At 33.5% G+C, this 288,358-nt stretch overlaps 23 protein-coding genes, 1 long non-coding RNA gene, 1 other non-coding gene and 1 pseudogene across 55 annotated transcripts; 16 read left to right on the top strand and 10 right to left on the bottom strand.

Moving 5' to 3' along the window:
- Positions 1 to 59,762: 59,762 nt before the first annotated feature.
- On the bottom strand, positions 59,763 to 61,552 carry LOC105166070 (aldehyde oxidase GLOX). Its single transcript, XM_011085290.3, has one exon. The coding sequence runs from the start codon at positions 61,508 to 61,510 to the stop codon at positions 59,858 to 59,860; it is 1,653 nt and encodes a 550-aa protein (XP_011083592.1). The 5' UTR covers positions 61,511 to 61,552; the 3' UTR covers positions 59,763 to 59,857.
- A 15,429-nt stretch (positions 61,553 to 76,981) lies between these two features.
- LOC105166072 (uncharacterized) lies at positions 76,982 to 84,658 on the bottom strand. Of its 13 annotated transcripts, XR_016066401.1 has the most exons (5): positions 84,602 to 84,658; positions 84,387 to 84,459; positions 83,280 to 83,328; positions 77,339 to 81,167; positions 76,982 to 77,245 (listed from the first exon to the last, which is right to left on the bottom strand). It is a non-coding gene; the product is annotated as an uncharacterized LOC105166072 (long non-coding RNA). The 13 variants fall into 13 exon arrangements; XR_016066396.1 differs by having other exon boundaries at positions 77,339 to 83,328; XR_016066393.1 differs by having other exon boundaries at positions 77,339 to 83,386.
- LDL3 (LSD1-like 3) lies at positions 82,243 to 100,916 on the top strand. Of its 12 annotated transcripts, none has more exons than XM_088882636.1 (11): positions 82,243 to 82,294; positions 82,973 to 83,061; positions 87,903 to 88,000; positions 88,387 to 90,505; positions 91,514 to 91,655; positions 92,760 to 95,099; positions 95,210 to 95,303; positions 95,607 to 96,088; positions 96,958 to 97,674; positions 97,778 to 97,852; positions 98,590 to 100,916. In XM_088882636.1, the coding sequence occupies exons 4-11, from the start codon at positions 88,494 to 88,496 to the stop codon at positions 98,671 to 98,673; spliced, it is 5,946 nt and encodes a 1,981-aa protein (XP_088738762.1). In that variant the 5' UTR covers positions 82,243 to 82,294; positions 82,973 to 83,061; positions 87,903 to 88,000; positions 88,387 to 88,493; the 3' UTR covers positions 98,674 to 100,916. The 12 variants fall into 12 exon arrangements, 1 of the variants encoding a protein (XP_088738762.1); XR_016066388.1 differs by lacking the exons at positions 82,243 to 82,294; positions 82,973 to 83,061 and having other exon boundaries at positions 87,624 to 88,000; positions 98,590 to 99,928; positions 100,043 to 100,148; positions 100,485 to 100,916; XR_016066389.1 differs by lacking the exons at positions 82,243 to 82,294; positions 82,973 to 83,061 and having other exon boundaries at positions 87,624 to 88,000; positions 98,590 to 99,813; positions 100,043 to 100,148; positions 100,485 to 100,916.
- Positions 100,917 to 101,661: 745 nt separating this feature from the next.
- Positions 101,662 to 103,706, top strand: LOC105166075 (V-type proton ATPase 16 kDa proteolipid subunit). The gene is made up of 3 exons (XM_011085295.3): positions 101,662 to 101,830; positions 101,919 to 102,204; positions 103,250 to 103,706. Exons 1-3 carry the CDS (start codon positions 101,752 to 101,754, stop codon positions 103,380 to 103,382), a joined length of 498 nt encoding a protein of 165 aa, XP_011083597.2. The 5' UTR covers positions 101,662 to 101,751; the 3' UTR covers positions 103,383 to 103,706.
- A 9,391-nt stretch (positions 103,707 to 113,097) lies between these two features.
- Positions 113,098 to 117,801, top strand: LOC105166076 (putative 1-acylglycerol-3-phosphate O-acyltransferase). Its single transcript, XM_011085297.3, has 9 exons — positions 113,098 to 113,496; positions 113,567 to 113,803; positions 114,329 to 114,375; positions 114,555 to 114,673; positions 114,782 to 114,942; positions 116,143 to 116,252; positions 116,329 to 116,428; positions 117,200 to 117,323; positions 117,455 to 117,801. The coding sequence occupies exons 1-9, from the start codon at positions 113,294 to 113,296 to the stop codon at positions 117,578 to 117,580; spliced, it is 1,227 nt and encodes a 408-aa protein (XP_011083599.1). The 5' UTR covers positions 113,098 to 113,293; the 3' UTR covers positions 117,581 to 117,801.
- Positions 117,802 to 121,657: 3,856 nt separating this feature from the next.
- Positions 121,658 to 125,342, bottom strand: LOC105166077 (uncharacterized). Its single transcript, XM_011085298.3, has one exon. The coding sequence runs from the start codon at positions 125,201 to 125,203 to the stop codon at positions 121,766 to 121,768; it is 3,438 nt and encodes a 1,145-aa protein (XP_011083600.1). The 5' UTR covers positions 125,204 to 125,342; the 3' UTR covers positions 121,658 to 121,765.
- Positions 125,343 to 126,486: 1,144 nt separating this feature from the next.
- Positions 126,487 to 128,116, top strand: LOC105166276 (serine/threonine-protein phosphatase 7 long form homolog). Its single transcript, XM_088882389.1, has 3 exons — positions 126,487 to 127,368; positions 127,517 to 127,604; positions 127,697 to 128,116. The coding sequence occupies exons 1-3, from the start codon at positions 126,575 to 126,577 to the stop codon at positions 128,114 to 128,116; spliced, it is 1,302 nt and encodes a 433-aa protein (XP_088738515.1). The 5' UTR covers positions 126,487 to 126,574.
- A 10,577-nt stretch (positions 128,117 to 138,693) lies between these two features.
- ARC6 (Chaperone DnaJ-domain superfamily protein) lies at positions 138,694 to 142,828 on the top strand. 2 transcript variants are annotated; one of them, XR_016066359.1, is made up of 6 exons: positions 138,694 to 139,230; positions 139,821 to 140,045; positions 140,371 to 140,631; positions 140,726 to 141,676; positions 141,914 to 142,047; positions 142,438 to 142,576. XR_016066359.1 is itself a non-coding variant. In XM_011085585.3 (6 exons), exons 1-6 carry the CDS (start codon positions 138,739 to 138,741, stop codon positions 142,726 to 142,728), a joined length of 2,358 nt encoding a protein of 785 aa, XP_011083887.3. In that variant the 5' UTR covers positions 138,696 to 138,738; the 3' UTR covers positions 142,729 to 142,828. The 2 variants fall into 2 exon arrangements, 1 of the variants encoding a protein (XP_011083887.3); XM_011085585.3 differs by having other exon boundaries at positions 138,696 to 139,230; positions 140,726 to 141,680; positions 142,438 to 142,828.
- A 126-nt stretch (positions 142,829 to 142,954) lies between these two features.
- On the bottom strand, positions 142,955 to 149,026 carry LOC105166078 (kinesin-like protein KIN-7E). Its single transcript, XM_011085299.3, has 15 exons — positions 148,696 to 149,026; positions 147,768 to 148,169; positions 147,502 to 147,591; positions 147,317 to 147,417; positions 147,114 to 147,227; positions 146,954 to 147,035; positions 146,595 to 146,662; positions 146,441 to 146,506; positions 146,192 to 146,316; positions 145,667 to 146,000; positions 145,393 to 145,494; positions 144,912 to 145,302; positions 144,423 to 144,829; positions 143,787 to 144,100; positions 142,955 to 143,637 (listed from the first exon to the last, which is right to left on the bottom strand). Exons 2-15 carry the CDS (start codon positions 147,991 to 147,993, stop codon positions 143,316 to 143,318), a joined length of 2,742 nt encoding a protein of 913 aa, XP_011083601.1. The 5' UTR covers positions 147,994 to 148,169; positions 148,696 to 149,026; the 3' UTR covers positions 142,955 to 143,315.
- Positions 149,027 to 150,715: 1,689 nt separating this feature from the next.
- Positions 150,716 to 150,788, top strand: TRNAE-CUC (transfer RNA glutamic acid (anticodon CUC)). Its single transcript has one exon. It is a non-coding gene; the product is annotated as a tRNA-Glu (tRNA).
- A 107-nt stretch (positions 150,789 to 150,895) lies between these two features.
- Positions 150,896 to 154,729, top strand: LOC105166079 (Low temperature viability protein). 2 transcript variants are annotated; one of them, XR_002287439.2, is made up of 5 exons: positions 150,896 to 151,454; positions 151,747 to 152,139; positions 152,242 to 152,823; positions 152,991 to 153,180; positions 154,317 to 154,729. XR_002287439.2 is itself a non-coding variant. In XM_011085301.3 (5 exons), exons 1-4 carry the CDS (start codon positions 151,017 to 151,019, stop codon positions 153,157 to 153,159), a joined length of 1,545 nt encoding a protein of 514 aa, XP_011083603.1. In that variant the 5' UTR covers positions 150,898 to 151,016; the 3' UTR covers positions 153,160 to 153,180; positions 154,317 to 154,729. The 2 variants fall into 2 exon arrangements, 1 of the variants encoding a protein (XP_011083603.1); XM_011085301.3 differs by having other exon boundaries at positions 150,898 to 151,454; positions 153,028 to 153,180.
- A 1,993-nt stretch (positions 154,730 to 156,722) lies between these two features.
- On the top strand, positions 156,723 to 157,998 carry LOC105166279 (uncharacterized). The gene is made up of 2 exons (XM_011085586.3): positions 156,723 to 156,925; positions 157,108 to 157,998. Exon 2 carries the CDS (start codon positions 157,152 to 157,154, stop codon positions 157,641 to 157,643), a length of 492 nt encoding a protein of 163 aa, XP_011083888.1. The 5' UTR covers positions 156,723 to 156,925; positions 157,108 to 157,151; the 3' UTR covers positions 157,644 to 157,998.
- Positions 157,999 to 159,707: 1,709 nt separating this feature from the next.
- Positions 159,708 to 162,126, top strand: LOC105166080 (Tetratricopeptide repeat (TPR)-like superfamily protein). Its single transcript, XM_020695282.2, has 2 exons — positions 159,708 to 160,810; positions 160,929 to 162,126. Exons 1-2 carry the CDS (start codon positions 159,890 to 159,892, stop codon positions 161,970 to 161,972), a joined length of 1,965 nt encoding a protein of 654 aa, XP_020550941.1. The 5' UTR covers positions 159,708 to 159,889; the 3' UTR covers positions 161,973 to 162,126.
- A 2,459-nt stretch (positions 162,127 to 164,585) lies between these two features.
- LOC105166082 (B-box zinc finger protein 21) lies at positions 164,586 to 166,253 on the bottom strand. Its single transcript, XM_011085305.3, has 3 exons — positions 165,805 to 166,253; positions 165,270 to 165,716; positions 164,586 to 165,147 (listed from the first exon to the last, which is right to left on the bottom strand). The coding sequence occupies exons 1-3, from the start codon at positions 165,988 to 165,990 to the stop codon at positions 164,830 to 164,832; spliced, it is 951 nt and encodes a 316-aa protein (XP_011083607.1). The 5' UTR covers positions 165,991 to 166,253; the 3' UTR covers positions 164,586 to 164,829.
- A 9,993-nt stretch (positions 166,254 to 176,246) lies between these two features.
- LOC105166280 (uncharacterized) lies at positions 176,247 to 177,652 on the bottom strand (annotated as a pseudogene).
- A 3,382-nt stretch (positions 177,653 to 181,034) lies between these two features.
- On the top strand, positions 181,035 to 187,639 carry LOC105166083 (thioredoxin H-type). Its single transcript, XM_011085306.3, has 4 exons — positions 181,035 to 181,221; positions 182,005 to 182,106; positions 187,117 to 187,137; positions 187,284 to 187,639. The coding sequence occupies exons 1-4, from the start codon at positions 181,132 to 181,134 to the stop codon at positions 187,428 to 187,430; spliced, it is 360 nt and encodes a 119-aa protein (XP_011083608.1). The 5' UTR covers positions 181,035 to 181,131; the 3' UTR covers positions 187,431 to 187,639.
- Positions 187,640 to 188,495: 856 nt separating this feature from the next.
- On the bottom strand, positions 188,496 to 193,542 carry LOC105166084 (beta-galactosidase 3). The gene is made up of 19 exons (XM_011085307.3): positions 193,172 to 193,542; positions 192,957 to 193,052; positions 192,711 to 192,823; positions 192,487 to 192,553; positions 192,271 to 192,363; positions 192,011 to 192,154; positions 191,787 to 191,875; positions 191,595 to 191,700; positions 191,408 to 191,495; positions 191,184 to 191,302; positions 190,929 to 191,093; positions 190,673 to 190,851; positions 190,369 to 190,478; positions 190,090 to 190,199; positions 189,801 to 189,911; positions 189,604 to 189,717; positions 189,318 to 189,520; positions 188,875 to 189,211; positions 188,496 to 188,789 (listed from the first exon to the last, which is right to left on the bottom strand). Exons 1-19 carry the CDS (start codon positions 193,340 to 193,342, stop codon positions 188,667 to 188,669), a joined length of 2,538 nt encoding a protein of 845 aa, XP_011083609.1. The 5' UTR covers positions 193,343 to 193,542; the 3' UTR covers positions 188,496 to 188,666.
- Positions 193,543 to 213,499: 19,957 nt separating this feature from the next.
- On the top strand, positions 213,500 to 219,231 carry CKX5 (cytokinin oxidase 5). The gene is made up of 5 exons (XM_011085309.3): positions 213,500 to 214,520; positions 215,720 to 215,847; positions 216,610 to 216,879; positions 217,740 to 218,002; positions 218,555 to 219,231. Exons 1-5 carry the CDS (start codon positions 213,947 to 213,949, stop codon positions 218,886 to 218,888), a joined length of 1,569 nt encoding a protein of 522 aa, XP_011083611.3. The 5' UTR covers positions 213,500 to 213,946; the 3' UTR covers positions 218,889 to 219,231.
- Positions 219,232 to 223,283: 4,052 nt separating this feature from the next.
- Positions 223,284 to 226,367, top strand: LOC105166086 (putative ubiquitin-conjugating enzyme E2 18). Its single transcript, XM_011085310.3, has 6 exons — positions 223,284 to 223,442; positions 223,573 to 223,676; positions 223,836 to 223,938; positions 224,147 to 224,210; positions 225,862 to 225,950; positions 226,056 to 226,367. Exons 1-6 carry the CDS (start codon positions 223,413 to 223,415, stop codon positions 226,149 to 226,151), a joined length of 486 nt encoding a protein of 161 aa, XP_011083612.1. The 5' UTR covers positions 223,284 to 223,412; the 3' UTR covers positions 226,152 to 226,367.
- A 717-nt stretch (positions 226,368 to 227,084) lies between these two features.
- LOC105166281 (Tetrapyrrole (Corrin/Porphyrin) Methylase) lies at positions 227,085 to 232,654 on the top strand. Of its 2 annotated transcripts, none has more exons than XM_088882693.1 (10): positions 227,085 to 227,406; positions 227,829 to 227,896; positions 227,996 to 228,092; positions 228,207 to 228,335; positions 228,499 to 228,607; positions 228,682 to 228,826; positions 229,503 to 229,545; positions 230,118 to 230,291; positions 231,967 to 232,103; positions 232,190 to 232,654. In XM_088882693.1, the coding sequence occupies exons 1-9, from the start codon at positions 227,173 to 227,175 to the stop codon at positions 232,066 to 232,068; spliced, it is 1,101 nt and encodes a 366-aa protein (XP_088738819.1). In that variant the 5' UTR covers positions 227,085 to 227,172; the 3' UTR covers positions 232,069 to 232,103; positions 232,190 to 232,654. The 2 variants fall into 2 exon arrangements, with proteins under 2 accessions (XP_088738819.1, XP_020550914.2); XM_020695255.2 differs by having other exon boundaries at positions 227,086 to 227,406; positions 231,967 to 232,087.
- A 1,647-nt stretch (positions 232,655 to 234,301) lies between these two features.
- On the top strand, positions 234,302 to 238,566 carry LOC105166087 (BEL1-like homeodomain protein 7). 3 transcript variants are annotated; one of them, XM_011085314.3, is made up of 5 exons: positions 234,302 to 234,758; positions 235,447 to 236,413; positions 236,915 to 237,282; positions 237,376 to 237,436; positions 237,598 to 238,566. In XM_011085314.3, exons 2-5 carry the CDS (start codon positions 235,484 to 235,486, stop codon positions 238,210 to 238,212), a joined length of 1,974 nt encoding a protein of 657 aa, XP_011083616.1. In that variant the 5' UTR covers positions 234,302 to 234,758; positions 235,447 to 235,483; the 3' UTR covers positions 238,213 to 238,566. The 3 variants fall into 3 exon arrangements, with proteins under 3 accessions (XP_011083616.1, XP_011083614.1, XP_011083613.1); XM_011085312.3 differs by having other exon boundaries at positions 234,303 to 234,758; positions 235,372 to 236,413; XM_011085311.3 differs by lacking the exon at positions 234,302 to 234,758 and having other exon boundaries at positions 234,777 to 236,413.
- Positions 238,567 to 239,835: 1,269 nt separating this feature from the next.
- BLH11 (BEL1-like homeodomain 11) lies at positions 239,836 to 242,364 on the top strand. The gene is made up of 4 exons (XM_011085315.3): positions 239,836 to 241,223; positions 241,310 to 241,689; positions 241,780 to 241,840; positions 241,942 to 242,364. Exons 1-4 carry the CDS (start codon positions 240,453 to 240,455, stop codon positions 242,089 to 242,091), a joined length of 1,362 nt encoding a protein of 453 aa, XP_011083617.1. The 5' UTR covers positions 239,836 to 240,452; the 3' UTR covers positions 242,092 to 242,364.
- Positions 242,365 to 246,354: 3,990 nt separating this feature from the next.
- On the bottom strand, positions 246,355 to 248,691 carry LOC105166089 (uncharacterized). 2 transcript variants are annotated; one of them, XM_011085317.3, is made up of 5 exons: positions 248,402 to 248,691; positions 247,802 to 247,838; positions 247,560 to 247,669; positions 247,190 to 247,285; positions 246,355 to 246,642 (listed from the first exon to the last, which is right to left on the bottom strand). In XM_011085317.3, the coding sequence occupies exons 1-5, from the start codon at positions 248,618 to 248,620 to the stop codon at positions 246,502 to 246,504; spliced, it is 603 nt and encodes a 200-aa protein (XP_011083619.1). In that variant the 5' UTR covers positions 248,621 to 248,691; the 3' UTR covers positions 246,355 to 246,501. The 2 variants fall into 2 exon arrangements, with proteins under 2 accessions (XP_011083619.1, XP_011083618.1); XM_011085316.3 differs by having other exon boundaries at positions 247,560 to 247,679; positions 247,802 to 247,945; positions 248,402 to 248,687.
- Positions 248,692 to 254,526: 5,835 nt separating this feature from the next.
- LOC105166092 (bZIP transcription factor 44) lies at positions 254,527 to 255,923 on the bottom strand. Its single transcript, XM_011085319.3, has one exon. The coding sequence runs from the start codon at positions 255,312 to 255,314 to the stop codon at positions 254,820 to 254,822; it is 495 nt and encodes a 164-aa protein (XP_011083621.1). The 5' UTR covers positions 255,315 to 255,923; the 3' UTR covers positions 254,527 to 254,819.
- A 14,268-nt stretch (positions 255,924 to 270,191) lies between these two features.
- LOC105166093 (mitogen-activated protein kinase homolog NTF3) lies at positions 270,192 to 273,364 on the bottom strand. Of its 2 annotated transcripts, none has more exons than XM_011085322.3 (3): positions 272,960 to 273,364; positions 271,264 to 271,687; positions 270,192 to 271,185 (listed from the first exon to the last, which is right to left on the bottom strand). In XM_011085322.3, exons 2-3 carry the CDS (start codon positions 271,684 to 271,686, stop codon positions 270,490 to 270,492), a joined length of 1,119 nt encoding a protein of 372 aa, XP_011083624.1. In that variant the 5' UTR covers position 271,687; positions 272,960 to 273,364; the 3' UTR covers positions 270,192 to 270,489. The 2 variants fall into 2 exon arrangements, with proteins under 2 accessions (XP_011083624.1, XP_011083622.1); XM_011085320.3 differs by having other exon boundaries at positions 271,264 to 271,690; positions 272,960 to 273,363.
- Positions 273,365 to 284,866: 11,502 nt separating this feature from the next.
- LOC105166282 (HXXXD-type acyl-transferase family protein) lies at positions 284,867 to 287,869 on the top strand. Its single transcript, XM_020695283.2, has 2 exons — positions 284,867 to 285,480; positions 286,868 to 287,869. The coding sequence occupies exons 1-2, from the start codon at positions 285,049 to 285,051 to the stop codon at positions 287,813 to 287,815; spliced, it is 1,380 nt and encodes a 459-aa protein (XP_020550942.1). The 5' UTR covers positions 284,867 to 285,048; the 3' UTR covers positions 287,816 to 287,869.
- The last annotated feature ends 489 nt before the right edge of the window (positions 287,870 to 288,358 follow it).

Below are 288,358 nucleotides of genomic sequence, written 5' to 3' on the forward strand. Positions count from 1 at the left end.
ATTAGAGTTTTGAAATTAGTCCTTACAATAACAAAAATACTTACCCATTCTCATTTTTCGCGCATGGGGTGCACTTCTAGAGGGGAGGGGTAATTCGCACCTTTTTAAAATATACAAAGACTTATGTGATCTTTTTTTTTTCACAGGAGTCCATTTGAATATTTTGGATATCAAAGGGAGTAATATGGATTTTACCCTCAAAATAAAAGTAAATTTTAAATACTTCTATGTGTTTGGTACAAATCGAATAAATCACAAATGTAAGATTAATTTTTATAGTTTTACCAACTAAATATTTTTTTTCATTATTTTATATTAAAAATAAATAAGTTAATAGTAGAATATTTTAAACAAACCTAAAAACTTATGAATAAAAATATGCATCAAACAAAATAAGAAGGAAATTTTTGTTCTTTATGCCAATATCTTAAATGGAAGGAGTTATTTTTTTATAGTAAAATAATGTCTACATGTAATATAGTAAATAAAAAAATAGTTAAAGAAGCCTTATTTAATTAATAAGGTTGATGACTCCGACTAAAAAATTGTGGATTCGAATCCCACGAATATAGATGTATATCTATTGTTATAATAGTTTTTTATTTTTATCTCATTTTAATGTATTTATTTAAAATTATTAATATATTTAATTAGTTTTTAAACTTGAATATTGGATAATATAATGAATTGTATACTATCAAAAAATAAAAATAAAACTAAAATGAGATTTGAGTACTTTTTGCCTTTTTAGCCTTACATTTTTATCCACTTTTTTTTTTTTATATATATAGTTATTTTTAGAATAATTACATTCTTCTTAACGTTTGGTATAATTACACATAAAATTTCTATGATTTAAAAAGTTACATCTAGTACCCCTGAGGTTTGCATCCATTCATCAAATATGTCCCCCAATTAGTTAAATTTTACTGAATTTTTTTATATTAATAAAAAAAACTGATATATTTATCATTGATTGACTGATTATAGGTTAAACAAATTTTTTTCTAACAAACGACTCTTATAACAATGAAAATATACCTTCACACATGTATTAATGTGTGAAAATGTATAAGGGTAATTTGATCATAAAAAAAGTTTATATCGACCCGTAATAAATCAGTAATAAGTCGTTGGAGTAAATATGAAAAACTTTTATCCAATTTCTTTTATTAATATCAACAAATTCGATAAATTTTGATCAATAAAAAAACTTATTTGTTAACTAGAAATAAACTTTAAAAATATTAGATATAATTTTTTAAATTATAAAAAATTTATGTATAATTATAAAAAATATTAAGAAAAGTATAATTACCCTTTTATTTTTCGCTCGGACCAAACAAGTTCTGAGGATTAAAATCACGTAATAGGTAAATGGATAAGATTTTGGATGAGGCAGTGATCGCTCTAGGTAGGTTAGTTGGCAACAATTAATATATAGATGGTTGATGTTCGTATTGTGTTATCCATAGTCAAAACTACACATTTAAAATTAAAACAATTATATATGTGTATAGAATAGGGGTGAAAATAAGTCAAATTACTCAATCTAATTAAATTGATAAAAAAAATACATATTTGAAGTCTTTTGTTAAATTTAATTTATCAAGATTGAACATATTTTTGTTTGATAAGCTATCTGAGCTCGATTCGATTAATATAGAAATAATATAATATACTAAAAATATTAAATTACTTGAGCTCGACTCATGTTTGATCCAATTAAAATTCGTTTGAGCTCGATTAGATTAATAATCAAACTAAATTCAAATACAGATTTTCAAGCTCGATAATAATTCAAACAATTGTTTGAACTATGATATATTCAACTCGACTCGAATGATTTTCAACCCTACTCCCTTTATTAGGAGCAAATATTATCGAAAATTACGTATAAAGTATAATAGTAACACAATCTTAACCTTTTTTATTTCAAAAAAGGATTAAAAAAACAGGCTTAATGCAATATATCCTCATGTAATATAGCAAATGAGCAAATTATCCCTATATGAAAAAATAAATAGTAATTTATCCCCCTATATATTTTTTTTAAAATAATGCAATTTACCCCAATCTAAGGAGTTAAATTGTTTCGTTTTAAAAGACATAGGAGGATAAATTGATACATTTTAAAAAACACAGGTGGGTAATTGTTAATTTTTTTGTATACGGGATAATTTGGTCATTTTTTATATGGAGGTAAATGGCTTCATTTTAAAAAACACAAGGGGATAAATTGATGCATTTTAAAAAACACAGGTCAGTAAATTGCCAATTTCTTTTATACAAAGAAATTTGCTCATTTTTAATATTATATCGTTTCTTTGAAATTTTATAAAAGAAAACACACTTGATATAGGTATGAACTAACGAATGCAAAGATGTCAAAAATAGGAATCAAGATGAATTAATCACCATTTATAACATAGCAAATGCTGTCAAATCTACTTATCTACCTACTAAAACACACACCATTTCTTCAAATTAACGTGAGTGTGTTCACCTCCAAAGTTGGCTATTTAAGCAGCACTTGAATTGGCGGAAGGGACACACACATTGCCAACTCCATTTCATCCTTATTTAGTTACTAAGTCATAGAATACTCTGTCGGAGTAACTACGTACAATGGCCTCTCGACGCTCACTGTCGATGATGTTTCTACTGTTGAGTTTGATTGTTGCTGCTTGCAGATGTGATGCTCGTCAGCTTCAAGAAATTGAGAGTCCACTACCTATCCCCAGTACAGCTGATCATGCTTTTGGCCCAGACGATGTTCAAGCATCTGAGAAACTCAAGTCTCCTGATTCTGATGCTCTTTATTACGGTTACGGATATGGTTATCCTTTCCCGACAATACCAGTCCCGACAATACCGGTCCAGCCTGTCTCGATAATACCGGTCCAGCCTGTCTCGACAGTACCGGTGCAACCTGTCCCAACAGTCCCGTGATTATAGAAGCTTGTGATTGAGATCAGGTTCAGTCAAACCAAACTAATTATATGAAAAGTGTGAGAACTTTCCATAAAATTAGTGGGCACGGTCAAATTTGATCTGAACAAGACCTTTCCCAGAGTCATATAAGTATTCTAGCTAGTACATATATTGTTCATCTATATGTAATAACTGGGGGTTATCTACTACCACCCAGACAAAGATGTTTTAATAAATGTTTGATGAGGATGTATGTTTGGTAAATATGTTATGCTCATTAGTTTGTGTCTGAATAACTTCAATATGCGTGCCTGTTACCTTTATAAATCAGGCGGTGCATTTGTATTCATCCCTGCCAACAAGAACGACACAATAGGAAATGATAAATATTTCAAACAAAGATTATAGTGCAAAAAAAGGGATAGAAAACAATCAAACACGCTTGAATAATCACACAATCATCTAACGTCTTCTCCTTTTCATTTTCTTTTTCTCTCGATAGGGTGGGAATATTTAAATTATTTGACGCATTTATTACATCCATCATAAAAATACAATTTTATCCTCTAGCATGTAGTTATTATTTTATTGTATTGGGCAATTCGATAATTAACTTGGTGAATGCAAATATATGGTTTTCTTTGAATTTTACTTGATTGTGAAATGCCCATCTTGCTCTTGTGAATTCTTTTTTTCTCTCTCGATCCGGTTTGTACGTATTTATGGAGGTTTGAACTTGATGGTGGTGTAAATCATTTAATTGAGAAAAGGACCAAAATGTTCCTTTTATGAGCTAAAAATATTAAAAATGCCACAAGATTCGCGCATTTAAGATATCGAGTCGGGTCGAATCACCCGACCCACTCTGCTGACCTACCATTTGGACCCGGCCGACGTGGAAGTCATTCGTCCCACCATCTCTGACAACGAAGATATTAGGATGAAGTCATGTGGTCCATTTGGTGAAGTACATTTGGCCTATAAATACCATCCTTCCAGAGCAGTTATGGTATGACATATTTATTACTTTCTGCCACATTTATTATATGAAATTGCCTACTTTTCATCTTGAATTCGAAATAACTTGAGCATCGAATGATTTTAGTCGAGAACATACCCGACTAGCCTAATGTTCGTGTTTCTTCTCAAGGACCACTTTGATATTGGGAGGAGTAAAGCAAGCTCGAGATCTATTTCTTCTTAAAGAGATTGCATATTTTGATTCAGATCAGAACTCCACTAACGAATCTTTAAATTGATTAATTTATTACTCAATGACAATAATTACATTTTTCATTATAAAATTGTTATCAATTTATTAATAGTGATGACTTATACAAAATTTGTGTTATTCAAATTATATTATGGTCAAATGAAAATTATTTTTACTTAAAATATATTTTGGACATATCAATGGGTATGGGTTTACTGTGCCCATATTGAAAAAAAAATGGGTAAAATGCAAAAAATCTTTTTGTATTTTTGTGAAAAAGTATAAAGATTTCTATGATATGAAAATAGGCTAAACATTCCCACGTGTTTTGTAAAATATTACACACTCTTCTTTATTCATTAAATGACCTTAACACCACTAATTTTTGAGTGATTGACCATTATATCTTTACTTTTTATAATTGTTAAGTTTATATTGGACGAATAACGATTGTTGTAGAATAATATTTGTGTATATTTTTTTTATATTTTTTTCTATTGATTGATACTTTGACCAAAATTTCAGAATTTTTAATCTTTGTTTCAACTCGATTTTGTTAAGCTTGAGTAGGGTAGGAAATCGTAAATTTATTTGAACTCCAATTGTCAAAAAGTCATTAGACCGTAATTGAACGTTTAGACGGATAGGAAATTTAGACCAACAGTTTGATTTTTTTTTTAAATTTTATATTTAAGCCAAATTTATATATACCTTGATACTTATTTCACTTATTTTTATGAGTTCGTAAGTGCTCGTTCGTATTTTGAACTTCTCTCGATTTTATAATGAAATTAATATAGATCATCATTCATACAAAATTAAAATTATTCTCTGGATCTCAATGGTTTCTAATCTTCACATTTTAAAAGCTTAATTAAAATTTTATTTTATTGACCACACTATTAAAAAAAAGGATATTATTAACAAAAAAAAAAATGAGTAGGGACTATTGCAAGTTATGATGTACATTGGGTCAAGTCAGTCCAAATGAAGCATAGGCCAGATTAGAAAATCTTGGCCTAAGATCGATAAAATACTGTTCATGCTCGATCTTGTGCTGGTCATGAACCTTGAAATGAGTCGGTATTCATTTTTTTGGAACTAAGACCAGCCTACGGACCAGGACAAATCAAGGACCAGACTATGCCTATGTGTTTTTAAAAGAATAACTTGGGCTAAGCCCAAACAATTGAAAAAAAAAAAAGCTGCTAGCAATATGTATTATATGATTTTTATTTTTATTAATGTTCCACATATAAATATTTATATTCAAATTAATAAAATTGAAGTAACCTTTTGAACTTCTAATTACGTAAATTATTATTGTCTTCTAAAATTAATTATTTTATTTTTTAGTGAATCGATTACAATTATGTCATAAATTTTAATCATCAGCTATCATAGACTCGGACCTGTAACCTTTTGATTATGGGGCCTTAATTTTGTTAACTAAAATAGTCATCGCCAAAAATAAAAAATCCCATTCAGACAACTAGAAGTTTGTTCTGTGTTTTTGTTATCCCGTTTTCATTAAGATTTTAAGGAAAAAAATTGATATTTTCATTGCGGATGAAGTATAGAGGTCGTGGTAGAAAAACGGTGGGTAATTAAGGACATATAAAAAGATATTAAAAAAGGAATAAAATTAGAAATTTATATAATTTTTTTGCTAACGTCAACACTTTTTCGTCCAAATTTTATCGAAAGAGGGTCAGGTGTAAACAATAAATTCTTCCTAATGGGGGTTCAATATTTATTAATTACCAAACCTAAAACTTGCTCTACTCTTAAATCCCAAAAGCTATTCAACCTAAATAGCCTGAGTAAACATATTTATAATTAACTATTATGTATGGCACATTGTATGTATATGTATAATTTTTGTAAGATATTTAAAATAATTTTTTAAAATTATATTATTTACTTTTTATAGAGTTAAAAATCACCTAAATATATAAGATAAAAATGAATAAGAATAAAAGAATATCAAAAGGGCGTTATGAAAAATCATGATGAGCCAGGAAGTTAAAAGAATTATTCAATTTTAAAAAAATAAAAAATTAACATATCAATAAATTGAATACATCAATAAAATGCTTTTCAATTATAAATGTAATCAATCTCTACCTACCCAGATACTAAATCACACACCAAATTTTGAGTATTTCATCAAACATTTGAATATGCACTCTCTATTCATATACATTTAAAAAAATATTTAACTTTTGATTAAGCATATATATATTTGTCAATTTCTTTTAAAAGTCATATATCAGTTGTTGGTTATATTATATTTGTTGTGTATCTACTACATAAATTAATTTCTACCCCACTTTAACTTAAATTCTTTATTTATTAAAAAATAATTTGATAATAATTGAATGTACAAAATACTAAAGTATAATAAAAATAATATAATTGTTTAAGACATGAGAGATATTTTTGTCCAACTAAGGAGTCATTTGTTAATTTAACGGGTAAAAATTACATCAACAATTGTTCGAGGGGCAAGGTGTATTTTACCCGAAATTATATGACGAGTTTAAATAATAATTTAACTAATAATCTTGGAATAATAAACTTAGGGGGAAAAATAAAAATTAATTTACAATTCAATAGTATGATAATAAAGAATATCTACTAGTATTATAATACAATTATAAGAAGAAAATAAAAATTATATAATTTTGTCTCCTCTACAAAAAATCCTTCGTTAAGTACAATTATTTTTTTTAGTGAGTCAATTAAAATTATATAATGAATTTCAATCATAAAATATATATATATATATATATATATATATATACATCAGATCTAAAACCTGCTCTACGTAATCTTAAATCCCAAAAGCTATTTGATGAGTTATACATAAGCAGGTGATGAGGCCTCTTAATAAAAACAATTGTGAGTTCAAGGCTCACATATATGAACATATGTTTACTTCAATATGTTGTTTCTTTGTCTCGTTTGGACATGTGTATTGATTTAATTTATTGATACTCTGAATTAATTTTCTCCAAATCCTCCAAGTGGGTTACGAGAAGAAGAAAGATACATAGGTATAATTTCAATATGCACTCTCCACTAAGCATAAACTCCCAATACTGTAAGGGCCGCGAGAATTATTACAATATTAAGTCATGAAGGCTTCGTTTATTTTTTATTATTGGGATGTATAAGTAAAATAATACACGTGTTTCCAATGCATTAATAATGAGCCTCGTTGCCAATCTAAGAACCCCGGTATCGGTACTAATTATTGTAAATAGGAAGGTTAAGTTAATAAACTCAAACAGTCTAAATAAACATATTATAATTACTACAAAGTATTTTTATTGTTATCATGTCATTCAAATAACTCATATAGAAAAATAAACGGAGTCCATGTAAATATATAGCAGGAAAGATAAAAGTCCTATTCTCCCTATTTGTTGTACCAAATAATTACCATTTATACCTTAGAAATGCTATCAATCTCTACCTACCACCTACTAAATCACACAACAAATCTCGAGTATTCAATCAAACTAATCTGTATGTTGTCACCCCCAGTAATTGGCTATTTAAGCAGCACTTCAATTGGTGCTGGAAGAGACAACATTGGCAACTTCATTTTTGCTTCAACTATAGTAATGGCTTCTCGGAAATCTTTGTCAACTTTGTTTTTTCTGTTGGGTTTGATTATTGTTGCTAATAGATGTGATGCTCGTCATTTTGATGCACTTGAGGGTTTTAATAGAGACAACAAATTTGTGATTCCACTTCCGCAGCAGCAACCTAATGGAGGTAACAAATTTGTGATTCCACTTCCGCAGGAGCAACCTAATGGAGACAACAAATTTGTCATTCCACTTCCACAGGAGCAACCTAATGGAGACACCAAATTTGTCATTCCACTTCCACAGGAGCAATCTAATGGAGACAACAAATTTGTGATTCCACTTCCACAGCAACAACCTAATGGAGACAACAAATTTGTCATTCCACTTCCACAGGGGCAACGTAATGAAGACAACAAATTTGTGATTCCACTTCCACAGGAGCGACCTAATGGAGACAACAAATTTGTCATTCCACTTCCACAGGAGCAACCTAATGGAGACACCAAATTTGTCATTCCACTTCCACAGGAGCAACCTAATGGAGACAACAAATTTGTGATTCCACTTCCACAGCAACAACCTAATGGAGACAACAAATTTGTCATTCCACTTCCACAGGGGCAACGTAATGGAGACAACAAATTTGTGATTCCACTTCCACAGGAGCGACCTAATGGAGACAACAAATTTGTCATTCCACTTCCACAGGAGCGACCTAATGAAGACAACAAATTTGTGATTCCACTTCCACAGCAGCAACCTAATGGAGACACCAAATTTGTCATTCCACTTCCACAGGAGCAACCTAATGGAGACATCTTTGTGGTTCCACTTCCACAGCAGCAACCTAATGGAGACAACAAATTTGTCATTCCACTTTCACAGGGGCAACGTAATGGAGACAACAAATTTGTGATTCCACTTCCACATGAGCGACCTAATGGAGACAACAAATTTGTGATTCCACTTCCACAGGAGCGACCTAATTGAGACAACAAATTTGTGATTCCACTTCCACAGGAGCGACCTAATGGAGACAACAAATTTGTGATTCCACTTCCATAGGAGCAACCTAATGGAGACAACAAAATATTCATTCCACGTCCTAATGTTGACAACAAATAGTCATTCCACTTCCACATGAACATCCTGATGGAGACAATAAAGTGTTATTTCATAGAACTTTAATAATTGGAGATTATATAAATAACCCCCATAGAACTATGTCTCAAATAAATCTACATGAATAACACATTTGATAAATGTGTAGAATATGCTCCTTTCAGTATTTATGTGTCTCAAAAACCTTAATACTCTTTTCAGTATTTATGTGCCTCAAAAATCTCTATGTTTTTTTTCAATAATTAGGTATGTCAACAATCTAAATGTGCACAGGAGCGAGCATAAACAAGGCCCACAGGACTTAGCCTTGGGCTACCTTTTGGACTACATGTTCATTAGTTTTTCTTCTTTTTATATATATATAAACATACACATGTAAATTGGGCTTATTTGACATAGCTTACCCTAAGCTAAGCCCTTGAACTCTTTTTTTTTTTCTTTAAACCCATCGATTTTTGTTGGTTTTTTAGCCCATTAATTAATGTAAGCACAAAAAGATAAATTAAGAGGTAAAAGAGGAAGTACATGAGGAGAAAAACCAAATCAAATTTATTGTAGCCCAAGCCCATGTTTGTACAAGAAAATATAAATTGTACAAGCCCATGTTTTTATTGTTATCATGTCATTCAAATAACTCATATAGAAAAATAAACGGAGTCCATGTAAATATATAGCAGGAAAGATAAAAGTCCTATTCTCCCTATTTGTTGTACCAAATAATTGCCATTTATACCTTAGAAATTCTATCAATCTCTACCTACCACCTACTAAATCACACAACAAATCTCGAGTATTCAATCAAACTAATCTGTATGTTGTCACCCCCAGTAATTGGCTATTTAAGCAGCACTTCAATTGGTGCTCGAAGAGACAACATTGGCAACTTCATTTTTGCTTCAACTTTAGTAATGGCTTCTCGGAAATCTTTGTCAACTTTGTTTTTTCTGTTGGGTTTGATTATCGTTGCTAATAGATGTGATGCTCGTCATTTTGATGCACTTGAGGGTTTTAATAGAGACAACAAATTTGTGATTCTACTTCCACAGGAACAACCTAATGGAGACAACAATTTTGTGATTCCACTTCCACAGGAGCAACCTAATGGAGACAACAAATTTGTGATTCCATTTCCGCAGCAGCAACCTAATGGAGATAACAAATTTGTGATTCCACTTCCGCAGGAGCAACCTAATGGAGACAACAAATTTGTCATTCCACTTCCACAGAAGCAACCTAATGGAGAAAATAAATTTGTCATTCCACTTCCACAGGAGCAATCTAATGGAGACAACAAATTTGTGATTCCACTTCCACAGCAACAACCTAATGGAGACAACAAATTTGTCATTCCACTTCCACAAGGGCAACGTAATGAAGACAACAAATTTGTGATTCCACTTGCACAGGAGCGACCTAATGAAGACAACAAATTTGTTATTCCACTTCCACAGGAGCAATCTAATGGAGACAACAAATTTGTCATTCCACTTCCACAGGAACAACCTAATGGAGACACCAAATTTGTCATTCCACTTCCACAGGAGCAACCTAATGGAGACAACAAATTTGTGATTCCACTTCCACAGCAGCAACCTAATGGAGACAACAAATTTATCATTCCACTTCCACAGGGGCAACGTAATGGAGACAACCAATTTGTGATTCCACTTCCACAGGAGCGACCTAATGAAGATAACAAATTTGTCATTCCACTTTCACAGCAGCAACCGAATGGAGATACCAAATTTGTGATTCCACTTCCACAGCAGCAACTTAATGGAGACAACAAATTTGTCATTCCACTTCCACAGCAGCAACCTAATGGAGACAACAAATTTGTCATTCCACTTTCACAGGGGCAACGTAATGGAGACAACAAATTTGTGATTCCACTTCCACAGGAGCGACCTATTGGAGACAACAAACTTGTGATTCCACTTCCACAGGAGCGACCTAAAGGAGACAACAAATTTGTGATTCCACTTCCACAAGAGCAACCTAATGGAGACAACAAGTTTGTGATTCCACTTCCACAAGAGCAACCTAATGCAGACAACAAAATATTCATTCCACGTCCTAATGGTGACAACAAATAGTCATTTCACTTCCACATGAACATCCTGATGGAGACAATAAAGTGTTATTTCATAGAACTTTAATAATTGGGTATTATATAAATAACACCCATAGAACTATGTCTCAAATAAATCTACATGAATAACACATTTGATAAATGTGTAGAATATGCTCCTTTCAGTATTTCTGTGTCTCAAAAACCGTAATACTCTTTTCAGTATTTATGTGCCTCAAAAATCTTTATACTTTTTTCAATATTTATGTATCTCAACAATCTAAATGCGCACAGGAGCAAGCCCAAGCAAGGCCCACAGGGCTTGGCCTTGGGCTACCTTTTGGACTACATGTTCATTAGTTTTTCTTCTTTTTATATATATATAAACATACACATGTAAATTGGGCTTATTTGACATAGCTTACCCTAAGCTAAGCCCTTGAACTCTTTTTTTTTTTCTTTAAACCCATCGATTTTTGTTGGTTTTTTAGCCCATTAATTAATGTAAGCACAAAAAGATAAATTAAGAGGTAAAAGAGGAAGTACATGAGGAGAAAAATCAAATCAAATTTATTGTAGCCCAAGCCCATGTTTGTACAAGAAAATATAAATTGTCATCTAATCTTCCTCATCAATATAAATTGTCATCTAATCTTCCTCATCAAAACGCGAGCAGCTGTTGTATAAGGAAAAGAAAATCACAATTTCTCTTGTACAAGAAAAGTTTGTTCCATCTTGTGATTTTTTCAACATCAGATTGTAATTCTTCCCAAGATTTTTAATTTTTTTTATTTTATCTAAATATTTCATAATAAATAAACAAGTTTAGATATAAAAAAATATTTATGAAATTTATGATTATAATTTATATAAATATAGCTTTTGATTTTTCAATTTGCCCCTAGCTCTCGGAGTAATATTGATAAGAATTAGTTGTATTAATTCTCATAATATGTATTTAACTTGTAATGATAAATTATAATAATTTAATTTTTTGAATGAATTTGCAATAATTATAAAATTTTGACAGGGTCAAGCAAAAGTTCTGGCTTCGCCGCTGAATGTGCATGCTCAACTCATAAACTCTATGGTGTTGTTCTTCTGTTACAATTTTTTTTTTTCCTTTTTTAGTAAATTATGACCATTCTTCCTTAGATTTGGTAAAATTATAAATATTTTCGTCTTATTTGAAAAATTACAAATACTTCATTGATTTTAATATCCGTTTAACGATGAGCCCACACCATTAGCCTACATTAGGTTTTCACCCAATTTTTATGGTGAACTACCTAAAATATTAAGGGATAGTTACATTCTCCTACCCTAAAGTTTGGTGTAATTACACGTAGAGCTCTTATGGTTTGGAAAAATTACATTTACGTCCGTCAAACAAATAAGACACGCACTAGTCAAAATTCACTGAATTTGCTGATATTAACAACAAATTGAATAAAAATTAATATTTATCCTTGATTAATTTAAAATTCACTTATTCCAGATCAAATTATTTAATTGGACTAAACTACCCTTATAATTATGAAAATATAATTGTGTTCTTCTCTTTCCATGTTTTTCTCTAAAAATTGATGGTTATATTGGCAATTTAGTCAATATATTATTATTACAAGGACTTAAAAAAGCGCAAGTGAGTGTGTGAGAAAAGTGTCATGAACCCATGCGTCTCGGACAAGGAGAAAAGTAGTCAGGTTTTGGCCCACAAAGCTCTAAGTTACCTAAATCCAACTCAAATTAAGCCCATAGCTCTTAAACTGCAAACATTAGTTTTAACAAAATAAAATGGCTTCTCAAATTGATATAACATCTCTTATTACAATACATTTCATACATACATACAATCCCATGTACATGCAATCCCTATGGAAAGTCGCACTGTCTGTACGTGATATTATAATTGTCATTTAATTAGCTCATATTTGATTAGATCTAATTTGGGCTAAATTTTTTTTGAATACTCAATTAATCTGCTGATGTAGAAGTAGTAAAATGATATAGTTATTAGCTCATTGTTTTTTGTGCTCGAATTTTTACCATGCATATATGTATATATGTGGTTGTCAAGAAAATTAGTTTTGATATAATCATGGTATACATGAATCGTCGGAGGGTGTTTTGTCAATATTCAATGAATGAGGTAAATGTGACAAAGTAAGATGAACGCTGATTCAGGCTTTCTGATTATTGGACTTAATGCAATTTATAGCCCATGTGATATTGCAAATCAACAAATTATCCTTATATGATAAAAAATTAAAATTTTTTCATCATTTGTAAGTATAGAAATATATATATATATATGTATTAGTATAGATTAGTATTGATAACATAGGGGGATAAATTGATATATTTTAAAAAATACAGAGGGATAAATTGAAATATTTTAAAAAACACGGGTGGGTAAATTGCTAATATTGTTTTTATACAGGATAATTTGCTCATTTTATACGAACGTAAATTGATTCATTTTAGAAAATACAAGGGGATAAATTGATGCATTTTAAAAAACACAGGTGGGCAAATTGTCTATTTCTTTATACGAAGTAATTTGTTTTTTTGTAATATCACAGGGTTTGTTTGATTTTTTTTTAAAAGAAAACACACTTAATATAGGTATGAACTAATGAATGTAAAGATGTCAAAAATAGTAGTCAAGATCAATTAATCACCATTTATAACATAGCAAATGCTGTCAAATGTGTTCACCTCCAAAGTTGGCTATTTAAGCAGCTATTGAATTGGCGGAAGGGAGACACACATTGCCAACTTCATTTCATCCTTATTTAGTTACTAAGTCATAGAATGCTCTGTTGGAGTAACTACGTACAGTGGCTTCTCGACGCTCACTGTCCATGATATTTTCTGCCGTTGGGCTTGATCGTTGCTGCTTGCAGATGTGATGTTCATCAGTTTCAAGAAATTGAGAGTCCACTACCTATCCTTAGTACATCTGATCATGCTTCTAGCCCAGACAATGTTCAAGCACCTGAGAAAACTTAAGTCTCCTGATTCTGATGCTTTTTACATTATTGGATATGGTTATCCTTATCCGACGATACCGATTCAGTCTGTTTCAACAAACCGGTGCAGTCAATCCCAATAGTCCCGTGATTATAGAAACTTGCAGTTGAGATCAGGTTCAATCAAACCAAACTAATATATGAAAAGTGTGAGAACTTTCCATAAAATTAGTGGGCACGATCAAATTTGATCTGACAAGACCTTTCCTAGAGTCATATAAGTATTATAGTACATATATTGTTCATCTATATGTAATAACTGGGGGTTATCTACTACCATCTAGACAACTATGTTACAATAAATCTTGGACGAGGATGTTTGTTTGGTAAATATTTTATGCTCTTTAGTTGTGTCTGAGTAACTTCAATGTGCATGCATGTTACCTTTATAAATCAGGTGGTGCATTTATTTTCATCTCTGCCAACAAGAACCACACAAATGATAAATATTTCAAACAAACATGATAGTGCAAAAAAAGGGATAGGAAACGATCAAACACGCTTGAATAATCCCACAATCATCTAAAGTCTTCTCCTTTTTATTTTCCTTTTCTCTATACAGGGTGGGAGTATTATATTATTTGACGCATTTATTACGTCCATCGTAAAAGTATAATTTTATCCTCTAGCATGTAGTTATTGTTTTATTGTATTGGGAATCTGATAGTTGACTTGGTGAATGCAAATATATGATTTTCTTTGAATTTTACTTGATTGTGAAATGCCCATCTTGTCCTTGTGAATTCTTTTTATCCTCCCTCAATTCGGTTTGGTACGTACTTATGGAGGTTTGAACTTGATGGGGGTGTAAACCATTTAAGTGAGAAAAGGACCAAAATGCTCCTTTTATGAGCTAAAAATATTAAAAATGCCACAAGATTCGCGCATTTAAGATATCAGGTTGGATCGAATCACTCGACCCACTCTGCTAACCTACCATTTGGACCCAGGCGACGTTGAAGTTATTCGTCCCACCATCTCTGACAACGAAGATCTTAGGATGAAGCCACGTGGTCCATTTGGTGAATTACATTTGGGACTATGCATACCCTCCTTTCAGAGCATTTATGACATGACACCTTTATTACTTTATGCCATATTTATTGTTTGAAATTGCCTACTTTCCATCTTGAATTCGAATAACATGAACATTGAAGGATTTTAGTCGAGGACATCCTCGGCTAGCCTAATGTTCGTGTTGCTTCTCAAGGACCTTTTTGATATTTGCAAGGAGTAAAGCGAGCTCGAGATCTATCTTAAAGAGATCGTATATTTTGATTCGGATCAGAACTCCACTAGCGAATCTTTAAGTTGATTAATTTATTATTCAATGACAATAATTACATTTTTCACTATAAAATTGTTATCAATTTATTAATAGTGACAACTTATACAAAATTTGTGTTACTCAAATTATATTATGGTAAAATGAAAATTATTTTTACTTCAAATATATTTTGGACATATCAATGGGTATGGGTTTACTGTGCCCATATTGAAAAAAAAAAGGGGTAAAATGCAAAAAATCTTTTTGTATTTTCGTGAAAAAGTATAAAAATTCCTATGATATGAAAATAGGCTAAACATTCCCACGTGTTTTATAAAATATTACATACTCTTCTTTATTCATTAAATGACCTTAACACCACTAATTTTTGTGTGATTGGCCATTATATCTTTACTTTTTGTAATTGTTAAATTTATATTGGACGAATAACGATTGTTGTATAATCATATTAGTGTATATTTTGTTTATATTTTTTTATTATAGATTGATACTTCGATCAAAATATTAGAATTTTTAATCTCTGTTTTCAACTCCAGTTTGTTAAGCTTGAGTAAGATAGGAAATTTTAAATTTATTTGAACTCCAATTATCCAAAAGTCAATAGGCTGTAATTGAACGTTCAGACGGATAAGAAATTTAACTAGTGTTTCACTCATTTTTATGAGTTCGTAAGTGTTCCTTCTTATTTTGAACTTCTCTCGATTTTATAATGCATTAATACATTCTCTGGATCTCAATGGTTCCTAATCTTCACATTTTAAAAGCTTAATTAAAATTTTATTTTATTGACCACACTATTAAAAAAAGGATATTATTAACAAAAAAAAATGAAATAAAAATAACAAAATTATCTCATATTATTATGAGGTAGATAGGAGTAGGGACTATTGCAAGTTATGATGTACATTGGGTCAAGTCAGTCCAAATGAAGCATAGGCCAGATTAGAAAATCTTGGCCTAAGATCGATAAAATACTGTTCATGCTCGATCCTGTGCTGGTCATGAACCTTGAAATGAGTCGGTATTCATTTTTTTGGAACTAAGACCAGCCTACGGACCAGGACAAATCAAGGCCCAGACTATGCCTATGTGTTTTTAAAAGAATAACTTGGGCTAAGCCCAAACAATTGAAAAAAAAAAAAAAAGCTGCTAGCAATATGTAGTATATGATTTTTATTTTTATTAATGTTCCACATATAAATATTTATATTCAAATTCATAAAATTGAAGTAACCTTTTGAACTTCTAATTACGTAAATTATTATTGTCTTCTGAAATTAATTATTTTATTTTTAGTGAATCGATTACAATTATGTCATAAATTTTAATCATCAGCTATCATAGACTCGGACCTGTAACCTTTTGATTATGGGGCCTTAATTTTGTTAACTAAAATAGTCATCGCCAAAAATAAAAAATCCCATTCAGACAACTTGAAGTTTTTTCTGTGTTTTTGTTATCCCGTTCTCATTAAGATTTTAAGGAAAAAAATTGATATTTTCATTGCGGATGAAGTATAGAGGTCGTGGTAGAAAAACGGTGGGTAATTAAGGACATACAAAAAGATATTAAATAAGGAATAAAATTAGAAATTTATATAATTTTTTTGCTAACGTCAACACTTTTTCGTCCAAATTTTATCGAAAGAGGGTCAGGTGTAAACAATAAATTCTTCCTAATGGGGGTTCAATATTTATTAATTACCAAACCTAAAACTTGCTCTACTCTTAAATCCCAAAAGCTATTCAACCTAAATAGCCTGAGTAAACATATTTATAATTAACTATTATGTATGGCACATTGTATGTATATGTATAATTTTTGTAAGATATTTAAAATAATTTTTTAAAATTATATTATTTACTTTTTATAGAGTTAAAAATCACCTAAATATATAAGATAAAAATGAATAAGAATAAAAGAATATCAAAAGGGCGTTATGAAAAATCATGATGAGCCAGGAAGTTAAAAGAATTATTCAATTTTAAAAAAATAAAAAATTAACATATCAATAAATTGAATACATCAATAAAATGCTTTTCAATTATAAATGTAATCAATCTCTACCTACCCAGATACTAAATCACACACCAAATTTTGAGTATTTCATCAAACATTTGAATATGCACTCTCTATTCATATACATTTAAAAAAATATTTAACTTTTGATTAAGCATATATATATTTGTCAATTTCTTTTAAAAGTCATATATCAGTTGTTGGTTATATTATATTTGTTGTGTATCTACTACATAAATTAATTTCTACCCCACTTTAACTTAAATTCTTTATTTATTAAAAAATAATTTGATAATAATTGAATGTACAAAATACTAAAGTATAATAAAAATAATATAATTGTTTAAGACATGAGAGATATTTTTGTCCAACTAAGGAGTCATTTGTTAATTTAACGGGTAAAAATTACATCAACAATTGTTCGAGGGGCAAGGTGTATTTTACCCGAAATTATATGACGAGTTTAAATAATAATTTAACTAATAATCTTGGAATAATAAACTTAGGGGGAAAAATAAAAATTAATTTACAATTCAATAGTATGATAATAAAGAATATCTACTAGTATTATAATACAATTATAAGAAGAAAATAAAAATTATATAATTTTGTCTCCTCTACAAAAAATCCTTCGTTAAGTACAATTATTTTTTTTAGTGAGTCAATTAAAATTATATAATGAATTTCAATCATAAAATATATATATATATATATATATATATATATACATCAGATCTAAAACCTGCTCTACGTAATCTTAAATCCCAAAAGCTATTTGATGAGTTATACATAAGCAGGTGATGAGGCCTCTTAATAAAAACAATTGTGAGTTCAAGGCTCACATATATGAACATATGTTTACTTCAATATGTTGTTTCTTTGTCTCGTTTGGACATGTGTATTGATTTAATTTATTGATACTCTGAATTAATTTTCTCCAAATCCTCCAAGTGGGTTACGAGAAGAAGAAAGATACATAGGTATAATTTCAATATGCACTCTCCACTAAGCATAAACTCCCAATACTGTAAGGGCCGCGAGAATTATTACAATATTAAGTCATGAAGGCTTCGTTTATTTTTTATTATTGGGATGTATAAGTAAAATAATACACGTGTTTCCAATGCATTAATAATGAGCCTCGTTGCCAATCTAAGAACCCCGGTATCGGTACTAATTATTGTAAATAGGAAGGTTAAGTTAATAAACTCAAACAGTCTAAATAAACATATTATAATTACTACAAAGTATTTTTATTGTTATCATGTCATTCAAATAACTCATATAGAAAAATAAACGGAGTCCATGTAAATATATAGCAGGAAAGATAAAAGTCCTATTCTCCCTATTTGTTGTACCAAATAATTACCATTTATACCTTAGAAATGCTATCAATCTCTACCTACCACCTACTAAATCACACAACAAATCTCGAGTATTCAATCAAACTAATCTGTATGTTGTCACCCCCAGTAATTGGCTATTTAAGCAGCACTTCAATTGGTGCTGGAAGAGACAACATTGGCAACTTCATTTTTGCTTCAACTATAGTAATGGCTTCTCGGAAATCTTTGTCAACTTTGTTTTTTCTGTTGGGTTTGATTATTGTTGCTAATAGATGTGATGCTCGTCATTTTGATGCACTTGAGGGTTTTAATAGAGACAACAAATTTGTGATTCCACTTCCGCAGCAGCAACCTAATGGAGGTAACAAATTTGTGATTCCACTTCCGCAGGAGCAACCTAATGGAGACAACAAATTTGTCATTCCACTTCCACAGGAGCAACCTAATGGAGACACCAAATTTGTCATTCCACTTCCACAGGAGCAATCTAATGGAGACAACAAATTTGTGATTCCACTTCCACAGCAACAACCTAATGGAGACAACAAATTTGTCATTCCACTTCCACAGGGGCAACGTAATGAAGACAACAAATTTGTGATTCCACTTCCACAGGAGCGACCTAATGGAGACAACAAATTTGTCATTCCACTTCCACAGGAGCAACCTAATGGAGACACCAAATTTGTCATTCCACTTCCACAGGAGCAACCTAATGGAGACAACAAATTTGTGATTCCACTTCCACAGCAACAACCTAATGGAGACAACAAATTTGTCATTCCACTTCCACAGGGGCAACGTAATGGAGACAACAAATTTGTGATTCCACTTCCACAGGAGCGACCTAATGGAGACAACAAATTTGTCATTCCACTTCCACAGGAGCGACCTAATGAAGACAACAAATTTGTGATTCCACTTCCACAGCAGCAACCTAATGGAGACACCAAATTTGTCATTCCACTTCCACAGGAGCAACCTAATGGAGACATCTTTGTGGTTCCACTTCCACAGCAGCAACCTAATGGAGACAACAAATTTGTCATTCCACTTTCACAGGGGCAACGTAATGGAGACAACAAATTTGTGATTCCACTTCCACATGAGCGACCTAATGGAGACAACAAATTTGTGATTCCACTTCCACAGGAGCGACCTAATTGAGACAACAAATTTGTGATTCCACTTCCACAGGAGCGACCTAATGGAGACAACAAATTTGTGATTCCACTTCCATAGGAGCAACCTAATGGAGACAACAAAATATTCATTCCACGTCCTAATGTTGACAACAAATAGTCATTCCACTTCCACATGAACATCCTGATGGAGACAATAAAGTGTTATTTCATAGAACTTTAATAATTGGGGATTATATAAATAACCCCCATAGAACTATGTCTCAAATAAATCTACATGAATAACACACATTTGATAAATGTGTAGAATATGCTCCTTTCAGTATTTATGTGTCTCAAAAACCTTAATACTCTTTTCAGTATTTATGTGCCTCAAAAATCTCTATGTTTTTTTCAATAATTAGGTATGTCAACAATCTAAATGTGCACAGGAGCGAGCATAAACAAGGCCCACAGGACTTAGCCTTGGGCTACCTTTTGGACTACATGTTCATTAGTTTTTCTTCTTTTTATATATATATAAACATACACATGTAAATTGGGCTTATTTGACATAGCTTACCCTAAGCTAAGCCCTTGAACTCTTTTTTTTTTTCTTTAAACCCATCGATTTTTGTTGGTTTTTTAGCCCATTAATTAATGTAAGCACAAAAAGATAAATTAAGAGGTAAAAGAGGAAGTACATGAGGAGAAAAACCAAATCAAATTTATTGTAGCCCAAGCCCATGTTTGTACAAGAAAATATAAATTGTACAAGCCCATGTTTTTATTGTTATCATGTCATTCAAATAACTCATATAGAAAAATAAACGGAGTCCATGTAAATATATAGCAGGAAAGATAAAAGTCCTATTCTCCCTATTTGTTGTACCAAATAATTGCCATTTATACCTTAGAAATTCTATCAATCTCTACCTACCACCTACTAAATCACACAACAAATCTCGAGTATTCAATCAAACTAATCTGTATGTTGTCACCCCCAGTAATTGGCTATTTAAGCAGCACTTCAATTGGTGCTCGAAGAGACAACATTGGCAACTTCATTTTTGCTTCAACTTTAGTAATGGCTTCTCGGAAATCTTTGTCAACTTTGTTTTTTCTGTTGGGTTTGATTATCGTTGCTAATAGATGTGATGCTCGTCATTTTGATGCACTTGAGGGTTTTAATAGAGACAACAAATTTGTGATTCTACTTCCACAGGAACAACCTAATGGAGACAACAATTTTGTGATTCCACTTCCACAGGAGCAACCTAATGGAGACAACAAATTTGTGATTCCATTTCCGCAGCAGCAACCTAATGGAGATAACAAATTTGTGATTCCACTTCCGCAGGAGCAACCTAATGGAGACAACAAATTTGTCATTCCACTTCCACAGAAGCAACCTAATGGAGAAAATAAATTTGTCATTCCACTTCCACAGGAGCAATCTAATGGAGACAACAAATTTGTGATTCCACTTCCACAGCAACAACCTAATGGAGACAACAAATTTGTCATTCCACTTCCACAAGGGCAACGTAATGAAGACAACAAATTTGTGATTCCACTTGCACAGGAGCGACCTAATGAAGACAACAAATTTGTTATTCCACTTCCACAGGAGCAATCTAATGGAGACAACAAATTTGTCATTCCACTTCCACAGGAACAACCTAATGGAGACACCAAATTTGTTATTCCACTTCCACAGGAGCAACCTAATGGAGACAACAAATTTGTGATTCCACTTCCACAGCAGCAACCTAATGGAGACAACAAATTTATCATTCCACTTCCACAGGGGCAACGTAATGGAGACAACCAATTTGTGATTCCACTTCCACAGGAGCGACCTAATGAAGATAACAAATTTGTCATTCCACTTTCACAGCAGCAACCGAATGGAGATACCAAATTTGTGATTCCACTTCCACAGCAGCAACTTAATGGAGACAACAAATTTGTCATTCCACTTCCACAGCAGCAACCTAATGGAGACAACAAATTTGTCATTCCACTTTCACAGGGGCAACGTAATGGAGACAACAAATTTGTGATTCCACTTCCACAGGAGCGACCTATTGGAGACAACAAACTTGTGATTCCACTTCCACAGGAGCGACCTAAAGGAGACAACAAATTTGTGATTCCACTTCCACAAGAGCAACCTAATGGAGACAACAAGTTTGTGATTCCACTTCCACAAGAGCAACCTAATGCAGACAACAAAATATTCATTCCACGTCCTAATGGTGACAACAAATAGTCATTTCACTTCCACATGAACATCCTGATGGAGACAATAAAGTGTTATTTCATAGAACTTTAATAATTGGGTATTATATAAATAACACCCATAGAACTATGTCTCAAATAAATCTACATGAATAACACATTTGATAAATGTGTAGAATATGCTCCTTTCAGTATTTCTGTGTCTCAAAAACCGTAATACTCTTTTCAGTATTTATGTGCCTCAAAAATCTTTATACTTTTTTCAATATTTATGTATCTCAACAATCTAAATGCGCACAGGAGCAAGCCCAAGCAAGGCCCACAGGGCTTGGCCTTGGGCTACCTTTTGGACTACATGTTCATTAGTTTTTCTTCTTTTTATATATATATAAACATACACATGTAAATTGGGCTTATTTGACATAGCTTACCCTAAGCTAAGCCCTTGAACTCTTTTTTTTTTTCTTTAAACCCATCGATTTTTGTTGGTTTTTTAGCCCATTAATTAATGTAAGCACAAAAAGATAAATTAAGAGGTAAAAGAGGAAGTACATGAGGAGAAAAATCAAATCAAATTTATTGTAGCCCAAGCCCATGTTTGTACAAGAAAATATAAATTGTCATCTAATCTTCCTCATCAATATAAATTGTCATCTAATCTTCCTCATCAAAACGCGAGCAGCTGTTGTATAAGGAAAAGAAAATCACAATTTCTCTTGTACAAGAAAAGTTTGTTCCATCTTGTGATTTTTTCAACATCAGATTGTAATTCTTCCCAAGATTTTTAATTTTTTTTATTTTATCTAAATATTTCATAATAAATAAACAAGTTTAGATATAAAAAAATATTTATGAAATTTATGATTATAATTTATATAAATATAGCTTTTGATTTTTCAATTTGCCCCTAGCTCTCGGAGTAATATTGATAAGAATTAGTTGTATTAATTCTCATAATATGTATTTAACTTGTAATGATAAATTATAATAATTTAATTTTTTGAATGAATTTGCAATAATTATAAAATTTTGACAGGGTCAAGCAAAAGTTCTGGCTTCGCCGCTGAATGTGCATGCTCAACTCATAAACTCTATGGTGTTGTTCTTCTGTTACAATTTTTTTTTTCCTTTTTTAGTAAATTATGACCATTCTTCCTTAGATTTGGTAAAATTATAAATATTTTCGTCTTATTTGAAAAATTACAAATACTTCATTGATTTTAATATCCGTTTAACGATGAGCCCACACCATTAGCCTACATTAGGTTTTCACCCAATTTTTATGGTGAACTACCTAAAATATTAAGGGATAGTTACATTCTCCTACCCTAAAGTTTGGTGTAATTACACGTAGAGCTCTTATGGTTTGGAAAAATTACATTTACGTCCGTCAAACAAATAAGACACGCACTAGTCAAAATTCACTGAATTTGCTGATATTAACAACAAATTGAATAAAAATTAATATTTATCCTTGATTAATTTAAAATTCACTTATTCCAGATCAAATTATTTAATTGGACTAAACTACCCTTATAATTATGAAAATATAATTGTGTTCTTCTCTTTCCATGTTTTTCTCTAAAAATTGATGGTTATATTGGCAATTTAGTCAATATATTATTATTACAAGGACTTAAAAAAGCGCAAGTGAGTGTGTGAGAAAAGTGTCATGAACCCATGCGTCTCGGACAAGGAGAAAAGTAGTCAGGTTTTGGCCCACAAAGCTCTAAGTTACCTAAATCCAACTCAAATTAAGCCCATAGCTCTTAAACTGCAAACATTAGTTTTAACAAAATAAAATGGCTTCTCAAATTGATATAACATCTCTTATTACAATACATTTCATACATACATACAATCCCATGTACATGCAATCCCTATGGAAAGTCGCACTGTCTGTACGTGATATTATAATTGTCATTTAATTAGCTCATATTTGATTAGATCTAATTTGGGCTAAATTTTTTTTGAATACTCAATTAATCTGCTGATGTAGAAGTAGTAAAATGATATAGTTATTAGCTCATTGTTTTTTGTGCTCGAATTTTTACCATGCATATATGTATATATGTGGTTGTCAAGAAAATTAGTTTTGATATAATCATGGTATACATGAATCGTCGGAGGGTGTTTTGTCAATATTCAATGAATGAGGTAAATGTGACAAAGTAAGATGAACGCTGATTCAGGCTTTCTGATTATTGGACTTAATGCAATTTATAGCCCATGTGATATTGCAAATCAACAAATTATCCTTATATGATAAAAAATTAAAATTTTTTCATCATTTGTAAGTATAGAAATATATATATATATATGTATTAGTATAGATTAGTATTGATAACATAGGGGGATAAATTGATATATTTTAAAAAATACAGGGGGATAAATTGAAATATTTTAAAAAACACGGGTGGGTAAATTGCTAATATTTTTTTTATACAGGATAATTTGCTCATTTTATACGAAGGTAAATTGATTCATTTTAAAAAATACAAGGGGATAAATTGATGCATTTTAAAAAACACAGGTGGGTAAATTGTCAATTTCTTTATACGAAGTAATTTATTTTTTTGTAATATCACAGGGTTTGTTTGATTTTTTTTTAAAAGAAAACACACTTAATATAGGTATGAACTAATGAATGTAAAGATGTCAAAAATAGTAGTCAAGATCAATTAATCACCATTTATAACATAGCAAATGCTGTCAAATGTGTTCACCTCCAAAGTTGGCTATTTAAGCAGCTATTGAATTGGCGGAAGGGAGACACACATTGCCAACTTCATTTCATCCTTATTTAGTTACTAAGTCATAGAATGCTCTGTTGGAGTAACTACGTACAGTGGCTTCTCGACGCTCACTGTCCATGATATTTTCTGCCGTTGGGCTTGATCGTTGCTGCTTGCAGATGTGATGTTCATCAGTTTCAAGAAATTGAGAGTCCACTACCTATCCTTAGTACATCTGATCATGCTTCTAGTCCAGACAATGTTCAAGCACCTGAGAAAACTTAAGTCTCCTGATTCTGATGCTTTTTACTTTATTGGATATGGTTATCCTTATCCGACGATACCGATTCAGTCTGTCTCAACAAACCGGTGCAGTCAATCCCAATAGTCCCGTGATTATAGAAACTTGCAGTTGAGATCAGGTTCAATCAAACCAAACTAATATATGAAAAGTGTGAGAACTTTCCATAAAATTAGTGGGCACGATCAAATTTGATCTGACAAGACCTTTCCTAGAGTCATATAAGTATTATAGTACATATATTGTTCATCTATATGTAATAACTGGGGGTTATCTACTACCATCCAGACAACTATGTTACAATAAATCTTGGACGAGGATGTGTGTTTGGTAAATATTTTATGCTCTTTAGTTGTGTCTGAGTAACTTCAATGTGCATGCATGTTACCTTTATAAATCAAGTGGTGCATTTATTTTCATCTCTGCCAACAAGAACCACACAAATGATAAATATTTCAAACAAACATGATAGTGCAAAAAAAGGGATAGAAAACGATCAAACACGCTTGAATAATCCCACAATCATCTAAAGTCTTCTCCTTTTTATTTTCCTTTTCTCTATATAGGGTGGGAGTATTATATTATTTGACGCATTTATTACGTCCATCGTAAAAGTACAATTTTATCCTCTATCATGTAGTTATTGTTTTATTGTATTGGGAATCTGATAGTTGACTTGGTGAATGCAAATATATGATTTTCTTTGAATTTTACTTGATTGTGAAATGCCATCTTGTCCTTGTGAATTCTTTTTATCCTCCCTCAATTCGGTTTGGTACGTACTTATGGAGGTTTGAACTTGATGGGGGTGTAAACCATTTAAGTGAGAAAAGGACCAAAATGCTCCTTTTATGAGCTAAAAATATTAAAAATGCCATAAGATTCGCGCATTTAAGATATCGGGTTGGATCGAATCACTCGACCCACTCTGCTAACCTACCATTTGGACCCAGGCGACATGGAAGTTATTCGTCCCACCATCTCTGACTGCGAAGATCTTAGGATGAAGCCACGTGGTCCATTTGGTAAATTACATTTGGGACTATGCATACCCTCCTTTCAGAGCATTTATACATGACACATTTATTACTTTATGCCATATTTATTGTTTGAAATTGCCTACTTTCCATCTTGAATTCGAATAACATGAACATTGAAGGATTTTAGTCGAGGACATCCTCGGCTAGCCTAATGTTCGTGTTGCTTCTCAAGGACCTTTTTGATATTTGCAAGGAGTAAAGCGAGCTCGAAATCTATCTTAAAGAGATCGTATATTTTGATTCGGATCAGAACTCCACTAGCGAATCTTTAAGTTGATTAATTTATTATTCAATGACAATAATTACATTTTTCACTATAAAATTGTTATCAATTTATTAATAGTGACAACTTATACAAAATTTGTGTTACTCAAATTATATTATGGTAAAATGAAAGTTATTTTTACTTCAAATATATTTTGGACATATCAATGGGTATGGGTTTACTGTGCCCATATTGAAAAAAAAAAGGGGTAAAATGCAAAAAATCTTTTTGTATTTTCGTGAAAAAGTATAAAAATTCCTATGATATGAAAATAGGCTAAACATTCCCACGTGTTTTATAAAATATTACATACTCTTCTTTATTCATTAAATGACCTTAACACCACTAATTTTTGTGTGATTGGCCATTATATCTTTACTTTTTGTAATTGTTAAATTTATATTGGACGAATAACGATTTTTGTATAATCATATTAGTGTATATTTTGTTTATATTTTTTTATTATAGATTGATACTTCGATCAAAATTTTAGAATTTTTAATCTCTGTTTTCAATTCCAGTTTGTTAAGCTTGAGTAAGATAGGAAATTTTAAATTTATTTGAACTCCAATTATCCAAAAGTCAATAGACTGTAATTGAATGTTCAGACGGATAAGAAATTTAACTAGTGTTTCACTCATTTTTATGAGTTCGTAAGTGTTCCTTCTTATTTTGAACTTCTCTCGATTTTATAATGCATTAATACATTCTCTGGATCTCAATGGTTCCTAATCTTCACATTTTAAAAGCTTAATTAAAATTTTATTTTATTGACCACACTATTAAAAAAAGGATATTATTAACAAAAAAAAATAAAATAAAAATATCAAAATTATCTCATATTATTACGAGGTAGATTGGAGTAGGGACTATTGCAAGTTATGATGTACATTGGGTCAAGTCAGTCCAAATGCAGCATAGGCCAGATTAGAAAATCTTGGCCTAAGATCGATAAAATACTGTTCATGCTCGATCCTGTGCTGGTCATGAACCTTGAAATGAGTCGGTATTCATTTTTTTGGAACTAAGACCAGCCTACGGACCAGGACAAATCAAGGCCCAGACTATGCCTATGTGTTTTTAAAAGAATAACTTGGGCTAAGCCCAAACAATTGAAAAAAAAAAAAAAGCTGCTAGCAATATGTAGTATATGTTTTTTAGTTTTATTAATGTTCCACATATAAATATTTATATTCAAATTAATAAAATTGAAGTAACCTTTTGAACTTCTAATTACGTAAATTATTATTGTCTTCTGAAATTAATTATTTTATTTTTTAGTGAATCGATTACAATTATGTCATAAATTTTAATCATCAGCTATCATAGACTCGGACCTGTAACCTTTTGATTATGGGGCCTTAATTTTGTTAACTAAAATAGTCATCGCCAAAAATAAAAAATCCCATTCAGACAACTTGAAGTTTTTTCTGTGTTTTTGTTATCCCGTTCTCATTAAGATTTTAAGGAAAAAAATTGATATTTTCATTGCGGATGAAGTATAGAGGTCGTGGTAGAAAAACGGTGGGTAATTAAGGACATACAAAAAGATATTAAATAAGGAATAAAATTAGAAATTTATATAATTTTTTTGCTAACGTCAACACTTTTTCGTCCAAATTTTATCGAAAGAGGGTCAGGTGTAAACAATAAATTCTTCCTAATGGGGGTTCAATATTTATTAATTACCAAACCTAAAACTTGCTCTACTCTTAAATCCCAAAAGCTATTCAACCTAAATAGCCTGAGTAAACATATTTATAATTAACTATTATGTATGGCACATTGTATGTATATGTATAATTTTTGTAAAATATTTAAAATAATTTTTTAAAATTATATTATTTACTTTTTATAGAGTTAAAAATCACCTAAATATATAAGATAAAAATGAATAAGAATAAAAGAATATCAAAAGGGCGTTATGAAAAATCATGATGAGCCAGGAAGTTAAAAGAATTATTCAATTTTAAAAAAATAAAAAATTAACATATCAATAAATTGAATACATCAATAAAATGCTTTTCAATTATAAATGTAATCAATCTCTACCCACCCAGATACTAAATCACACACCAAATTTTGAGTATTTCATCAAACATTTGAATATGCACTCTCTATTCATATACATTTAAAAAAATATTTAACTTTTGATTAAGCATATATATATTTGTCAATTTCTTTTAAAAGTCATATATCAGTTGTTGGTTATATTATATTTGTTGTGTATCTACTACATAAATTAATTTCTACCCCACTTTAACTTAAATTCTTTATTTATTAAAAAAATTAATTAATACATAATTTGATAATAATTGAATGTACAAAATACTAAAGTATAATAAAAATAATATAATTGTTCAAGACATGAGAGATATTTTTGTCCAACTAAGGAGTCATTTGTTAATTTAACGGGTAAAAATTACATCAACAATTGTTCGAGGGGCAAGGTGTATTTTACCCGAAATTATATGACGAGTTTAAATAATAATTTAACTAATAATCTTGGAATAATAAACTTAGGGGGAAAAATAAAAATTAATTTACAATTCAATAGTATGATAATAAAGAATATCTACTAGTATTATAATACAATTATAAGAAGAAAATAAAAATTATATAATTTTGTCTCCTCTACAAAAAATCCTTCGTTAAGTACAATTATTTTTTTTAGTGAGTCAATTAAAATTATATAATGAATTTCAATAATTAAAAAAAATATATATATATATATATATACATCAGATCTAAAACCTGCTCTACGTAATCTTAAATCCCAAAAGCTATTTGATGAGTTATACATAAGCAGGTGATGAGGCCTCTTAATAAAAACAATTGTGAGTTCAAGGCTCACATATATGAACATATGTTTACTTCAATATGTTGTTTCTTTGTCTCGTTTGGACATGTGTATTGATTTAATTTATTGATACTCTGAATTAATTTTCTCCAAATCCTCCAAGTGGGTTGCGAGAAGAAGAAAGATATATAGGTATAATTTCAATATGCACTCTCCACTAAGCATAAACTCCCAATACTGTAAGGGCCGCGAGAATTATTACAATATTAAGTCATGAAGGCTTCGTTTATTTTTTATTATTGGGATGTATAAGTAAAATAATACACGTGTTTCCAATGCATTAATATAGAGCCTCGTTGCCAATCTAAGAACCCCGGTATCGGTACTAATTATTGTAAATAGGAAGGTTAAGTTAATAAACTCAAACAGTCTAAATAAACATATTATAATTACTACAAAGTATTTTTATTGTTATCATGTCATTCAAATAACTCATATAGAAAAATAAACGGAGTCCATGTAAATATATAGCAGGAAAGATAAAAGTCCTATTCTCCCTATTTGTTGTACCAAATAATTACCATTTATACCTTAGAAATGCTATCAATCTCTACCTACCACCTACTAAATCACACAACAAATCTCGAGTATTCAATCAAACTAATCTGTATGTTGTCACCCCCAGTAATTGGCTATTTAAGAAGCACTTCAATTGGTGCTGGAAGACACAACATTGGCAACTTCATTTTTGCTTCAACTATAGTAATGGCTTCTCAGATATCTTCGTCAACTTTGTTTTTTCTGTTGGGTTTGATTATTGTTGCTAATAGATGTGATGCTCGTCATTTTGATGCACTTGAGGGTTTTAATAAAGACAACAAATTTGTGATTCCACTTCCACAGGAGCAACCTAATGGAGACAACAAATTTGTGATTCCACTTCCGCAGGAGCAACCTAATGGAGACAACAAATTTGTGATTCCACTTCCGCAGCAGCAACCTAATGGAGGTAACAAATTTGTGATTCCACTTCCGCAGGAGCAACCTAATGGAGAAAACAAATTTGTCATTCCACTTCCACAGGAGCAACCTAATGGAGACACCAAATTTGTCATTCCACTTCCACAGGAGCAATCTAATGGAGACAACAAATTTGTGATTCCACTTCCACAACAACAACCTAATGGAGACAACAAATTTGTCATTCCACTTCCACAGGGGCAACGTAATGAAGACAACAAATTTGTGATTCCACTTCCACAGGAGCGACCTAATGGAGACAACAAATTTGTCATTCCACTTCCACAGGAGCAACCTAATGGAGACACCAAATTTGTCATTCCACTTCCACAGGAACAACCTAATGGAGACAACAAATTTGTGATTTCACTTTCACAGCAACAACCTAATGGAGACAACAAATTTGTGATTCCACTTCCACAGCAGCAACCTAATGGACACAACAAATTTGTCATTCCACTTCCACAGGGGCAACGTAATGGAGACAACCAATTTGTGATTCCACTTCCACAGGAGCGACCTAATGGAGACAAAAAATTTGTCATTCCACTTCCACAGGAGCGACCTAATGAAGACAACAAATTTGTGATTCCACTTTCACAGCAGCAACCGAATGGAGATACCAAATTTGTGATTCCACTTCCACAGCAGCAACTTAATGGAGACAATAAATTTGTCATTCCACTTCCACAGCAGCAACCTAATGGAGACAACAAATTTGTCATTCCACTTTCACAGGGGCAACGTAATGGAGACAACAAATTTGTGATTCCACTTCCACAGGAGCGACCTATTGGAGACAACAAACTTGTGATTCCACTTCCACAGGAGCGACCTAAAGGAGACAACAAATTTGTGATTCCACTTCCACAGCAACAACCTAATGGAGACAACAAATTTGTCATTCCACTTCCACAGGGGCAACGTAATGAAGACAACAAATTTGTGATTCCACTTCCACAGGAGCGACCTAATGGAGACAAAAAATTTGTCATTCCACTTCCACAGGAGCGACCTAATGAAGACAACAAATTTGTGATTCCACTTTCACAGCAGCAACCGAATGGAGATACCAAATTTGTGATTCCACTTCCACAGCAGCAACTTAATGGAGACAATAAATTTGTCATTCCACTTCCACAGCAGCAACCTAATGGAGACAACAAATTTGTCATTCCACTTTCACAGGGGCAACGTAATGGAGACAACAAATTTGTGATTCCACTTCCACAGGAGCGACCTATTGGAGACAACAAACTTGTGATTCCACTTCCACAGGAGCGACCTAAAGGAGACAACAAATTTGTGATTCCACTTCCACAAGAGCAACCTAATGGAGACAACAAATTTGTGATTCCACTTCCACAGGAGCAACCTAATGCAGACAACAAAATATTCATTCCACGTCCTAATGGTGACAACAAATAGTCATTTCACTTCCACATGAACATCCTGATGGAGACAATAAAGTGTTATTTCATAGAACTTTAATAATTGGGGATTATATAAATAACACCCATAGAACTATGTCTCAAATAAATCTACATGAATAACACATTTGATAAATGTGTAGAATATGCTCCTTTCAGTATTTCTGTGTCTCAAAAACCGTAATACTCTTTTCAGTATTTATGTGCCTCAAAAATCTTTATACTTTTTTCAATATTTATGTATCTCAACAATCTAAATGCGCACAGGAGCAAGCCCAAGCAAGGCCCACAGGACTTGGCCTTGGGCTACCTTTTGGACTACATGTTCATTAGTTTTTCTTCTTTTTATATATATATAAACATACACATGTAAATTGGGCTTATTTGACATAGCTTACCCTAAGTTAAGCCCTTGAACTCTTTTTTTTTTCTTTAAACCCATCAATTTTTGTTGGTTTTTAGCCCTTAGTTAATGTAAGCACAAAAAAATAAATTAAGAGGTAAAAAGCGGAAGTACATGAGGAGAAAAATCAAATCAAATTTATTGTAGCCCAAGCCCATGTTTGTACAAGAAAATATAAATTGTCATCTAATCTTCCTCATCAAAACGCGAGCAGCTGTTGTATGAGGAAAAGAAAATCACAATTTCTCTTGTACAAGAAAAGTTTGTTTCATCTTGTGATTTTTTCAACATCAGATTGTAATTCTTCCCAAGATTTTTAATTTTTTTTATTTTATCTAAATATTTCATAATAAATAAACAAGTTTAGATATAAAAAAAAAATATTTATGAAATTTATGATTATTTTGATTTTTCAATTTGCCCCTAGCTCTCGGAGTAATATTGATAAGAATTAGTTGTATTAATTCTCATAATATGTATTAAACTTGTAATGATAAATTATAATAATTTAATTTTTTGAATGAATTTGCAATAATTATAAAATTTTGACAGGGTCAAGCAAAAGTTCTGGCTTCGCCGCTGAATGTGCATGCTCAACTCATAAACTCTATGGTGTTGTTCTTCTGTTACAATTTTTTTTTTCCTTTTTTAGTAAATTATGACCATTCTTCCTTAGATTTGGTAAAATTATAAATATTTTCGTCTTATTTGAAAAATTACAAATACTTCATTGATTTTAATATCCGTTTAACGATGAGCCCACACCATTAGCCTACATTAGGTTTTCACCCAATTTTTATGGTGAACTACCTAAAATATTAAGGGATAGTTACATTCTCCTACCCTAAAGTTTGGTGTAATTACACGTAGAGCTCTTATGGTTTGGAAAAATTACATTTACGTCCGTCAAACAAATAAGACACGCACTAGTCAAAATTCACTGAATTTGCTGATATTAACAACAAATTGAATAAAAATTAATATTTATCCTTGATTAATTTAAAATTCACTTATTCCAGATCAAATTATTTAATTGGACTAAACCACCCTTATAATTATGAAAATATAATTGTGTTCTTCTCTTTCCATGTTTTTCTCTAAAAATTGATGGTTATATTGGCAATTTAGTCAATATATTATTATTACAAGGACTTAAAAAAGCGCAAGTGAGTGTGTGAGAAAAGTGTCATGAACCCATGCGTCTCGGACAAGGAGAAAAGTAGTCAGGTTTTGGCCCACAAAGCTCTAAGTTACCTAAATCCAACTCAAATTAAGCCCATAGCTCTTAAACTGCAAACATTAGTTTTAACAAAATAAAATGGCTTCTCAAATTGATATAACATCTCTTATTACAATACATTTCATACATACATACAATCCCATGTACATGCAATCCCTATGGAAAGTCGCACTGTCTGTACGTGATATTATAATTGTCATTTAATTAGCTCATATTTGATTAGATCTAATTTGGGCTAAATTTTTTTTGAATACTCAATTAATCTGCTGATGTAGAAGTAGTAAAATGATATAGTTATTAGCTCATTGTTTTTTGTGCTCGAATTTTTACCATGCATATATGTATATATGTGGTTGTCAAGAAAATTAGTTTTGATATAATCATGGTATACATGAATCGTCGGAGGGTGTTTTGTCAATATTCAATGAATGAGGTAAATGTGACAAAGTAAGATGAACGCTGATTCAGGCTTTCTGATTATTGGACTTAATGCAATTTATAGCCCATGTGATATTGCAAATCAACAAATTATCCTTATATGATAAAAAATTAAAATTTTTTCATCATTTGTAAGTATAGAAATATATATATATATGTATTAGTATAGATTAGTATTGATAACATAGGGGGATAAATTGATATATTTTAAAAAATACAGAGGGATAAATTGAAATATTTTAAAAAACACGGGTGGGTAAATTGCTAATATTGTTTTTATACAGGATAATTTGCTCATTTTATACGAAGGTAAATTGATTCATTTTAGAAAATACAAGGGGATAAATTGATGCATTTTAAAAAACACAGGTGGGCAAATTGTCTATTTCTTTATACGAAGTAATTTGTTTTTTTGTAATATCACAGGGTTTGTTTGATTTTTTTTTAAAAGAAAACACACTTAATATAGGTATGAACTAATGAATGTAAAGATGTCAAAAATAGTAGTCAAGATCAATTAATCACCATTTATAACATAGCAAATGCTGTCAAATGTGTTCACCTCCAAAGTTGGCTATTTAAGCAGCTATTGAATTGGCGGAAGGGAGACACACATTGCCAACTTCATTTCATCCTTATTTAGTTACTAAGTCATAGAATACTCTGTTGGAGTAACTACGTACAGTGGCTTCTCGACGCTCACTGTCCATGATATTTTCTGCCGTTGGGCTTGATCGTTGCTGCTTGCAGATGTGATGTTCATCAGTTTCAAGAAATTGAGAGTCCACTACCTATCCTTAGTACATCTGATCATGCTTCTAGCCCAGACAATGTTCAAGCACCTGAGAAAACTTAAGTCTCCTGATTCTGATGCTTTTTACTTTATTGGATATGGTTATCCTTATCCGACAATACCGATTCAGTCTGTCTCAACAAACCGGTGCAGTCAATCCCAATAGTCCCGTGATTATAGAAACTTGCAGTTGAGATCAGGTTCAATCAAACCAAACTAATATATGAAAAGTGTGAGAACTTTTCATAAAATTAGTGGGCACGATCAAATTTGATCTGACAAGACCTTTCCTAGAGTCATATAAGTATTATAGTACATATATTGTTCATCTATATGTAATAACTGGGGGTTATCTAGTACCATCCAGACAACTATGTTACAATAAATCTTGGACGACGATGTGTGTTTGGTAAATATTTTATGCTCTTTAGTTGTGTCTGAGTAACTTCAATGTGCATGCATGTTACCTTTATAAATCAAGTGGTGCATTTATTTTCATCTCTGCCAACAAGAACCACACAAATGATAAATATTTCAAACAAACATGATAGTGCAAAAAAAGGGATAGAAAACGATCAAACACGCTTGAATAATCCCACAATCATCTAAAGTCTTCTCCTTTTTATTTTCCTTTTCTCTATACAGGGTGGGAGTATTATATTATTTGACGCATTTATTACGTCCATCGTAAAAGTACAATTTTATCCTCTAGCACGTAGTTATTGTTTTATTGTATTGGGAATCTGATAGTTGACTTGGTGAATGCAAATATATGATTTTCTTTGAATTTTACTTGATTGTGAAATGCCCATCTTGTCCTTGTGAATTCTTTTTATCCTCCCTCAATTCGGTTTGGTACGTACTTATGGAGGTTTGAACTTGATGGGGGTGTAAACCATTTAAGTGAGAAAAGGACCAAAATGCTCCTTTTATGAGCTAAAAATATTAAAAATGCCACAAGATTCGCGCATTTAAGATATCGGGTTGGATCGAATCACTCGACCCACTCTGCTAACCTACCATTTGGACCCAGGCGACGTGGAAGTCATTCGTCCCACCATCTCTGACAGCGAAGATCTTAGGATGAAGCCACGTGGTCCATTTGGTAAATTACATTTGGGACTATGCATACCCTCCTTTCAGAGCATTTATACATGACACATTTATTACTTTATGCCATATTTATTGTTTGAAATTGCCTACTTTCCATCTTGAATTCGAATAACATGAACATTGAAGGATTTCAGTCGAGGACATCCTCGGCTAGCCTAATGTACGTGTTGCTTCTCAAGGACCTTTTTGATATTTGCAAGGAGTAAAGCGAGCTCAAGATCTATCTTAAAGAGATCGTATATTTTGATTCGGATCAGAACTCCACTAGCGAATCTTTAAGTTGATTAATTTATTATTCAATGACAATAATTACATTTTTCACTATAAAATTGTTATCAATTTATTAATAGTGACAACTTATACAAAATTTGTGTTACTCAAATTATATTATGGTAAAATGAAAATTATTTTTACTTCAAATATATTTTGGACATATCAATGGGTATGGGTTTACTATGCCCATATTGAAAAAAAAAAGGGGTAAAATGCAAAAAATCTTTTTGTATTTTCGTGAAAAAGTATAAAAATTCCTATGATATGAAAATAGGCTAAACATTCCCACGTGTTTTATAAAATATTACATACTCTTCTTTATTCATTAAATGACCTTAACACCACTAATTTTTGTGTGATTGGCCATTATATCTTTACTTTTTGTAATTGTTAAATTTATATTGGACGAATAACGATTGTTGTATAATCATATTAGTGTATATTTTGTTTATATTTTTTTATTATAGATTGATACTTCGATCAAAATTTTAGAATTTTTAATCTCTGTTTTCAACTCCAGTTTGTTAAGCTTGAGTAAGATAGGAAATTTTAAATTTATTTGAACTCCAATTATCCAAAAGTCAATAGACTGTAATTGAACGTTCAGACGGATAAGAAATTTAACTAGTGTTTCACTCATTTTTATGAGTTCGTAAGTGTTCCTTCTTATTTTGAACTTCTCTCGATTTTATAATGCATTAATACATTCTCTGGATCTCAATGGTTCCTAATCTTCACATTTTAAAAGCTTAATTAAAATTTTATTTTATTGACCACACTATTAAAAAAAGGATATTATTAACAAAAAAAAATGAAATAAAAATATCAAAATTATCTCATATTATTACGAGGTAGATAGGAGTAGGGACTATTGCAAGTTATGATGTACATTGGGTCAAGTCAGTCCAAATGAAGCATAGGCCAGATTAGAAAATCTTGGCCTAAGATCGATAAAATACTGTTCATGCTCGATCCTGTGCTGGTCATGAACCTTGAAATGAGTCGGTATTCATTTTTTTGGAACTAAGACCAGCCTACGGACCAGGACAAATCAAGGCCCAGACTATGCCTATGTGTTTTTAAAAGAATAACTTGGGCTAAGCCCAAACAATTGAAAAAAAAAAAAGCTGCTTGCAATATATAGTATATGATTTTTATTTTTATTAATGTTCCACATATAAATATTTATATTCAAATTAATAAAATTGAAGTAACCTTTTGAACTTCTAATTACGTAAATTATTATTGTCTTCTGAAATTAATTATTTTATTTTTTAGTGAATCGATTACAATTATGTCATAAATTTTAATCATCAGCTATCATAGACTCGGACCTGTAACCTTTTGATTATGGGGCCTTAATTTTGTTAACTAAAATAGTCATCGCCAAAAATAAAAAATCCCATTCAGACAACTTGAAGTTTGTTCTGTGTTTTTGTTATCCCGTTCTCATTAAGATTTTAAGGAAAAAAATTGATATTTTCATTGCGGATGAAGTATAGAGGTCGTGGTAGAAAAACGGTGGGTAATTAAGGATATACAAAAAGATATTAAATAAGGAATAAAATTAGAAATTTATATAATTTTTTTACTAACGTCAACACTTTTTCGTCCAAATTTTATCGAAAGAGGGTCAGGTGTAAACAATAAATTCTTCCTAATGGGGGTTCAATATTTATTAATTACCAAACCTAAAACTTGCTCTACTCTTAAATCCCAAAAGCTATTCAACCTAAATAGCCTGAGTAAACATATTTATAATTAACTATTATGTATGGCACATTGTATGTATATGTATAATTTTTGTAAAATATTTAAAATAATTTTTTAAAATTATATTATTTACTTTTTATAGAGTTAAAATTCACCTGAATATATAAGATAAAAATGAATAAGAATAAAAGAATATCAAAAGGGCGTTATGAAAAATCATGATGAGCCAGGAAGTTAAAAGAATTATTCAATTTTAAAAAAATAAAAAATTAACATATCAATAAATTGAATACATCAATAAAATGCTTTTCAATTATAAATGTAATCAATCTCTACCTTCCCAGATACTAAATCACACATCAAATTTTGAGTATTTCATCAAACATTTGAATATGCACTCTCTATTCATATATATTTAAAAAAATATTTAACTTTTGATTAAGCATATATATATTTGTCAATTTCTTTTAAAAGTCATATATCAGTTGTTGGTTATATTATATTTGTTGTGTATCTACTACATAAATTAATTTCTACCCCACTTTAACTTAAATTCTTTATTTATTAAAAAAATTAATTAATACATAATTTGATAATAATTGAATGTACAAAATACTAAAGTATAATAAAAATAATATAATTGTTCAAGACATGAGAGATATTTTTGTCCAACTAAGGAGTCATTTGTTAATTTAACGGGTAAAAATTACATCAACAATTGTTCGAGGGGCAAGGTGTATTTTACCCGAAATTATATGACGAGTTTAAATAATAATTTAACTAATAATCTTGGAATAATAAACTTAGGGGGAAAAATAAAAATTAATTTACAATTCAATAGTATGATAATAAAGAATATCTACTAGTATTATAATACAATTATAAGAAGAAAATAAAAATTATATAATTTTGTCTCCTCTACAAAAAATCCTTCGTTAAGTACAATTATTTTTTTTAGTGAGTCAATTAAAATTATATAATGAATTTCAATCATAAAATATATATATATATATATATACATCAGATCTAAAACCTGCTCTACGTAATCTTAAATCCCAAAAGCTATTTGATGAGTTATACATAAGCAGGTGATGAGGCCTCTTAATAAAAAAAATTGTGAGTTCAAGGCTCACATATATTAACATATGTTTACTTCAATATGTTGTTTCATTGTCTCGTTTGGACATGTGCATTGATTTAATTTATTGATACTCTGAATTAATTTTCTCCAAATCCTCCAAGTGGGTTGCGAGAAGAAGAAAGATACATAGGTATAATTTCAATATGCACTCTCCACTAAGCATAAACTCCCAATACTGTAAGGGCCGCGAGAATTATTACAATATTAAGTCATGAAGGCTTCGTTTATTTTTTATTATTGGGATGTATAAGTAAAATAATACACGTGTTTCCAATGCATTAATATAGAGCCTCGTTGCCAATCTAAGAACCCCGGTATCGGTACTAATTATTGTAAATAGGAAGGTTAAGTTAATAAACTCAAACAGTCTAAATAAACATATTATAAATACTACAAAGTATTTTTATTGTTATCATGTCATTCAAATAACTCATATAGAAAAATAAACGGAGTCCATGTAAATATATAGCAGGAAAGATAAAAGTCCTATTCTCCCTATTTGTTGTACCAAATAATTACCATTTATACCTTAGAAATGCTATCAATCTCTACCTACCACCTACTAAATCACACAACAAATCTCGAGTATTCAATCAAACTAATCTGTATGTTGTCACCCCCAGTAATTGGCTATTTAAGCAGCACTTGAATTGGTGCTGGAAGAGACAACATTGGCAACTTCATTTTTGCTTCAACTATAGTAATGGCTTCTCGGAAATCTTTGTCAACTTTGTTTTTTCTGTTGGGTTTGATTATTGTTGCTAATAGATGTGATGCTCGTCATTTTGATGCACTTGAGGGTTTTAATAGAGACAACAAATTTGTGATTCCACTTCCACAGGAGCAACCTAATGGAGACAACAAATTTGTGATTCCACTTCCGCAGCAGCAACCTAATGGAGGTAACAAATTTGTGATTCCACTTCCGCAGGAGCAACCTAATGGAGACAACAAATTTGACATTACACTTCCACAGGAGCAACCTAATGGAGACACCAAATTTGTCATTCCACTTCCACAGGAGCAATCTAATGGAGACAACAAATTTGTGATTCCACTTCCACAGCAACAACCTAATGGAGACAACAAATTTGTCATTCCACTTCCACAGGGGCAACGTAATGAAGACAACAAATTTGTGATTCCACTTCCACAGGAGCGACCTAATGGAGACAACAAATTTGTCATTCCACTTCCACAGGAGCAACCTAATGGAGACACCAAATTTGTCATTCCACTTCCACAGGATCAACCTAATGGAGACAATAAATTTGTGATTCCACTTCCACAGCAACAACCTAATGGAGACAACAAATTTGTCATTCCACTTCCACAGGGGCAACGTAATGGAGACAACAAATTTGTGATTCCACTTCCACAGGAGCGACCTAATGGAGACAACAAATTTGTCATTCCACTTCCACAGGAGTGACCTAATGAAGACAACAAATTTGTGATTCCACTTCCACAGCAGCAACCTAATGGAGACAACAAATTTGTCATTCCACTTTCACAGGGGCAACGTAATGGAGACAACAAATTTGTGATTCCACTTCCACAGGAGCAACCTAATGGAGACAACAAATTTGTGATTCCACTTCCACAGGAGCGACCTAATGGAGACAACAAATTTGTGATTCCACTTTCATAGGAGCAACCTAATGGAGACAACAAAATATTCATTCCACGTCCTAATGTTGACAACAAATAGTCATTCCACTTCCACATGAACATCCTGACGGAGACAATAAAGTGTTATTTCATAGAACTTTAATAATTGGGGATTATATAAATAACCCTCATAGAACTATGTCTCAAATAAATCTACATGAATAACACATTTGATAAATGTGTAGAATATGCTCCTTTCAGTATTTATGTGTTTCAAAAACCTTAATACTCTTTTCAGTATTTATGTGCCTCAAAAATCTTTATACTTTTTTCAATATTTATGTATCTCAACAATCTAAATGCGCACAGGAGCAAGCCCAAGCAAGGCCCACAGGGCTTGGCCTTGGGCCACCTTTTGGACTACATGTTCATTAGTTTTTCTTCTTTTTATATATATATAAACATACACATGTAAATTGGGCTTATTTGACATAGCTTACCCTAAGCTAAGCCCTTGAACTCTTTTTTTTTTTCTTTAAACCCATCGATTTTTGTTGGTTTTTTAGCCCATTAATTAATGTAAGCACAAAAAGATAAATTAAGAGGTAAAAGAGGAAGTACATGAGGAGAAAAATCAAATCAAATTTATTGTAGCCCAAGCCCATGTTTGTACAAGAAAATATAAATTGTCATCTAATCTTCCTCATCAATATAAATTGTCATCTAATCTTCCTCATCAAAACGCGAGCAGCTGTTGTATAAGGAAAAGAAAATCACAAGTTCTCTTGTACAAGAAAAGTTTGTTCCATCTTGTGATTTTTTCAACATCAGATTGTAATTCTTCCCAAGATTTTTAATTTTTTTTATTTTATCTAAATATTTCATAATAAATAAACAAGTTTAGACATAAAAAAATATTTATGAAATTTATGATTATAATTTATATAAATATAGCTTTTGATTTTTCAATTTGCCCCTAGCTCTCGGAGTAATATTGATAAGAATTAGTTGTATTAATTCTCATAATATGTATTTAACTTGTAATGATAAATTATAATAATTTAATTTTTTGAATGAATTTGCAATAATTATAAAATTTTGACAGGGTCAAGCAAAAGTTCTGGCTTCGCCGCTGAATGTGCATGCTCAACTCATAAACTCTATGGTGTTGTTCTTCTGTTACAATTTTTTTTTTCCTTTTTTAGTAAATTATGACCATTCTTCCTTAGATTTGGTAAAATTATAAATATTTTCGTCTTATTTGAAAAATTACAAATACTTCATTGATTTTAATATCCGTTTAACGATGAGCCCACACCATTAGCCTACATTAGGTTTTCACCCAATTTTTATGGTGAACTACCTAAAATATTAAGGGATAGTTACATTCTCCTACCCTAAAGTTTGGTGTAATTACACGTAGAGCTCTTATGGTTTGGAAAAATTACATTTACGTCCGTCAAACAAATAAGACACGCACTAGTCAAAATTCACTGAATTTGCTGATATTAACAACAAATTGAATAAAAATTAATATTTATCCTTGATTAATTTAAAATTCACTTATTCCAGATCAAATTATTTAATTGGACTAAACTACCCTTATAATTATGAAAATATAATTGTGTTCTTCTCTTTCCATGTTTTTCTCTAAAAATTGATGGTTATATTGGCAATTTAGTCAATATATTATTATTACAAGGACTTAAAAAAGCGCAAGTGAGTGTGTGAGAAAAGTGTCATGAACCCATGCGTCTCGGACAAGGAGAAAAGTAGTCAGGTTTTGGCCCACAAAGCTCTAAGTTACCTAAATCCAACTCAAATTAAGCCCATAGCTCTTAAACTGCAAACATTAGTTTTAACAAAATAAAATGGCTTCTCAAATTGATATAACATCTCTTATTACAATACATTTCATACATACATACAATCCCATGTACATGCAATCCCTATGGAAAGTCGCACTGTCTGTACGTGATATTATAATTGTCATTTAATTAGCTCATATTTGATTAGATCTAATTTGGGCTAAATTTTTTTTGAATACTCAATTAATCTGCTGATGTAGAAGTAGTAAAATGATATAGTTATTAGCTCATTGTTTTTTGTGCTCGAATTTTTACCATGCATATATGTATATATGTGGTTGTCAAGAAAATTAGTTTTGATATAATCATGGTATACATGAATCGTCGGAGGGTGTTTTGTCAATATTCAATGAATGAGGTAAATGTGACAAAGTAAGATGAACGCTGATTCAGGCTTTCTGATTATTGGACTTAATGCAATTTATAGCCCATGTGATATTGCAAATCAACAAATTATCCTTATATGATAAAAAATTAAAATTTTTTCATCATTTGTAAGTATAGAAATATATATATATATATGTATTAGTATAGATTAGTATTGATAACATAGGGGGATAAATTGATATATTTTAAAAAATACAGGGGGATAAATTGAAATATTTTAAAAAACACGGGTGGGTAAATTGCTAATATTTTTTTTATACAGGATAATTTGCTCATTTTATACGAAGGTAAATTGATTCATTTTAAAAAATACAAGGGGATAAATTGATGCATTTTAAAAAACACAGGTGGGTAAATTGTCAATTTCTTTATACGAAGTAATTTATTTTTTTGTAATATCACAGGGTTTGTTTGATTTTTTTTTAAAAGAAAACACACTTAATATAGGTATGAACTAATGAATGTAAAGATGTCAAAAATAGTAGTCAAGATCAATTAATCACCATTTATAACATAGCAAATGCTGTCAAATGTGTTCACCTCCAAAGTTGGCTATTTAAGCAGCTATTGAATTGGCGGAAGGGAGACACACATTGCCAACTTCATTTCATCCTTATTTAGTTACTAAGTCATAGAATGCTCTGTTGGAGTAACTACGTACAGTGGCTTCTCGACGCTCACTGTCCATGATATTTTCTGCCGTTGGGCTTGATCGTTGCTGCTTGCAGATGTGATGTTCATCAGTTTCAAGAAATTGAGAGTCCACTACCTATCCTTAGTACATCTGATCATGCTTCTAGTCCAGACAATGTTCAAGCACCTGAGAAAACTTAAGTCTCCTGATTCTGATGCTTTTTACTTTATTGGATATGGTTATCCTTATCCGACGATACCGATTCAGTCTGTCTCAACAAACCGGTGCAGTCAATCCCAATAGTCCCGTGATTATAGAAACTTGCAGTTGAGATCAGGTTCAATCAAACCAAACTAATATATGAAAAGTGTGAGAACTTTCCATAAAATTAGTGGGCACGATCAAATTTGATCTGACAAGACCTTTCCTAGAGTCATATAAGTATTATAGTACATATATTGTTCATCTATATGTAATAACTGGGGGTTATCTACTACCATCCAGACAACTATGTTACAATAAATCTTGGACGAGGATGTGTGTTTGGTAAATATTTTATGCTCTTTAGTTGTGTCTGAGTAACTTCAATGTGCATGCATGTTACCTTTATAAATCAAGTGGTGCATTTATTTTCATCTCTGCCAACAAGAACCACACAAATGATAAATATTTCAAACAAACATGATAGTGCAAAAAAAGGGATAGAAAACGATCAAACACGCTTGAATAATCCCACAATCATCTAAAGTCTTCTCCTTTTTATTTTCCTTTTCTCTATACAGGGTGGGAGTATTATATTATTTGACGCATTTATTACGTCCATCGTAAAAGTACAATTTTATCCTCTAGCATGTAGTTATTGTTTTATTGTATTGGGAATCTGATAGTTGACTTGGTGAATGCAAATATATGATTTTCTTTGAATTTTACTTGATTGTGAAATGCCCATCTTGTCCTTGTGAATTCTTTTATCCTCCCTCAATTCGGTTTGGTACGTACTTATGGAGGTTTGAACTTGATGGGGGTGTAAACCATTTAAGTGAGAAAAGGACCAAAATGCTCCTTTTATGAGCTAAAAATATTAAAAATGCCACAAGATTCGCGCATTTAAGATATTGGGTTGGATCGAATCACTCGACCCACTCTGCTAACCTACCATTTGGACCCAGGCGACGTGGAAGTCATTCGTCCCACCATCTCTGACAGCGAAGATCTTAGGATGAAGCCACGTGGTCCATTTGGTGAATTACATTTGGGACTATGCATACCCTCCTTTCAGAGCATTTATGACATGACACATTTATTACTTTATGCCATATTTATTGTTTGAAATTGCCTACTTTCCATCTTGAATTCGAATAACATGAACATTGAAGGATTTTAGTCGAGGACATCCTCGGCTAGCCTAATGTTCGTGTTGCTTCTCAAGGACCTTTTTGATATTTGCAAGGAGTAAAGCGAGCTCGAGATCTATCTTAAAGAGATCGTATATTTTGATTCGGATCAGAACTCCACTAGCGAATCTTTAAGTTGATTAATTTATTATTCAATGACAATAATTACATTTTTCACTATAAAATTGTTATCAATTTATTAATAGTGACAACTTATACAGAATTTGTGTTACTCAAATTATATTATGGTAAAATGAAAATTATTTTTACTTCAAATATATTTTGGACATATCAATGGGTATGGGTTTACTGTGCCCATATTGAAAAAAAAAGGGGTAAAATGCAAAAAATCTTTTTGTATTTTCGTGAAAAAGTATAAAAATTCCTATGATATGAAAATAGGCTAAACATTCCCACGTGTTTTATAAAATATTACATACTCTTCTTTATACATTAAATGACCTTAACACCACTAATTTTTGTGTGATTGGCCATTATATCTTTACTTTTTGTAATTGTTAAATTTATATTGGACGAATAACGATTGTTGTATAATCATATTAGTGTATATTTTGTTTATATTTTTTTATTATAGATTGATACTTCGATCAAAATTTTAGAATTTTTAATCTCTGTTTTCAACTCCAGTTTGTTAAGCTTGAGTAAGATAGGAAATTTTAAATTTATTTGAACTCCAATTATCCAAAAGTCAATAGATTGTAATTGAACGTTCAGACGGATAAGAAATTTAACTAGTGTTTCACTCATTTTTATGAGTTCGTAAGTGTTCCTTCTTATTTTGAACTTCTCTCGATTTTATAATACATTAATACATTCTCTGGATCTCAATGGTTCCTAATCTTCACATTTTAAAAGCTTAATTAAAATTTTATTTTATTGACCACACTATTAAAAAAAGGATATTATTAACAAAAAAAAATGAAATAAAAATATCAAAATTATCTCATATTATTACGAGGTAGATAGGAGTAGGTACTATTGCAAGTTATGATGTACATTGGGTCAAGTCAGTCCAAATGAAGCATAGGCCAGATTAGAAAATCTTGGCCTAAGATCGATAAAATACTGTTCATGCTCGATCATGTGCTGGCCATGAACCTTGAAATGAGTCGGTATTCATTTTTTTGGAACTAAGACCAGCCTACGGACCAGGACAAATCAAGGCCCAGACTATGCCTATGTGTTTTTAAAAGAATAACTTGGGCTAAGCCCAAACAATTGAAAAAAAAAAAAGCTGCTAGCAATATGTAGTATATGATTTTTATTTTTATTAATGTTCCACATATAAATATTTATATTCAAATTCATAAAATTGAAGTAACCTTTTGAACTTCTAATTGCGTAAATTATTATTGTCTTCTGAAATTAATTATTTTATTTTTTAGTGAATCGATTACAATTATGTCATAAATTTTAATCATCAGCTATCATAGACTCGGACCTGTAACCTTTTGATTATGGGGCCTTAATTTTGTTAACTAAAATAGTCATCGCCAAAAATAAAAAATCCCATTCAGACAACTTGAAGTTTGTTCTGTGTTTTTGTTATCCCGTTCTCATTAAGATTTTAAGGAAAAAAATTGATATTTTCATTGCGGATGAAGTATAGAGGTCGTGGTAGAAAAACGGTGGGTAATTAAGGACATACAAAAAGATATTAAATAAGGAATAAAATTAGAAATTTATATAATTTTTTTGCTAACGTCAACACTTTTTCGTCCAAATTTTATCGAAAGAGGGTCAGGTGTAAACAATAAATTCTTCCTAATGGGGGTTCAATATTTATTAATTACCAAACCTAAAACTTGCTCTACTCTTAAATCCCAAAAGCTATTCAACCTAAATAGCCTGAGTAAACATATTTATAATTAACTATTATGTATGGCACATTGTATGTATATGTATAATTTTTGTAAAATATTTAAAATAATTTTTTAAAATTATATTATTTACTTTTTATAGAGTTAAAAATCACCTAAATATATAAGATAAAAATGAATAAGAATAAAAGAATATCAAAAGGGCGTTATGAAAAATCATGATGAGCCAGGAAGTTAAAAGAATTATTCAATTTTAAAAAAATAAAAAATTAACATATCAATAAATTGAATACATCAATAAAATGCTTTTCAATTATAAATGTAATCAATCTCTACCCACCCAGATACTAAATCACACACCAAATTTTGAGTATTTCATCAAACATTTGAATATGCACTCTCTATTCATATATATTTAAAAAAATATTTAACTTTTGATTAAGCATATATATATTTGTCAATTTCTTTTAAAAGTCATATATCAGTTGTTGGTTATATTATATTTGTTGTGTATCTACTACATAAATTAATTTCTACCCCACTTTAACTTAAATTCTTTATTTATTAAAAAAATTAATTAATACATAATTTGATAATAATTGAATGTACAAAATACTAAAGTATAATAAAAATAATATAATTGTTCAAGACATGAAAGATATTTTTGTCCAACTAAGGAGTCATTTGTTAATTTAACGGGTAAAAATTACATCAACAATTGTTCGAGGGGCAAGGTGTATTTTACCCGAAATTATATGACGAGTTTAAATAATAATTTAACTAATAATCTTGGAATAATAAACTTAAGGGGAAAAATAAAAATTAATTTACAATTCAATAGTATGATAATAAAGAATATCTACTAGTATTATAATACAATTATAAGAAGAAAATAAAAATTATATAATTTTGTCTCCTCTACAAAAAATCCTTCGTTAAGTACAATTGTTTTTTTTAGTGAGTCAATTAAAATTATATAATGAATTTCAATCATAAAATATATATATATATATACATCAGATCTAAAACCTGCTCTACGTAATCTTAAATCCCAAAAGCTATTTGATGAGTTATACATAAGCAGGTGATGAGGCCTCTTAATAAAAAAAATTGTGAGTTCAAGGCTCACATATATTAACATATGTTTACTTCAATATGTTGTTTCATTGTCTCGTTTGGACATGTGCATTGATTTAATTTATTGATACTCTGAATTAATTTTCTCCAAATCCTCCAAGTGGGTTGCGAGAAGAAGAAAGATACATAGGTATAATTTCAATATGCACTCTCCACTAAGCATAAACTCCCAATATTGTAAGGGTCGCGAGAATTATTACAATATTAAGTCATGAAGGCTTCGTTTATTTTTTATTATTGGGATGTATAAGTAAAATAATACACGTGTTTCCATTGCATTAATATAGAGCCTCGTTGCTAATCAAGAACCCCGGTATCGGTACTAATTATTGTAAATAGGTAGGTTAAGTTAATAAACTCAAACAGTCTAAATAAACATATTATAATTACTACAAAGTATTTTTATTGTTATCATGTCATTCAAATAACTCATATAGAAAAATAAACGGAGTCCATGTAAATATATAGCAGGAAAGATAAAAGTCCTATTCTCCCTATTTGTTGTACCAAATAATTGCCATTTATACCTTAGAAATTCTATCAATCTCTACCTACCACCTACTAAATCACACAACAAATCTCGAGTATTCAATCAAACTAATCTGTATGTTGTCACCCCCAGTAATTGGCTATTTAAGCAGCACTTCAATTGGTGCTCGAAGAGACAACATTGGCAACTTCATTTTTGCTTCAACTTTAGTAATGGCTTCTCGGAAATCTTTGTCAACTTTGTTTTTTCTGTTGGGTTTGATTATCGTTGCTAATAGATGTGATGCTCGTCATTTTGATGCACTTGAGGGTTTTAATAGAGACAACAAATTTGTGATTCTACTTCCACAGGAACAACCTAATGGAGACAACAATTTTGTGATTCCACTTCCACAGGAGCAACCTAATGGAGACAACAAATTTGTGATTCCATTTCCGCAGCAGCAACCTAATGGAGATAACAAATTTGTGATTCCACTTCCGCAGGAGCAACCTAATGGAGACAACAAATTTGTCATTCCACTTCCACAGAAGCAACCTAATGGAGAAAATAAATTTGTCATTCCACTTCCACAGGAGCAATCTAATGGAGACAACAAATTTGTGATTCCACTTCCACAGCAACAACCTAATGGAGACAACAAATTTGTCATTCCACTTCCACAAGGGCAACGTAATGAAGACAACAAATTTGTGATTCCACTTGCACAGGAGCGACCTAATGAAGACAACAAATTTGTCATTCCACTTCCACAGGAGCAATCTAATGGAGACAACAAATTTGTCATTCCACTTCCACAGGAACAACCTAATGGAGACACCAAATTTGTCATTCCACTTCCACAGGAGCAACCTAATGGAGACAACAAATTTGTGATTCCACTTCCACAGCAGCAACCTAATGGAGACAACAAATTTATCATTCCACTTCCACAGGGGCAACGTAATGGAGACAACCAATTTGTGATTCCACTTCCACAGGAACGACCTAATGAAGATAACAAATTTGTCATTCCACTTTCACAGCAGCAACCGAATAGAGATACCAAATTTGTGATTCCACTTCCACAGCAGCAACTTAATGGAGACAACAAATTTGTCATTCCACTTCCACAGCAGCAACCTAATGGAGACAACAAATTTGTCATTCCACTTTCACAGGGGCAACGTAATGGAGACAACAAATTTGTGATTCCACTTCCACAGGAGCGACCTATTGGAGACAACAAACTTGTGATTCCACTTCCACAGGAGCGACCTAAAGGAGACAACAAATTTGTGATTCCACTTCCACAAGAGCAACCTAATGGAGACAACAAGTTTGTGATTCCACTTCCACAAGAGCAACCTAATGCAGACAACAAAATATTCATTCCACGTCCTAATGGTGACAACAAATAGTCATTTCACTTCCACATGAACATCCTGATGGAGACAATAAAGTGTTATTTCATAGAACTTTAATAATTGGGTATTATATAAATAACACCCATAGAACTATGTCTCAAATAAATCTACATGAATAACACATTTGATAAATGTGTAGAATATGCTCCTTTCAGTATTTCTGTGTCTCAAAAACCGTAATACTCTTTTCAGTATTTATGTGCCTCAAAAATCTTTATACTTTTTTCAATATTTATGTATCTCAACAATCTAAATGCGCACAGGAGCAAGCCCAAGCAAGGCCCACAGGGCTTGGCCTTGGGCTACCTTTTGGACTACATGTTCATTAGTTTTTCTTCTTTTTATATATATATAAACATACACATGTAAATTGGGCTTATTTGACATAGCTTACCCTAAGCTAAGCCCTTGAACTCTTTTTTTTTTTCTTTAAACCCATCGATTTTTGTTGGTTTTTTAGCCCATTAATTAATGTAAGCACAAAAAGATAAATTAAGAGGTAAAAGAGGAAGTACATGAGGAGAAAAATCAAATCAAATTTATTGTAGCCCAAGCCCATGTTTGTACAAGAAAATATAAATTGTCATCTAATCTTCCTCATCAAAACGCGAGCAGCTGTTGTATGAGGAAAAGAAAATCACAATTTCTCTTGTACAAGAAAAGTTTGTTTCATCTTGTGATTTTTTCAACATCAGATTGTAATTCTTCCCAAGATTTTTAATTTTTTTTATTTTATCTAAATATTTCATAATAAATAAACAAGTTTAGATATAAAAAAAAAATATTTATGAAATTTATGATTATTTTGATTTTTCAATTTGCCCCTAGCTCTCGGAGTAATATTGATAAGAATTAGTTGTATTAATTCTCATAATATGTATTAAACTTGTAATGATAAATTATAATAATTTAATTTTTTGAATGAATTTGCAATAATTATAAAATTTTGACAGGGTCAAGCAAAAGTTCTGGCTTCGCCGCTGAATGTGCATGCTCAACTCATAAACTCTATGGTGTTGTTCTTCTGTTACAATTTTTTTTTTCCTTTTTTAGTAAATTATGACCATTCTTCCTTAGATTTGGTAAAATTATAAATATTTTCGTCTTATTTGAAAAATTACAAATACTTCATTGATTTTAATATCCGTTTAACGATGAGCCCACACCATTAGCCTACATTAGGTTTTCACCCAATTTTTATGGTGAACTACCTAAAATATTAAGGGATAGTTACATTCTCCTACCCTAAAGTTTGGTGTAATTACACGTAGAGCTCTTATGGTTTGGAAAAATTACATTTACGTCCGTCAAACAAATAAGACACGCACTAGTCAAAATTCACTGAATTTGCTGATATTAACAACAAATTGAATAAAAATTAATATTTATCCTTGATTAATTTAAAATTCACTTATTCCAGATCAAATTATTTAATTGGACTAAACTACCCTTATAATTATGAAAATATAATTGTGTTCTTCTCTTTCCATGTTTTTCTCTAAAAATTGATGGTTATATTGGCAATTTAGTCAATATATTATTATTACAAGGACTTAAAAAAGCGCAAGTGAGTGTGTGAGAAAAGTGTCATGAACCCATGCGTCTCGGACAAGGAGAAAAGTAGTCAGGTTTTGGCCCACAAAGCTCTAAGTTACCTAAATCCAACTCAAATTAAGCCCATAGCTCTTAAACTGCAAACATTAGTTTTAACAAAATAAAATGGCTTCTCAAATTGATATAACATCTCTTATTACAATACATTTCATACATACATACAATCCCATGTACATGCAATCCCTATGGAAAGTCGCACTGTCTGTACGTGATATTATAATTGTCATTTAATTAGCTCATATTTGATTAGATCTAATTTGGGCTAAATTTTTTTTGAATACTCAATTAATCTGCTGATGTAGAAGTAGTAAAATGATATAGTTATTAGCTCATTGTTTTTTGTGCTCGAATTTTTACCATGCATATATGTATATATGTGGTTGTCAAGAAAATTAGTTTTGATATAATCATGGTATACATGAATCGTCGGAGGGTGTTTTGTCAATATTCAATGAATGAGGTAAATGTGACAAAGTAAGATGAACGCTGATTCAGGCTTTCTGATTATTGGACTTAATGCAATTTATAGCCCATGTGATATTGCAAATCAACAAATTATCCTTATATGATAAAAAATTAAAATTTTTTCATCATTTGTAAGTATAGAAATATATATATATATATATATGTATTAGTATAGATTAGTATTGATAACATAGGGGGATAAATTGATATATTTTAAAAAATACAGAGGGATAAATTGAAATATTTTAAAAAACACGGGTGGGTAAATTGCTAATATTTTTTTTATACGGGATAATTTGCTCATTTTATACGAAGATAAATTGATTCGTTTTAGAAAATACAAGGGGATAAATTGATGCATTTTAAAAAACACAGGTGGGTAAATTGTCTATTTCTTTATACGAAGTAATTTATTTTTTTGTAATATCACAGGATTTGTTTGATTTTTTTTTAAAAGAAAACACACTTAATATAGGTATGAACTAATGAATGTAAAGATGTCAAAAATAGTAGTCAAGATCAATTAATCACCATTTATAACATAGCAAATGCTGTCAAATGTGTTCACCTCCAAAGTTGGCTATTTAAGCAGCTATTGAATTGGCGGAAGGGAGACACACATTGCCAACTTCATTTCATCCTTATTTAGTTACTAAGTCATAGAATGCTCTGTTGGAGTAACTACGTACAGTGGCTTCTCGACGCTCACTGTCCATGATATTTTCTGCCGTTGGGCTTGATCGTTGCTGCTTGCAAATGTGATGTTCATCAGTTTCAAGAAATTGAGAGTCCACTACCTATCCTTAGTACATCTGATCATGCTTCTAGCCCAGACAATGTTCAAGCACCTGAGAAAACTTAAGTCTCCTGATTCTGATGCTTTTTATTTTATTGGATATGGTTATCCTTATCCGACAATACCGATTCAGTCTGTCTCAACAAACCGGTGCAGTCAATCCCAATAGTCCCGTGATTATAGAAACTTGCAGTTGACATACTTAATTTTACAAGCTAATGAGTCCTAGCTTAATTGACATAGTTGAGACTCTAAGGTTGTGAGTACGAACATTACCAACCTATAGGATGTTTCCACTTTAATAGTAGGTGTTGACTATATATAATTATCTAATATATACGAATTGTATATAATTGTCATTGTTGGTGGTAATTATTACACAGTGATATTTTATATTGGTGATTGTAATCGACTTATTTATTAAAAAAAAATTAATTTATTGATTTTATTTAAAAAGAAAAGTTAAATTTATGAGGTTTCGATCATAATTAAATTTAAAAAAAAAAAAAGAAAAAGAAAGGGAGAAAGAACAAAAAAGGTGGACCCTCCATCATGTGAAAGGCTAATATAAATTAGTGATTATCTTATGGGAACTTGGGAAGAATAATATCCCAAATTGACAACCAAAAATTATTGAAAAATATGGTCTAATTTGGTGATTGGTATGAGAGAGGAGATCTGATCTGAAGCAGCAGCAGACCCGTGAAAGGTTTTTAACTTAGCTACGACCCGTGAGTTGTGACTTCTCAATCCCTCCACTTTACTCTCCTCAATCCTGTCGTGATTTTCACCTCCACCTTTATTTGTTTATTTGTTTTCATAAATAACCATTTTTTTAAAATTTGATCAATTATAAATATTTTTTTATTGTTTAAAAAATTAACGACATTCTCTCAATTTTGACTGTTGTTCTTCCAACAACTAACACAATACGTTAGTTTTTGTTAGGTTTTCATTCATTTTTTAGGCGAAATGATCAAAATATTCTTGTGGGCTGTGCATTATAATTTAGCTTGTCTTTAAAATTTGTTTGCGGCTAAGTGGGTAATTAGTTTTATAATTTTTTTAATTTTTCCATCCACTTTGTCCCTATATTTTTTATTTTTTGAAAAAGAAAAAAATATGATAAGAAAAAAGTTAATAGTTTCAGGTCTCCAGATGGTATTGATAATTTTCAAACAATTAAGGTATTTGTAATAATGTCAAATTTCAGAAAACCTAGTTGTAACTAAACATTTTTGTTTAACAAAAAGTTAAGCCTTTATTTTATTTTTTTAAGACAAAGTTTTGATTTATTTGATTTTATTGATATCAAATGCCTTATTCCTCCTTGTTTATTTCTTTCTTATTTTGGAAGATTTTAAAGTCAAGTACATTGTATTTTTTTAAGCGCTAATTAAATAATTATATTAATAATTTAATAAATTAAATTATATATTAATATTCAATCAATCCATCTGCCATCACTATAATTAAGAACGATGACACAAATTACAATAAATTCATTACAGTGAGATAAATACCCACTCATCCAATAAACAAATAAATTAAAAAAAAAAAACACGAAAAAGCTTTTCATCGTGCCAAATATGACTGATGTTGTAATAACTTAAATATATGAAACATCATCTCATTTAAAAATTAAATTGTTAAAAAATATTTAATATTTAATACATCGTTTCATGTGAGTAGTGTTTTGTTTTTATTTAATATTTCTAATATATTCCCTTGAATGCAGACGATGTGATAAATACGAGACTCTTTTATGGTAAATAAGTGGACAGAAATTCGAATTCAAAATTTCTTATTAGGTCTGATTTCTATGCCATGTTAAATGATCATCTAATTGAAAATTTTAAATTGTTATTAAAGAAGAATCATTTAATATTGTGTAAAGTTACAACGAACTCTCCTGAAATTTGACATAACTACAAATACTCCCTTATTGTTTGAAAAGTTACCAATAGTCCTCTGACTTTAATAGCCCTCCAGCAACTATCTCAATTTGTTAGTCTCATTCCATCTATTTTTTGTAGTGAACGGACTAAAATATTATTGTAATTTATAAATTATAGTATTACTTATTTTTAAAAATTATTTAAGTTTTTTTGGACTAAGCAAATAGTTTTCTACAATTTTTATAACTTTTTCCATCCACCTCGTCTATTGTCTTTAGACAAAAATTTAACTTTTCAAAAAAAAAAAAAAATAGTATGATCAAAATTGACAATTTCAAGTCCCTATTTAAGGATTATACAATTCCATTAAACATCAAACACCATTGATAATTGACAACAAGCGAAGGGAGTATTCATAATTATGAAAAATTTTAAGAGTGCCTATTGTAATTATATTAAATATTTCTAGTAATTTATGGATGAATTAATTATTAATTAATATCTTAATATAATAATTTAATTATCGTTCAAATTAAAAAAATTACATAAATAATAATTCCAAGTTAGTAAGCACTCGTGCTTATATATATAAGTGACAAAAGAATTAATCTTTTGATGTGGACAAAATTAATTAAAAAATTGCGATGAAGGGAAAACAAAAAAAGATGGAAGCGTAGGCATAAAACACCCGCGACATAGACATCAACAACATTAATTATCTTATATATATGTCAGCAATCAAATCCAAATCGACAGCTGCAAAAATATGTGTAACAAACTTATAACATAGAATATGCCCGTTATTATTAATTTGCATGCACGTAGACAACATATATAAATCAAACAAAAGTAGATACAAACAACGTCCCTTTATTCATTTTTTGTTCGATTCCGTTAAAAGAGCGTCAATTATATTCAAATTCAAATATTAATCTAATATAACGATAATAGTAGTTATTCTGCTTTAATAGTAGTTATTGATTAAATATTAAGATATTTGATATTGATAATTAGTATATTAATTGTTATAATTGTCAGTGATTGAGACCATGTTATGATTGTAATCAATTTCTAAAAAAAAAAACATATTTTCTTTCATTAATCAATAAAAATATTTGATTTGAATCATAACTATTTCTTAAAAATTCTAGTTTATTTGGACTCAGTTCGGCCAAACTTGAACCACTCATACGGCAAGTGTAATATACTTGTCGTGGAATTAGTGTACAGTTTAGAAAAAATGACCAATTAATTATATTGCAAATGCGATACACTTACTGTGTGATAGATTTAATTTAGCCAAATTTGATCCGAACAAGAATTTTTTCTATTTTTTGGAAAAATTCTATCACCATAATTTCAGCCAAATAAGAAACAAACAAAAACAACACACACACAAACATTCATAACCACATAAAGAATCTCGTTAATGTCTGTGTTTCTTTTCATTGGATTTGGACAAATCCACACACGAGATCTCTCCCGCGCCTTTTCATCATGGTAAGCCGTTCAACTTACAACTAGTTACATTGTACAAAACCAAAAGTAACCAACCATCCGTGAACATCAGCAGAGCACGTTTGATTCGCGTCGAGGGTCGAGGTCGTCGATGATCTGAAATTGATCTAACAATAATTTGGTATAATTAAAATTTAGGACTAAAAATTTTATAAATTCTCTATATTTAAATTTATCCAAATAAATATACCCATGAATGTTATAACTTCATAGTTAAGATTGAGGTCTCATGAAGTATGAACAAGTTCGAGTTCATAATTTCAAGTTTTACGAATATACGAGTATTTATCTCATTTTATGCGAGTTTAATTTATTAATACAATAATATAATTATATAATTACCATTTGAAAAAAAAATATAAAAAAAAAAACTTTATATTAAGAAGTCAGAATCTGTAATTTTAAATACACGAGAATTTCGTCAACAAAGACAAAAGTAAACTACAAGGCTTGTTCCTGGGAAATGGAAATTCTTGATTGTTGGAAGAAGTTGAGGGGGCCATTTTATTGAACATGTCGGAATCAATGTGATCGAAGACGACTGTTTCTCGTGTCTGAAACTGAAGTCTGCCTTTTAGATTACAACTGGCTTAGGAAAATGACCTGACCAACTTACCTGCAATTTGTCACTCACACTAATTATGGCACTTAAACTACCCACAAATTTTAATGGAGAGAAATATAAAGATAAATATATTTATTTATTTTGTTGAAAATATTTAGAATGTTTATTATGTTACTGAGAGACGGAGAAAGATAAAGTAAAATGTCCTAAATTGTGTTTTTATTTATTTTTCAACAAAAACTTGGTAAAAAAATTATTTATAAATGGGTAGAAGGTCAGCCAAATCCCCCGTTTAAGTATAGGTGGGGCTTACACACACACACACACATATATATAAATATATATAATACACTTATAATACAAATTAGGCCATACGTTGGTACTTAGATATATGTAAAAACTGATCTCGCCTATTGAATTCATTGTTTTATCCGTCTTTTCTTTTTGAAAATTACAATAAGCTCCACTGAAATTTGGCATAATTACAAATACCCACTAGTTGTTTGAGAAAAAAATTTATATACTCCCTGATGTTTTATGAAATTATATAATCTTTGGATGGAGGTATAGAATTATCAACTTTACCCTTACTTTTTTTTTATTAAAAAAAAGAAAAAATAGACTAGATGGATGGAAAAAATTATAAAACAAAAGTATCACTTAGTCCATAAAAAACTTCAGAAAAAGAAAATATACAATGATATTTTGGTCAATTTACCATAAAAAATTAATGAAAGTCTAACAGGGACTAACAGATTGATCTAACTGTTAGACCGTTATTAAAATGAGAAGTTATAAGTAATTTCTCGAACAAAGATGGAGTATTTGTAATTATGTCAAACTTTAGTTGAGCATTTATAATTTACTTTTTTTTTTTTTTTTGCAATTATTTGTATGTAACATTTAGATGCAAAATTAAAGATTTATTTTGTAAAAAAATGCAGAATAATGTGGCCTTTTAAGTGTGTAGAAAGAAATAAAAGAAAGTTGCATAAAATTGTGTACACCAAAAAATAGAAAAAAATATAATTTAGCCCCTGTGATATTGTAAATGTGCAAATTATTTTTTATAAAAGAATTAGCAATTTGCTCCTCTATATTTTTTAAAATTAAGCAATTTACCCCCTAGATAAGGGGTAAATTGGTTTATTTTAAAAAATCCAAGAACAAATTACTAATTTTTTTAAAGGTGGTAATTTTCTCATTTACAATATGATTGAGGATAAATTACATGAAACCCCTAAAAAATACCAATATTTCTTTTACCCTAATTCTGAAAACAAAAATGGGTAGGAAGCAGTTGTCAAGATCAAGAGATAAAGTTGAGCATCCCCGACGCCGCGCTTGGTAAATAGCTTTTTTATATCTCAAAAACAAGATATCGCGTTTCCGAACATATAAAAGTTGCTACACCACCTTGCCATCTCAAATATGCTAATTTTAACACTATTATACCCTGAATACAAATAAATAATAGTTTCATCACATCATTACCTACATTATTTATTTATTTATTTATTTGATTTGGGTTGTAGGTGGTTAGTCAACTCACATCCTCTAAATGGTAGTGGACCTGAGAAAAGAGAGCAGATCATTAGACTCGCTGGGTGGTCCTCATCTAAAACCCTCTAATACTTAAGTTAATAATGTATTCGAGATTGGATAGATAATAGAAATGCGATTGAAGTAATCTAAAGTGAGTTATGGGTGCAATAAAACGTCTTACTATAAATGAACCATACATAGAGTATTGTAGTGCCTAGGTGGGTCCACTTACATGCTTGAGAGGTCCACTCATATTCTACCACGTGTTGTCGTTCTAGCCCATTGACGTCATATAAATCAATGGTCTACAAGTGCGGATCTTCAGGGTCGGATTGTGGACCTGGTTCGTGATTCGGACCCGACCCCAACTGTCAAAGTAAGCGACTTCTCCGGGTCGGGTTGTGGATCCAAGTCGCGACCCAACCCGATATTCTGACCTGCGGATCTTGGATTCTCCTGGTATTCTTGTAATATTGGTTTATCTCGAGGGCATTTCGACTTTTTACATGGTTGTTCTCTTAATCCCCCATCATTACTCCCTCAATTCTTCTTAGTGTATGAATGTATACTACGAGAATTTGAACAGTCATTTATTTTCAACCATTGGATTTGTCAGAGTCCTCTGCATCATGCCATCCGCTTTGCCACATCTTTTCATGATCCACCGCCTATATATATACGTGGGCCATTTGACTTATACTTCATTTCACTCTTACAAGCTGCTTTCATAGCCGCGATCTGCTTTCAAATATCCTTTCGCCAGGTGCCCTTTGCGATCTCCTTTTTAATTCTTATTACATCATGGCTGTAAAATTTATATGAAATGTATTGTAATTAAGTATCCGCAACGACTTTTTATTTATAATTATGATAATTAATCATAGTAAAAAGTCATATTTCCTCTGGTGTGGCTTATATATCTTAAACAAAATATTCTTTTATAACAGAAAACAGAATATTTATATATATATATATAAGAAAGCTGATTATTTCACTTGTGCATGTTACATATATAAAATATTTTTGAAATATACATATAACATAAATTTTATAATATATATAAATATATATACACACACACAATAAAGTACAGTATCCTGATGTGAACTGTATGAATAAAAATACGAGCTGAGTGAGCCAAATGTATAAATAAGGAAAAAAGATAGAAAAACTCCAAATAATTTATTGGTACGTGTGGCCAAGTGTGTCAAAAATTTTATACATCTCGCAATTGACCAGTCCAAAACAAAAAACATTAAAATATTTACGTAAATTTGATGTTTTAAATAATTAAACCTAATAAAACATTAATAATGAATTCTTACATTAAAGCCGTATTACTACATTTATTTCGATTTCAGTTTCAAACCTTAATTTTTGTTTTCGGGCATTAAACGAATTAAATTTTTAATTTTAAATCTTGTTACATATTTTATTTCAAATCTATCCTTAAATGAAATTAATGATGTAATTTTTGTACTTATGTATATTTTAATTAAAATAAAAGAATGCAACAAAATTTAAATTAGAAAACCGAATTTTCTGAGCAGATGTTCAATACAAAATCGGGAAACACTTGTAATTAGAAAAAAATAATTCTTACAACTTGATTCAGGACAACGTAAAGACAAATCCTTTATTCCCTACCTCTGCAATTTTTATATTATAATAATTGATAGGTAAAAAATTAAAATATATGTAATGCTTGAGAAAAATCTTGTCCAAAGCAGACTCGGTCGAGTTAAATCAATCATACAGTAAATGTGATATACTTAGTATGTGATTGATTATTTACCTTAAACTATATAGCAATCACATAACTAGTATATTACATTTACTATATAATTAGTTTAGCGCCGACCAAACCTGATCTAAATTAGTATTTTCCGATAATATTCTTATGTATAATATCAATCCTTTGTATACGAATCATGTGATATCTACAAAAGACCTAAAGCAAAACACATGTAGGTCAAAATCCAAATCATTCACCGGATCTGGACCCAAATACCCTCACTTGGAATATCTTGATGAACCACAAAGACAAGGTAGTATCCTGCTGGTGCAAGATTGCCCGACCCGGGTGTCCCGACCCGAACTTGGTATGTGGATTTTCCCACTGCTGTCACGTCCCCGTGGCTGAGAACCAATAGCCTTTGGTTCATCGAAAATGAGTGGGTATTAAATGATGGGGCAACCATCGTTACCATGACAGATGTGCTATTTAGCCTACCCGGAGGAATCGTGAACCGAATCGGTAGTTGTTGCCCGTACCTGATTTCAGATTGTGAAACGGGTGAAATAATCTTGGGTCGGAGGTACGAGAGTTTCGGATCCAAATACCGTGGAGAAAATGCTTGTAGAGTTAAATCTGTCGGGAATAGAACTCCTGTGAAGTTGTAGTAAGTATGAGGATTGCTCCCGCCTACAAGAACCCGACCGTCACGAAGTAACACTGCTGTCGAGTGGTACATACGAGGTGTGGAACTCGGATTCTGCACCTCGAATCTTGATCCTATCGGGTTGTCGGGTCTGTAGATGACCGGAGCCAGAACTGGGCTCCGACCCAATTCCCATCCAGCAGTGCCCGAGCCTGCCCCGTTGATTATCAAGACTTCACCATTTGGTAGCAACAACATGTCACTCATGACCCGACCCATGGGCATTGTCTCCATGACCCACTGAGGATTCAAGTCGTTTATTCGGATCCTCCCGCATGTGTTGAGGGCCCCCACAAAATCACCATTATTCGCTCTAACATAAGCACCTTTTGGCGCTCCACCACACACCAGAACTTCAGTTTCAGCATTGTTCTTCAGTGGAAGCAAAACTGCAGAGCCCGTGCTCGGGTAACTCCGTGGATCCCCACCCGGCATCGTCGGGTACGTTCTGACCACCGACCCGTTTAAGTAATTGAACAATATAGCTCGATTGTTGGCGAAAATGAATAGATTTCCATCCCCATTCAGAAAAACAAACGGGTATAAGTTGTTCTCTATCCTCGGATCATTGGTCTGAACAAGAAACGGCAGATTATACGACCCATCAGCCGATGACGTCTTCGGGTAGAACTCATAATTGAACTGCCGCCGTCCACCGACAACAATCTGCCTTCCGTCCGGCAGAATGTGATTGGTGGCGTACCAACGTCTCTGTGTGAGCCCACGGCTGATTTCTCGCCAGTCGCAAGTGCTATTCCTGCATGGTTCGTAAATTCTGATGGCGTGGTCTCCATCATTGAACCCTCCCGTTTGGACCAGAGTTCCATCCGGCATGACGGCGCCGGAGGAGCACCAGACGTCGGTGAGCACCATGAGTGGGCGGATGGAGTTCGAAGCTACATCGTACTCCACCGAGTGCGCTGTACAGTCGACCGGCAACACCGTGTCGTTAGGGTCCCTACGGCATTTCCCGTCTGGTAAGGATATGTTGGAGGGGCCGAAATCTGTGCGATCAAACATGACAACGCGGTCGGTGTGGAGGAGCTGCATGTGCATTGCTGATATGCCGATGTTGGATAGGAGCAAATCCCACCTGCCATCGGCGGCGCGTGTTAGAATATTCCGGTGTGTCAGGAAGAGAAGTAGGAGGAGGAGGAGATGACGGCGGAGGACGGTGGAAAGAACGAGTGTGTGAGCCATGTTCGGGGTGGGAGATCAGTGGTGAAATGGTAGCAAGGTCGATTGGGGGCTGCTTTAAATTGTTGAGGTTGGGATGCAGAGAGCTATAATGGGCGACCTCCACACGCAAGTAAAACGCGTGGAAATTAAATTTTTGGCGTTTTTTGTAATTTGTGTTTTCTGTTGAAAAAATAATTTCCCTATTTTCATTATATTTTGGTATTTTGGAGATTTTATGGATATTGTGTGTATGGTGGTGGGCAACATGGAAGCCATAACCATCGTCTTTGAGGTTGTGCCTCAAATCTAATATTATATCAAAACATTACATATTTTATATATTTACTTTTTTGTAGTATTATTTTTTAAAAAATCTAAATTTTATTATACACGTGTGACATATATCTATAAAGTAGAATAGAAACTAACATTAATTTGTAATTACATATTTGAATTGATTATGAATGGGAATAAGGTCCTCTCCAATGGCGAAAATTGTAATTTTAGTACTTAAATATGAAGGTGACAATTTTACGAATTCATTTTAGTATTTTTTTTTAATTTTAAAATATTTGCAAACATTAAAGATAAATAATCGAAATTGACTAAAATAATTGAAAAAGTACACCCAAATACATTGGTCATGTGCTCTCCTTCCCTTTTTAGTATATGACTAAAATTGCTGGCCCTTATACTTAATTATGGGACAAATTAAAGTCATAATTTTTCGTTTTCATCAATGTATAAATTTTATTTCAGAGTAAATTACAAGGGACTCTTATGAAATTTATCTTAATTATAAATACCTTTTTGTTATTTAAAAACTACAAACATTCTAATAAATATCCCTTTTCAATGAGTTATCACAAAGGGTATTTGTTAGGATATTTATAATTTTTCAAACAATGAGAAAATATATGCAACAAACCTCAAATAGTCCATTGTAATTTACCCTTATCCCTAATAAATAGAAGAGACTATTCTGACATTAAATTATCTAAATTATACCTTAGTCAACGTTCCGTTATGAAAAGTCAAAATTGAGGTTTCGTTTTTGAATAAGTGCGAAGGGAGGTTATATATAGAAGCTGAATAGCAGTCATTTGCAATGTTTCCAATTTGAGAAAGAATTAAAGGTCATAATCATAAGTACTGTAACGGTGTAAAATCAATTTATTGCAATTTTTTTTTAAAATAAGACTCGATTCAAGGCTATATTATTCACCAAATTCAAATTAAAAAACGAACTCAATAAATCAATATTTTAAATTAACTAAAATATTTAAAGTAAACAAAGAAACAAGACATTACTATACAAAAATATATTATATACCCACATCCGCAACACTCGAACTCACAACCTTTTAATTGTGAGGTCTCCACTGTATCGTTCAAATAAGGGTTTATTGACATTTATTGCAGAGTCTGACCACAAAAATTATGGTCAGGTGCCCATGAATGAGTCTGCTATTATACCTTATACTATGGCTCTAAATGTTTTTGACCTACCACTAATTAATTGATTAGCACAGACAACAACAGTTGTTTTTCCTAATTATTCAATAATATTATTTATTTGAGTTTATACTAAGATAATATAGTTTTTTATTATAATTAATTACCATAATGTAAATTAAAGAATTATGAAAAATATATACCAATTAACCATGTCTGCTCAGCAGCAATACGTAATTAGTCGTTCCCTTCTGTATGAGAAATCAAAAATATTAGTCATTGTTAAGAATCATGGCAAATATTTCGGTTATAAGTAAAACCATAACATATTTTGATTAATCATGGTCAGTACTTAAGTTTTTACATTAATTTTATTGATTGTGGTAGAAAATACTAATTTACTATAATTTTTATGTCGTGGTCATTTATGATGCAGCATGTAAGGAATAATCCATTCTCTTTGTAGTGTTTACAATATAAAGTTCATTTTCCTTTTTTATAATTTAAAAAAAAAAAAAAAAGAAGAACAAGAATGAATTATATTGATATCCATTGGAATTACATCTAATTGCATAAGTACTCTTTGTTCTTTTGCAAAATTACAACTACGCTCTCTCATGTTGTGTCGCTGTAACTTTTCTGTAATTTTTTGTTCTTGAGGAGTGAAGAGGTAAATTACAATTACGATTTCAGGAATGTTCTCATAACTTTGCAAAGAATATAGAATATTTGTGTATTAAATTTAAGGAATGTTTATATTTTTACCCCCTGATTTATGATTATTTATACAAACTATCCCTGTCTTTTATATAATCTATTCTTACTTTTCGACTCTCAGAAATAGTTTGTGTAAACAAATCATATACCAAGAAGTGTAAATATAATTATTTCTAAATTTAATTTCAAGAGTACAAATATAATTTACCAAAAGAAAGGAGAAGAAAATAGAATTGTTCGAAAGTGACAAAAAATGAAAAGCAGTGTGTTGTGATGTGATTGAAGAAATGGTCACGTGGAGATAGGTTGTTCCAGCAAGAATGTTGATTCTCTGACAACATATTATCACTGGATTATTCGTAGAATGTTTTGCTTCCTATCTAAATTTTTCATGAGGACAGGTCAAGAATGTTGTGCTTCATATCACTGGATTATTCGTAGGTTGTTCCTCTTTTGTGCGTGTATGGATTGATTGTGGGTAAATTATAGTATGAACTCGAACTAATATATTAATAAACTATGAATATTTTAAAAATTGTTTAACTAAATATTGTTAAAATAGGCATAGAATAATTTTGAAATAAATAAGAATAGGCATATCATAGAATTTAAACCTACATTTTTAGGTTTGTAAGAATTAATTAAAAGAAATAAAAAAAAAAGTGATGCGATTTTTTTTAGCAATACATCAATGTGATTAAGAACAGTAATAAATTATAATAACTAATATTAAGTGAAACAAATACCTACATGTCCGATGAGACTTGAACATATGGCTCGAATTTATTCATGGGACCTCAAACATAGTCTTAACCACTAAGCTAAGACATTGTTTGTGAGCGATGGAAAATTAAAGAGGGGAATAATTTCTATACCGACCAATTAATTCCATTAATATTGTATTTATATTAAAATATCTCATTTTGCTTAAATTGAAATGTTATTAATTTGGAAGTATTTATTCCCTTTTCTTTTGTGTCACTTTGATTAGATTCCTTTTATAAGGTGGTTGGCATTTCTTGTTATCTTTCTCAAACAATAATCACTTAATTGTAGCTGCCCTCTTCAATTTCCTTCTTTCTTTTACTTTATATGGATCAAATATAAAAATATCAAGCAATACCAATCAAAACATGTGACTTGCCACTCGATCGGTGCCCCGTTACGCGAGATATTATTAGCTCTGTCTTTCAATGAGCCTCACGAATTTATTCTGAAAATACTTCTCGCTAGAGAGAGGAGGTATCGGGTCTTATAAGCTCCTCGTCTACAACCAATATGGGACGCTTGCCCTTACCATAAAAAACATTAATTCATTTCAAAACTTATAAGATGCCGTAAAGTATTTGGTAACTTTTCTGCAAAATAATATTATAAGATAAAAAATAAAAAAAATATTAGGAGCTTATAATATCCATTAAAAAAAAGTAAGGATTTACCAACTTATTTTCATAATCTTAACGAACAGTTCGATTTTTTGTGAACGAATATGAATTTATCATCAGTAAAATGCATATACAAGTTTCATGATCTTATTTTATTTAAATGCTTCGACATATTTTTTTTAAAAATAAAATCTGACATTTTATAAGGTGGAAAAAAACATCAAATAAGCCAAACACCCTTTTAATGAATAGGTGGGAGGAGGAGAATCAAATATTTGGTCAAAAAATTGACATGTCTGTCCACAGTTACATGTGGAGCTAAACAGATCCCATCATTTTCTGTTTGCCTAATTTTCATAAGCATCAAAACTGAATATTTGTTACCTTGTCATTATAATCTACCCAACACAAGCGACACAGTTTCTGTTACATGTTCCATATATATATATGCAAATCAAAATTGTCTTACACAAGTCAATCAGATCTTGCTCGATTGATAAGTTTGTGGGTTCGAATTTTGCTAACGTGGATCTGTATCTCTACTTTTATAATAGTTTGTTGGTTTCTTTGTACGTATTTAATGATTTGAATTATTGGTGTATTGAATCAATTTTTAAATTTAAATATTTTAAATGATGTATAAATCGCATATTACAAAAAAGAATTTATTTACTTATGCAAACAATCTAATTTATTTAACTCCAATTGATGTAGACAATATTGGAATACCTACGCTAGCGAAAGCAAAAATCTACATAAAATTATATACAACATTTCTTGTTTAAGGCATTCGAGATAAACTATTTTATTTTATTTTATAGTTGCAATTTTGATATAATATTATATATATTATATTACTTCTGTTGCAAAAACTGACACAAATTTTGGTTGCTCGTTTTTCAATATCTCCCTGCATTGTGCTGTCATAACATTTTTCTCTTGACATTTTAAGAAAACGACAAACGGACATTCTAATGGCAGATATGATAAATTATCAACTATAATTTATATTTATCCCAAATTGACTTATTACTTATATATGATAGGTCAAATAAATCTTTTTATGGTCAAATTACCCTCATACTTTTTCCCACATTAATGAATGTGAGGAGGTATAATTCACTGTTAGTCTGTTATAAGAGTAGTTTAGTTGAAAACAAAAAGTTTGATATCCAATAAGTCCATTGAGACAAATATCAATATTTATTCAATTTTTTTATTAATATCAATAAATTTAGTGAACTTTTACTATCCAAGGGACATATTTGCTCAACAGAAGCAAACATAGCTCAAAGGTACTAAGTATAATTTTTCATACCACAGAATTTATGTATAATTACACCAAATTTAAAAAAAGATGAGTATAATTATCCCTAAATTAAATTAAATTAAAGGTTTTGAATTAATATTCGAAAACTAAAATATTCAAATCATGTCTAATCAAAGTCCGGCTTAATTGCACATGCTAATCAAATTTATGTTATCAGCTAAATTATTTTTAAATACCTTTTTCTTTCTTGAATGAACCGATTGCAGTTGCCCACGTTAAATATGAATACTAATCAATAACTATTATTACAGTACCCCAATTAGACCTAGATCAATTAGCAAAGTTGACCATGACTATAAAGTTATGATTTCAAACTCCATCAATGTATGAGATATTATTCTATTTTGATAATAGTTGTAGTTCTATTTTAATAATAATTATTGATTATATATAATTATCTTATATTAATAATTAGTATATAATTATTATAATTATCGTTTGTCGACAATTATTAGATATAAGCATGTGATATTGATGATTGTAATCCATAAAATAAAAATTCAAAACGTTCTCACTCAAAAAAAAAATTATTATTACAGTAGACTAGCAACTATTATTAAAATAAATTAATATTCACATATTAACGGGACACGAACACATGACCAAAAGTAAAATCTTAATTTCGCGAACTAAATTAAGCCTGATTGGCTTAACATACCTAATTACATGCACAAATAATTGGGAAGGGGGGGTGGGGGGGTCCATTAATTAATGCTAATTTGCTTGCCGTGTTATGATACTACACGAGTAGTATTTAAATATTGGAATATTGATACGTAGGAGATGTTTGGAGGGAGACCACCCGATATTCCCAAAAGAATGGATTGTCAATGAAGGAAAGGGTTGGGTTAGCTTGTTTGCCAAACATTCCTCTCTTTGATTGTCTTTTGTTAGTTCCAAGTGACACACTGGAAAAAAAGGAAAGAAACAGACAATCAGCTCTCTGTCACCTGAAACCACACCCATCTTTTGATTGTGTACACATTCAGCAGGAATATCTTTTTGACAAATGGACCACATCCGGATGAAAAATTCTAATTTAAATTGAATGTAGTTAAACTTAAAAAATTACATCATAGGAATGATATATTTACCATATGATTATTAATATATAGTTTTTAACGAGTGATTAATTACATGATAAGTGTATTGTAAAAATTGTGTGATTTATTTGGTACAAGTCAAATTTGATTTGGTAAAGAATTTTCTTAAATTGCTAATTGAATGGGATTAATGGGGATTATTAGGTTTAGTATATGATGATATCGTCACTATAAATTTAGTTGCATAGTGATGTGGTCCGAATCTCAAAGGTTGTAGGTCGCTCAACTCTTGGACTTAGATGGGAAGGGAACAAACTTTGGACCTGCACAAGGAGGAGGTGTCGGACTAGACCCCAGGTGAATACTCTGACGCTCAAATTAGATTTTATAAAGGACTAGCATAAGTCGATACCATATATAATATATGAGTTGATTTGTGAATATCTTGACTTTTATAAATGCTTGGAATATATACAGAAGACCACTTGTATGGATGACATCTATCCTCCCATTCGATGCGGACATGTGCTCCTCATTTAGCGTTTCCAGCCGACCTGTGTACTTTATGGGCTGCGAAGGGCCTCATTTATTCTTGGGTCCATACTGTTATTGGGATACTTTAGGCCCCTTTTAAATTTACTTTACCCCATGGGCTTTGCCTATTTTGACCATATCACATAGGATTCAAGATGACGGCATGAATAAACAAATATATTTGAATTTTCGTCGTCTGAAGTTTCTACTTGGATGAACTCGAATTCACAGTGCAAATTGATTTAGTATTGCTCAAATGACAAGATTGAAATATTGTACTTAAAAAGTTTTGGGCTTCATATGTCTTTTCTGTAGAGTAGTTTTTTCGGAATTGTGGGACCTTTTTTTGAGTGGACTTATATATGTATTAATAATTACAAATTAAAAGTTATTATTATCAAAATTGAAGCCATTTTAAGTGACGGTATATTGCATTTGAATTGATAAATTTAAAATTATAAATTTCAAATTCCTCAAAGTAAATTCTTTGAACTTGTTTGTGTTGAATTTGAATTTCAAAAGCTGAAAACACACAGATTTGTAACAGCAATTTGTAACAGCAACAGCATTGAATTCACTTTCAGTTTGGTTTAATCTGCATTTGATTGAGATGGAAAAACTGCCACCAAATTTTACTGTTGCTTCATTTCATTTGGACGGTTTCATGTGGGGAAATTATTGCCATTATGTCCTTCTTTATTGCTAAATTTTGGAAGCCTATATATAGACTTGTCCATTCTTCATTTGAGACACACCACAAATAACAAACTCCAATTCTTGAGTTTTCTCTAATTCCCTCTTTCGGCTTCTATATTGTGTCTAAGATTTGAGACTCTTGTTTCGATAACAAACTTTTGAGTGTTTAGTCGAGGTGTTCTTCGATATAGTGTTAAAATCGAAGAACTGTAACCGTCTTATCCTGGGAGAAATTACGTTGCACCCGGGGCACTGCTGATATGGGGCGTATATTTTCTTCAAGGCAAGCAGTAATTCTGCGATTCGGTTAAAAATTTACGACTTCAAATTGGACTGAGAATTGTTACGATACAATTCTCGTTGTAAGTTTTCGATTTAAATTTCTTGTCATAAATAGCATTTCTGATTGCTTTATGTTATCTGTTCCAACTTGGCTTTATTGCTTTTGATTTCTAAATCTGATTGAAATATTTCAAAACATTGTTTCAATTACTTGAAACCAAATTATTTTTCCAACAATCTTGAAGAAAATATACAGGTTTTGAAAAATCGGATTTTGTCGTTGGAACTGTTTTGGAAAATGCTATTTTCAATTTTTTTTTTATTTGAAACGTTACTTTTAGTTTCCTAAAATACTAAAGATGGCCGAGCCGATTTCTGTTGCAATTTCGGTCACACAAAAGGTCGACTTGACCGGTTTACCGGACAAGTTTTCGGGCCAATTTTTCAAATGCTGGCAACAACGAATGAAAATTTGGTTGACGATGAAAGGACTTTTGTCAGTGATTCAGGTGATCAGACCTGAACCTACTGATACCGATCCCTAAACTGTTGAGATAGCGCAGTGGACAGAAAGGGATCAAATAGGCAGAGGGGCGATTTTGTTAGCCTTGTCAAATACGCTCTTCGATGTCTATTGTTATGATTCTTACACTGCTAAGTCTCTGTGGGATGAGTTGGACCGAAAATATAATACTGAAGAGCAAGGGCTCGAAAAGTATTCTATTTCTAAGTTCATGAGGTATCAAATGGTTGAGAACCGGTCTGTAGCTGAATAGACTCATGAGATTATCAACCTTGAGCATGCTCTGGCTGATGCTGAGATGAAGCTTCCCGAGAAGTTTCTGGTCATGTCCATAGTGGACAAATTTCCCAAATCTTGAGAAAATTTTGGCATGACACTCAAGCATCAGAAAGGGAGATTGTCTCTGGATGATCTTATGATTGCTATCAGCATTGAGGAAGAACATAGAAATCAAACGCACAAGATGTCTGTTGAACATCAACCAAGGGCCAATCTTATAGTGGGGAAACAGAAAGTGAATAAGATTAACTCGAATTCGAAAGCCATCAATAAAAGCAAAGCCTCCAAAAATAAGAAACCAAAAGCAAACAAACCATGCTGGAATTGTGGGCAGGTTGGACACTGGGCCAAGCTTTGACCTAATAAAAAGGCCAAAACTAGGCAGGCAGTTGTCAACATGGTTGTGGGAGGTTCTAGCGGTGCTAGCACCTCAGGAGCAACTGATGGGTATGTATCTGTACAACCCGAACTCTTGAATATTTACGAACCGTATGATTGGTTGATTGACACTGGAGCGAATGTGCACGTTTGTGCTGATAAATCTCTCTTTGTGTCTTATCAGGCCATCAGTGGAAGGACAATAAGCATGGGGAACTCCAGTACAGCTGATGTACTTGGGATAGGAAGCGTGGACTTGAAGTTTCCTTCAGGGCGCATTCTGTCGCTAAAAAGAGTTCATCATGTACCCACTGTCAGAACAAACATCATTAGTGGTTCTGTAATAGTTAGGGAAGGATGTGAATTGGTTTTCAAATTTAATAAAGTTGTAATTCAACAATTTGGTATTTTTGTTGGTAAAGGCTATTTAGACGATGGCTTGTTCAAAGTTCGAGTTGATAATAATAAAATTGATGTTTCTGATTCTATTATATTGAATGTTGAATCTTCTACTCTGTGGCATAGTAGGTTAGGTCATTTAAATTTCAATTCGATCAAACGAATGATGAATTTGAATTTAATTCCTAGTCAAAATATTGAACGAAATCACAAATGCCAAGTTTGTGTAGAAGCTAAACAAGTTAGGAAACCCTATCAATCAATTGAAAGGGATTCAGAAATACTTGATTTAGTTCACACTGATATTTGTGAGTTCAATGGAGTTTTGACCAGGGACCACAAACGATATTTTATCACCTTTATAGATGATTGCAGTAGAAACTGTTATGTATTTCTCATGAAAAATAAGGATGAAGCCTTAGACAAATTTATTTTATTTAAAAATGAAGCAGAAACCCAGACTGGTAAGAAACTTAAAAGACTAAGGTCCGATAGAGGAGAAGAATATGAGTCGAGTAAGTTCAATGAATATTGTCAAACTTTTGGCATTATTCATGAAGAGACTCCTCCTTATTCCCCTTCGTCTAATGGAATGGCTGAACGAAAGAATAGAACATTCAAAGACATGATTAACAGTTTCCTACTAACCTCTGGGTTACCAAAGTATTTGTGGGAAGAGGCTTTGAATACGGTTTGCCATATTTTGAATAGAGTCCCTTTGAAACACAATACGAGTACTCCTTTCGAGTTGTGGAAAGGTAGGAAACTAAGCTTGAAATACTTTCGAGTGTGGGGGTGCCTAGCAAAAGTGCTAGTCCCAGAACACAAACGAAAGAAATTGGGTCCTAAGACTGTCGATGCTGTGTTCTTGGGCTATGTGGAGACAAGTTATGCCTTAAGATTTCTGGTTATTAAATCAGAAATTCCAGGCATTGAGGTCAACACAATAGTCGAATTTTGTGATGCTGTATTCCTAGAAGATGTATTTCCTTTAAAAACAAGAATACCTTCAAATGTTTCACTTGATGATTCACTTGCTTCCACATCTATTCTTGAACATGTGGAAAAGATGTCAAATGTGGGGGTTAGTTCTAGTAGTTCTAATCAGACTCATGAGGAGTCAGATGAACCTAGACGGAGTAAGAGAGCTAGGATCAGCCTGAGGGGTTTGTAGCTCATGGTAACGAGCATAAAGTTTGTAAACTTGTTAAGTCACTACATTGACTTAAACAAGCACCCAAACAGTGGCATGAAAAGTTTGATAAAACTATTCTTGTGTTCGGCTTCACGATAAATGAGAATGACAAATATATATACTGCAAGGTTAAAGGAGATAAAATGATAATTCTATGCCTGTATGTGGATGATATTTTGTTAATAGGATCATGTCTAGATATTATTACCGAAACCAAGTCATTTTTTAAAAATAAGTTTGAAATGAAGGATATGGGTGAGGCTAATGTGATTCTTGGCATCAAGTTGACTCGGTCAATTGATGGAATAGCCATTTCTCAAGCTCATTACGTTGAGAAGAATTGAGAAATTTGGTTATCAAAATAGTAGAATCGCTAAGACACCATATGATCCTTCTGTAGCTTTATTCAAAAATGAAAGTGGTGTTTCGGTTGCACAACTAAGGTATTCCCAAATTATTGGGAGCTTACGGTATCTGGCAAATGACACGAGACCAGATATATCTTTTTCTGTCTCTAAGCTGGTTAGATACACTAGTTGTCCTGACAAAACTCATTGGGGTGCTTTGGATAGAGTACTAAGGTACTTAAAGGGCTCGGTGTCACTGGCCATACATTATGGCAAATTCCCTGTTGTTCTTGAGGGATATAGTAATGCTAGCTGGATAGCCAAAAACTCCGAGAGTAATGGGTGCTCAGGATATATTTTTACCTTAGGTGGGGGCGCAGTCTCCTGGAAGTCTGCAAAACAGACTTTGATAACCCGGTCTACGTTTGAAGCCGAGTTATGTGTGTTAGATACGACTGGTATCGAGGCAGAATGGCTATTTGGGTTGTTATCACAACTTCCCATTGTAAGTCAGCCTCTTCCATCGATTGCTGTACATTGTGATAGCCAAACCACAATAGCAAAGGTAAGGAGTCGTAAATACAATCAAAAGACCAAACGACACATCCAAGTTAGACTGAAGTCTATAAGGGCATTAGTGTCAGACAGAGTAATGAGCATTGACTTTGTGGGAACAAAGGACAATATGGCTGATCCTTTGACGAAAGGATTGAATCTGTCACAAGTTCACAAGTCCAGATTGGGGATGGGACTGAAAACCCATGAGTGATGTATCTACGACGGCAACCCAACCTTTTGAGTGGAGATCCCACAAAGAAGGTTCAATGTGGTATCAACAAGTCGTAAGGGTATGTCGAAGCACCAAATAGACTGATACTTTGTATCTGGAGTCTGTCTCTTGAAATTTTGGAAGGTGCTGCTACTGCAAGTATAGTAAGAATTTATCTCTGAATGGGGTCAAGTCTTAAAAGACGAGATGCTAGTAGTGCATCCCTGGAGACGCCCAACTAAGTGAATGTCGTTGTTCGGCCGCAACTAAGGAATTGAGTTATTCCTGAAAGCATTCATGAACAGGATCAGGACACATGGCCTAAGTGTCAACCCTAAAGATCAACACAAAGCTGGTGGCTTGTTGTTACTGACAGACGTTATCACACTCACAGGCTTAAATTCAAGGCTTAGTTTCATTTGACCTGGTGACAACTGACGTTAGATAACTTAGACAGTGGTTCAAACCGGAAGGTACCATTGTTGAAAGCAAGTCATGGAAACTTGAGTTCAAATCTATGAGTTTGTGGGGGATTGTTGAATTTGAATTTCAAAAGCTGAAAACACACAGATTTGTAACAGCAATTTGTAACAGCAACAACATTGAATTCACTTTCAATTTGGTTTGATCTGCATTTGATTGAGATGGAAAAACTGCCACCAAATTTTACTGCTGCTTCATTTCATTTGGACAGTTTCATGTGGGGAAATTATTGCCATTGTGTCCTTCTTTATTGCTGAATTTTTTGGAAGCCTATATATAGGCTTGTCCATTCTTCATTTGAGACACACCACAAACAACAAACTCCAATTCTTGAGTTTTCTCTAATTCCCTCTTTCGGCTTCTATATTGTGTCTAAGATTTGAGACTCTTGTTTCAATAACAAGCTTTTGAGTGTTTGATCGAGGTGTTTTTTGGTATAGTGCTGAAATCGAAGAACTGTAACTGTCTTATCCTGGGAGAAATTACGTTGCGCCCGGGGCACTGCTGATACGGGGCGTATATTTTCTTTAAGGCAAGCAGTAATTCTGCGATTCGGTTAAAAATTTACGACTTCAAATTGGACTGAGAATTGTTACGATACAATTCTCATTGTAAGTTTTTTATTTAAATTTCTTGTCATAAATAGTGTTTCTGATTGCTTTATGTTATCTATTCCAACGTGGCTTTATTGCTTTTGATTTCTAAATCCAATTGAAATATTTCAAAACATTGTTTCGATTACTTGAAACCAAATTATTTTTCCAACAGTTTGCGTAATTTTAGTTTTAAAGAATTTCAAATGGTAGCATTTCAAATTTTGACAGTATTTCAATTTCTTCGTGATCCGATGTAAATAATTTCAAATTCAGGAAAAATTTAAACCATGAGAATAATTCCAAGTGGCATAATCTAAAATATGTAATCGGAATCAGGAATTGACATGTGCAAGAAATATACTTTGTGTCAAAGAAACATAAAGGTAAAAGCCAAAAAAGGCGTCCATGAAAAGGGCATATGGGTCCGTTGCTTTTGTAGTTTTTCTTCAAAATTATACACATGATTTAATTTATTTTTTTTTTTTTTGGAGAAGCAAGGTTAGCCGTCGTAATCCACAAACCTGCTAGAGAGGATTGTGTCCACATTATATGTGTGCGCAAGAATTTATGCAGCTAATTTACTATCATAAAAAATTAAATCGAACCATATGAGAATCAAACGTACAAGTTCTGACGTATGTTTTTAGTCTTACCAAATACCCTGACAGCAAGAATTCGAACCTGCATCATGATTTTGGGATCATTCAAATAATTGTTCGTGATGCATGAGAATGTCACTAGAAGAAATATAATATTTAATCATAATTAATTGTCATAGTTAAAAAAATAGTAGTAGTAAATAGTTATTGATCGCGGTCATACAATGTTTATTGACCGTATCTTTTACGAGGGTAATTAAAATATTTGTCATGATGAATAAGATAATTTTTTGCATCGATTTTATTCAATCATGATTAATAATTATCATTTATCATGACTTTTAGTTCATAACAATTAAAATATGACATTAATTATTTTTTTTCTAGTTTTTCATGATCAATCATATTACTCTTTTGATTATCATGTACCTTAAATGTTTTATCGGAATAAATAAATTGATTAGTATAAATCATACTGTATATATTTAATACTTTAAAGAAACTACAACTACTACAAGTAGGTTTATGCAATTATATCAGTTAAAATATTAATATTAAATAATTTTTTTTAATAATTTAATTTTTTAAATGAGATAATCGTTAAAATATGGTATTAGAATTAAAACGATACAGAAATGGTGTTAATCTCACCTTATATACATAAGAAGTAAAAAACAAAAAGTGTACGTTTTTTCATTTATCAATAGCTACTTTTCATAAAATGGTTATATTTTTTTACTAACATCAATATTTTTCTCCAAACAGTGTATAATTATAAATAAAGAATTATTGAAAAGACCGGAAGTGTAATTTCAAAAAAAAAATCAAAAAAAGTATAATTTTGCAATTTTAGATGAAGTAAAAATATTAAGATGAAATATTTAGTTTGAGATACGATTATTGTTGAGCGAACGAGCCTATCACCTCAACCTTCATAAAATGTCAATTTAGTTAAAACTTCACCTTCGTAATAACGATAGATTCACAAAATATTATTACGGATAGACTTTAAACTCATAATATCTCTATAAAATTAAACGACAAATCAATTAATAATTCAAATAATTCTTTTTCGCGTGTCAATGAAATTAAAATTAAAGACTTAGATAAATATTTAATAGTTGTATCATCATGACTTTGAGCATGTAATTGTTGAAGGAATAATTGTTAGCACTCTCATTTTTGTAGTGAGGTTTAGTCCCACATGAATAGTTCACGATTGCATATTTATTTAAATATGCCAAACTCACTATATATGCATGCAAATTATTACATCTGCCTTAAATCATGTGGAATTGTCCCTATTAAAAAATATGTATTGGGTGGAGTACAACTAACTTTTATAATTATAATTTTCTTTTATTATTTGGAGAAATGTCGCTTCATTTTAACAATAATCTAAGAATTAGATCACTTTATTTGTCAACTTTATTTATTTTGTGTTGAACTATCCAAAATGTTATTGTACACTATAGATTATAATTTTACTTATTTCTTTAATCTTTTCAAAAAATATTTATGGCTTTAGTGATTTTTTTAACTTTTTTTCATTCAAATCGTCCATTATATATATATATATATAATATAATTTTAAAAGAATACAATAAGAGCAAAATTAAGTTGGTAATTGGACCCGGCAAAACCAGGTTTGAGACCCGCCCCAGTATAATATATATTTTTTTAATTTTTTATTTTACTTCTCATCACTTATAAGTCTGTCTTCTCTTCTCCAAATTAAAACGCATTAAAGTCTAAATATTAATAAAATATTATGTTATTTTATTTGTTTATTGTTGAATACTTACTCAATAGTTGGTGAACTAAAAGTTTATTTCAAATACTTAACGATAAGGAAGATCCAAAAGTTGTTGCTAATGTTTAATTGTTATGAATTGTTTAGATTGTTTTGTTAAGAATAAGTTCACTTGTAAGTTTAGAATATTTTCTTTTACTAGAATATTGGTGAACAATTTTATTTTTAGTTGATATTTGAATTTTTTTCTCTTTGTAGAACCGACAAAATAAAATAACCAATTCTATTGGGTTAACCTCACCTCATAAGATTTTGTTCACGAGCAAGCCCAAGTACCCCCCTTTCCCCCCACGTTGCCACCTCTAGGTAAAATTAATGTCTCAAGTCTCCTTCCAAAAATTAAATAATTTCATCAAACGTCATAAAAATATTGATAATTTTTTAAATAATCAAGAAGTATTTATAATAATACCAGATTTGAAAAGATTTTATTGTAGCGTGGCATTGTTATTTCTTAAACTAGTCGATATTTTGTCTTAACAATTGTATTATTCTATATTACGTAACCATCATTAAGAGTTGATCAACGTGTACACTCAAAAAACAATGCAATTGTGTAGTTTAGTTGAATTCACACCCAAGAGTTTAAACTGTTGAAAGGAAGAATGATTTATATTTAATATATTTAACACACCCCGTTAAATAAATGCAGCATTCTTTTGTCAAGCCTTCGCACGTGAAACTCTAATTTTATTTATAAATATGTAACAATAAAATTAAGCTCCGGACCTCGAATTTGCCCCGAATTAAATACATTTTATTTAAAAATTTAAACTGTACAATATTTAATATTTAATATTTCTAACCTGATGATTCATTAAATGCAATTTAAGCTACGTAGATCAAAAAACCACCATTGAAAGATCCCAAGTACATTACAATTTTTCATCAGCAGCTCCAGAGACCATCGTCCGTACGTGTTCGAACACAATCCTGGACATGTCAAAGAAGCAACAAACATCGTTTTCAAGAGTTATAAAAGGGATTGATTGTACTTGAGTTGTTCCTGAAATAGCTAAAAATTACCAACTTCTCCATTCTCGGTTCCCTCTTTCAGCTGAGTTGATAGTTTAGCCATTGTACGGCACCATGAATTTTCAAACATGCAGAAGGTATTGCTGTGTGTTCAATGTTGCAGCACGTTTGGGATAAAATTCGACTGGAGCTGCAAACAAGTGAAAGAAGACATGAACTAAGATTTAATCTAACTAAAGATTCAATGCTCAAAGAATAATATCCATGCTTTGCTCACTTGAACCAAACGATGAAGGCCACGAGTTCCAGAAAAACCAAGACATTGCATTGTTTGTATTAAGGTAGAGTTTACGCATTCTAGAGCAAGTGAAAGATGCCTAATTCGTAGCATGGGCTATGAAGTGGATATAGACGATATATTGACACAGTCACAAGGCTGCATATATGTGGGGGAGAAGATAACATCCCATTATACACACCCCATGTTTTAAAAATGGAGTATGTGTCGATGAATGCTGCACCACTGCACGAAGCAATAGGTGCAGCATCAACAAGCACGGTTATGAGGTCACGACTGACCCCGGCTTTACATGTAAACTAGGTTACAAATCACAAAAGTTTCCCCCACGTCAGTGCTATCAATTAAGCAAACAGCTATGTAGATATGCAGTTATTGCAACTGAGCATGCAACCAACAAAAACTGGTAGTTCGCATGAAAGTTCAGGACGGCGAGTCGGGCTTAGTACCACTATCAACAATAACAAAGAATACTGGCCTAAATACAGGATTTAGAATCTGTCAGTCGGAGGGTAAAGGTCACCAACTTCCATGCATATTCCTGGGACAGAAGATGTTAAATAGGTAGTTGCAAAATCTTTTCATGTAAACAAGAGTAAAGAAGTGAAAGCTAATTATAAAATTCATAACTAACACCATTTTCGGACAGCAAAACATGCATAAATCATCTTCAAAGAGATGACGCAATGAGGTCACCAACTTCCATGCATATTCCTGGGACAGAAGATGTTAAATAGGTAGTTGCAAAATCTTTTCATGTAAACAAGAGTAAAGAAGTGAAAGCTAATTATAAAATTCATAACTAACACCATTTTCGGACAGCAAAACATGCATAAATCATCTTCAAAGAGATGACGCAATGAGGGGAATGAAGTTCCATACTGCCATTCTTCACTGAAACTACTATAAGCAGGCAGTATCACTCATTGCTGTTAAAAGTTTAAGTAGATAGTGAAGACAAGAACAGCTGTTTAGCATTTTCAATTGCTTATGGCATTATCTTCATCAGATGTCTTTTCTATTCTAGTACTATGATGATCTGAGGCATGGTGATTTTGCTCCTTAATCTTCATGGAATACAGAGACATAGCATCGCATAAGACATGTAAGACACATGGACATCCACCATACACAACACAACACTGTGGGCTAGCAAATGTTGATCCATAACCTCTAAGGTGACTACTTTAACAATGTAAAAATAGAGAAGGTCAACCATGTTAAAAGTGGCATATAACTACTTAAGAAGGTAAAGTCACCTCTTGCCTTCATAGATAATTTGGAGACACGGTATTGTGCAAATATGTAAGCTTTTCAGCCATAGAGAAGGCACAAATGTCAGCCTTGTTCATGTAAAAGGCTAGTAAGTGCACAGTTTAAGTGAAAAAAACAACTCCGCAACAAGTAGAACATGGAAGACAAACCATAATGGATGAGTCTTCCCCAGCTATAGGATACAGGTCTCTTCTGCCTTGTCTACCGCATATGTGGCAGAGAAGATTCCAGTTACCACATGTAAATCCACTGATAAACTAATTAAGTGAACTAGAACATAATTAAGCACCTATTAATTGAAACCAAAAATATATCTTAGTTCAGAAATACATGCGTTCTGAATAAAATACCCCTCTGCCTTTTTAACATTAGCAGAGGCTTTGATTTTGACTTGTGAATATATACATATTATATGTATATGCGCGAAGTGCAGAGAGAGAACAAACTTGCAAGTGCGTCAAGCTCTCAATTTTACTTCTGGAGCTTGTCCGCTTTCAGTAATTACCATGCCCTCAAATCCTTGTCACCTTTCACAACTTCAGTGTGCTTAACTTCAGGCAAGGTTCTATTCACTATGCAATGCTAGCAAAAGAGGTAAGAATTTTTGCATATTTTACCTGGTGGCATTCTGTGAAAATTAATCCTTGAGGTTAACAAGCATATATGAATATGGAAAACTCTCTCTATCACAAAAATAGACCTAATTAAAAAACTATTAGATGGCAGTCTGACAGCTGTTATGGTGGTAAGGCAGAAAGAATAATAATTTATATTTTTACAAAGCTCAAAATCAACATCACTGCCATAATAAGCAACCAAGTCATGCAGCAACTGACTATTGTATTCATCAATTGCCATCGCATTTCTAGGGCCCTTAGCCATATATGGAATCAGATGAAACTAAGAACATACTTTTGAGAGTGTCTTATTGGAAACATGCAGAGAAACAAAGGGCCTCACTTGGAGATTGACACTTGAAGAACCGTGCGATGAGTTTATAATGGGACCACCTGGCTGAATATACAACTCTCCACATGAGAAACCAAGCATGACATTACATTTATTTCTCCACTGTATTGCAGGCAGCGAGGACTTATTTAACTGGTGACGAATGACAAGTCAGTGACTTCACAAAGGATGCAGAAAAAACACTACGCCAGAAAGATAATAATGCATATCGAGCACTCAAGATATCCTGGTATATTGACCCTGAAGTAATTAGGATTATGTAATGAAAGTGAGCTGTAACATTATTTTCATGACCAATTCCATTCCATGCCTCTACATTAGCATATTCTCATAAATAACATATCTTACAAAAACTTCTTCAAACTACCCCTTTGTTGGATATTGAATGTCTTTGATCTCCTTCTGTTATGTCACCTAGTGATATGCCTTTTGCCTGGAATAGAAAATTATTTCCAGAAACACCATAAAATCAAAGCAGTAAGTAATGTAAGGAACAATCAAGCTACAAGCTTAAAGTTCTCAGGAAAATAATTCACAGTTATATTTTTGTGGAATTACCTAATTTTCAAGTCATGAATTAGATATCATGCATAATCAGCCCCCTCACCACCCCCATTCCAAACACATCTATGAGCCTCAATTTACTCTTCTTACTCCTATGAAGTTCTGATTTCAGAAAAGAGAAAAAGAGCATGCTTAATCTCGTTTCTTTTTCCTCTTCTTTTGTCTCTTGTCCTATCACCCCCAACTCCAAAGTTTATAGCACGCATAGAAGTCCATGCATGTACAGAATAATATATCGAGATAGAAGTTGAGATTTCATATATATCAACTAATTGAAAATACACTCACCAAGGTTGTACCTAATTGAAAATGTATGCATCAAGGTTATCATCCGTCGACTTTCATAACTTCATACTTACTCTTTATATTGACGTTCCTTTTCTTCTATTGATATAAGTCGATTTTATGACATTTAAAAACTATTCTCATACAAATGACAATTTTCTTCATTGCGTGCTACCTTCCTTTTGGATTCTTGCAATAATGACAAATTACTGAAATTTGAAATTTCTTTCCCATCGCTTCCCAAAAGACCCTTCCTTAAATTAATGGTAAAGACCAACAGATGAGAACAAAAGAAAAGGCTTTAACGTCAGATGATTCATTTAGCCCCCTTTCACCACCAACCATACCCACTCCCTCCCACCAAACACCATCATGACCATGTTATACCATGGCACCGCCGGCACCTCACACCGCAGCCGCTACAATGATTTACCACCATCCTTTCAGATCAATGAAGCGATCACCAGGAAGAAACTCCCGGCCACCATTCTGTTTGCCATTAAGATTGCCAAAAGCATCAACTATAAGATCCACCACCAAATCTTTAAGCGCATGACAAGGAATGGAGCATAAAGAAGATCCATGATGGCAATCAAATCTAATTGTTGAAATGGTATGGAATAAAATACAAGATCTACCCACTTTTGTACCCTGTGGTGGTTTCGAAGAGACGATATGCTTTACATTTGTTAATTAGGGATTTATCTTTTGAATCGCTCAATAGCTATAGAGGTGTGATGGCTCAGTCTCTCTTTTTTCCCTTTTCTAGAATGACACGATGTGAATCTTTCAGAATTCTTATTTGTTCTTTTTTAGGGGCTAGCACCACAGATGCATGGATGAGAAACATGGAGGAGAAATGGCTTGGGGGTTAATATTCGCTTCGGCGGTGGATTTTGTTGGTGGCCTCAATTGTCTTTTTCAGGTTTCATATGTTGTTAGTCGGTGGTTTTGATTGTGGTTTTCAGGTTCATATATTATTGGTGGTGGTTCTAATTTTGGTTTTCAGGCTCATAAATGGGGCAACACTTCCTTGTGTTGACTGCACATTTTAGATCTATGTGAAGGTCAGGCATTCTGCTGCAAAAATAGTGAAAGAAAACTGCGGTCTCTGCGGATTTATGAAAGCCATGGGAGCAGATGTAGATTTGGGTGATAAGGGAATGGAAGTGGAGAGAACTACTCCTTGTAACAAGAATAGTTGGAAAATTGATTTTACTTAGAAGATGCTCTCTACTTAATTACATTATGGTAGGATGAAGAATCTATATGAACTAACCAAGTTAAATTCTGCCATTCAACAGCAAAACGTCTAGTGAATGTCTTCCACATGACTTCTCATTTCTTCTGATATTCTCATTACAATATGTGCAGAGTACTGCCCCTTCCCTGTAGATGGCTTCATCATCCATCCATATAAAATTGTAATCCAGGTTCTCAAATTCATTTGATTTAGACAAACTTCACCATTTACTCTTGTTATATACCAATAACACTGTAACATCTTTTTTTTCTTTCAGGAAAATACAATTTCAGATGAGTAAGTCCAGTGACCGCAAGAATTGGTTAACAAGAGCTGAGTTGATTAACCCATCACCAGAATTACAAATTCTGATGTGAGTACTCAGCTTTACCCCTCTCTACAGAAAAAAATTACTTTGAACAACTTCCATTGTCATATAGTCTTGTGTTGAACATATTGCTTTTTGAGTGTTATTTGTTGCATTAGTTCCCTTTTATTTATGTCTGGATTGCCATCTATTCTTGCATAATTTTGTGTTACACTTTCAGCAGACCTACTCAACTCCCCCCTGAAGAGGATCAGGAATTTTTCATGGAAGAATAAAGAATCCAAAAGTAGATTTATCTCATAATTAAAACAGATGAGCTTAGAGCCCAGCAGCTATCAACAGAGACCCCAAATGCCCAGTGAGCAATTTGAATTGTACCTTTGGCCTTTAGTATAGAGATAGTAACGAGGAACTTTCATCCAACAGGCTGAAGTCTATTTTCTATAGATGCATATTTGGGAGAAAATTAAAGGTGCACAATGCTATTCAGGCACATATGATATTTTTCATTCTAACCTATGAGTGATAAGTTGTGAGTAGAAACTTATCTGCTAGCGAAGGGTAAGGCTACACAGCCCTGCTATATGAATATCCTGCAGTGGCCTATACCTTCGAATCTCAGCTTTTCGATTAACAACTAATGAGTTCATGAAACAAATGGCATCTAGAGATATAATTGACCCTTCCTATTCATTTCTTTTGAATAAGTTCGAAATGACACAGGGTGCCCACCAGTCTGGCGGCCATAATAACTATTCCGTGATGGGGCTGTTGGCACAAATCATGCTACGACATGAGCCAGTGGTTGGCAGGTAAAATCCCCTGCAAACTCCATCTCTTATATTTCAAATAGAAATCTCTTATCAAAGTTAGAAAAAGATCTGTCTTAAAATCATATTTATCAAACCTACCTCTGTGTGTGGGACCTAGTATATATTATATATATTCTAGAAGAGCAATAGATAACTGAAACAACATGAACACCACAACCTGCAATGAAGAATAGTAAAATTTAAAGAGGAAAAGAAACCTGGAAAGCCTGCTCTTTTATCCCAACACTGAGCCGTTCATTGAACAGACTAGAAAACCAAAGGCCGACTGTTAGCTGAAGTTGCAGGATGGTGAAAATTTTGTAGACTACAATTCAAGATATTAAAAAAAGTTAAGTGTTACATAAGCAGTACATATGAGGACAAGTAAGTTTAGCAAATACAGATCAAGTAGAATGATGCGTTCCCATCAAAAATGAGTTTTTTCCAGTCTCTCAGCTAACCAGCCTATAATCTCCATCAGAATTAGGGATCCATTGGCCTCATAATGCAGAAAAAATTGATTCTTGGAACAAATAGCAGAAAATAAAACTCCTTACAACTTTGTTTTCCTCCAAAAGGAACAGCTGCATCTCTAACAATCCCATAAGTTGCACTAGGAACCCTATGATCCCAAAATAACAAAATCGATGCACAAAAAGGTTGTTGCTACAAATCAGCCCCACGTACACAACTCATTATCTTCTGACCAATTACCCAAGCACCACCAAGAGTACAAACCTAAACTTGTAAAAATCTAATGCCCCAATATCTCATTGCCTACAGAATTTACATCAGGCAATTCAATCCCCTGTTGGCCTCTGAGAACCACAACCAGGTCTGGAGGAGGCCTTCTTTTTTCTTTTTTTGTGTAACACCAGCATTCTATCAAACACCTTGACTACATATTTTCATTAAAAACTACACCACCCCGACATACACTATAGCAACTAATACCCATTAGCTGGAAATCACAGCAGCTTCGCCTGCCCTCCCACGGCTGTATATTACTGATATGAAACTCAAGAATACTGAATATCCTATGGAAGATCCACTCTTGCACCTCACTGGACTTCGATTTCTCAAAACATAAATTCCCATCTAACCATCCTTGATTCTTGAGTATTAAACTCACAAAAGAATTTAATCGAATTACTTGAACTTTATCCCATCATACATTATTCTTTTTTCCTTTTTTTCCTTCTTCAAAAACATTCAGGAGCAAAATCAGATGAATCCCACAAAATACACCCTCAATACCAAATGAAACAGCATCAAATTAGAATCATCAAAGTTTGTATGACGCCAGGAGTCATCGGAATCCTTACCTATGAAATCACCATGTCTCCATCTTCTGCGAGCAAAAATTCAGTGAAAGGGCGAATGTTCGTGGCATTTCCCCTAAAATATGTCGAGTATTTTAATGATGTAACATAACAAAATTCAAATTCCAAAATATGCAACAAATCGATGGAACATATTGAAGATATACAGTTGTTAATATCAATATACTGAGGACTTGATTGAACAAGAAAATTGGAACCTCTACTTGTACGAGACTTTTGGTTTGATTTCTCTCTCATGTATAATTGGTTGTTAATTAGTAATTTATTGATATTATGATATATTTAAGCTTATGTTGAAATATACAATTATATTTTTTTATTATACCCGATAAATTATTATATACATTACTTATTTTTATCATACAAAAGCTAGCGATCAACTCGTCATTCTTACTGGTACGTTTTATTCTTTTACATTGATGTAGCATTTTTTTTAAAACTTGCCGTATTTTGATACGAATGTTATATATCGTTATACAATTTTTTATATTTATTTCTTCAAAAATTCAATTAAAACACAATAAACATTGCTTAGCATTTGAGGGCTATTTTCTGATTTTGCTTATATATTGAAGATTGGACTATAGATTTTTGTTGTAGGGCAATACGATGTTTTGGAGTATGTCTTGACAAATTTATGAAATATAATATTAGAATTGTATCATAATGATTGTTACTTTTAGCTTTGAATAGTGAGATCTTGATAATAATTGTTGTTTCAGTAGCAATGGAGTTGAAGTTTTAGAATGAATTATTGTTGAAAACTTCATATTTACACTTGTTGGGAGACGTTTAAGCCTTTCGCTCCAGCCTCTAATAGGATTAGTTTCATCGTCTTTCGCTATTGCTCCTAATAGAATTAGTTTTATTTTTTATGAAGGACGAGGACGTCTGTGGAGAAAAAACAAAAAAAAGGGGTAACTTAAACAAAAGAGCGTAGATTTTTTAGTTCTTAAGCATAACTCATCGAGTCTTTTTATTACTCCAGACATGTATATGTAGGATAAAAATTATACTGGTATTCAAATTTTGTGATTAATATTATTTTTGTATCTATATAATGTCACTTTGATATTCAATTGATGTTTTTTCATTATCTTTTGACATAATGATTGTTTTAACCTTAGATATTAAAGTTTTTTTTTTTTTTTTTTGGTTGCAAAAACCACCTAGAGGTGGGGGGAGCTTTTCGGAATCCCCAGTCCTTCTATATTAAAACACACAAAATAGTTACAGCGGGGAGAGCTACCTCCCTAAAATTTCTAGTAAAGCCATAAACAAGAAATACTACTCCCTTACAAATAGAGTAACAATAAACAAAGAGTACTGCTTCCTTACAACAAAAGACCCAAATAAGTGTCGTAGAAAAATTATGGCGAGTCAAAAAGGTTTTTGTTATCCCACCACGTCGTGGATCGCACAGCACCTGCAAACAAATCTGTACAAAAAGACCAAGCCAGAGTGTGTGTAATGTTCCAAAAGGATAAATAATGAATATAAGTATTAACGTGGAGATCATGTTTGTATGGCTAACAGCCTTTGAACCTGTGAAAGGGGTTCATAAGACCTGCAAAAGATATAACAACAAACAACTAGATAAAGGAGATCAGCAGAAGTGACAAAACCAAAAGGTAACCAGAGAAATATTGGTCCCAACGTCAACCATATGGATGAGTAACCTCCAAGGAACTCATATAGGTACAATGACAAAAACAGTATAGACTAGCTCAGATAGGACATCAAGTATCAGCAAAGAACTAGTCAGTAATGAAGTACCCCTAATTTCAATAAAAAATATTTTAACTAAAATTAAAGGTACTAGTACTTCTGATTCTAATAGCAGGCAAGGAGCAGGCGTCAAGTCTAATAAAACCTTTAGGAATACCAGTGATATTATCAGAGGATAAAATGGTAAGATGTTGGTTGAAACAAGCTTGGTTAGCAAAATAATTGGCCACTTGGTTACCCTCTCTAAAAATGTGTGATATCTTGAACTCAGTTTGGGATAGAAGCTTTCTAATTTGTTGCAGCAAGTTTTGAAGGTGCCATGGCCGTTGGGGGGAGAGGAAATAAGCTTAATGGCGATGTTGGCATCTATTTCCACCCAATTTTTCCTAATGTTGTTATCAATGCACAATTTAACACCTTTATATATAGCATTTAGTTCTGCTGCTGTGTTGGTCATGAGCCAAGATGTTCTTAGAATGCAAAGACAGTCTGACCTAGATGATTTCTGATGATGCCGCCTGCTCCTGCTACGTCTGGATTTTTTTTTGAGGCCCCATTCGTGTTCAATTTGAGCCATCCCCTATCTTGCTTAATCCAATTAATAATAGAGATTCTGGATGATATCTTCTGAGGGGGAAGTGAAATTTTAAAAAGAGAGGCAACAGATAGCTCTCATGAGGTTGGTTTTACCAAGAAGATGAAGATAATTGAGGGTTTGAAAGATAATACGATTAGCTTCCGTCAAATATGGCAGCATTCCTATGACCTTAGATATTAAAGTTAAAATAAGAAATATGTAAAAAAACATCTGCATATATTTCTATCAATATATTTTGCCTTTATTTGAATCATTTAACTTTTATTTTTGTATAAAATAAAGTCAAATGATTCAAATAAAGGGAAAATATATATAAACGTCTCTTTTATATATTTGTTATTTTTCATTTTAGTATCTAAGGCAAAGCGATTATTATGTTTCAAGATAATGGAAAACATTAATTAGGTACTAAAATGACATTAATCGTGAAAATTGAGTATTATTTGAGTCATTTATAACTCTCAGGTACTAAAATGACATAAATGACAAAACTCTATGTATTTATATATATGAATATAAAAATATAACTAATTTATGACCGTAGAAGTAAAAAAAATACCAAAAAGTTGCAAAAGAACAGAGATTGTGATACATCGGTGATAGACTATATTTGGATTAATGGATTTGAAATTAGGAATTTCACATTCATAGCAACAAATAATTTGGGGCTCATTGATACTACAAAGAATTTCAAATAATTCAACTCTCATTTTGTATTATATTACTTAAAATGTTGATGGATTGAATAAATTAATTCGTATCATTCAATTTAAATGAATATATATTAATAGAAAATCTGTGTCGTAGTCAAAGAAAGGCACAAAAAAGGGCAGAAATTAAAATAGAATCAAGAATGTAGAAAATATTTTGAGCACATAGATTCAAATTATATTAGACTTTAGATGATCTGTGGATGAATCTCTGAAGGCGTGTTTGAATAAATTGTTTTCATTACAAAAATATGTAATGCGATCTCAGAGATATGTAATGGAGGTGAGAAGAGAGTATTACATCCTGATTTTTGGACAAAGGCATAATAATTCATGTGGCAAACGTCACCACACGGTGGTATAAAAATGCAACCCGCCTTAACAATATTTCACTGTTAATTTATGAAAAAAGTTGTAGTTTTTATTACTATCTGGTTTCACTAGTGTTTAGAAGAGGTGCAGTGTGCAAGGGCCGAGGGGCACCTTCTCATCTACAGACCGCGGTTGCAGACGGTGTCTCCACTCTCCACTCACGTACTCCGGAATTTCAATAGCCTCAGGTTTGATCCATGGAAGCAACAGTCTGTGTTTGTGTGTGCCCCATGGGAATTTTTGACGAACCCTAGTTTTAGTTCTTCTTGTTCAATTCATGATATCTGGGGGATTTTAAAGTGTTTGAGTTTGGGGGAGGAATGGATTGGCATTGTTTGCTTTCGTCATTGGGGTGTCGGTTTTGATTTTGAATGCATGTATGTGGGGTTTTGGAAAATTAATGGAGTTGGGGGGTGGTGTTTAGATGGAGGAGTTGTTTTGGGCGTGTGGATTTCATTGGAGAAGAGTTTTAATGTTGAAATGTTGATTGAATTACAAATGTTTTGTTTGTTTGTTTATTTCTTGGTAGAGTAAATGAGAATTTGGATGTGAATTTTTTTCTTTTTGTGTGCAGGGGCAGTCAAGTGGTGGCTCTGTGGGTTTGAGATTCAATTGAATTGGAGGTTAGGGTTAGGGTTTCATGTGGTGGAGGATTGGAAGTTGAAACCCTAGGGTTCAGGGATGGATAAGGAGGAGAACAAAATGGGTCTAAAAAGAAAGTCTAAATCTTTGGGGACATTGGTTGATTCAGATGATGATGAGCCTATTGGGACACTGTTAAAGCTTAAAGGCAAAAGAAATTCCAAGAAAAGTAAGCTGGTGGCGGATGCTGGTGGAAACAAGGTTAAAGGGGTTGAAAAGATGGATGTGGAGGATAAAGAATTGGGTGGTATGGATGACACATTGGCAAGTTTTAGGAAAAAATTGAGGGGTTCCAAAAAGGATGGTGGATCCACAGTTGTGGCTACAAAAGACTTGAACAGCAATGCTGTGGAGCCATCATGCCTTCTTGATGAGTCTGCAAAGTATAAGGAATTGGATTCAAATTTGATGCCTGAGGGACAGAAAAGGGGCCTGGGGGGCACTCCAAGTGGATCTTCTGGGGACGCAACTGTAATTGAGGGTTTAAAAGTGAAGGCTAAAATAAAAAATAAGAGATCGAAGGTCAATTCAGATGCCAAGATAATTGGGAACTCCAAAATGGATGATGGTCTTGACTACAGTAAATCTGGAAATGATGCATTGCAGCATGAAAAAGAGACTGCTTCAGAGTCTGAGGCGGAAGTTCTAGAGGATTCCTTATCTGCCTTTTTCCAGAAGGTGCACTCCGGGATGATTTCGAAATCTCGTAGTTCTTCAAGAGTGAAGCAGGGAAAGGAAACTCAAGCATCCAATGATGAGTCAAGACCAGATTCAGGTGATGCTTTAGAGGCTCGTGTTGGGAAATCTCAATCTGCTTCAGATTTTGTCAAGGAAGCTTCTGATCAAGGTCCCACAAAATCAACCTTGATTTGTCCGAGGCTTGATGATCATTTACCAGAAGTCTTAAATCGTACTCCCGGGAATTCGATTGGTTCAAAACTAGGGCTTTGTTCTAGTCCACTGGATTCCAGTCAGATACAAAGACCTACTGAGTGCATGGATGATTCATCTTTCAAACTAATTTCAGAGAATTCAACTTCCATATCATTGGTCCAAAGTTCTTCTTCTAGTCTGAGGGCATGCTCTGGTAAGAGCGCTGGGGTTGAAGATGGCAAAACTGACTCTTTAGCCTCTCAAGCAATTGGGAATCAACCAGGTTCCACAAATGAGCCCCCTGGTTTGAACAATATCCCTGACAGAAATAATGAGGTACCCCATTGCATGGAAGCAAAGGATTTGGGGTTGTCGACATCCTTATGTGAAGGCATAGCAAGAAGTACTGATGATGTGAAACTAGATTGTGGGCTCGATACTGACTTGGTCCCGAAATATTCTGGTGAAGTACAGCTTCGTTCATCACCCCCTGCGTTTAGTAGGGCACATGATGGCCCACTTATTGTTCTAGGTAAGTGCTTTCAAGGGACAGATCATGCACCATTTGATTCACAAGAGGCAGACGGTCAAGTATCTGAGTGTAGGTTATCGCCAGGGTCAGGGAGTGAAATCCTCAAATATGAAGTGGCCTTCAGAAAGCATAAGAATGACTCACACAGAGCTGTTGATGAATCAGAACATGTTTTGGAGCCCTCTGGTGTATTGCCAGAAGGTGCATGCCCTCGAAACAGTAACTATCATTCTGAGGATGAAGAGGTTAATGGGACCTCTTCCCCATCTATTATGCTGGATCACCAAGGAACCTGTGCAGACGACAGGGGACCCCTGGCTGACACTGAAACTAAAGAAAGTAGCCTGTCAGTTGGACAGCGAGCGCCACGCAATGCCAAGAAGCACAGACATGGGGACATGGCTTATGAGGGTGATATTGATTGGGATGTTTTGATGCAGAGCCAAGAATTTTTCATAAACCATCAGACTGTAGATAAAACAAGAGACAAATCCAATTCATCGTCTACTGCTGTGGATGCTGAAAATGGCAAAGCAGCAGCTGTAGCAGTAGGGCTGAAAGCTCGGGCGGTTGGTCCCCTTGAGAAAATCAAGTTTAAAGAAGTGTTAAAGCGCAAAGGTGGACTTCAAGAATATCTGGAGTGCAGGTCAGTAACCAGTTGTAAGTTAGGTTGCCTACTTTTTCCCATTATGCTATCGTCTATATATGTGGTCTATGACCTATTTGGATTAAATCATTATTAGTTTGTGCGTTGTTCGATTACATATGATTTTTGAAACTTAACGCTGCTCATAGTTTGCTATCATGTGTGTTCACAGTATTTGTTGGTTGCTTTGCTGTTTTCAATGTATAAATTGACCGCTTCACTAGTGCAGAATCTAATGCAGTCTTCAAATACTCATACGTAAATAATTTTTTTTTTTCATTTTATCTAGTAGTAATGTATGCCTCAGCCTATACTATGATTTTTTTGTCTCATCTTTTACAAAACGCGATGCTACCTATCTTGTCTACTGAGACGAGGCACTACTTACTTCTCACTGGGATTTTGCTGCTAAGATCATAGTTGTTCCTGTTGAGAAACAAATTTTTCATTAGCCTCCCTTTTTTTTTTTTGGTTTAACAAATCCATTCTTTTAAAAAATATCTGCAAAGAGTTTCTTTTTCCTTTTTTTCCCCTGGCTTTACTGCTCAGCCTTATTACTAATTGCATGCATCAAATATGTGTATGTGTGCGTGTGTATTTCCTGGTTAATATATTCATCTAATTATATGCTGCATCAGTATTATTTTTCTTGAGAGTGAAAGGTGAGAATGGATTGTTTTGAATGGAAGGTTATTCATTATTCACAATGTAACTTACGGAAGATTCTTCAGGGAATACAGATTTGTTGCTTTCCTTCACCATTATCTTGTGGTTTTCGGTCTTGAAGGGCATGCTAGTAACTTGATTCCCTATTTGATTGTTCATTGTAAGTCTAATTTGTTGAATGTAAATTGTCTGCTTAGCAGATTTTATTTCAACTAAAAAAATCAGCTATGCAATTTTTTTCTTTGTTGTGGCATATTAATGGTAAGATAAATAAGCTATTTGAACAGTTTCCTTAATCGTTTCTGGAAACTCTGTTGAACTTAGTTATTTCATGCTTTGCAGGAACCATATCTTGAGTGTTTGGAACAAAGATGTCAGGCGCATTTTGCCACTTTCAGACTTTGGTGTGTCTGATGCTCCTGTGATGGGTGAAAGCTCACGTGCTTCTCTGATTAGAGATATCTTTACCTTTCTCGATCAATGTGTAAGTTTTCAGATTCCATTGAATTGAGGTGAATTGTACTTTGCTCCTACACCCCTCAACTAGGACAGGCATTTAATCGTATTATGGTAAGCTTTAAAGAGTTATATCCATTGACTTTGCAAGATTAACAAAGTAATGGCCTTCCAAGTGATTGAAATTTACATTTAGCATGTTTGTCATAAATTAAAGGCCAGCATACTTGCTAATAGAGGAAATTCTCTCACATAACTTCCTTAAGATTAGTGAAATGAAAAATTAAAGAAATAGACAGAAAATGCCATATGTAAAGCGCTTACAAACATTCTATGTTCTCTCTCTCTCTCTCTATATATATATATATATATCTGTCTGTCTCACGCACACTCACATATTTTTTTTCCACTATTCATCTCTTTTTTTTATTTGATTGGATTTAATTAATTATTCTATTCTGATCTTACAAAATCATTCTAATTCCGATTCTCATGCAGCTTATTTGGTGGGTGAACGAAATCGTCATACGGAATTTGCTTGTTCAGCATTCATTTTGGATGTCTAGAGTGAAACTTAATTAAAACGAGAGGACCAATTCCATTAGAATAGAGATCATGCCACAAGTAAAAGAAACAAAATTGCAATTTTTTGGTTTATTTTGATTCTTTCTTGAGGAGTATAATAGACATAATTGAGATGCTCTTAAAAACTAAAGTTTGACATAAGTGAAAGGGCGAGAGAGCAAGTCCTGGTCATTGTGCTTTGTACTGAAGGAATCGAGTGAAATGTAGTGATGCTGGAACAAAGTGCATGCATGGGAAATGCAATCGAACTGGCCCATGAAATGGAACTGTACTTTTTTTGGGGCTTCCTTCATCTTTTCATCTTCATAAAGAAGTTTAACATAATAATGGAAAGAGAGAGAGGGTGTGGCAGAGATTTATCAGTAGTTCTTCCTTAAACTTTTTTTCCGTATGTTCTGATTTGCCTTATGATGCTTTTAGTTGTGTTTTCTTTTGGATTTGTTTTGCTTTTCTTGTTTTTACTGGTTGCACATATAAATTTCAGTGGGTTCCAAGTACCAACTTCTTGTGTTTCTCTCTCTTCATATGGCTAAACCTGTTTCAACAGGGTTATATAAATTTTGGAGTGCCTTCGGGAAAGGAGAAGGTGGGAAATAACATCAAGAATGAACTGAAACTTCTGACAGAGGAGAAGTTTGGAGAAACTGGTGAGCTTCCTGTGGTTGATTCTGAGGATGGAGTTTCCTTTATCCTTGGGAAGGAAAGAAGTACAGAGATTCACAGAGGGGAAAAAAATGATGACACTTTTGCGGATGAAAAGCTGGCAGGAAAAGTTGTATCAGAACAAGGAGTTAACAACCTTGAGCCGTTACAAACACCTGAAGGATGTTCCATTGATGATAGGCAAGGAATGAATTCCCGTGATCCTATACATCTTAAATATTCTGCTGGTTCAGATTATTTTGATTCGATTCCTTCCTGCAAGGATGAGAATGGCACATTGGTTCCTGCTGTCGATCCAGATTTGCCTTCTCCTGGTGAAGCAGTGAGTGGTGTACCTGCAAAGGTCCCCAAATTTGGCTCTGCTATTTTCTCAGCCACCGAGGACTCTGGGTGTAGTCATACACAAAATGATTCAGGACCACGAAAGAGTATAATAGTTGTAGGAGCTGGTCCTGCTGGCTTAACTGCAGCACGCCACTTGCAACGCCAAGGTTTCATTGTTACAGTTCTCGAGGCTAGAAGCAGAATAGGTGGTCGTGTTTTTACAGACCATTCATCATTAAGTGTTCCTGTAGATCTTGGAGCTAGCATCATTACTGGTATGGAGGCAGATGTTGACACTGAAAGAAGACCTGATCCTTCTTCAATCATTTGTTCTCAGTTGGGCCTCGAGCTGACTGTACTTAATAGCGACTGTCCTCTTTATGATACTGTGACTGGTCAGAAAGTACCTGCAGATCTAGATGAAGCATTGGAAGCAGAATATAATAGCCTGCTTGATGACATGGTAATGGTTGTTGCAGAGAAGGGGGAGTGTGCCATGACAATGTCTCTCGAAGAAGGTCTAGAATATAGCCTGAAGAGACGTCGTATGGCCCACTCTGGACAAGAGGATATGGAAGTTCTACCTGTTAAACCTCAAGATACATCTGTTGCTTCTGAAGGTTTTGCTGTGGATGATGAAGTTTCAAATGCTCAGGATTCTGAAACAGAAGGTTTGAGTCCTTTGGAGAGGAGAGTTATGGATTGGCATTTTGCGCACTTAGAGTATGGTTGTGCTGCCTTGCTTAAAGAAGTCTCACTCCCAAACTGGAATCAGGATGATGTATATGGGGGATTTGGTGGAGCTCATTGTATGATCAAAGGAGGTTATAGTGCTGTTGTTGAATCTCTTGCAAAAGGAATTTGCATTCACTTGGACCATGTTGTCACGGATATTTCGTATTGCACAAAGGATTCTGGGACAAATAATAATGTGCATAAAATGGTTAAAGTTTCTACATCAAATGGCAAAGAGTTTTCAGGAGACGCAGTCCTGGTCACAGTCCCACTTGGATGCCTGAAAGCGGAAACGATAAAATTTTCACCGCCTTTGCCCCAATGGAAATATCTATCCATCAAGAGACTTGGGTTTGGTGTTCTAAACAAAGTAGTCATGGAGTTTCCTGAAGTATTTTGGGATGACACAATTGATTACTTTGGTGCTACTGCTGAAGATACAAATCAGCGGGGTTGGTGTTTTATGTTCTGGAATGTCAAGAAAACAGTTGGGGCACCTGTTCTTATAGCCTTGGTTGTTGGTAAGGCTGCCATAGATGGACAAAATATTAGCTCGTCGGATCATGTGAGTCATGCCTTGCTTGTTCTCCGGAAACTATTTGGGGAACATAAGGTTTCTCATCCAGTTGCATCTGTAGTGACTGACTGGGGAAGGGACCCTTACAGCTATGGTGCTTACTCTTATGTTGCTGTGGGATCATCAGGAGAAGACTATGACATCTTGGGAAGGCCGGTGGAGAACTGTTTATTTTTTGCTGGTGAAGCCACTTGCAAAGAGCATCCTGACACTGTTGGTGGTGCAATGATGAGTGGGCTTCGAGAGGCTGTACGCATTATTGATATATTGAACACAGGAACTGATTATACTGCAGAGGTGGAGGCAATGGAGGTTGCTAGAAGACATTTGCATATTGAAAAGAGTGAAATAAAGGACATTATCAGGAAGCTTGATGCTATAAATTTCTCTGGTGCTTTCTGTAAGAAGTCTTTGGATGGATCCCAGATCTCTTCTTGGGGCTATGTGCTAAAGGATATGTTTTTCACTGCAAAAACTACAGCTGGGAGATTGCATCTAGCTAAAGAGTTGTTAAAACTTCCTGTTGGGTTTTTGAAGACATTTGCTAGCACTAAAGAAGGGCTTAGCACCCTTAATTCATGGATTCTTGTAAGTGTTCTATTTGAAATTCTTTTTCAACTCCACTGCTGGAATATTCGATTATATTTTCTATCTGGAAATAAATAATTGTTTGTTCTGGATTTTCTTGTTGACAACAGGATTCCATGGGGAAAGATGGAACTCAGCTCTTGCGCCATTGTGTCCGTCTCCTTGTACTTGTTTCAAATGATTTGCTTGCCGTTCGTTTATCAGGTGCTTGCGCTCTCCCTCCTTTATCTACCACTTTCTTTCCTTCTCTCGTTCTTTTCCTTTTAGTTCTGGATGCATTAATTTCTTATATATTTCTTACACCAGTGTTTTCAGATTTAAGTAGAAGCTTTGAAATGATTCTCGTGTTAGTGTTTGGCTTTCATAATTGATTGTGCTGGTGCTTTTGAGGTCGTTATAACATTTTCTTTAGGACAATGGGACATCTCTTGTCTATATGTTGTCCCCTAGTTTGAGTATTTTTGTTTAAGAATGCAATATTTTTAATCTTTTCCATATTTTACTTAGGTGTCGGAAAAACTGTAAAAGAGAAAGTCTGTGTACATACCAGCCGTGATATAAGAGCCATAGCTAGCCAGCTTGTGAGTGTGTGGGTTGAACTTTTCCGCAAGGAGAAGGCTTCTAAAGGGGGACGTAAATTACTTAGGCAATCAACTTCTCTTGATTCGAAGAGCAAATCTCCTCTAGTTTCTGGAAAACCACCGTTGCGCACACATCATGTTGACAGCAAGGGAAGTCCAAAAGTTTCTGCGTCTGCTGGGAACCAGTTCCCTTCCGGTGCAAGCAATAAGAAAGTAATCAATGAACCTGTTAAATCCGATACAAGAATTCACCCACAGTCAGATGTTCAGCTCTCAAACTCTCATGGTTCACTAGGATGCAGCAATGTCAGGGAGGAGGACAATGATGACATTCCCATGTCTGAGGAAGAAAAGGCTGCTTTTGCTGCTGCAGAAGCGGCCCGTGCTGCAGCAATTGCTGCTGCCAAGGTTTGCTTGTTGTTTCTTCAGCATTTACAGCCTCTCCTATTCTCTCTCCTATTCTCACCCATGTTTTATGGCTCAATTCAAACTAAGGTTTAATTGATCTCTGAGGTTCTCATTAATATGGACTTACTTGCTACTGGTGTAAAGCTGTCAGGCAAATCTTGCTTGTACGTGTTTGTTCCTTGCTATGATTTATCGATTTCCCAAGTTCTCTTTGTATGCTGTTGGATGTCTCAATCTGCAGTGAAATAGATGGGTGACATGCCCTCTGGTTTTGAATTGGGTTGAAATTACTGAATCGATCAGTGTAATTTGAGGTTGCTTTCGGGAATGCTTTATCTTCTATTTCCTGCTACTTGTTGTCTTTGATAGATGGACACTGTTGGCATCGCCTTAACCTTAGGATAGAGAACATTTTTGGTGTCATACTGCAGAGAAACTTTCAGTTTTCAACTATTGCTTTGTGCACTAGGCTTAAAGCCTTGAGCAATGAGAAAGTCTGTTTTCCATGGTTGCAATAATGGCCAAGTTTGTTCCAGATCAACCTTTATAAAAAGGTTCTTCTGGTGTCCTCACTTTGGAATTTGTATTGCTGAAATTTTTATCTTAGTCTTGATGTGACTGGTTTTTTCTTCATTCTTGGCTGCTTCTCTTTCTTTCCTCCTCATTGTCTAAAGATCCTAACAGATGCAATCAACTCGGGACATGTCTGCCTGAATGGAAAGCAACGCGACTTCTTTTGCTAACTCTGCTGGCCACCATTATATTATTTCTACATTTGATCGGGTCCAGTTTTGGAATTATGGAGATATGCTGTGTTCTGGGGTTGATTTCCTTGTGTTATATTCTGATCGTTCACTTGTATACTGCAGGCATATGCTTCTTCCGGTGCCATGCATAATGCATCACGACAGCCTCCCAAGATTCTTTCGTTTCACAAATTTGCTATGCGTGAACAATCTGCTAATATGGATGAGTCTGACAGTAGAAAGAACTGGCCTGGTGCAGGAATAGGGAGGCAAGATTGCTTATCTGAAATAGATTCCAGGAACTGCAGGGTGAGAGATTGGTCAGTTGATTTTTCTGCTACTGGTGTACACCTGGGCAGTTCAAAAATGTCGGTTGATAATCGTTCGCAGCGGAGCCATTCGAATGAGATTGCTAATCAGTTGAACATCAGAGAGCACTCTGGGGAGAATGCAGCTGTTGATAGCAGCTTACTGACAAAAGCATGGGTTGATAGTGCTGGCAGCATAGGGATAAAAGATTACAATGCTATTGAAAGATGGCAATGTCAAGCAGCAGCTGCTAGTTCGGGCTTCTCTCATGGGACAATGCACATGACAGATGACGATGAGTCAAATATGAGCTTGAAATTGCATAAGAATAAACATGATGCAGCAGCAAATGAGAGCTTGGCTTCACAAGTTACAATAAAACAAGAACCTAAAGGCAGTCAACCTAGAGGAGCAGATCGAATAAAACAAGCAGTTGTGGATTATGTGGCTTCATTGCTCATGCCTCTTTATAAAGCAAGGAAAATTGACAGGGACGGTTACAAGTCAATAATGAAAAAAACTGCCACCAAGGTTATTTCTTTGCCATTCTTTATCCATCAAACATCACTCAGTTTATGATTTCCTTGCTGCTGGTGGATGTATCTTATCTGTCTTGTTTGGTATTCTATTTCAGGTCATGGAACAGACTACTGATGCTGAGAAAGCAATGGCTGTTTTTGAGTTTCTTGATTTCAAACGCAAAAACAAGGTCTGGGTTACAGTTTTTCTAGTTTCTTGCTTTATTTTAGATTCTTCCTTACCATCTCTATTCTATTCTTTTTCTTTAAATTTTGGTTGGTGGCAAGTGGTTCTGTGCCCCTAAATTTTCTCTGGAGCATCGGTAGGTCTGCTTTGGTATAGAGGCATGGCGAGTAGGCTTATCTAACTGCAATGGCGTTGTTCTAGTTTCTCTGTAGTAAGAGCATTCTATTTGTCTGAGATTCTTCCCAAAATTGGTATTATGACAAAGAACTGCATTTTGGCACCCTTTTACCTGATTTTATGATTTACCAATGTGTAATTAGTCAGGTTATCTGGCAGCAATTTACAAGCAGTTGGCAATCATATTGGATATAAATAAAAATTTAATTTTTCTTTTTCTTATCAAAATTTCCAAATGCAAGGGCTTTTTAAACTGGAATATAGTGGCAGTGTAGTGAGCCTTGATCCTTTATCATATAGCAGGATTGTTTTAAAAAAGTTGGAAATGTTTAAGTTACAGAAAAGTGGGGACAAAAATTGACAGCCTAATTTCACTGCCGATATATTTTGTATCGAATGAAATTTTTTATGTAATACTTGCCTTTTTCTTCTTGCCAGTCCATTAGTTCTCCTTCTCGACTTTTTTTTTTCTCCTCTCTGTGTTTACTTGTTTGATGAAGTAGCAATGTTCCTTTAAGGTTTTTATGTGAAGCCTTGAAATTTTCACTTCATTTTCGTTCTCAGATCCGGGCATTCGTGGACATGTTGATCGAGAGACACATGGCAGTGAAGCCAGAGGCCAAATCAGGATCTTCTCAGAAGGATTAGCTGGTGGTCCTGAGCACAAAATTGAGAAGGCTGTTCCGCTTGTTAAATCATGGACCGCAGTTACTTAGATTCATGAAGTCCGCCGGTAGATGGTACTTGTGCTTGCATCTGTGGTGAATCGTATACTCTTCCCTTCAAAACTTGGGAATAGCAATCATTTTAGTCAGATATGACTGAATCATGACAACTTAGCAAAGGGCTCAAATGTTTGGACATGGGTGGCATCCAAATCTTCTATACATTTTTCGTCCTCCAATTGCCAAGCAGTCCTGTTAACATGGGATTGTTTTTTGGAATTTGTTCATTATAAATTAAACTTGTATCTTTTAGGGTAGACAGTGGAGACCCCTAACTTTTTTCTCCAGGGACCCATTAGAAGAGAAATGACTTCTTTCTGACTTTTGTTATGTGTACAGCTTAGAATTGTTTCATGGAAACAAATATACAGAGTTCTCCTTAACCAGCAGTACCTGTTCTTCTCTTCTCTAGTTCGTTTTACTTGTCTCCAGAAAATAAGTGTTCATCCTCCTTTTGTGTGTCTGTGGTCTTTATTAAGATTAGACTTAAATATGCATTTTCCTTCTTGATGGAAGTTCACAACCATGTTATCTAATTGAGCATACCTTGACTGCTTGTATTGCTCTCTATATTTTAAGTCGGCAAAGGTCTGTGCGTTTGGAAGAGATGGGTGTAAAGCTTTCTCTCTTTCCGCAAAAGCACATATGTCTAACAGGTAATATGATTCTGATTTAATTGTCATGCGATGTTGTTTTTGAAGGGTGAGATGCTATATGGTTTATGTAAGTTTAATGATTACCATCTTCTAGAACCTCATGATATAGAATATTCATCAAATTGGATTTAGCATTTCTTGCTGGTTTTCCCGTATTGTTGAGACATTGAGCATGCAATGGATGTATGAGTTGGCAGTTTGCAATCTTCTGCATTTGTATATTCCCACTGATTGCGCGCTTTTCGAATCATTGTAGTGGAATTTGTTACCATGAGCATAAAAAGGGCAGCAAATAAGAAATTGCTTGAATCTTACAGGCCCTTCTTACTGACTTTTAATAAGTCATATAACAGATGCAGTTCAAGCGTAGTTCCTTACAAGTATGCTGATGATGAATGCCACTGCAGGTAGATTTTTTATTTCATTCTCTGCCATTTTATGTTTTTCGCAGCTGGTGGCGTTTGAGTGCTTGTAGCCTCTTTTCTATCAGCTAGTCTTGTACCGGAATTAGATTCCTGGCAGGTTAGCATATTGTGGTGCCGTATCTTTGCCATTTTTATGATCCATTCCATCTCTATCTTATTTCTGCTCACACCTGTGTAACACAGAAGTCATGGGTTATATTCGGTGCTTCAGGAAACGCAAAATTTACTCGTGGGCAGGAGCAAGCGCTTCTACACTGGTCACTGTTCTCCGTTGCCATACGGTTGATCCAGGAGAAGCTTTCCACTTTCAAAAACTGGTAAATTGCTCTGTTTTCCTCTAAAACAATCTAATCTCTTGAATCCGTGCTTTTAGCTTCAGGAAACCTCGAGATAAAAGTCGGCTACAAGTGTGGAGACCAGAATCAGCCGCAACATTGTCTTCACCAGGAGATTTCAAACTCCAGCATTACATTTTCAATACATCCATCACGTATGCATATCATATCACATTCAAAAGCCGGATCCTGCCGTGGCATGTTCATTTCTTTTTCCCCGACAATATTCTCTCTTCCCATTAATTTCCCACTCCATTCAGGTATACATACACTCGCTGAAAACTGATATTCTTGTGGCTATTTGCTGTGTTTTTCCAGGAGAAACAGCTCATTTGCTAAAGACCCCAGGTCAAAGACCGTATCCATCCGGCCAGAGCAGGAACGAAGTGAGAGAAACTAAAAGCGTAAACCAGAGAGAGATACGCGTTTCTCACTAAAAGACACACATATGCGCGGATGTTCAAGAATCTGTTCGGGTAAAGTCTATTTTTCTTGTTTCAAGAATCTCTTCAAGTCTCTGCAGAATTCGCGTAAAGGTTTCGCGGTTTGATTAAAACAGTTGCAATAAAATTCTCAGTACATTAGCGGCAAGAAACAGTCTAATCATTACGTTGGTTGACGTATGTACTTATCCTTTCCTCTTGTTAACGTACGGTTCTCCCTTTTTCCTATGTTACTGTGAAGCGAAAGGTTACGCTAATCACAATTGTACTTGTAAAAGAAGTGAATATCATCAAATTTCTTTCTTCATCTTTTGTTCTTTAATATAATATATCTTGAATTATTGTTTACAAATGCATTTCAGTACGTATTTATTGCACACTGTAAAATGAATTTGCAATAGAGAAACAAACAGAAAATCCATCCGGACAAAGACCCAAAAATGCAACATTTACTGTTTCAGAGGCCAAAAAAATATATTTTTGAATATATAAATTTATGCAATTAAAATATATTTTAAAAATAACTATTAATCTTTAAAATTTTAAATTTATTATGCAAACTCATTTAAGTGTGCCAGACATAAGTTTTTATTATTAAGAGAGAGGAGCTTTTTGTGTCTTGCCTTACTTGTTTGACATTTTGTATTTTTTTTATTTATTATCTAAGTTCTCATTTTCCCAAATTTTTTTTAATTTTCATGCAATTTTTTTCTCTAAATATTATATTATTATTTTTTATCCCCACTTTTTTTTTCTAAATTTAATAATAATATGTTATGTTGTATACATATATTATTAAATGAAAAAAATAGATGTAATATTAAAGAATTATGCTCATCTAATTATTAGTTATTGGAAATGGAAGAGGGAGAAAGGATTATTATATATATATATACATATGTATATTGGTGGGGAGAGGGGCAAAATTGTAAAGTTGAAAATGGATCGAAGTGAGGGAGGGACAAGTCATCCACTTCCTCATCACTCCTTTAATTAAACAAAATCGTGACAGTTGCGTTGCAAAAATTATATAATATAATAATAACATAATAAAAGGGGTCTCTATTAATCCAACTATTTCTCTCTCTCTCTCTCTTTCTCTCGTTGGATCTGAACTCTGCAGAGCTACAGATCGATCAAAAATGTCGTCAACCTTCAGCGGCGATGAAACGGCACCCTTTTTCGGCTTTCTCGGCGCCGCTGCCGCCCTCGTCTTCTCCTGTAAGCTATATGCTACTGTATTCGGTACCTATTTTTCAGATCTAAGGTTGTGGCTGCAGGAATTTGATCGACTCTGTTTTTGATTTAGGTATGGGAGCGGCGTACGGCACGGCGAAGAGCGGCGTCGGTGTGGCGTCGATGGGTGTGATGAGACCGGAGCTCGTGATGAAGTCTATTGTTCCTGTGGTCATGGCTGGTGTCTTGGGTATTTATGGCTTGATTATTGCTGTGATTATCAGTACCGGTATTAACCCTAAGGCCAAGTCTTATTACTTGTTTGACGGTTATGCTCACCTTTCTTCTGGACTCGCTTGTGGTCTCGCTGGTCTTGCTGCTGGTATGGCTATCGGTATCGTCGGAGATGCTGGTGTTAGGTAATTTGTTATTTTCTTCATAGATCCGCTTTGGACTTGATTTGTTGGTCATTATGATTCGAAATGTTTTGATTTGTTATTCATGTTTATCGGCATGTAATTTCAGTTACTGACTGGTTAGAAGTTTTACTTTTTTTGGTACATGGGAAAGATTTCTTCAGCAATTGCTCATTTGGATTATGGAAAGGGTGACGAGTGGCTTGTTATGATCTTATTAGGAATTAGCAGCTGCCATTCCTTTTGTACTGAATTTGTGTTTATTCATCCGTCTCTTCTTGCCATTTGATAATGTGAAGTTCTGCCATGAAACCTTTTATACTGCATTGTTTGAATCTTCTGTAAATGCTTTTGTTACTGATCAAGCACATGGTAGTTCAGTGTTGTTTCATAGATATGTATATGTATTGGTCAATATGAGTACACAGATCTGTGCGTTCACAAATTTTTTATTGATCCTAGTCCATTATAATCACTCCCTTCATATCTGTTCTTAATAGTGTAAGCAAAAATTGATTGTCAGGCAGCTTGAAGTTTGTGTTCTGGTTGTTCGATTGTCATGTCACTACTTGGGTTCTATGGTTGAAATGTAAATCTAAGTAGAAAGCTTAGAGTGGTGGCCATAAAGCTTTCTGTGATATCTTATGTTTCTTTAAAATTGGGTTATAACTCTACATATCATGCAATTAGTACTTCCGTTCTCCTTAGTTTAAGAAGGCTAAGTAAAACTAGGGCAGGAAGAATAGAGAATAGCTTAGTCCATTAGATGCAATTGAGCAAAATTATAGATTATTGTTGGATTCAGTTGTCTATTTGCTTTTAAGTTTTTGAGGAGAAAAAGGAAAATGAGGATTTTAATCTAGAGAATTTGTTGTTATTGTCACTCAATTAAAAATGCGGTGCCATGATGACATAGGTGATCCTTTTTGTATTGGGTTATCAGTTATCTGCTTTCCTTCCAATTTTCCTGGAGATGAAACTCGATGTCTGTTCTTTTCCTTATGAGTTACAATTGTAATCATTCTCACCTTGTTATTCTCTGTGACAGGGCCAATGCACAACAACCAAAGCTCTTTGTTGGAATGATCCTTATCCTTATCTTTGCTGAAGCCTTGGCACTTTATGGCCTCATTGTTGGTATCATCCTTTCATCTCGTGCTGGTCAGTCTAGAGCTGACTAGAGGAGTACGTCAAACTCGACGATTTATGGAGTTTCTTCCTGTCAAGAACCATAATTATTGTTCTCCTGGTTAGCATGGTAGCTTGGCCATGGCATTGTTTCTAGGTTCAAGCTTTGATATGTGTGTGGGAAATGAGTGGCCAGAAAAATTGAGCGGTTGATGTGTATGGCGGTAGATTGTAGATGACAAGTTCGGTTTTCCCTTTTCCCTGAATAAAGTTTCTTATATTTTTATGGTGCTGTGTATCTTGCAAGAAACCAATTTGATTTGTGTAAAACAATTGTTGTATTATTTTTCCAAGGATCGGTCTACTTTTAAGTTTCATACTTACTAGTCGTTATGGTAGTTTTCTTGGTGCACGTTCTCTGCAACTTGACAGAATCAGGAAGTGTTGAATAGTTTTCATTCAAAATTCTTTTGTTTTAAAACTGGTGATTTTGTTCTCAGAATTAGGTCTTATGCAGTTCACTTGTGATTTACCAATGCTTGTGCTGATGATATGGATTTAACCTTCTACTTCAACTTTGTCAAGGGAATACATTTCTCCTTAACTCTATGCACTCCGCAACATTTAAAAAAAATGGCTTATGTAACTAGTAGTTACATGTCAATATTGCACAAATTGTTAAATACAAAATAGACCAAGAACATGAAATAAAAAAACACACATTCTTTTTTGGCATATTGTCGGTAGTGATGTTGTGACTTGTGTTCTTAATCTGTTGAATTCTTGTTGCACGCCCCCGGGCTTAAACTCCATGCATATTGTTCTTATCCCAAAATGCAAGCATCCTGAGTATCTCACCCAGTTTCGACCAATTAGTCTACAAAATGTTGTGTATAAAATTGCATCAGAAACCATTGCGAATCGGTTGAAAAATCTGTTAGATAGAATCATTTCTCTTACTCAGTCTGCCTTTGTTCCTAGTGGATTCATTTATGATAATATCTTGCTTGCGTTTGAACTTAACCACTTCTTGAATACTAAGTCCAATGGAGGACAGGGCTGGATAGTGTAGGATGTTAGCAAAGTTTATGACAAGGTTGAATGGTTCTCTTTGGAACAGGTGATATCCAAACTTGGTTTCCTTCCCCCTTTCGTTTGTCTTATTATGCTTTGTGTGTCGTTGGTTTCGTATTCGTTTATGTTAGGTGGTAAGAGTTTTGGGTCCCTTATCCTTGAGAGGGGACTCCGTCAGGGAGACCCTCTCCCTCCTGTTTCTGTTTCTGTTTCTGTTGTGCACAAAGTCTTTTAGCTCTCTTCTCCATAACGCCGAACAGGTGAGCAGGCTGCGGGGTCACTGTTTGTAGGGGTGCTCCGTCTATTTCCCATCTCCTCTTTGCAAACGACACTCTGATTTTCTGCCAGGCTTCCCTCGAGAGCACAAAGGAAATAAAGGATGTTTTGGCCGTTCACCGAGGGGCATCGGGCCAGGTGATAAACTTCTAAAAGTCCTCGATAGCTTTTAGCAGGAATACAAGGGAGGATATGTGTCTTTTCATTTCAGATGAACTCACTATCCTCAGGGAAAACAAAATGGAGCTATACTTGGGCCTCCCCTCCAAAATTGCACGCCCCAAGCGAGACTTTTTTGCTACTATCCAAGATCGGGTTTGGAGTAAAGTTACAGGGTGGAATGATAAGTTGTTGGCCCAAGGGGGAAAAGCGGTTCTTATCAAATCCGTCATCCAAGCCGTCCCGACCTATGCAATGGGATGTTTCAAGCTACCGACTACACTGTTGAATGAAATTCAAAGTATGATCTCTAAGTTTTGGTGGAGTATCCGGGGAAAACACAAAACTCATTTAGGTTTCTTGGCAACGCTTATGTGAAAGCAAATTGGTGAAGGCCTGGGCTTTCGGGAGCTCCAGCTTTTCAACCTTGCTATGCTGGCGAAGCAATTATGGCATCTCTTGACCCAACCCGAGAAACTGCTTAATGAGTTCTCAAAGCCCAATTTTCCCTAATCGTGACGTTTTTACTTCTACTTTGGGAACGCGCCCTTCCTATACTTGGAGGAGTGTGATGGCAGTTCATAATCTGTTCCGTGTTAAATTGTGAAGATTGATTTGAAGAAGTCAAGGATGACCCGATTCAACTTAGAAATCCCAAGTTGAGTTGGAAAATGATAAGTCATGGCTATAAATACTACTCTTATTAGCATTGTTTCGTAGAGTAGAGTAGAGTAGAGAGAAAAACATATAAGTTCTCTGTATAATCGAGAGATAAAAGAAAGAGTTGAGACGAGAGTGAGTGTTGTCTTTCATGTGTGGTGAAGACTTACATACTAGTGTGTGTGTGTGTGTGTTGTACTCCTCAATTTTCCTCCTCTTTGAGTGTTTTTGATAGGATCGCATTTTGTGCTTATTTTATATAATATTTTAGCCTATTTTGTGATCAAATGCTCCTAATTAAATATTATTTTGCAGCATTAGGACAAAAGAAATGAAAAATGAAGAAAAGCACCAAAATGGAAATTCAAACAAGACTCAAACTCAATTTTTGGCAAGAGTTTGGAGCTGCTTGGACTACCTCTGATGAAGGAAGAGTTTAACTAGAATTATAATTTTATTTCTATAGGTCTTTTAGTTCAACTAGGAATCTACTTCTAATCCTAGTACAACTAGGTATCTAGCTATTATAAATAGGTGATGTAATTCACTTTCAGAGACAACTTTTGAACTCTTTTATTTCTCTACGTTTTTATATTATTTTGCTTTTCATGCGTTCGTCCATGAGCATGTCTAGCTAAATCTCTCATTCCGGTTGAAGACTTGGTGAACGCTTAAATCCAACGGGTTGTGAGATCTAATTTATGCTTTCTACTTTTATTCATATTGGTATTTGTGTTGTTCTCTGTGCTTTTATTACAAATAATCTGATTTATTGTCAAGAATATTTGCCTAGTCAATTGAACTTTCAAATCCGTAATTGTTTGTTTAGTTCGATAACTAGTGGTAACATAACATAATTGATTATGTAGAAGTTTTCGATTATGTTGTGGGGAATGCACAATCTAACTTAAATAAATCCTCGTAGGAATTTATTGGTTAGAATTGGGCCTTTCTAGTTCTTAATGCTGTCGGTAAATTAAATCTTGAGGACGTTCCCAAGGTTGTTTACTGATTAGGGATTTAGTCAACGGACATTCCTTGACTATCCACAAGGTAAGGAAAGGTGAGGTTGTTAGGTCGTACCAATTGCCATAACCAATTTATCTATCATGAATAATTGTTATCTTTGCATCTATGATCAACCGTGGAATTAAGTGTGATCCTATCTTTAACTGGAATACTCTTCTCTTATATTTATCTCTTCTAATTTTATTAGCTTTTTAGTTTTATTCTTCTTCCAATCAAAACTCCCCCTAATTATTTTCGTTTTTGAAGGAATTAATTTAAAACCAATCTCTGTGGATTCGACCCTACTCACACATCTACAAAAGTGTTCGTAGGAATTATTTTTTGTGGATTCGACACCCATCAGTTTTCTCCTGGCTTGGTATCTCCCCCAGACGTAGGATTTATATCCGAACTGGGTTAACAAATTCGTATATCTTTTATCGCCTTCATATTCCACTGTTGTCCATCTTGACCCGATCCATTTCCTAACAACTGGTATCAAGAACCTGGTTCAAGGAGTTAAGATGGAGGGAATGTTTCCAGTCGAACGGTTCAATGGTTCCGAATTTGGGTTTTGGCGTATGCAGATGGAGGGCTACCTGTACAGGAAGGACCTATACGAACCACTTGCAGAGAAGTCCGAGAAGACGAGTGATGAAGAATGGAAGGTGCTCGATCGAAAGGCGATGAGCGCAATAATCCTGTCGCTCTCTCGGAATGTCGCCTATCATGTGAAGGGAGCGAAGAGCACGAAGAAAGTCCTACAGACTCTTGCCGATATGTACGAGAAACCCTCAGCAATGAACAAGGTCATGCTGATGAAGGAACTATTCAGGTTGCAGATGGAGGAGAGGAAGTCGGTGGCCGATCACTTCAATGACTTCAACCAACTCACGACACAACTGGCATCTGTGGATATCATGTTTGACGATGAGGTAAAAGCATTAATTTTGCTCTCATCTTTACCTGACAGTTGGGATGTGGTTGTTACTTCGGTAAGCACTTCGTCTGGGAAGGAGAAGATGAAGTTCGACAACATCAGGGACATGATGTTGAACGAGGAAACCCGTAGAAAGCAAACGGGTGGATCATCTGGCTCTGCACTACATACAGAGTCCAGAGGGAGACCTGACACACGGGGTAAATACCGTGGAAGGTCAAAGTCCAAGGGGAAAAACAAGGGCAAGAAGGAGATGGTGTGTTGGAACTGCGAGAAGCCCGGACACATGAAAAGCGAATGCCGGGCACCAAAGAAGGAAAAGGAGGGTCGGACAGCGAATGCCGTGACGGAAGAGATCACGGATGCACTCTTGTTGAGTGTGAGCAGTTCTTCCGATGATTGGGTTGTGGATTCAGGGGCCTCATTCCACTCATGCAGCAACAAAGACATCATGGAGCCATACACCTCAGGTGATTTTGGCTTAGTTTATCTTGCAGATAACAAACCCCTCAAGATTGTAGGAAAGGGAGATGTGCGGATCAAATCAACGAATGGGTCATGTTGGACCCTACATGATGTGAGACACATACCAGGACTGAAGAGGAACTTGATCTCAGTCGGACAGCTGGACAGTGATGGATTCCACATGACGTTTGGAGACGCGAAATGGAAGATCAGTCGGGGAGCAATGACTTTGGCACGAGGACTAAAGTCGGGAACGCTCTACATGGCGGGAGGATCCAGTTCAAACATCCCCTTTGCAGGAACTGTATCGCAGGCTAACTTGTGGCACAATCGCTTGGGCCACATAAGCGAGAAAGGAATGAACGTACTGAAGTCGAAAGGACGGTTGCCCGAGTTAAAATCGGTAGAGGTGGGTCATTGTGAACACTGCGTGTTCGGAAAGCAGAAGCGAGTGAGCTTCTTGACCACAGGAAGAACTCCGAGGAAAGAAAAGTTGGAGCTTGTTCACACCGATTTGTGGGGGCCAGCACCAGTGTCATCTCTTGGTGGATCAACATATTACATGACATTCGTCGATGACTCCACTAGAAAGGTATGGGTGTATTTCTTAAAAAGAAAATCTGATGCCTTTGACACATTCAGGAGATGGAAGGCACTAGTGGAAAATGAGACAAGTCTACAAGTGAAATGTCTCAGATCGGATAACGGTGGCGAGTACAGCAATGAAGGTATCAAGAATTACTGCGCCGACCATGGAATCCGAATGCAGAAAATAATCCCGGGGATACCTCAGCAAAATGGCGTTGCTGAGAGGATGAACAGAACACTGAATGAGCGTGCGAGATGCATGCGATTGAAGAGCGGACTGCCAAAGATGTTTTGGGCAGATGCAGTCAACACGGCTGCTTTCTTGATCAATCAAGGGCCTTCTGTCCCGTTGAACAACAGGATACCAGAAGAGGTATGGAGTGGTAAGAAAGTGGATCTTTCTTTCTTACGTACTTTTGGTTGTTCAGCCTATATTTTGAACGATGATCGGACTAAGCTGGATGCTAAGTCGATTAAATGTACATTCATTGGGTATGGGACTGATGAATTTGGGTATAGATTCTGGGATGATTAAAACCGGAAAATAATTCGCAGCAGGAATGTTATATTCAATGAGGATGTAATGTACAACGACGGGAAGGTAAGCCCGGACGATGACAAGAAAGAAAGGGAATTTGTTGATCTCGACATTTCAAATTTCGGGATCATAAAACCAGCAGATACAGATTCAGTGGGAGTTCAGACGAACGAAACCGAACAGACGGAGATAGAGCCAGAACCAGCATCGGAGGAATCGATTGCTGAAAGCAACACACTCTTGGCACTGGGTCGAGAACCGAGGCTGAGAAGGGCCCCAGATAGGTACTCCCCCTTTCTTTATTACTTCCTTTTGTATGATTGTGAGGAACCCGAATATTACGCAGAGGCAGTCAACGATGCCCACAAGAGCAAGTGGGAGCTTGCGATGAACGAGATGAACTCGTTGAAGAAAAACGACACATGGGAATTGTGTCAGCTCCCAAAAGGAAAGAAGGCCCTACAAAACAGATGGGTCTATCGGATTAAGGAAGAATCAGACGGGAAGAAGCGGTACAAGGCAAGACTCATAGTAAAGGGATTCCAACAAAGATACGGTATTGACTTTACTGATGTTTTTACACATGTTGTCAAGTTAACTACTATTCGTCTTGTGTTGAGCATGGTAGCGGCAGAGAACTTGGAGTTACAACAGATGGATGTGAAGACAGCCTTCCTACACGGGGATCTTGAGGAGGAGATATACATGGTACAGCCAGAGGGGTAAAATGGAGATGATCAGCAGGTGTGTCGCCTGAAGAAAAGCCTGTATGGATTGAAACAGGCTCCACGGTAGTGGTACAGGAAGTTTGACAACTTCATGCTAGAGATAGATTTCTCTAGATGCAACGCTGATCATTGCTGCTACATGAAGAGGTTCGATGAGTTTTTTATCATTCTACTCCTGTATGTTGATGACATGTTGATAGTAGGATCAAATGTCAAGGAGATCAATAGGCTCAAGGATCAGTTGTCGAGGAAGTTTGACATGAAAGATCTTGGCAAAACAAGGCAGATATTGGGCATGAAAATCACAAGGGACAAATGTACTGGTAAATTGTGGTTATCTCAATCTGATTATATTGAGAAGGTATTATGCAGATTCAAGATGAAAAATGCAAAACCGGTTAGAATGTCATTGGAAAATCAGTTCAAACTATCCAACAGTGATTCGCCCCAGACTGACTCCGAACGTGCAAAGATGAGAGTCACACCGTATGCCTCAGCAATTGGGAGCCTGATGTATGCTATGATCTGTACTCGACCGGATATAGCACATGCAGTGGGAGTAGTTAGCCGTTTTATGAGCAATCCAGGAGTGATGCACTGGGAAGCTGTGAAATGGATTCTTAGGTACCTAAGGGGTACTAAGGACCGAGCATTGGTGTTTGGTAAGGGCAAGCTTACCTTGTTTGGGTTTGTTGACGCTGATTTTGCAGGGAGTGACTATGACAAAAGGAGGAGCACTACAGGGTACGTGTTCACATATGGCGGTACAGCCGTATCCTGGGTCTCAAAGCTGCAGAAGGTTGTCACACTGTCCACGACGGAAGCTGAGTACGTGGCAGTTACTGAGGCGGCTAAGGAGCTCATTTGACTGCAACACTTCTTGGGTGAATTAAGGAAACCTCAGGCAGATGTGATTTTTCATAGCGATAGCCAGAGTGCGATCCATCTGGCAAAGAATCCCGCGTTCTATTCGCGGACAAAGCACATCGAGATTAAGTACCATTTCATCCAACAACTTCTGGAGAAGAAGGCACTGCAGTTGGAGAAAATCCAAGGAGAAAAGAACCCTGCAGACATGCTGACCAAGGCGGTTGCGATGGAGAAGTTGAAGCTGTGTACGGCTTCGACTGGCCTTGATGACTAGAGTGGACAAACCCGGCGGTACTAAGAAAGAAGTGGAGAAAAGCTAATCAATCTTCAAGTGGGAGATTGTTAAGTTGTGAAGATTGATTTGAAGAAGTCAAGGATGACCCGATTCAACTTAGAAATCCCAAGTTGAGTTGGAGAAGGATAACTCGATTCAACTTAGAAATCCCAAGTTGAGTTGGAAAAGGATAAGTCATGGCTATAAATACTACTCTTATTAGCATTGTTTCGTAGAGTAGAGAGAAAAACATATAAGTTCTCTGTATAATAGAGAGATAAAAGAAAGAGTTGAGACGAGAGTGAGTGTTGTCTTTCACGTGTGGTGAAGACTTACATACTAGTGTGTGTGTGTGTGTTGTACTCCTCAATATTCCTCCTCTTTGAGTGTTTTCTCCTGGCTTGGTATCGCCCCCAGACGTAGGATTTATATCCGAACTGGGTTAACAAATTCGTGTGTCTTTTATCGCCTTCATATTCCGCTGTTGTCCATCTTGACCCGATCCATTTCCTAACATTCCGAGCAGGGTGTAGAGTGTAGACGGCAGGTGGGCTCGGGGGAAATTGTGGCAGTCAAAGCTCCTCAAAAAGGTTAAGGTGTTCGCTTGGTGGGTGTGTCTCAACGCTCTCCCAACTAGTGTAAACCTCACTAAGCGGTTGCGAGAGTTCCCCGGGGGTTGACCTTTCTGTCACGATAGGAAGGAGGATACTATGCACATCTTGTTTCATTGTCCTTTTGCTCGGCAGGTTTGGGGTCTTTCTCCTTTTACCTCTGTTCTCTCTTCCTCATTGGTTTTCGATGCCTGCTTGCAGTCTATGTCTTCCAAGTTAGATGCTAGGGAGTTTGGTTTGTTCTTGTGTTTGTGCTGGTCTGTGTGGTGGAGTAGGAATCGCAAACTCATGCAAGGTATGCAAGGTGCTTGTTTTGATCCCCATCAGGTGGTATCCTTTGCTTGTCACTATCTGCACTCATTTCTTATTCAGTCATGTAGCTCTGAAAGCAGGCTGGGGTCTCAGTTTCCTCTCGTTAGCAAGCCCCCCCCCCCCCCCCCCGGTCTAGGCGTCTCTGTTGGCCGGGAAATGGGGAACTAGCTGAGGCATCGGCAGCAAGGGGGGCGGTTCTCCTGGCGCTTCGCTCGGGCTGGAGGTCAGTGATTTCTGAAGGGGATTGCGCCAATTTGATTCACACACTTTGTGCTCGGGAACGGGATTTCTAGACAGTGGGGCCGATTGTCGCTGACATTCTTAATTTTTCAGTCGTGTGCATTTTCCTTTGTAAAGCGGTCTAGCAATGCAGTTGCTCATTTCTTTGCCAAGATTGCTCATGGCTCTGTTGAGGGTGACTATGATTCCCCCAGCAGCCATCCTTCTTGTAGCTTCAGATATGGTGTCTTAATGGGATTGTTTTCTTTTCCCGTCAAAAATAAATAAATAAGTAAACTGGCGAATGTGGCGGCTGCTGATCCACTTTTCAACTTGTATACCAAAACATGCCCGGTTCTTTGTCCTCTAGTTTGCTAGAAGATGCACACTGTTACGTTTCAACGCACCACTTCCTCCCCTTTTGTACAATCCTTTTGGCTAAAGAAATATAATAACTAGCTATTGACTTGTTCAAAAATAATAATTACACCTTTTTCAAAGAGGATTTCAAATTTTCACTTACATCCCTTTAAAAATCCATAATATCTAATCCCATTTCATTATAATTTGGATGAGAAATATCAATGTTAGGAAACATAATTTTTTTATTTTTTTTCCGCAATTAATATTGTCATGTAATAATTTTATATTTAGAAAAATTATAATAATGTTAACTTCAGTCCAATATATATGTTACATTTATATCCTAATAAGTATAAAAATATTAAATAAGGGATATAATTGAAAATTTTATGTAATGTTTTTTTGTTGACGTTAATATTTTTCGTTCAAACTCTAACGAGAGGGAGTCAAATGTAAATAGAAAATTTTTGAAGAGTTTGTGGGAGTGTAACTTTATATTTTTAAATAGGATTTAAATATAATTAACACCAATTAATATAGGAAAGATGAAAGAAGCTGTGTTCAAATCAATGCTATACTAATTCAATTAGGAGAGAAATAAGAATATAATAATAAAGTAAAAATAATAATAAAAAGAGAATAGCTTGAGCCTTGAGGGACGGCCTCAGAGTCTACCGACCTTCCTAGAACTTCACCACATAGTCAAACTTTGAACATCTTCTTCACCACATGATACATATATATACATGAACTGTATTATATACACTGCACGAAAAGCATTCAGAAAAATTCCTACTTGATTGGGATCCCTACCAAAATTATCTCACTTTTTGAATCGAATTCATAAGAAAACACACAAAGCACAAGCTTTTCAATCGCATGAGTGTTGGTTTGCGGAGGTGGTCCAGATCCTCACGGAACTTACTACCCAAAATGGCGGAGGAAGTTAGCTCATCCGCCACCGCGGCCGCCACCGTAGACACTACAAAGAGACGCTCCTTGTGGCCTTCTTTTTGGCGATGGATACCTACCTCCACTGATCATATTATCGCCGCGGAGAAACGTCTCCTCTCTCTTGTCAAGTAAGGGGACTTGGATATGCCCTAATTTGATGTTTTGGGTGTTTTTTAAGTTTTAATTTTGATTCTGTAGGACCCCGTATGAGCAAGAGCAGGTTAATATTGGGTCGGGTCCGCCGGGTTCCAAAATCCGTTGGTTTCGGTCGGCGAGCAATGAACCGAGGTTTATTAATACGGTGACGTTCGATAGCAAAGAGGGGTCTCCGACGCTGGTGATGGTGCATGGATATGGTGCTTCTCAAGGCTTCTTTTTCCGTAATTTTGATGCGCTTGCTAATCATTTTAAAGTGATAGCAATTGATCAACTTGGGTGAGTGCAACTTCCTTTTCCTGCATCATATATGCTGCTATCATGGTTCAAGTCAACCATGCAGTTCAGGATGTTTATCTTGCAATTTAAACTTTTAGCTGTTTACTTTATCATTTGGAATTCATAGTTTGGTATAATTATATGATATAGAATTTGATTGTTTGATTGTTGATCTAGTAGGGGAAGTGTTACATTCGTTTGGATTGATTTTTCTCCTTGAAAATGTGAATGTATTTTGGAGAATTGACTTCAAGTCTTAATCATAATTTTTTAATTTTTTTTTTTCAGGTAGAGATTGCTAAAAATAGTGCCAAAGTTTTTGCAAAAACCCACTGTAACCAATGCAAGAACAACAAATATGAGTTCAAATATTCATCATCTTTGTTATTTTTCCAAATAGATTTTGCCTTGTTTGTTTCAAAAGAAACGGAGAAAAGGAAAAGCAATGATCCTTAGACAAGAAAATAACTAAATAGGATAAACTTTAGCAGTAGACTCATCTTCAATGTACCTTCTTTTATGCAGTTGGGGTGGATCCAGTAGGCCTGACTTCACATGTAAAAGCACTGAAGGTTAGTTGTTTTAATGTATTTCTGTCTGCCAAATGTTTGATATTACTCCTCTCAGTTTCAAAGGGATGTCAGAATGAAATTCTTAGTTCTTTGATTCTCTCTATGGAGAATTCATCAGGTGAAGTTCATATTTGAGTTTATAATATATCAATTTCTAAATGCGTGGCATTGTGGTGCAGAAACCGAAGCGTGGTTCATTGATTCCTTTGAGGAATGGCGTAAAGCGAAAAATCTTAGCAACTTCATTTTACTTGGACATTCTTTTGGAGGATACGTTGCTGCCAAATATGCGCTCAAGGTGGATCCTGATTTATTGTTTTCTCGTATATAAACCTTCTACTGATAAGTCTGTTAGTGCAAGTGATTTCTTTTCCACAGTTGATACCACGTATAATGTTTATTGCAGCATCCTGAGCATGTTCAGCACTTGATTTTAGTAGGACCAGCTGGATTTACTTCAGAAACAGAACATAAATCTGAGTGGCTTACTCGATTTAGAGCAACATGGAAAGGTGCCATGCTAAATCATCTGTGGGAGACTAATTTTACTCCTCAGAAGATAATAAGGTGCTTATTGTCTCCCGTAAATTAGGAACAATTAATATGCTAGAATAGTGGTGCCTCTATGGGTTTCCAGTTCTTGAGCCATTTCTTTCTTGCACTTTCACTGAGTTCTTTAAATTGCTTGAGTCTGACTGCTACCAACCACATTTGCTTCTAGCAAATCTCTCCAATTTGGAGTTGTTTTGTGCTCGTGCTGGATGTTTTCATGGGGAGAAAACTAGAATGCAGATCTAAATATTTCTTAGCATGTCTTATTTGGTAATCTCTCTGCATGGGTTTCAAAGTGTGCTTATCTGGGGTCCCTTTCTCAAACTGGCACCAAAGCATTCAAACCCCAATTTTGATTGGTACACATATATTGCAACAAGAAACACCAAGCCAAATTTTGAGAGGTGATATTGATTTTCCTATTATACAGGACTGCTTAAGAGTGGGAGCACTGCTCTAAGATGCTTTTCAAATCCTTAAGTTCTGCAGTGTGAATAGATAAATCATGCTTTATTCAGTGTTAATAATCTTGATTCACGGCTGCTGGGTTTAATGGCAGCTATGTTATTGAACACAGTCAGAGATATATGTGAATGTGATAATAATACAGTCTCGGGCTTTTGCTATTGCACAAATAGATGAGCCAATCTGGAAAAAGAACGGTTTGGAGGGAAGGGGGATGACGATGAGTGGGGTTCGGAATATCATATGAGGTGGACTGTAGTTGTCATCTTTTAAGAAGAGTTTTCTGTTTGGTCACTTGGGATTTAATTGATCTTCTTACTCTATTTGGCTGTACCATGTTCATGGCCTACAAAGCATAAAACATTAATTGGTAACTTCGACTGTCCTGTTAGATAATACACATATTGTTTAGACTGTAATTATTAATTTTTCAGAATATATTGTGGTTGTTGCTTTAGTTCAAGTACGGCCTGGGCTATTTTAAGATTTTGATTTTGACACTCTTGTGACCCCACTCTCATTCCCTTATGCGACATGGGTAGAGAGTTGTATACTACTTACTGTCATGTGGGTTGCACTTGGGATACTCATTCATGCGTGACTTAAGAAGTATGCGTATTATCATCCCTTCCTGATTGATTTGTCTCTTTCAAGTTTTGGCTATAGAACCTATTGTTGATTATTCCTATTGTCATTTAGCAATATGTTTTTCTATAGTGGATGCTGACTCCCTTTTTTATCCTAATAAAGGGGTTTAGGTCCTTGGGGTCCGGACCTGGTTCGCAAATACACAAGTGCTAGATTTGGCTCAGCTTCACAAGGAAGCATGTTGAATGATGATGAATCAAGATTACTTACAGGTAGCTTCTGTTGATTTGTTTGATTTCCAAGATTTGCTGATTATGTTCTAATCTCAAGCTGCTTCTTCTACTGAAGATTATGTATATCACACTCTGGCGGCTAAAGCTAGTGGAGAATTGTGCTTAAAATATATATTCTCGTTTGGAGCCTTTGCTCGAATGCCTCTATTGTACTGGTGAGTTATGTCATGCTTCTGTTGGTTTCTGTTTGTCTTTGGAGACTTATGCTTGAGCCTTTTCACCTAAATGCTATGCATGTTAACCAAACAGTAAAATATGAATGAGGAGGCAGGAAATAAGGTTTGGCCTTCAGGGTTCAGAATTGAACTGTCAATCTAATGAACTCTAAACTGTTCTTACTTTCCTCTGATATATGTGTATCAATTAAATGATAAAATTACTGGGCCTTATTGGACAGATTCTGCTATATATAGCAGAAGGTGATCCTGGATGAATCATGCCTTACCACTGAAAATGTGGTTCATTTTTGTTCATGTTGCCACTGAACAAATGAGCTTCAGGAAATATATATTACAGAAGCTGGAAATGCTAAAACTATGTCATGCAACAAGCATATCTGTGGATGTCTGTAAATTCAAGACGAATCAGTTCATTTAAAACGTAATATTTTGAACAGATTTGTGGCTTGACTATATAGATTTCATTTCCATTGAAATCTACTAGTCATTTGCATTTGCTATGTCCTCAAAATAAATTAGAAGAATCATTGTCACTTGTTTTCTAAGCTCTTCAGGAATGGGGTTTGTTGATTCAGTTATGGTTCTTCACCCTGTCACTAGCTTCAAATTGCACATCATGTCATTAACTTCTCTAAAATTGGTAATGGTATATATCAAATATATCGTGCCAGGTCTCACGCTTGACCTGGAAAAATGGAGAAACAATCGACATTCACTTTGTAATGGTCTAGTCTGTGTTGGATGCAGTGCGTCTGAATGGAAGGTGCCAACAACATTCATATACGGTTTCCAAGATTGGATGGATTACCAAGGAGCACAAGAAGCTCGCAAGCACATGAAGGTTCCGTGCGAGATCATAAGAGTTCCTCAGGTTTCTTTCTCGCCTGCTAGCTTGCTTTATGTACAAATAAAAATCCTTGAGATCCTATATTGGTCTTTATGCTGTTTGGCTTGTTTTTTAAAAGCGAAGTATGATTCGAACTTCCTTGTCTGTGATTGCAGGCTGGTCATTTTGTATTCATAGATAACCCAGCTGCTTTCCATTCAGCTGTATTTTATGCTTGCCGCAAGTTCTTTTCATCCAACCAAAGTTTTAACACTCTTGGGGAAGGCCTGCTATCTGTTTAAAGAAAAGTGTATGTTCCATTCTATTACATCATTTTTCTATGAAAATAATGACATATCTGTTATTTGGACTCGGTATTCGCTTGCAACCCCACTTATCTTCTTAGCTGATTTGAAAATATTCTTTGATGTATTCTCTGGGTTATTGGATTTGTATATTGTACAGGCACCGCAATTGTTAGATACATTTATTTGCTAGTGAAATTCGCAAAGGAGCTTTTTCATATTGCTTAATGTTCCTATGTACTACTTGTCCTGTTTTCCATCTTGGTTAAACTTATGCCACTTTCTCTTTGCAGTTACAGCTAACAAAGTTAAGTTAGAAAGGAAGTGCAAAAGTGAACCATTTATTTGACACTTCATCTTGACTGGTATAATCTAAAAAGCCAATTTATGATTAAGGCAAAAACACCATATACCTTGTCAATTTATATCAACTAAGCAATTTCCTCAGCGAATAAAAGAAAAAAGCAAGTATCTTTATGCATTTGGAGAAGTACAAACATTTTATTCAAATCAAGTTTTGCATGACAAGCATATTGTACTGATTATATGATTAATTTAAAATTGGTCAAAGTAAGTAAAATAAAGATGTGAATGAAATTAGAATGGTGGAAGCTGAGATACTTTTCACCATGGTAAGAAAATAGTAATGGTTTCAGGTGGCAGTGATCAATAACACTCATCAGCTTTTCACCATGGTAAGAAAATAGTAGTGGTTTCAGGTGGCAGTGATCAATAACTCTCTCCATGTGAGTACTTGCTTCTCACTACTCTGCTCACAAGGCCCTTTTTGGCCTGCTACCTGCTCTTTACTCTACACTTCCCCTCTTTCTTCATAATGAGTGTTGTTCTTCTGTTACTTTAACACCAAAAAGACTACAAGACAAGAAAAAGCTGAAAACTGAGACTGATTTCCCTCTGTTTTGTGGTTCAGATTTGGGGTAGGTTGAAAATTGGTTAATTGATGCTGGCTGGGTATATATGGTGTGAGTGACATAGTTTTTAACTTGAGTAAAATCTGCATCAAGGAAAATGACATGGGCTACGTGAGCTTAACATGAAATCATTTGGATCTTGAAATGTACTGTAATTTGAATTTCGCAGACATTGTTGAAATTTAATGATGTTTGACTGTTAGCATTACCTTTAAGGTTGGATTTTTGGATGATAACCAATTTGCATTATAATAATTTAACAATAACGATGCATATAAGTATTGCCTACCTGTTACCGGATATTTAAGAATAAGAACTATTGTCTGTGAATTTTCTATCTACTTTTCTTCGTTCCAACTAAACTAGAAAGATTAATTCATTATTTCCTATGCGTTATTCTGAAGAAGTTGTTGGATCTGTTCCTTAACATGGGATTTTAAGGCAAAATCTTAAGGTCGTCTTTGCTGACCTCACTTTCCTAGTTTTGCTTTTGCTTTACCCTTTTGTCCAAGTTTCTTTCTCCTTCCATCAAGTTATGTGATATGCCTTTTCGTCTTTCTTTGACTCTTACTGTTCAATCAGTCAGGCAAAAACAATGATGCATGATTGATTGCCTTTATAATTTGATTGCGGAAGTAGTAGTGTGGCGAGCATCGCCGCACCTCAGCTACGGATATCATTCTACTCGGGGATTCAGACCAAATGAATGCCCATTTGTGATTTTTTTCATACCCTCTTCATATTCTACCCAGTAAAATACTCATCCCATCATATCCATATTATACCCAAAATATCGGGTAGAGTTTGGGTCTTACTTAGTCGAGATCTATTTATTTTTTTCTTTTGCAATATGTTTAACAAAAAGGTACTTTTTAAATTTACGTTCAAGTAAAATATTATTAAATTAGCTTATTAGTAGTATTTCATGATCTATCGATAAAATAAAATTATTTACTTAAATTTTTTGATAGGTGGAAATTTATCATTATTGAAATTTAAATAATAAACTTGTTTTTTTAGAATGATGAATCGATACTAACTAATTAAAATTTTAAGCAAGAATTTTAATCTTATCCAAATGATGGATCACTTATATTAATTAATTATGAAATTGAGATAAGTTCGAACTAAGAATGAAAATATAGAGTTGGGTGAAAATAAATGCAATTAAGTATAATATATTTAATTTTTATTTAAATCTCTCAAGTGTCCATTTGAACCTGCATATGTTGAAATTGATAGATTTTTTTACAAGTTGAGTTTTAACAAATTTTATTTATTCCATATATTACCCAAGTCCAACTAATTTAATTTTGTCCGTATTTTTTATTTCTTAAATTGTCAAGTTAAATTTTGATTAATTTGATTATAAAATTAATTTTTGAGTGATTAAAATCAGTGTAAAAAGCTCTAACATATTTGGCCAAAATATCAATAGGTAATCAAGATAAATAAAATATGTAATGAAATGATTACATACTATTTAATTTTTTTTACATATTAAGTAAATTAGTCGATTGATTTACTAAAATTTTATGAATTCAATAATTTAAATTAATGGATAAATGAATATTTTTTTGGAATTAGCATTAATAATTAGTATGGATATTTTAAAATATTAGACTCTATCAATCCATTCATTTAATTTTATGGTCCAAAGTAGGGTAAGGTAAGGTCTTCTACCTATTAGGTAGGGCATGTGTATGGGATAAAAATTATCTTTTGGGTATGGTAGGGCAATACTTTATTCATTGATAATTTATTTATTTATTTATTTTTTTCCCAGGGACCAACACACTCATACACTCTGTCAATGAATTCTGAACCCAACATCTCCACAATAAAATGTTAATAAGCTTAATCTTAGTCGTTTCTTATATAAGATACCGTTTATTTTGATTGAAGTTTTACAAAATTATCCTGAAAAGATATCTGAACGGAAAAATGGAAGCTAGCAACTTATATGTTGCTTAAGTGTGTCATCTACGTTCGACTATAATGTATTCGCTATTATAAACCCGCCCAATAAAGAAATTTTAAAGGATACGTGATCATATTTTCACATATAGCGCAAATAAAGCAACTTGCAGCGCGGATATGTTCTACGTGATGGGGCTATTTTAACTTATGATAGCATGTGTGCTATCATTTTATATTGGATATAAACGAGAAAATTAAGCAACTTATAATAAGTCTAAAGTTTTGTCAAGCAAGACATGCTTTTAATGACATGAAAGAAAGAAAAGAGTTAAAAATGCATAGCAGTACAAGACCCCAATATGATATCATTTGGACAATTTATTTTAAAAAAAAATAAATAAAAATCTTTGAATAGTTGTCTTTGAATAAAAATCTTTTAACAAGTAAAGAATTAATTGTTATGAATCAATTCGCCCACGGGTGCTGAGTGAGTGAGTGTGAGGCCCCACTGCATACAAGTTCCGTGCAATCAGCATAAAACGCTTCACGCAACACGACAACCAAACAAATATCGGGGCCCGCGTTCCCGGTCAACTGATGATTTCCGTAAAATCCGAACCGGAGCCAGAAAGGAGGGCCAATTCCGACAGACTCACGTCCCCACGCATTTTGTACACTATTCCGATAAAAGACTGTCCCTCTCTCCCTCCTGGCCTGCCCTGCCCTGCCCTTCAGATTCTCAGCCACTCTGCCCGCTGTAACGGCTACTTTTCTTTCTCAGCGTTTTTGGCCTTTTTAAAAATAAAATAAAATAAAAAATAGTCCCCAAGAATTCTGTTCATAATAAACCATGTGCCCTCCTGTCGTTTTATGTTAATGTCCCTTTTGGAGTATATATTTATTTCAGTGGAGTGGAACTGGGAATCTGAACTCTGTTTTGGCGGGAATCTGGACGGATGTCCTCCACCATCATTAGTGTTTGCCTGAAAAATGTACAGCGATTGTCAGCAGCTTTTCAAGTTGCAACGCTTTCATGGATATTATGAGCGAAGTCACGGGATTTTGAGTTCCATTGTTATTACATCCCTTTATTGGTACATACCGAAGCTCGTTGAGAATAATGTTATGGTCTGGTTAATCTTCACATTAGAGTAAAAATGGTAGCAAACATTACCATTGTTATCAACATTTAGTGGGAAGAATGAATTTGATCAAAATGCGGTAGACAAGATATTGAACAACTGAATTTCTAAGCTAGTCCAATTTTTCACGCATGCAGAGAATACATGAGTACACAAATTAATGAAATCTTGGAGGGAGGTTTGATTTTTCAGGTAGGTGAAGGAAGAGTGGTGGGATCTGCGGAGGAAGGGATTTCCGGGCCTAGTCGGCAGCCTTCGAGCATGAAAACGACATCAGTCATGGAAGGCCTTTCGAGAGGGTCAGGCATTGTGCAGAGCAATCCAACTTTCACCCCCAGCAAAAACTCTTCCCACTCTGATGATTCGGGGTCGAGCTCTAGCAAGCCAGGCTCGAGCAGTTCGGAGACTTGGCCTCTTTGTAATTGCCTCTTCACCCACTTCACTATGTCCTCGTCTTGTGTGAACATGACTGGTTTTTTCCCAGTTAGCATCTCTAACACCACGATCCCAAAGCTGTATACATCTGCTTCTTTGGTCGGTTGCCCTGTTACTGTTGCTTCTGGTGCTACGTAGCCAAGAGTTCCAACTGGCGTAGCTGATGTTGAAGCTTCAACTGGTGTTGCGATGGTCAGTTTATCCAACCCAAAATCAGAAAGATGGGCTTCAAAATCAGCATCGAAGAGAACGTTTTGTGGTTTTACATCCCCGTGTATGATTGAGACTGAATGCAAAAATGCTAAGCCACGGGCTATGCCTAGAGCAATCAGGTGGCGCATTGGCCAATTCAATACATGCCCTTCTTGGTGTGATGCCTCTTGAAGCAGGGTACCGAGATTTCCATTAGGCATGTAATCATAAACAAGAAGACGCATATCAGGAGGTGGCCCAGCATAATAACCACGGAGAACGGTCAGGTTGCGATGTTTAACCTTGCCTAGAGATTCAGCTTCTTTCCGGAAGGTGTTCTCTTCAATTGATGTATCAGGTAGCCGACGAATCGCGAGCACCATTCCATCAGCATAAGTTGCTTTGAATAATAGACCATACTTTCCCCTGCTCAGCACATTTTCCTCATCAAATTGCTTTGTTGCTTCTACAGTTTCTGCATATGTGATCTTGTTGTTGAACATAATAAGCTTTGGTGCACCATTCTCTCCACTTCCACGTGCCCCTTGTGAACCAGGACTGGGGCTTCGTTTCTTCTCTCCCGCTTGCCCTGCTCTCAGCTTCTTGCGCCACCTAAGAAGACTGTATATGTACCCACAACAACACAACAACAGCATTAAACCACCTGCTACAGCCACAACTATAAAGAGAATCAATCTCTTTCTCTTCCGTCTCTCTAAGTTTCTGCAATTCTTCTTCAGTGGCCTCCCGCATAAATTCTTATTCATAGCATATATAGAAGGATCACCAAACCGAGAAGCCAAAGCCTCTGGAATCTCACCCTCAAGATTATTAGCGGACAAATTTAAGTGCAGCAAAGCAGGGATCAGTGCAAGATTTGCTGGAATAACACCAGTCAGGCTGTTTGAGGAGACATCCAGTTCCGCTAATTTTGATAAATTTGCCAATGTGTCAGGAATGTGGCCTGAGATGTGATTTGAATCCAATAACAGGACAACCAAAGACGAACAGTTAGAAATACTTTCTGGGATTGGACCTGTTAAGCCATTGTGGCCCAGGTCAAGCCTCTGTAAATGAGATAAACTGGAAATTTCAGCTGGAATTTGGCCTGTCAATTGATTTCCTCTGAGCTCCAAAACTTCAAGACTTGTGCAATTGCTCAACTCCACCGGGATCGAACCTCTAATACGATTATGAGACAGTGAAAGAACAGTCAATGATCCAAGAAATACATAAGTAGCTGGAATCTCACCAGAGAAAAAATTCGATGAAAGATTTAGATACTGCAAACTAGACAAGCTGCTAAAACCTTCAGGAACATCTCCAGACAATGAATTCTCCTCCAAAGCCACAACCCGTAGACTTGGCAACCCAAAGAGCTCAACAGGCAACTCTCCTGACAAATTTTGCTTACTTAAATCAAGAGTTGTGAGCTTCAAAAGACTCCCTATGCCCGATGGTATCACCCCAGAAAACCCACAACCACTCATATTCAGAACCTCCAAAGCTTTCAATTCCCCAATATTTACTAGCACTTGACTAGAAAACCAGTTGTTGCTCAAATTTAGAGTGCTCAAATTGCTAAGCCTCATCAACTCCAGAGGCACAGTCCCATTCAAGTTGTTATCACTCAAGTCCAACACTTGTAGCGAATAGAGACTGCCTATGCTCACTGGAACCAAACCGGTAAACAAATTCCCACCAAGAATCAACATTGTTAAGCTTTTCATTTCCCCTAAAAACTCTGGTATCGAACCCGAGAACCGATTTTTCCCAAGATCAAGAACTCTTAGAGCCTTGCATTTCGTCACACTTTCTGGAATATCCCCAGTTAATGAGTTATTCCCAACTCTAAACTCCTCCAAAATCACCAAATTCCCGACATTATCCGGCACAGTTCCGGACAAAGAATTCCCAGAAAAATCTAGAATCTTTAATGTTGAAAAATTCATTAAGAAATCAGGAAACACACCATTTATCTGATTCTCGTGAAGGTCTAAAACTTCCAGTACACTAGCACACGTTTCACCATCATTATTCTCTATACCCGTGAGTGCATTGAAACTCAAGTTAAGAATCCTAATTGTGGCATTTAATACTGAAATGTTACAGAATAATGACGGCGAAACGACACCGGTTAGCTGATTACGCGGCAACGAGATAACCTGAAGACTTTGAAGTGAACCCATTGTCGCCGGAACGACACCGGAGAGCATATTATCCCCGGCGCTGACGTGGATGAGCGACGAACAGTTCGAAATCGCTGAGGGAATCGTTCCGTAGAGTTCATTGCCGTCGAGCCATAAGTACTGCAACTGCTGCAGTGCTCCGATCGTAGCCGGAATGCCTCCGGTGAAACGATTGAATGACAAATTGATGAGCTGGATCTGGTGAGCAGCAGAAAAGTTAGCCGGGATTTGGCCGGAGAATGAGTTGGAGGAGAGGTCGAGTACTCGCATACTCGCCGAGATGTCGCCGGAGATTTCTCCGGAGATAAGGTTGTGCGCTAGGTTTAAGACTTGGAGATTCGTGAGGTTTGTGAAAAATGCAGGCGAAATCTCGCCGGCGAGTGAGTTGTACTGCAAGTAGACCGCGCGTAGGAGAGAGCAGTCGGATAATGCGCGTGGGATGGAGCCGTTCAAATTGTTGGAGTGCAGGCTTAACCTGCGCAGCTGTCGCAGGTTACCTAGCTGGTCACTCAGCCGGCCGCTAAGCTGAAGGCGCGGCAGGCGGAGTTCGCGTACCCTGCCGGCGTAACATAGAATGCCTCGCCAATCACAGGGCGCGGCCGGAGTGGCCACATTCCAGCCGTCCATCACGCCACGTGGGTCGTAGAGATTCCGTTTGAAGGAGAGTAACGCTTGGATTTCGGAGTCGAGGCCGGCGCACGTTAAGGTCGCTGTTAGCGTGGCGCAGAGCGCCAGCGCGAGGAGAAGAGTAGCCGTTGACATGGGAACAAAATGTGGGGGTGGGTGAGGGCTTAGCTTAGGAGTGCGCATAGGGAGCGTAGGGTAGCAGCAGCAGCAGCAACGCCATATGTTGCGCTGGGTGCAGAGAGGATTGTGTTTGTGTTTTCTTGTTTCCCTCTTCCCCCAAAAGGTTTTAAAAGCAGAGAGAGAGAGAGAGAGAGTGAGAAACGCCTTTTTGCACTTTAGTTTATCCAGTCAAGCCATTTTACATCATTAGTCCAACACCACGCCCCCCGCTTCTCTGCCTGTGACCTCCCCTTCTATTTTTTATTTTTAATTACTAATATTTCTCATAAATAAATATTACTGAAATTCAAATATAAATATAATAACATATTGGGGATTAAAATATAAATATAATAATACCGATACCAATATATAATTAGTATTTTAAAATTTAATATTATGATCTTAAATCGCCCATTGTAAATGTCAAGTGGTTTTCTTTTTTTATATTAACTAGTTATCATTGCATGCTGCCCACGAGCATAAAAAAGGATTATAGTATGAGATGATGAGAAAAAAAAATTATAAAAATAAATTAACTTGTAATTATGAGATTATTTAAAAATAATATTAAAATTATTAATTTGAACAATCTTTTAAAGAAAAAAATGAATTAAATAATAAACCCGAGTATTAAAAAAAATTATTTCATAACAGTGTAGATATAGAATATCAAAATCGAATATTTTAGTGCTACAATGATTGACTCACTTTTCAAATAATAATCATGCATCAAACCAAATATGGGGATTTTATTTAAAAAATGTCAAAAAAAAGAAAATTTAGTAAAGTAAAGCCATTTGAGGTTTCTCAGTAAAGTAAGCGGCACCGCGGTCACAGACCGCGGTGCCTCAATTTTTTTTTAAAAAAAAAATAAAGTTTCTGTGGCACCGCGGTCACACACCGCGGTGCCACAGAAAAATCTTAATTTAATTGCCACCGCGGTCAGTGACCGCAGTGGCATGACAGATTATAAAAAAAAAAATAAAAACAGTGAAGAACCGCTATCTGGGATAGCGGTTCTTCACTAAAATTAAAAAAAAAAAAAGTAGTCAAAACCTGCAGCCTGCAATTGCAGGCTGCAGGCTGAGGCACCGCGCTTACCAAGCGCGGTGCCTCAGTTACATATTCACGGGCACACTTCTACAGTGTGCCCGTGAATACATTTGATTGCAGCTCACACTATTTAAGTGTGAGCTGCAATCCTCCTTCACCATACTCCAACATTTCCTTCAACATTTTCTCACATTTGCTCCTTCAACATTTCCTTCAAATCTCTCGGCAATTCCTCCTTCTTCAACAATTCCTCCTCCTTCAACAATTCCTCCTCCTTCATCTTGTTCTTGTTTTTGCACAATTATTACATCTTTGTCTTTAAAAAAATTTAGAGCGAAAATGTCGAATTTTGGCCCTATTGATACCAGTGTTTTGTACGGGCAATTAAATCACAGAACAGAAGATGTGTCCGAAAATCCGGATACAACTTTATCAGTACGACGTGGTGATATTGCTTTTTTTCGCGTCCTGCAACTAGCACCACGTCATATTCGTGTTTTACAAGTACTCCAAAATATGGGGTTTCTTGGTGTTTTGCAATGTGGGCATGTTGAAATTGACACCCACTTGATCACTGCTTTGGTAGAGAGATGGCGCCCGGAGACACATACTTTCCATTTTTCGGTGGGTGAAGCTACTATAACACTGCAAGATATCGCCATCCTGTGGGCACTCCCGGTGGAAGGTAATCTTATTACCGGGATAGATACAAGGTGTAGTACCCAACAGTGGCAAAATTATTGTCATCAATTGTTGGGTTTCATGCCCAATGAAGATGCCTTTAGATGGTCCAGAATAAAATTGTCAGTGTTATATGAACGTTTATTAGAAAATACAAGTGATGATGATAGCCCATTTGAGGCTGTCTTACAGGAGGCACGTATATGTGCCATGTGCATTCTTGGTGGAGTGTTGTGTCCTGATGCTACGGGGAACACCGTGTCATTATTATATTTGCGGCATATGGAAAACATACACGAGCAGTATGTATCAAATTGGGGTTCTGCAGTGTTGGCATATCTCTACCGGGAGCTATGTACAGCATCACAACGAGGGAAAAATAATATTGGCGGTGCCATGCAATTATTACAGATATGGGCATGGTCTCGCATCATAACACTTGCCCCCATCGAGTGAATCTTCGACACTGATGCCGACCATTCTAGACCCTGACAATGTTCTGCCTAATCCTCCATATGCTGCACGGTATGAATATTTTTATTTATTTATACAGTTATAAATAATTTTGATTTCACTTATTTTTCTTAATTTTGATTTTAGGTGGTCTTATCATATATCCCGTACTCATACGGCACACAACGCTCTTCGTATAATAAGGAATGTTTTGGATCGTATGCAATTTAACGAGGTATATTGTTATGATTTTTTTTTTTTTACGTTTAGTGTATTTCTGATGCATTTGTTCAAATATATTGACTGGCGCTATATTTTGTATTGTAGTTTATTTGGACTCCGTATGATGATATAACACTCGATCTTGATTCATTGCCCTTTTATGCAACGCGCACACCGTGGCATATACGCTGTCCATTGATCAATTATTCGATCGTCGAGATGCAGCACCCGGAGAGGGTTCTCCGTCAATTTGGCTTTGTGCAAAACATCCCCCCAAACCCATTAATTAGTGAGCGTCGTTTACACACAATAGACAGGCGGGGACGTCAAGACATGAATTGGGCTACGTTTCACGCAGACTATATTGCGAAATGGAACGATGTGCAATCACTGAGGGTGGAAGGACCCGTTATTCAAGGTGGTCTTGATACCGTTCCTGATTACATGAACTGGTATCATCAAATTACTCGTGTTCAAAATTCACATAACATATTGTCTACGAACACGCCGGTACATAATTTATAGCATTGATCAAGCCAGCATGCCTGTCTGATATCAAACAGACTCGATCATCCTCTGACGGCAACAAATGTTTGGAAAGCATTTGGAGGAACCAACGCCATGACTCAAGTGATTCTTCGTCTACGAGTGCAAACGCTAACGGCAGCACCTGCTGATTTGCATCTAAAGTTACTGCTACCAGCATTTTATGTTTGTACTTCGTGTACAAATGTGTTCCATCCACGCTTATAACGTCACGACAATAACGATATCCCTCAATGCATGGTCTAAATGCCCAGAAAACATATTTCAACATGTACCTGCCCGGGCTATCTGTTTCCAAATGCATCCACTCCACAACGGCTCCAGGATTCCATTTTTGCAATGCCGCCATATATTTGGGTAGTTTCTGAACAGAACTCTCCCAAGTGCCGTACCCTTGTTCTCTAGCGGCTTTCAAAGCAAACCAGGCCTTATGATATGGGACTTCAAAACCAAATTTATCTTTCACAATCTGCTGGACATGTTTTATATCACAAGATGGATCTTGACGAACCATACCCAGCAGATGTGTTGCGATCATGCTCTTTCCTAAGTTACCGTGATCAATAGAAATTTCATTCATCAGACATGTATGTGGTCCGACATACCTGGTAACTTTAAATAATTCCATGTTGGATTTGAATATGGCCCTCAGCATCCAACAACACCCAGTCTGTGCTTCGTATCTGCAGGCGACTTTCCATAATTTTTTGTTGCTTTCCACCACTCGGTATTCTCGTCGTGCAAATCGAACCGAGTAATCTTGTACACTTCCTTTCAAATGGTCCTTACTTTTAAACAGCATTCCGAGGGCGAGCTCTCCGGTGTTTGAGTCGTAAAAATTGCCCCACCTGCTAGTAGGGATATCAATCGAGTCTGCAGGGACTTCTGGGTGTGTTGTGCTGAAAAATGGAACTTCTGGATATAGGTTCATTCTGTCGGGCACGGCAGGCACGTTCAAATCAAAATGCTCTTGTGCATTCTCACCAAGAACTTCCATCATAACAGGTATACTTACATCACCATCATCGTCATTATTCTGTTCAATCTGGTCTTCTAATTCGACCTCATCTGGTTCCGAGTCAGCTTGCTCAGTGTTCAACAAGCTATCAGCTTCAAGCTCGTCATCTTCATCATTGTATTCAGATGAACCAGCATAATCCGATGAGCCAGAATATGCATTTGTCCCTGCATATGATGATGGGCCTGCATACGACGATGGACCTGACCATGATGAGGGGCCTGCATACGATGATGGACCTGCATATGATGAGGGGCCTGCATATGATGATGGACCTGCATAATCTTCATTAAGACCAAACCGCCCCATTTCTTGAGTTACTACTGGTAAACTCGGCAAATCTTGGGTTATCATAGACATATACGTTCCCCAATCACCAACAGCTGAGTCATCTGGTACAGCATTTTGCAGAACTTTCTCCGCTTCGACAAAAATATCAATCGATACATATCCATTCATCGGATTTAAAAAGAATTGCATATCACGATCCTTCTTAATTGCCAACAACATCTCATTCCTTTGGCCAAAATTAAAAGTTATGTATTTAAAAAATATATGCAATTTAAAATTATTCCTATCCATACCAATCTCTTCATACAAAATTAACTCTAACTCAGCAAATGTAGTACTACGAGAAATTTGCATGAATCCGAGTGGAGGTCGATCATAACTTACAGAACCATTCGAATTGATTTGTTGACCTCCAAAATATATAACAATATCAACAGTGTTTTGATCCGCCATATCTTCAGAACAATATAAAATACACATCAATATATATTTTTTTCATACTATAATAAGATATTTAAAATAAGAACAAATAACACGAAAATTTAATAAATAACTTACGTTTTAATCTTCAAATAACAAGTGCAGAAATTTTACAAGAATTGCGAGATGGTGGTGTATGAATTTCCGAAGGCTGATTTGAGAGTGTAAGGAATAAGAAACTGAAGGATAATTTTTGCAAGCGGCTGATTTGAGAGTGCAGGCTGATTTTTCAGTGTGTATGAATGTGAGAATAGCATCCGACTTATATAGGCAATAAAACCGCGGTAAGTAACCGCGGTGCCACAGACGATAATGCAGAAGAATTGATTGACACCGCGGTAACACAGCGCGGTGCCAGATACTGAAAAAGAAAAAATTGACTGACACCGCGCTTTGTTAGCGCGGTGTCAGCACGGGCAAGGTACGACGTGCGGGCCGGGCAATGCCACCGCGGTCAGTAACCGCGGTGGCTATAAAAAAATTTTTTTTTTTAAAAAACGTCAGTGCCACCGCGGTTACCAACCGCGGTGGCTATAAAAAAATTTTTTTTTTATAAAAACATTGCCACCGCGGTCAGTGACCGCGGTGGCTAAAAATAATTTTTCACCATATCATTGCCACCGTGGTCAGTGACCGCGGTGGCAATAGAAATATAGTTTTTCTGTGTCACCGCGGTTAGGCACCGCGGTGACACAGAATGTTTATTTTTTTTTTTAAAAAAATTCAGGCACCGCGGTCAGAGACCGCGGTGCCGCTTACTTTACTAACAGAATTAGAATGGCTTTACTTTACTAACTTTTCTTTTTTTTGGCATTTTTTAAATAAAATCCCCACCAAATATCATATAACAACGAGGAATTTTTATCATAGAATGACGGGATTTTTATTAATATTAAAATTTACTTCTCATGCTCCTCGACATTTATCTAAATATTTGTGTGCATATTTATCTCATTTATAATGTTGCTTTTTACGCTAGATTTTGTAATATTTGTTGACAAAAGCGGACTTTATCTACTTGAGCAAAATATCTACATTGCAAGCAACATTCTTTTTTTTTCCATCCATTTACGGAATTTTTCTTTTTTTTCTTGAAAAAGAAATTATAAAGTACAAAGGACTTTCATGAAGTTTTCTCATAATTACAAATATTTATTATTCTTTAAAAATTTATAAATACTCCTTGAAATTAATAATCGTCTAACAAATACTTCTCATGACAGCTCATTATAAGGGGATATTTGTTAGACAATCGTTGATTTAAAATATTTATAATTACGACAAATTTTATGAAATGCTGCCAACTTATCCCAAAAGAATAGAGGTAGATAAATATACACCCTGGACGGGTTAAGACATGTGGCACCAATTTATTTCATAAGAAGCTTGCAAAAACCCAAAAGCCTTGTTCGCAATTCATTCGACTTGAGTATTTCGCTCGCATCAGTATAATTTCTTTTAGTATATAAAAAACAATAGAATGTCGTAAATCTGATTTATATATAGGAAATGAAATATAAAACATAATACTGATTTACAATTTAGTGTCCAATTTCATGAAATGGTACATCACAATTATTCAATTACAGGGATTCTTAATCATTGCTAGACTTTTAGGACGAAATATATATTCATCTTAGACAATTAGAAAAGCAAATTACCTACCACTAATACAATTTAAAATGTTCCAAAAATTCAAAATCCCACCATTTGAGTAGTAGCCAATCTGGGCTCTCATCTACTGACCGGGAAAATATAAATAAATAACTCCAAAATAGATTTACCCTTCAAAAGAATCAAAATCTATGAAAAGCCCAAAATATTTTTGAGGATTCGTGTCTTTTTTAAGTGAGTCACTTTGAGTAGGGTCACATCTAACTCTTTAGATTCAATGACTTAACTTGTCAATTATTGATCTCAAATTTATTCAATGAATGCATAGAAGACACGTGACTCCGTACGATTTGGAATTCTTGATTCTCTATAAATATCAGTTGATGCACTTCACAAGATATGCTATTTATTACTATCAGATCGCACTTTGTGACCCTATAACCTCAACTTTGATTAATACTAACTTAAGTATCAGAGAATTTTAGTTAGAAATCACCTCGCAAGCCTAACGTTTTATGTGCAAAAAATCATTCCTAGTACATCGAAATACTCATCCAGATCTATACTCCAGATTATCGTTAAGTTATAGCTAACTCATTATCAAACCAGATTTAGATCACTGATAATTTCGACCCGGATCATCCACCGTAAATAATGCACAAAATTCATCGCGAGGAAAAGAAAAAAGAAAAGAAAGGGTTTGAAAATGAAGGGGAGTGGAGTCCCTGCTGCCATAAGAAGTCATGTTCAAGATGTGAACCTTTCCATCAATTGTGAGTTCTGACAATATATGAAAACATAAATAAATAAATCTTGGACCACCAATTAATTCCCTTATATTTTGGGGGTCAAATTGTGATATCTTAAATTTTCAAAATAGGTCCCAAGTCATTTTCAACTGCAGGCAAGTCGTCTTGATTACTGAGAAAAATAAATACCCTATCCGGCAACCTTGTCCCAATATGATATCTAACGATTAGTACATAGACAATCTACGGAAATTATGTGTTCTATTTTATTTTATTTTATTTTTCGCTATTTGTAATGATGCGGTCTGAATTTTTTTTTAATTATGAAATAGTATTGTATTTTGTATTTCATTGACTATATAAACATAATAACCTGTATTAAATTCGTGTTAATATTAATATACTAACGGACAATGTTGTGATTTCTAACCATCATAAGAAAAAAAAAAAATGGGTTCTTTCTTTTTTGTTTGCTCTCAACAAAGTGGAGTCTTTTATTATAAATCGATATTATTATTTGATCCAAATAAAAAATTGAGACTTTTGGAAAGATACTCGAATGATGTCTAGAACCCGAGAAAAAAAAGAAAGTCGTTAAGCTCATTGAGTGGTCTCCAACTAAAACCCTTGGATGCTTAAGTTAGTTCAAAATCGAGATAGAATAATTATAATTGCTAGATTTAGAATTATAGTCAAAATATCTTACCATAAATTAAACATAATGCATGTATTTATAAGGTCAAATATTGTGCCCACTTAACTGATTCACGTGACTTCATCACTAATTGAATCAAAGTAGGTCTGATCAGGCGATCCGATCCGACCTGAATAGGGGTGGATCCTAGCATAAGTAGTATTTCCTTTGTAAAGAAGGGCATTTATATCCTTTTGTAGATAGTCATAGTATATCCCCTACCACTATTTATATTTAATTAGGATTGATTATGCTTATTCTCATTTTAAACATATGGAATTACACTTTTATTTTTAAAACAAATATTGAAACTACAATTGCACTCCTTCATAAACTCTCCGTTTACAATTATACCATTTTCATTATACTGAAATTAACAAAAAATTTACTTAAACTTCTAATTTTATGCATAATTTAGCGTTTGTACAAACTATTGACAATATAATTAGTGTTTTTATTCATTGACAACTACTTTTAATCCAATGACAGTAATTCGAGAATAATATTTTATTAGAATTACACTCTTTTAACTATATATATTATATTTATTTTCTTACATGTATAAAATATTACTAGTGTATCTTTATCATAAATTATATGGAACGTTGAATTATGATTAAAAAATTAAAAATTTATCTAATTTTTTTATGACGTTAATATTTTCTATCCAAACCTCAACGGAAGAGGTACAATTATAAATAGAGAATTCTTGAACAGAATGCGTAAAAAATATAATTTTTGCATTTTTAAGATGGTTCTAAATGCAATTAACCATTTTATTTGATATATATAGCCTTTTTATATAAGATTCACGTAATTTATATTTTTCAAAAATAGGAATAATTACATCTACGCCCCTTTACCTATGGTCTATTTACACAAATTACTCATTTATTTTGAAAAATTACGTAAAAAATCGAATAATATATATAAATAGATCGTAAATCAGCGAACGTAAATCCAATCATCCCCTAAAATGTATTTACATACATAACGTGAATGTATTAATAAATACAAAATGTAATATTATTTTGTAACAAAGTATCCGGACTCAAAACGGAGACATCGTGATTTTTTAGAACATTGTAAATTTTAGAATAGAATTGTTCAAGGGTGAGGAGATGACAGTAGGAAATAGGGATGCTTTGAGCAAACCGCCATGGACGTCTAGATTTTTGGCAAATTAATTACTTAAGACAGGTTTTTGGTTTTACTTAGGTTTTGAGTTAAAGGAATAAAGTTGCCGTTTAATGTCCAAACGAATTTGTGTACTAATTCTATAAATAATGTAATGTGATGGCATAAGAAATATATACTTGAGGGTTTCTTCAAAAGTAAGATAATTACTCTAACTTCAACGTGTAAAGATGTTGATTTTTAAGATTATTATCTGTTCTATGAGATGTATAGTATTTTATTTTAAAGTATTCAAAGGATATTAAAAAAAAATAAGCATGAATTATATTTTATCGTCTGAGCTATAACAATTTTTACACTTTGCTATTTTTATTTTTTTGGCTACTATCTCAAGCTACTTTTTGCTAGAAAATATATGTCATGCAAACTACGGTTGCTGAAATCTTATTATATTTTTTATTTTAATTAATATATACATGTTCAGATAAATTTTGTGTTTGCAAAAAATAATTACGAGACAAGAAACAATATGGAGAAATAAAGTTTATTATTTTTGAATAAGTGGTTGTAATAATTGTGAATGTAAATAACTCCTTATTCTTCGCTCGAAGTATTTCTTTTAAGAGCTGACGCTTGTTCTTGAATCGGATGCACAATCTCCTCCGGAGTTGTGGAAGGGAATCATACATATAGATGGCAACAGGGCGGGTCTTGTACGGGTCCACCCGAACCCGAGACCTTGCCCGGTTCATTTCACTCTGCCCTTGTACACCGCCCCGTTTGTTTCAAAACCCGGCCCCGCCCTGGTCTTGCCCCTTCTTCTATTTCTTAAACACAAGAAATTAAAATTCTTCCTTGATTCAACTAAATTATTAATTTTCTCATCATGTAATATCATTTTACAATTTTTAATAAATTATATTATATAAGAATACATACTACTATTTTATTTTTTAAATGAATAATATCAGTTTAGATTTAAATACCTCAATATAGTTTTCAATCTAAAATGAATTGTATAAGACAAATAATACGTGCATCTAAATTATTAATTTTCTCATCAAGTAATATTATTTTACAATTTTCAATGAATTATATACTACAAAAAATATATTCAACTAATATTTTATTTTTTAATAAATAATATTTATTCAGATTTATATACATTAATATAGTTTTCAATCTAAAATGAATTGTATAAGAAAAAGGATACGTTCCTCTAAATTACTAATTTTCTCATCAAGTAATATCATTTTCTAATTTACAATGAATTATATATGACAAAGAATATTTTCAACTAATATTTTATTAAATAATATCAATTTAGATTTAAATACCTTAATATAGTTTTCTATCTAAAATGAATTGTACAAGACAAATAATATGTTGATCAGTTCATCTAAATTATTAATTTTCTTATCAATTAATTTTTTATTTTTTGTATTTCTTATATAGAGTTGGGTACATACGAAAATTGCTTAGAATTTATATATTATACTATAAATTTTTATTAATAATATATTATATTAATAATAAATATTAAAAAATAGAAAATTTATTACCCGGGGCGCGGGCGAGGCAGGGGCCAGCATGACGGGTTCGAGACGGGTTTGGGACAAGTCCCGTACCCCGCATTAGACCCAGCCAGGGAATGCCCAAGCCACCCCAGGGCCGCCCCGGACTTGGGGAATTTCATCCCAAACCCGCTCCAAATGGGGTGTGTTTGGATCGAGGCTCTGATTTTTCGAGACCAATTGCCATCCCTAATCGTATACTACCCTGAAATACAGATCAAGGCCTTAAAGTTGTAGGACTTTGTTGTTGCATAAAACTTTTGAATTTGCTCTTGCTATGATGTTGTTGTCTGTATGTAATGTAATGTCTTGTACAGTGGATGTCCCTTTTTATAGGCATTGGTAGACTTTTACAAACAGTTTGGGTTCATTTCTCTGGAATTAAACTAGCGTAGACTTTGATATGAATTAATCAACTAAGGAATGTACTTGAACATGCTTTGGCCCAACTAATCAATCCTAAATAAAGAAGACTTGTGTTCATCTAATCATCTTGGATTGATCCATGGGAATGCATAAGGTCTAAATTTGGCATGGATTTATTGCGATTTGTCATTTTGAACATACATAAAGCACAATTTATTATGGACTTTAACTTGAAACCCAATTATTAGCACATTGTTTTCAACTTTTAATTGATAACTTGTTCCAAAATTTCGATGTCAACACATGCTATTTATATAAAATCTTTCATAAATTAAGTAAATGACTTTCATTTTTATACATGTGTCTCGTTTGGCTCGTGTGCTAGCAAATAGACATGATGGGATTGGGGAGGATGAGGAGTAGAATAATAATTATCTGCTTATCCATTTTATGTTGTTTGGTTTGATGTATTGTATATAAGATGTCTCATGTGATAATATAATACGATGTTTAGTTAAAAGGATTAGAAATATGATCAATATAAAAAAATCATTAAGGGTATCCTTTTTTAAATTTATCTAAAAAGAGAGTCAAAGGTTTAATTTTGTTAAAAAAAGTTATTGAAGTATGGCGAAAATTTTACTTTTTTAAATTTTAATAACTAATCCAAATTCAAATATTTTTCAAAAGTCCCAAAAAATAATGAAGCAATATTTCTTATTGAATTATTATAATTTGAAGTACATTCTTTAAACATGCATGTATTTAAAGGAAGGAGAGAAAGCGGGAGGGCATTTAAGAAAGAAAGATTTTTAATCCTATCTTCACTTACAGACGGGACGGTGTATCCCACTTTAAGGATTGAAAAGATCTGATCCGATATTAATACTATGAATCAAACATTTGATTATGTATGATAAACAATCTCATCGTTTACAACTACACGAACCAAACGAGATCATGATGTACATATATACTAGACGGAATAAAAAATATAACATAATTTGTAATAAAAAATCCAATCCGACCGACCACCCGCTGTCGTGTGCCCGAATCTCAATGATTATTTAATGGGCCAGAGTTGGACCTTGTTAGTGATGTGTTGGGCCAATGGTAAGCCCCACTTGTTTAGCCCTCATTCGGAACAAACAAGATATCTAACGACTCTTGAAATAGTGTTTGTTTTGTCCAAATCTGCATCTCATTATACATGTATGATGATGCGACAAAAGCGTGGATAATATCCTGCAATATTTGATTTCCTTACTGAATTTATTGTTTTATTTTTTCATTTTTTGTGAAATGTAGGCAACCATAATTACCGCCTGATTCGTGTTTTTATTTTCACTGGAACAATATGTATTTTTAATTTTGTATAGATTTTCTCATAAAATAAAAATATATTTAGATTAATTAATAAAATTATTTTTTATATTAAATTTGTGTTGTTAAACCAATATATTTTTAATAAAATTATATATAAATATACATATTTTTTGGAAAAGATGAAAATGAATGCAAAAACAAACATGGCCACAGTTTGGGCCTTGTGTTAGCCACTAGATTATGGGCCCAATTTGGGCTGAAGCGGAGGCCTAACTTTAATCATCATAAACCTTTACGCTTATTATGCGATTTTAATTCATTTTCAGTTGTAAAATGGTATTTATATACTCAATTGTTGGGAATTTATCCCTGTATTGAGCCTAATAAAGTAAAAATAAGTATTACAGTAGAATACAACTAATATAACAACGATTACAGATTAATAGGAACAATGAAAAAAAACAACAACAAAAAATAATTTCGACTCAGTGAGGCGAATCCGATGGAAAAGCTCACAACCACAAAGACCGACAACCCAACCATCGATTGCTCAATTTAAGCTAAACGAAAAACTTTATGTTTTTCTAAATTAAGCTGAAGTAAGTTAAAATTTGTGCGTGGTGAAAAGGTGCTTATTGCAGCAAATGGCATTTATATAAATAAGTTGAATTTCTTTATGATTTTTATGTAAATAATTAAACACATCAGCAATCTGGCCGATCTATCACAATAATTAAATAATTTTATAAATAAATTGATAATACATCAATTTTTTTACCAAACAATTCTACATCAATTTTTTTCTACTTTAACTATTATTTGCAAATATCCACAAATTTTACCTCTTAATGAGTTATTAATCATTCCTAAAATTAAACACTTTTGAAATTGCACTTAAATAAAATAATAAGTCATTTTATTAGCAAATCATGTTGGAACTCTAATGCCACTTATGAGGTGGTAAGCAATAAGTAGAAATACCCATAAAAAATTCAAAAAATAAAATAAAGAGTGAACAATAGGATAAATATTTTCTCGTGTGATATGAAAAGTAAATAAAAAAATTAATTATTTTTGTATTTTGAAAAATAAAATTTATTTAATTTATGTAAATATATGAGGTAATTTGTTAACTTTTTTCACACTTAATTTTTTGTGTTATAAAAAGTAAATTGCATTTAATCTGAGAATAATATATTAAATATTTACCATTAAAATTAAAATTTAAATTATTTTTTCTATTTAAAATATTTATAAATAGAGTTAGATATTTCTTTTTTTGTTTTTTTGGCTATTGGGTGGTTTTATAGCCTCAAAATACCTCTCGCAGTTCCACTAAACCCCCCACAAAAATGGAAGCTTTGACGCAACTTAGCATCGGAATCTACTCTCCTCGCCTACTCTCACCTCCGCCCGCCAAGAAGACCCAATTCAGACCTCACGCCGCCGTCAGCGGCGGTCCTACCACCAGCAAATGGGCTGACCGCCTCCTTCCTGACTTCCAATTCTTGCCTTCCACCTCAGACTCACCCGACCTCGCCACTTCTACATCGCCGCCTCCACTCCCTTCCTTTCCCGAGCGCCACGTGTCGGTGCCACTGGACTTCTACCGGGTCCTAGGAGCCGAATCGCATTTCCTTGGGGACGGCATTCGACGAGCCTACGATGCTAGGGTTTCCAAGCCGCCGCAGTATGGGTACAGCGACGACGCTTTGATTAGCCGACGGCAGATTCTTCAAGCCGCTTGTGAAACCCTGGCTAACCCCAGTTCTAGGGGAGAGTACAATCAAGGCCTTGCCGAGGATGAATTTGATACCATTCTCACTCAAGTGCCCTGGGATAAGGTTTTATTCTCTTTCTTGCACATTTTTGCTGAAATTGTAGATGTTTAAATGAATTTGAAGATATGGAGTAGCGATGTGCGTAAGTGATATTTATAGTTTCATTTCTTCTAACTTCGAAACTAAAAGGGAAAGAAAGGAAACTAATTCAATGCATCTTTTATTTTAAAAAGAACACGACATGTTTGTTTCTGTTTAACGAATTATGTTTTAAATTAGTTGGGGTTTGTATCTCTCATATACTTTTATTCAACTTTTGAGGATTTTTAATCAGATTATCCGGTAATATGGGAATTGGGGATTCTGGATATAGGATATTGCTGGGGAATGTAAAAGTGAAACCCAAAGCACCAGAATTAAATTTCCCGTCATTTTCCTTTCAGGCAGAGTAAAAGTTTGTTCTCAATTTAATTATTTTTTTCCTTTTTTAACATCAAAGAATCGAAACATCGATTAAAAGTTTCTATGATAATCTAGTTTGTACAGACATTTTCTTTTCATTCAAAGCCAGGTTGATAATGTCTTATATAATGTTTTCTTTACTAAAATTCTTGAAGTAATTTCATGACAATTCATCTTGTTGGAATCTATAGGTTCCTGGAGCCTTGTGTGTATTGCAAGAAGCTGGGGAGACAGAGTTGGTTCTTCAAATTGGAGGGAGCTTGTTAAGAGAGAGGCTGCCCAAGTCGTTCAAGCAAGACATAATTTTGTCAATGGCACTTGCTTATGTTGATTTATCTAGAGATGCTATGGCACTGTCACCTCCGGATTTTATCAGAGGTTGTGAGGTGCTTGAGATGGCGCTCAAACTGCTGCAGGTTAGAAAACTAATCATGCACATTGCTTGGATCTGTGTTTCAACTAGTTAATGGATTCTGGACATCCTGTATTTTACTGATTTTTGGATCTTTAGATTCTAATTGTATAATGTGTCTGTGTTTTAACTCTTATCATGTCATATTCATGTAGCTCGTTGTTTGCATTATCTTTTGTTTGTTTAAGTTTCGACTTACAGGTATGGCAGGTTGTATTACTGTTTCTTGAACTCTACAAGATCTACATTCCAGGATCTAGAATGTGAGCTGTGTATAACTTCATGCTTGCTGAATACGTAGACACTTATCTTGAATCTTTTCCGAGCAGGAAGAAGGTGCAAGCAACCTTGCTCCTGACTTGCAAGCACAGATAGATGAGACCCTTGAAGAGATCAGCCCCCGCTGTGTTCTGGAGCTTCTTGGTTTACCACTTGGTGATGAGTACCAGTCAAAAAGAGGAGAGGGGCTTCTAGGTGTGCGGAATATATTGTGGGCTGTGGGAGGAGGAGGTGCAGCTGCCATTGCTGGAGGATTCACTCGTGAAGACTTCATGAATGAGGCTTTTCTGCGCATGACAGCCGCAGAGCAGGTAATATGTACTGAATTGATTATGTTCTCTATTGAAGCCCAAATTTTTTCTTGTGTTGAAACTGTAGTTTGACCTGTTTCTTTTCTGTTTGAAGGTTGATCTCTTTGCTGCCACGCCAAGCAACATACCTGCTGAGAGTTTTGAAGTTTATGGAGTGGCACTTGCCTTGGTTTCTCAAGCCTTCTTAAGCAAAAAACCTCATCTTATCCAAGATGCTGACAACCTTTTTCAGCAACTTCAGCAAACCAAGATCACAGCTATAGGGACCTCCTCATCTGCATACACTGTCCGAGAAAATCGCGAAATAGACTTTGCGCTTGAAAGAGGTCTTTGTTCTCTTCTTGTTGGGGAGGTTGATGAATGTCGTGCATGGCTGGGCTTGGACAAAGAAGACTCACCTTACAGAGATCCATCCATTATTGACTTTGTGATAGAACACTCCACGGGTAACCAAGAAGATGATCTCCTTCCTGGACTCTGCAAACTGTTGGAGACCTGGTTGATGGAGGTGGTTTTTCCTCGATTTAGAGAGACCCAGGATGTCAGGTTCAAACTTGGAGATTATTATGATGATCCAACGGTTTTGAGATACCTAGAAAGACTGGGAGGTGCTGGACGTTCACCTCTGGCTGCTGCTGCAGCTATAGCTAGGATTGGAGCCGAGGCAACTGCTGTGCTTGACAATGTGAAGGCTAGTGCAATTCAGGCACTGCAGAAAGTATTTCCTCTTCGTACTGGGGAAAAGAATGTCAGACTTTATGAGGAGAGTGAAATGAACAGTTATGATCTGCCAGTTGCGAGTGAGGAGACTGGAGTTCGTCCTGATCAAGATGATTCCAACATGTTTGGTGTTCCTCGTTCTAACGGACTACACCAGGAAGAAATTATCACTGACAAGATAAAAGACGCAACTGTTAAGATCATGTGTGCTGGTGTGGCAGTTGGTTTGCTGACTTTACTGGGGTTGAGATTCCTACCATACCGAAACGACTCTTCCAATCTACATAAAGATGCAGGGACATCTGTGGCTTCTGATGTCATTAATGTGGGTATGATTTAGTAAATTCACCTTAATATTTTGCAGTTGTTCTTGACATTCAACTTGAATCTGCTAGAGTCAAAAAAAAAAGAGAGAGAGAATACCATTCCAAGGAAGGGGAGAAAAAATCTATCCTTCCTGCATAAAGATAGGGTTTAGTCGGTGAAGCAAAAAGTTTCTTTTTTTCCTTTAGTTCTTCCCTGGTGCTTTTCATGATTTAGGAATGCAATATATATTTTCCAGGGGCCTCACTAGTTGAAAACACTGATGAAATACCACGAATGGATGCCAGATTTGCTGAAAGCCTTGTGCTCAAGTGGCAAAGTGTCAAGTCCCTAGCTCTGGGTCCTGATCATTGTCTTGGAAAATTGTCAGAGGTAAGAATTGCAGCGGGATGGGCTTTTCTCTATTTGTGTAATTTTTAGTCTTGAAATGGGTTTTCCTCAATTATATGATATTTTTTCTCAAGTTTTCTTTTTGTTATTTTTCCACACTAAACTGGTTGGGAATTAGCATATAGCTTTTTGTTGTCTTTGTTTTATTAGGTCAAAGACATTGCAATTATATTTAACATGCCAAGAAAGTTATGAGACGTGCTGCTTGCCCTCATATTTTTACCACTGTCATTGTTGATAATAAGGCATCACTGTTTCTCGCTGTTAATATCAATGCCTTCCAGAAACGACACTTGCATATCTGTCCGAAAAGTATGATGGTCTGAATTAGTTTGAAATCCATTCTGAACTTTGTGAAACTTATGCTGCCAGGTATTGGATGGTCAAATGCTAAAGATCTGGACGGACAGAGCTGCAGAAATAGCTCAGCATGGCTGGTTCTGGAACTACCAACTTCTCAACCTTAATATTGACAGTGTAACTGTATCAGCTGATGGTCGCCGTGCTATTGTGGAAGCAACTCTCGAGGAGTCAGCACAGCTAACTGATGTTGCTCATCCCGAGCATAACGACTCATATAGCATAACCTATACAACGCGATATGAGATGTCTTGTGCAAAATCTGGTTGGAAAATAGTGGACGGAGCTGTGCTCAAGTCATAATTCAATTGTTAATAATTTTCCTTGGTGTAAATGCTATGTTGTGTACGTTTTGGGGGCTTTGTATTTAGGTTCACCATATTTCTTAAGGGTTTTCCGTCAACACATGGCTTCATAGAATAAGTAAATAATCTAATCAATAGCCCAACCAGTAACTACAGAACAAAAATGGAAAAGAAATCCAGTTACATGATCACAAGTCTGGTTTTTCTTCTTCCTTTTCTTACACGTCTATGTTGTCTCATGTGCCTAGAAGTTTCCCTAGACCGTGAAATAGAATGCAAAATCTACAAATAGAGAAAAAAGTATTGTGCTTTGAGTTCTGAAGATAACCATCTATTCTACATATGATGAGCATAAGGATAGGATTCTGCTACAACAATGAAAAGAGCGTTTAAATAGATTCCAATAGCTTATATAGCTTGCATGTTGTATGAGGTAGAGCATTAGAAGAGGAGTTAGGATCTCAACCACGTATATATACATGAGGCTCTGTGGTTTAGACCACCAACAAAACTCTAAACCATCCCTCAGCCCTTAAATTATAGGTATATATTTGGCTAGTGCACTAAACTGTGCCCCACAATACCTTACATCATGGAATGCAGGCTGTGTCTCCAGCTGAAGGACTTGACATCTGCTGGTCTTGGTGAAAAGCTGAGCCCGAACATCTCCTTTGGGGCCTGCCCTGGTTCCTTAAAACCAACCAGTTTAGCCACTATGGTTGCGCTCTCATTGATGTGGTCCATGTCTGTGGGATCTGTCCAGAGCTGCCGGCATAGCTGGACCCTTCTCTGCTTTGATTTTATGTCGATGCCCCATTTCTCAAATAGCGCCTCCCTTTCCTTTACTGAATACTTCTTTAGCATTCGTTTGCTCAGCATCTCTCGCTCCCGGTTGAGAGCCTTTACGCTGTTATTCAGCCAAGAATATGTATCATGTACCCTGACTTTTAAAATGGCTATGCCAGTACATAACACAAGGTGTACTGCCTCCTAATTCTTAGCTTCATTTAGTACATATAAGAAATTAACAGAGGAGGGAAATTGAGAAAACAGTACCTTGCGGCCTGTTTGAAAGATTGATCATCTTTCAAGACTGCGCCTCCGTGCAACGTGTTCTTGAGAAATTGGAGGCGCCTAAGCTCCACCTCCAGGTAAACAGCATCTGATGGATCTCCTTTAAAGAGCAGGAAAAAGTAGGTTCTATGGACCAAAGGAGTGTGGCAGGCATCCCAAAGTTCAATAATTTCTTTCTTCTGCCTCTGGAATTCAGTTTGCCAATCAGAAGCGGATTGCTCAGTATCCTGAGTTTTATCAGAGCCACCATCTGTAGTTTGTTTTGCATCATCTGGTTCTCTTTCCTTTTTCATGTCCTGCTAGCAAAAATCCCTCATAAGGACCAATAACGTATGAAAACAATTTACGTTCTCCCAGAATTCTGGTCCTTACTATCAAATTTTATGTGAACTGCTGTTCTCCATGGTTAATGATCGAAATGACAGGTTAGAAATTGCTTGAACCAATTCATGGAAAGGCTGAACTTAAAACAACCTACATAGATGATCTACATTCTTGTATGACCATTTTAATATATCACAAAACATAATCAAATATAGCGATTCCTGTCTACTTTTTCACAGATAACACTTGAAAAATGGGAATGATTGCTGAGACGGGAAAAGGGTTCGTTCTCACCAAATCATATTCAACCAGCTTCACTGGCTCTGGCTCTGGCTCTTGCTCCGGCTCCGGCTCTGGCTCTGGTTCTGGCTCGGGGTCAGGCTCGGTCTCGATCACTTCCTTGTGTTCTTCCAAGGGGGCTTCTTGTTGCTTGTCCAAACAGTCACCTTTGTTCATTAAGTCAGCCTCGACAGATGGTTGAGTCTCCTCTGTGTATAGATTTTCATTATTAGACACTGGCTCTGGATCAGAAAGTTTCTCTTGATTGTCTGCTTCATTCTCTAACGTGTTTTCGAATTCTTTTGCTTCATCGGAACTTGGGGATTTCGTGACTGTCGTCAGGATTGCTGAACAACTGTTGCACCTCTCTACATTGGCACCAGGGCCAGGCGAATTGTTGTCTGACAAACAAGGAGATTGCCCTACATGGTAAATCCATTAAGAAAATTAGTACAAGAAAGTTCAAATTCTTCATTTTCAGAAAAAAAACTTAACTAGTGTAACCTGAAACATGATCATCCCCTTTTTCTGAGGAAGGTTCACTGGAAACGACATTTCTTTTGGTGAAGTCAATTTCTATACATTGAACATCCTTGCAGTTATCTTCAAAATTCTTACTAGTTTCCTCAGCCATCTTCTCCCATCCCTTACATGGATCCGGACCAAAGTACTTATCAATGTATAGTCTTGGGGAAGTGTCACTGGACAAAAACTGCTCTTCATTATTCTCGGGGAAATTATCCTCAATCCTGCTGGAAATGACACCTTCATATCTGTCTGACAAGTGTGATCCTCGAGACACAGCATCAGACCTGAGGGGGTCGGTCATCTCTGATGCGTCTGATGTTGGATATTCATCTCCCCATGAACCTTTTTCATGGTTACTCATATCAACCTGGAGAAAAACATAGGAATCAGCTATATGAAACATCTTATTGGCTAAGTTTCATGCTATGATCTATTTTAGGACAAAATCTCCACGAACCCAAGATTTTGATGCTGGATTTTCTCCTGCCCGCAGCATATTCTCAACACGAGATTGAGCTAAGTCACGCTGATGTTTTAGTTCTCGTATCTCTTTGCTCATCTGCAAAAGTTAAGAGAATTCAACATTACATATATATGCAACGGCAGTTAATAGGTTTTTTCAAGAGAGTGACTTGGAAAAATGTAAATGATTAAGACTGGAGCACGGTTTATAAGAACAACCTAAGTATCTTTAATAAGTGGAATTTGGACAAGGAATCTTTTTCAGTCACCTTCTCGATAAGAAGTTCCTTCTCTTTTAGTGCTGATGAAGAAGATGAGGCAGAAGCTGACCTCAAATTTCTTAACTCGTTCTCCAGCCTAGCTAGTTCTCTTTGCAGTTGCTTGACAAGTGCTTTCTCTGACATCACCAAATTCACTTGTGCATTCGTACTAACTTGCTTGGCACAGCTAGCAAATAGGAGCGTATTTCTTGATTGCTCGACATGACTGTGAGCTGGGCTCATCGTGCAAATAATAGCGGTTCTGGCGTTGCCACCCAACGAGTTCTGTAGTATTCGTGTCAGCTTGGAGTCTCTATATGGAATATGGCCATTTCTTCCTTTGCTGCATCAGAATATGATGAGAAGACAGTAAATTAGGTTATGCATATGGGGCATAGACTTAGGAAGTTAGCCAATTCAAATCTAAAAGTGAAAGAAGAATGAACGAATAGAACGAAGAGCTCCATTTGTCTGGTAGATGGATATCAGAAGGAAAAAATCTTAAAATTTCAAGCCTGAAGTTCTGGAATGTACCTTAATTTGCGAATAACTGTCCCAAGTGTAAGCAAACTGCGATTAATGTGGCAACCTTCTTTTAGCCGCGTGCCAGCTGATAATGTTTGAGAAGCACGTTCACTGCCCGCAAGATCAACAAAATTCTGTGTTTGCATGAAACATGAAGAGTGTTATGTACTCTCTTCACTATGATAATCCTAAGAGTCCACTGCAGGACAATTTATCAGAAAACATAGTCTAGAACAGAATTGTCTGTAAGTTTCCTACCACTGTAGCTGTTAGAACGCTTGAATTATCTCTGCCAAGGTACTCACGAGCTTCACTGTCAACCGTCTGCAGGAATATTTATCGTATAGGAAGTCAACAGAGTATAATGAAATCCTCATCTTTAAATGACAATTAGCTAGTTTAAGAAGCATACCAAGCGCAGAATTTGATGGGATCTGGAGCTCATTTCATTCAGAGTAGTCTCTCCTATTTGCCTTTGAGCTGCGGGAAGAGAGTTTCGCTAAGAGTAACTAGAGGTGCTATTTAATAAAAGGACGGAATAATTATATCGATACCTCTTAAGGTTCAGGCTTATTTCAAAAGAAACCATTGCTTTTGAAGACTTATATTGCAGCCCTACAGCCATGTTTTACAAAAGAAATTCCTAGAAACAGATTCTTGGGGAATTTGTTACGTAAAATATGACTGCAGGTGGCCTTAGCCATGATTTTCAGAAATCGATAGCTTTCTTGTAATTTGCCTAATGAATAATAGTAGTACAAGTGCTCTTACCTTCACAAACTGATAGGAGCTCTCTTAGATGGTCGAAGTCCCTTAAGGTCACCTCGGTAAGTTTGTCAACAACAGTCCCTCTCTGCAGCAGCAAAAGAAAATTAAGTATCACTAAAATGTTACAGTTTGTTTAAAGAAAAAAAAAAAAATCAAAATTTACCTCCGGATCATCCAGAAGTCTAAGTGGACCACCATCAGGCCAGAGGAGGTCTCTGACTGCTTCATTGTAAATCTCCATAGCCGAAAATTTTAACACAAATTCTCTTTCAGAATGCTGTATTTTGAGAAAGTATGAGTTAGACAACTTCGAGAAAATGACTTCTGACTCAAAATCAAGACTCGAATTATCATGATCAGAAATGCCTTGTGTATGTAGTCATATATATCTGCTACTGTGTACTCTGTAATTCCAGTCATGGTGTATGTTTTTCCACTGCTTGTCTGTCCATACGCAAAAATAGTTGCTGCGGAGGAAATCCGCCGTCAGTTAAAAGCTTATAGTATCATGTTGGAACATCAGGAAGAATATTTCAAGGGCAAGTGCTCACAGTTCATTCCGCTTAATACAGAAAGGGCTATCTTCTTAGCAGCTTCCTCGTAAACTTGCCCCGTGGAAGCTTCAGTCCCAAATACTCTGTCTACCGATAAGGAAGAAAAGGCAAAAACATAAAATAATGTATTGAGTGATAAGAAAATGAAAACTCAAAACCATAGACGACTACAGCAAGGGGAACTTCAACAATATCAAACTTTTGTCAAGTTGGAGAGCACCTATGATCTCAGACTGTAAAGAGAACACATAAAAACTGCTTACCAAACGTGTGGGCTGTTGGAACCAAAGAACGCTCCGCAAGACTATTCTTGAATACGATGGTCGTGCTGTTGATGCATTCCCAATCCGAGACATCATTCTTCCCGAGTTCCCTCTCGTTCAGAGGCCTCACCCTTACTGCAACAAAGATTTTCTCCTCTTGTGCACTTGAATCTTGGCCATCCCAGTCGACCAGATCCTCCCCAAATCCAATGATCGACCCCCCCATTTCTGATCGCCTATCCTATATCCTCCCTACCCAAATGCACTTGAAGAGAATCGACAAGCTACTAGAACCAACAAGTAGAACCCTTCATATATTCCCTCTCTTTTTACCTCTCTTTGTAAAAAGAGAGGGATTTTGTACTGCAAAAGGCTTAAGTTCAGCCCGTCTGTCCTATTTCTCTGCAACAAAACAAGATTCTAACATAAGCGTGGATATAACACCTACATTAGAGGTATATTGTTGAATTCCGAGATTTCTAACCTTGAAGTTACTTTTACAATATAAGAACTCCTTCCTCTTTTCTTTTAGCCCCAAATGTGATCTTTGTTTCTTGTAATATACTGATCCTATTTCTACCCACCACAACAAACATGACATAAACTACCTAAGTTCTGTATATTGCTCCTTATATTCACGAACATGCAATGAGGCATTGTAGATAAACCCTGTACGATTTTCAAAATCTTGAAAAAATAAAGAATGTACTGAGTTCTTCCTCAATCCAGAAAAAGAGAAAATGGAAAAAAGAACATCTTCATGCAAACAGGTTGATCACTTAAACAGCTCATTGCCACAATTTCTCGAACTTTTCATGATACCACGTGAATTGACACCACATTGCACATAAATCACAAGAAAACTAAATTTGACGACCCACAAAACATTCCAGCCAAAAACAATAAAAAGATGTGCATATTCACTCACTTTTTATACCAAAATGTCAATAATTTTATCTTCAGGAAAACCCACAAGCGAACTAATTCCGGAGAAAATGCTGACAGATGAAGAATGGTAAATGCAAGGTGAAACGACCCATTGGAGGGTTGGAGAAAGTGTGTGTGAGAGAGAGGAGAAACACACAGAAAAAAGAGAAAATGGAAAGAAAGAGAGGTATATCTTTATGTGTCGGAAAAGCGTAAATGAAGGCGACACCGGTAATTCGGAGAGTCCACAGAAGACTTCGGAGGACGCTTTCGATAAGATTTCATGTGTGTGGAGAGATGTGAAAGCGCCAACCTTTGAAATCAACCGCCATTACCAACGGCCAAAACTGAATTCTATTAGAGAAATCAAAGTGATAAGCGCGTTTTTTCCCCCCTTAAATCCGGCTCTTCTTGTAAAAGCGTTTTTTGTTTTGGCGAGGGGGGAAGCTCTTATTATTACAACCATCTTTATTAATTCTTGCCCTTCTAAATTCTTACAAACTTCATTTTTGTAAGTCTGAAAAAAAATAGACCTGTTGGAAAAAAAAAATTAGCAATTCGATACTTAATCAGTAAACAGTTGTAGAAGGATAAATTTAAATAAGTTGAGAGAGTAATAAGGGTCTAAAGTAATAAGAGACTGATATCAACAAAGTGCTTTCGTGTTAATACTAGTGCAAAATTATTTTCAATCGAAGGGAGAAAGACTTGGTTTTACAGCCTTAGTTTCCCATCGGGTGAAGAAATATGACTGCTGGGACTCAAGTTGGTGGTTGTTGCAGATATGCTCTCTCGAATAGGAAAGTAATTGTCCAAAATGTTAAGGAGTTGTACTTGTTGAGGAATCCAACTCTCAACGAGGATGGGTTTTGAATTCCCAGAGTTGTTGGGATACGTGATCCTTCTTCTTCTTCGCACCTTGTCATAGCTCACGTGGCTATCTCTTATTGCCTTGTGGACGAATGATTCACCAGCATTTGTGGGAGTGGCCAACCTGGCAGCCTGGCGAGCATAAGGCCACTTCTCCCGATGGGCTGGCGGGCCTGTATCGCAGCCCACTTCTCATGAAAAGCCTCAAGCAAAACGTGGGTTGGGGGGCCGTCTTCTTGAACCTCAAGTATTCAAGGGTTTCTCGTTGGGCTTCATTCAAGTTGGGTCTCTTCTTGAATTGATTTTATTTTTGAGCATCATATATATATATATATAATTAAATTTTATGTATAATTTTAAAAAAAAATTAAAAATATGAGAGGGTCTATATATAAAAAAAATTAAATGTATATAGTTTTTAAAAATATTATATGCATATGTTGTTTTTACACTCGCGCACACATCCAAAACTCGAACAAGATACCGTCATAGAGAAATCTTGAGGGGACCCAATTTGTCAAGCTGAATCCACTCAATTAACCTTTTTTTTCTTGAGGAACTTTATGTGTAAATTTTCCTTTTTGATTTTAACTTCGCTTTCAGCTCATGTAGTGTATTGCTTGCTGTACTTTTTAACTCCTTTAATATTCAATTTTTCATCAGAGTTAAATGTACACATTATGAGAGATTCCCACCATATATGAAGTTACAAAGTATTAATTAATTATGCGGAGCTTACAAGTTTTAAAAATAAAATACAAAAAAAATTCTTAACTTATTTTCAGAATCTACCAAACTTCTTCAATTTTAATTATATTAATTAAAAAATTATCATTATCAACTTCCTATAAATCCTATGATGTTATTTTATCGCAAGCTTCAAAAATTCATTTCCAAGATAAAATCTAGCATCCCTTGTGATGCTATGGGATTTTCTTTAAATAAGTTAAGGTGAATATCGTTTTAGTTAAGTGAATTTTTTGTCTAGTAAACAATATCAAATTTTTGAAATAAATTATAACAGGTTCCCTTGAGATTACTATAATTATGAAATACTTTATTTTTTATTTGAAAAATTATAAATACTCCTTGAAGTTAATGATAATAAATATATTTTAGGTATTTATATAACTTTAAAATACAATCAACAATCCGTTGTAGTCTAGATGGTTAGGATACTCGGCTCTCACCCGAGAGACCCGGGTTCGAGTCCCGGCAACGGAATTTTTCGCCCTTTCAAGTTTTTCTTTTTTTACTTTTTTTCCCCAATCAAGCCTAGCCACGTGAGAGGCACGGGAGCCTCATCATTAGGGTTTTAACGTCACCGTCTGCTCTTCAACTCTCTCTCTCTCCCTCTATCTTTAGTCCACCTCTATATCAACTGTTCTACTTCTTCTTGTTGCAATAGTATCAGGGAAAGCCGGGAAAGTACAAAGGATCTACCACAAAACAATGGGGAAGAAGAAGAAATTTATTGATAAGAAAAAATCCGCCACCTTCCAGCTCATGGCCCGCGACACCTCCGACCCCAATTACTCATCTGAGCCCTCCGGTGACCGGGTTTTTGTCCGTGTCGACAACAATGAGTACACGCCGGACTCATTCATGAACGACGGCGACCTGCCTGCGGACCCTGACTCGATTTTCGGCGATGCCCCCGAGGACTGTAACGATGAGGATGCAAATGGCGGGGTTGGAGGAGTGTCTAATAATAGAAGTCAAACGATGGCGTTGCCGGACCACATACGGAAGGAGATTCTGGAGCTAGGTTTTCCGGATGACGGGTACAATTATTTGACCCATTTGCGGGAGATTAAGAATACAGGTGGTGGTTCGGCGTATTATGATAATCCCAAGGCTAATTTTGATCAGCTTCCCCGGGATGTCAAGGTGTGATTGGGTGGATTTGTTGTTTTAGTTCAATTACGATATTTGAAATTATGATTCAAGCAAAATTTGCTTTCGGAGTTAACTACGATGTGCCTAGAGACAAGTGGAAGTATAGCATGTTAGTTTAATTTGTGTGTGAAGATTTGGGGTTTCAATATAGTGGTATATTTTATAACATAGGTTCTTATTCTTATATTGGCACCAGTCAATCATAATAATTTTAAGGTTGCTAGAAAATCTAGTTTTCACTCCCTGCAGTATCACTAATCTGTGAATTTTGTTTATCTTTTAGGCCTATGATGCTACAAGGGTTGACGTTTCCAAGTTAACTGATGCTTCTGAGGACAAATCTATCTACAGTGTGGCACAACAGTCTGTCGGTGTAAGATTACAGAAAGTAATGGATCCTGAAGTGGCTGCAATACTGGATGACAGTGATTCGTCAAAGTTTGGGTCCGATATCGAGGATTTGGAAGAGGACTTTGTTGTCAGAGCAAATCTTTTGGAAGGACCAGTTCATGAAGAAATTGACAAGAAATTGAGCTGTACAGCGGATTCAAGGGTTAACCAGTTACAAAATCTGGATTCAGGTCTTTCTAAAGCACCAGAGGATGGGGCTTCCGTGTCAGGCTTAGACAGTCATAAGCCTAGAGTTCGTCGTCCTCTAGATGAGCAATTTGACTTGGTAATTTGATTTGATTTTGTTTTAATTTTTGTGTCATGTATGCTCTCCTTGGCATTGTCGTAAAGACTATGCAGTCTCTCACAGAGAAGTTATTCAATGCAGCTTGAACTTCATGAATATGGTGCTGATAGTGAAGAAGAATATAATGGGTACATGGATGAGTATGAATGTCAAGAATCCCTTACAGAAAAGCTTAACCATGCTTTCAAGGACCATCCTTCAGATATCTTGCATCTTAACGGGGAAGGAGATGATAATGAGTCACCAGAATTAACTGCTGAAGTGATTCGCCGATGCAGGGAATATGCTGAAAAATACGAAAATGATGATCATGATGTAGAGGAAGTGTTGGTTGAAGAAAGTAGTGATGAATCAGAAGTGTGGGATTGCGAAACTATCATTTCTACTTATTCAACACTTGACAATCACCCTGGTAAAATTGGAGCTCCAGAAGCAAGGAGGAAGAAGAAGCTGGCTGAAGCACTATTGGGTACTTCAGCTAGCCCCAATCAAGTGATAACACTTAAAGGAAAAGAGAGACTTCCCGTAGACTTTTTGCCTCGTAGTAAAAGACATGGCGAAGAAAAGACCAAAGACGAGAACAATGTCAATGATAAGAGAACTGAGCTCCAGAAAAGGAAGCCGCGTGGTCAAGAGTCCAAGGAGGAAAAGAAAGAAAGGAAGGTACTACAAGAATTTATTGTGATCATATTTTCATGTTTCTGATAAGTACTACAACTATTTCCTTGACTGGATCATATTGCTGTTCCTTTTTCTTCACATACCACTTCTTAACCTTGTTTGACATTTCCAGTTCCCTTTATCAATGTCTGCATAGTTTTCTTTTCTAGAATACCATAGTTGTCAACTGGAACTATCCCTTTGCAGTCTGCTGTGAAATTAGAACGACGTGAGGCACGGCAAATGAAAAAAGAGATGAAAGGGCTTTACAAGTCTGAGGCCCACCGTGCTCAGAAGGTTGCAGCTTTTACTGGTCCATCATCTATTCATCTTATGTGACTGTGTCACACCTGTGCTCAAGTAAGTCTGTGTGGGTTATGTATGCCAATCTCCTTACTCGGATGTGCTTGTGTTTGATGGATCTTTTATTCATCTAATTTGTTTTGTGTTGAAGAATTTGGGAGTTAAAGGATTTGAAATTGATGAAAACATATCCATTCACTTGTTGGAAAAGTTTGAGTTACTACAAATTTCGAGTTCTTTAGCACATGTTTTGACCTATTTTTCCTGTCAGCATTTTGGATTTTAAGTTTGTATATATTGGAATCATTTGAAATACTTAGCTTCAGATTCTTTCATCAAATTCAGCTCTCTATTACTTGATTAGGTCATGGTCGAACTACTGGAAGTATATTTGTTTATGCTCTAATGTAGGGCAGCATCCAATTTACACAGCCATTTAGCCCTAAAATATGATATGAGCTTGTCGAATTATATTATTATTTTGGCATTTATTGTCATTATATATAAACAATGGTGTCTGCAATTATGTATTTTCCACTTGTGTTCTCTTGCTTCTGGCTTATTTTTATACTTACCAACTGAAGGCAGGAAAGACGGAGGATCTTGTGGTTTGAGTGCTTCATATGCTTGTTAATATTTAATTATACTCTTTTGATGTAAGCTTGGCGTTCAGTTGCCCCTTAAGTAGCTATGATTAATATCTCTGAAACAAACCACATTGATGCAACTGTGAGGTTCATGAACCAAGTTACTGATGAATGCATTGGTCAGCTACTCTCAGCATCATAGGGAGATGGTTCTTTATATTATGAAACATAGAAATTAGTTGGGTGGTTGTTCTGCTGCATTCAGATAACTTGTCTATGGACGACAGATGAGGCTATCAGAGATCCGAAACTGATAAACTAATGTCATTAATAGTCAGGAATCCTGAGGCACACCTGTGTTCCTATAATGCCTGGTATTGGCAAAACTAAGCTTCCTAAAGAAATGAATGAACATCACATGCATCTTTATGAATGCTTGAGTTTTTTCTTGTCATGGCCCTTTAAGTTCTCTGTTCTATCTTACCTGAGTGAACTCTTTCATATACCTCCTTATATTGAGAATAACTTTTGACTATATTTTGTATTCTCTCCCTTCTATACTATTTACAAGTAAGATTTCACACACAATTCTTCTTATGATACCAGGATTCACCTGCATTTCTCCCTTATCAGTACAATCATGGATTTGCAGCATAAGTGGCTCCATGAGCAGATACTCAAGCTTGCAGATGTTCTGTAAGAGTAAATTTTGCAGAGGTTTATGGATATTGAGCTGCATCCCAGTTTTGATATATCTTTTATTTAATGGCTATTGTGATGTTTTTCTGGATTTTGATGAAGATTTTCAGTTAGCATATGTTGCTCTGTGTTATACAAAAGTTGTTTCTTGGAAGATGGAAAAGAGAAGATATACGAAATTGACTAGTTGCATGCTGGTATTTGTGTAGCATTGCCTGATGCTATATGTCTATTGTTTAGATTGCATAATTTGTTTGAGCAGCATAAGGTGTCTTATATGATTTTGGGTATTGTTGAGTTTATTGAACATTTTAAGCCTACTTAATTTGCCGCCCTGATGGACAATGCAAGTAATATGCCCCCCCCCTAAAAATTCATTTTAGATCTTTCATTGCTGATCGATGTTGTATCTCTTACTGCACCTTTTATACATACACATTATGTGTGTATAAAGTCCTGACAAGATGCAAAAATTCTCTGTAAATGGTTTCTTGCCTTTTGCAGGAAGCTTATATATCTAGGGTAAGAGAAAATTAAGAGAATATATAACATTAAGTACATGTTTATATATCAACCTAACTACACACTCAGCATTTCCACCTTTACAATAATAGAGAGAACGATAAGTAATCTGTTACAATGGTATCTAGTTCTTGGCATGCATTAATCAACAGCAAAGTAGATTCAGTATTAGCACTCTTGATAGTTTTATAATTTATGGTATAAAGAGCACTAAACTAAGTTGAGTGGGCGAATGCATCTCTCTGTTTCTGGGAATTGTTACAACACGGTAAACGAGGATGACAGCAGCAGCAGATGCTCCTTGCATGAGGAATGGGAGCGCCACCGACTCCATCAAAGTAGGGTGCTGGATTAAATATTGGGTAATCCTCTTCCATTATAGGCTGAGCCACCATGTCGGGCTGCACCTCCACTGCCTCCGGCTGGAATTGGAGTGGTGGCTGTGATAATGAAGGTGGTGGAGCAGAGAATGACCTTCCTGCAACCACAAACATCATCACCAACAGAAGTATTACTGTCATTTGGACAGATTGAGACTCTGACTTTAGCATGACCGAATTTGTGTAATCCTCTTGGCAATTATATGTAATAATTTTGGGGGCATTTCTACATCTATATATATATGTGCAGTTTTGAAACTGGTGGAAATGCGATACAAAGTTAGAGGTCTAGTTTCATGCTTGGTGTATGAGAGGATCATGATTGTGGTGTGTGTTGGGTACGAGAAAACAGCTCATGCCGTACGAGGGCAAATAACGGACTTTAAGATTCATACAGAGAGTGAAGTCACAACTTAAGAGTTAGGAATTAGGATTGACATCCTACGGAGCTCTACAACAGTCAATTTTAGTAACAGCCACATCACATGATAAAACATGGGAATTGCAAAATGCGCAGACAACATGTCTGCTAGATGTATTCTTATTTCACTTCATCCGATCAAGTCAAAAATTTCTTTTTCGGGTAACAAATGCATGGTACATTTGTTCTTCAGAAACTGGACATTGGGCCTATGTAAGCAAACCAATTGCAAATAGGCATGTTAAAAGACTCCTCCCTCTCTGGGCTTCACAAAAGGAGGCCCATCAGAAAATGGGAGCTCTCCAATACTCTGACGGAGCAATTTGGCAAAAGAATAACCCAAAAGATGACAAAAAGGTAGAATTCGAACCCGTAACCATTCAAGACTGCAACAGATTTGTTTACCAAATCCCACTTCATTTTATACAACTTGAAAACCTATAGCAAGCAAGGGTGCAACCGTGCAAGTTTACTAAACCTACAGATGAGTAGTATCAATTAATACTTTTAATTAATAGTGAATGGCATGTAGCATACAGGGTCCACATCTCTCTCTCTCTCTATCTCTCTGTGTATAGCATACAGTTGGTGTGGTGGTGTTGGAGCTGGACCAGCAATACGAAACGTATTTGGTTCAAGAGCTGCTGGTCCTGCTGGAACCATCACACGTAGTGATCAACACACTTCTAACTTCTACCTAAAATTACATACTTGTACTAATTTATTTTAATTGGTTGTTGGGATTTTGAACTAATCACTCTTTTTCTTTACTCTTTTCACGTAATCATACTCTCCTCTCTATTTACGTTTTAATTTTCTCCTATTGGTGGATTGGATGCATATAAATGCAACTTATACGCTTTACATACAAACATTATTGCACTCATCTTTTTAAAAGTAGAATTCCTTCATTTCTGCTAACTCCAAAGGGCCAGAGCAAAAGTCTTGCATTTTTATTTATTTTTTTATTTTTTTATATATTATATTGTCAAAAATAAATTCATATATACGGGACAAAATTGCAACCTGAATATCTATAGAATTAAAATTACAATTTTTCCCATAGATATCACGAGCTAGCCCACCTCGGCATTAGTTAACAAATATCAAGTTGGTCCTGCCTATAATATTTAAAAAACAAGAAAATATTCCCTCCTTTTCTTGCAAGCGTGAACTGTTGCAGTTGTATGTAGGTGGGGACAAAAGTGAAATCCAAGAAATCTGTGTCCCTCCTCACCCTTCCCACTCTCTCAATTTTTTGATGTTTCCTATCATGTTTGTTAGTTACTTAACTGATGCCTATGTGCTAGCTCTTTTGTTCTTCATTCCACTGCTGTACAATTTGCTTATAAATTGGTGAACTCCAACTGTGCAGAAACATCAGGAGTGCTAGCTTGTCCGAATTCATTCAAGTTATCAATGGAGACAGCAGTGCCAAGAATGAGGTTTCTTTTGATGGTTCTGTTCTTTGGTTTTATGGTAGTTAGATTGAGAGGTGAAGCCGAAGGAAATGCTGATAACAGAACTGAGAATGGAGTTGCAGTGGATAGCAAGAGGAGGAACAATGGTAATGGAGGTTGGAGTGGTGGAGGTGGAGGTGGAGGTGGTGGATATGGATGGGGATGGGGTGGTGGTGGTGGAGGTGGAGGTGGAGGTGGCGGTGGCGGTGGAGGTGGAGGAGGTGGTGGTGGATGGGGGTGGGGAGGTGGTGGGGGTGGGTACTGGGGGTGGGGGTGCAGGAAAGCCAAGAACAAGAGAAGGTACCATAAGGAGGAGTATGTAATGGGGGAATTTGCTCAGTGCATGCTGAGAGGAAGGTGTAGAGGTATGAGATTGGATTGCCCTTTACATTGTGGAGGCCCTTGTTTCTATGACTGCAGGTACATGTGCAAAGCTCACTGCAAACGCTAGCCCGATCCATCCGCCGTACGCCATCCTGCCTTCCGGATTACTCTCCTTTTGTTCTACTCAAACTCTTCTTGTAATTCTAGTTAAAGCTAGCTTTTATCAGCAAGAACAGTGAGGGTAGATTTGGTTTTGGGGTAGGTTTAGTGAGAAGTGCTAAAAAAGGTTGAGGTCTTTTGTTGTTTGTGTGGTAATAGGTAGAGATGTAAGTGGAGGTTCTTGCAAGCGCGCTTGTCTGTTTTCTTGATGTGGTGAGATTCTTGCATGCATATGTAGTGGCATTTTACATGCTGCATGGTTCTGTTACTGTGGTTGTCTGCTTTTCTGTAAAAGGGTTACTCCACAATTTCTTGTTTTTCGACGACGGGTTCTGTATTTCGTCTAACACTACACGTTAAATGTTAAAATAAGAAATTTTAATTCATTCATATTCAATCAATCACATAACAAGTATAATGTTTAAGTATAAGCTGATCAGCATTGCAATTTTATTAATTTGGTTCTTGTCCTAAAATGTCAGTTTCTTTTCAGGACATTTAATTATATGACAAGGTTTCGGGACAAGAGAGGTTACGAGTAAGATTGCAATGTCCTTTCGACATATTTTTCTTTTTTGGAGTTTGATTTGAACTTCAAATTGTTTTATACAGAGGAGGTGGAATGATGAGGCGTATGCTGTATGTAGTAATTGAGACTGAATGATGTTGTCGTGGTAGCACTTGTCATAATCTAAAGTTTGTACCTTATAGTTTATAATTCAACTGTTAAAGTCCGAGCTTGGCTCAATCAGGCTGTGAGTTCGAATTTTATCAATATAATATTTAATTTATTTTTAATAGTAATATATTGATTTTTTATTTGTTGATTAATTTAGAAATATTAATGTATTGCGTATTGAATGTTGTAATATGTTGGTTAATTTAAAAATATTAACGTATTAGTACACAATCTTAAAATTTGGATTAATTTTCCCAATTTCAAACCGTTGAAATATAGGGTAGCGTTGATTTTTGACAATCATAATAAATATTTATACGATTGGGCAAATGTTTGTGATAACGAGCAATACTGCAGTTGAGGGTCATGCCATAGGTCGGAGAAGTCGAGCTAACTCATCCCCAATACAAAAATATGCAAATCGTCAATCTTGTGAAGGTATTATTTTCGCCCTTAAAAGAATAGTTTGGATAGTTCAGTCTTTAGTAATTACATTAATTTCAATTTTGTATTTCTAACTCAATTAATAGATTTAAAATCTGTCTAAATAAAAAATTATGCAATGCAGCCCCTAAAATTTTGAAAATAAGTCCACTATCTCCCATGGTAGGCAATATTTTGAAAATCGGACTGTACATATAAAATCGTCGGACTTCGAGCGAGTGGAACTGGTCAAAACCCAATCATATATATATATATATATATAATAGATTCTGGGTCAATCAATTTTTTTAATTCAATCCGATCAATCGAACCAGTGACTCAATAATTCAATAACTTGATCGGTTCGATCTCCAATCCAATCCTGAAAACATTGATGCGAGGAGTTGCGTTTCCCTATCCTTTTATTTGGGAGGATTTGTATTATGTTATCTATATTTATTTTAATTTTCATAAAAATTGAATTCAATTTATTATCAGTATTACTAAGAAAAATAATCGGGTTAACTAGCCAATGAAAATTATTTTTTGGGGACTAGGGAATGGAAACAAATAATTCAAACTGAGATGAAAACCCTAGTAGTAAATTACGAGTAATTTTTTTTTAAGTTTGATATAATTATAAATATCAAATTATTATTCAAAAAATTAATGAATTTCTCCCTCAAATAGAGAATTATTATGAAGTGTTTAGATTGTGAGATGAAAATTACTGTTTTATCTTTATTTTTTTTTCTTTATTTTTTTTTCAAAAAAAAAATTATAACTGTAAAAAATTATAAGGGTAGATAAAATAAATATTCAATAGAGCAATTTAGTTCATAAAAATATTTTAAAATTATATAAAAATTATAATTTATAATGTTAAAAGACGTTTTGGACAGTTTTCCGTATAAAATTAAAAACCTGATAGAGGCTAAATCTCATACTGGGTGAGTTTAGTTTACCCAAACCCTAAAATAAAAAAGCTCTGTTGAAGCTCAAAACTTGAAGAAAATTTTGGGCTAATGAAGAACAGTTGCAGAGACCTGAGATTATAATTAGGGAATTTGGGTTGATGAAGAAGCCAAAAACGAGCTTTCTTGAACTAATGAATGAAGGCTGCGAAATGGAGTTTACGTGTTTTACTGCAGAAGCGCCATTGTTCGACAAATGCAAACATCACAACGTTGTTCAACAAATATGTAGACAAGACGAATGTATTCTCCTGGAACTCCATCATCGCCGAGTTGGCTCGCAGCGGCGACTCTGTCGAAGCCCTCAAGGCGTTTTCCTCCATGCGCAAGTCCGCCCTCAAACCCAACCGTTCAACTTTTCCTTGCGCGATAAAGTCATGCTCTGCCCTCTGCGACCTTGCATCAGGAAAGCAAGCCCACCAGCAAGCATTCGTCTTTGGTTATGGTTCTGACCTTTTTGTATCATCTGCACTAATTGATATGTACTCCAAATGCGGTCAGTTGCGGGATGCAAGGATTCTGTTCGACGAAATTCATATGAGAAACGTGGTTTCTTGGACCTCGATGATTAATGGCTATGTTCAGAATGATTGTGCTCGCGAGGCGTTGTTGCTTTTCAAGGAGCAGTTAGCTGAAGAAAGCGGGGGCAGCATGGAGGAGGATGGGTGCGTTGATGGTGTTGCTATGGTTTCTATTTTGGCGGCTTGTTCACGTACTTGTGAGAAGAATGTGACGCGAGGGGTTCATGGGTTTGTCATTAAAAGAGGATTGGATGAGGTTTTGGGTGTTGGTAACACTTTGATTGATGCGTATGCCAAGTGTGGCCTGGTGGATTTTTCGAAGAAAGTATTTGATGAGATGAATGAGAAAGATTTGATATCTTGGAATTCTATGATAGCGGTTTGTGCTCAGCATGGGTTGGGTGAGGAGGCGATTGGAGTTTTCCAGTCAATGGTTTGGTGTGCGGAGGTTGAGTATAATGCTGTGACTTTGTCAGCTGTGTTGTTAGCTTGTGCACATTCAGGAGCTCTTCGGACAGGCAAGGGCATGCACACTCAGGTACTACGATTTTACTAGGTCATGGTGTGTTAGTTAATGTATTGATTCAACTCTGTTTTACTTTATATCCCCTTAAGGATATTTCATATCTCATTTTCATTTTCCTTTGTTTTTATAGATTATAAAGATGAATTTGGAGAGTAATGTAGTTGTTGGTACTTCAATCATTGACATGTACTGCAAATGTGGGAGAGTAAATTCGGCAAGGAGAGCATTTGATAGGATGAACGAGAAGAATGTAAAATCATGGTCTGCCATGATTGCTGGCTATGGAATGCATGGTAAAGCAAGGGAAGCACTTGAAGTATTATCTGACATGATTCGGGCTGGGATAAAACCAAACGGTATCACTTTTGTATCAGTCCTCTCAGCGTGTTGCCATGCTGGTTTGGTGGATCAAGGATGGCACTGGTTTTGTGCAATGCAGCATAGGTTTAATATAGAACCGTCTGTGGAACACTATGGCTGCATGGTTGATCTCCTAGGTCGTGCAGGTTTTCTTCAAAAGGCCTATAATTTGATTGAGGAGATGAGGGTGAGGCCTGATTTTGTTATTTGGTGTTCTCTTCTGGCTTCATGCAGAATACACAAAAATGTGGAGCTTGGGGAGATCTCTGCTAGGAAATTGTTTGAGTTAGATCCTAATAACTCAGGATATTACACACTGCTCTCAAACATTTATGCTGAAGCTGGGAGGTGGGAAGATGTGAAAAAAATGCGGATATTTATGAAAAATCATGGAGTAGTTAAATCCCCTGGGTTTAGTCTTGTTGAACTAAAGGGTAGAGTTCATATATTTCTTGTTGGAGATAGGCAACATCCTCAGCATGAGAAGATCTATGCTTACCTGGAACAACTATCTGTGAAGCTTCAAGAAGCTGGGTATGTACCAAGAGTGGCTTCAGTTCTTCATGACGTAGATGAGGAGGAAAAGGAAATGGTGTTACAAATTCACAGTGAGAAGCTAGCCATTGTTTTTGGAATTATGAATTCGACTCCTGGCACAACCATCCAGGTTATTAAAAACCTTAGAACTTGCGAAGATTGTCACACGACTATTAAGTTGATGTCCAAGATCACGGGCCATGAAATAGTGATAAGAGATCCGAAACGGTTTCACCATTTCAGCAAAGGCACTTGTTCATGTGGAGATTATTGGTGATGTTATCGCTAGAGTTTAGACTTTGTATACCACCATGGTCTGGGTTCTACCCACAAACTAACTAAATTGCAAGAATTCTATCCATTTTCATTGCTGAGATATCTGGATTCCATCACTGGACATATCGGATCATGAAGAATGGCTGCATAATCCATCTTACTTCTATTCGATAAATATTCTGTTGCTACTAAGATCAGGCAACTCATTGGAGGTCACAAGCACTGGGTGCACAATTGCGTCATCACATGAAAACAGGCCCTAACGTTTTTCATATATAAGGTTTATTAGGGGAATTTAAAAATGCAAATGTGAAGCAATGCCAACTATTTCGAACTGGCTAGCAAGAATATATACTCTCTTACAGCATACTTCAGCATATCAGGTGATAGGTATGTCTTCGCTTATATGAAGAACTATACCTACTGTATTTTCTCACTAAAGTTTTTTAAACATGTTATATGCTTCACACAATCATATTTGACTTGAACCCAAAAAGAAAACATACATGTGATGCATGCTTTGAATTCAGGAGCTACCTCAAATGCCAAAACTACACTTTTTAGGCTTGCAATTCCAGCCGACCTTGTCCCATCGCCCCCTGATGAATTTCTTAGTACTGTTCTTAGTCACCTTTTTGTGAGTTCTTCAGTCAAATTCTCTCCTATTCTTGGTCGTTAATTATTTCCAAAACCTTTTTAAGACCACCACTGCCCAATATCCAAAAAGTCTAATCACTTTATATTTGTCGAAAACAGGGCAAAATCTAAGGAATTCTCTTACATTTTTCTGTTTTTAACACGAATGATCTGTCTTAACCTAATTCAGAACTTGAACAGAATTAAGTTTGGATCCCTATTCATCTAGGTATGTACTCTAATTGTTATCATCTGTAGTATTATTTTAACGAAATGTGAAATATTTCCTCGTGGAAACTGCATTTTCCTTGTCCTACCTAATTGCAGTCAGTAGTACAAATATTTCTCACTCACCCTTTATGAAATTATTAGAAACTTCAAATTGTCAATGAAAATAATGATGGATCGTAGAGACTTTCATTCAGTAAATGACGAAGTCTCACTTTTCATTCAGCGGTTTTCATTTTAGTCAAAAATGTACTACTGCGTATTTTTGCGACGTTTATTATTACATGTAATTCTTGGATGAACCGATTTCAAAAAGTCGGTCCGCTCAGATCTTCTGAATGTTGATTGATTGCAATGCTCTGATACTCAGAGATTTGATTATGTCAACTAGGGTCTCTAAGACAGCTGGGAAACTCAAACCTGATAACCAAGTTGTATTAATGAGTTGACCAGGTGGGCTCATTTCTTGATGACCAACTTGATTGATGCTGGTTTCAGATTGAAGAGCCTGTGATCATCAAATCCTGGCAGGACTACTGCACCTTCACTAGAGAGGCGCGACCCAGATTAATGATTGACAAAGACTTGAGAACCCCACCCAATACCAAGTTGGTGTAATGGTCCCTGCACTGCTGGTTGATCCCCTGGCTAAACATGACTGAGGTTCTTGTCATCTTATTTTGCTCGGACAAACCATCTACTTCTGGTCACTGCCATGTTTGCATGCGCTTTTTCCACCCTTTAACTGTGAGCACTTGCCAACTGGAATGATGAAAAGCTCCACCTCATTTCTTGTGAGTGGCACTACACCTGATCCAGAGGATTTATTGCATCAAGGGATGAGGTTTTGTCCTGTGCAGATGATGACTGGCAACTCACTTTTGGCCCCCAATTCCTTTTGCTCCTCAATATGTCTCCCTCAAATTCAATGCCACGCACAAGAGGTTCATTGCTTTTTGTCTTTGCTTCTAGTTTATTTGCGAAAAGGGTTCTGCCCAAAGTTGTTATTCTAGGAAAACTTGTGAAGCACTTATCAACGTTTCACTATCAACATCAATATCTAATAAGGATTAACATTACAATCCTCGCTGTTATGTTTTTTTTAATTACAAACTCTCATCTAACCTGCTCGCTGTTATGTTTTTTTTAATTACAAACTCTCATCTAACCTGCTATTATGTCGGCAGCCACGTCTCTAAAGTTCTATTGAGATGAGAGTCATGTACAACATCGGGGAAAAAAAAACAAAGAAAGAAAAACAAGGAACACGAGTATAGTACTACCACCATCACTCTATGTATATAATATATATATATACACATGTATGTCTATATATAGCTTAGGATGGGAATTTTAGGAAAAGCCATAAAATGAGAGAGAACATAGCAATTCTTGAATAATGATGATAAAACTTCAAATTAGGGTTTCATATTAGTGAGGAAGATGGTTCAATAAATGATATTGTCCCCACAGGAGGATATTTGAGCTGGACATAAGCACTTGGTTCCAAGTTTTGCCAGTGTGTACTCCTTATCCAATCATAAAGATCTTCAACCTTTCTGCAAAGGGTCAATCTCAATCTCACATTTCCTATTCCTCTGAGATCAAAGGAAGCAACTTGACTACTTGAGTGAAAGAGGGGGTTTTCAATTGTCACCTCCCAGTTTCAAATCAAATACTAAGAATTTTCTTGAATGGATTCTGAGTAAAGAATTGACTTATGATTGATTGTCTGTACCGGATTCATGAATTCGAGGGCTACAAGCTGTTCTTTCATTGGATGCAGCAGAAATATTTACAGACAAGAAGATCCATTGCAACCAGAAAATTACATGCTGGATGAGTAGTTGTCTTAAACCACAAAGTTGCTAAAAAAAATCAAACTAGATCGATAGAAAAGCCCAATATAGAATAAAAAAGAGAGAAACAAGATCAATTTGAGAATTAAAAGATGCGCTTTTTTTTTTCCTCTCTCTTTTGTTCTTCTGAGGGCACTACCACAAAGTTCTCAATCTCTTGGAGGCACTTAAAGGTGGGGTGATCTGTGGAACAAGAAAAGAGCTATCTTCACTCCACTTTCTGGTAGATTTGATATTATTAGTAGTGAATCCCTTGTACTGCTCCTTGGCTCCATTTGGTGCCCCAAAGGCCAACTCTATAGACTGATGTGACTGATATTGGGCCTGATTCAGAGGAGGAGAAGGAGGAGGAACTTGAGGGACCCAAACCCCTATTTTTTGTGTGGGAAAACCACTCAGATTGCTCCCAAGATCAGCATCCCAGTAGGGCAACAAATCATCAATCTCTCCATTCTGAAAATCATGATCAAGAACCAAACAAGAATGACACTCAACTCTTGTCCATTTCAAAATGGAATCTTTAAGTATAATATATAGTCTCTGATATCAATTAAAGGTTGAGAAATCATGCAAACCTTACAGAAACCATAAGGAGAAGGCAGAGAAGAATCAAGAAAGTCCTCAACATGCCACCCCGGCAGCATTTCCATCAAATATTCTGATATGCTACTCGATGAAACTGAAGTATTCATCAAACTCCCTCCATTCATCAACTGAGGATTATTCTTGTCACAAGATTCTGGTGCAGCCACACCACCGCTTTGAGCTGTTGTACACTTTGAGGTGGAGGGTGCATTGCTTGGGGAAACATGAACAGCTTTTGGTTCTTGGGACTTCGAGATTGCCGATTCTGCTGAAGATTTTGAGTCTGAATAAAGGGCTGAAGTAGCAGAGAGTCTGAGACCAGTTAACAAAAACCTGGCGTGCTTCTGAGTATGCTCATTCGCATTGTGAATTGGAATATCACACTCTCTGCACAGAATCGCCCTGTCTTGCTGACAAAACAAGAAAGCCCTTCTCTCCTAAATTCACGAAAATTGAGATTATCAGCAAATACATAGAAAAAAAAAGAAGAGTATTTCCGGAGAGAAGGCAAGAACACTATCAGACCTGGCAGATGTCGCACAGAGGGGCCTGTTTGGGGGAAGGGTGGTGGAGGGAGAAGCGCTGATGTTTGCCGGCAAGCTTGTTGGCGTGGTGGACGCGGTGGTCGCAGGCGGCGCAGAGAGCCGCCTCGTCGGCAACGCAGAAAAAAGATGCTTCATCTTTGTCGCATACATCACACTGAATCTTCATTTGATTATTCCAGTTTTCTTGTACCTTTTTTCTTGATCAAGAATGTGTTGATTGGAGGCAATGAAGTTTGATCAACAACAGAGAGAAATGAGGAGAGAAGGCGTTGAAATTTGGTAGAGTGAGAGAAAGGGTAAGAGGGAAGCAGGGGATGAGCAAAGCCTTTATTTATTTATTCACACACCTTCCCATTATTAGGAAAGATGGATCTCAAAATTTGTACAATTACAGAATGTCAACTTCCCATTTTGAACAAAAATAGATAAATCATGACTTCAAAATATAATGTCAAAACCATTTTCATATATTCTCTATAGTAAACGGATTAAAATGTCATTGTGGATTATGATTTATAATTTTACTTATTTTTAAAAATTAATTTTTTTTGGACTAATTAGATAATTTTTAAAAATTTCCATCCACCTCGCGCAATTTTTTATAAATTTTATAATATTTTTTAAGAAAAAAACTACATCAAGAACAGAATTGAAAATTTCAAACTTCCGTCTAAAGATACGTATTTTTCAAATATTATACAAGTATTTTTAATTTTACAAATAATAAAGAAATACTCGTAATTATGTCAACCCTAAAAAACTTGTTGTAATTTACTATATTAAATTTTATACTAACACGAGCCTTTCGAACTCAGTTATCATCCTCCATAAGTTTTAAAAAATTGTGTTTGAGCTTGACTTAATCAGATCCAACTCGAACGAGCTTTAAGTTAAATTGGACAAGATACAAACTCGTAATTTAATATTTTTAAATGTATTTTTTTATTATTTTTTTGTAATCAAATTATAAAGCTCAACTGACTTTGAAAATTTATCGAATGAAAAATTAAATTCAAATTTGATTTGGTAAATAATGAATCGAGCTCAAACAGACTTGTATCAATCTATCTCAAAATCTAATATTGAGAAATTTGGTTATTTTTTTAGCTCTACTTACACATATATTGTGTGCAATTTCATTTTTAAATTATAATATCCTTTCATGACAACTTTTTTCTTTGTGTTTATCATCTATCGCACTTTCGTATCGCGCAATCAATGATCTTGCAGTATCGAGTGATTGATATGTGTTTTTTTGAATTAATGATAGCATATTATACACGCATAAATGCGACTTCAGTGCTTTGAGGCATGAATGTATAATAGAAGATGCTTTATCTCGTTTCGTCTGAAATTTATATATATATATATACATATATATAAATATATATAGTTTAAGTGAAAGGGATAAATTTATTGTGATTGAAATTTCTGTACATGTTTATGGTAGACAAATTGATGGCGTGATGACTGCATTGTCAAGCAAGAATAGGAATATTCGAGTTGATAATTTATTTATTTATTCATTATTATTATTATTATTATTATTATTTTGAACAAATATTTTATTATTATTTTAAAAGCAAATAGAGAGATAGGCAGACAAACAATGCCATAGCATAACTTTCCTACCATGCTTAAATATTTTACCTATATATTTCAATGTAGATATTCCAATAATGAACATTACTTCAAGAGCAGATAATGGATGTATAAGAGAAATAAAAATAAAATGAAAAAAGAAAATTTTCGTCCTATAATTTAATCTGAATTCTATTTTGAATAATTATGACTTTTTTCTATTTTGATGATAAATGCTAATAGTCAATTCTAATGTTTTAAGTGTAATATAAATAAATATTTTTTTAATAAATCTAAATTTTTATACTATTTTAGGTGAGCATTAGCTACGAGATGCAAAATGAATGAATATAATTGGCTAATATTGCTCTTGAAAAGATGTGTATGCATAAAATTGGGTCAAATGAGTAAAATTAAATAATTTTAAAAGTTACCGGACTAAAACTAAAATAAATAAATTTAAAGAAGTAAAATTAATGACAGACAAATTTAAAGGACAAAATAAATAATTTATCAAAAATAAAATGAAATGTACCAAAAAAACAAAGGTTAATGTTTAGTTAGAGAGACGAAATGAGAGAAAGTAGCAGTGAAAATTAGAGGTGTTTGAAAATAATTAAAATAAAAAAATAAAAGGTGGTTTGTAATTTTTAATTTAATTTAAACAGTTAAAAAATGAAAAGTCTAAATAAATGAATTAATTTATTTTTATTTATAAATCAATGAAAATATTTATTTTAAACAAAGGTAAGAAAAAAAAAATAAAAAATACAAAGAGTAGAGGTCTTGAAGAGAACAAAAGTTAAAAGAGGAGGAATCTTGATTTTATGGGATGGGGGTATGGGCGATCTATTTATGGTTGTCGCCTTGTGGGATTCCCATAATTCTCACTTTTTATATTTATAATATTATTATTATTATTATCAATAATTGTACGAATTTATCACTCCCCATAACTATATTAAATTATTATGTAAATAAATATTTAACTAAAAATAGGAGGGAGAGTGAGACTATGGGAGATTTTTTGTTGTGAGATATATATATATATATATTATTAAAGCGAACCATTTTTCTCAGCTTGCTCAATAATCTATTTACTTATAATAAAAAGAAACATAGCTACGTAATTTAAAATTTGTCATAATTATAAATATTTTTCTCAAATAAAGCCTTAATTATTAATTTATCATTGTTGATTTTTTTAATGAAAAAGTATGAAAAAAGTGAAATAAAAACAATTGAGGGTGGATAAAATAAATAATACAATAGGCAGATTGTAACGCCCCAAAGATTATAATATATAATTGGGGGATTAATTAGTAAATTTTTATGAAATTTAGTTATTTGGTAAATAAATTATGGGCCATAATTGGAATATAATAGAATTTGAACGGATTAAATTGGAGTTCGTTATAATATTTTGGAACAATTTATCTTAATTAAAGAAAGTTAGGAGGAAGGTAATGGATATTTTAAGAAAAGTCTAATTAAATAAATAATAATATTATTATAATTATTATTTATATATATGTATTAGTAAATAATACATATATATTAGTATATATATATTAATGAATAATATATATATACATATGAAAAGAGAGAGAGGATTGAGAGTGGGAGGTGGGCCATCCCCCCACCGCCTCACTCTCCTCTCTTTACCCACACACACATACATAATACACATACACACATGCACGACACACACACATATGAAATTGAAAATTTGATCTTGCGGGAAAAGAAGCAGAGGTACGAAGAATTATAATTTAATTTTTATTAATTTATATAATTATATTATTTAATTAATCTATTTATTAAATATTATTTATACTAAGCAGTGTACTATTTAATCAGAATATTTTATGAGTTTGACTATTTAAAATAGTGTCGAATTAAATATCAAATTGGATACAAAAATGATATCATTGATTAATTAGATTATTAAATTTATTTGATTTGAATATTACTATAGCTAATTTATACAATTCCATCGGAATTGTTAACCAAATTCGCAATTATGTGTATTATTGTTCAATTAAAGTGTATAATAGCGAGAAATTGATAGGAAATTCATAGAAATATTCTGAAAATTATATTTAATAAATGGTATGTTAATAAAGAGAAAAAACGAAGATTGTATTTCAACAGAAATAGAATATTAAAGAATTATTAGAAATTGTACAAATGATATTCAATCTTATATTTAAAAGAAATTACAATATTCTCGATATATTTATCGTGTGTGGTATAACTCATTATAGGATACGGGGGTAAAGTGAGAAGACCAAACCACTACCTATTGAATAGATAAAGGCGTTGTAAGGTCGAGGTAAGTAAATCATTAGTATTATCTATATATGTTCCCTTTATTTGTGATATTACTCTCATATAAATATGAGATTCATGCTGAAGTTGATTTATTTGAAAATATATGAGTGATGAATAATCTGATTTGATTGACGATATTGTGTACGTGGAATGAGAAAGTACGTTGAAATATCATGTTTGTTGTATGTTGTGTTGTGGGTGTTTGGAATGAGATTGTATTGATATATTGTTTTACATTCCTAGTTGCTTAGAAGAATGGTGATATGCGGAAATGAGGGAGTGATGGAAATTGAATATAATTGTGGTGTGAATACCCCTTGATGTGTTGAAAAGCCTATAAGGCGAAATGAAATGAAAAGAGCTTTGATGCGATATGAGAAAGAAATGAAATGAAAAGAGCTTTTTGATGCGATATGAAAGAGTTATGTGCGAAATAAAAATGCTATGTGCGAAATGAAAGAGCTACGATGCGAAATGAGATTGATGAGCCGGCTGTCAAGGGGATTCACTTAAATTTATATAACTGTGAGATTGAGTTGATGGGAAAAACACGATATCACCTTCTGGTAAGCAAATTAGGAAAAAGAGAAAGTTTAATTGATTGTCTTATTGCGTGATAACTATGTGGTGTAATAAAGATGGTTATGTGGAAGCTATATATTCTATGCATGTTGCCTATGTATCTTGTTTGAGGTTATATTTGATATACATATATAAATAGGGCTGGTTATTTACTTACTGAGTGGCAGGCTCATCCCTCTGCTGACATTTTCTTTCAGGAGTAGACTTTGAGGTGTTTGACTGTTGAAGAGTAGGTCTACGCGCTATACTCAAGCAGGTCGGGCTAGTATGTAGTTTTCTCCTTTTTGTCAGTTAGAGTACAAATTACATTTTGTTTGTACAGAGAGAACATAAATGTACGGATTATCTGTGACGAATCACTTTGTGATGTGTGATATATATATATATATATATATATATATAATATTGTGGGTTGATAATACCTATTATGACATGTTGGGATTATGTATGCAAATTGATTAGATGGTTATGTGCAAATGTATATATATGAACACAGTGATTACTATAAGTATGACGTTTAAGGTAGATATAGCCCTTGTAGCGAAGGGGGTGCTACACAGATTGGTCCATATAAGTATTGTAAAAAATCCTAAATATTATTTAAAATTACACCAAAATAAATAAATTTATTCCTTCAATAGAAGGAGCACGTGCACGTGCGTTCCACGTGCTCCTTCCTTTGATAATTAACGAAAATGAGTAGTGGGTTGTAAATTACAAATTTTTTGAATTTGTGGGATTAAATATATTGAATTGTAAAATAATGGGATCAAATTTGCAAATAAAAAAATTATAAAATGTAAATTGCAATTTTTCCTAATTGTGTGTGTGTGTGTGTATATATAATTTAATGGAATGCAATAGTTATTGGAGATTATGAATTTACAATGATTGAAAAAATGAATTAATTTTGAATATAAATACATATATATTTTAAGAGTATTTTTAATTTATTTATATTTTGTTAACAAAGATAATTATTTTAGAATATTTTTTCTTAATAAATAGTATAGACCAAGAGTTATATATTATAGATAATTCCAAAGAAAATGTATCGGAAGAAGAATTCATCAACACACACTAATATTCAACATCATCTTTAATGACTTTTTCATGTGCATAAGACGCCTATAAATATCCTAATAAACAAAGTATTTTCCAAAAAAATAAGATTTTGAGATCATACATATTTTTATATATAGGGTAAATTATATTTTTGGTCCCTATACTTAGGTTCAAAATTGATTTTGACCCTTAAACATTTTGAAGTGCGATTTTGATTTATTCTGCTCTTCCTATTTTTCGCCCTTATACACCGGTAACACTGCCCTTTCACCGGCGCACCACCATCGTTCGAAAAGCCCACCCACACCCATCGCCGTCCGCTCCACTGTCGGTGAAGTCTCCCCCTCCCGTTTCTTTTTGCCGTTGTCCCCCTTTGTCCACTCCAAATTCAAACAACATAGCTGTGTTCACCTGTTCCATTAGTTTTAGTTTCATTTTTAATGGTTAGAGCAAAATCTTAACATTTTAAAAAAATTAACAATTAAAATCAACTCTGACCCTAAACATAGGGACCAAAAGGATAATTTACTCAATTTATATACTACAATTGAAAACAAAATGCAATGTAGTTTTACGTACAAAGATGTTTACATAGTCAAACATATGAATCATATGGAATGACTCAACCATGTCATTATTTAGTCATTGTCTTAATAGAAAATAAAAATAGTACTAAAACAGGGCGATTACATCACTCATGACATTATCCCAAAGTCCACTAACTATTTAAAAAGCATATTTGATGTCTCAATTATTGCCACCTTTGCAATATTGCAAGAAGGAGAATGCTTCCTTAGTGTTCCCCTTAAGAATAACAACAAAGCTAAGTTTGCTTATGCATAGACACGTGTTGTCAACACATATTTTAATTGACCAAGTTGAGATCCGATAATTATAAAATTATGAGTTTAAATTTTATCAACGTGTGAGATATTATTTTATTTTAATAATAGTTGTCCTTCTATTTTAATTATAGTTGTTGATAGATGTAATTATCTGATATTGATGACCAGTATATAATTGTTATAATTGTCAGTAGTTGTTAAATATAGATATTTGATATCGATGATTGTAATTGATTTATCCAAAATATAATAATTTATCACTTCCACTTTAAAATAATATGAGAATACGCTATTTTTTGAATTAGAACGCGTATCGGATAGCGAAAAAGTAAAAAAAAAGTAGTAAAATTGAAGTTCTAAAACCGTGCAATTATATCGATATGGTTTTCGTCTGATTAAGAGAGTGTTTGGGTGAGTTCGCAAATTTTTCTTAAAATATATTATAAAATCTTCGACGGTTTATATTTTAATAAAAAAATTAATTTTGATTCATTATATTAAGTAATATAAACTTATCATTACTAACATCTTTAAGTACAACACAAAGGTATGTTTGCTCCAATGCACAGACAGGCGTGGTCAAAGTATAGCTCAATTGACAAAATTGAGACCCCATGACTATATAAGTATGAATTCGAGTTTCACCAACGTGTGGAATGTTATTTTACTTTACTAGTCGTTGTTATTCTATTTTAATAGTAGTTATTGACTAGATATAGTTATCTAATATTAATAATTAATATATATTTATTATAATTGTTAGATTTAAATATTGATTGTAATTATTATAATTTGTTAAAATATTTTATGAAATCTTTGAGGGTTTATATTTCTTTTAATTTTTAATTAATTATATTGATTAATATAAATTTATTATTACTAACATCTTAAAATTATATTTATGGTTTTATTTTATCTTTGAGAGTTTTAGTTGAATCGATGTATTATTTAAAAATAAATAAAAAAGATAAATACTATTTTTTGGTGTCGAGATTTGGGTGACTGGTATATTAGATTTCGGGATAATCTTATTGTTTATTTTATTACAGGTAAATTATGTCTAAATTTCCAATTAATAAATACCCCAGTCTTAATTTTATAAAATTACAAATGTATTCCTAATTTTATAGTTGTAATTATAATTACATCTCATTTAGGGATAAATATTTATAGATATATCCTCCAACTTAAATTACATCAACACTCCCTAGAGTTGCATTTATAATTTTCGAAAAAGCAGTGAGTATTTGTGTAGTTAAATCTAAACTCAGCAGTTGTTAAGATAATTTATACTGATAAGGCTCTTGATATCTTTTTTGTTTCTTGACTAACCGTTATGGCACGTCGTTCCTGTGTGCATATCTATACTAATAAAGAGATAAGACCCTATAAAATATATTATACAAAAGAATAAAATATATAAACGAATATATCACATTTAAAAATAAATAAACAAAAAAATTTAGTTTAGGATATTATCTACACAAAAATTTGATGTCGCAGTGCCATAAACTGTCGTTTGTGAGTGAAAAATATCGTCAATTTTTTATATTTGTGTAGATATATAGATAGAAAGAAAAATTTAATTAGGGATGGTTGAAAAATACATAAAAAATATTTTTAATAAATTTAAAAATTAGTGTCGTAGTGTAAATTTTCGTTATTTGAGAGTAGAAATGAGATTTTTTTTAATTGGTATATAGATAGATAAGATTCCAGTTCTGGCGCATATATACTAGTTAGATTAAAGATAAAGACTCGAATATCATTCTCCAAATTTGATTCCTTGCATGCACCAATATATTAGTTTGAGGGGCAAAATCGAGATCTCATAATTATAAATTATAAATTTCTTATTTTTATTATTATGCTAATATTTGTATGTTTTAATAGTAACTGTTAATTTACCAGAACGTGTTATGAATATGGATAATTGAATTTTAAATTATTAATAATTAAAATTTATAATGTAGGAAATTGTATTTGTGTTTTTAGGTAAATGCCCCTGAATATACAGACCATTATTAAATTATTTGTTTTTTATTACATTTTATTTTGAACAAAAACTGATGAATTTATTTTTTTTTCACTAAAATCTAGAAGCATTTGAAAAAAAATTACTATTGGCTACAATTTTAATAGCTATGGATTAAAAATCTTGATAAATAAATTTTTATTGACTATGATTAAATAAAATCGTTGCAGAAATACAGATTTTCCATCAAAAAAAATTTATTCACCATGGTAAAAATATTGGCAAAATTACATAAAACTTGTCCTGTGTTTTAAAAACTCAACACCCCCTCCCCTCTGTGTTTTAATAATTCAGCTCACTCTTTCTTTTTTTGACTGACTTATGACGGTATTAAATTTTAATATCGTCTGACCATTGTACCTTTACATTGGCTAATAGTTGAAAATTATAAAAAAAATAAATTATTATACCCTTAATACCCTACCCATCCCCACCCCTGCCCCGGCCATCCCCGATTTGGCTACGTCGGCCAACAAAAAGAGAGACAGCGATGGGACTAGAAAAAAAAAAAAAAGGTGACTGCCGTGGCGATGCCGCCGCCCACCATTAGTTTTTTCTTAATTTTTTAATTAATTATAGCTAATCTTGATTAACTTAATTATTAGATATAATTAGTTTAATTTTTTTAAATTAACTTAATTATATTTAGTTTTAATTTTTTTCGATTTACTTAGTTATTATATATTTAATTATTATTTTGTTTGATATATGTATATTATTTTTTTCTTTTAAATATATACAACACTAATTGAAATATAAATCTCATTTATAAAAAAATATAATAATTAATAAAAAATTTAACCTAAATAATAATTTAAATTTAGTATATTATTTAAAATAAGCCCCTTATAAATATTTAACCTAAATTTGAAAATTAAAATTTAGTAAATTATGTTTTATAATGTAATTTTTTTTATATTTTTAAAAAAACTTTGAAATAAAAATAATGAATATAAATATTATAAAAAATATAATTTTATCTTTTTGGTATTTTTAAAAAATTGAAATAAAAAATAATAATGCATAATTTTTATAATGTAATAAATTTAAATATAATTTATTTAATATTTTAGTGATAATGGCAAAAACAAGCACACAAAACAAGTCAAAAAAGCCTTAGTCTCTTATATAAAAATGTAATTTTAGTCCAAAATGACCTAAAATATTACCAAAATGGCATAAACCAACAACCAAGCACACCACCCGTGCGTCCATGCCACATTCCATCAATTGTTAATATAATGAGCCTTTTTTTGTTGGGATTTTAAAAATAGGAGGAGTTTTTTTTACTAATTTAACAAAACATGGGGGTTAAAATGTTAATATCTGTATGTATAACAAAAAAAATAATTTAATGATTAAAAGATACTTAGTTATTATAATTAATTAATGAATAATTTATAACTACTAAATTAACATTACATTATTTTTTTTAAAAAAATCAATTAATTCAATATAAAAATCAAACCGAACCAAAATAAAATTGATTTTTATTGGATCAAATCGAATATTCAGTTAACCAAACTTCCGATTCAATTGGAATCTTTTAACACATTCAGTAGATTTCTTCTAAATAAAAGTTGAAGGGATAACCTTTAACTTTATTTTGAGTAATAATTACAATCATATCATAATCCGAATCATCGACAATTATAACAATTAGGTCCCATTTACTTTTAGTTATAGAGTTGGATAAATCGTCTAATACATCCTTGTAAGGTATTTATCTTGTACTATAGGGACCTAATTTTTTCCCCAAACTCCGCATAAATCATTATTTCTCTTGAATAACTTAGCCCAAGCAGTCTAAGTAATACGTGAATTTTTTTATTCTGTCATTCAAATAACTAATATCACAAAATATATAAAGGCTTAATATACTAATTATGAATATCAAATATGTATATCTGATTGATAATTTTTCTTAAAGTAAAATAACAATTTATAAATTGGTGAGATTCGATCTCATGACCTGTAACTTGAAAAATTATTAGCTAATTGTATAATAAAGCAGAGTTATACAACTGAGATAAATGGGCTTCATCAGATAAGGCCCAATATGAAACATTTATGGGATAATGGGCCCAAATGTCTTGCAATCCACCAAAGACTTCTGATCTCCACCTCGGCAGAAGAACAGAGTATCCGGACACCTGTACAGGCAATTATCCACCAAGCTAACATTCGCGGACCCGGGCTTCAGGCACATTAACTGGCCCGGAATCGGCCCAAACAAGTAGTTCCCACCCAGCAGCAGCCGCTGAAACGGCGCCGTACCTGGCCGAGGAACCACTGCCTTCATTGCGTACTGAAACGGTATCATCCCAGTAAACTTATTGTGCTCCAACGATAGAGCAGACAGCTCGGCATCCAAGCCATGAAAGCCGGCAACAAGCCATGCAGCTCATTGTAACTCAAATCCACGGCCACAAGCCCGCTCGTCAAGCCCATGTTGCTCGCCGGCGCTTGCAAGAACCTGAAATTGTTGTGCGAGATTGTGAGTTGCTGAAGAGAAGGGTGATCGAACAGCAAAGAGGGTATCGTCCCAGTTAACTCGTTGTAACTCAGGTCCAATACTTGCAGACATCTCAACTCGGCGATGTTAACGTTTAAATCGCCGGATAATGAGTTGTTTCTGTACGAGATTTCGATTACGGAAAGCGGCAAGATCTCGACAGCTTCGCCGGAAATAAGGTTATCGCTCAAATCCAAGTAGTTAAGGTTTCTGAGTTGACTGAGATCGGGTAACTCGCCGCAGAGATTGTTTTGTTGAAGCTCGAGTCTTTTCAAGCTTACAAGAAGGTTGAAACTCGCCGGGATTGAACCGGTGAGCCGGTTGTTATCGAGGTAGAGTTCTTGGAGGCGTGTGAGCTCGCCGAGGGACAACGGGATTGAACCGGTGAAGGAGTTCTTGGAGAGGCTGAGCCGGTGGAGGAGGGTGAGGTTTGACAAGGAAACCGGGATTGAGCCGGAGAGGGAATTGTAGGAGAGGTCCAGCGTTTGGAGATAAGGCAAGTTGAAGGAAACGTGGGAGAGCGAACCGGGGTATCCGGCCTGGTCGAGGGTGATTTCTGTGACGCGGTGTAAAGCGGAGACAATGAGGTCGCCAGCGGAAGCCGCACCTGAACCGATCGGTGAAGATGTTGTCGCATGGGTCGACGGAGAAGTCCCATGAGCTGAGGCAGGATCCGGGTGATATGGAATTCGGGTCAAACCCGGTTTTGAGTTGTTCGAGGGCCCGAATATCATCTGGGTGGGTCTTGGAGTTCACCATTGAAAATTTGGTGGAGATGAAAATAAGGAGAAAAGGCAGAGAGTTGTTCAACAGATTCATTTCTTGGTTTTGCAGTTGTGTTTGGGAGAGCACTTGGAATTTTTTAGCATAAAAAAGAAGTAGATTAATTGAGTTTGGGAGTATTAATTATATTTAATTCACTTAGCTTAACATTAATATATATATATCGAAATTAAATAGTTGGAAAAGAATCAATTATTCTAAATTTCTGTATCTTTTATTTCATTTAATATACGTACATAAGGAATATAAAATTTTTGTTTTATCTTTGTACACATAAATGTGTATGTTAATTAGAATGAAAAACGTATATAATAAAATTTGAAATAAAAAATTCAATAAAGGCCCAAATAAAATTTTAAAAAAAAAATGTTAGCATATAAAGTTGTATGATATTAGTGGTTGATTTTCCCAAATATTTCTTTCATTTGTTTTTCTTACCTACACATCATTGGAAATTTCAACCCACACTTTATTCATTTAAGGTTACATTGCAAGAAAATATAAGGCTTCAAACAAATTAATGGAAAATTTTAAGTTATTAATCCTAATTAATTAATTAAAAAAATTTGTGGTTTTAGATAAAATCAAAATATCTATCATAGTTAATTACTGTCCACTATAGCATTTTACATTTGAAAGTAACAAATAATTGACAAAATTATACTTTTAGTTTCGGTTCAACGCATTTAATTTTCTACTTTATAATACTTTCAAAATGGTTTTAAAATTGAAAATAATTAATACATTTAATTTCATAAATTACGTAAAATAGAGGACTAAATATCTCGAACCCCTTAATCTACAAAACCAAAAGCGTAATTTTGCCGAAATAATTATAACAAAATGTATAGAATTTTATGTAAATTACCTATAGGCTATAGTTAATATTGTAGAATATCATTATTTTACTTACATCAGTTAACAACACTCGGCTCCAATATAATATTCGCATATATAAAATCAAAAAGAAAAAGTGCTATGGTGTTGGGCACACACATTTGCGGTTTTCTATGTATATTTTATAAGCCAAATATTTTAATTATGAGCTTAAATATAAAACACGCTTATTTTATATTTTTTATATAATTTAATTTTATGAGAAAGTAAGAATATAAATTTTAAAAATTATTATATATATAGCAATATTAGCATCGTATCGTGTCTTACTTTTTAAAATTTTTCGAGTCATTATATCCATATCATGTTGTGTTGTGTATGTATCTATGCATCATAGATGATAGCACCTCAGGCGTTTTGAAAAACAAATTTGTGACACTCAAGACCTCGCTCAATTGAACGAGGTCATATGCCTACCTCTAGGGTGTAGCCCCTTGTTCGGGGAGTTGAAAATGCCAACTTGTCCTACATTGGCTACAAATATGAACCTTGTGGTACTTAAAAACTCTAAGAGCCTCATCTTTATTAAAAATGAAAATCGTTACATATGCACACTAAAGATCATTTTTTTAGAGTACTTATTCTCTTTACTTGAATAGAATTGCTTATTAAAACTAAAACATAAATCCTCTCTAATGTAGCATATGCACTACTTGAAATAACATATCTAAAATTCTAACATCAAACTTCCAGCAATACTACTATTGATACGCTTCCACAATAATTATACACGATGAATTTAAGTAATTTATAATTTGAAAACTTCTTTTTCTTAACGAGATTCCTTTTCCAAAAGAAATACATGAGACTCCAACCAAAAAAGAAAATAACTAGGTGATGGAGGAGAAAACAAATCGCGTCATAAATGAAAAGACTGTCCCGTCCCAACAAGGAAAAGAAGATAATGCCTCCAAAGGAAAAACTGAAGTCAAACATGCCAAAGCCATTGTAATCCAGCAAATTACGAAAACACTCTTAGTAAAGAAATCTTGACCATGTAAAAGGGGTAGGTAAAGGACGAAACAGTATTTGTGTTCACCTACCTAAATAAGCATAAACTAGGAGTAGTATAAATACCTCACTTCATTTTAGAAGGAGGGGATTTTTTGTGAGAGCTCTAGTGTGAAGTGTGTTGAAATTGCATCTCAATAATAAAAATCTAGTCGATCTCGTTTTTTGACAACATTACTAGAGTTTTGATGCAATACCATTTTTGTCTGAATACAATTATATGCTCGTTCCAAGCTCTTGATTTGGGGCGCTAATTATGTTACCACACATCTATATTCATTGTATGAGAAAATTTTGGGTCACTTGTAGATTTTAATGACTCATTTTCTTAACGAGTTTCTTGGATGTGTGTTGAATAAAATCTTTATTGAAAATGAAGTGTATTTAGAGAATTCGCTTGGCTTTATCATTTTGCCAAAGCAATATTATGATGAATACGTGTGTGCAAGGGGTCAAGTCAGACGGCTCTATAAGATAAACATGACTAATACTATAAAATGTTTTGATCCACACGCTTTCTTATGTAATCTTGATCAGATCGTTGTGGATAAGGATATTCAAAGGTTAATTGAATCATACCTTTTCAACACTATTGTTGATGAAAACGGAAAAGATCTCACTGATGAATTAGCCTTGGGAGTTCCCCCCGTTGGGTTCATGGGAAAATTGAAAGTTGTCATAAAATGGGTACCTCGATTTACTATTTGTACCTGTTATTATTTTTTTTTAATATTTTATACTAATTATAATTAAGAATTGTAATTATTATGAATTCGTAGTTATTATTAATTAATTCAATTTGAAAATTCTTATTAGAGATATAAGTATCTATATATCTAAGTGAGTATATAGAATAAGTCCAAGGAATGTAGAACTAAATAAATGGACTTATTCATCTTTCTACATGAAAGATACGTATGATAATCAACTTTATTATTTTTCTTTGTTCGCAGATCGCGAAATGGCGATCTGTTGACTGCCACTCCTTGGACGAAAGGAGGCCACTCATTTTGTTCAGCGTCTGCTGCAGCCCAAATGGCATCCTGCGAGACTCTTCTTCGTCTAGTCCCTCAAAAACAAATCCATAAAACTCGATCAAAATATAAAAAAATATGTATTTGTAGTGTAGGACAGTAATATGATATACATGCCGATTTTCGTTAAACATATTCAATTGCTAAATTACAAACAACTGTAAGTTGCTTTTTTAGGTGACAGCTCATTGACTTTGATATAAATATTTTTATAGACAATTTGAGGCGAAGACGTCTAAATCCTCTTCGAGCAACAATGAATGAAGTCGGCTTCGCGTCCAGGTGCTATACTTACAAACCCCCGCCGACCAATTCACAACGTTTGACTTTTTGTTCTTCAGAATCCAACGGCCAAAACTCTAAATCAGATTTCAATACGCGCAGATGCCCAAGAACATTCCAGAAATATCAAAACATCCCACTATACATCACCACAAACCCTTCGTATGCTGGCATATTCGTAATTACGACAAGAAAGCGACACATTTCGGTAAATCAGCTACCGCCTCGTGGCCTACAAAATGCCCCCTTCAAGCTGTTTTATACTTGCGGCAAACGCACAGCTTTTGGCTCCACAAGGCATAGATACATATATATTGTGAATTCAGATATTTGGGGTGAAGAAATGGCTTCCGAGGAGGGACAAGTGATCGGCTGCCACACCGTCGATGAGTGGAAGCAGCTTTTCCAGAAGGGCGTCGACTCTAAGAAACTGGTGCGTAGTTATCTCTCTGTTTCTGGTTGGAGTACTTTTCTAGCATGAGTAATTGGTTTGCTGTCGATTTATTTTGGTTTTGAAATTGTGGATTTTCTATAATGTAGTCTGTTGTAATTTTATGCTTTAGGGCTTTGAGCGGCTTGTTGTTTATTGCTTTTCGTTGAGTTGTTTTAGAAGAATGGATGGAGTTTTTCAATTGTTATTGAAGTGTGGAATTGCGTGAATTTGGACCTTCTGGAAGTGCAATTGGGGGGTAATTAAGGGATGTTTGAGCTTTGATTAACTGTTTAGAGCTATGATCATATCCTAAGAGGCCCAAAGTTAGCTCCATGGGGCAAGGATGTGCTGTCTCTGTGTTCTTGCTAGTTGTCTTCCTAAGGTGTAAGGAGGTTTTCTGTGGAATGTATGATAGTACCCCGAGGCTTTATTTCTCAGTTATACCAAACCACTGTCTCATTTTCACCATTGATTGATAATAAAGAAAGCTTGCTCTTATGTCGAATAGAGTAATGGAAAGTGTAGCGCCGTTTGCAAAAGATGAGCAATCTGTTCATCAACAGTCATTCCAATTGATCTGAAGAAATTGACAATTCTTCTGATGGGGTATTCTAGCAATCTCTAATTGTAATCTATGGCCATGCTCGTGGTTTATGGCCAAGAAGCAGTTAAAAGCTATTGTCTATGGGAAAAATAAAGAATTCTGTGATTTATGTTGTTAATTGTTCACTTGTTAAAAGTTGCCTTTGGTTTTATGTATCTTATGCAAAAACTTTTCGTCAGGTGGTGGTAGATTTCACAGCGTCATGGTGCGGCCCTTGCCGCTTTATCGCTCCAATTTTGGCTGAGATTGCCAAGAGGACTCCCCATGTTATGTTCCTGAAGGTTGATGTCAAATTCTCTATCAACAACAGATGAATACACAAGCAAAGCCATTTTCTGAAGAATATGTGTATTCACAAAAATCTGTTTTTTTAGAAGGAATGGAGTAGCTGGGTTTAAATAACAGAGAAGAAACAGAGAAAATATCCTAACAAACTAACAGCAATGCCATGTGAGCAGCTAACTAAAAGACAAAATTGTAAAACAAAATGAGCTAAGTAAAATGGTGTAAAAGTGGAAATAAAAAAACACGACTACATTAGAGAGAAGAGAAGCAACACATGAATCAGCAATTCTCCTCTGTAGATTGACAATCTTAACAGCCCCCCTCAAGTTGGACTTGAAGAGAAGTCAACCAAGCCCAACTTGGAGAGATGAACAGTGAGAGCAGGGCGAGCTAAAACTTTGGTGAAGCAATCAGCGAGTTGTAGCTTGCTTGGAACATGGGAAGGAAGAACGAACCCATCTTTGTACTTGTCACGAACTAAGTGACAATCGATCTCCAAGTGCTTCGTGCGTTCGTGAAATACGGGGTTGGCGACAATGTGGACAGCGGCTTGGTTGTCGCAATAGAGAGGAATCGGAGTCTGAATTGGAACCTGAAAATCCTTAAGAAGATATGAAATCCACTGTAATTCGCAGACGGTCGCAGCAAGACTCCTATATTCAGCTTCTGCTGTGGAGCGGGAGACGGTAGGTTGCTTTTTAGTCTTCCACGAAATCAAGGCCGAACCCAAAAATATACAATAACCTGTGAGCGAACGTCGACTATCAGGGCAGCTAGCCCAATCAGCATCGCAATATCCAGTCAAAGAAAAGGAATTATGGGCAGGAAAAAAGAGACCTTTTGTAGAAGTCCCCTTGAGATATTTAACCAAGTGTAGAGCAGCAGCAAGATGTTCCTTGCAAGGACGATGAACAAACTGGCTCAGTTGCTGCGCCCCGTAAGAAACATCCGGGCGAGTAAATCCCAGGTATAAGAGCCTTCCAATTAAACGTCGATATGATTCTGGATCCTCCAAAACAGTTCCACAAGAACTTAATTTCAAACCTAAAGGCAGCGGAGTGTGCACAGGATTGGCGTTGTCAAGGCCAGAATCATGGATGATATCTTTGATGTACTTCTGCTGAGTGACTGAAGTACCTTCGGAAGAACGAGCAATTTCTAGACCGAGGAAGTATTTGGCATGCCCCAAATCCTTGATAGTGAAAAGACCATGCAAATAATCCTTTACAGGTTGAATGAGAGCTTCTGCAGAACTGGAGATTAGTACATCATCAACATAAACAAGGAGAAAAATCACCTCAGATTCAATAGACTTTGAAAATAAGCAGTGATCATTATGTGACTGCACAAAGCCGTAAGCAAGCAACTTGGTGGTGAATTCATGGTTCCATTGGCGAGAAGCCTGCTTTAGTCCGTACAACGAACGTTTGAGTTTGCATACTTGGCCTTGAGGTACGGAATAACCATCAGGAGGAAGCATGTAAATATCCTCATTCAAATATCCGTGCAGAAAAGCATTGTTAATATCGATTTGATGTAATGCCCATCCAAAACTAGAAGCAATAGCCAAGAAAAGACGTACGGTGACGGCTTTAGCCACAGGAGAAAAACTTTCAAGATAATCAATACCTTCGATTTGGTTATACCCCTTTGCAACAAGTCGTGCTTTGTACTTATCCACCGAACCATCGGGTTTTAGCTTCACCTTGTATACCCACTTGCATCCTATTGCCCGTTTGTCAGAGGGAAGAGTAGTGACTTCCCAGGTATCATTTTCCTCCAAAGCAGTAATTTCCGCATCCATCGCTTGTTGCCATTCAAGAATGTCCTTGGCTTGTGCATATGTCCTTGGTTCCTGCACTATAGACAAAGCAGCCAAGAAACTCAAATGTGATGATGCAACAGAAAATGAAGGGGTTTGGCAATCTATGTAGGAATGGCAAACAAAATCCTTCAACCAACTTGGTTTATGAGAAGGCCTTGTTGATCTACGAGGTAAGGATGGGGGGGAGACAGCGAGACTAGGATGTGTATCAGCTGTAGAATTATCAGATGCAGAGGATGGAAAAGAAGTGGACAAGTTTTCAGAAGTAGTAGATGAGATTGCAGTAGATAAAGGTGCAGAGTTGATGGGTTCACAGTCAACATTTATAGGTAAAGGAACAGGGCAATGCTCACTTTCTATTGTACAATTCTTATAGGGAAACACATTTTCATGAAAAATAACATCTCTCGAAATGAGAACAGACCTTTGCTCAATGTCATATAGTTTATATGCCTTTTGACCGTGGACATAACCTATAAACACACACCTAGTAGCTCTAGGTTCAAATTTTGATTTGTGTGGCTGCACATTTGCTGCATAGCACAGGCAGCCGAAAGTTTTAAGAGGCTGATATGAAGGACTTGTTTTATACAAGAGTTCATAGGGTGATTTCCAATTGAGAGTTGGGGAAGGCAAACGATTAATGATAAAGGTGGCAGCGAGAATGGACTCTGCCCAGAAATGTTTTGGAAGATGAGATTCAAACATCAAAGCTCTAGCGACTTGGAGTAAGTGTTTGTGCTTTCGTTCTACGACCCCATTCTGTTGCGGTGTATAGACACATGATTTTTGGTGTATGATACCATGATTTTTTATTAGCTCTTGACAAGAGGATGCAAGAAATTCTGGACCATTATCAGTCCTTAGACTTCTAACTTGTAATCCGAATTGAGTTTGGACTTGCTTGATGAATGATGACAAGAGAGATGTTGTTTGAGATTTGTATCGCATAAGGTATGTCCAAGTGGCTCTAGAATAGTCATCAACAAGTGTGAGAACATAATGACATCCTCCAATGGAGGGTTGTTTGTAGGGACCCCATATATCAACGTGAACTAATTCAAAAAGAATTGAAGATGTGGATGTACTTGAGGGAAATGGTGTTCTAGCTTGCTTAGCAAGTGGACAGACATGACAGACAGGTGGTTCAATGCTTTTATTTAGATTCAAGCTAGAAATATGACTGAGTACATTAGCAGAGGGATGTCCAAGCCTCTTGTGCCACAATTCATATGCATCATGTACATGGGAAAGGAGCAACGATTCAGATACAGAGTTCGAATAAGATGCCTTGTTCATAGGTGAAAAAGAAAGTGTGTCCAGATAGTAAAGTTTTCCTATTTGCTTGCCTATAGCTAAGACTTTCTCAGTCCTCCGGTCCTGCAGCAAGCAAAGATTATTAGAGAAAGAAAAACGAATAGGTAAGGCTTGGCAGAGTTGAGAGACAGATAGCAGATTATGTTGAAAACTAGGAATGTGAAGAACATGTTCAAGGATGATATTGTGTGACAGTTTTACAGTTCCTGTATGTGTAGCATCAGTGGTATTTCCATCAGGCAAAGAGATGATAGGAGTAGGGTGAATGGGAGCTAAGGAATCAAGTAATGTAGCATCACCACACATGTGTCTCGTAGCTCCAGTATCTATAATCCATGAACCTGAAACATGCTTATTAGAAGTTGTATTTGAAGCCATACCTGCAGCCTCATCAAACTGTGCATAATGCACTTTCACAGGATCACTTGCAGCTTTGTTCTGAACCAGTTTAAGCGCTTCTATGAAATCTGAAATGAGTGAGGTGTTTTTCATACCTGCAGCTTTTTCAATAGCTACATATGCTTTCCCTTCATTACTGCCCTTTTTTCTTTTGTCAGACAATTCTCTATACCATTCAGGAATGCCGTGGATCTTGAAACATGTGTCCTTGTCATGTCCCATCTTGCCACAACTCTCACAGGTTAAATGTCTCTTATCAGTAACTTTCTTCTTCCCAAAGGTTTTATAAACATAGCTGCGATCATGTTCCACATTTCTCACATACATTGCTGTATTAACCCCTGTGTCCATAGACTCTAAGTGTATCTGTCTCTGCCTTTCGACTCGCATAACCATGGAGTATGCTTTATCTACATGAGGCAAAGGTTCCATCACCAATATTTGACTGCGCACTCCATCAAAGGAGTCATTTAACCCCATAAGAAATTGGATTAAATGACCTGCCTCAGTCTGCACTATGTTTCTATCGTTGCTACCACACATACATAGTCCACAAGTGCATGAAGTAGTAGGTATTAGACAGCGTATTTCATCCCATAGTTGTTTCAGTTTAGTGTAATATGTCGCCACACTCATATTTCCTTGTGTCATGGAATTGATTTCTCTCTGTATTTGATACAACAATGGACCGTTAGACTCACCGTATCGTGCTTCGAGCTCCAGCCATAAAGCTCTTGCTGAAGACGTATATAGGTAGGCATTGACTATCTCCTTAGATATAGTGTTTAGTATCCAGGTTAGAACCATGTAATCTGTTGTCCTCCATTGCCGCATCTCCTCAGTACCCTCTCGTGGTTGCACACAGGTTCCATCGATAAAGCTCAACTTGTCTCTGCCGCCTAACGCTATGCGTATCGCTCTGCTCCAGGCTAGCCAGTTGTTCCCATTCAGAGGCGCAGAGATGATAGGCAAAGGAGAGTACTCCAAATGAAGCAGCTTCGCATGGTTCTGTTCACCTCCAGATCTCATGTCTGCTGGTGTTGATTCTACCGTTCCTCCTCGTAAATCAGCCATCATCTATTTTAGGTTTGTATAATGTTTTTCACCAATAGAGATATACAGAGACCATCAGCACGATGGCTCTGATACCATGTCAAATTCTCTATCAACAACAGATGAATACACAAGCAAAGCCATTTTCTGAAGAATATGTGTATTCACAAAAATCTGTTTTTTTAGAAGGAATGGAGTAGCTGGGTTTAAATAACAGAGAAGAAACAGAGAAAATATCCTAACAAACTAACAGCAATGCCATGTGAGCAGCTAACTAAAAGACAAAATTGTAAAACAAAATGAGCTAAGTAAAATGGTGTAAAAGCGGAAATAAAAAAACACGACTACATTAGAGAGAAGAGAAGCAACACATGAATCAGCAATTCTCCTCTGTAGATTGACAATCTTAACAGTTGATGTAGACGAACTCAAGGTATCTATCTACCTCTGCATTAATTTATATTGTTGGGCGGCCCGTCCGACTTTGTTCCTTATTCTATCAAAACTTTGTGGGGAGGTTTTGAGATTGCTGAGTTGAATATACAAACAATGCACTGATTTCATATCATTTTGCTGCAGTCTGTTGCCCAGGAATACGAAGTTGAGTCTATGCCAACCTTTTTGTTCCTCAAAGAAGGGAAGGTGGTGGACAAGATTGTGGGTGCAAGAAAGGAAGCATTACAGGAGAAAATTGCCGAACATGGTGCCCTTGCTGTTGCTGCTTGAGGTTGCTGAAGGCACAGTTATGTATTCTATTAGTGCTTGTAGTAACAACATTAAGCTTTCTTTCTCTAATTAAGCTTTGTGTCAGGATGTATGCTTACTTTTATATGGATTGTCGTTCTTAATGTAATGAAGAATTTCAAGTATTTTCGACTGCTGCGAAGATTTACTTGAAATGTGTTTTATTCTATGTCAGTCTTATTACTGTGGTAGCTGCTGCAGCCTGTAACATTTTACCTTAATTTTTTTGTATATGCAGTCCCTTTCACAATGTTTCCTTCTATTATTTTGTAAATGAAAAATTTTAATTGGTTTATACGAATGAGGTGCATTGTTCTTATTGTTAATTACATTTAGATCTTGAAATTATATTTTTTCTCAAAAAAGTTTTAAAATTATATTCACACTACCTTTAAAAATTTATTGTTTACTTCTAACCTTTTTTCGTTAGGATTGAACAAAAAATTGCTGATGAGTAAAAAAGAAATTACATAAATTTCTTAGTTTACTTCTTATTTAACATTTCAATATCATAATTTTGTATTTAAAAGAGGTAAAATGTAATGATGTTAATCTCATTCTATATAATTATATTTATCCATACAAAAATATACATAAAAATATTAAATGAGAAACAAAATTAAAAAATTTTGTATTTCTTTTAGTTAATGTCAGTATTTTTTGTCCAAACTCTATAGAAGGGAATAACGTGTAAATAAGAAATTTTTGGTGGGGGATATAAGTATAATTTAAGAACTTTTTTAAGAAAAAGTGGGTCTAAGTGTAATTAATTCTTATTATTCTTAGCGAAACATCCACAGGCTGTAATTCGTTCGTAGTAAGCATAATTTAATGGAGATATACAGATGAAGGTGTTGAAGTTTGGAAATAACTATGATTCTGCATAGGATGTAGAGCTCTCCTTAGGCATAAAGGGACCATTCCTGTTGCCTCGTTTCATCATAACCATGCACTTGTGTGTAATAATTTGACTGAACAGTCCAGAATTGTCCGGACACTTACACTTTGCAGAGTACTATACTGCCACATTATCCATGCAAGAATCTATGATAAGATCATAAAATGGAATATTAATAACGATTCACGATCTATTCGGACAGCATGATACTAATCACAAGGAAAAGAAACAATATTTCTTTATGGATATGACAACTTTCCCTGCAAATTTTTCTACCTCTCTCTTACTAGTATTCTAACATCTACACTTGTTAAGTGGCTTCAACTCATTTTTGTAGAGCAAATCGCTTCAACAGATAACTTCTTCAATACACGGGGGCAAGGGTCCGCCCCGAAGTAGCTATTTGAAACTGCAAGCTTGCAACTTTCCATCCCAACGCACATCTGTCAAGAGCAAATGAGGACTGCGTTAGTGTCAAAGTTACTATTACTGAGATGTCACTAGAAGAACGGTGCATCAAGAACTTGCCTTCTCTACGACCGAATGGGAGTTCTGTGCATGACAGTTTCCCAGCCGAAAACTTCCACAAGTTCCGGTGGGAGTCCCAAAACTTGCAAATGTGATGGCCGAGATCGACTGGCCAGGTGAACAGCTGAGATGGATCTTGGCCTGATGAAGCATTTTGGATGCGCTGGTGCTTTGGATCTGGTAATTTGCAACCGATGGACGGTGCTCAAATGCATTTGCACAAACACCTGCTGTCGTTCTTTTAACGAGAGAGATCTTTGATGCGTCTCCACCTAACTCTTCAAATAGTACAATGAGATTCTGTGTGGGCTGCAGCCAAGATCGAGGAACATGGTACCTAAAACCAGAACGGAAGAGTATTGGTCAAAAGATGTCTTGATGTGAACTTCTCAGTCAGTCTCATGTTTGGTTTCTAATGATTTTATTCGCTCGAAGAATCTTACCATCGTTGAGTTGGTTGACCACAGCTGCGTTGACATTTAGTGGCTCGGAATGTACCAGCATAGTGGCAGACTCCACAGTTTCCGTTTGAATAGGCCATCCAATATCTTCCTATGTTTTGCCCATTGATCCACACTTGACCTTTCCCCATGCTTCTCATGTCTAAAGCCAACGGCTCGTCTCCACTTGGTGCATCAAAATATGCCTTAAATTTTTTTAAAACAGCACGTTAAGAATTTCCGCAGATAAGAACTTAAAGGACATTAGAATCTATGTTTTCAGCTTTACCTTGTACCATCTCAGAGGCTGTTGATTTTGGGTGATGGCTGAAACTTGCGCCCATTCAACGGACGAAACCTTGTCTGGAGAGACTAAATTCATTTGCTCGCCTTTTAATCCAACCTATTCACACAAAACAAGTGAGAATGTGGCACAGTATGCCGGAAACATAAAATTATGGCAAGAGTAATTCAGACTCGTTTCACCTTGTAAGACCAAGTTTGCCTTGATAAGTCTCTTTTCCCCTGATCCAGCCCGGCCAGCTCAACTCGCCCCAGTACTCCGACATTCCAATTTTCAAAATGCACTCCGTTGTTCTTGAATTTTTCAATGACATTAGTTCTGATCAGTTATTGAATCATTGCGTATACGGTAAAAAAGATTCATTCTACATATATTTGACTTGGTTTTAGTAAATCCAACATTCAATGCAGTTTTGACCCTGTCGTAAATCTTTATCTAACTAAAAATATTAGTCAAGAGTATAGAACTAACTGGTAGTCCCATGGCTATGCTGAGCAGAGAAATTTTATTCGTTCCAACTTGCAAGCTCACAGGTCCTGTGAATGTGAATCTCGTATTTTCCCTTGTCCCATAAGCAGATCCTGTAAAGATAGGTAGCAACTTAGAAATCCAACTTTTTGCTAAAAACAAAATTATGGAAAACCACCTGAAATACATTTATTTAGTTCAATTTTTGAACAATTTGGACCATATCATGAGAAGAACACTTGTAGCAAAGCGCAGAAGTTTGCAATCAAGAAAACTTTCAACCTGCAAGCTGACCGTTGATGAAGACATGTAGTGCATGGCCTCTAGAGTTCACTGTTAGAGTGGGCTTCTGTCCTCCTCTTAGGAACGACTCTGACGAACCAATGTCGATGCTTGATTAAAGAAACATGGAGAAAGAAAGATTTAGTTAGTTGATTCTATAATTCAAAAAACCTGTCTCAAAGTTAAGGAACATTTGATATGTCGATCCCACTTGGTGGCAGCTACTAGTATAATTTAATAGATTATCTACGTGAAACAGTGCAATTTAATAAGTTCCTAAAAGGGAGTTGGACGAAAGACTTACCTAGTAATGTACCACAAGTAATCGCTGCTATCCCTTGTGACGTTTATCTGCTCTAGAAGTCCAATTGCTGCAAACGTTGTACTGTCGTCGAGTGAAGTCATATCCTCGCCGTACGTCTCCCACGAGTGCAATTGAGAATCAGAAGGTAACATTTGAAATTGTGAAGTTTGTGTGCCGACCTAGATGATCACAGAACCATCACAATCAGAATTCGTGTACCAAACAATTAGCTCACCTGCCTTACGGTTAGACTTACCTTTGCAGTGTTGAACACCACGTTTTTGCAGTCAGGAAGTATGCTAATAGACCAAGGAGGTAAATTGTAGTGCTTGTTGTTGAACAAGACTCTTGCAGCAGAAGTACTATTAAAGTTTGCAAGAAAAGCTGCACAACTTCCATCTCCCGAGGAAAACACATGAGCCTGGAAATAACATGTTTCTGATAAGGATAACCGTAACTAAAATAAGCATTTCTGTAAGAGAAATGGAAGCATTGTACTGAAGAATAAAACCTCCTGAGAGCTTCCTAATGAAGTAACTGTAGGGTCCGATGAGACTAACGCATGTTCACAAAGTTTAATGGCCTTGTGAAGCTCTTTCAAATGACCGTACTTGGGTTCCCTGATCAAACCTGGAAAGAAAACAAACGGCATGAGAAATATATCATCTATGTCAATATTATTCGTCAAATGTGAAACATTCTTAGTCGACATTATCCAGTATTTAGTTTTCTCACCATATTCATCAACTGGGGCATCATAGTCATAGCTGGTTGTAACAAAAGGACCTCCAGCAGTGCGCCCGAAATTAGTGCCTCCGTGAAACTGTTCAGTATTTTTGCAGAGAGTTCAACTATTGAACCGAGCTTTAAATGGGAGATTCATGCGCAGTTAAGTTTAACTTGGACGAGCAAACAGACTAACCATGTAATAGTTTATAAATGAACCACCCTTCTGTATGAAGCGAGCAACTGCAAACGCAAGATCCTGAACTGGCCGTTGAAGAATTGGGCCTCCAAACTCGGTGAACCTGAAAGATTGTGGTAAGAAACAAAGAAAGAAAGAATAACCAACCATGAGCAGCAAGAATGAAAGTTATCGTAATGCTATAATTACCAGCCGCTCCAAGCTTCAGTCCACATAGTGGGTTTATAAGGTTTGTTAGGAGAAAAGGAGTCGCAGTAAAAGCCATTACAAGCGTTTATCTGTTGCAGCAGTCAAGAAGAATTACTTGACGGATCTCATCATAATTGAGGCACATTAGAGGTGGAAAAAACATGAAGTAAAGGGTGGTGTTTTGTGTAAAGCAATTCAAAAACAGGGAGTTGTGAATAATGTACCACAGGATCAGGGGCCTCGTCGTCTTTGCACATGACCCACGGAACTCCAGTATCCAACGCGACAGCCATTTTTGCAGCCCAGTTCATATATGCCTCCCCAGCTGGCCCAAGTGCTCTCCTTTGTGCTCCATATTCATTCTCAATCTATTGACGAACAATCGCGACATCATTCTAGTAAGTTTGGATATTGGAAGGTAAATTATCATACTTATCGTCTATATAGAGAAGGGAACTCTTTTCAATCTTCATTTGAAGAATACCTGAGATAATATAATGGGACCTCCCTGTGATTCAAAGAGGTTCTCACTTTTCATCACACCGACAATTTTTTGAGTGAACTGTTGCATTGCCGCCTGTGCTCAACAATATCACAGAAATTCAAAGTAACTACACACACGAAAAGTAAACAAAACAACTGAACTATCTGAACAAAGTTCACAAAATAACACGAAATAGCGGATGCAAGAATAAGGAACCTTGAAGGGCTCATTGTCTGTTCTGAAGCTGATACCAGGTACATACTTCAACCATACAGGAAATCCTCTGCATCACATAGGATTAACATTCTTGATTCTAACCCAAATTTCATGAAATGAACAGAAACTTGAGCAGTAAAACAGCCTAAATTTTGTAGTGCAAACTATTTAGAGACATAACAGATGGTTCAGAGTAGAAATTTAAAGGTGATCACAGAAATTACCCAAAATTCCACTCTGCACACACATAAGGTCCAATGCGTAGATGAACATAGAGCCCAAGTTTTTGCACAGTCTTCACAAATCTCACAAGATCATATCTACCCTCAAAATTGTACTAAAAGATGGCCAAGACATGAAAAAGAAGTAAATAAATAACAATTCAAGAACTGAATGAAAACAGTCAATATTCATGATATTTCATACAAGAACTGAACAAACAAAAGGACAATCTAGGACAACTCACTCACATTGCCAGGAGAAGGCTCATGTACATTCCAAAACACATAAGTGTCAATCACATCTAACCCTGCATTTTTGGCCTTCAAAATGAGATCTTCCCACATCTGCAGCATTCCCATTTCACCAAAATTCATAAAGAAAAAGTCAGTCTCAGCCAAATCATTTCTCCATTGTGAGTGAAAAAACACAAAAAGATGAACTAACAAGAGTGATGGAGAATTACATCAGGTGTGCTTCTTGGATAGTGTATAGAACCAGAGAGAAGAATTCTCCTTTGCCCATTGATGATTACAGCCTTGTTATCGTAAGTAACACTGCCACTGATCAACTGAGAGCCCATCACCAAGAAAATGCAGAAGAAGAGAATTAAACTGGAAACTGAGTTAGTTTCCATTTCTTTTCAATCTCTCTCCCTCTCCTGTACAAAATGTGAAGGAAAAATCTGTACTTGGAGCCCTCTTTAAATCTGCATGAACACACAAGGAAAGAGAGATTGAAACAGTGAAGCGGTGAGATTTGGAAGTGGTGGAATGAGGTGGAGAAACAGATTCAGAACATCTGTTTGCAATCACTGTTGATTAATAAATGCTCTCTCCCCCACTGCAAGAAAGTGACAGCAAAAATTTCCAGACTTTGTTGCCTGGATTCTTGTTTGCAAATTTTTTTGGATTACTCATAAATAATGAAGTGGAGTTCAAGAAATGGAACTGCAGTTTCGAAGGAAATTTTAAAAAACAAAGAAGTTATTTTCATGAATTATTTAATGAATTTGAAGCTGAAAGTTACTGCTCGATTGGGCTGCATTAAATGTTAGTTATTAGTGTAAATTAGGAGGTTTCTTGGTAGTGATGCAGATTGCAGTTTTTCAAATTTATATTATTTGATTGTCAATGATGTTTTAATGCAGTGATTAATATCATGATCTCGTAAATTAATTTAAGTTTATGAGTTTGAATTTTACGGTGTGTGTCCGTATTTATTTTGTCATAATTTGTATGGATTAATTGAATACTGATATATGACATGATTTATTGAGATTGAGACACTGACATAATCATATAATAATTACTGTTTTAGAAAAAATGAATTATAGTATATGAGAAATTGCATGGAATTTGCATGTCAGTGTAATATGAAAATAATAATAATAATAATTCATGTATCTTGAAGAATGGAAAACAAAGTCAAAACCCTCTTTAAAAATAATATTTCAAATTTTATTAATAAATTAATGTGGAGAAAGTCCACACTCCACTGACTCCCTCTATTCAAATCTTTATTATTCTTTTAGTTTTATATTTTGCTCAAAACAAAATTCAATTTCAACAAACACCCACCTAAGAAAATCAACAAAAACCATCATAAAAATACAAAAATTCTTTTATATATATATAAATATGCCTTTTGACAAGAATCACATTACGTCACCAGTAACCTACATCATACATATTCAACAAACCTTCATACCCTTTGTGTAAAATAATAACACACTAATGCAGTTTGCGACTCAATTGATACTCTATTACATGAAATATTTTTCATTCTATCTTCATACGAATCTCTCGATTTTATTCTAACACGACATTTCATTAAGAAATGAGGCTTTAGAACTTATAAGTCACTCAACTATTCATCTACAATCAATACGGGATGATTATCTATATCAAATCAGAAATTATAAATTGCATGCAAATTTAAATCAAGCAAAAAAACAAATAAGTAAGTTTCAGATGGGATGGTTGATATTCTTTTCCATTATATTTGAAATATAATATTATTTGGAAAATAGAGATGTGTATGTAGTTGGGGTTTCAACTCAGGAATCATAGTAGTGGATGGAAGCATGTAATTTTTGGGCAGGGGGTGATGAGTTAAGAATCACGTGGCTCATCGTATGCGTTGTCTTCTTCCACTCTTCACGTGCACCCTAACAAACACACCCACGGACTACATTATAAATATCACATTTAGGCTAAATTACATTAGCACCCCAATAAGTTGGGTTAAATACATAAAACACCTTTTATCTCTTGTAAAATTACAAAAATATTCCTTAAGAAATTAGTGTAATACACCTCAAAGAATATTTTCATAGAAATGGATTATAGTACAATCACAACCTTAAAAAGTAGAATTATAATTTCACGAAAGTTAGCAGATACTTATGTATTTTATCCTAATATTTATTACGTATCTATGAACCATCCCAAAAGCCTGACTTTCTTCAATTAATTTCCTAATAAATAATAATATGTGAGTTTGAATCCCATGAATATGTGAATTATTATTTTATTTTAACAATCAATTTATTTAAAATAATAATAAATTAACTATCCAGAAATTCTTAATTAGAAAATGGGTGGAAATTGGAATGAATGATGGAAGACTTTTGTTTGAGAGCAAATGTCGGATCTCAGTCATGAATTAGGAACACATGCGCATAAATAGAAGAAAAAAGATCCACATCATCCAACTTGATTAGAGGTCAATTTGGTCCAGTTGCATAATTAATGATTGATTTTGAAATAATTAATTTTAAATAAACTTATTATAATTATATGATAAGTGTAATATACTTGTCGTATGATTAATGTACAATTCATAAAAAGTAATTAGTCATGTAATAAATATATTGCACTAACTTTATAATTAATTTGATTCGATCAAATTTAATTTCAAACTCATGCCAACATATTTTAGTTAATATATACAAGTCATTTCTTAGTTCATAGTTGATTCCATTAACATAATTTATAATTAAAAAATAATACTTAATAATGAAATAGAATTATATTTATGACAAATCTGCTCTTAATTATTCTTGTTAAAAAATATTTTATTGAATATGTGAATTTAATTATATAATAATATTATTTTTCAATATTACTTATGAAGGTTTATAAAACATCTCATTTATTATTGAAATATATATATATATATATATACATTATTTATTTACGTAATAAATAATATATTGACTTGTTAAACACATATATAGGTAATATTTTTCTACCAAAAAAAGAAAATAATTCGAACAATCAAATGAATTAATGTATTTAATCAGTGCATCTACAATTATTTATTCAATACTTTGAATTAATAAAATAATTTAAGTATCAAAGTAATATAATTTTTTTCTTACAATGCATACATAATTATTTCTTAGTGCTAGATACATAAAATACTAAGATTTATAACAATTAAAACTAAACATTAAATTAATACAAGAAAAAACAAGAAAGAACTCATTCCTTATATAATGGGAATAGCTAATATCGTATTGGGGGAACTGAATGACTAATTCCTTATCTAAGGGAATAAGAGAGTGTTTGTACGAGCCTTTTTAAAGCGCTTTTTAACTTTTAGGTTTAAAAAAGTACTATTGCAGTGTTTAGGATGCCAATTTCTATTTTTAAAACTGTTATAAAAAAACATTTTTAAGCCAAAAACAAAAAACACATTGGGGGATACTTCTAGTTGTTTTATTTTTATTTTTAAATAAATTTAATTTTTTTGGACTACTTTACCCTCAATATAATAATCTTATTTCGACTTTATCCTTTTATTTTATTTTTAAAATAGCTCATGTTAGAATTTTTAAATAATTTATCACTAACAATATTTATAAATTCACATATTTAATATTTTTAAATTTATTTATTAAATATTCTGAAATCTAGAGATTAAAATAAAGGATGGACATGGGAATGCTGGTTTAAAATGGGTGTCGTTTGATTGAGTGGAAGGTGCGTTGCGTTCACGGCTTCGTTGGATGTGCGTGAATGCATGCATGATGAGCAGCAGCTGTATGATCTTGAGACACAATCTACATCGTCATCTGCGTCACGTGCTCTCATCATTTACTTACATTCCAATTTCACTTCCATTTTCATCATTTCTCTTTTACTTTTGCTTATTTTACAAGGGACGCTCTACTCCTCCTTTACTTAGGGTATCAATTCATGTTTCGTTTACAACTCCAACAAAAAAATGCCTCAACCGTATTCCTTGGTTTTTATTATGATGTAATCTAAGGTGTCAACGGCTTGTGTGACGTGTCGTTCTTGCTGCATGTTGATTTAACCTATTGGATTAAGCTTATTTTTTGGACCTGTCAGTTTAGCAAGAATAATGCAAGTTATTACCTTGTTTATGGGCTAGCAGTGCCCGACCTGCTTGGTGGAGGGATTACTTCCTTATTCTTGGACTTTGAGAAAAAAATACTTGAGGGGGTATTATTAATAATAGTCGTTGGTTCACCATAATAATAATATTAGTGGTTATATATATAGTTAATATTGATAATTGATTATTTTTAATTATACACATTTTAGGTGGAGAAAAATGAGTAATAGAATTTGATAACAAAGTTTAGTGAAGACTTCAAGTTAGGTTTAACCAAAATTTGATAACGCAAACAAGTAAATAAATTCTAGTTGAAAAATGAGGTTTTTCCTCCAACCACGATCTATAGTTTTTAATTTGAATCGGACTCAATGCATTGAAATAAATTATATTGAACGATATAAATTTTAGAAAGAGCGACATATGACATGATCACAAATGCGATAATACTCATAATATAAATTCAATATCTATGATTAAATCTAATTTGGACAAAGATTTTTGTTTGAATTGTTTACACCGCGGAGTTGTATGTGGCACGGAGATGAATGAGAATAAGTTGAAGGAATGCAACACGTGAAAGGCTGGCCCAGTTTTTGCACAAATCTACTTAAAGTAGCCCATTTAGACTTATGGCCCAAGTTGTAAGTATAAATGGGTTTTGATTTAATTATTTGTTAATTAAATAAAAATAAAAATTAAAAAAAAATAATGAATCGAAACCAATAAGATGAATCAATCTTAATATGCGTGACGAAATAATTATTGATAGAAATTTGAATATAGTTAAGGTTAATTTAGTCCATATTCTTCTTCGATGGTATAAGCCTCTCATTTAATTAATATAGTATATAGATTTTGGACATATTTTTTAATATATGAAACAAATATGTGCGTGTTACATATATATATTGACATAAAGAATTCAGTAATTTTTTTAATTAAATTTATACTTTTTATATGTATAGAGTAAGAAATGTATTTGACATTTTGATATTCTTAAAAAGAAATAAAACATGCACATGTACTTAAAAATTTAGACTTAAGAAATAATTTTGATATTCTCTCAAATTACAAAACTATTTTAGCAGCTCTAACACAAATACAGTGACAATTATATTTGTTGAATCTCATAATGAATCCTAAGATATATCGAAGGATCAAATCTTGGGTTTTGACGAACTCAGTCCCTATCCATATTTTCATTTCTTACACAAAAATGAATAAAAATATTTTCACTCCATTGAAAATGCTGAGAACTAAAAATAAAAATAAAAATAAAAATAAAAACAAAATCAAATGGCCCGTTACAATAATTGAATTGAACTATAATGTGTAGTCCATCAAATCTTTCGGACATCATCTTCAACAGACAGCAACCTAATTAAATAGATGAGATTCTTGTGCTTGGTGTTGTTCCTACACACTATGTTTTCATGGGGGAGCATAGCACACTGCACCCGTTCCATCACGTTTCAATATGTCTTCCTAGTAATATATAATTTTTATTTTATAATTTTAATAGTTACAATTATCGTATAAAATTTGTCCCTAGCGACAAAAAAGAATTGTACATAAAATTCTAATTAGTAACGTATATTACAGTAACGATTCAACAATAAACGACATAGTTTTCATTATAGTTTCACTACAACAAAAAATAATATAAGTGAGAATCTTAGTATTGCCGCAAAGAATATAAAATCTTAAGTGAAAATAATTTTAACTTGTGTCATATATAATTACCCGTAACTAAGTTGTTGTAATGATTAATTAATGATACATTTATTGTTACAACTCAGTGATAACACGAAATATAGTGACAATTATATTTGTAGTCACTATACATATATCTCACTGATCGTTTATAGTGATAACTATTTCTATAATTTTTTTGTCATTAATTATTCGCATTATGAAAATTGAAAAAAAAATAAAAGATTTTACCGCTTTGTACATGGTGAAAATTTTAATATCATAATTTAAATGTTTTATCGTCAATATTATCTCTTCTTGTAGTGTTTGTTTTGTCAATGTATAGACATATCAGAAATTATTAGTAGTGACAATCACTACTAAAAAATTAAATTTTCGCTACACTATAAATGACCACGGCTTAAAAATTATAATTTTTACCATGATTGATTATTATTCGCCATGATTTTTAGTCATATCCAAAATATTTGTCATGATTTTAGCCATGTCTAATGTTTTGACTACACTTGTAGAAACAACGGCTAATAGCCATTGCAAAGCTTCTTTTAGCTATAGTAATTAATTGTAAGAAAATTTATAATTTTTCTAATGAAATTTATATAAATTATTTGTCAAATTTTGAATAACTATATTATAGTAAAGTTATTGTTATTTAATTAATATATATCAATTTTTAAAAGTAGCATTAAAATTTTTTCATTGATATTATGTTTTGTCGTAGAAATGCAATAACTTAGTTAATAATTGGTCTAGGTTGGCTGTACTCCAACTATTGACTTTTTATGCAGATTCTTGAATGAGGATGTCTATCATCAATCAACATTAATTTGATAGTTCATCCTTACATATTTGATATTTTCATATTCGAAAATTTTAATGTATTAGTCATGAGAGCAGATCAAATCAGTTTCCCGTTTTGTGGATTACACATAATATGTGACTTCCCCTTATGTGTCTAGATTCATAATCGTACGACTACTTCATCTTCGTTTTGCTACTCGACCATCCTAATAGTCGGGGAAAGAAAAAATAATATTCGAATCCCATCAACGTCAACGAAATATAAATTAATAAAAATTTAAAATTTGTGAATGTTGGGAAATAAAAGCATCAAACACAATGACGTGGACAGGGATAAAAAACTTTACGATTCTTTGTGAGTTTTTAAATTACTAATGGACTTTGATACGTATCGAGCCACGATCAGATCAACTTCAACATGCCTCAAATCTGATTTGATTTAACCTCCTTTAATTCAACAGTAGACCTTTTGTTCATCAAGAGAAAGCAATTAGTATTTTTTTAAACGTCCACACTCTAAATTCTGGAGTCTTTTGGTGGTTCTCCTAAAAGTTATATAAATATCTTTTGAAGAGAATGTCGACCTATCGTGTTTTCTTTTGATCGAGAGATTGACTTTCGGTGTATCATTTGAATTTATGGATTCGTTTTTTTACAATGAATTGATCAAAAAAATCTATAGTGCATCAAAAACCCACCTTCAAATCAAATAAAAGAAGAATTTGTCGATGATATTGATGTACGACGTTGGCAGGCCCATGAATGGTTAAATCAAAAGTAAAACTGTCTTGTAATATGTCTACATTCTCATTACGGGGCGAGGGTCGTTTGAGTGCATTTCATTCTCATATATATAGTCCAATGTCGTATGTTTCCAAGTTGTTGTGTAATGGTTTGTGATGGAGCCCATTTCAATTTTCTTAATTATTTCTTCATATGTATTCATGTACTAAGATTGTGTTTACAGTTGACGGACACCTACTTAACATGACTTTTTTTTATTAAAATATTAATAAAAGAATTAAAAGTAAAGATTTTTATAATTTATGGGATCATTAACGAGAATTCCGTTATTGATAGAATGAAAAGTAGTACGACCCTGACATATGCGTCGAAAAATACTATTTCATCACTTGTTCTATTTATGATGGTTTTTTATATTCGCTCATTTTTTTAAAAATATAATTAAGGGCCAATTACAGTTAAATTATGCTTGAAATTCAAAACTCACTGTCACCGATTTATAGAAAAAAAAAAAAAAAAAAAAAGGTTTCACATGCTTGCATGCAACGGAGGGATAAATGCAATAAATACTATGTTGGAATTACGATCATTACAGAAGAAAAAGTATTAATTTTTTGTGGGTTTTTTTTTTAAAATATGTAGGCGATGGGGTTAGTCATTCTCACATCTATTACATAAAAGTATCTTACTTATTCAATCACTTTTATTATTTACTACGAAGAATATAACCTTTTGTTATAATGGCTAATTACTAATAAATAAAAGTGAAAAACTGCGGCCAATACCAATTAATTGCAACAGTTATTGATCGTTTTTTCAACAGGCGAAATAAAAAATCAATTAACTGAACGAAATGTTTTATTAATAATATGACTCGATCGATACCTTTTTTTTATTTGAAAAGTAAGCAACAAATTACAATAACTCTCGATTCGACCACCATTAATATGATCGTACAATAATTCACATAAAGCGAGACAAGTACCCATACAAACTCAAATTACCCATGACCCCGAACTTATTTATAAGACCTCAGCCTTAACGTCAACTACTAGACTAAGACATCATTCGAGTCGATCATTAGAATCGAATATTTAAAGACATAATTTATTTGGACATGTAGTCCATCACAAATGCACAATTATAATCATAGATGCATATATATATATATATATATATGTATAGATGACTTTTAATCTTGCTAAGCTTTAATCCAGCAACATGAAAAGGACCAATTAATAATGTCTTAGGGAAACAACCATCCATCTGTATCTGTTCTTCCATAATAATTAAAGTAGTTGATGATGATATGTCGGTTTATTACAAGCTAACAACCTTAATAACTGGAGCTGGAAAGAAAGAAAGAATCAAATCCTCTACGCCCCCAACCAAAATCAAACAACAACTCTTCCTTTTTTTTTTTTTCTTCCTAATATAATTACTACTACTGCATTCATTCATATATAAATATAATTGTAGGTCCGCTGCCCTACACTTTTACAAACACATCAAACCAATCTCCAATTAATGTTAATATTGGATCTTATGTGTGTAAATAAATATAAAAAAAAATAAGTTTATTTTTAATATTTTAATTAGACGGACGGCAAAATGATGAAATGGTGTTGCCAAGCTTTTTTAGGACATTAAAGAAATAAGAAATTAATTCCTCTGATTATAATCAACACGATTTTTTGTCCATACGACGATTTTTCAAAAGTATATATATTATATATATATATATATATAGTACGTTGCTATGTTTGGATATTTGAAATTTAGCGACAAAAATGCGAAAGCAATCAGAAAAATATCTGAAAAGTAAAGCACTAGCTTACGAAAAACTAAAACTGGTTTGAAAAATTTTTAAAGGAAAAAGTGAATTTTAACTTCTGACTGAAATTAAATAGTTTTGGGATGTCGACTGTCGAGATTTTGGTTTTAGTTCCTACTATGTAAAATGAAGTATCAGTAAATATCTCATTTTTTTGAATATTCTTAACTATGTTTATTATTTTCTCGATTTTTTCTAAAGTACTACGCCTATCACAAAAGTACAAGGGTTTCCAAACTCCAAACATAGTGTTACATATCGTAATTTTTTTATTTTTTTTTTTAAAATTGGGCCGGGACCGAAAGAATTACAACCTCCCAGTAAATTTAATTTTAAGCAAAAGATACTTTTATTTTTATTTTTATTTTTATTTTTTTGAGATGAAATTGTTAAAGTGTAGGATACAGCTAGCTGCTTAGCAAGTTAAAGTATGAGCTTAGCTTACCCCCTCCCCTTGTTTGGGACCATTAATAAATGTCTGCTTCCAATAATTTCATTACGTTTTCACATTATTTGGGACATCCTCATAAACTTGTCTCATGCTTGTTCAGCTCAAGATGTGAAATGTTTGAGACCAAATTCTTCAACAAAAATTGTCCCTTTTGATTTTTCTGGTATTATCTGTTCAAATTTTTATGGTCATGTGAAAACACTTTACTAGAAAGAGATAATTTTGGAATTTATAAGTCGCACCGACTGCCTGATGCTCACTTTTTAGTAGTATTTTTAAATACGTCTGGTAGCTTAAAAATGACATAAATATTTAATTAATTAATTAAGCTTGTCGAAGAACGAATTATATGTAACACTAGTAGATCTAAGTTGCTTACTCCACATCTTTTTTTGGTGGGAAGGACCACTTAAAGGGGGCAATTTGTAATTATGGTGTACAAAATTTGGACCACTTGATATATAACGTTTTAAATAATACGTATCTTCAATATATTTTAAATTAATTAATAATGTCAAAAAATTATACATTTAAGTCAATAAATATCTTAAACCCATATGAAAATGAAGCATATTTTTTTATACAATCAATCCATTATATTATTTAATATGTTTAAATAAAAAATAATTCAATATGTTAATATTTTAAAATTAAAAGCAAGCAGATAAGAAACACAAATGACTAAAAATGTAAGTCGAGACACACTTTATTACAAGCAGTATTCACAATCTCTTGATCGTAAGACTACAATCATCCTATTAGAACAAGATTTCCTTGCAAGTACAAGGAAAATGGTTGATACAAAAAAATCAGAAATGGAAATAAATCTGTCGCTAATATCCCCAACCACTATAAAAATATATAATATTTAATCATAGTTAAAAATTAATAATTATGGCGAAAAGCCATTGACCACAACCGTGCAACGATTGTTTGTTGTGATTTTTACGAGTATGGGTAATACATTTATAATGGCTAAAAGCCATAGCAAAAATAAAAAATAAAAAAAATAATTTTCATAGTAAATAAATTAAGTTTTTGCATCGATTTTTATTTATTCATTGTTAATAATAATTATTACCACGATTTCAGTCCATAACCAATATAATTATAGTTAATAATATTTTTTTTTTCTAGTGAACTCAAGAATAGAGATAGAGTCTAATATATACAACTTTCTTTAGAAACTAAAACATAAGTATTACGAATTATAAAATTTATCTTTTCTACATATATAAATTTCCATCTGAATCAATGAGAAAAATCAGTATCAAAATCACCTACTACAGATTTCCAATATTATTATCTTATCTTAAAATTTTGTCTCTAAATTCGTCACTGTCTCAAAAAATAAAATATAATAAAAATAAAAAAAGAGGTATCAAAATTGGCACGAAAAGACGTGGTTCTTATACATTTATATCATTTAATACATTCAAATTTAAAAACTCATTCAATACATCGATATTTCCAAATCAACAAACATGTTAAGAGAGAGAGAGAGAGAAACCACTATGCAACTATACTCCATACCTACACTCGTCGAACTAAAACACGCAACTTTGTAATTATGAAATCTCAACGTTATTATTTAAATAAAAATATGTCTTATCGACGAAACGAAACGACGTAATTAATGACATTATGTGCGATGGTATTCCGAATTACTATACCCTCATCACACCAACATATATAAAGCCTAGTAGCCTAAAAAAAAAATAAATGAAACCCTAGCTACCTATATATAAATTGAAAGACAAAAATAAAATTATGTGATGAACAATGGCTCATTATTCGTTCATATCTACGTTGGGCCCTATGACGGATCTTGTGAATTCAAAATACATGATTCATCTCATTATAATATTATAAATTGCATTACAATTTGATTATTTTTCCCAAATAATTGCAGTCCCTTCCAAAACAATTGCAGCTGATGCAATGATTGTGGTTATGCAATAATAAAAACAGCAAAGATGCTGTCCACTTGTTTTAGATACACATAAATTTTCCGTCGCTAATAAATTATTATTATTTTTTATTAATAATAATAATAATGTGATGAGTGTATGTATGCATTCTCTGGAAAAAGAGGTTAGGTGATGAAAAGAGAGCAACTGCAATTTATTTTAATTAGTTGTGTTGTATTATTTTAATTTTATCCTAAGATACGAGAACTATTGTAAGTGTCAATTGTCCACATTTCTTATTACCTAACAAGAAAAATATTATCATCTTTGATAATTACGTTTGATTGTGTCTCCCCCTTGTTTTATTAATTATTTTTTATAAGAATTAAACACTGTAAAAAAACAGCTCGATAGCTACGAAAAGTTTGATGTGAATATTAATATCGAGCTAATTTGACTTACTAATTAACTTAACGCTAATTGTATTTTTTCATTGCTATTGAATCACAAAATAAAGTAATAATTTTAATATTTTTATTTATTATCACTAGAAAAATATATAATCTTTTTTTAGAGTTAATTGCTATGGTTGAAAGGAAGAAAAAATACTATGACAAATATAAATTAAATAGAAAAAAGATAGAATTGTCAATTAATATATATTTTAGTGATATTGTCATCTCATATTTTGTAGCTAATAATATATATATATATATATATATATATATTTTCTTTTGTAGTTCAACCATTGTAAGAATTTTAATATTCCAAGGTGTAAGTTACTGTTATTATTAAAAAAGCAATTAAAATATTTTTCTGATTAATTTGCACGCTCATCAATTAATTAATGTATCTTTTAATATAGGAATTCAAAGTTTTTGATACACAAATATTCATTTCTTGACTCAATTAATAATCAAGAAAATTTTAATACTATATATGGTCTTGTATAAAGACGTACGTCTTTTATGACTATCAATTATTTTAAATTATTGATCCAAAAATAAAATAAAAATCGTCAATTTGCTTGTGCAAGATTAGGTAACATACCCTAGAATAGTAGGTGTGGTATGTGTGAATGCTGAAATAACTTTTAAATTTATGGGTTTGAATTTTATTAATATATAAGATGTTATTCTATTTTAAAAATAGGTGTTGATTAAATGTAGTTATCTGATATTAATAATTAATATATAATTTTATAATTGTCAGTTGTTGTTAAATATAAATAATTGATATTGATAATTATAATTGATTTAGTTAATAAATACTAATTCATTGCTTCCATTTAAAAAAAAAAGAGGGGGGGGGGATAGATTCTTGAATTGGTGTGATTTCACATTTAACTAAAATTATGTGCCAAAAATAAAATGTTAATTAAAGGGATTTGGAGCCACTTTTCATTAGATTACATAAGGAATAATTGGGTAATAATTCATTTTTAATAGAGGGATCGAATATATGTTATCTAGGATAAAGAATATTTTAAAATCTTCATGGCGAATAAATGATTTGTCACACACACACACACATATATATATATTGGTTGGACCCTTTGGGAATAAAATCTTTATAATTAATGAAAATTATAAAAAGAGATTATAAACAAAATATTGTCTAATGATAGTATCAAAATCGTATAAATGGTAGGTATTTACTGACAATAATTCTTTTTGTCATAATATACATAATTTTATATGGTCACAATTACATCTATATTATAATTAAAAGAAAATTATGGTACCAATTTTTGAATACCTAAATATACCCTTTATGTTATTTCTTCCCTTTAAAAAAATCTGATCAGATTAGCAATTTCAATACTTTTAATAAGTAGTTTTTTTCTCTCAACCGTCCATACTCGAGAATATTTCTCTAGCACATTACTTCTCAACATTTATTATACTGTATAATTATATATAACTTGTTTTTTTCTATAAATTCCTTTTTTCTCATCATCTCACATCTAAATTCTTTTTATATGCTCACGGAAACTGCGTGAAATAATAGCTAAATAATAACTATATTTACTATGTGATATGAGAATACTTTTTATGGTAAAAAATAATAATATTATATTTACTATTACTTAATTAAATTTGACGTTATTATATTTTAATGTAGGTGCAATTCTACTTTAATAGTAAGTGTAGTTTTATTTTAATAGTAGGTATTGATTAGATACAGTTATCTGATATTGATAAATAGTATATGATTGTATTCTTGATAGTTGTCAGACATTAATATTTAATATTGATGATTTCAATCGACTTATTTAAAAATAAAATAATAGTACATCACTTTCACTTCAAAAAAATTATACTGTATACTTGTCATCAAATTGTTTATTATGATAGTCTTATCTACAACTTTTCCATAAATTAGTTAAATTAAGTGTCATTTGCACTGTGGTTATTACACTATAATAAAATTTGTTATTGGTTATAATTTTATTGACCTAGATTAAACCCGTGGTTTTAAGTAATTATTATTAATTATGGTAAATAAAAAATAAACTCAAATTATTCACTATAAAAATTATTATTACCATGGCTTTTAGTCATGATAAATATGTGAGTCATACTCACAAAATCACGACTAACAATCGTGACGTGGTTGCAACCATGATTATTTAAAACTACGGCTATTTATTTCTAATTATGATAATTAATTATTATTAAAGATTAAATTTCTTCTAGAGTCATCATAAAATTGTAAAAGTTATTAAGGCAAGAAAATAAATTTAATGTCGCTTATTAAATATAATTAGTAATAATACTTTGTGTTATCATTTGAATTTTGGTTAAGTGTATAAAACCCCCTATATTTTAAAAAATCTGTTAAACCCCTCCCCCCGCCCCCTCTATTTTAAAATAGGCAAAAAAAACCTCTTTGTTTTGTTAAATGTAGCTTAATCGCCCTTCCGTAAAATGTAACTAATTGTGTTATTTTTTTTACAAAATGACCGTTATACCGTTATTTAATATATATTATTTTTTATTTTTTATCACAGTTGAATTTGTATGATTATACCATACTTGTCATCTAATCAATTAATCTTAATCGTTGAATTTTAAATTTATAAAAAAAGATAAAAAGGGGATATTTTATTGATTAAATATATATATAATATTATTTTAAAAGAAAACAAAATTAATCCCCACCTCCACTCCGCCGCCTCTCCAGTCGCCCTACTGCACAATCCCACTGCTGCCTCCCCCTCCACCCGCCTCTACTCTTCCCCCAAATATGGGCGACGTCAAATAAGAAAGCTGCCATCGCCCATGGTCTGGAAATTGGGCGAAAGCGTTGTCGTCGCCCTTCAATGCGGCCGCCACCCCAGTTTGTTTTTAAATTTTTAGTTAATTTTAATTATACTAATTAAATATATTTTAGTTAATTAAGAATAATTTTTAAATAATTAAATGTATATTTTAATTAATTAAAAATAATCTTATATCATTATCATAATTATTATACTCAAATTAATTTAAATATATAAAAAATAGATTTAACAATTACAATTTTTAAATTTCAGTTTTTAACAATTATAAAAAATATTTAAATTTAAATACAATTTACTTTAATATTTTAATTTAAATTATAAAATTTCAAAAATTTATATAATCTTTTTCATATTTTTAAGTAAATATATTCAAAAAATATTTTATCTTTTAATAGTTGAAAATGCAAAAAAAAATCTCACGAAACAAATAAAAAAATATACATGTGAAATATATAAATATAATGAGGGTGTTTCAGTAAAAAATAAGGTTAAAAAATATTTCAAAATGCACAAGGAGCGTGTGTAGTACATTTTCCATTAATACCAATAAAAGAGGTCTTTTATGCTGAGTTTATAAAAATATAGGGGGATTTTTAACCTATTTTAAAAATATAGAGGGGTTTTTAGCTTTTTCAATAAAACACAGACGGAAAAATACATTTTAACCATTAAATTTTTATCATTAACATATACATATTTTGTAAATTATTTTTCTTGAAAATCAAATTCATTTTGCAAAATCCAAAAAACAAAATAAAATAAAAAGAGCAATAGTTGGTTTTGGCAGCATTCTCATATTAGTAAGTTTGAACAGGAAGTGAAAGGAAACAAAATAGATCTAAGGTGGGGTACACCATGTTCTCAATCTGCACCTTCCAACTCCAATTCTTGTCTCTTTGATTAGGTTTCAAATCAAGACCCACACCTTCCACATACATGTCCCAAATTTTAATTTCAAATTAATTTTACATTAAACATAATTCTATAATTTGTGTATCACATAATAAATATGTCACATGCTGCGACGAATTTTAATTCAGATCAGATCTAAAATCAATTACACGATAAATATAATATGTTTGTCGTGTTATTCGTATATAATTTTGAAAGAGTGATCAATCACATACAAAGGGATTGGTTTTAGTCAAATTGCTATTTTAATTATGTAACTTAGGGGGTGACATATTTGGTTATGTACGAATTGATTTTTGCAATTTAGTCGTGTTACTTTATAATTTTGGCAATTGTAGTCCTTTTTTGGCTAATTTTGATCGAAAAATTGAATGCAACTTGCACATGGCCTGATTAAATTACAGTTTTAAATATGTAACTTAGAGGGGGGGGGGGATATTCTTGATCTGTATGAACTGATTTAATTTTTCATTCAATTTGTCCGAAAAAGAATGAAGATTGCTAAAATTTTAAAGTTACATACTTAAATCGCGAAATTTAATTCATACAGAATAAAAAATATCACCTTTCATAAATTACAGGATTGAAATTATATTTTTTTTCCACATAATAAGTACTTAGATTTATTGGGTTCGATGAAACTTAATTCGGATAAAAGATTCTAAATAAATGCAGGGTGGAAGAAAAGCACCAATGAATGGAGGGGACAAACTTTGATGTTTGTCGCCCCATGATTTTTGGAAACATGGGCAATTAGGTGTCATGTACTGTCCACTCTAATTAATATAGAATTAGGATTAATTATTAATCACTTATATATATATAAACAATATAATTATATGTCTCTTATCATAATGTTTTTTTTATTTATATTAAAAAGAAATTATTTAAATGGCCATCTTTGATTGGCTGGGAACATGCACTTCCCTTTGACCTGTTGACATATCCTTATCCTGTAGAGTTGGTATCAATTGAAAATATTTAATTAAAAAATTAAAGTTAATTAAATTAATTTAATTTATTAATATTTGGATGAGGATTCTTATGGTGGGACTCCTTTATTAACTGAAAAACCACATGGGATGCTCTATAATTATTTATTTATTTTGGGTAGATATGATTAACTAATTCATTATTAATTAACTATATAATTATGTTTAAAAAGTAAAAGTTATCATGTAATTAGATTTATAATATTGACTTTTTTTTTCTTTTTTCTTTTTAATAATAGTCCCAACATTGATTTCCAATAGCCACATAATTATCTAACTTTTAAAACTTTATGGGACCATATGGGTTGTATTAGACAAAAAAACTTGACCATATTAACACGCCAAATTTTAATTTTTGGTGGGCTAAACGTACGTACTGACGACTGAGCATAAAATATATAATTATAAAAACTTCAAAATTATATTATTCATATTATATAAACTTGTTGAGGTTTTTGTGGGCTAAACGTATGTTTTGACAAAGTGTATCGATTCCCACATAATAAGATCTTAGTTCACTACAAAAAAAAAAAAAAAAAAGTTTGACCGCTGCTTAAAAATCATAATAAATAAATACTATTTACCAAAATTAAACAAAAACAAAGCAAAAACTTAAATTTTTACTACAATTAATCAATATTCGTCATGATTTTTAGCAATAGCCAAAACATTTGCCATAATTTTGACTATGGCTAATGTTTTGACTACAATTACATAAATAACAGCTAATGACCGTCGCGAAGCCGTGATTGATCTATATTTGTCACAATTTTTTTTATTATAGTAATTTATCGTAACGAAAAATTATATTTCTTCAAATGGTTTTAGGTTAGCTATAAGGGTCTTAGTCGACCTACACAGGCACAGGCATACTCGACCTACATAGCGCAGGCGTAATCCTTTTATGTGCTATCCATACTTTTCTTAACAAAAAAATATATGTATCCCATCTTAGAATGTAATTTTTAATGAGAGAAAAGTTGATTTTTATGTTATTTTTCTAATTAAAAAAAAAAAATCAATGTATGTTTGTGACATAATTGAAGTGGTGATTGGGAGAAATGAAGAATCATCAGATGCCCACTTTACAAACACATCTCACATGTTACTGTTTGGCAACATATATGGCTGCCCCATGTGAGACTCCACAATCTTTATTACCACCTCTTCCATTCAATACTTCAAACATATATAGACCACATTTGAATATCGACTCCCAACATCAACAACATATGCCATTCAATAAAATTCAATTATTAATTTACTATAATTAATATGTTTAATAATATATATACCTATTTATATATATGTATATATAAATCGAGCCAGATACCCCAGAACTCTATACTATATATGATCACTTGATTTTACGTACAACATAATTTTGGTATATATATATCACGTAAATTGTTTCGTTAATTATATTTTAATATAATATATAACACTCTTTTTTTGAGGTACGTACCTTGAGTTCTGCTTTCTTATAACAAATATTTACTTAATTAGTTAAAATTCACTAAATTTGCTGATATTAATAAAAAGAATCAAATAAAAATTCATATATACTCCCGATTGATTTATTCATGAGTTATTGCAAGTCAACTAAATCTTTTTATGATCAAATTAACCTTGTATATTTTCATACGTTAATGCATGATGGGGTTTATCTTCACTGTTATCAGGGTAGTTTAGTCAGAAAAAAATTATTTGATCTGTAGTAAGTTAGTAATAAGTCAATCGAGGGTAAGTATCAATATTTGTTCAGTTTTTTCGTTAATATCAACAAATTCGCTAAATTTTGATCAATTGAAGGACTTGTTTGTTAGATGAATGTGAACCTTAGGGGTATTAGATGTAATTTTTTAAAACACAAGATATTTACGTGTAATTACGCTAAAAATTAAAGAAGTGGATTAATTATATAATTGTTTTCTAAAAAACAAAAAAAAAATAATAGTAATTGGGGGTTCAAATTTGGAGGCTCCAACAGCAAAGTTGTAGAAGTCGGCTATATATATCAACTTGCTATGAACCCTAAATTGCTGCCCACCTCAATTTACCAATTGATGTGAGCAATTTTGTAAGGATCTTCCAAACATTTATTTCACACGTTTCCCTTTTTCTTTTTCTATAAGTAAACAATTCTATGTCTTTAAGATGATAATCATCAAATTCTATTTATGTAGAGGCTTTTAATGTCTTGGAAAATTAAATTTTAGTGACAAGAAGTGGGGCAAAAAAATAAATTTTTCCGACCTTATTTGACCAAACTTAAATTAATTTTATGATAAATATAATATAGTTGTTGTATAATTGATACATTTTTAAGAAAAATAATCACTAATAAGTGTATCAAACTTGCTCTGTAATTGATTTGATTAAGTATCAATGGTGGAGCCACAAAATGAGAATTAAGTGTTGGAGCTTATTATCTTTACGTATAAGATAAGATGAAACACTTATCTTAATTATCTTTACACCCTAAAATATTTACCCCTTTTTTCTTGTTTGGTACGAAAAAAAAAAAAAAAAATTCAGCAAATCAAATTTGAATATAAAAAATACTTTGAATCGTATATTTGTCTACGAAGAAACAAATGAAATAAAAAGAATTTAAATTTAAGTATTGAGAATTGGTGTATCATTATAAAAATATATAAATATTTTAAAAAAGAGTATATTTTCAATCACAATCAAATAAGTCGTCCCTCATAATTCACACACGTTATATATGTTACGTGAATTGGATCAGTAGAGCATAGTTTAGGGGCATAGTAGCTTAGATTGGTTACTAGCAATATATGATTGACAATTTGATTACAACCTTACCTAGAAAACCTACATATTTGCAAATTTTGACGTTGTTACAATCGAATGCACAAAAGATAATAATTTAAGGTTAGATTTATGTGAATTCCAAAAATATAGTTAGAGCGATATCGATCGTTGGATTAATAATATGTCCTTGATGCTCCCAATCAATAATTTAATAGAAATTGAAATAAATGAGGGAAATGAAAGTAGCACAAAAAGGGGCTGAATCCCAACTTAATTGGTGAAGTTGAGGTCCGATTACTCTAAAGTCATGGGTTCGGACCCTACCAATATGTGAGATGTTATTCTATTTTGATAATATGTGTTGAGTAGATATAATTATATGATATTGATAATTAATATATAATTATTAATTATTTTTAAATATTAATAATTATAATCGATATTCAGAATAATTGTCACATTTACTTAAAAAAAGAAAAAAGAAAGCAATAGAAAGAGGGGAGAAGCAATGCATGGAAAGGAAAACCACCCTTCCTCTTTCCCCCTCTCATACGTCGTCGTCTCGTCCCTGCGCCCACGTGAAATTTCCCATGCTCGCGTCCCCACACAGATCTCCGTATCCCCCTGTGGACCCATGGTCCCACCTCACACGTGTCCTCCCTCATCCCTCGCACGTGAACCCCCTCTCTTGTCCTATAAATTCACAACCTGTATCTCATATCCTCGACACTTTCTCCCCTTTTTACCTTCAAATTTACCCAAATCCAAAATAAAATAAAATAATTATTAAATTAGGAAAAAAAAGAAAATAAAAAATCCATCCATTATATGATTTGACAAGACCTGAATCAATTATATAATAATTATAATATATATATTATGTTTGACGTATAATTAAAAAATGATCAATTACATAATAAATATGATTGTTTAATTAAATAAAAATAGAGTGAAACAACACAGAAGAGTTCACACTACTGCAACACCTTTTGAGCGCTTATAAATACTTGTTGAACATACACACACAAAATCACGCACTGACACACATACAAACATCCCATAACCTGACCAAAAAGCACACACCAAAACACACACAGAGAGACGGAGAGGGATTTTGATTTGTCCCATAACGTGAATAGTAGTAAAAGAAGAAAAGCAGAGAGGAGAGTAGAATCGAACGAATCTGTGCATGTTGTGTGCAAAATCTTTAAAGCGCAATCCCGGCTTACGTTAGCGCCACGACTCCCCACAAGATTTTGTTCCCTTCCCCATAAGCGCTACACCCTGCACCCCATTCCCCTCCGCCGCTGTGCGCATTTTTGTTTATCCTTCACCTTTTCTTCTACCTTTATCCATTCTCTCTCCTCTCTCTCTCTCTCTCTCTCTATATATATATATATATAAGAGAGAAGCAATCAATCTTCAGTAGTTGTATCCATCGTACATAGAATGGCTACCAAGTTTCTACTTACCTTTGCAATATGTCGGCTGATCGTGACCGTCGGATTAACTCTAGAGCCAACCGAGCTGCTCCGTCTCGAATTGGAAGGCCAGCTGAGTCTGGATCCAGCCGACGTGGGCTCCGCTTCCCGTGACTTTGGCGGTATGCAAACCGCCCATCCAATGGCCGTTCTCCACCCGGCTTCGTCTCAGGACGTCGCCCGCCTTGTAAAATCAGCGTACGAATCGGCTCATGGGTTCGGCATCTCTGCCAGGGGCCACGGCCACTCCATAAACGGCCAGGCTATGACCGGAAACGGCTTGGTCATTCAAATGAGCGGCTCTCGCGGGAAGCCGGCTCCGCCCCGGGTTTCGGAGAAATCCATGTACGTGGACGTGTGGGGAGGGGAGCTATGGATAGATGTTCTCAGGTCCACCTTGGAGTATGGACTCGCACCCAAATCATGGACTGATTACTTGTACCTCTCAGTTGGAGGTACTCTCGCCAATGCGGGAATCAGTGGACAAGCTTTCAATCATGGCCCTCAAATCAGCAATGTGTATGAGCTCGACGTTGTTACAGGTTTCTCAGCTTTTTCCCTTTTCAATTTTCATTTCCAATTTTAAAATTAATAATAATAATAATAATTTGCATCGTCTTGAAATAGGGTGAATAGCAATTTACACTCATGTAATATTACAGTTGAACAAATTACCCTCTATAAAAAATTAATAGTAATTTATTTTCATGTGTTTTTAAAAAATGAAACAATTGGCCTACTTCTCGTATAACACAAAAATAGATTGCAATTTACCCTCTTAAAATATTTCTCCCTTGCCTTGCATGTGCTTCTTAAATATAATTTATTTTCTCCTAAAACAAAAAAATATATTAAATATTCTTTTAAATATATCAATAATGTGAATTTTATATTTGAAATTATATTGCGACTTCTTGTTTCATTCAATAAACATAATAAATATTATGTATATAAAAATTACTTGAGTTATTTATTTAAATAACATTTGGTGTTTTGATGTGTATATATTTAATGAAATAGAAAATGTAATAAGGGTTGTGTGAGAGTATAAGTTGACGTGGATTGGTTTTGGTTTAATGCCATCATGTTAATTTGTGCTTCTTATTAGAGAGACATATAAGTTATAACATCCTTTCACAATTTAAATGCTTCAACCTACCAATCATAGCCTCCATGCTTTTAACTATTTAATATAAATATTATACTACTTGATAAATATTAATTACTTGTCTTGATTATATGTATGCATATTTTTCTAGCATTTAATCCTAGTTTTGTGAAATTTGTTTTATGCATCCAGAATTTACAACAAAGAAAAATGGACCGAGGATTGATGTTTGGTTAGATTTATAGTGTATTTAATTTTATTTTTAAAATAAACTCTTGAAATATTTGAAAAGAATAAGACTATAGAGTTGATGAAAATTTAGTCATAAGGGTAATTTTGTGATTAATTAATGTATTAAAATTAAATAAGTCAGTTAAAATGAATTTTCACCCAAAAAAGAAAAAAGAGCTTTTAAGATATCAAAATCTTAAATTTCGTAAACTCATGCTCTGTAAATTTTTACCACACGATGTTACATCCTATGACCTATCAAATATTCATAAGATGTTAAGTGTTCCCAAACACCCCCTTAAATTATGTATGGAACGAGTTGTATGTAGAAAAAATTATCTTATAAGATGATTTAAAAAAAAAGTGTATTAGTCCCGTCTGACATATATATTATGTGCACAGGAAAGGGTGAGCTGTTGACATGTTCCAAGGAACAAAACTCGGAACTGTACGATGCTGTTCTTGGGGGGCTGGGACAGTTTGGGATCATCACGAGGGCAAGAATTGCACTTGAAAGAGCTCCCAGAAGGGTAATATTAATATTTCTCTCTTTACTGTGTGTGTGTGTGTGTGTCGACATCATTGAAATTGTCTGTTTCTCCTTCTTCTTCTTCGACTTTCTCTTGTTTTCGATGTGGGGCTGAGGGTGTCTTTTGCACAACGTTTTCCTAGTACCAGCTAATGACATGACCTCAAGAAAAAGTTATAAAACAAATTTCATGACCTATGGTTCGGAGTTGGGTCCATTTGAACTGCCTCTTTAATTACTACCCTCAATTAATTCAAACTTTCTTTTTAAAACTCACTGGCCTAGAGCTGGCACTGCTGTTCACATTCCCTCAATCTTTTTCACACTTCCTACACATATCAACAATGTTATTTAATTAGTCATCAACAATTTTAACCAGGATTGTTGTGTTGGTCGCTTGTTTCTCATCCTTTTGAGGACCAAAAGTAATCGCGGTTTGTTAAAATGACTAGAAAAGGAAAATTTTTTTGTTTGATCAGTTTTAGCTAAACCGAACCAATTATAAAGCAATTGTATCTTTTTTTGAACTGTACACTAATTACATGCCAATTGTATTGCACCTGCTATATAATTGATCTCAAATTTAGTTCAGCCGGGTCTGGTCTAGAATTTTCCTTAAGAAAAAGTACATTCAATTAAGCTTGTCATGCCCACATGTGAAATTTTTAAAATCATTTATCGAAATAGATTTGTACAAGACTAATATATTAAAACTCGGGTTTCTCTGCAACCCCTTATTAATTAAAATTGTTTACTGATGCAGGTGAGGTGGATCAGAGTGTTGTATTCAAATTTCACGGCTTTCACGCAAGACCAGGAATACCTCATCTCCTTGCATGGACAACCTCAAAAATTTGACTATGTCGAAGGTTTTGTAATAGTTGATGAAGGCCTCATCAACAACTGGCGTTCTTCCTTCTTCTCACCGCGTAATCCTGTCAAGATTTCGTCTCTCAATGCTGATGGAGGCGTCTTGTACTGCCTGGAAATTACCAAGAATTATCAAGAATCCAATGCTGATACCATAGACCAGGTACACACATATATATATTATAAACTCTTACAAATCTAGTTCATTGTACTATGTCTAATGTTGTACTTGTGACTAGGAACAATTACAATTAATATCATAGTTAATTAAATAATTATAATCATTATTACAGTGGGGTATAGTTAGGCTGCATGGCAATGTATACACACACCACAATAGGTCTAATCAGGCGGCTAACGACGTATTTGATGCTTAAATACTCGTATATAATACGATAAATAATCACATGAAGCAACAGAAAAAAGGAAAATTTCCTGAAAAGAAGGGGAAAATGTAAAGCAATATCTTCTTTTTATTAGTATATAAACAAACATTTTTACATCCTGACAACAAAAGGGGAGATCTTACAAAGATTACATTATCTTTTATTAATACAACAAGGGAAAGAACAGAAGATTCTTCCAACATTAGTGTCTTAGTTTATTTTCCTGAAAGTATATGAAGCATTTGAAAAGTTGGATGTTTAGTTATGATTACGCCGTTGCTGTATTGTATATTGAAGTTGGATTTAAGTACTAGATCCTGTAATCTCTTTTATGGATTTTTTACTTGCATTAGTATGTAATTGCTTCCGACAGCAAACGCACATTAAAAGGCGGAACAAACATGAAAAGACAACGGCGAATATTACATACAATCTTTGAGTCGATGCATCTTAAGAGGGAACATAAACTTAATTGTACTTTAGTTAATACAATAATACTAAAACCTAGCTTGTAGTAGGTTCCATTTTTACGACACGTCTAATTAGATACGAGATGTAATACTAATTTGCAATAAAAGATCTGAACTGATGTAAGAACATCCATTCCACTCATCTTACAATTTCTTGTCTTTTATAGGAGGTGGAGGCTCTGTTGAAGAAACTTAATTTTATACCAGCATCGGTGTTCACAACTGATCTTCCGTACGTGGACTTCCTGGACCGGGTTCACAAGGCCGAGCTGAAGCTGAGGGCCAAGAATCTGTGGGACGTGCCGCACCCATGGCTAAACCTGTTTGTACCTAAATCAAGAATCGCAGACTTCGATAAAGGTGTGTTCAAGGGCATTCTGGGCAACAACACAAGTGGTCCTATTCTCATCTACCCCATGAATAAGAACAAGTAAGCCTTGTTAACTTTTGATTATAGTACTCTGTAATAATTTTGACACTAATCATTTGTTAGCTTCCTGTTCGACGTTTGCATCATACAGCATACAAGTATAGTATGTTATTTCCGGGTTGTCATTATACATGTGATACGGACAAAATCTTGAGTCGGTTACGTCGTTTCAATATATATAGTGGACCACATATGATAGATCATATATGCACTAATCATGGATCTTTAACTAGAATTAAGATATTATTTGGTCGTTGTGCTGACGCGGAGTTAGTGCTACATTACTCATAACCAAGATAATTTTAGTCGTTTTGTTTAGTGCTAAAAATCAATATATCAATCAACCAATCAATCGACTTTCCAGTTCAACATTTGGGACATGTAAGATCAAATGCCTGTATGCAAACACCTGCATTTGATTCTTGGACTATTTTACCAATGCACTAAAGGTGCATGTTTTGCCTGAATCCTACGACGAGTTCCTATGTGGTCTGTAGTTGATTCTCTTGATGATAAATTCAACACGAATTGAGTATGGTCACGTACGTGTAGGTGGGACGACAAGAGTTCAGTAGTGACGCCAAATGAAGACGTGTTTTACTTGGTAGCGCTTCTTAGGTCCGCATTGGACAATGGCGATGAGACGCAGGGTCTGGAGTATTTGAGCAACCAAAACCGTGGGATCTTGCAGTTCTGCGATGAGGCCGGAATCAACGTGAAGCAGTATCTCCCTCATTACTCCACGCAGCAAGAATGGATGCGTCATTTTGGAGAAAAATGGAGCCTCTTTTCCAGAAGAAAAATGGAATTCGACCCGAGACATATTTTGGCCACAGGGCAACGTATATTTGCACCTTTGCTTAATCCCAGGGGAGCTTCGTTCTGAGGAAAAATATGATAGATTTATTGGTTGATTATGTATATACGCCACATATTCAAATATGTAAATATAGGCAAATTAATTAGATGAATTTTCAGTTAGAAATATTGCACAATTATTAGTATTCTTATTCTTTCTTATTTCATTTTTATTTTTAGTGTTGTGAGGAGGAGGGGTAGTAGTATATGATATCGATTACCTTTTTTTTACAAGATTGAAATATTGTCCAATTGGGATATATAGGTGAAGAAATCAGATTGAAAAGGGTAGATTTGTAATTTTGTTGCTCATATAAATTAGTGTTTCAACTGAGAATCAAACTTATATATTTTGCTGTCCTAACATCATTCATGCATCTTCAATTTATAAAAATCCAGTCCCTGTAGCTCAATTGTGCTTCAAGTTCTATTATTTCATACACTCTTCTACATTCTTGTACTTTTTTCTTTTCAAGGATATTTTAGTTATTTCACTTATACTGCTCTCGTGTTCCCGTTCCCCTTCCCACACAAAAAAATGTCATGGTGAATAGTTCCAGCAAGTTTTTCAAGTACTAGAATTAATCACTACACCAAAAAACACAACTTAAGTACGTTTTATGTGTTATCTTGAATTTTCATGTATTCCTATAAATAAATTATTCTTGTAATAATCAATTTTCTCCGAGTAATTGCAAAATGTTAATAAATAGACCAAAAGTTATTTTGGGCCTTTTTCTTTGTGGGCTGGAAATCTAATCATAGATGTGCTGTCATAATTGGGCCTTCCTATACTCAATCGTCTACTACCCTCTCCCTGTCCCACAAGCCCATTTATCCAACAATCCTCATTCATCTAACAAATTAGTCGGGGGAAATTATAGCTAGATTTGATATAATTATAAATATTTTTAATTATTTAAAATTTATAAATATTTTTTAATTTTACTTCTAAAAATAAATAGATATAATTATAAATATTTATTATTATTTTAAAAATTATAAATATATTCTTAATTTAGTGTTCGTCTAAAATGAAATCAGTAGTCTTCTCTAAGATTTTATTCAATTTTTATTGTAAATTTATTGAAATACTATTTTCAAAGAAAAGTGGGTATGATCGTTAGGGCACAGGTAGGAGGACAACTCAATTGATGGTTTTGATTCGATATGAATGTAAAAGTTTTAGGGTGGTTTGTTACGAAGAAGAGACCGGCATTTTGCATGTTGAGTCGCTCTTTCCTGACCTTCTAAGTGGGTTCTAGCTTGAGCTGGCATAATTTCTTTCGCTTGTAAGCCAAGGTTGAGAATCCATATGGAACGGATGAGGAAAAGTACTCTCCACTTTTACAACGCCAACTGTCTCATTCGGATTCAACTTATGAATTATAAATTTTTGTTTTTAGATATTTTTAAATATTTTTATGGATTGATATGCTTTATGGTTTAATTATCTTATCCACCCTAAATTTCTTTTATATATTTTTTAAATATTTAAAAAATAGCAAGGGTAAAATAATAATGTCTATGTTGGCGTATAGAGACTATATAATTATTTTTTATTTGATGAAGGTATTTTCAATTTTGCTAATAATAATGGTCATCTGCGATTATACCTAGGGGTGTAAAATGAGTCGAATTCAACCTTTTTTAGTAAGCTCGAGCTCGAGCTCGATTTCGAGTGGTATGGCTCGAGCTCGAACTCGACGAGCTCTTATAGTTCGAGCTAGAGTTCTAATCTTATCTTCTGATATGATCTAATGGACATAGTCTTTTATATATATAGTATAAATCGGGTGCCCGAATTTTAAGACATCGTAATTGTTGATTAAAATTTTTTGATCTCATTATATATAATAAAATAATAATTAAAATAATTAAAATTGTTCAATCACCATTGTTGTTTTTGTTATTATTATTATTATTATATGTTTTTTAGATTAATTAATAAAAATCACTAAATTTGAAATAAGTTTATAAGTAATAAAAAAGACTGCAAAATGCATAATATTTATCATGATATAAATATAAAACAAAAAAATAAATAAAAAACCATAAGTGAATTAAAAAAGGTATAGAACAATATAAATATATATTAAAATATAGCATAAAGTTTATATAGTATTAAATAATTATTTTATAAAAAAAATTATAATTCACTAAATTGTTGATTAAATTAGTTTTTGTATAAAGATTAAATGTATAAATTAAAGTACCATAATTTATTATTCTCCAAAATAAAATGTATGATACTTATTAATACTTATAATATATGGTCAATTTTGAGTATAAAAGTATTGTATATAAAATTAAATATATAAAATTTTTAAAAATAAATATATATAAAAAATAAAAAAAGATGGTAAGCCAGAACAGAGGGAATTTTTCGAGTTCAAAATCGAGCCGGCATGTTGACTTGTCTACCACTCCTAATTATACCAAACTTTAAGAGAAATAGCTATAATTTATCCAATTAGTTATTCTACAAAAATAATACTTGAGAACATATCGATATGGTGTAAAAGGATTCTCCAGAAAAAGATCTAAATATACTTAGATCAGTCTGAAATATAGTAAATATGACTTGTAAAGTAAGAAATGATAAGAACCGCACAACAAAAAAGTTTCGATTTTAACTTTCTAAAGAAGTATGAAGGTCGTACCAGAGTATGATGTAGCAAAAGTAATATTTAGAATATAAATGAATAATATTTTTTATAGATATTTTTGAATTTTATACGATTTTATGTGAACTATTAATTTAAAAATAAGCTCCCTGATCAATTGGATTATTAAAAATGTTTAAATTTAGGTACTATACTATTTACACCAAATTTAATCTTCTAACCTCATTTTCTCCGCGTATCATAATAAAAATTGTAATAATTAAATAATGTGACACTGTTCACCTCTTATTTATTACCATGACAATTAATAAAGAGAATATGTCCAAAAATGTTACGAATGTGTCGTATCAAACGAACATGGTCCAATTCCTATAGTATTTTACAAAAATATTGATTTAATTTTTACCATTTTAGGTTTATTCAAATTACAGGCATGTTTCCTTATATTACAATTGGCCCCTGTATTATTTTTTGTTTCAATTTTATATCTAGAACCTCATGTTTAGTATTTTGTCAAAATAAAGGATTAATTACACTCAAACATTTTCTTCTAGAAAAATTTTGAAATTACACTAACACCCCTAAAAATATTCTCACATTACACCTAACCCACTTTCATTAAGGTTCGGACAAGAAATGCTATCATAATAAAAAAAATTACGTGTTTTTTTATTTCACACCTCATTTAACATTTTCATGTATATTTTTATACTTATAAAGAGATAAATATAATATATATATAAAATATGGTTAACATAATTACATTTTTTCCTTCATAACTATAAAATTATTACATAAAAATATTAAATGACAGGGTGTAAGCGTAATTTTAAAATTTCTTTTGAAAAGTGTAATTTCATATTTTTATAGGGAGATTAAATATAATTAACCCTTAAATAAAATGGTAAAATCATATTAAGATTTTAAATAACTTTTAATCATAGACGACCCTAAATTTTGTGATTCAAAATTAAGTTAATAATGTTATATTTAAATTATATATTATCGTGTCATTATCCTTTTTTTTTTCTTTCTAATTTATCATAAAATGTAAGTAAATTCAAGTTAATTTTTAATAATTGATGCGATATAAAAAATTAACTGATTGTTTCATATGATTATGGAAATGAAGTTAACCAAACCCATTAATGAAATTTTCCAAAACAAGATAAAATGATAAAATATAAATGATAAATCAATTGGATTCTTAAATGCAAAATAATTTGATTGAGCTCAAAATTTTGTTTTATCACAATAATAAATTTCATGATTTTAATAGTAATTATTATTTTACAAAAAATATTATTAATAAGAATCAGTCCTAAAAGAATATTATTTAAAATAATTAATTTTACATATATAGCGATGATGTAATAATTGTAATTATAGTGAATTATTATTATATTGACACTGTAAATATGTTACTAATTATTTACAGTATTTTGTTATGTATAATTATTGTTGTTTAATATGATGTAATAACAAGATAAAAGTATCTTTATTTAATATATATTTAATAATAATTTCGTAATTGTCACTAATATTATTATTTTAAAATTTTTTTATCATAAAATAGACGGAACACGACAAGGGCAAAATAGTCACTGGGGGGATGTACACATTGTACAGAGAAATGATTCTCTGCTCAAGTGAACACGCGAGGCAGATAGCAATGAATTGTAATCAACCAGAGATCAATCATGGGCCGTGGATGTGTTGACCGGACACAATCTATTCATTGAGATTCTATTTAAATAATAATAAAAGAATAATATATAAATAATAAGGAACCAAATCCTGAAAAATAACCCCTGCACTGCAAGTGCAATGCATTAAGAAGCACTCGGCATCCTTTTGTCTTTGCCCTCCGCTTTCTCTCTCTAAACAGATTTTTCTCTCTCTAAAATTTTCGTTTTCCGTACGCCATGACCTCCCCCTCCGCTTCTTCACGCAAGGTATTTCTTTTTTAATTGAATTTTTATCTTCATCTATTATAGTACGAGTTTTTACTTTAATTTTTCTTTTGGCTGGAGAAATTTAGTGATTTTTGTTTTTGATTTCTGGAATTGAAATACTGGGGAAAAGGCTTTGAGCAAGATCGCATGCAACCGGCTGCAGAAAGAGCTGGTGGAGTGGCAGGTCAATCCGCCCGCGGGTTTCAAGCATAAAGTTACTGATAATCTTCAGAGGTTCCTTCCCTGTTTTTTTTTTTTTTTTTTTTTCGGAAAAAGAAAAATTCCTTTCCTTTTTTCTTTGTTCTTCTCTGACTTATCAAATTTCTTAAATTTGTTGAATAATTTCGAAAGTACTGATTTTTGGTAGTAATTGATTGAATTTGGTGCGGACAGGTGGGTAATTGAAGTCAACGGCGCGCCTGGGACGCTGTACGCGGGCGAAACCTACCAGCTTCAGGTGGATTTCCCGGAGCATTACCCTATGGAAGCGCCTCAGGTTACTCTCTTCTGCAGATATTTTCCCTTTCACTTTTTGTTTATGTTAATAAATATGAGAAAAATTTGAAATTTTGTCTTGTTACTAAGAGTGTGATTTTAGGTAGATTTCTAGGTTTTGTCGGTTGGTAATCTTGATATTTGTTGCAGTTTCAGTTATTAATTGTGGTTTTGTGTATTTAACTTGAGACTGAATTGTTTCATGGCAGGTTATATTTGTTCCTCCAGCTCCACTCCATCCACACATATATAGCAATGGCCACATTTGTTTAGGTTTGATTTTCCTGCCTTATCAAATTTAGAGGCTTTTTGCAAAATCTAATTTACAGTAAGTTCTAAATTTATCTATTAGTTGTGTTACTTAGTTGTTTTCCATTTTGCTTTATATGCTGGTGGTGGTGTTGCAAGCCATTCTTTTTTTTTTTTTTGTATTTATTTCCAGTAATTGGTGATTATTGTCGAAAGATGGTCTTATCATGCAACTCAGTTTGGTTCAGATGTCTTTGTTATATGATGTCATGACTTCCTCAGAGTTGAATCATATTCTAATGCATTCTTTCTAGGGATTGAGTTATTAATCTAGGGTTAAAGAGCATATGAAGTTTGAGAATGTGGAAGGGGTAGTTATTGGTACGTCATTTGCTATCAGCAGCTGGTAAATGCAGGGAAGATTGCCTTAAGTTACCTCCATCGTTTGAAGTTCCACAATTTCTGATAGGTTCTTAATTGGGTTGACCTATATAAGGTTTAGTGTTCATTGTTGTATTTGGAAAGCAACACTGTTCTTGTTTATTTCTCCTTTCATGCAATATTCTGCATCAATGCATATTTGTAGTGGTTTAGTTCGCAATCTCAACAAGAACTGAAGTGACTTGGTGATGGATAAGAATGCTTCGTTTGTTTATCAAGCTCTATCTTGATTATCTCTTGCTCAAATTTATGTTGATTATCTAGAAATGTTGGTAACTTTTGAGAAGGGTTTGGTAGTGAATTTAAATGGCACCAAATCCAACATGCGTCCCATAATTAAATTGTCACAGTCTACAATGAGATGAAATTTGAAGCGACTTTGAAAGTTAAGTGGAAATTTTATACTGCTGCACTTAATATCAAGGGATAAGATTAGCTTTGCTTCTGCATCCTTGCTGCAGGAGGAGATATGTAATAAGTTTTATGGAAGTTGAATTGAAACCCAGCTTCGGCAGGGTCTGGAAATATATTGTTCTTGTTTCTTGTGGGTATCTGTTCTTGTAATCCTGTGAGCAATTAGAAACTAAGTGATGGATTGCATTGAGGCCCATCCTGTGGAGTTGTAAAAGAATTTGTAGCTAAGAAGATCTTAATCTCTATCTAGCTCAGTTTGTTGGTATTAAGTGTAACTAGTTTTATATTTGATGCAGTGTTGCAATGCTGACAAGCGAAATGTGAGATTGGAACTGTTAACTTTCATGATTTGACATGCACCAAATATTGAACCTTGACTTCTATTTATATTTATTAGTTTTTAAACTTGTTAGACAACAATGATATTATGTCAAACTATCCCGGTTAGATAAATACATAATCTCTACCTCAAATAGTAAATTAGATTTGGAATCTGGAATTTTCTGTCTTTTAAGTTCAGGTTGCTAGATCTTGCCCATAAGATTTGGATTGAAGCAGCATTGTACAATACAAATTGACTTTTTGTTCTCTTTTTTTGTTATCCTAGTTCACATGTTTTTTCAAGTTCGTTTTGGGATATGTTTACAGACCCACGTCTAATCCCAATTACCCCACCAATCAAGAAGTGGTATACTATATCTATTTTATGGTTTCAGAAATATAAACTTTTGTGGCCTACATTTTGCTTGTTTGGGGATGATTGTATTAGATTTTCACTTTCGTTTTTCCTTTTCTAAAAATAATGTGGTCTTCGATACAGATATTTTGTACGATTCCTGGTCCCCAGCCATGACTGTAAGTTCAATTTGCATCAGCATTCTCTCCATGTTGTCAAGCTCCACAGTGAAGGTTTGTTTTGAGATTTTGAAATTCCATTTCCGAGGCAGTTAGCCACCATCAGGAACTTGCAATCTCCATCTGATCCTTTGATCTCTTGAATCTTTGTCCCTGCAGCAACGTCCAGCAGACAATGATCGCTATGTGAAGAACTGTAAGAATGGCAGATCTCCCAAGGAGACAAGATGGTGGTTCCATGACGATAAAGTGTAATAACTAAAATCTGGAGAAATCTGTAACACCACCCCACTTGAGGGCTGGATGGTATTCTCTTCCCTTTACAAGCTAAGGGAAGAACCCAAAAAAATATTTGAAAAGGAAAAAATGATTTTATTTTGACTGCACTGGATGCCGAGAAGGCATCGAACAGACAATTTAGTAGCTGCTGGCCTAATGTCGATGTATTTAAAATGTCAGCGGTTTTTTCTAGCTTGTGTGAAGCCAAAGCATGCAATTGCCTATCTCTAACTTATTTTGTCACGTCTCTGAATCCATTAAACTGTTTTTCACAGTTTATGCCAAGATTTTGAGACCTGTAAGGCTTCGTACCAACAATTACGCCCTGTCGATTGGGGTCACTAAACGTGATAAAAATACAGTGCCGCATTTAGCTACTATCAAACTCAAAGGGTCGCACAGGGTGGCCTGTGCTCTTAGATAGTAGTTAGAGTAAGCCAGCACTAAGAGAGACAATGGAGAGGGAGGGGTTGGTTCTCATTTAACAGGGTTGGATTATGTTATTTGAGTACGGAGATTATGAATGTTACCTTGGATACTAATACACAACAAAGATAGAGACAAAGGTACGTACTTAGAAAGATTTGGAGAGAGGAATTTAAACAGCTCTCAATATTTAACAAAATATAATACAAAATTAAATTCGGGGGATGAATGGAGTTTTGGTTGGATTTCCTATTTTAATTTATATATATAATTTCATCTGCAATATTATAAACACATCAAATATATTAATATATATATATATATATATATATGATGATGAAGAAAGATTATGTAAAGGACTGGTACAAGAGAGAATAGAGAAATGTAGATTTTATACTAATTTCATTTAATCAATAGCAATTATTAGCTAAAAAAGTAATTAAAAGATAAGTAAGAAGAATAGTTATTTATTATGATAGATACGATAATTTGTATTTGTATTTGTATAGGTAGTCCGCTTGTTGTGGCAAACAACCACCTCCACCTCCACCTGCACGCCCGCCCCTAAACGATGTTGTTCCGTCGCTGTCATTCAAGAGCAGTACCATTCTCAACCCCGTCGCCGCCACTCCTACGGCGGTCGCCGCCTTGCTCCCGCTGGCCCTCCTCTTTGTTTCCATCTTGTATTTCTTTATTTTCTCTCTCTTCACCTCCTCGCACCACCATTCCCTTCCTCTCTTTCTCGTCTGTTAATTCTCCAGCCGCCTCTGACAGCGAAATTACGGAAGATTTCCCGTCGAAACAAGTAATCAACTTTATAGTTCCTGTTTTTGATTTTTTCTTTCTTTAGTACAATGAGCCGTCTGTTTGATTTTTGCACAAATTACAGGCTTTTAGTGGTGTAGTTGATTTTTTAGGTCACGGCTTTTGCGAGATTGGGAATGATTCAGAGTTATGATTATGAATTTGAATGCCGAATTTTGTTTCACGGGATTTTAGCTGGTTATAATTCAGACATGTATATTCGTGTCATACTTAATGTATATATGAAGATTATGGATCAACATTCACTACGTTACCAGCGTATGGTTAAAGAAAACAGTTAAATGTTTATTGTCTCACGGAAAAATGCATATGTTCTTCATAGGCAAGAGTTCTGTCACCTTTTTAAGCAGTGCTGAATCTGTTTCTAAATATGATTTCGTTTTCTCATGTTTAATTTTGTAGGGTCCTTTAAAACCAGGATTATATCTTGTGGGAACACCAATTGGGAATCTTGAAGATATAACTTTAAGGTCAATTGGTTTTGTGAAGTATAAATGCTATTCTAGCTTTAACATTGGTTAGTGAATTTGTTTTCCTGGTTTCCTCAATGGATCAACCAATTCTTGTAGAGCCCTGAGAGTGTTGAAATCTTCTGATATCATACTTTCTGAAGATACACGGCATTCAGGAAAGTTGCTTCAGTACTATAATATTAGAACTCCACTTGTAAGTCCATTTTTTATGCTATTTCTAAAGGTTCTTTTCTGAGTTACCAAAAATCACTTGGTGTATGTGTGAATGTATGTGAAGATCTTTCTCATTCTATGCTTAGATTTTCAGTTAAGCTATCATAAATTCAATGAATCTCAACGAGAGCAAGTTGTGTTGAGGAGATTACAAGGCGGAGAAATTGTAGCACTGATTAGTGATGCTGGGATGCCAGGCATCAGTGATCCTGGTATGGAGCTGGTGAGTTACATGTTTTAATGCCATAGGCACCTATGTGCTTTGTATAATTTTTGGTGCGGTGTGTATATGTCTGCTGCTCCAGAATCAAAGAGCGAAGCTTTATTTAGCTGTAAAATCAATAGATTTGTGGTCCTTTAAGTTCATTTTGCAATCTTGGATGTAGGCTAAATTGTGTGTAGAGAAAAATATACCTGTCATTCCTGTCCCGGGGCCATCTGCTTTGGTAGCTGCTCTTTCTGCATCTGGTTTGCCTACCAATGAGTTCACATTTGGTAATTCTTTTTCGAGAACTCTGGTGCTTTTTTCAACTGCTCAAATATCATAACACGAGGTAAAACTGCTGCAGTTGGTTTTCTCCCTAAACATGCTGCAACTAGAAGAGAGAGGTTGATGGTTTCTGCGAATAACCCAACTACTCAGGTCTTCTTTGTCCCTCCTCACAAGCTCTGTCAATTTCTAGAAGAGACCTGTTCAATCTTTGGACAATCTAGGTAAATTTATGTCAGCAAATTACTCTTCAACTATTTTGATACACATTAGGTTGTGTGAGCTGGTTTTGAAACTAGTATTCTAGCAACTAAATTATGATGGTTGTTAGTTATTGGAATAAAAGTAGATTATCAACTACCTGCTGTGGATTCTCCGATTCTGGTTCGATGGAAATATAGAGACACCTCTTCTGTGAATTCTATTTTCATTTGCTTTTTCTTTTTCAATGAAGTAAGTCAATGCATTGAATATAGTCCCATCAGTTTGCAATCCACCCATGTTTTGCTACCTTACAGGCTTTTGTAGAGCTTCTAACGGCTACTCGATATGACACATGTGCCATATAATTCTTATTTTTGCTTGTGAAGGAATAACTGGACCTGACAGACTTAATAAGTTAGGTTTTTCCTTCAAGAACGTGGTCTCAATTTTATTCAAACTTGTTTATACCCAGAATCTCTCCGAGGGCCAGATACCATCATACCACCCCCTTCTCATATCTGTCATTTATGATTTTGAGGTCACAATCGAGACACATCCTCAGTTGTCAATTCAAATGATCTATATTATTCTTACTAAGGACGTGTGTCAATCAGATGAAGATATCTTTCTTCTGGTAGGTTGTTTTAATTGTGCTTCAGAATTCTGAAATTTGGCTGTTCTTGTCTGTTTTCATAGGAGATGTGTCATTGCTCGGGAGATGACCAAACTGCATGAAGAAGTAATCTTCACATCTGGTTTTCTTATGTTGTATTCTTGCATTTTTTGCTGTCGTTGTTGTACTTGTATTAGTTTTCCACACAAGAGATGAGAATAGACAGGAAGCTGTTGGACAAACTTGAAATAAACTGAAATATGTATACTGTAGTTAACATTAATTTCTCGCATTCTATTATTAGAAGGTTTTTACTACCTCTTGATCATGAAAAATGATAAGAAACACTGGGAGAGCTGGATCTTGAGTCATATTCAAATTAAGCATTTACCCGTATGAATCATAATTAGAACTGATGCAGAATCAATAATTGTAGTTTGTCAAAGTTGAGGCGCGGCTGATATGAATATCAATAGCAATAATTTTTACTGCACCCATATGGATTTGCCCATGCATGTGTAGTTTAATCATGAATATCTTAGTGTTGTTACTTTTGTGGGTATATAAAACATTAATGTTCTATTTAGCATTTTCTATTGCTCGCATTTTACTCCTGAAGATAATAAAGGATCCCAATCAGTTTTGTTATATGGTAATTTGGTTTAATTTTAATTAACAAGATAAGTTTTGTTGCCCAGTTTTGGCGGGGTACAATTGGGGAAGCCAAAGAAGCTTTCACAACCCATCAACCAAGGGGTGAAATTACACTTTTGATTGAAGGAGTGAAAGTTAGCGAGGGTGAAGCTTTCTCTGAGTCTCAACTGGAAAATGAGTTAGGAGAATTGATTTCAAAAGGGCACAGCCTCTCCATGGTAATGGGCTCTATCCTTGTAAAGTTTGTTTAATGGGATTTAATTTTGTTAATATATGGGTTTTCTGCATAATATTGGACATATTCATTTTCATTACGCATATGCACAGAAAGACTGGAATCCCGATATGATGTTATTGAACTATAACTGGTTTGTAATCTATGTCGGCGTGGGACTGTTACCTCTTTTGTTGTCTCTTGTTTCATTATGGTTTCCAATTGGTTAACGATAAACCTGCTAAATTCTTGTTTTAATTCCAGTATATGGACGAGAAAAAGGGTAAATTACAACGAGCTCACCCGGAATTTGACATAATTACAAATACCTCATTGTTTGGAAAATTACCAATACCCCATGATTATAATGACCTTCTACAACTAGTTCAATCCGTTAGTCTCTATTAGGTTTTCATCCTATTTTTGTAGTGAATTGATCAAAATACTCTTGTGGACTATTCATTTTAATTTTACTTATTTTTTAAAATTTTCTAAAGTTTTTTTGCACTAACTGGATAATCTTTTTACAGTTTTTCAAAACAATCCATCTACCTCGTCTAATGGGGGCTATTTGTAATTTTCTAAATAACAAGGGGTATTCGTAATTATGTTAAACTTTAGAGGTGCTCGTTGTAATTTAACCAAGAAAAAGTATCAGTGCTTGTCCTTCTGTGGGAAGTAGGTGCATCTTTCATTAGATCTTTGTATTCAAAATTTTAGAGAACCTTCAAAGTCATAAAACCTGACTATGGATCTTGGACATGTTCGGAGCTGAAACCTGCTTTAGCTTGCACCGAGTTTTTGAAGAATTAAATTTTAAAACCAAAGACATCTCACGCTTTGTTATCTCCAGCCACCCTTTTCTCACTATTATAATCATTCCTATATGTAACACAGCAAACAGTTCACTGTATATGCAGGACAAAATTATAAAGATCTTAATGCTGATGTTCTGTTGAGATTAATTCTATGCGGTTCTAGGTTGAACAAGTCGAAATGTTTATCTGATTATTCATATTCCGTTAGCAGTAATCTGTTTTTTTATATACAAAGTTGCCTTGATTATCTATCCACCCACCCAAAGTTGGTAATGTGTTCGCATATTGTTTATTCTCATATAGTTGGTACATGAAATGTGTCTACCTAAATTGTCATCTTTATCACCATTGTAGCACTAAATATATTTTATCTCCAGCTGTCATCGGCCCCTAAATTAACCACTAATCTTCAGTGAGCATTTCTTTGCTGTTAGACTCTCTCTCTCTCTCTTGCCCGCTTACTCTTTCCTTGTCTTTCTCAGTTAGGTGCATATTTTTGACATCATGTTGTAGCTAACCCTCAAATTTGGGTCTTAATAGGCGTTGGCTATAGAGGTCATGGCTCTTTCCACTATCTAATGATATGTTTTGTTGAAGAAAAGTTTTATCTGCCAGCAAGCGCTCTATGACTTCTTTTGACCCGTAATAAAATAAACACTTTGCTTTGAGACTTCTAAGTTTCACCAAATTGATGGGATATATTGGAGAACAATACTTTGTCTAATTTTGAAGTTTCCGAGTGAATTGTTTGGACGTGCTTGCCTTATAATTTACTCTATATCTATTTCCTGAAGAGGATGGGGATTGCTAATAATTTGTTACTTGATAACTTGCAATATACCATTGTTTTATTCAATGCAGGCGGTCAAGTTGGTGGCAACTGGAACATCCATGAAGAGAAAAGCAATATATTCTCTTGCACTGGAGAAATTTGGGAAACATGCTTCAGATGATAAACATTGATTCAGTTTCTGCTGGGACTGTGAGTTTCTGGACAAGTAAAAAGAATTAGTTCTATAACTTCTAAAACAATCTTACCGTGTTTGCCACAATTATCTAACTCTTCACTTGTTTTTTTTTACAGGAAATGGCTGGTAATTCTCAATTGACTTGTCTGCCTGCCCGTCACAACTGCAGAATATGTGCAATTCACAGTGACTGCCCAAACAGAGCCAGTTATTGGCTTCGCTAAATTTTGTGCTGGCTCTGGCAGAATGGACCCAATTGCTTCGCTTAGCAATTTAAACTCCAGATTCTCCTAATGCTAAAGTTTTCAACATGTGCTCTTAGAGGTGGATGGCTGGTTTTGATTGCGGAGGAGTTTTCAACATATAATGATATAAATTACTGGCGTAAAATGACACCACATAAGAGTTTTATGAGTTTCTTGATTATGTTGCCTTACATGCTTAATATCCTAGTTTGGGTTGAATCTGTAAGCGCCAACTTCTGAGTATCTCGTCATTGAAACAACAGACTGTAAAAAAAATGAACAAAAGACAGCTACACATTCCAAGTTGTTTATATTTTTGCATGGTTTCTTTATCTAGCTCTGATCTGCCCTTTTCTTTTCCTGTACTAAATACCAAATGAATTACTTGGTCCGTGAAGCAGGTGTAGACTTAGATGCCAGATTTGCTTACCCATTACCCAGGAAAAAATCCGTGTTAGCATGACTGGACTGATAACTTGATACAGCAATTGACATAAGCTTCCACAAAAGTGACAAGAAGCACGTCTGTAAGACACGGATATATGTTGTCTGTATCCATAAAATGTTGACCTTTTGTCAATTAGAGGGAATAAAAGAATGAATGAGAGTTCAGATAATATTGCATGTCTTTGTAACTGACAATGTTTGCTCCTAAAGATACCTTTGTTAGCCGTCATCACAAAAAATGATTCGCCAGATAGAAACAATACCTAACAATACTTAAAAACTAGTTTATTTGCAGCAGCAGCCCTCATTTTCATCGCCACAGCATGTAGGTGAAGAATTTGGTACCCCTGTCATTTTCCTGGAGAGCTACCAAATTATCGGTATAATGTCAAAATTTCAACTCCAAGAAACCAAATATCGGTAACATGTCAAAATTCGATATAAATATAATATTTGCATTTATTTATCTTATCGCCACTCACCTAATATTTCATCTTAATTTTCTGTTTATTATCTAATTTACACTTTCATTTATCTTATTGTTATTTCAGCAGTGTTACGTATCACTCTTGTCCTAACGCGTTCGTTGTGATATTCAGTAAAGATATAATAGGGGTTTTCTTTTTAGCAAGAAAATCTTCATTGATCCCTTTCTTAAAAATCTTTTTTCACCTAATACTGAAAATTATAGTGTTATAAGGAGACTGAATACAAGAGGGTGACGCCCAGATAAGAGGGTTAATTATATTTAGACCATTTCTAAAAATACGAAATTACACGTTTTTTAAAAATATAAAATTACACTCTTCTAAAAAAATTTTTGAAGTTATATTTACACTCCTTCAAAATTTATTTACACTTAACCTCCTTTCATTAAGATTTGTATGAAAAATGATACATTAACAAAAATAATTGCATAAATTTCAAGTTTACTCTTTATTTAATGTTCCCATATAATGATTTTGTACTTATAAAGAATAAAATATAATGATATCAACTTCCCTCTCTCTCTCTCTCTCTCTCTCTCTATCTATATATATATATATATATATATTATTTATCCTCTATAGGTACAAAAATATACAATGAGAATAATAGATAGGGGATAGAATTGAAAATTGAGATAATTTTTTTTTTTGCTTGCGATAATATTTTTTGTCCAAATCCTAACAGAAGGGGGGTCAAATGTAAACACAGAATTTTCTGAGGGGATATAAATATAATTTCAAAATAATTTTAAAGAAAAGTATAATTTTATATTTTTAGAGACCGTTTAAATATAAACAACAAAAAAAGGGTATCCAAGGTGTATATACCTAACTTTAAAAACATATACAATGGGGAGTTGAACATAATGAAGTAAACAATTGAACCGACCATGGCCTAACTATAGTTATAACAAACAACCACTGGAGCTATGTCTTGAATGGGTGTTTTAAGGGCAATGTTTAGGTCCACCAACTGGTGGTTATGTTTTCAAAACACCAAGCTAACAAACAGCCTAAGCTAAAGACATGTACAAACAACCATGGACCAACCCTTTTGGCTGTTTGACAAATTTTTTCATTGTAGAAGTTTCTAGGCAATCTTATTCTTGGGCTTGTAACTTGTCTCCACGTGAGAATGGTGGCATAAGTGAAAAGGAATATATACATTTTTTTTTTTTAAAAATATGAATATTCAAGAATAGAGCTGGGTTGGTTTGGATGGATTGGATGGAGAGTCATCATTGTTTCTTTATGTTTAATTATTATATCCCTTTTTTCATTGTTCAATGATAAGGAGGGTTGCTGCTGGTGCTGGTGTTTTTGTTTGTTTGGGATCTTTGGAATCAGTTTTGTCTCCATTTGTTGGGGAGACTCTTCGGCTTTTGAGCCCATTTCATCTCTCTTTCCAATCATTCTCTTGACCCCTTTTCTTGCTTCCCCAGTTGAGGGCAGCCCACAAGTACAAGGAATGTTCTTGCTATTATTTCCTTTTCTTTTTCTTCCAGGTAACTCTTAATTTATGTTTCTTGGATGTAACTCTGATGATCATGAGTTTGTAAGAAAGAGTTGTTCTTCATGTTTGTTTCTGATGTGGGCTACTGAGACTTGATTGCCTCAACTGAATTGCATGTTGATGATGAATGGATTCTGGTCATCTTAGTTTTACCGGAACAAAGATGATGAATTCTGGACTTCTTCTTCTTCTTCTTGTCTTTTGGGGTTTCCATATATGGAATGGAGCTCAGAGGACTTTCTTTCTGTAAAGAGAGAATCCTGTGTTCCTTCATTCTTGTTTTTCTCAGACTTCCCCACATTTTTTGGGCTCCTATTCATCAGAAGAATTATTAAATATTTTACGGCTAAAAACCTCTTACTATCTCTTTTGGTGATTTATATGATCTTGTATTGTTTACTGGAGCTGTTAATGCAAGAATTTTGTCAGAAAAAAGATGTGGGTCTTAGGTTGCAAGAATAGGAAAAGGGATGTTGTTGGATCTGCTTTTTATCCATAGTGGGATTCGGATATCAGTTTTTCTTTTTTCCTGCCTCTGGTGCATCATTTTCACATTGACAAGATCAGCCTGCATTTTCTGAGTTCCACTTTTTCTTTCTCTCCAGCTACCAAATAGTTTCAATACAGTCCTCGAAGAAGATCTCTTTGTGATGGTTTATCTTCCACTTGGCCTTTTTCAGCTGGCACCAACAATTTTTGAAGGAGTGCCGTGCAACGATGGCTTCTTTTTATCCTAGTGAAGGAGATATGCTTCCTACTTCATATATGCTGAATCAGAAACTTCCTTCTTATCCGTCATCTGAAATTGCTAACAATAAGGTATATGTCAGCCAGCCTTCGGCTACTTTATCCTATGCGAATTTGTTGTCTGGTAGCTCTCTGTCTACTCATGAACTTGTCGAAGCTGAATCTGTTGGAAGCAGAGACGAAATGGTGTTTATCCCTCCTAATAGTGTTCCAACGGGAATGCAACAAATTGATAGGCAGTTGAACTTTACTCCTCGTTATTCAGATGGCAATACAGTCATAGCAGATACTCATATATTTTCTAAAGAATCAGTGAATGTCAACAGTTCTGAACCAATTCCACAATATCATGGTTTATCTCTTAGCTTGGGATCTCAAGAACCGCCACTCGTGCAGTTGCATTCAGATTTGAGCCAGTACACGAGCTCTAGTCTCTGTTCATTGTTAAGTTCCGATATGCAATCAGAGCTCCAGCTCTCTCAAAATAATAACCTCAAGAGTGTGCAGTACCTATCTTTCGATTTGGCTGGAAAGACTCAGGAGACGGTGAAATATGGAGCTATTAACAATTTTGGGAACTTGATTAGCTCCAAAGAAACGAGCTTTATACCGTCTCCGCATCAAGCACCGGAGTTCACAGGAACATTTTGCAACTCCAAGTATCTTAAAGCAGCTCAAGATTTACTCATTGAATTGGTAAGTGTTCATAGAGCTCCCAAACTGTTGGAAAAATTCCGAAACATGAATGGTCAGGATAGCTCCACAGGGACAGATTTGAAACGGGACGGGTTCTCTGCTGAGCTTCAGGAGTCAAGTAACAATGCTCCTCGTGATCTTTCCCCTTCTGAACGCCATGAACTGCAGAATAAGCTGACAAAACTATTGTCCATGTTAGATGAGGTAAGATGATTATCTCTACATTAACAATTGATCGAGTCCTTCCGTCTGAGTTTTTAATGAGAGGAGGCTCATTATCTTTTACATGTTCTTTTCTGTGGAGCAAATTTGCCTTTGTTGCCATGATCTTATCAGTATCAGAAAGTTTTGATTAATTTTTCATCAGTTACAAACTTTTGCCTATTTGTCTTATTGATCTAAGATGGGATAAGGCTTTAAACATTTTATTCTTGTTATCTGTCGGTTCTCATGTCAAATCACATTCAACTGTTTAATGATTTTCATTAAAGAACCTTCTATACCTGATATGCTACATGAATAAGGGTATACAGAGATCTTTGTTGTTGACTCAGTGGGGAATTGTTATTAAATCCCAGTTTAAGTCTCTGTGTGACTTATATATGCATGTTTGTTGCATATTCATTATCAGTTTCTTTGCTTCTTGTGTTTTTGATGTTAAGCAATAATGGTTTAACGGCCTCTCGTTGTCTGTTTCTTTTGAAGGTGGATAGAAGATACAAACAATATTGCCATCAAATGCAAGTAGTCGTATCATCATTCGACATGGTGGCTGGGCGTGGTGCTGCAGTGCCATACACGGCCCTTGCCCTTCGAACAATCTCCCGTCAGTTCCGCTGTTTGCGTGATGGAATCAAGAAGCAAATTCAAGCTACTCAGAAGAGCTTAGGAGAGCAAGATGTTAATTCACAAGGTGTCCTATCACGTCTGCGCTATGTGGACCAGCAACTGAGGCAACAAAAGGCACTTCAGCAGTTTGGAGTGATGAGACAACCTTGGAGGCCACAGAGAGGCTTGCCTGAAACTGCTGTCTCAATACTTCGTGCTTGGCTTTTTGAGCATTTTCTTCACCCGTATGTTCTTGACTATTTCTATTTCTTCTTACCAGGGGCTATCTATTGTTATGGAACACCGCTCCTAACTACTATTTTTTGATCAATCAACAGTTATCCTAAAGACTCTGAGAAGATTGTTCTTGCAAGGCAGACAGGATTGACCAGGAGTCAGGTAAATACCTTCAAGAGAGAATCATAGCAAATGATATGGCATAGACAACTATTGAGCTGTCTCCTACGATTGTGTATTTACTTGAGTTTATTCAAATCTGAGCATACCATAGTCTAAAATAGAGTCAAGTACCATGATCATAATATTCCTGATTAAATCAGGTGGCGAACTGGTTTATCAACGCACGTGTACGTCTCTGGAAGCCCATGATCGAGGAGATGTACAAGGAGGAGTTTGGGGATGCAGAAACTGAACCAAGATCGTCACCAGAACATGCAACTACAGCTCAAGAGACTTGTGCTTTTGATGACAGAGAGGAAGAGTTCCAGGGGAACTTATTCACTGCAGCCGCAAACAGCAATCAACCAATGCAGTCCAATGAGTCAAGGCCTGATTTCATGTCCAGTGGACACTTGGCCTATGAGAATGGACCTTATCAAGGTAATGAAGTTAATTTTAGGCTAACTCATATGCCAAACGAACAAATTGTTAGTCTGGCTGGGAATAGCATTTTTTCTGATAATAATGCATCAACCAACAAGACTGGTGACGAGAACGTCATAGATGGTAACATTGGAAATCAAGTATCGCTTGCACTGGGGTTGCAGCATAGCGAGAAAGATTCTAAGTCGACAGCAGATGGAGTTGAGGCAAAAGGGAACGACGCAACATCTTCTTCCATGGTTCTTGACAAAATGGATTATTATTACGTGGATCCGGTGAATAATCAGAACAGGTTTGGCAATAGTCATCTCTTGTCTGATTTTGTGGCATGATGAAAAGGGTGGTTGATGAGATATATTTCTTGGCAAGTTCACAAATCAAATAATTTTGTGTAGAAATGATGGAAAAGTCCAGATTAAGAAGGTAGGGGTGTGTGTGTGTTGATAGTCTGTTTTGTATAGCATGTAAAGTTGTTGAAACACTTGTTTGTAAAGGGAACCTTATACCTGTTCTTGTATGTTAGGGTTATACAGCAAATCTGCATACTAACTAAAGTGAATGTTGGAGAGGAATTCTTTGTAATAAGTGAATGTGTAATTTTTCCTTGCATTGGCTGTAAGAAGTTATGATTCTCAAGTATAAATAGAGCGACCTGACGGGTTCGCAGCATGTTTTGTTGGATCCAACACTCGCCCCAACTTCATCTTTGCAAGACCCAAATCTGTCCTGCCTCAATTTCATCTTCATTTTTTTTGCAAGCAAATTTAAGGAAATAAGATTTTAATTAACTAAAATCAAGATTTGAGATGTTTTCTCCTTTTTTAAAAAAGTGGGTTCTTTCTTTCTTTTTTTGTTGATTTTTAAAAACATTCATTGTTTTTTTTTCAATCTCGTCATTTGGTGGCTAAATTCTATTGACATTGTTATACACAAGTGCAATTTCTACACCAAATGAAGATGAAATATGTTTATGCACATTAACCAATTAGCAACCACAAAAATACATGCACGACCCACAATAATTCAGGTTAATTTAGATGTTTTTAAGATGTTCACAATGTTTAATATATATTCATTTGGATGTTTAGTGGTTATACTTCTGCCCACTTATTTTCTATGCAAGAGTTGTGCCCAAGGAACGAGATTGGAAAATAAAAAAGAGATTTAGAAGATTTTTCAAAATCAATTAAAAAACTAAAATAAAAGTAACCCTTTAAATAGCCAACATAACTACAAAATCAAGAATGCCAACTTGGATGCGTCAAAGTACAAAAATAGAAACCATTAGCTCAGCTCAGCATCCAACTAAACTAAGCAGCCCATCAAACCAAGAATCCATCAGCACATCAAAAAACAAAGGCAGTTCATAACCATGAGAACCCTATTAATGTACATATCTGTTTTATTTTCCATTGATGATTTGTGAAAGCAGTGTCCTTTCAACATCTCCGTGGATGACAATAACAGGGCAAAGATGAAAAAGGTTAGATATTCCCATATGTACACAAATTCACAATCAGACAATGTTAAAACTGGGAGTGTGCAAAAGACAGTCCACTTTTTCCTTGCTTTTTTTTTTTTCAGATGGCAGAAATCCCCATTGCAGCAGAAACAAAATTTATCATATGGGCTCTCTTCTCTTCCCTCTCTCTGTGAAATAGCAAGAGAGAGAAGTTTAGGGTGAAAGTGCTTTTTGAGTGTCCCAAAGAAATGTAACAGCAGGCACTAAAGCTGAAAGCTTGATGCTTTTACCTTGTTGTTTTGTAGTCAGGGAAGAGAGGGGGGACCATTAATCCCCCCTTTGTCATTTTCAGCAATTTCACTTGGTTAATAGCTACCCTTGCTTAAAGATGTTTGCAGAGGTCTGTTTACAATAGCTTTTATAGCTTTCTGCTTGCTGACATAGAGGGGTAGGGTACCCTAGACTTCAGAAAAAAAGAAACACAAGACAGCATAAGAGAGAATCTTTGCTTTCCTTGTTGAATGAACTATTATCAAAGGTATGTTTGTCCCAACACTTATAAACTGCTCTATTGCTCACCTAATGCTGCCTGCAACTTCTTGTATTTATCATATCAGGGCTTAAAACTTTGTTTCAAGGGGGGATTAATAATGTCACTTCACAGTGTACTCATCCTCTTTTACCACCCTGACCTCTCTCTCTCTCACTGTACCCTTTTTCTTTCCAAATTTCTGCTTGCAATCTATCTGTGCTGAAGAATGCTTTTCATTTCTGAGACGAAAATGAAAGATTTCTGTCATCGTTTTGTACTTGAATTTACATCACGAGGTTTGCTCTTCTTCACTCAGTGTGAAAGTGATTCTTGATTGTTGATCTCATCATAAAATCTTCTTCTAGACTTCAACTCAGTTATTCAAGACTGTTGCTGCACAACTTCAAATTTACCATTTATCTGTCACTGGAAGATCATTTCTTCCATTTTTTCCATAACCCCTTTTCTTTTCCCCAAGATCAAGAAACTGTTGTATTCAGGAAAGTTTTCTGATCAAGATTCAATCTCTTAAAGCCAAGTGAGAGCAAAAAAAACAAAGTGTTAATCAAGTAGTCAGTATGGTTTCAGAAGATTCACCCTCAAACTCAAATTCAAGTATTCTGCACCAATTCATCATCTCAACCTCCATTGCTAATCAAAACCATTTTGGGAACCAGCATTTTGATGCTTATGGAGCAACAGATTCCGTCTCCAATAGCCCTTATCCCCATTCTCTGCCTTTAAGCATTCAGTTTCTTGGAGACAGAATTTCTAGATCTGTGGACCTTGTTCATCATGCCCCTCATCTATCAGACGATTCTGATATAGGCCACGATAGGCGTCTGATGGATCTTCTTGGAAGATCAACTGAGGCAGCTCAACCAGCTCAGAGGCTTTCACTGTCTTTAGGCTCTGTCCCATGCAGGCAAAGGCCCTTAAACTCAAGCCTGCTCAATCCCAGCTACCTAAGTTCAGGAGATGCAGCAAGAGAATCCTGTAATCTGGGAATTGACCGTGTGATCAACGACTACTCGTTCACCGGAACTGCTTTTGCTTCACTGAATCAATCTTGCTCGACTTCGTATGGAACTGAATCGTTTGCTGCTGCAATTGGAAGCTCAAAGTACTTAAAACCAGCTCAGTCCATTCTTGAAGAAATGGTGAGTGTTGGAGGGAAGGACACTGATATAAGCAACCAGAGATACGTCGAGAAGCTATCCCGTGGCAGTAGAAAAGGGTCTCACGGGCTTTCCTCCGAGCTCAAAGCAGAGCTTTCCAATGGTGAATTGCTGCCTGAAAAGCATGGAAATTATACCAACCTTATAAAGCTTCTCGCCTTGCTGGAGGAGGTTAATTCAATGATACTCAAATCATTTCTTTCCTCTTTTCATAAGCATTTTATCCTGAATGTCCAATTCTTGCATTTGACAAACAGGTGGAAAGAAGATATGAGGAGTATTATCATCACATGGAGGAACTGGTCTCATCATTCGAGGTGATAGCAGGTTTAGGAGCTGGGAAATCTTACACTGCCCTTGCACTCCAGGCCATGTCCAAACACTTTTGCAGCTTAAGAAATGCAATAGTATCTCAAATTCGTGCAACGAAACAAAAGATCGAAAAAGAAATGCCTAAAATCAGCTCAAGATTGTCTCAACTAAGTCTGTTTGATCAAGAGGCTAGGCAGAATAGAATTTCCCTTCAACAGCTTGGACTAATGCACAATTCGCGGCAAGCGTGGAGGCCTATCAGAGGGCTGCCAGAGACTTCTGTCACAATTCTTCGTGCTTGGCTCTTCGAACACTTTCTGCATCCGTATGCATTTTGATGTCGAAATTTCTGATAATTTCAATGTCATAGCAAATTCATGATTGGCATTCACTAATGGTTTCTTGTGTCTTTCAGTTATCCCAATGACTCCGAAAAGCTCATGCTAGCATCACAAACAGGCTTATCAAAGAACCAAGTAATGTTCTTTTATGCTTTCAAAATGATCTCCATTGGACTTATACCCGCATCCTTGTAATCAAACATCAAAATGTGGCTTTGTGGAATGGAAATTTCCAGGTCTCGAATTGGTTTATAAACGCAAGAGTGCGACTATGGAAGCCGATGATAGAGGAAATGTACAAAGAGGAATTTGCAGACTCTTCGACTGAATCAGATCAGCTGTTGACAAGGGAAGGAGTAGGGGACTCGGCTGAAGAGTTAAATTGAAAAGGATGGTTCAAAAGTGCAAGACCTCAAAATGGATGAACAGTAGTTCAATATGAATTGGCTGTTTTCACTTGGAGATATCACTGTTCTTGTTCTTGTGATCTCTAACAGCCAATTCAGGCACAGTTGCTCAATATTCTGTCCACTCTTTTACGATCGAGTTCACGTAAAAACGGAATCATATGATGCGTTCTTCTAATTCTCTTTTTCTGCTAGATAAGTTCTGAGTTTTCTTGGAAAAGCATGATCAATAACCTGAGGTTCTTTCCAGCACTCTTTTCTTTTTTTTTCTCGATACGATTCATTACATCATTCGCTACCATTCATGTATAAAACCTGGTTATTATTACATCAACAACTTCAAATCAAATACCTTAGCATTGACAAAGTATATGAACAATTGAGTCCTCGTGGAAATTGATTACTCAGCATCCTAGTTTATGTTTGGACGACAATTTTGCCGGGGAAAGAAAAAACAAAGAATCAGATGATATGAACCAAGAAAACCATTCATTAGATACGAAAAGATCGATCGTAGACCTCCCTCCCATGCTCACGGTTGATGATATATATACAGCCATGCACGTCTCCTGTGAGTGAAGAGGACAAGAACTGGGGTTCGTCTGGCGTTTTCAGATTAATTTGCAGACATATGTTTTGGTGATTATTCAGACTACATCGATCAGATGAAGTTGTATTACTTATACATACAGTTAGGGTTGGACATTTTCGTGCAGAAAAAAGCACCATGTCCGGGTCGATCGAGTTCATGCTTAGTGTTTTAGAGATTTCAGTCCGAATCCAAATGGAGCAAAACTGATTCGAGTAAAAAATTTTCATGTTTGTATCTACTTATCCTGTTGTTAATTTGATTATCAACAGTGACTACAAAGCATTTCACGATTTTATAGTAAAAAGTTAATTTTACTACAACTAAGATGGTGTTAATTTAAATGCGCTTAATTATAAGTTTAAAAATAGTTTATAAGATGTTTGAGGGGTAAAATATTATTTTAGTCCCATAAAATAAGGATAGAATTTTTTTTTGATATCACAACTATCGTAGGTGACATTTTTAGTCCCATAAAATTCAAAACCACGTCTTTTTCGTCCCAAAAAATATGATTTTTTTGGCCTTTTTGGTCGCGAACTTACAACATCTTTTTGTCCCAAGTAACGTTCGTTTAATCCCAAAACCACAGCACACGTGACTTTCAATTAGGGACTAAAAGCAACACCTACCATAATTGTGGTACCAAAATAAATTCTGCGTTTATTTTATGGGATTAAGAAAGCATTTTGCCCGATGTTCGAGAGTTTATAAAGTGAAGAAAACTATTTAGTAGTTTTTTTTTAAAAAAAAAACCTTATAAAATCCAAAATAAGATATTAGGAGCTTGTAAAAGGAAGTAGTTTTTAACTTATTTTTAAAATAATATATATATATATATATATATATTAAACACACACACTAACAAACTCCTTTAATTACAAAAATTGCTATTAATAATATTTTATAAGTTTCATAAACTTATGTTATCAAAATATTTCAAAGTGTTCATTATAATGCATTTTAAATAAACTTAACCAAACCTAGAAACATACACCATAAATAAACTAACTTTGGCGATCGAAATTTATAAAAATCCATTGAGGTCTCATTTTCTGATCGATTTTGTGATGGGACAGCAACCAATGGCGACTGTCACAATAGTGCAAGTTGTAAAATATCCGTTGCAAATTGTGATATCTTTTTAATTAAAAATATATATTTAAAAGATTTAAATGTCGGAAAAGTTTTTGCAACGACACGCGGTTGAAAAAGGTTTATTCGCATTGCAATTTATGTCCTAAAATTGTGGATGTAACTCCAATCGCAAAAGGTCTGTCATTTGCCACGGAAGCATCAACAGATAGAGATGGCTATAAGAAATGTTAAAAATTGTTAGAAAAGTTTTGAACCCGTCACAAATAGTGTCACAATTTGCGACTTCTCTTTTCCTGCCCGAAATTTTGGACAGCAAAATATTTGCAATGTTCTTTTTGACTGTAAGGCAAAGATTTACTCTAAAATGTTTTTTGCGACCACATGACCGGACTTAGTGGTGTAATTTGGGTTCAGCAACTAGTGAGTGGTTGTCGGCTTTGCTGGCCGTGAACTACCTCTATCGGATCTGGCCCCCAGAGCCAAATATCTTTCTCTTGTTATCATTTTATTTTTACTGTATCTCTTTGATTATATTTATTAATATTTATATAATATTGGTTTGTAATATAAGGGTTTTTACAACCCATAATTCTATGTAATAGTTGATTAGGTTTTTTATTTCTTTGGGCTCACTAGTGGATATACCCCAATAAATTATTATTATTATTTTTTTAAATTGTGCACCAATCATAAACCAAGTATATTATATTTGTCATATAATTGATTCAATTTCGATCAAACTCAATTTAAATTAAACTTTTTCAGATAGGCGATAGTCGGAGAAATCTAAACATTTTTCCTTTATTTCATGAAAATTCAGTTTGTCTACTAGTGATGGAATGAACCTACATTTTTAATTACAATTTTGCCCTTCAGTATTCTTTTTTTTTTTTCCAAAAAATATTACTTATTCATATTTTATTGAACATTTTGAACTTAATTGTAAAATAATAGCATTTAAAAAAAATATTTATAGAAGAGTATAAGCAATTTATAAAATATATCACTTGTTATTATAAAAGGATAATCTACTTAAGAAATAATTTATTAATTCAACAAATATATATAATATATTTTTGCAAAAAAAAAAAATTGATTCTAATAATAAAATAGACAAATCTATTTAATCATAATTCATGTGTCATTATTTTTTCATTACTCAGTGAAAGAAATTTTTTTGAATTAATAAAAATGTAACTAAATATCAAACTAATACGACTTTTTGATTACCATACATACACATATTTTTAATACTAGATGAAAGAAGTACTTTAATTTAATAATAATTAAAACTAATTATTAAATTAATAACGTAATCGAGTATTTGGCAAAAATACTACTCCATCTAAAATTTTGATAAATTTTAATGGTATGTGTTCGATAAATTTTGAGTTTACAAAAAAAAATTATAAAACAAGAAATACATGCACAAATGAATTTTATAATATCAAATAAGAAATTGATACAATCTTCACACACAAAAATAATTTCCCGATTTTTTGCTCCGATTATCAATATAAAGGCTGACGCTTGTTCTTGAATCGGATGCACAATCTTATCCAGACTTATGAAAAAAGATTACGAGCTATTTTCAAATATAATATCAAGCCTTGAGGTCCGATGCTAATGAAGATGTGGAACTCGTGGTTGTAGAACTTCATCGTGGAAGAAAATTTTTGGACTTGGTTTTTTTTGTGGATTTATTGTGGCGTGCAATCACTTGTATGTGGTTGAAGCCTCTTTCTATAGGAATGAGCAGGGCTTAGGTAGTTTTGGATTTACTTCTGTTGGTTTGAACACCATGAACTTTGATATAAATCAGTCTCCAAATAGATCGTATTTGAAATATAACCTAATTTAAATAATTCAAGATCACAAGGTGTGTAGTTAAAGAGTTTATATCCGAGTTGAGAATAATGGATTCACTCTCAAAGCCATTAAGGATATATTATGATAATTCAATTGTTATCTTTATGGCTAAAAATAACAAGAGTGGAAGTCGAAGTAAACACATCGACATTAAGTATCTAGCTATAAGGGAACATGTTAAAGAAGGTTTTGACATGTCTTTTTGAAGTCAGAGCGGACATGAGATAAGCCATGGCCACGGCTTATAACATGGCCATTCTCTATCCAGTGGACGTCTTATCAGATGTGTGCTCTCTATCTTGCACATTTGTTATAAGTCGTGGGCACGGTTTATTTCCGCATGACAATTTTACTTATGTGGTCCACTATCCAACTTATACAACTTTCGATAACCGCAGGTTAAATACACATGATACATTTTTTGACAGCAATTATGTTGGGATATATGTTGTTGTTTAGATGATTTATGTTTTGACCATCTTGTTTTTTCTTACATCATATGTTTATGCTTACAGGATTAGCTTCTTACGTACGAGTGGACGTATATTTAGAGCAAATACATACATATATATAAATACACAAATATATATAGGGATAATCTTGATATTGGCATAATTTTAATTAATTTTAACAATTCTACTCTATAAAAATTACTTTAATTAATTTATACACAGAGCACACATATATATTAAAAGAAATAAAAAATATAATAATATTTAAAATAAAAAAATTCAATTCATAGTTCTGAAATTACCCGTCTAGTCACACACTAACTCAATACCGATGAGAGGACCATATATGCATGTGAAAGAAATTGAGTTTGACAGCAGATTTCATGAGGTAGATTGATGGGCTTTTGCGATGGTGATGGAGGATGTGGATGAGGATCTAATTCTACCAAGTTTGTACCTTACCATCCTCACAATCTTGTAAAACCAGAACGCACTCACTAGCTGTAGCCCCAACGCCATTGCCTGCACTTATCCTAATTCTCATTAATACTGTTATTGGTGAAATGAAATAACTAAAAGGGTAAATTACGTTCACAATTTTTAAGATTTATGTTTAAGATAAATTACAACGGTCTCTCCTTAAATTTGTCATAATTACAAAATTACAGATATATACCCTTTTGAAATTGACCATCATCTAATAAATATTCTCTCGTAACAGTCCATTAATGAAGGTATTTATTAGACAATCGTTAATTTCGTGGGGGTGTTTGTAATTTTTTAAATAACGAAAAAATATTTGTAATGATGATAAACCTCGGAGGAACCCATTACAACTTACGCTTTAAAAAATTACAAGTACAATTTTGTATTTGTTATTATAAGTCCACCTCTTATTCAATGACGAAATTCTATTAAAAACACCCTTTGAGCACATTACGTTAATATTCTTTGTAGGGTGTATTTGTAATTTTATAAAGAATAGAAGATATTTTGTATAATAAACTTAAAATATTAGAAGGAGTGGGCGTAATTTAAAAAAGTAAAAATATGGGAAGAAATGAATGACCTTAATGAGAAGTGGGTTAGGAGCAGATAGAGTGACGTAGGTGAGATATGGTCCACCAATCATCCTTGCCATTGAGAATATGAGTGCGAAAGCTATCTGCAACACCAAACTCACATTCATTATTTCTCTTTTTAGTTCAACCACTTGTATGGGATCAGATTTTCAGGCGTTATGTGTATTATTATTTTTTAAATAAATATAAAATATTATTTATATATATATATATATATATATATTGAATAGGATAGGAAATGAAATATAATTTGCAACAGGAAATCCAATCGGCGTTTGTATGCTCATGATTCACACTCTCTATGCATTCAAACATCATGAATGTATGAAGAAATGATGATAGGGAAGAGGGACTAACATCAGCAGCCAAATTGAGATGAGTGTCTCTGTATCCAACCTCCTTCAGCATCTCCCTCAAGTGCAGAAATGGGCTTGAAATTTCTGTAATCCACAACGCTCCCACCATTTCTGTTCCACACTACATTAATATTCAAGATTTATTCATATATATATATGTATGTATATATACAGCTTCTTGGAGTGGGTGGGGGTGGGGGATACTAGGAAGAGAAATGGTAAAATTGAGGAAATGAAGGTTACCCTTTGATAGGCAAGTCCAGCTACAAGGCCAACAATGCTGACAAGATGGTGAATAGTGTTATCAAGCATGAACACTTGCTTGTCAAAGAGGCAGCACACCAAGTCATATATCAGGTACCCTACTGTTACTGCTAGTGCTTCCATCTGTTTCATGTTCAACAATGTTGTTCATGTCTCCATTCTTTTATTATTGCAAATTTTATGTCAATTCAAGACCACCACCTACTCTTATGTTTCACCTTTTCTGCAAAATTCTCATCCTCCAACTAAGTTTTGCCCTAGTCCCGACACGTTCTTTTTAAATCTTAATGCAGAACATGGGAAATTGGCTTTTTTTTATCGAATTTTTTTTAATTTAGTCTCATATATTATGATTTTTTTTCATATTGTATTTTATAAATTAAAAAAAAATCAATATTAGTTCTCATGTGTATTTTTCGTCCAAATTAAAAAAAGACCATATTTGACAAAAATTGCGATTTTCCCACAAAACACCAAAAGAAAAGGAAGCACAATACAATAAAAACCCACATACACAACTATCAAATATGTAACGTCCTTACCATGAGCCAACGAGACCAAAAGAGAAACAGAAAATACCTGCTTAGGAGAAGATCTTGAAGCCAAAGGGCACAGTGGGCAGCTCCAATCTTGAACAGAACGAGAAGCCAACACCACAGCCAGAGAAGCGTGCACCGACGAGACAATGCGGGTGCAGAAATCGTAAGACCGCTTTGGGAAAACCTTTCTTGTTACCAAGCACAACGTTGTCCATGATATTACACTAACCACAATCAAATATACCACGTACTCCTCCATCAATAATCCCAGATTCCTGCAAAACCCAATGTTTCAAACTTGGAAATCCTAAGGAAGACTTGGGCTTGAGAATTGATCAACTATATAAGGTGTCATTAATTGATGCGTGTTGGTTGGTAGGGTTGGTCGCCCGAGGCTTTAATTAATTGTTTTCGTTTCACCAATCTTGTGTCGACAGCACACGTCATGAATTAATGAGCTTATCTGTAAATTCACCTCCTCAAATCCAATTAGGTATACTTTGATTGCCCAAGTTAAATCATTTTTTCCCATTTTATTTTCACATACAAGACACTATATTGGTAGTTGGAGAATATTACGTTGCAATCGTGACATGAAACTACACATAAGTACATACTTGTCTTTCCTAGAAACATATTACAAATGTCCCTTTTATAGGGTAAATATTTTAATTTTTCATCCTGAATATACTTTCTTTTATATAAATTTTGCTGCTTTCCTTAAAAAATGTTCACCTCAAAAGTTATTTTGTTTATTAATTGCACTTTTTAAAGAATTTTCAACATGTAGAATGTTGCGATTTTTTTAATAATTTAATTCAAGAATGTTTGAAAAATCGAGTAATACATGAGTTAATTTGCTGGATATGGGCAAGAAGTGCGTGTTGCCAATGAGTATACAATTCAAGGGTGCCAAGGTATTTTTTTAATTTAATGTTCCATTGTGCAAAATCACTATAATTTCAGGACACAAAATGCTAATTACCTTGTTTATTTGAGGTAAAAAAAAACCCACCCCAACACCCCACCTATCCTACCATAAGCATTTTTCATGCAGTTGTGCAAATAAATGCAACTGATTCATACATTGTATTGACACACTTATGTCAACATCAAAATAGCTGTCCATGTTGTGTGTATGGGAAGTACGTAGCTCAAGTGTTTTAACGTAAGAACACCAATGCTATTTGGATATATGAAAACTATAGGGTTTGATTCATTATACGGGAAAATATCAAAAAGTCTCTGTAAAAATTTAAAATTAAAAATTATTCATATGTTATGAATAATGATTCATCCTGCTTCAAGTTTAATTTTGGGTTTTTTTTAGAGGCAATAACTAAAATGTCCCACCATATATATGAGGAGAAATTCTATATTTATATAATATATAATATAAATTTTAAACAAAATATACCTATAATATATAAAATTAAAATTTTATATAGAGAATATTTTTTTAGTCCGTTAAATATGCGCAATACTAATTTTAGTCCAATAATTATACCAATTTTTATAAGTTCATTAAGTTTCAAAATTGATGAAATTTAGTGTTTCGGTGGCCGGAATTTTGATTTTTGACTGAAAAATAACATGGCATGCTAATTGGATATTTTTGGGGGAGTTTTTAATCCTATGTGGCTTTAAAAAATGAGTTAGATGACATGTTAGATACAATTATATTATTGTCTCCTTTACTTAAAAGGATTGAGCTTCATATCCTATTAATCAAGGTTCATTTTTTATTTTCTTCATTTAGCATAAGCTCAGTATTAATGTAATTGACCCGTCATTAATTATAACAAAATATGATTGAAATTTTGAATATCTATCTCATCTTAATTACATCATATAAAGTAAAAGAGTCCTATGTTTATTATTATAAATAAAATTATTATTTTTAAAAAATAATAATCAACCCCCACCCCACAATCGGCTCCCCCTTCTCTCACCCCACCCTCGCCCTGCAAAGGGGACAACGGTGATGTCATTCCCCAAACTAGGTCTAGGCGACATCGCCGTCCACTTCTGCGATGGGTAACGGGGATCACCCTAACTAGTGGGCGATCGTTGCGCCCAAGGGTGAGGACCCTCCTCCGCAATGGCGGTGGTGAAATCATCGCTGTCCTTTTTTAATAATTAATTTAATTATAATTAAAAATATTATATTAAAAATATTAATATATTATTTTTAAGATTTATTAAATTATGTATATTATATATTATATAATATTATATATATTAAATTTGAGAGAATCGCAAAATTTAAAAAAAAAAAAAAAAACACTTTTCAACCTCATAGTCGCAGTCAACGCTTGTGTACCACCAACTCTAACTTCGAATTCATATCAGCGAGGTGTAATTGATACTTTATTTTTAATAGAAATTTTTTTTTTAACATTTTAATATCATAGGATGCCCTTATATGTTTTTCAAAAAATTATACTATTTACTTTATTTAAAAAATTATGTATATATATATATATATATAACTAACGTGTGCATTTTAATTGTAATAGAAAATATGAAAAAGTTAAATAGAAAATCCAATTCAATCATTTTGCCGTATGATTTGTGATTTAATGCCAATTTGATATGTATAGTGGGCCAGGCCGACCTACTATCGATATGAACCAGTTGCAAAAATCCCAGTTCAATACCAATTTAGTATTGCAATGATTGATTTTGGGCTTTTAAATGAATTTCAATTGGATTTATTTTTAAACTCAGATCCGATCGTTGAATCAGAAATTCTAGTCCAAGATCAATTTAGTGTTGTTCATGATTGATTTTGGGTTTTTAAATGGACTTCAATTAAGTTCATTTTTAAACTCAGGTCCGACTCCTGGACCAGTCCAGTCCAGGTCCAACCCAAGTCAAATTGGACAAGTTTTATTTTTATTCTTTATGAAATCGAGGTATTTAAATAATTAAATTTTTGATTAAATTTTATGAAATAACTAATAATAAATTAAATAAAACAAAAGTTTATAACTCAAACTTTTTTGTTTTGGTGTTAACTCAAACCTAATGTACAAATTACTTACATCTCTAAATTTACATCTAATTACACAAATACCTCTTAAGTTTTATAAAATTACAGATATATTTTTGAAGTGGGCATTAGTGCAATGTACTCAAAGGATGTTTGTCTAAAATTTCGCTATTGAATAAGAGTATATTTTTAGTTATAACTACATTTTAAAGAATGTACTTATAATTTTATAAAAATATAGACTATTTATGTAATTAAACTTATTCTCAGGGGTGTTAACATAATTTTTTGTCCTTAAAAGTAAAGAATGATATAACATAAAGCTGGTAACTAATTCTTGAATAATTTATTCATTTAAAAAAAAAAAAATCCAATGTGTGTGAGGTCAGTGATTCAGTCACGTTGCACCAACTTGAGGGCAAAAATAATTAAGTAATCTCTTAAAGTGGGTCAATTACAATACACCACAATATATAATTTCTATATATATACGTGTGTGTGTGTGTGTAAATTAATGTGTTAGCTTGTCTTTAATTAAGTTTGTATTATCAATTTCTTGAAATACATATGCAAATTGTAGAAAATTATTTCATTAATTTTTATTTAAAACGTAATTTTTGTATATATGACGTGTATATATTAAAAAATATATAAAATATAAAAAAATGGAATAAAAAATTGCAATTTGCGAATCACGAGGGTTAAATCACTATAACAGTGAAATCTAGATTGTGCTGAAATGACATAACTCAGTCTAATTTTCTACGTACGATTCATATTAAAGAAAAAGAAAGAAAAAGAAGAAATTCCCAAACTAGCTTCTAGTTAAGGATTTTATTTAGGGTTGAAAAATAAATTAGACTATTCGATTGAAATCGATTAGTAAAAGTTAGTTTGAATTCGATTTTGTTAGATTTAACAAAGCAACAAGCTTGAAAAAAAGTTTGGTCGATAAGCTTTTGAACCGGTTCGAGCTCGCTTTAATTTGATTAATTAAAAAATAATAAATTAAAGCTCGATTAGGTCACTGATCAAATCAAGTTCAAACATAATTTTTAAAGTTGGATAATAATTTAATCAAGTTTGAATAATAACGTGTTGGATTCGACTCGAATCATTTACGATCATGTTTTATTGCAAATTTATTATAATTATTTCATAAATAAAAATAATTCTATATTAAATTTTTTTTTTTTGTGGGTAAATGTAAGTTTTATTAATAAAACAAGATCGTACAGTACAACAATGCTCAACTGGTGGTTTCTCCCTCGACAGGCCAAGGGATACGCCATAATCTGTATAACGCACATGAACTAACAGAACGAGATAAATTAATACTGATAATCCTCTGTCTAATATCTTTCACAATAATGGTGGCTATTATATTTGGTGGTTGCTCCGTATGCTCAAAGCGTATCAAATTTATAATTGTATATTAATTTAGGTAGGAAAGGAGTTAAATTTGGTAGGTTATGTCTCCAGCTGACCAACTGATCATCTAATTACATGATTTAGAAAATAAAAGCATATGTAGCTAGCTAGCAAACATTACCACCACAACTTGATCAAACCACTTAATTTGTCTCCACTAATTAAACAAGAAACAAGAAAAGGACACAATTAATAAATTAAATTATATTAATTAATTATGTTAAGCTTTTACTAATTACCTTAATATTAATAGACAGAGACAGACATGTACCTGTGCTTTCATCACCACCCATGCTTATATGGGAACAAATTTTATTATTTACAATTATTAATTTATTCCTTAACATTCAATTATTAATCTCTCATGTAATTAATTTCCTTTTTAAATATATATTAATTTAATTACTATTATGAGTCTTTTCACCTCATATATATAAGATAGAGATGGGCACACTACAAAAAAAAAAAAAAAAAATTGATTAGTCCCTATAATATATATCATCACTGTTCAAAAGTTGTATTAAATCAATGATATTTATTACGATCAGATAAAATTGAGAGAAAATTAATGACGGTTAATCAACAATTCATATGATGTTATTTATGATCACCAAATTATTTGCCATAATTTTTAGCTATAACAAATATTCTGGATCGCTTGCAAAAATAACGACTAATAGTCATTATACAACTTGATTAATTATTATCCGTCATAATTTTTTATTTTTAACCATAATAATTACCATAGTGAAAATTCATATTTCTTTTGACATCGATCAAAGGAAATTAATTGAGTTCTTCCACACCTCTTTAGATTTGATATAATTACAAATACATCATTATTTTTTGAAAAATTATAAATACCCCATAATTTAAACGTACGCTTAACAACAAGCATGTCTCTATCTAGCTTTTGTGGTGACTTCCCACAACGCCTTTTTGAATTATGAATTATATAACTTTTTTAAAATATTTTGTTGGACCAATATGCTTTATGTATTATTAACTTTACCACTCACAATTTGTGTTCTCAAATATATTTATTTTGAAAAAATTAACAAAGATAAAATATTAATTTTCACTGCATGATCTAGAAATTACATAATTAATTTTTATTTGAAGCAGTATTTGTAATTTTTTCATAATTATATCAAAATATAATAGACTTGGCTAGCTATAATTTACCCTATAAATTATTTAAATTTGACCATATCTGATTTGAACTAAAATTTGAGCATATTTAAACAAAATTGACATATGAATCACATTTTGTGTTAACTTAATAGTAGTTTAATAGATATAAGAAACACATTAAATAAAATGACTATTCACTGCAATTTTTAATAACTATGAACAAAAAATCGTGGTAAATATCTTTTATTGACCACGATTAAGTAAAACTAATACAAAAACATAAATTTTCCACCATCACAGATACCACGATCAATAATCGTTGCTTCGTCGTGGTCAATGACTATTTACTACAACTTCTATTTTGTAATTAACTATGACAATTAATCATAGTTAAATGTTGTATTTTCTTTATAGTGAAAAAAAAAAGAAATTGACGATTTTATTTAATAGATATAAGATGAGTGGAACCCTTTATTTGGTATTTGACTATTATAAGATATATATGTAGAAGCAAGTGAACAAGATTAGTCAAATGAACCATCATGTGTTATAATTATTAATTATTATAATTAAATAGATGAACACATCAAACTCAAAAGTCGGTGTAGAAAATTCAAATAAAAATAGTAATTAGGAGTAATTAAAGCAGTTTAGGACATGAGGATACAAGTGGGGGAGATATTATCACCACTAAATACTGACCCATTTACACACCAAGAACCCCATCTCCCCCTCATTAATTTTCTACTTCTGATCATTGAAACCATAATATAATTGTAATTATATATTAAGTAATCCTTTTAACCCCAGATCCTAATTGAACTAAATAATAAAAATTACAATCAAATTTGCCAAGAAAATCTTGATCCCGGAATCCCAATGATGATGATGATGATGATCAGTAATCAAACAGCTCAGCTGAGGCCATGATGGGATGTTGGGTAAGCCCCATCATGTTATTCCATGGGTTGTTCAACACACTATCACCAAATCCCTGATGCTGAAACTCCTCCGCCTCGAACATGCAGCTTCCGCCCCCCACGGCGGTGGAGGAGTTGATGTAATTCAAGATCTCGTTCAAGGACTGGAGTCTTTGCGTTAGCTCCATCATCTGAGCCCTCAACACCGAGTTCTCAGCCTCCACATTCACATAGTGCTGTGTGGTGACGTTCATGCTGCTCAAAATCTGGCCGTTCTCCTTCTTCAGTTGAGCCACCTGAGCCATCAGATCATCCAAATGCTTCTGCTTCCTCAGCCTGGACCGCCGCGCCGACTCCCTGTTCGACTGCATTCTCTTCCTCTTCCTCTGATCCATCAGGTTCCTCAAATCCTCCTCAGAACCGGAGTTCTGAATCGGCGGCGAGCCGGAGGAGTTCCCACTGGAAGAAGCCATTTTCGCGCGTTTCCACCAAAAGGGTCACCGGATCGTATGAATTACGCTTATTTCTTTGATCAAATAGTAAAAGTTTTCAAGATCACAAAAATATATATAGATATATATATATATATATAGATATGTATGTAATTAGGGGGTTGTTTGGATGGAAGGGTAGTTAACTTATGAGAAAACGTAGAACCAGTAGAGAAAGACAACAGAGAAAGATTGAACAAGATGGGTCCTGCGCCTGAGGGAAGAATTGATCATAAAACCGGACCTGAGGATTTCACTGAGTACAGGAGACATCAATCTCAAACATCAACAACACTTTCTGCAGCATCAATATATATATATATATGTATGTATGTATTTTTCACAAGATTTTGAACAAAGTTTCTGCCTATTTTCCGGCAGAGTAGCAGCCCCAAAAACGGGCAGAATCTGCCCAGAAATCTAAAGATTTTTGGACAAAAACGAGCAGAATATGCCCAAGAAACGAAACAAGAAAAAGGAGGAGAAAACAAGAGAAGGAAATCAATTAAGACAAAGCTTTAGGGAGGGAAGAAAAGAGAAGAGGAAGAGGTTTTTGAGGAAGGGGAAGGGCCTGATTTATAGCAGAAAAGGGTGGGCGACAAAATCATACAAAATCCAAAAAACTTCAAAAAAGGAAAAAAAGATGGAGAGAAATAATTATCATTATCATATTTTAATATAATAATAATTAAAACAAAATAGAGGAAAAGGTGAAGGGCTTAGGAATCTGGTGGAGGTGGGGTTGGGTAGGGTGGTGGTGGTGGTCGAGAGAGTGATGAGGCATGTGGGGTGGAGAAATAATTCCGCAAACCTCCAACTCCAGCTGTGTGTCTGTGTATGTGTTTGTGTGTGTGGAGCAAAATACGGTGACGCTCCCATCCCATTTTTACTGAATTCGATGTCACCAACTTCATCCTCTCTTCTGACAATTACTATACTTTTACCTTGATTTCAACAAACTCTCCCTTTCCCCACTATTAATTACTCTAAAACTCAATATTTTATTGCAACAGTAAAAGGTTTTTTTTTTGTTTTTTGTCAAGCCTCCGAATTAGGTGTGAACGAGTAATTTAGATAATTTTTTCAAGACAAAATCATAAAATTTATAGAGTGTTAAAACGGATAATATTTATTTAACACGAAAATATAATAGTAAACCGTATTATTTAATGTCGTATGTGGGAATGAGGTCATATCCATTCCAAGCCTCTTGTCTGGAGTTGAAAACGTAGGCAAGTATCACATATTGATTACAGACATTGTGGCCTCTTCTTCCTAACAAGATGCATTTTCAAGATGAAATCACTAAACGTATGTGGAGTTAAAGTGAATAATATCTCATGTAATGGGACATCAATCGAATCGCAAACCACATCATTTATATGTTACATCAATATCCTGTATTAGTATTGCACTTAGGCGTGTGTTATATGTAATATTATTTTTAGGTTTACTTTAATTAATGTTCTTTTAATTTTTAAAAGGACGAGTATTAATTAATTTAATTATATATTGGTATGATATCAAAATGTGACAGAAAATTCTCGTCTAATTTTTACCATTGGGAAGTGGTACGTGTCAAATGATTGTTGGCGAGGAATCTAGTGGTGGATGGGTGGGGGTGGGGGTGGAATTATTAGAAGAAGAAGAAGAGGGGGTGGTGGTGTTGGCTATGAGGAAGTCATGGAACTATTCCTTGGACTCTTTCACCAACTAAGAAAAAGAGAGGTCAAAAAGCACTCCCACTGTTTCACCGCACCTCAAAACGGACATACATCTTTACCTTATCATAAGTGTTTGTCTAAACTTTTGTTTTTGTAATAAACGAATAAGTCAGTAGAAACAATTGTGAGTTAAGTAAATGGTAAAAATTGAAGGTGTTTGAAAATAAAAAGTTAGGTAAAATTGTATTTTTAGTCTCGTAAGATAGAAGATTAAGTAATTTTAGTTCTTTATTTTATAAAATTTTTAAAATGGTCCTAAAATTAGAAAAGTGGGACACATTTAATTAGTTGTCTGCTATATGAAATTTGCAAAACGATCTTAAATTAAAAAAATAGACATATTTAATTATTCCTCTGTTTTATGAGATTTTTAAAATGGTCTCAAAATTGAGAAAAAGTAGATACATTTACTCCTCTAGTTTATGAGATTTATGTGTTTAAATGTGTCGACTTTTTTCAATTTTGAGATCATTTTGAAAATCTCATAAAATAGAGGACTAAAATTGTTTAATCCTATTTTTAAATGAAACATTTTTTAAAGAGTAAAAAAAACAGTATAGGAGGTACGTGAGAATGGCATTTTTATCATATCAATGTTAAACTATTTTATTAGCGGTGTTTTTGTTAGCCCTCATACTTTAAGGGTGTAAATACGACCAAATGTATAGTTCAGAGGTGCAAAATGCATTTAAACCCTATTATAAACGATCACGACTCAAAAACTGTTATAAATCAATATTATTAACCAGTCAAACAAAATTAATGCGAAACCTTAAATTTTTATCACGAGTTATTAACATTTGCTATGATTTTTAGCCATGACTAATGTTTTTAACTTCAGTTACAACAACAACGGCTTATAACCCGCATAGTCGTAATTAATTTGTATATGTTATATAATTTTTTTCTTTTAATTACTGTAGCGAAAATATATGTTAATGGGGTTGGGGGCTATATAAGAAGATGGTATGGGGAGCTGCATGAGAAGACAGTCAAAAACTGACGAAGAATCAGTATTAAGGGATATTATGAGGTCTGGACTAATAATAGCAAAAGGTAGAAGAGATTTTTAGTTTGCTTATCAGATTCAATGAATTTTGAGATTTTATCATCTTTAGAGAATTGGTGTGTGTGTGTGTTGGGAGAGTGTTTTTGCCTTTATTAGGCGCCTCCATACCTTCTCTCCGTTTATTCCGGGCTTTAATTAATATATGTTTAATTTTTTTTTATTTAAACGAATAAATAGTTAATAACTTAATTTTATTAAAAATTAATAATTTTTTTTTATGAAATTGTTTTGTGTATTTTTTGTATCATTTTGAGTCTGTAAAATATAATAACATTCAAAATATTTAATTTACTAATTTTTTTATTACTTCATTATAAGTAAAAGATACTTTTTATAATTGAGAAATTTTTAATTAAATTTAAAATACAAAATTATTAGAAAAAGAAATTATTTGAACTACATATAATACAAGAGCAAGATTGTCCAAAAATTTAATTATAGAGCATAAGTGTTATATTCGTTAATTCAGGGGCCAAAATGTATTTTATTATTTTATTTAATCATAGTCTCATTAGGGAATATAATAATATCAAAAATAGGATTTTAGCAACAACAATTCTTGTTGCCATAATACAATTAGATAAAAATCCGAATTTTGTTATTAGTTAATTTTATTTCGATACTTTAATAATTATAAATAATTTAATTAGTATGATTAATGTGGCTTTGGTATCAAAAGTCAAGACTGCCAAATTAGTCAAAGTTGCAATTGATTAATATGTCATTATATTAATTAATTCTAAACCAACTAATTAACGATAGCACATCTCTAGCTGAGAATATTCTACTTAATTTTTTCTTCTGATTGAAATCATAGGTAAGCTAAAGCGTGTTTTGGAATTTTAACTTTATTATCTATATATTTGTTAAAAATATTAATATAATTAAATATATTTTTTAAGCAATTTAATTAAAAATCGTCGAACATATATCAGAATCAAACGAAACAAGAGGCCATAAATTCAACTAAACTAATGAAAAACTAGCTTAACTTGTTAAACTAAAATGCGACTAATCAACCAAGGATAAATAGAGACTAATTAATTAATTCCAGATTTTGCTTACCCTATAATTAATTTTCATTTTCATTTTTTGAATTCTTTACCACATGAGCATCATATAGAAATCTCGATTTTGAGGTATTATATATCTTAGATAAATGTAAGATAATAATATAATGATTATTGTCGATATTATAATATTTAAACCATGTCTCCTAGAAATCGTAACAGTTATAACTGATGTAATATGTTTTTTTTTAAATAAAAAAAGTAAGAAAAAACATTTAAAGATATTTATTTTTGCACAAATTGAAAACTAAATAATATTTCTTGAATATATGTATCTCCAAATGGAATTTTGGGGAATAATTACATATCTTAATATTAAATAATTTTTTTAATAATTTAAATTTTTAAATATGATGGTGGTTTAATATAGTATCAAAATCACGTCATAAAATTTGTACGTAAAGAGAGCATGATAATTAATTCATACTAAATTATTCCCATCTCTAATAATTTAATATTTTTTATTTCAAACAATTTAAATTTTTAAACAAAATGATTGTTTACCATAAACACTTACTTGGAATTTCAATTTGCTTGCAATTAGGAAATCCAACTCAGAATAGTGAAATATCGGGTGGCAAGATCATGGCATGTCCCAAACATGTCATATCTCGTCAACTTTGATTTCCTTATTTTATTAATTAATTTTCCTTTAAAACTTAAAATTATACATATATAAAAAAACCCTTTGAAAAATCTATAACTTTTTTATATATTTAATTTGCTTATTATTTTTCAGTGTGGAAAAGTCACATGTTAAAACGTGGTCTGATTCAAAATGCATGCCAAGATGTACGAAAAGCCACGACAAATTAAAAGAGCAAAGAATAAAACTTTTAGATGGGTAAAAACTTAATTAAGCTATACATGCTATCTTTTTTTTTTTTTGTCTTTATTGATAAACATTAATTTAAATATCATACAAGTTTTGTATGGCAAATTCTATAATATTTTAAATAAATGACTGTTTTAATTTCTTTATTATTTTTACTTTTTAGTCTATATATATTATTATTTCATGAATTTCAACAGTTAAGTAAAGTACGATGGGCTCTTTTTTAAGTTTGGCATAATTATAAGAATTCCTTGATTGTTTGAAAAAATTACAATATTTCATGATATTTGGTGAAATTATGTAATTTTTGGATGGGGGCTTGGAATATCCACTTTACCTTTGTTTTTTTAAAAAAAAATGAAAAATTGTAAAAAACGCTGACAAGGTGAAATTTTCTTCTTTTCCTTCTAATTCATAAAAATAATTTAGAAAATTATAAAAAAATGAGTAAAATTATAATCCATGATCCACAAGTACACTTTAATAATTTCATCACCAAAAAAGGAAGAAATGCTGACGAAGAAAAATAAAATGGGCTAATTGTTTGATGGACATTAAAATCAAGAAGGTATTGATAACTTTCTAAACAACGAAAGAACATTTATAATTATATCAAATTTCAAAAGAGCTTATTGTAACTTATTCTAATTTATGGTAGATACACGCTCGCGAGACTCGAACTCAGAATTTAAAAAGAAAAATTAAAAGCTTAATCTTACCATGCACTAATACAAGATTGTATGAACTTTGGATATATATATATATATATATATATGTAGAGAGAGAGAGAGAGAGAGAGAGAGAGAGAGAGAGAGAGAGAGAGAGAGAGAGACATGTTGTAGGGTTTATACAAAAATTAATGTATTGAAAATGAGAGTTGATGAGGAGGTAGAAAGAGTGGTCCATTGGTAGACAATTACAGCACAAGAGAAAGAGCAAAGATGAAATCTTGAAATTAAAAGTTGAGAGTCCCACCACATGAAAAGCAGTTTTAATGACAGAAATGGAGATGGGGTTCACTGTTCAGCTTCACATGTTTACATTTCTCTGACAAATCTCTACTTTGTCAGGGTAGGGGACCCTTTCTCATACTTTCTTCTCTTTTCTTTTTTTCATTTAATTACAAACATTTACATACCCAATACCCAATACCCAAATTCCAACCTCAAATCGAGTTTTTCAATCCAAATTCCAACCTCAAATAAACAGTTTTTGGACCAAAACTACAAATTTATAATACATAAACCATTGACTTTGGACATACATCATTCCTTAGATTTTCTCGATACAGATCTGAGAATGATTAAACCAAACACAAGATATATTAATATATGTGCCTAAATGCACGCTGTTTGTGCAATTTAAATAGGGGATCGTAGTTCAGACAAGATTAGGGCCATTCATATGGTTGCAAGGGAGGCTAAAGAATCTAAGGCATGTGGAGTTAATTAGTGCATGTGTTGGAATACAACACAATGTTTCTTGAACCATAAATATGTACAAGATTTCTGACAAAGGCATCAAAATACTATGTACGCTTTTGTACTATGTCATAAATTATTTATACACCCACGATTTTGTATGATTTATTTGCAAGTGGGGTGGGCTTAAAATATAGTGATCATAATTCAAAATGCCCTAGGGATATGCACTATATATATATTTCAAAATTTCTATATAATATATGGTTTGCTAAAACTAAATATTAGAGCTTTTAGTGAAAAGGAGTTCATGTTTTCTAATTATATCTGATTTTTCTATGTTCCATTATATTCTTGAAAACAAATGTTATTCTTAAAATATATAAGTTAAATTACATACATCTATTCTTAGGATTGACGTGATTATAGTATTTCGTTATATGGGATATTATAAATATCTTTTTTATTTTAACGTCTGTCTAATGATGAGCCTATTTTGTTAGCTTTTATTAGGTTTTCATCCAATTTTTATCGTGAACTAACCATAACGTCTTTTTGGATCATGAATTATAATTTTATATATTTTTTCAAAATTTTAAAATATTTTTATGGACTAATAGCTCTATGGATTATTTGCTCTACCCATTCTCTATTTTCTCTTTTATATTTTTTTTCTTTCAATAAGGGTAAATTAATTAAATAGCAATGATGTCCACCTGTCTAGGGGCTACAATATTCAATTTTTATTTGAGTAGAATATTTATAATTTTTCAAATAACGGTTATGTCAAACTGGGCATAATATTTGAAGTTTGTAAAAGTTGAATTGTTTGATTTTATCATTAATTAACATTCTGGCATCATTATTCTGTATATCGGTTTACTACATGATTCTATACAATAATATGGGTTTAATATAATTTACTTTCCTATGATATTGTAAATGGGCAAATTACTCCCCTACAAAAACAAAATAGCAATTTAATTCTCTATATTTTTTAAAATGAAGCGATTTTTACCCTCCTGTCGAAGGGGTAAATTGCTTTATTTTAAAAAATACAAAGAATGAATTGTTGCATTTTAAAAAGTACAGGGGAATAAATTGATAATTTTTTTTAGAGAGATAAATTGTATTTTTTTCAATAATTCATATATTAAAAAAGATGGTTAAATTGGGTTGAGAGATTTTAAATTAATTCATACGTAAAGAAAATAAACAAGAAATACACACTACTGCATGCAAAAATAAATTAATAATCACATTAGTAGCTAAAACAATAGTGTTGTAGACAAGTCGAGTCGAATTAAATGTATTATTGTTCAAATTTATTTGAATTACTATCAAGTTGAATAATTTGTGTTTTGACTAATAATTAAATTGAGCTCGAATTACTTTTAGTTAAATCAGCCGTGACCCTAACTCGAGTAATTAAATATTCCCAAATCTATTTTTAACCGAATTTTAAAATCTTATCAAACGAAAAATTAAGATCAAGTAAAATTTGGCGTGTTAAATAAATGAATCTCAAATTAGCTTTCTACAAATCAATCTCAAATAGAACACTAAGTCGTTTGATTAATTTTTCCGTCCTATGCCAAATATAAATTTTTATATTAGTATATCTAATCATAATTTTAAATAAAAAAGAATTATTTATCATATAGAAAATAATTCAATTTTTTACAGAGATAAATTTATCTATTGAAAAAAGAATTTGTTTAAAAGGTGTTAATAATTAATGTAGGATAAAGTTGGGGTTTCAAAAGCTCAAAGTTAGAAACAAAATCTATTTAATTTCTAGATATTGAAATTGATTGAAAAAGGAAAAAGAGACAAATATGTACCCCTCATGCGCAAACCAAATATCATCCACACACAAACATTTATTACATCAATTTATTGATAAATTAAGAGTTGAAGAAAAAAGGCCGTGAGATTCTTTGCCTATAAAAAGAATATACTCTTTTCTCTCTCCCTCTCTCTCTCTCTCTCTATACATATATATATATATGTATATATATGCAAATATTATCTCCAATAATTATTTCACATATCACATCCCTCCTAGAAATGCATCACATATTCGTGTTAGGTCATAAGCAATATTAGGATAGCTAGCAAAAGTTGTACTTACGTCGTTGAATGCTTAAACTTTTATAATTGTACGATTTTACGTGAATCATAGATTTAAAAATGATGGAATGGTTACCACAAGTACATACATGCTAAGTTTTGAATCGTAAGTCGTAACCAGACCAGAACAATCAAAATAAAAAGAGTTGGAAGATTCTCCCACCTCAACATTATAGTAACTTGTGAACATTTGATTATTGTTTCTTGGTTTCTAATACTCAAAATGTGGACCCTTGATCTGCCTGATTTGGTTATATGATATATATTGAAAATGATAGTTGCTTATCACACCAAAAAACCCAGAAAACCAAGTTACTACCTTATCATAGTCTTGATATTTAATTATAATAATAGCTCCACCAACAGTACTGATTTATGAATGAATTTTCTTCTGATTTAATTAATCAGTTAATTATTTACAGAAAAAAAGGTAATGGTCGGTTTGTAGGGACGGCGGGACTACCTCAAAAGGAGAGTGTGGTGGTTACAGCTCACTCTATCATCTCACCTCTCTTAAAATCAACTTGTACATATATATATTTTACTTTATTTTGCTCTCAAAAAAATGCTATAAATTTTAGTTCCGCATGTTGTTTGATTTATAGATTTAATCCCTTAGGTTATTAATTTTGCACACGTTTGATTTCGATCATCAAGTTTTCATCCCAAGAGCATATGAACAGCACGTTGGGTGTGTGTCGGGGGGAAGGTGATATTCTAGAGGAATTTTTTTTTTTTTTCAGCCAAAAGTAGGAAGATAGATAGTATATATGGGTTAATTATTTAAATATTATTTTTAAAAAATTATATAAATAATTTTTTTAAAATAATATTTAAATAATTGACCCCAGTATATATCGCATCCAAACAGGGTATATATGGCTAGCTCTCATTTAGGCACCAGATTTCACCCTCTTTCCCCCAATTTCGACGCACACGTGCAATTCCATTAGCTTTGGACGCAGACTTAATACTTGTGCTAAAAAATGTGCAAAACTGATAACATGATGGATCAATTTTGTAAGTCATGGAAATAGGAGGACCAAAATAACAAAGTAGATTGACTTAAAAATGTCCAAAATTTGACCCATTCGTGATTGTTTAAAGGAGGCTGCTGCTTATATATTACATTTCAAACGTTGTTGAAATTTTTATTTGCAAGTGTCCGACTTACTACTGTATAGAAAAAAAAAAATAAGAGAGATATTTAAACCTAATTTCGAAGAATAAAAAATAAAAGCTCTTCTCGCGTCCCCCAACCCAACTCAGGTTAGTGATTAAAAGCAACCATGGTTACCATTTGAGTTACCTGATCACCATAAATGCCTTCATCTTACATAGTATGAGTGAAAATGAAACTAATCGCGTTCAGCACGTTTGGTTTTATTTTCAAATTTTACACTAATTCGACGTTTCAAAAACTTATATTTGTTTAGCCTAATCCAATGAGAATTTGCAGGTCCACTTTAATTATGTTTTAAATTTTCGATTTATAAGGTTATTTAAATAAATTTTCATTTCTCGCATCTATACAATTCAAACATGTTCAAATTATTTTCCTACAAACAATTGAAAATGCTAGAAACTGAGAATAAAAATAGAAACAGAACCAATAAATCTCCCCTTACAAATGACTTTGAAAATTCAAACCGCAAGAGTCCTATACCTACCAAAGGCAATAAAGCAGTGCAGTTGGTGGATATGGAGTGATTGTACCGTAAGTGCCCAATTTACCTTACCAGAGTTCCAATCTTGTCCCCTATTCTGCTAAATTGCTTCATTCCAAAGCCACACCCCAAATTCAAATATGTGGACTAATATGTTATTTCCCACATGCCACCCATATTTAAATATATAAGATTTTTAAAAATATATGGTGCAAATTTATACTCATGAGTGCAATATGAAGTGCATCGACTTTTTTTAAAGTTTGACATAATTACAAATATTTTGTCGGTATGTAAGAAATTATCAATATCTCCCTAATTTTAAGGGCAGTCCAACAACCAACCGAATTTCTTTAGTTTTCATTTAATTTTTATGGTAAATTAATCAAAATACCCTCGTAAATTATAAATTATAATTTTACCTACTTTTTAAAGATCTTATGACATTTTTTTATAAAGTAAGAGGACAAATTCTGTTATATATATATATTATTTTTTTTAAAAGAAATTCATCTAACTCGCTTGATTTTTGCATATCTTTTTTATTTTAAAAAAATACAACAAGAGTCAAATTTCAGACCTCCATTCAAAAATTATGTAATTCTAATGATATTAGTAATTTCACAACAACGAGAAGGTATTCGTAATTATGTCAGATGTATATTTGAAGATTGGTAGGTAACATTAATTGGAGAGAGAAAAATAGATTAAGAAATTTGAAGTTTAAAGAGTAGTTGAGAAAAAGTGATAAAACAGTAGTGGTGATGTGATTGCATCACAACTAGACCAAATGACCCCACCAACTAGTATCCTTAAAATTAACTCTCCTTATTCAATTCTAACATAATTCACACTTTATATTTTTGTTTTGATGAATGCATAATTCACTCTTTGTTATTATGCATATATTCCAAGGTTTTGGTGGGCCTACTTGCATTTGTAAATGTCATCATTTCTTGATTACAAGAAGAGGTGTTTTCAAAGGTTTTATGATAATACATTATATAACTGGTATTTTTAACCTATTAAATTTTTGTTGGAATTTTCTTTTTTGGATAAAATAAAATTATGAAATTTATAAGGTGTCTATAATGATTATTTTGTAAGTAACATGATTAAAATTGAACAAGTTTGTAAAAAAATGATTAAGAATAGGTTGGGATTATATATTTTTAACGTTTTGTTTTTGGATCTTATAAACTCATTCTCTAAAATCAAACAGTTTATAAGTTTTGAAACAACGATTTGATTTTTGACAAGCTCACAAACTAACCCAAACACCCTCTTCGTCTTGATGAGGCTGTATCGGTCATCACCTTTCTGGTAATAGTTGTGGGTTATAACTCGAAATTGTTGCAATGATGTTGGATGAGAATATTTGGTATACTGATGGTCCGTCTCCTATCTTTCTTAACAATAACCATATATATATATATATATAGTTATATATTATATGATCATAATCAAATTTCCATCATCCCATCAAGTCTTGTAGGTTCCACCAAACAGTACTATCTCAAAACAAGTCAATATTCATCAAGATAAGTATCAATCTATTCTGAAAAAAGACTTGGCAAAATTCATTTTAAAACACTGTTGAGTGCATGCGGATTTGTTCGGTCCCATAACGTTCCATCCATCAACAGCAAAAATAAATAAAAAGAAAAGCAAAAAGGGACAAACCCTAGCCTAAGATGTGTAGACTTTGCCTCTTTTTGCATGCAAATGGAAGGAACAAGTTTTGAGCATGTGATGGTTTATCAAAAAGTCTCATACTCTGACACTGAATTCCACAAAATTCTACTTGCAAAAAAAAGAGGGGATTTTTGGATATCTTTGGTTTTTCAATTTTTTAATTAATTTACAGTAGATCATGTAGTTGAAAAGAACAATATATATATATATATGTATTAATTAATTTTGAATTGTTTGCGTTGAACCACAACCCGCGTCTCGTGCAAAACCCTGCATATGAAACATTTCTTTTATAAAGTAATGAGATTCCAAGTAAAAATATATCATTTGATGCAACTTTGATACTATGTTAAACAACCGCATCATCTGAAAGTTGAAACTGTTGAAAAATAAGAATGATTTAATATTGATATCTTAACATTTTGACATAAAATATACTGCAAATTTCGTGCCACGTCTAGTTAATATATTATCTTTGAGTCAGAATGTATTTTGTATATACGTGGTCTATGTGTATGTGTATGTGTATATATAGCTACGTTTGAGAAATTTGAAGGGGAGAAAATGAATATAATTTTATTTTAATCAAAGTTGGCTATATTATCCCAACTAAATATATGAATTTCTTAACTCGATTTGCAAGATTAAAATAAATTCCATATTTATTTATTATTTAAGGTTAAAAAACTTATGATTTATGTAGCCATTAATTACTCCAACCATTAGAAATTGCGGCAGGCCCCCCTATAGTTCTCAAGATTTGCTCTCTCTGACAAAAATATTCGTATCCTTCAAGAAGATTTGCCTTTATTTTTTTGTCTATCAATGATAAGGTGCTGATATCTGTGGCTCTTTGTCCCTCCATTTATGGCCTCTACGCCCATTCCAATCTTTTTGTCTCCAAATGCAATGCCCTTAAATCGTATTCTTTACCTATAATTTTTTTATATAATTATAGTAGGGGGGATAATAATAAAAAATTATAAATAATTTGTGTAATAATGTTGACGTTTTTTGAAAGTGTATGTATAAATTTTTCAAAAAAAGAGAAAGAAAATTTATGTAAATTATGTTGATGTTTCGGATAATTATGTGTGTAATTATCTAAAGCATAGAGGTAATTTGTATAACAGATCATGGAGTACAAATGTAATTATCCCTATATACTAATATATACTTGATTTCTATATGTCTTGCCATTAGTTCGCTTAATCTTTAATTACCTCAATTTTTTGTCTCGTTTCATAAAAGATAATTTATATCAACAGTTTATGAGGATAGATTTAATTACACAAATACCTCATGTTTTTTGTAAAATTACAAGTACGTCTATCGAGGGAGTACTTGCAATTACATTTAAGACTTCAAGAGGTGTACTTATAAATTTTGCAAAGAGTTTGAAGTGTTTATGCAATTAAACTCAACCTCAGGGAATATAAAACATAATTGGGTGAATAGCAATTTATCCCCCTGTGATATTAAAAATGAACACATTACCTCATATAAAAAAATTATAGCAATTTACCCCCTGTACTTTTTAAAATGAAGTAATTTACCTCCTTATACAGGGAGGTAAATTGCTTCATTTTAACAATCATAGGAGGATAAATTGTTATATTTTAAAAAATACAGAGAAGTAAATCGTTATTTATTTTTTCATAAGGGAATAATTTGCTCATTTGCGACATCATAAGAGAGTTGCTTGCATTTTTTCCCAAACAATAGTTTATCCTTTTATAAATAAACAAGCAAGAATAAAATAAAAGGCTTTTTTCGCTCGTGCATCACGTTTGATACTTATATCTATCTAAAACAAAATACACAATATTGAGTTTTTAGAGAGAAAGTGTTAAGATATTTTTCAATTTGCAAAAGAAAAACCCAAAAAATATATTTGTAAGAATATATTTTGGGATTATTATTATTGATAGATTTCTCAGTGACCTTTAATGTAAAACCAAGCGTAGTATATATTTTTATTTATTATGGATGGAAGTCAACGAATCTCTTGAAATTGAGAACTTTTTTGCCAATAAATACATATATATATATATATAGTTGATTTTTTTTATATATATTTTGCTTTTCTTTTTTCTTTACCAAAAAATCTTAAAATTAAAACATTGGGTATTATAATAAAGAAGTGAGTTGGAGTAGTAGTCAAAATGGAAAAAGGAAGAGCAGCCTGTAAAAGCCGTCAATATAGAAGTAAGGACAGTCGTTGGGTTGAAGCTGCCATCTTCGAATACTGTGCCAAGCCGCAAAGCATTTTGCAAATAATTAGTAGTTGTAAAACTTTGGAATTAACAAATAATATCTTAGCTTAACCGTTCAAATTAAGATTGAAGTGTTATGAATAAATTTAAAATTATGGTTTAAATTTTGTCGAATGTGTTGGTATTTATTTTATTTTATATATATATTTATCTTACTTTATGTGAGCTATTATAATTTGTTAATGTTCTAAGTCATAATATATTAATTGAATTGATGTAGTTTGTTACTGTTTTTAATCATATTTATGTATTGATTGAAAATGTATTACTCCAAAAATATATATGAACTAAATAAATAGACTAATAATTGCCTTCCAAATTAAAGTCAATGATTGTGTTGTATATATTTTGAGGACAATAAACCTGCAAGCTCACCAGATTTTGGCTTTATCCATCTTGATGGATCAATACAAGGTCTTATTATTTTATTTTGAATTGATTAAGTGGACCAGAACATGTTAAAAATGCAACCTGTTATGGGATTGATCCACATCAAAATTCATGTTGTTCAGACCTAATAAAAATGAGTTCCAACTATTTAAACCCTGCTCATACTTATAAAAAAGAGTCTCCACCACAAGGCACAAGACAGGAAGCCGCTACAATCAGTAAAACAAAGAAGTGGGTCCGTCATTATAGCCGTCTTGAAATACAAATAATTTGTGATATTTATGTGATCATGAAAGGGCTCGTTCGCTTGATGGATGAATGGTGATGGACAATTCCATCCAACTCATCAAGAATTTGGATTAAAGAATGAAGGCCCAGCAAGGGTAGAGCGCCCCATGACCCAATCCACCTTTTAAATAACTCCATCAACTCTGACTACCTTAACGAACTCAATGAATTGGCGGCTTAAATAAGAAAAGATGGACGTCTACAGTATTGTAAATTTGTCCAGTGCCACAGACACAATAGCTCAAGATAGGCAGAAAGAGAGAAATATTAATAAACTTGGACAATATCAAATACCATAAACGGTTTTATCATATATAGTATTAGTAACTAATGTACAATGACAAGGTTCCTAGCGTACAAGACACCTATGTACAAATCAGAAGGCACTCGTTATGAAAAGTTCAAGCCCAGAACAGTTTCCATAGGCAGATAATACTAAGCAGACTAGGATCCCAAACTGCTAATTCAGTGTTTCTCATCATAGGAATAAAGAAAAGGAGCAGTAAACTAAAGATTGATGCTTACTCTCTGATGTCACAGAAACAATTCTTGTCTTCAAAACCATACGAGAAATAAGATCTACTCAAGACTACGCACTAACCTCGATATTTGCTGCTGCAGCTTCTGGATGGTAGTGCAGTATTTCCTTCCACATCATTTCTCTTATCATCTCTTCCCCTAAATCTTCATCATCGTCGAGATTGATCGGGACCTGGGCTGGAGGGTCGCATCTTGGATCGTAAAGAGAAGACATGTAAGGGTGCTGAAGTGCTTCAGTTACACCAATCCTCTTTGACGGGTCAAAGACGAGCATCTTTTTCAACAGATCAATCGCTAGAGGATGGGCATGCGGGTATAGTCGGGAAAAGGCGGTTCCAGGGGAGTATGGAAGAGACTGAATGTACTTTCTTGCCTTCGGGTTGTCTATAAATTCAAGATCATCTTCCCTTCGACTACCAAGGATGTTCACAATTAATTTAAGCTGGTTAAAACACTCTGTACCAGGAAAAATTGGCTTCCTACCAAGTAGTTCCGCGAAGATGCAACCGACAGACCACACATCAATGGATGTGCCATAGTTGTCACAGCAGAGGAGGAGCTCTGGGGCTCGGTACCACCGAGTGACTACATATTCAGTCATGAATTGACCTTTGCTGCTGTTGGTACGAGCAAGCCCGAAATCACATATTTTAAGATCACAGTTTGCGTTGATGAGTAGGTTTCCAGGCTTCAAATCACGATGAAGAATATTTGCCGAGTGTAGATACTTCAGACCTCTAAGTAACTGCATAAATTGAGAAGAGTGATATCAAAGTGAGAGCCACAAGTACGTGAATGTATTGTTCAGTGTATGAATAAGTACCTGGAAGATGAAATACTGGCAATGGTCATTTGTAAGTGTTTGAGAAGACTTAATGATCTGATGTAAATCAGTATCCATAAGCTCATAAACCAAGTAAACGTCCTTGAAACTTCCTTTGTGTATAGGCAGCATCACATCTTTGAGCGCTATCACATTTTCATGTCTAAGATTCCGGAGGAGCTTCAGTTCACGCAAGGTTCTGAGTGCATCAATACTATTTTCAAAGACGTTGTGTATCTTCTTGATGGCAACCTTTTCATTGGTTTCCCTGTTGATAGAAGAGCAAACAATACCGTAGGCACCTCGACCAATAGGCTTGATTGGCACATATTTCGTGTCAATCTCAAAAAGTGTCTGCCACATAGAGTAGTAATGCTTTCCTTGTGATCTAACCCCATTTGGAGGTTCTGCTGGAGTTGCCATACTACTGAAACATTATAGAACACCAAAATTAGACACAGTGAATGAAAACAGATTACCACCTACACATAGATCAATTTCCTAAAACAATTTCACAAGCAAACAATACTCATAAAGAGTCGTTTCAGAAGCAATTACTCACCAGAATCATGCTTTAATGTGATCTTGGACTAATGCAGATTAAGAAGGTATTTGAGGCAAAATCTGAATCTAAAACCAATATTCACCTAAGATCCTCTCTTTTAAAAGAAGTGACCATAAACAAGTTAAAAGGAAAAAACTAGTCTTTTTTATGCCACAGTAATCAAAATTGCTAAGATTAAGTATGAAAACTTCCTTACTTTTCAGCAGGATGGCAATTCTACACTTTCAACTGATACTGATCAATCATCATCATCAATCTAGTTGTAGCGATGTTTAATCGGTAATCACAGAACCAGAGACAGTAATAAAGCATTTCCGAAAATTTGCCTTCTAAGCTGCATTACAGAAAATGACTAGACGCATTTCCAAACAACATAAAACACCAACAAGAAAAATGTAAAACACCCACTTCGGTTTCTTCAGTAAACACCAATTCCATGTACAACATTAACAAAATCTACAACGAAAATCTCACTGGAACCAATAAATGAAACTCATTAAATTCCTAGCAAAAGCCCATTTCTCCCAAGTTAATTAATTATTCCACTCTAAACTCCACAACATCATCAAAACTCCTATATCACCAACAAACATCCACTATGGGCCTCCTCCAAAGACCAATTCCATGTGGAGGAAGCACTACTAAAACAATCTTACTTAAAGTGCTCAATAAAATTTCTTGCCATCATAAGATAACATCCAGATTCAAGTTTATTGATCTTATGACCCAAAAAAAGAGCATAGTAAAAGCATTCGAGTTTCACTCATCTTCTTTCCATATTTGCTCCAGAACCAGAATTCTACTACTCCCACATGCCTATACTTGAAAGACACAAATAAATGTATACGCGTAAATTGTTCAACAGTAAGAAGCAACCATAGAAAATAGGAGAGGTAATAGAAAAAAGAAAGTCCACTTTCGGAAATTCAAAAACATAATAAAAACTCACCATGAGGAAAAACATAATAAAAACCAAAATCAGATTTTCATGAGGAAACAAACAGAAGGAGAAAAGAGACAGCCTTACTATAGTTATACCAAAGGCACAAAATTCTACAGAAAGCGAAAGAAGAAGGAAAGAAAACTCGTCAATCCCGAAGAAAACAGCAAATTAGATCAAAGCGAGCATACTTTTGCACCAAAATTTTCCAGAAATTCCTTCAAATCGGATCACAGAGCTCAAAATTCTTCATAATATCCTCCCTTTCCTCCAAAATTTACTTGATAAGACCCCATCTTTCACTTAATTGCTTCAAATTTCGCCATTGAAAGCTGGATTCAGCTGAACTTGCTAAAATTTCACTGCATCAATCAGGAGGATGTGGTGGGATGAATGACCTCAGATTCACAGAAATTAATGTATATTGTGGACGCTGATAATATATTCTTCTCTTGGGGAAAGATACTTGAGATGTTTTTTAATTTTGGTAATCAAAGATAGTTGAGATTAAAATCTGGCGGTTCGTTATGTGGTCGCAATCATGCGCAGAGAGCGTGTCAGTGATTATGTAAACACACTCCCCTGTTTTTGGTCAGAATGGTCGCACGCACCCCTTCATATCATAAATCAAATATATTATGAATAACTGAATTTTATTAAAAATAAAAAACTAATTAAAAATATTATTGATATAATAGAAAAATAGTATTTTTTAAGATTATCTATTTTAGATATAATTGTCATGCATTAAAGAATGGGTGGTGTAGAGATCCGGTACGGCGCATGGTGAAGGACAAATCCTGGGACGCTGACGTATTAGTGTCACCATTATTCAATGATGATAAAATCGGATGGTTGTGATGAAACGAATTTGGTAAGCAGGGTGGTAAGGTGATCCGATTGAGCTCAGTTTGTACGGTGGGCAAATGTTGTTGTTAGTTCAACTGTTAATTAATTGTTTTAGCACAAGTGTTTGAATGAGTTGACAATTAACGGATTGCGATCAACACTTTTAACTTGGAAATTAATATAATAATTAATAATTTATAACACACTCTATGTCTTTGAATATTTTCTCAAATAATATATATATATAAAATAATAAATTAACATTAAATTTATAATAACAATACATAAAAATTAAAAAAAAATAAAAGCAATTTAATTATAAAGGATAGGAGGAAGCCAAATGAATAAATAAAAAAATTAAAAAAAAAACAGACGAAAAAAAGAGACATAAAAAAAGTATTCTACTTTAATTTATAGTATTAATAAGCACGGTGCATTCTTTGTATATGTATAATTTTTAAAAAGTATTTAAATCAAAGTGTTTGGCTGAACTTACAAGCTATTAAAAATATTTTATCAGATATTTGAGAGCTTATAAAATATTTGGCTATTTTTTTAGGAAAAAAAGCTTATAAGATTTCAAAATAAGATGTTTTGAATCTTATAAATTTTTTGAAAAAAGATTAAAATTTTCTTAACTTTATTCTATAAATCTTATAAGCTATATAGAATTAATATGTTATAAGATAAAAATATTTCCATTTGTACACTCACACACACATATACACCCGCATACTCTCCTCACTCTCTCTCTCTCTCTCTCTCTCACACACACACACAAAAACATACTCGTTCTCTCTCTAGGATTTAATTTTTTTCACTATTTAATTTTTCTAACATTCAAAAAAGATAAAATAATTTATTATTTAATAATAAATTATTATAGTTAAATAAAAATAAAATTGATATTGATATTATATTTATTAAAAAATATAAATTCAAAATATTATAAATTTTACGACTAGAAATAGTCATTGCATTAATAAAGAAAATACCAGTTATATATCTATATTAATATTCGTCTAACACGAATATACATATATATTATTTTTATTCAAAAAGTTAGGTAATAATCTGTTATTTTTTATTAAATAAAAATTATCTATTAAATTTTTATTTATAATTAAACTAATATTTACTAGTAATTTATAAAAGTGTTTTAACATTTTCTTAAAGCGAATTATATTAAGAAATAACGACCTATTTGATTCTAATAGTATGATGCTCATTTTAGTCATTTTACTAATAAAAAACTTTATTGTGCCAAACAGTCTAATATTTTATTTTATCCAAATATACTTTAAGAGTTTATTTTTAAAATAATATCCAATATATTATAAGTTCCTAACGTATATTATAAGATGTGTGAATTTATAAAATGTTTTAGAAAAAAACTTTGCCAAACACCCTCTTAATCATCTTGTTTATCCAAATATTGTAATAACTTAATTTTAAAATATTTTATATGATATAAAAACTTATAAGATATTCCAAATAAATTTAGGCGAAAACCCTCAAATAAATTTTTGTTTGCATAAGTACCTATCGGTAACTTTTTCGTTTTCTCTTTATTTTTCATATGTTTCTTTTCTCACTTTCACAATGTATCATCACTTTCTTTTTATCAAAATTTTCTTATAAATATATATACTTTATGGAATAATAAAAATTAGGATAAATTATATTTTGTCATTCGATTATATTCATTTTCATATTTTGCCATTTAAATTTTTTTATGTCAATTTCCTGGTTATTTTACCTTTCCGAAATATGTACTTTGTCGTATATGATCATTTTCTAGATGATTTTCGGTAGGAAAAGCATCCCATGTAGTGGGATGTGATATTTAATTAGGGCAATGTAGGATTTCTTTTGGGCATATGTGCTGCATGTGATATTTTTTCGACAGAACACCAACAAAGTGCAAATATTGTAAATTTGAGATTGTAAGTTGACAAAAAAAATAGTAAAATATAAAAATAGGCATAATTCCAAATTATAATTTAATTACCTAAAAAATTATATACATTAAAATCTTTATAAATTAATAATATCGAGACCACATAATTTTATTAATTTAAAAAAATATTGATTAATTGCTAAATTTTATCGGAATTAATTTATAGAGGTTGTTCTGTAAATGCACTTATTTTAAAAAATTAAGACATGTTCAAATTAGAAATGACAACGGGTAGGTTCATCAAGATAGAATCTCTGAACCCATACCTTGCTCTCCCTCTTCAAAAACCCGCAATCGCCCTATGGGTCCCAAGTGATGCAGCAAATAGGGAGATAAATACTATCCCGACATCCCAAGAAATTCAAAAATATACTAAATCCCCTCCTCCTAAACCTAATCCTATATGTACAAGTCTGGGTAGGTCAAAGAGGTAACAATTCTCATTCATAAAGTCTACACGATTTCTATTCACTTTTCACTCTTCATACACGAGTTTGAACATCTTTTTTTATATTTTCAGCACTCTAAACGTAAATTTCACACCCTTACCTTTTTAGATCACATGTTTTAAAATTTATTTTAAATCTGTTAGTTAATTTAAAAATATTAATATATTGAATAATATCTTAGATTAAAATTTTGGAGCATGATGACCATACCAAGTGCAAGAAACAGTGCTAGTGTTTAATTAGGCCTCCTTTACTACGGTGGATTGGACCGGCCTTAATAGGCCATTTTACTGAACCGGTTTTGTTTTACAAGTGAAGTGGTATTGTTAATCCCGACCAACCCGCTGGGCTGATCAAAGAATGGGTTTGTCCTTTGTATCCCTCAATTTTCGGATGGGACATTACCAAAATAACCTCGAATATGAAAAAATTACGAAAAAATCCACCCCGTGTAGATTTGACATGTCCGGACACAATTTGACCAAATGCCATCTTTTTGACCTTTTGCATCTTTGTCGGCACTATATATATATAAAAAAAAAAAAAGAAGTACGATATTAGTGACGAAATATAAAATGATAATTTTAAAATTATTGTTAAAAAAAATATATTAAAATGACAATAATTTTTATCTTATCGCTATATAATTATTAGTTATTAATAACAAAAAATGTGTACAAAATTGTCACTAAATACAATTAGCAACACATCTATAGTGAAAAAACAATATACTGAAATATTATTTATTATCACTAGATTGTCATTATACATATACATTTAGTGACAACTTTGTGCATATTTTTTTGTCACTAATTCTTACTAATAAAATAATAGTACTTATCAAGACCATGAACTTCATTATTACGACAAAATAAATATTTTGTAACTAAATATATATAGTTAGCAATAAATATTAAAAATATGACTTAATTTTTTTGTCACTAGTCTTTTTTTTTTTATACATATATTTGGAAATGGAAAGTTGATGGGCTTTACATCTCTTGGTTTTCCCTACAATACTCCTCCTCAAAACACAAAGCCCCAATCTAGTTTCTGGGAAGGATTATAAGATCTAACTCATCAGGCTTCCATCTCCCTCACACTTCCATTGCATCAATTCATTTCTTGATAAATAAAAAATAAAAAGAAAAAAAAGTCCATATTATGAGATTATCCAGCTACATTTATAAAATAAATTAAATTATTTGATATTCGATTGGAATATAAAAATTCATTTGAATTAGATTTGTTAAGCTTAACAACTTTCAATCTCAGCTTGAGCTTGATTCGATTAATGCAAAAAAATAGAATATATCTAAAATTATCAATTTACTCAAACTCGATTCATATTTGATTCAGTTAACACTTATTTAACCTGATCAAGTAACAATTCAAATAAACGTAAATAATAATATGTTTGGTTCAACCCGAATTATTTACACGAGCCATGTCAGTAGCATAAGCCAAAGCATCGCCATCGCCGCATTGCTTTTTCTGGTATAGTTGAGCACAAAGACAACGGAATTCTCTTCAACTTTTTTATTTTTTTTTCCTTTGTAGAAAACAAAAGGAATTGAACTTTAAATAAATAAATAAACAAAAGGAATCAGAGGTCTCAGTCATGAGATTTTATGTCTAGGATTAATGGGTAGGAGATTTTGTTCTTGGTTGTGATGTGAGAACACAACAAGGTGGGCAGGTGGGTGTGGGAAATTCTTATTGAAATCAGGTTATTTAAATTAAATTAATTTTTGTGTAAGTATGATATATTTATTATGTGATTGATATTTTTTTTTAATTGTACATCAATCACACCTAAATATATTAAATTTTCCACAGCTGATGTATCAATAGCAGCCGTCCTTTGTCCGCCTCGGTTCGTACCTTCGGAACAACCAGAACAGGAACAGTGGACCTCCGCCTGTTGGCCGGGCAAATCGAAGTTCTCTTCCGGTCAACTGTCCATCCAGTCAAGTGCAAAAAACACAGGAGAATCACGCAACGCACACTGCTGGTGTGCTTCCTGCTCGCAAGGAAAGAAGAGCGCCATATATTTTTTTTTAAAATTCAATTTAAACTAAAATTTTTTGAGAGTATTTCAATTTTGTGGATTCAGATTTTCAAAGTAGACAAGCGTGTAACTGTAATAGTACTCCACCTATCATCATAATTAATGCTTGATTTGACAGCGCAAATCTTGCTCACTTAATCACGGACGCCCATCATCGGAAGCAGCGATTTAGTTGGATGCATTGGCATGTCTAGTGATGATCAAAGAGCTAAATTGGAGATGGTGAAGATGAATTGATTGATGGAGCAACGTGCATGGTCTGGGGATAACTTTATTTATGTGTGCAAGTGAGGCAAACATTTGTGGATTTCACGTTAGATTCGCACCCTGTCAGATGGGCACTAGCCATCATCGATTTTGGTGCCTTAATAAATTATGTATGACCGCTCGGTGCTCCTCACAAAAATGAATTTAACCTTACCACATGGAACATATTTGATGCAATTTGTCCGTGTCCTATTATACAATATATTGTTAGTTTTGATTTTATAAAAGTTTCACAAATTTGTTTTGAAAAGATGTCTTGCTAGAGAGGAGAGGTATTGGGGTTTATTAGTCACTCAAATTTATTGTCTACAATAATATGTGATAATTGCCTATATCATCAACCCTCTGGACGAGGAGCACATGGCCTCGTTTCCCACAAAAGATGCTAATCTCATATCGCAAGGTATTATTCACTCTGATTTCATAAAAAACTTCACAGGTCTGTCATGAAAAGACTGTCTCGCTATGAATATGAACCATTGGGGCTTATAAGCCACTTAAGCTTATTGTCTGCAATTAGTGTGAGATCCTTACCTGAAAATTACATGTAATATACTTGGCGTTGGTTTTCATCCAATAAATTGGTCTATCAATTAGTGAAGATTCATGTAACTTATTGATATTAACAGAAAAGTTAAATGAAAATTAGTAGTTACCTTGTTTGACTTACTATTAATTTATTGTAGGTCAAACAAATCTTTTCTAATTAAATTATTTTTCTAAATGTAAAAATATACATCCTCACATGTATTAATATTCGTGAAGATTTATAAAGATAGTTTGATCATAAAAAATATTTGATCTGTAATAAGTCGTTCGGAGTAAGTATAAAAAAGCAAATATCAAGATATCTAAATGTAAACTTTTAAATCACATAGAATTTATGAATAATTACATTAAATTTCAAAAAATAAAACAATGTAATTATCCTATTATTTATGATTTTTATTTTTATTTTTGGAATGGATTATGGATTTCTTGAAGATCAAAATTTGATCCAAGAAATAATATAATACAATTAAAAAAGATTATAGTCATGCACTAGTGTTTACAGAAATTTGGACCAAAATATTAGTTATTAATTCAATATAACCATCAAACAATAATTCATTGGATTATATAAATAATAGATAATAATGTTCAAACTGATGTAACATTTACATAAATAATTTGATATTTATTGGACAAATAAATACATGAGTTAAATAGATAGGCAGCCACATCTTCTGGTACTCGAATATCAAACTTCATCTTATAAAAATAGTTTTAAAATATTCTATATAGATGTGGGGTATATTTTATGAAGATCATACAAAATTTTTTTTATAGGTATATATATCTACGGTTTTCAGATAAGTTCTAAGTTCGTTTAATTAATTCAATGTCTTTACAGTCCCGGTGCATCCTATATCCTAATAAGTATGAACCCACCGTGGACAATCGATCAATTTAGTGTTTGTGGTTCACGTGAAATCGTACAATTAGAAATTATTTTTTGTAAATAATCATCCTTACTTTTGCTACCCTTTACGATTTATCTGATTTAAGTACCGGAGGATTATAATCGAGGTCTTTTCAGTATGATTCTAATAATTATTTATTTTATAAGCTTTACTATTACAATAATCGACTCATATTTTGCTCATGAAAACTTACAATCACCTAAATTCACTTTTAAAGACCTTAAATTCGATTATTCGATAGTACAACAATATATTTGCCCTCCCCAAATCAAATTTAGTACTAATTAATAATTATGATATTGGGCAGTTAACATTTGTGCTGCCATACAAATTGGTCAAATTCTTATTTTGGTGTCCGATTAAAAGATAGTCTCTTTACGTTTTTTATATTTATCTCTACTTTCGTTCATCAATTTATCCATATTGTTCTCGTTCTGAAATGATCCACTGTATTTACTGTAGCAATTTATCTCTCAAAATAATGGTTCGATGCTACCCACTTAGGTTGTATCCAAGTTGGTGCAGAAATTGAAATATGACACAATTTATATTTATATTTTATAAAGTTCATAATTATATTAAACAAGTAAAATAAAATTTAAAGAAGTATAAACATGCAAATAATTTTTTTTCATAAAGCTATCTTGTTACATATTTTAAAATATAAATTATATACTCACTATTAATAAATTTTAATTACAACAATAATTTTTTTTTTGGAAAATACAAAAAATTTGCCATGTGTCAATTTCTGCACCAGATTGGTGGCGTCGAACGAGCCCTCTCAAACGGCCCACTGGCAATATTGGAGGGTTTGTAAATCATTGTATAAATATGAAAATATCTCTGAGAGTAATAATACCTCTTCAACCATTTATTTTAAAGTCCAATTACTCATCCGCACAACAAATCTGACCTTGCTGGCCTATAAACAAGCTATCAAACTCATAATTCCTACATTTGTACTAACCTAGCAAGCTCGATGCAGCAAGATGATTCATCAAACAATGAGGATTCCACATCATATATATATGTTCCCAGCATCTCGGGACATATCATACTGAAGAGTTTCCAACAAAATCTCCCTAAATCCACGGCGGCCGGCCTGTCAACAACAGGTAAAAAGACTTTGCAAATTTTGAGTTGACTTAGTAAGATTCGTTCAAGCGTCATATCCCCGTCCAAATAAGTTAAAATCTCAGTTCATTTTTTTTATTAGTCAGCAAACCCACGCGAATTTCAATTAGTGTATCTCCTTGTAGCAACTGCCCACTGGATACTACTCAATCAACCTATAAATAGAGTCCATATTACAGTTAGAAAGGTAGCTTGTGCCATTCTGCATTTTAGGATCCTTCTTAATTTGATTTCAGGATTTCTTCAAAGATATTTCAACCAATAGGGTGTTGTTGGACTCCAATATGCATCACCCTCAATAATAAAAGATATACCAAAAATATTTTCACGGTCGTTAGATAAGGAAAAATTATGATTAAGTATGTAAAATCAGAACAAATTCCACACAACACTAGAAAAAAAATTACTATTGGCTAAAACATTAATTACTATGACTAAAAATCGTGATAAATAACTATTATTAACCACAGTTAAATAAAATCGATGTAAAAAATTTAGTTTTTTTCCTATAAAAAAATTATTTGTGACTTCTGTAGAATTTTATACACAATTGACAGACTAATTGGTAATTATTAAAAAAATTAAATTTTATTATAATAAATTATAGGTTAAAATTAGGATATATTAAAATTTGAACAAAGTAAATTGGAGCTCATTATAATATGTGGGAACAAATTATATTAATTAAAAAATTAAGTAGGACGTAATGGTAATTATTATAATAATTAAATAAAATTAAAAAATAATAATATTCAAATATGTAAAGAGGGTGAAAAGGCATGGGACCATCCCACGCCTCACCCCCTTTATATATATATATATATATATATATATATTCACCCCCTATATATATATATATATTACACATGTTAATTCACACACACAAATTTATAAGAAAACACACACACACACTCGAGGAGAACAGAGGTATGGAAATTTTGGGTTTTATTTTATATTAATTTATATAATTATATTATTTAATTAGTTGATTTACTAAAAGTAGTTTATATTGTTCGAGGTAAAATTTAATTGAAACATTTTATGAATTTGACTATTTAAATTCATGTGTAATTAAATATCATATTTGACTTAACAATGTTGTATTTGATTAATTTTTTTTGTTTTTAACAAAAACCACCTAGAGTTGGGAGAAGCTTTTCGGAGTCCCCAATCTTTCTGTATTAAAATGTTGTATTTGATTAATTGAATCACTTGATTTGCTAGATTTAATCATTACTATAATTAATTTACTTAATTCTATCGGGCATATTAACCAAATACTTAACTATATGTATCGGTGTTTAATTATTTTATATAATAGCGAGGAATTGATAGAAAATTTATAGAACTATGAGAAAATTATATTAAGGAATATTAGGGTATTATATTTGAAAAAATATATTATGATTACCGAAAGAGAATAATGAGATTTTTATAATAAATTTAATTTAGAAATATCATTAAGAATGATAGTTATAACGAGGTGTGTGGGATTTGATAAACTAAATTCCTATGAGTTGATTGATAAATTAAATATATACTTGAGAAGTTTAAAAAGTTTAATTATTTACCAAAAATGAAACGGAAGGTTAAGTTTTGATATAAAGGGAAAATATTAAAAGATTTGGGAGTAATATACGAATATAATTTAATATTTTATTTAGAATTTATGATACTTATTATATATTGATTATACGTATTATAGGATGTAACGAGAATGTACAAGACTGAGCAGCCCTTTGATTACTGTACTCATTTGACATTTTGAGATAAGTATAGTTAATTGAATTTATATATATGTATCTACTTGTCAATATGTGAACTTGATCAGAAATTATCATGTATTTAGTTGAATTATATGATTGTTTGTGAAACGATAGTTATTGGTTGTGCCCATGGTTGAGTATACCACATATATATGTATGGTGATTAATTGTGAGATACCTCGATATTGTTGTTAAATAAAAATAAATGATGGAGTTGTTGTAAATAATTGTGATACGTTTCTATTTGATAATTGACTAGAGCTAAATTGTGAAGTTGTCAATGTGCAGATGATACACTGAAATGAATGTCGAACGGAGTTGAACTATGGAGTTGATAAAATGTGAATGATTTATTGCGATGAAAAAGATGAGTTACCTAACCTGGGCATATTCAATGATTTACGGTGATGGGATGTGACTGATGGCGAGCTGTATGCTGTCATGATGATGCGATATATGATATGAGAAAAATAAATATATAGCTAGGTACTATGTGCGAAGGGTATTAGGGTATTCCGATTAACGGGGAATATCCTGTGCAGCTACACACTGAGGTGTGTGTAAGGGTACCAGGTACTCTGTGCTGATGATTGTATAATATCGATTGAGATGATGAGTGCCCCAAAAACCATTGAATATGATTCATTTAAACTAAGCAGAGCCCAAAAAAAATAATTAATAATTAAGAGAATTAAACTTCAATGAGTGTAAATCATGTTGTGAATGGTGTTTGATTCTGATATTGGTTTTGCTTTATTATTGACATTATTACCTCATGATTTCATAAAATTCTGTGAAAAATATCAATTGATTGGTATTATTGAAATTGCAACTTCGTGACTTCAAAAAGAATACTGGTTGACTGTGGTCATGAATGAAATTGGTCTACATGCCTATATGTATATATATATATATATATATATATGCTGATTAACTAATACTTACTGAGTTGACAACTCATCAATTTATCATACTTTTTTTTAGGAGATAGATTATAAGCTAGTCGTCAGCCGTATAGGTGGTTCGGCAGTGCCATCTTAAGTCGAGAGCTCTAGCTACATAGATACAATAATGTTATAACAAAAAATTGATGCAGTATTTTATGCATTTGAGGTTTATATAAATATTGATGAAATATGAGTTATCTTATCGGGATAAATATGAGTTTATTAGGATAATTGAATGTGATCACGGAGGGGGTGTCACATTATTTGCACAGTTAGAGCTAAGATAAAAATATTTTCCGTGCCTTTTTGTCATAGCAAATATTTTAGCCAATTTCATAAAAATCGCAAATAATAATCATGGCGTCACCATGATGAATAACTATTTGCTGCGACTACTAATTATTAATTATAAAAATTAGCAATAATTACATATTATATTTGATGTAGTGCAATAACCCTCAATAATCAATCTCGTTTATACTTAATTCTATAGTGTTGGAGCCTACTAAATGTATAAAAAAAAATCATGATTTTCTGGTATTCCATTATCAATTAATATTTTATTTTAAAAATTAGGAATCCTTTATAACAGTGCAATACATCTGGTCCATCAATAACCAATCGGACAACGTAAAGTTTGGCGATTTTTACCACCACTCCCCTTTCATATAACGGCCAATCCAACCAAGAATTTCTCAAGAAACTTTAAGGTAAAATAAAAAGGGAAAAAGAATGCAATACGGACATGTTAAGGAAAATGACCCGTGACATATATACATAGAGATTTAATTACGCTTATTTTCTTTTTTAAAATACGGAATTATATTTTCTTTTAAAAGAATTTTTAAATTACACTTATATTTCTCCCAAATTTTAATGTTTACATTTAATCATCTTTCATTACAGTTTGAACGAAAAATGCTGGCGTTAACATCTCATGTAATAATTTTATATTTATAAGGAGAAAAATAAAGGGCAAAACTAAAAATTTGTGTAATTTTTTTTATAATGCCAACATTTTCCTTCCAAATCCTAACAGAAGAGGTATAAACGGAGAATTTTCTAATAGGATGTAAGTATAATTATTTTGGGGGAAAGTATAATTTCATATTTTTTAGAGGGGGGTTACGTGTAATTAGTGGTATTTATATATATATATATATATATGACATGCAAGATATGTAAGATTGTGAAAGGTAGAGCTCATGAGTGTATGATGAGGCTGCCCTTTTTGTATCCTTACTCTTGGGTTGGAATCTGATAGTACGACTTCCCTATATCCAACCGTAGATCTTCAACTCATCAACCATTCTTCCCCTTCTCCCTACAAACCTCCTCCTCTTTCCCTTCCACCCCCCGCCCCCCATCACCATGTTGAGCTCGCCTGAGCTCCCAGACTGCATCTACGAACACCAGCCCACATTAGTCCACCCCATCACCCCAACTCCACATCACACTCTCTACCTCTCCAATCTTGACGATCAAAAATTCCTCAGATTCTCAATCAAATATCTCTACGCTTTCAGAAAATCTGTCGACAAACAAGCCCTCAAGCACTCCCTCTCCAGACTCCTCGTTCACTACTACCCATTGGCTGGGAGGTTGAGACGATGCGTGGAAGGCGATGATCATAAGCTGGAGATCCACTGCAATGGAGAAGGCGCTGTTTTTGCAGAAGCAAACATGGATTTAAGCGCTGAGCAGTTTCTTGAGCTTGCAAGAAAGCCAAACAGGTCCTTGAGGAAACTCCTCTACAGAGTTGAAGCTCCTGGCTTCTTGGATATTCCCCCTCTTGTAATTCAGGTTTGCGTTTAATCTAAGGTTCTTCAAAATTAAAATCAATGTAATTTAATTTATATTTAATGAAATAAGAATTAAAATCTTATATATGTATTAATAATGTTAAAGTTTATAGAAAAATTTTCGAAAAATAAAGTCTAGGGATTCCCATTTTTCAAAAGTCACTTTTTTCTTTTTTAATTTTTGGATGATTATTGAGAGAGAAATAATTGAAATTATGAACTTTCTCTTTCAATCATATTCCGGGGTGGTGATGTTTCCTAGACAGATGAGACATGTGTTGGTTCCCTCGGCCACTGACCGTGGCTTCTCCTCCACTCCTCCCTCTCCCTCACCCCAACCCCAACCTCTCTTTTTACTTGTCTCCCGGACAGTCCAACGCTTTTGCTTCAAAATTTTCCACAGACGCTCTTCTATTTTAATTTGAATTTGTGTTAAAAAAAATCCTATTTTCACCTCTTCTCTATTACTTTTTTTTACCTGAAGAGGATTGAGTATATTAAAGAATTTTACTTTATACATTATACACGTTTTTATGTATAGTAATTGCGAGGAAATAGGATTTGACCCTCGTCAAGTAAAATTTAAATTTAATTAGAGTGATCAATCACGTAACAATTATTATATTATTATTGGGTATAGTCTGATCAGACTTGATTCGAAAGTTTTTGGTCTTTGAAAATTATTTTTTGGCCTCCTTGTGCAATTAATCTCTTAATGCTTGGTCGGCTGCATTAGTCATCGACAATGGGCAACAACATATGAATTATTACAGTTCTTGGAACAATAAAATTTGAAATATATAGATATATTTCACCAACTTAATCAAATTATTGGCAAAAGTAAGGAAATGTGTAACCAAACACGTAACAAGCAAATTAAGATTGGGACTAGACAAGGCAATATATATTTCTGATTTCTGTATGGACTATCAGCATTTTATGAAAAAGCCCCAAAAGCTGGTGACCCTACTTTACTTTGATGCCAAACACCAACTTGCCTTTGCCTTCCTTTTCACTACGATTGTTTGGTGAGCTTTCTTCTTGTCTCACCTTTCTTTCCTTTTTCTTTTTTCCTTTTTAAATTTAATTTAAATTATAACGAGTTTTATTGATTTTTGTCATAATTATAATTATTTATTATTTATTTAAAAGACTATAAATATTTTATTTGATTTAACGATCATTTAATAAATACCCACTCACGACAGCTTATTTTAGAGGGTATTTATTAAATGGATTTTAATTTTAAAATAATATTTAAATAATGAGTAAATATTTGTTAATTATGATAAATAGTAAGAAACTTATTGTAATTTTTTTTTTAATTTTAAATATTTTTACCCCTATAATTACCACAAATTGTTTTCACCTTTTTACTGTTGTAACAGGTGACGAGTCTCCGATGTGGAGGTATGATTCTCTGCACGGCAATCAATCACTGTTTCTGTGATGGTATTGGCACATCACAATTTTTACATGCTTGGGCCCACATGACCAACCAGTCTGATTCGTCCGAGTTACCGATTCCACCATTCCACTCTCGCCACGTGTTGAAACCCCGTAGCCCACCACAAGTTACTTTTTCCCATCCAGGGTTTACGAAGATTGCCACTGATGAATTTAATTCACAAACAGGCCCCAACATTTCCAAGTATTTGCAGTCTCAGCCACTTGTGCCTGTATCCATTACATTTTCACCCTCCCAGGTTCTTCACTTGAAAAGGCAGTGTGTGCCTTCTTTGAAATGCACTACCTTTGAGGTTCTTGCTTCCCATACGTGGCGATGTTGGGTTAAATCGTTGGGATTGCCTCTATCGATTCCTGTGAAATTGTTGTTTTCGGTTAATATCAGAAATAAATTATCGAATAAGATGCCACAAGGGTATTATGGGAATGGATTTGTGCTGGCGTGCGTGGGGGCCAAGGTTAAGGAATTGGTCGCACCCAACTTGCACAACGGGGTGAAGTTAGTGCAACACGCAAAATCAACGATTACTCATGATTACATACAGTCCATGGTTGATTTATTAGAGGATAAAACGATCATAACCGACATCTCGACAAGTCTAGTCATATCGCAGTGGTCAAAGTTAGGGTTGGAGGAGCTGGATTTCGGAGAGGGGAAGCCTTTGCACATGGGTCCTCTAACCAGTGACATTTACTGCTTATTCCTGCCCATTATTGGAGAGTCGAACGCAACTAGGGTGCTCGTATCAATGCCGGAGAGCATCGTAGATAAATTCGAGTTCTACATGACAGAATTTTCTGATATTGTAGAGAACAAGGAGGCAACGAACCATTATGGACTAGATAATCTAAAAATGGTTCCTACTTGAGTTGTACTTGTAATTTCAAACAATCCATGACTATTTAAATTTTACGATTCCTAATATATACTCTAATACCAAGATCGATTCTAAGTGTCTATATCCCCATCCTCATTGTACTAAAAAAAATCAAAATTAGAATTTCATTTTTACCATGATGAAACTAAGTTATAATATCACAACAAAGTGCTTGTCCAAAAAATGACAATTTTTTCTTCCTAAGATTAAAAAATATGAATGCACTTATGGACGGACATACACGTGCTTAATGGATAAATGGTCACCAACCAATTTCAAGAGATAAGTAAGATACTATGATGAAAATAAATAAATAAATGAAGGAATGGATGCTCAGGCACACAAAACTGAATATTTTTATTTAAAACAATGCTTTTTTCTATAATGATTATGCAATTTAACAAATCAAATTTGCACAACTAGTTTGAAACTTATCATTAGCATCATTAAGTTCATCATCATCATCAACTCCTTGATAACATTGTTTTTAATCTTTAGTGCTCTTTACTCCACAATGTTCATCCACAACCACAA

The sequence above is a fragment of the Sesamum indicum genome, linkage group LG7 (genome assembly GCF_026168435.1).
Source record: "Sesamum indicum cultivar Baizhima isolate 11 linkage group LG7, ASM2616843v1, whole genome shotgun sequence".
In the NCBI taxonomy this organism is placed as follows: Eukaryota; Viridiplantae; Streptophyta; class Magnoliopsida; order Lamiales; family Pedaliaceae; genus Sesamum; species Sesamum indicum.

Excerpts from the sequence above, each read along its gene's own strand:
- LOC105166070 (XM_011085290.3), bottom strand. The coding sequence starts at position 61,510 with ATGGCTCACACACTCGTTCTTTCCACCGTCCTCCGCCGTCATCTCCTC.
- LDL3 (XM_088882636.1), top strand. The coding sequence starts at position 88,494 with ATGGATAAGGAGGAGAACAAAATGGGTCTAAAAAGAAAGTCTAAATCT. Across the intron at positions 90,506-91,513 it reads CAAGAATATCTGGAGTGCAG|GAACCATATCTTGAGTGTTT; the intron begins GTCAGTAACCAG and ends CATGCTTTGCAG. Across the intron at positions 91,656-92,759 it reads TTACCTTTCTCGATCAATGT|GGTTATATAAATTTTGGAGT; the intron begins GTAAGTTTTCAG and ends CTGTTTCAACAG.
- LOC105166075 (XM_011085295.3), top strand. The coding sequence starts at position 101,752 with ATGTCGTCAACCTTCAGCGGCGATGAAACGGCACCCTTTTTCGGCTTT. Across the intron at positions 101,831-101,918 it reads TGCCGCCCTCGTCTTCTCCT|GTATGGGAGCGGCGTACGGC; the intron begins GTAAGCTATATG and ends TTTTTGATTTAG. Across the intron at positions 102,205-103,249 it reads GTCGGAGATGCTGGTGTTAG|GGCCAATGCACAACAACCAA; the intron begins GTAATTTGTTAT and ends TCTCTGTGACAG.
- LOC105166076 (XM_011085297.3), top strand. The coding sequence starts at position 113,294 with ATGAGTGTTGGTTTGCGGAGGTGGTCCAGATCCTCACGGAACTTACTA. Across the intron at positions 113,497-113,566 it reads CGTCTCCTCTCTCTTGTCAA|GACCCCGTATGAGCAAGAGC; the intron begins GTAAGGGGACTT and ends TTGATTCTGTAG. Across the intron at positions 116,253-116,328 it reads TGAATCAAGATTACTTACAG|ATTATGTATATCACACTCTG; the intron begins GTAGCTTCTGTT and ends CTTCTACTGAAG.
- LOC105166077 (XM_011085298.3), bottom strand. The coding sequence starts at position 125,203 with ATGCGCACTCCTAAGCTAAGCCCTCACCCACCCCCACATTTTGTTCCC.
- LOC105166276 (XM_088882389.1), top strand. The coding sequence starts at position 126,575 with ATGTCGAATTTTGGCCCTATTGATACCAGTGTTTTGTACGGGCAATTA. Across the intron at positions 127,369-127,516 it reads ATAACACTTGCCCCCATCGA|GTGGTCTTATCATATATCCC; the intron begins GTGAATCTTCGA and ends TTTTGATTTTAG. Across the intron at positions 127,605-127,696 it reads ATCGTATGCAATTTAACGAG|TTTATTTGGACTCCGTATGA; the intron begins GTATATTGTTAT and ends TTTGTATTGTAG.
- ARC6 (XM_011085585.3), top strand. The coding sequence starts at position 138,739 with ATGGAAGCTTTGACGCAACTTAGCATCGGAATCTACTCTCCTCGCCTA. Across the intron at positions 140,046-140,370 it reads TGGCGCTCAAACTGCTGCAG|GAAGAAGGTGCAAGCAACCT; the intron begins GTTAGAAAACTA and ends TTTTCCGAGCAG. Across the intron at positions 141,681-141,913 it reads TTCTGATGTCATTAATGTGG|GGGCCTCACTAGTTGAAAAC; the intron begins GTATGATTTAGT and ends TATATTTTCCAG.
- LOC105166078 (XM_011085299.3), bottom strand. The coding sequence starts at position 147,993 with ATGGGGGGGTCGATCATTGGATTTGGGGAGGATCTGGTCGACTGGGAT. Across the intron at positions 145,495-145,666 it reads AGGAACTTCTTATCGAGAAG|ATGAGCAAAGAGATACGAGA; the intron begins GTGACTGAAAAA and ends TAACTTTTGCAG. Across the intron at positions 143,638-143,786 it reads TCTTTCAAACAGGCCGCAAG|CGTAAAGGCTCTCAACCGGG; the intron begins GTACTGTTTTCT and ends GCTGAATAACAG.
- LOC105166079 (XM_011085301.3), top strand. The coding sequence starts at position 151,017 with ATGGGGAAGAAGAAGAAATTTATTGATAAGAAAAAATCCGCCACCTTC. Across the intron at positions 152,140-152,241 it reads TAGATGAGCAATTTGACTTG|CTTGAACTTCATGAATATGG; the intron begins GTAATTTGATTT and ends TATTCAATGCAG. Across the intron at positions 152,824-153,027 it reads AGGAAAAGAAAGAAAGGAAG|TCTGCTGTGAAATTAGAACG; the intron begins GTACTACAAGAA and ends ATCCCTTTGCAG.
- LOC105166279 (XM_011085586.3), top strand. The coding sequence starts at position 157,152 with ATGGAGACAGCAGTGCCAAGAATGAGGTTTCTTTTGATGGTTCTGTTC.
- LOC105166080 (XM_020695282.2), top strand. The coding sequence starts at position 159,890 with ATGAAGGCTGCGAAATGGAGTTTACGTGTTTTACTGCAGAAGCGCCAT. Across the intron at positions 160,811-160,928 it reads GCAAGGGCATGCACACTCAG|ATTATAAAGATGAATTTGGA; the intron begins GTACTACGATTT and ends TTGTTTTTATAG.
- LOC105166082 (XM_011085305.3), bottom strand. The coding sequence starts at position 165,990 with ATGAAGATTCAGTGTGATGTATGCGACAAAGATGAAGCATCTTTTTTC. Across the intron at positions 165,717-165,804 it reads CTCTGTGCGACATCTGCCAG|GAGAGAAGGGCTTTCTTGTT; the intron begins GTCTGATAGTGT and ends TCGTGAATTTAG. Across the intron at positions 165,148-165,269 it reads CTCCTTATGGTTTCTGTAAG|AATGGAGAGATTGATGATTT; the intron begins GTTTGCATGATT and ends CATGATTTTCAG.
- LOC105166083 (XM_011085306.3), top strand. The coding sequence starts at position 181,132 with ATGGCTTCCGAGGAGGGACAAGTGATCGGCTGCCACACCGTCGATGAG. Across the intron at positions 181,222-182,004 it reads GCGTCGACTCTAAGAAACTG|GTGGTGGTAGATTTCACAGC; the intron begins GTGCGTAGTTAT and ends ACTTTTCGTCAG. Across the intron at positions 182,107-187,116 it reads CCCATGTTATGTTCCTGAAG|GTTGATGTAGACGAACTCAA; the intron begins GTTGATGTCAAA and ends ACAATCTTAACA.
- LOC105166084 (XM_011085307.3), bottom strand. The coding sequence starts at position 193,342 with ATGGAAACTAACTCAGTTTCCAGTTTAATTCTCTTCTTCTGCATTTTC. Across the intron at positions 192,364-192,486 it reads CAGACAATGAGCCCTTCAAG|GCGGCAATGCAACAGTTCAC; the intron begins GTTCCTTATTCT and ends TGTTGAGCACAG. Across the intron at positions 189,212-189,317 it reads GGTCAACCAACTCAACGATG|GTACCATGTTCCTCGATCTT; the intron begins GTAAGATTCTTC and ends TTCTGGTTTTAG.
- CKX5 (XM_011085309.3), top strand. The coding sequence starts at position 213,947 with ATGGCTACCAAGTTTCTACTTACCTTTGCAATATGTCGGCTGATCGTG. Across the intron at positions 214,521-215,719 it reads TGAGCTCGACGTTGTTACAG|GAAAGGGTGAGCTGTTGACA; the intron begins GTTTCTCAGCTT and ends TTATGTGCACAG. Across the intron at positions 218,003-218,554 it reads TACCCCATGAATAAGAACAA|GTGGGACGACAAGAGTTCAG; the intron begins GTAAGCCTTGTT and ends ACGTACGTGTAG.
- LOC105166086 (XM_011085310.3), top strand. The coding sequence starts at position 223,413 with ATGACCTCCCCCTCCGCTTCTTCACGCAAG. Across the intron at positions 223,443-223,572 it reads CCTCCGCTTCTTCACGCAAG|GCTTTGAGCAAGATCGCATG; the intron begins GTATTTCTTTTT and ends ACTGGGGAAAAG. Across the intron at positions 223,677-223,835 it reads GTTACTGATAATCTTCAGAG|GTGGGTAATTGAAGTCAACG; the intron begins GTTCCTTCCCTG and ends TGGTGCGGACAG.
- LOC105166281 (XM_088882693.1), top strand. The coding sequence starts at position 227,173 with ATGTTGTTCCGTCGCTGTCATTCAAGAGCAGTACCATTCTCAACCCCG. Across the intron at positions 227,407-227,828 it reads AAGATTTCCCGTCGAAACAA|GGTCCTTTAAAACCAGGATT; the intron begins GTAATCAACTTT and ends TTAATTTTGTAG. Across the intron at positions 228,093-228,206 it reads ATAATATTAGAACTCCACTT|TTAAGCTATCATAAATTCAA; the intron begins GTAAGTCCATTT and ends TTAGATTTTCAG.
- LOC105166087 (XM_011085314.3), top strand. The coding sequence starts at position 235,484 with ATGGCTTCTTTTTATCCTAGTGAAGGAGATATGCTTCCTACTTCATAT. Across the intron at positions 237,283-237,375 it reads TTTGAGCATTTTCTTCACCC|TTATCCTAAAGACTCTGAGA; the intron begins GTATGTTCTTGA and ends ATCAATCAACAG. Across the intron at positions 237,437-237,597 it reads CAGGATTGACCAGGAGTCAG|GTGGCGAACTGGTTTATCAA; the intron begins GTAAATACCTTC and ends TGATTAAATCAG.
- BLH11 (XM_011085315.3), top strand. The coding sequence starts at position 240,453 with ATGGTTTCAGAAGATTCACCCTCAAACTCAAATTCAAGTATTCTGCAC. Across the intron at positions 241,224-241,309 it reads TTCTCGCCTTGCTGGAGGAG|GTGGAAAGAAGATATGAGGA; the intron begins GTTAATTCAATG and ends TTTGACAAACAG. Across the intron at positions 241,841-241,941 it reads CAGGCTTATCAAAGAACCAA|GTCTCGAATTGGTTTATAAA; the intron begins GTAATGTTCTTT and ends GGAAATTTCCAG.
- LOC105166089 (XM_011085316.3), bottom strand. The coding sequence starts at position 248,620 with ATGGAGGAGTACGTGGTATATTTGATTGTGGTTAGTGTAATATCATGG. Across the intron at positions 247,946-248,401 it reads CAAGATCTTCTCCTAAGCAG|ATGGAAGCACTAGCAGTAAC; the intron begins GTATTTTCTGTT and ends AACATGAAACAG. Across the intron at positions 246,643-247,189 it reads CTAACCCACTTCTCATTAAG|GCAATGGCGTTGGGGCTACA; the intron begins GTCATTCATTTC and ends GGATAAGTGCAG.
- LOC105166092 (XM_011085319.3), bottom strand. The coding sequence starts at position 255,314 with ATGGCTTCTTCCAGTGGGAACTCCTCCGGCTCGCCGCCGATTCAGAAC.
- LOC105166093 (XM_011085322.3), bottom strand. The coding sequence starts at position 271,686 with ATGGCAACTCCAGCAGAACCTCCAAATGGGGTTAGATCACAAGGAAAG. Across the intron at positions 271,186-271,263 it reads GCCAGTATTTCATCTTCCAG|TTACTTAGAGGTCTGAAGTA; the intron begins GTACTTATTCAT and ends CAATTTATGCAG.
- LOC105166282 (XM_020695283.2), top strand. The coding sequence starts at position 285,049 with ATGTTGAGCTCGCCTGAGCTCCCAGACTGCATCTACGAACACCAGCCC. Across the intron at positions 285,481-286,867 it reads TTCCCCCTCTTGTAATTCAG|GTGACGAGTCTCCGATGTGG; the intron begins GTTTGCGTTTAA and ends CTGTTGTAACAG.